The 236,249-nt window shown below is 44.8% G+C and overlaps 11 protein-coding genes across 21 annotated transcripts; 9 read left to right on the forward strand and 2 right to left on the reverse strand.

The window, feature by feature from the left end:
- Window positions 1–422: 422 nt before the first annotated feature.
- On the forward strand, window positions 423–12,325 carry ATP6V0C (ATPase H+ transporting V0 subunit c). The gene is made up of 3 exons (XM_065850561.2): window positions 423–781; window positions 10,071–10,254; window positions 11,487–12,325. Exons 1-3 carry the CDS (start codon window positions 706–708, stop codon window positions 11,689–11,691), a joined length of 465 nt encoding a protein of 154 aa, XP_065706633.1. The 5' UTR covers window positions 423–705; the 3' UTR covers window positions 11,692–12,325.
- Window positions 12,326–19,515: 7,190 nt separating this feature from the next.
- On the forward strand, window positions 19,516–27,355 carry AMDHD2 (amidohydrolase domain containing 2). Its single transcript, XM_065851017.2, has 11 exons — window positions 19,516–19,907; window positions 20,418–20,554; window positions 21,197–21,336; window positions 21,697–21,751; window positions 22,147–22,359; window positions 23,431–23,519; window positions 23,868–24,012; window positions 24,272–24,379; window positions 24,629–24,697; window positions 25,148–25,249; window positions 25,619–27,355. Exons 1-11 carry the CDS (start codon window positions 19,825–19,827, stop codon window positions 25,705–25,707), a joined length of 1,230 nt encoding a protein of 409 aa, XP_065707089.1. The 5' UTR covers window positions 19,516–19,824; the 3' UTR covers window positions 25,708–27,355.
- Window positions 27,356–28,373: 1,018 nt separating this feature from the next.
- Window positions 28,374–38,094, forward strand: C15H8orf33 (chromosome 15 C8orf33 homolog). Of its 3 annotated transcripts, none has more exons than XM_071814901.1 (7): window positions 28,374–28,677; window positions 29,517–29,605; window positions 31,441–31,578; window positions 31,905–32,467; window positions 33,922–34,012; window positions 34,128–34,274; window positions 34,389–38,094. In XM_071814901.1, exons 1-7 carry the CDS (start codon window positions 28,379–28,381, stop codon window positions 34,583–34,585), a joined length of 1,524 nt encoding a protein of 507 aa, XP_071671002.1. In that variant the 5' UTR covers window positions 28,374–28,378; the 3' UTR covers window positions 34,586–38,094. The 3 variants fall into 3 exon arrangements, with proteins under 3 accessions (XP_071671002.1, XP_071671004.1, XP_071671003.1); XM_071814903.1 differs by having other exon boundaries at window positions 33,925–34,012; XM_071814902.1 differs by having other exon boundaries at window positions 31,444–31,578.
- Window positions 38,095–62,001: 23,907 nt separating this feature from the next.
- Window positions 62,002–82,698, forward strand: LOC136108655 (uncharacterized). 2 transcript variants are annotated; one of them, XR_011741426.1, is made up of 15 exons: window positions 62,002–62,080; window positions 63,795–64,933; window positions 67,377–67,593; window positions 68,388–68,545; window positions 68,903–69,004; window positions 69,803–70,000; window positions 70,362–70,921; window positions 71,269–71,536; window positions 72,229–72,439; window positions 73,627–73,769; window positions 74,669–74,782; window positions 75,605–75,808; window positions 76,506–76,599; window positions 77,586–77,784; window positions 81,142–82,698. XR_011741426.1 is itself a non-coding variant. In XM_065850701.2 (14 exons), exons 2-14 carry the CDS (start codon window positions 64,069–64,071, stop codon window positions 77,647–77,649), a joined length of 3,198 nt encoding a protein of 1,065 aa, XP_065706773.2. In that variant the 5' UTR covers window positions 62,002–62,080; window positions 63,795–64,068; the 3' UTR covers window positions 77,650–77,797. The 2 variants fall into 2 exon arrangements, 1 of the variants encoding a protein (XP_065706773.2); XM_065850701.2 differs by lacking the exon at window positions 81,142–82,698 and having other exon boundaries at window positions 77,586–77,797.
- On the reverse strand, window positions 78,199–80,080 carry LOC136108656 (uncharacterized). Its single transcript, XM_065850702.2, has 3 exons — window positions 79,696–80,080; window positions 79,440–79,600; window positions 78,199–79,038 (listed from the first exon to the last, which is right to left on the reverse strand). The coding sequence occupies exons 1-3, from the start codon at window positions 80,078–80,080 to the stop codon at window positions 78,661–78,663; spliced, it is 924 nt and encodes a 307-aa protein (XP_065706774.2). The 3' UTR covers window positions 78,199–78,660.
- A 2,050-nt stretch (window positions 82,699–84,748) lies between the features above and the next one.
- RNPS1 (RNA binding protein with serine rich domain 1) lies at window positions 84,749–94,284 on the forward strand. Of its 2 annotated transcripts, XM_065850711.2 has the most exons (8): window positions 84,749–84,836; window positions 87,925–88,116; window positions 88,475–88,630; window positions 88,943–89,134; window positions 90,399–90,501; window positions 91,280–91,433; window positions 91,912–92,053; window positions 93,158–94,284. In XM_065850711.2, exons 2-8 carry the CDS (start codon window positions 88,046–88,048, stop codon window positions 93,261–93,263), a joined length of 924 nt encoding a protein of 307 aa, XP_065706783.1. In that variant the 5' UTR covers window positions 84,749–84,836; window positions 87,925–88,045; the 3' UTR covers window positions 93,264–94,284. The 2 variants fall into 2 exon arrangements, with proteins under 2 accessions (XP_065706783.1, XP_065706784.1); XM_065850712.2 differs by lacking the exon at window positions 87,925–88,116.
- Window positions 94,285–95,463: 1,179 nt separating this feature from the next.
- On the forward strand, window positions 95,464–113,984 carry TELO2 (telomere maintenance 2). Of its 2 annotated transcripts, none has more exons than XM_065850543.2 (20): window positions 95,464–95,771; window positions 96,214–96,491; window positions 97,413–97,481; window positions 98,100–98,247; window positions 98,624–98,726; window positions 99,499–99,567; window positions 100,546–100,687; window positions 101,956–102,092; window positions 102,864–102,952; window positions 103,978–104,088; window positions 104,654–104,739; window positions 105,024–105,115; window positions 105,822–105,938; window positions 106,109–106,180; window positions 106,724–106,894; window positions 107,600–107,691; window positions 108,517–108,616; window positions 109,014–109,078; window positions 109,686–109,801; window positions 112,889–113,984. In XM_065850543.2, exons 1-20 carry the CDS (start codon window positions 95,479–95,481, stop codon window positions 112,990–112,992), a joined length of 2,454 nt encoding a protein of 817 aa, XP_065706615.2. In that variant the 5' UTR covers window positions 95,464–95,478; the 3' UTR covers window positions 112,993–113,984. The 2 variants fall into 2 exon arrangements, with proteins under 2 accessions (XP_065706615.2, XP_065706616.2); XM_065850544.2 differs by having other exon boundaries at window positions 103,981–104,088.
- On the reverse strand, window positions 113,817–181,343 carry IFT140 (intraflagellar transport 140). 3 transcript variants are annotated; one of them, XM_071815082.1, is made up of 30 exons: window positions 181,323–181,343; window positions 176,007–176,182; window positions 174,487–174,708; window positions 173,770–173,891; window positions 172,903–173,045; window positions 171,226–171,401; window positions 170,430–170,521; window positions 169,245–169,351; window positions 168,310–168,458; window positions 166,800–167,003; window positions 166,348–166,420; window positions 165,170–165,261; window positions 164,236–164,363; window positions 162,481–162,598; window positions 161,910–162,037; window positions 159,235–159,382; window positions 157,628–157,759; window positions 155,664–155,860; window positions 122,458–122,635; window positions 119,694–119,884; window positions 118,538–118,633; window positions 118,173–118,305; window positions 117,940–118,083; window positions 117,446–117,574; window positions 117,046–117,228; window positions 116,141–116,347; window positions 115,747–115,959; window positions 115,498–115,664; window positions 115,018–115,159; window positions 113,817–114,287 (listed from the first exon to the last, which is right to left on the reverse strand). In XM_071815082.1, the coding sequence occupies exons 2-30, from the start codon at window positions 176,151–176,153 to the stop codon at window positions 114,084–114,086; spliced, it is 4,365 nt and encodes a 1,454-aa protein (XP_071671183.1). In that variant the 5' UTR covers window positions 176,154–176,182; window positions 181,323–181,343; the 3' UTR covers window positions 113,817–114,083. The 3 variants fall into 3 exon arrangements, with proteins under 3 accessions (XP_071671183.1, XP_065706613.2, XP_071671182.1); XM_065850541.2 differs by lacking the exon at window positions 181,323–181,343 and adding an exon at window positions 177,367–177,601; XM_071815081.1 differs by lacking the exon at window positions 181,323–181,343 and adding an exon at window positions 176,935–177,218.
- TMEM204 (transmembrane protein 204) lies at window positions 130,419–155,355 on the forward strand. The gene is made up of 3 exons (XM_065850993.2): window positions 130,419–131,520; window positions 143,536–143,691; window positions 153,212–155,355. Exons 1-3 carry the CDS (start codon window positions 131,241–131,243, stop codon window positions 153,454–153,456), a joined length of 681 nt encoding a protein of 226 aa, XP_065707065.1. The 5' UTR covers window positions 130,419–131,240; the 3' UTR covers window positions 153,457–155,355.
- A 1,177-nt stretch (window positions 181,344–182,520) lies between the features above and the next one.
- CRAMP1 (cramped chromatin regulator homolog 1) lies at window positions 182,521–222,747 on the forward strand. Of its 4 annotated transcripts, none has more exons than XM_065850532.2 (21): window positions 182,521–182,594; window positions 184,977–185,326; window positions 190,948–191,141; window positions 191,620–191,773; window positions 192,267–192,350; window positions 195,258–195,306; window positions 200,386–200,471; window positions 201,043–201,166; window positions 202,313–202,394; window positions 203,433–204,698; window positions 206,821–206,998; window positions 209,918–210,099; window positions 210,776–210,850; window positions 211,892–211,973; window positions 212,679–212,783; window positions 213,781–213,959; window positions 214,504–214,584; window positions 215,886–216,120; window positions 216,472–216,636; window positions 217,275–217,420; window positions 218,254–222,746. In XM_065850532.2, exons 2-21 carry the CDS (start codon window positions 184,978–184,980, stop codon window positions 218,416–218,418), a joined length of 3,981 nt encoding a protein of 1,326 aa, XP_065706604.2. In that variant the 5' UTR covers window positions 182,521–182,594; window position 184,977; the 3' UTR covers window positions 218,419–222,746. The 4 variants fall into 4 exon arrangements, with proteins under 4 accessions (XP_065706604.2, XP_065706603.2, XP_065706602.2 ...); XM_065850531.2 differs by lacking the exon at window positions 182,521–182,594 and adding an exon at window positions 184,380–184,501; XM_065850530.2 differs by lacking the exon at window positions 182,521–182,594 and adding an exon at window positions 184,465–184,548 and having other exon boundaries at window positions 190,951–191,141; window positions 218,254–222,747.
- An 862-nt stretch (window positions 222,748–223,609) lies between these two features.
- Window positions 223,610–234,404, forward strand: JPT2 (Jupiter microtubule associated homolog 2). Its single transcript, XM_065850391.2, has 5 exons — window positions 223,610–223,766; window positions 228,881–229,029; window positions 229,528–229,670; window positions 231,219–231,264; window positions 232,001–234,404. The coding sequence occupies exons 1-5, from the start codon at window positions 223,723–223,725 to the stop codon at window positions 232,183–232,185; spliced, it is 567 nt and encodes a 188-aa protein (XP_065706463.2). The 5' UTR covers window positions 223,610–223,722; the 3' UTR covers window positions 232,186–234,404.
- The last annotated feature ends 1,845 nt before the right edge of the window (window positions 234,405–236,249 follow it).

Genomic DNA, 236,249 nt, shown 5'->3' on the forward strand with positions numbered 1-236,249 from the left:
ATGGCACATGCCACCGGCGACTCCGCGCGGTGCACGGACCGCGGACCCATCCCGGTTCCTGCGCCCCCGGCCCGGGGAGGACCCGCCCACGCGTTGGCCCCGGACACGCCCCTTATGCTAATGAGAGCTGAATCACGCTCAGAGGGATGGAGCCGCCAGCCGGGACTGAACCAACCGCGCGGAGGGGAGAGGAGAGCGAGCGGAGAGAAGCAGAGCAGAGGGCCGACGTGGACAAGCATTCCACTCGGGACGTGGAGAGAAAAGCGGGCTCAGCTCGCCGTCGCGGACAATACCTGTCGTGGGAGCGGGGAATCGTGCGCGAGGGGACGGGGCGGAGGACAGGAGACCCCCAGTCGCGCGCGCGTGGTGCCGGCCGAAGGCGGAGCAGGCGGGGGCGGTGGGCGCGGATCACGTGACGGGCGCGTCGCCGCCATTTTGTCCTGCTGAGGCAGTATTTAGGGCGCAGCGCTCGGGCCGCCGCGCACTCCCGCCGGGACGGAGCTCCGCGCAGCCGCCGCTCCCCTCCCTCCCGCAACCGGCCTCCGCCCCGTATCCCTCCCCGCCTGCGCCCTCCTCGCCTCCGCCATTTTGTAGCCGAGCGCTGCCCGCGGAGGACCGGCGCCGCGGCGGAGCCTCCCGCCTCCCCCCCGCCCTTTCGCGCTCCCGCTCCCAGCGGCGCCTCGCCCCGGCTCGGCCCGCGCAGCCATGTCCTCCGACTCCAGCCCCGAGTACGCCTCCTTCTTCGCCGTGATGGGCGCCTCGGCTGCCATGGTCTTCAGCGGTAAGCACCCGCCTGGGGGGGCGGCGGGGCCTGGGGGTGCGGGGCACGGTCTGGTTCAGTGCCGGGGGACGGGGACAGCCTCGGCGGGGCGGGATCCCCGGTGGTGGGCCCGGTGCCCGGCTGGATGGGGCGTCCTCCTGGCCTGGCCGCTAGGGCGGCCCCCAGAATGGGCCCCCCCCTCCCCCAGTTCCATCCGGGCTACCGGCGGCGCGGCGGAGGGGGTCTGCGCGGGTGACGTCACCGCGGAGCGTGCCGGCGGAGCCCACACGCCACGTGACTGCGGCGGCGCTGCCGTCTCGCGGGGGGGACCGATCCCGGCCCGCCGCAGGGACCCCTTCCCGCTCCCGGGCTGACCTGCCGGTGCCGGCCGAGATTGTCAGCTAGAAACCCGGTGTCACCGGAGGCCCTGCTCCCGGCTCCGCAGACGTGCGTTGCGGGCGGCTCTGCTGCCGGGCTTCCCTGGGGCTCTGGCTGTTTCCGCGGTGGGTCTGCCCCGGTTTTCTGTAGGAGTCAGGCTCTGCGGGCCCTTTCGGGGCTTGGTGCAGCACTTGTCCTCCTGTACATAGGATAAAGCTGATTTTTAAAGCATTCATCGGGTGATGCAAGACCTATTTCTAATGGAATTGAAACGTAAATATGCAAACATTTTAGGACTGAGGTTGGCTCTTGAGATGTTAATGACATTAAAAGGGACTGATGGGCATCTGACATTGCCGTTAAAATGGGGGATGCATGAAATACGGAGAAGAGGAAGCTCCTGTCTCTGGCTATTCATCTGCAGCTTCAGCCTCTGAGGTTCAGTGCAGAGTAAACCGGGTCACTCTGCGGTATCGCCCCATAAATGCTGTTTTGCACTAGAAAGACCATCATATGATAACTTGTCTCTCTTGGAGCCTGAGGAAACCTTCTACAGAAAGCGATGACTGTTCCTGACTGAGCATTTAGTGTTACCTCATAGGTAACAGTGTGCAGACCTGCCGTACTGTTTGGGATATAACATGGGGAAGGCTTCTGCTATTTTTTTTTTCCAAATGCAAATGTTACAGTAACTAGAAATACAAGAACTAGGGATCAGTCTGCCTTTCTCTGCTGAAGGTATGACCAGTGTCTTCCACACATGTGAGCCTACTGACTTATATTCATCTGCCACCTACTTTGGCTTCAAGTTGAGAAATCCAAATATGAAATATTGAATTGACTGTAGCTTGAGTTACGTGTGGTTGTTCATGTGATTGGGGTCTCATTATGTTAAAGTAGCCTCTGAGACGTCAGCTAGGTCTGCAAGGCAAATTTGTGGAAGCTGGTCTTGATCAGTGTAGTAGATTAAATTATGTAAATAGCTCAGCAGACAGTGGATTAAAAGCAGTGAGAGGAAGGTGTCTAGCCATGCTGGTGTTGGCACCATGGATTGATTTCACACCAGCCATGTTCATGGCTTTAAACTTCGCAAAAAAAAAAAAAAAAAGGAAGCCTGAAGGGCTGTTTAGTTTTATTCAGTTTGTACCCGGTGGTGGGATGCAGGTGTTGTACTCACACTTGACAGGTAAGGATTTTCCGGAAAATGATATGACTGGGATGCTGTAGGAGCCAACCTTGGCACTACTGACCTACCTGCCTCTTGGCTAATGACAGTAATGGAGGAATAAACTAAGACCAAGTTACTTGTTAGAGAAAACAGTCATCAGATCACTGCTTTTTGTAAAATAGCAATGATTAAGATCCTCAATACTGAGTGTTCTTGCCAAGGAAGGAGTCACTGGATTCATCTTGCAAAATTGAATGTGGAAGCAAAAGAACATGTTTATATGGCCTTTTAGATGCTGGTTTGTGATATGCAAGCCTGCTTCAGTGTAAACATCAGTGAGGGATGTGAAACTGAGTTGGCATTTTAATAGCAATTCAAAGCGTTGCTTGGCATGGCTAAACTAGAAGTGAAGCCTTTCCTAGAAGCTGTGGATTTGTTAGCAGGTACTGTGGGATTGCAAATTAAAGGAGAAGGAAGGTTTGAGTTGGGTAATTTTAAGTGAGTGCTTAAGCTGTATAGATGAAGGTTTGGTAACTACCATGTTGTTACTGGTATGTGACTGATCCTTGTTGCAGATTCTATGTCAGGTAGTCCTAATACCAGAAGGTCTGAGCCATTAAGTTAGTCTCTTGCCAGGGCCTAAGTGCATCTGATGGGTTCAGTCATTGGCACAACAGGTTACAGATACTGCTGATGCAAGTTTATTTCTTAGTTGTTAACATTACTGAACCGCTTGCTTAGTGAAACAACTTGTATTTTTAAGACAATGTGGCAGAGTTGTCAATACAGGATAAACTAAAACTTGCAGTGTCATGTAGCTTTCCTAATAGGGATGTGACACTATAAGATGTTCCGATGTTAATTGAATGTGTTAAAAAAAATTACCCTGATTGAGAAGTAAGGAGCTAAGTCTGTCTGGATGAGCAGTGTAAAACTAAAATTGTCCTGGTCAGTGTTAATTAGTGCAGTGATCATGTCTGACTCATTCTGCATATAAGATCAGGTTCCTGTGGAGCTTGTAATTCTGGGACCTGTTTCTAGTAAACATGTTCAAGTTTTACACTGTCCAGGCTAGTTTGATGTGAAAACAAGCAACTTTATGCAGTACTGTTTGATGTTTGAACATTAACTGCTGATGGTAAATAGATAGCAGAACTTGTTCTGGTCAGCTAGAAAGACTGAAGCAGTCTGCTGTGACCTTGGCTATCTTTGAGCCTTCTTATTCATTTGCTGATTACAGTGTGTTCTGATAGCTGAAGTTCCTTTATTTCCTATGTGTAAAACACATGGCTGGCTCAGTGTCAGGTGCTATTGAGTGATCAAATTATTGCAGCTTTTCCATATGACTTTGTGCCAAAATGGAAAAGCATGGTACTGGGCAAAGCTGTCTAGTTCTGCACTTGGTGATGTTCAATGTAGAAAAGCAGGATTTTGCAGGTGCACCCCACTGTGGCCCCCATAATGTGGTGAGGAGTTTTACTTAGACCTGTGCTCTGAACAGGCTTTCAGTGCCTTCAATACTGCTTCACCATCAAGCATCTGGAAAATTGCTAGTAGCCAACAGTGTTAAGGTTAGTCTTGTGTCTTTGCATTGCTGCTGCAGAGCTAAGAAAATAGTACTTTTTATTTTAAACTAGGGCTGCAGATATTGTAGCAGTTGGTGAGCTATTAAGGGACCTCTATGGTGAAATTGCTGGCTCAAAACATCTAGCTTGATGCAGCTGACAGCCCTGCGCAGTCTGATTCTAGAAGGCATCATAGCTATAAACAACTTCCAGCCTTGAAGACAAATTCCACCTGTGGTTCCTGAAATGCCATCTCCTGAGGGGGGTGGGGAGGTGGTAGGGAAGAGACCTGCCTGCTGCTCAGAAAGGAGCTGTTTGCCTCATCCTAAGAGGAGCTTACAGCCTCCTTAGGTGTAGCTTGCAGGTAAAATGAAATGGCAGAACAGAATGCAGCTCATGGTGGTCTTCTGTTCCAAAGTGTTGGGCAGGAAAACTCAGTGAATTAGATTGTTCGAGCCACCAGACCATCTACAGTAGAGTCTAGCTTAAGCATTCATCCAATGGTAGGTAAATTAGTAGACTATTAAGACATAAGTGTTGTAACAGAAGTAAATCAGTCAGACAGTATTTTTGCAGCTCACTTAAACTAAGGGAAGACATCTCAACAAGGGCATCATATCTGCTCAGTAAATCCTAGTCTTAGGATCGTCTGAAAACCAGATCAAGCATCAGGATAAACCACTGACTCTACAAAACTTGACTCAAGCAGATGATGCTGCTGCTTATTCTGTGGCTTCCAGGTGTACATGATGGGGTCCTGTTTCACCCTGAAGTCACTGTAGACTACACAGTCTGCAGGTGCATCTGTGCTGATGGGAACATTTGGAGAAGCAGTGAACATGAATGTCACATGCTTCAGGACCTCTTATGTCAGCTTCCTTTTTCCCTTCCTAAAACTAACCTCTTCCATCTCTCCAGAGCCTGACTGATCTTAAGCAGTGGCTACAAGCTGACCAACTCTCCAGGTTTCTTGGGCTGTTGAGTGATGCTTGAAACAACGGTTTTACAGTGGTGCATGCTTCCACCTGCTCACTGTCCTCACTGAACAGTGAGACATGACTTGCTGAACTAGTTTCCCTCAGACTGTGAATGTTGCAAGCACGAGGCTTCGAGTCAGGCTGGTTTGGCCACAGGGGTGTCTGCTGGACGCAGTCAGATGACCTGGGATTTCCCACACTGCAGAATGGAGGCAGCTTGGCTGTGGTGCCTGCCAGCGAGTGGTGTGAGCTGCCTTTGGACCAACCAGATGAAAAGGGCTGCTGCTGAAGGATAAACAAACTAGTCTGCCAGTCAGTGCCTGGAGCACAGGGGTGAACCCAGTTTATGGAATGGATCATCTTTAAGGTTGCAGGGAAGCTTGTATGAGGATAAAGAAATAACAAGTGACTGGACTTTGCTGCTTGCAGAAGAACAAGCCTGTACTCTGTGGTGGTGTCAGCCTTACCATACTTAAAGCCCAAAATTGGCTTTGTGTGGTATGTCGGACAATCCAGATTACCGATTGCAGCAGCCCCAGCTGCTTGGACAGTTGACTGATAACCGCCTTTTTCTTTGGATTGCTGCTATTGCAGCAGCTTCTTGAGGAGCTGGTAGACTTTCAAGTTCTCAAATTTACTGAACAAAAGTAAATGGCCCGCTAACCTTGCAGATTGTTTTTAACAATGCTGTAAACTGACAGTGCTAGGCTTGTTTGAAATCCCTATACCCTCTTGTAACATTAGAGCAGAACATGAAGCATGTGGTCCCTAATCTTGTAACAGGTGACCTATAAAAGATTTTCAAATTCTACAACTTCCTGTAGGGCAGTGTATCTGTTTACTCCCCAGTTATCATGGGGAGACTAGCTATAGCCAGTCTTCTGTCAGGGTGATCTGAATTTGCATAGGGTCCAGATAGAGTTCCACTCATGTGGCTGGCTGTTTTGCAAAGATGCAACTGGGCAGAGCAACATGGTTTTTCCAAAGCACCCGTGGAGTATCCGTTACTGTAATCTGAGGTAGAGCTGTGTTTGTGCTAGGTGTGGTGGTGTGGGAGAGACCTTAGAATACAGGTGGGAAGAAGCCCATTTCTTTGAAAATGCCCGGGCTTCCGGCATCGTGAAGCAAGGACTGTACTTGACTTGGGTATCATCTCTAAATGTTGTCCAACCATTTAAGAACAACCTGCTCAAGGATAAACAGGCATTGAGATGAATTGATGCCTGCTATCTGGTTGAGAGGAAGCCTACCTACTGCAGAGGGCAGCCTATTTCATAATGGATTAATTATAAAAGGTTTCAGGTGTAAGTACTTATACTAAATGGTCTTGCTGTGGTAGCAACACATGATATCTTAGTTGAAAGTCTGACCTGTGTTACTAGCTCTCCTCTTCATAATGCAGGGAAATTTGGCCTGTTAGTACTCTGGAAACCTGCTTCTCTGTGGTGGGACACAGGAGGAGTCACTGACTCTGAATTGACCAAATGCTACTGGAACATGTATGGCTGGTCCTGAACCTCTCTGTTCTTGGGCTGAGCATATCTGCATGTATTGCAACTGCTGCAGCTGCATCTATGCAAAGAGTTTCCTGGCTTGAAGGCCTCTCATAATGTGGTCACTCTCCATATGTGTCTGTCTGCAGAGCTTTGCAGAACCAGTTCAAGGCTTTTGGTAATGGCCTCTTTCTATATTGAGTGTGTTGCATGAGGTGATTTACAGCTGACTTAGCTGCAAGATTAATGTTCTTGGTGCATGACCTTAGTGAGCACTGTAACTATAGCCACAAAAAGATTGATCCTAATACTTGGACTAGCACTTGATCTAAACTGCAGGCTGCTTGACTACTGATGGTGAGTATTAGAGGCAAAGCACTGCTGAAAGTCCTGGCAGTGGCAAGAGTACAACTGGTCTTCAGTCCATACTGAGGCTATTGCCTGTATGGCAAGTTGCTTTCTAGTTCATGTTTCATCTTGAAGCTGCACAGCTGTATCACCTCTGCTACTGCTTCTGACTGCTGGAAAGTAACAACTGTGGCAGGGTGCTGGGCAGCATATCCACAGCCACATGGGAGTGCATTTTGCCCCCAGGAGCAGTACTAAATCTACTCTGGCTTGTGAGTTCAAGGAGCTACTCTTCATAAGTATTTCAAATCAAATTAACCTTTAAAATGTGCTTGCTGGGAGTAAGTGGTATTGAGTGATGCACAAGGCAACTTCTCTGTATAACACCATTGAACTTATATGTGTCACAGTTCTGGTTATAGACCAGAATGGCTTTCTTCTGTGATAAAGCTGGGTAGGCCAAGTGCTGCTTCTCCAGCTGCCAGGTAAATATTCCAACAGCTCTGTGTGTCTTTTAAAGGCAGTGTTGCAGCTTAATTGGTCTGTATGTTGGAGTTAATGGAGCTGTCTCATCTGAAGTGAATACATGGAGTCTTGTTGTGGTACAACTCTTGGCCCATTTTCACTGTCTTCCACATAGATCTCTTCAAACCCCATTCACTGAGAAGATTTTAGAAAACCCATCTTTCCAATTCGTCAGGGATATTTAAATTGAGTGTATGAAGCGTGTGTACTTCAGATAATAACAGTTGCCAAGAAGTACAAGTAAAGATGTGCAGGAGGATTGACCTAAATGTCAACTGAATAGCTGTACCATCATATAGCTGTGTCATGGTGGGAAATGGATATCAACCATCTCTGCCACCTGGACTGTGATATTGGGCTGTTGTCAAAGGTGCAAGGAGAACTTGTCAGGCTAGTGAAGAGCAGTAAGACAAGCTGCCCTGGAAGATACTTGAGATGCAGCTGGAGGGGTCTCCAGTGTACATGTGTTGGTCAGGATGCTGGTAAAGGCTTCACGGGGAGTAGATGTGCAAAGTCTGCAGCTGTGAGTATGCACCAAAAAACCCTAATGTGAAAACTAGCTGCCACAGTGTACATGTAGACTTTATTTGTTAATGTCTCTAGACCAAGTTCAAGGCATTAGCTCTTGCCTGTTCCCTAGAATTGAGATTTAACAACTGGGAATTGACGAACTTGCTCTGATCTGTTCTGCCCCCTGCTTCCTCAACAGCTTAAGCAGACTGACTTTCTGTAAGTGTGATTACAAAATCAGCTTCTGTAATCCATTGCTGCATTAATTGCAACACCCTTAAAGGGCTTCAGATTTGGAGGAAGTAATGACTGATCTAATTTTAAATAGTGAACTTCCCTCATGAACCTTTGTGTTTCTGGAGGGGTTTATAAAAGATTCCAGATGAGAAGTGGTTTTAAATACCATAGCCAGTCTAGAAATCTAGATAGCCTGATCTTGATTCCACATACTTCTCGTCTTTAGACGATGTTTCACCCAACAGAAAAGGCTCCTAATTCAAGTTAGTGATTTCTTTCTAGACTTCCTAGACCCATAAATAGTACCATCACTGACGTTGCTAGCTAAGCCTGTGCACTAGTTTCCAGGCTCAGTGTACATTTGCAGGTAAAACCTGTGTTCTGCTCTTGCCTCAGGCTTCCTACTGAGGTGGATTGTAGTTCTGGATCGCACTGAATGGCCCTTTACATCTGGCTTGGTTACAGTCAAGGCTCAAGAGCTTTGCTAGTACAGAACAAGTTATGAGGCTTTCCCTTCAAGTTTTTGTTACTAAAACTGAACATTCTGACAGTGAGTTTTGGGTTAGTGTGGTGGTGCTACCTCTGTTAATCTGAAGTTTTAGTGCAAAGCCAGGATTACTGCTCAGTTCCTGTCTGCTCAAAGATTTGCTTTATGTAAATGCTGAGTGAGAAGCAGGGAAGTACCTACCTTGAACCCTATGAATACCTCCCAGCAGCTCTTTGGGGCAAGGTGCACCATCTCACACGGATGCTGGTGTTAGAGGCAGCTATGGATCTGTGGAACAAGCAGCTTTCTCTTGTAGAAACCTTAGTTTTTAAGTTGGTGAAGCCAACTCAAATGGTAGATCTCTGAACAGTACAAAGATTTGAAATCTCTACAGTTTTAATAGTCTGCAGGAGCCTTTTAGAGCAGGCAGGAGCATTTTCATGCAAAATAGGGCTGTTATGTTTGAATATCAGCCTGATAGTGTCTGAAAAGGAGATGACCTACCCCTCCACATACTTTGCCTTGCTCCTTCAAGGACTTAGTCCTGGGTGGCTGCTGACCTGTGTATCATGTCTGGGGTGATGGTGTGTGCAGCCCTAGAGTACTTCAGAGCAAGGCTGGAAAGGAAAGGGATTGTCTTAAGTACTTCAGAATCAAAGAATGAGGTATTCATGGAAGCTTTTGTGAGACTAATATGGAGTTTTCAAGGCAGAAGTTACTTTTTGGGGAAGTGCTTTGAGACTTTCTAGCAGTTCTCAGCTGGAAGTGATAAGCCCATGTTCTGCTTTGAAAACCAAGTGGTGTATTCCCATGCTGATCTCTGCATTCTCAAGTGTTTATATAGGTGATCAGCAGACCTTAAGGGTAAGATGGTTGTGGTCTTCAATAACCTGCAGACCATGTTCTCCTTTGTGGTTCCAGTGGTTGGATTAACAAATGTGAATCCTTCACAGGTGGGGCTAATGACACATGCAGAGTCTTTTTTTCCAAGGAATGAAGTGAGTTTGTTGGTATCTCAGTATGTGTCTGATGAAGCTGAAACGACACCTTTAACCCCAGGCAGATAAGTTTTGTGGAAGAAGAGGCCCCATGAAGGTGGCTTATTAAATATTGCATGAATCTGAGAACTCAGCCCAAGTGGCTCAAAGGTCAGTGGCTGTAAAGCCTGGCTTTTCAGCAGGATTATATGCTGCTGAGGTAGTCAGTGGTGCTTTGCTGTTTCCCATCTGCAGTTCAGCAGAGTAGAGCCTTGCAGTGTGGGCTCTGTGAGGGCACAAACTCTGAATTAATGAGTTCAAATTTGGACCTTGGGTTTTGGTTCCTGGAAGGGAATAAATGTATGCCGGGGAGTACACCCTGCCGTGAAGTTGTAGAGAGTGTATGCTGTTATCAGTAGTGTTTGAACAGCAGCTTTTTATTGATCTAGCTTTGGTCTAGGACTCAGGATAGGTTACTTCCTCATCCCTTAGAGGAATATTCCTGACTGACAAACCAAGTAGTCAAATGACTGTTAGTTTTGCACAATTCTTCCTTGTGCTGACTCAGCTATTCTAATCCTGCAGCCTAGTGAAGGAAATGGTATTTTGGGATGTGTCTAATGCTTTTTTTTTCCCCTCTTCCAGCCTTGGGAGCTGCATATGGAACAGCAAAGAGTGGCACAGGTATTGCGGCCATGTCCGTCATGAGGCCTGAGCTCATCATGAAGTCAATCATCCCTGTTGTCATGGCGGGTATTATAGCTATCTATGGCCTCGTAGTGGCAGTCCTCATTGCCAATGCCCTCTCAGATTCTATCACACTATTCAAGTAAGTTGCTGCATCTGTCAGATTTTCAAGTTTGTCCTGATGCTGTTTTGGTGCTGCTGAATGGGTGGATTTTTGCTCAAGAGCCCTGGAAGGGTTGTCAATGCTAAATCCTCCTAACCTGGATTTTAGAGTGTGGACTGGATTTCAGCTGATGCCTCAGTGGCAGTGCTGCCTGACTAGTTTGCTGTATCAGCCAACAGATCAGACATCCCACTGCTAGAGATAATGCAGTGGTTTATGGCTGGAAAGAAGCAGTGTTCAGGTGGTACTGGGACAGGAGGCTAAGCTGGTTTCCTGATGCCAAATTCTAGATCTGGAATACACAGATCTTTCCAAGACTGTCTTATCAGACTGTCTGAATAGTTCTGTTGCCTGGGAGATGCAAGTGAATAATTAATATTGCTTGCTGCTTTATGTGCTGGTAAATCAATCTTCAAGCTATACAGTCTGAAGCCAGCTATAGTCTGAAACTTAATCTACCTTTGGCTTTTGAGAACAGCTGGAACTGGCTTGATTGGGACCTCTCAGAATAAAACAATGCTTCTGAGGTCTAACAGAGTAGATATGTGTCACTGTACAAGCTGTAGCTGTTGAGCAGTATGGTTGGCCTAATAAGCCATGAGCTAAGAAGCAGCAGGTACAAATGTTCCTCTGCAGTTATCGGGGGGCAGATACTGGTAGGGACTGGTCCTCAGGTACCCCTGCCTGGAAGACCAGACCATTCCTGTCCAGCTCTTGCAGTACAAGAGACTTAGTAGTCATGTTGATGTGCTATGGCTGTATAACAAGGTTGCTGAAGGTGGGAGACAAACAGGCTGCACAGCATTGTGGGGCAGGCTTTACTGGAAGTGGTGGCCCACATGGCTGGAGTCAGATCAGCTCTAGCAGCATACTGGGCCTGCAGCTGACTGAAGTGGCTACTGAGAAGCTGGGTGGCCACATGAACTCACAGGCCTGATAGTTTGGCTCAGTGTATGAGCCCTACCTGGGTAGCAGCCAAAGATCTTTCATAGCTGCCCTTTTTTAAAAGTATCAGAGCTAGGCATCTCAGGAAGCATCTGCTTTGTGAGACATATGGCTGTGCTTGCTTAAACAGCATAGCAACTCTTTCTGCAGGAAGGGGGTTCCCTTTAAATGTTTAAACGTTTGAATTAACAAAAGGCTCGCCTGAAGTCAAAGGATTGGGTATCCTGTTGCTTGCCACTGAAACTGTTTTCCTCTCTGTCCTACAGGAGCTTTCTTCAGCTGGGTGCTGGCTTGAGCGTGGGCCTCAGTGGTCTGGCTGCTGGCTTTGCCATCGGCATTGTGGGCGATGCTGGTGTACGGGGAACAGCACAGCAGCCCAGGTTATTTGTGGGCATGATCCTGATTTTGATCTTCGCTGAAGTCTTGGGTCTTTATGGCCTCATTGTTGCCCTTATCCTCTCCACAAAGTAAACATTGCAGTATGATGTAAAGAGATGTAACAAATCCACGTTTAAAAAAAAAAGCTACAGAATGAAAATGGTCTCTCCAATGTGTACAGTTGTCCCAATTTGGTAGTTGATCTCTTGTAAATGCACAATGTATGTTAGTGACTTGTCTGTCCTGTGTGTACTTCAATATTAAATTGGATGGGCTGCTCCAAGCCTACTGCATGGCTTGGGGTGACCTGTGTGCAATTTTCCACCCATTGCTGTTAGTACTTTATGGATAAATATGAACTAGAAATGTAATTTTTTCTCTTCACTGGATGTTTATTTATAAAAGACTTGACATGTTCATACATCTATGGAGCAAGGATTTTCAATTTCCCATGCTATATATATTAATCTTATATATAGGTAGATTACACTGTGGGGTCAATTGTAAGTGCAGAGAATTCCTTGGATGTAACTTCGATTCTCAAGATTGCTGTAGTGTCCTGGTATTGGAGTATGAGAATTTTGTGTTTTATTACAGCAATTGTCCGAAACACTCCTGTGTTTCAGTAGTAACTGCGTATGCTCCGGCATCAGAGTCGTGCACCCAGTGTTGGGTTACAAACTTATACCATGTTTCCGAATAAAACTTCCTTACTACATTGCTGTAATGAGTACTCTGCCTCTGATTTCATGCTTCTGCTGCTCCTTTAGGAAGAAGAGGGGTTCCTTTAGGGGGGTGGCAGGTCTTGAAGTGATGTGAGCACCATGCAGAAGTGATGCTGTCATCGCTGTTAAACCATTCCCTCTTTGTCTTGGGCCAGCTTCTGCCCATCAGCAGGAACGCAAGGCTGTTACAGTGCTGTGCTCATCCTGGTGAAGCAGCACATCTTTGCTCTGGCATGCAGTGACACCATGTAACAGACTGTGCACTGTGGCCTCAGCAGGTGGGGTGTTGGTGCAGAGGTCCAAACGGCACAGGTTGCAGTGGGTGACAGGGAACAGGAGCTGCTGAAGGGCCTCCAGGCAGCTTGTCCTTGTGGTGGCTCTGCAGAGACTTGTGTTGGAAAGCTGCACTGGTAGCGGCAATCGTCTCTAAAACACCTGAACAATGGTCTCATCAACAAAATGGGTTTAAGAATTCGTATTTTTAACTTGTAAATTGGGGAGCATTTGGGCTGAGAAGATCTGTTTTGCAGCTGGTAAATGCTGTAGCAGCTTTCTTTTCTGAGGATTTGAGTGTTGCAAAGCAGCACTGGAGCTCATATGGGAAATGTGTTGGACCCTTGCAAATGCAAAGCTTGTTCCAAATTGCCTTTGGGAAGGACATCACCTTATTCTGAGTTGTGTAGTTTGGAGAACAGGTCAAGCTTTACTTTGTTCAAGTCAAAATGTTAATATTATACAGACATCTAGTACTAGTAGTGCCTTTGTGATTGAACTAAGATGAGGAATGTGGAGTGGTGTTACAACCTGGTCTGTCACCCTGGTTGGGAATGCAGATGTGTATATGTATTTCATGTATGTACCTGTGCAGCAAACAAGTCTGGTGGAAGTACCATGAATAGCTACGGCCAGAGCATGAGGAATTTGCTGTGGCTACGTTTGAAGCTTCTCACCTGGCAGGAGCACCCACCAGACCAGGCCTGGTGGTACCTCCTGTACCTGCTGGGTAGCTGTTCTCCAAGCTGGGGACCGTTTGGGAGCCTTTGGCTGTGGGCTAATCATTCTGCTAGTATGAGTTTTCAGACTTTTGTGAAGGTGTAGTTTTAACAATTGTTGGTCATCTATGATTATTACCAAATTGGTTTATTCTGTTTAGTGAAAAGCTGATCTGTCTGCATTGTCCAATAAGTTGTCAGCTGCTTGGCTTTGGGGTGGGCTCTGCTGCTGGTTTTGTGTTTCAGAAGGGCTTTTCTTCCTGGCGGTCTGAGCAGTGGTGGCTGTATAGAGGTGTAAGCTGACTTAAGGGAAATCTTGAATATCTCTTGAAGCATTGCTTGCGGTAAAGGAGAATTTTCTGAGCTGAAATGGGTTGATCATACTTTTCCTCAGCAAAAGTAGTAGATTCTAAACTTCTGAATGAGACTTTACCCAGGAGTCATAAATATTTATAGAAACTATAGCATAATTCTCTCAGCACTGATTGTAGTGAGTGCTTTTCCCAGTATTTTGTGTGGAGTCTGGCAGACCTTGCAGCTGGGAGGGGTGAACCGCAGATTCAGGCTGGCTGGAAAGCATGTCACATACATTTTGCAGTTCTGGTGAGTGCAATTGTATTTTTCCTGTGTAGCAGGACAGGAGAAGGTCCTGGCTGGAGCTGCAAATATGTTTAAGGTCTGGTTTTACCATCTTTAAAGGGAACTTGTTGTGAGCCTTGTTTTTTGCTGATTTGAAAGTATATGGGCAAATTGCATTTAAGAGAGCAACCAAATACTGATAGCAGCCCTCACCTCTAAGAGAAATAAACAATTCAAAGGTGCTGGTCAATAGGAACTCTAAGATCCTGTTGTACCTTCATGACACCTTGCAGAAGGCATTTTACTAGGCTCAGGGTGGTGATGAATGCTTATGTAACCATATGCAGGCAAAATCCTATCCATGGCATTTTCATTCGTGCGATGGAACATTAAGCCTTTCTCGTTAATATCTAAACCCATGCAAGTCAGGAGAACAGAGAGAAAACAAAAGCTGGGGTTAGCATGTATAGGTGGAGGATTGCACTGAGTACATGCAGGTATGCCAGGAGTAAAAATTATCAATCTGGACATGCTACCTTGACTAGGCATTTTCTGACAGTGATGCTCTAGATCCTCATTGATGACTCCTGGCTAAAAACTCGCATTTCAGATCCTTCACTGATGTTATTGCATCAGCAAATTTCTCAAGTGATTCCAGGTATTAAGAAAATACAGATCTTATGGTCCCTTCATTTACTGACAGCAGCTTGATCAGAGTGCAGTCCAGTCCCATCTGGCAGGGACTGACTTTGGTTTGAAGAGGGGAACAGGCAGCCTCAAAGCGTGAAATGACAGTCTCATAGAGTGCCTGATTAAAAGAGGTGGTGGCTGCTGGCACGTAAGTAGTCCTCTGTAATGTGGCAGATTGCCTGCCTGGGAGTGTGCGCTGCAGAGTGAGTCAGCTCTGCAGAGGGAAGGCAGCGCTGGCTCTGCAGCAGCAGCGCAGGGTAAATGCCCATCAGCAGTCGGTTCAGGCTGGGGACAGTTTAGGGGTTGCTGCTGCCAGATGCTGCCTGCGCAGGCCATGCCTCCATACAGCTTGCTGACCATTCTAGTTTTTAACTCTTTCACACTGGTTTTTCAAAGGCTGCAGATTTTTTATTTTAACTGCTTCAGTTGGAGAAGCATTTTTAAGTAGCAGGATTTTATCTGTGATTTCTCTTGTCTTTCCTTGGGAGACCTGGCTAACAGAGAAGTGTAGTAACCTGGAAAAGTAAATAAGCTTTAGGGAAATGAAAACCTCATTAAGAGAAACTGATCCCAGAAACTAAGCTGCTGTTTTCAGCTACAGGGTAACCACAGATCTAATGAAAGCAGCTCTCGGTAAACCTTGTTTCCTTCACAGTCTAACCATATTGATTTCACAGCTTTTTGCTGTTTCCATCCAGCCTTACTGTACAAACCATCACTGTTCTTCAGGTGATAATTATTTCTGTCTCTGACACACGAGACTTTCAACCTCTGCTCTTAGCTCATCTCTTTCTGCTCTACAAGTATTAACCACCTTTTTTCTTGATGTAATTAAACACCTGAGTACATCTTCCCAGTGCCAAACTTTGTTTCAAGAGATTGTGTCCTGAAAAGCTTCTCCATTTTTGTTCCTGTTACTCACTAATGAATGCTGTTCCTTTTCCCTGCAAGCCATGGTTCATTTACCTCCTGAGAGATTCACAGCCTTGCAACTCATATCCCTGTGTTTCTATTGCACTAGTTCCTGTATCATGGTGCTCAAGCACACAGAAAAACATCCTTCCCAACCTTACAGTGTGTGAGGCCCAAAGTTCTCCTGGGGCCAAACTGCAGGGTCCCAAGTGCCTCCCACAAGGTACCTGCAGACCATTGACAGCTCTCACCGACCTGTCCGAGTATGAGCTGGGTAGCAGGAGGGCAGGATGAAGTTCCTGGAGAATCAGTGGCTTGTGTTTGCCATCTTCTTGCTGAGGGGACGAGATGCATGCCCGACAGGGTCAATCCCAGGCTCTTCTGGATTTCCCAAGGGGATGCTGGTGGTTGTTTCAGTCCTGGACCCTTTTTTGGCACTTTGAACTGTCCTGTCCCTGCTGTTACATCTGTGCTCTCCTCCTTTGCTTTTTGGAGACAGTAAAGAGGTGACCTGAAGTGGCACAGAGTGATAACAACCACCTACACCTAATGGTTTTGCCTACCTAAGGTAAGCCGAGGACAAATCCTAGGAAATCACATCTATTCCCAAGAGTGGCAGTGTGTTCTCAGGTGTAAACAGCCCCCATGGCTCTTGTGTGCTTTAGGACAAGTTCTTAAACCTCTTTGTGAATGCATGTGAAAAATTAGAAGCCAAGGCTGTGTCTCCACAAGCACTTCATCTGGCAGCAGTGCAAACCCAAGCTCTCCCTCTGGGCACACAGACCTTCTTCCACATCTGTAGCACACTCTCCCCTCTTTCTTTGTGCTGGTACATCTTCTCACGCTGCCAGGCAGTGAATCTAATTTGGGAATTGAGCCAGGTTAAAAATAACTCAATGTGAAGAAAAAAAGTTTGCTAGAGAAAATGCAAGTCAAACTACAGCTTGTGATTCCCTCTGCCTGTTGCTGGGGCAGTAGAGAGAAAGAACATGCAATTATTAGAGAGAGAGAGTGTGCAATTATTGGTGATGCAAGACAAGGTTAATTTAGTACTGAAAAATAAAAGAACATCCTAAGGGATAAGACTTAAGCAGGACAGATGCATGACATAAAGTTCAGCTGGTGACGTACCTCCTGCATCAACAAGGCAAATTTCCCCACCTTTCATCTCAGCACAGGCTGTTCTGTTCTTCCCAGCAGCGCAGAGGAAGGTCTGGGCCATTTTCCAGCGTTCTTATTCAGTGGTTTGTCTTTGAGGCTTGCAGCCTAGAAAAATGTTGGATCTCTGTCACCAAAGGGTTGATGGAGCTGTGTCAGTGGGGCAGGATCTTTCGTAGTGGATGTTACTATCTGTAACCAGTATTTGCATTTACCCAGATGTCTCTTTCACTGCCAAGAGAAGTTACGGTCACCCATCTGTTTAACACGTATGTTCATGTGAGAGTGCACAGTTTTGGCCACAGGCAGTTTGAGTGCTGCATGTGCATTTTGACATCTGAGTTCAGTTTAACAGCTTGGAAGGGTACATCCTTCCTCGCAGAGCTGTTTGCTCAAATAAGCAGGCCTGAGATGTGCTTTTAGGATTCATTTTCTAATCTTCTGGTTTTGGAGTCTCCTCGACTTCACCTGTACTGAAGCCACAAATTGTTCCCGCCAATACACTGCTGGGTCCCCCAAATGTGGATCATTTCAGCCACCATGAGGAGAACCTGCCCAAAGCCATTCTTGGCCTCAAATTCCCAAAGCAGTGCTGCATGTAGTGTTCTGGCCTCAGCTAGCATCATTTCCAACTCTGTATTACAGGGGCCTTTACTGGCATCCTGCTGACAGTAAGAGGCAGCCTGTAGTGTGGACAAGCACTGGCATCACAGAATTATAAGTACAGCATAAAACCTCATTAAAATTCAATTCCTGGCCAGACGGGGATTTTACGTTCATGCACAATTACATTTCCCATTGCTTATCTTTCCTCGGTGTGATTCATCAGCGAAGCTCACATCAGCACCCTGCCTCGACGCAGTCCTTGATGAGACACTTGACTCTGCGATACCATGGGACTCCAAACAGGATGAACACGCAAGTGAGAGCGCTGGTGGAGGCTGCTGCAGCACCCAGTGGTCCCTGTGGAGCACAGGGGATGGAGGGGAAATGGAAGCTCCTGCCAGCAGATGTCTAGGAGTAAATGCTTAGACTGTTGGGGACGCTGGCTTAATTTTAACACCACATAGTACTTGCTTGTAATGTTTTGGAGATTGGACACTGTTTCCCTTCTGGCCACAGAGACTGTAGAATTAAGGGCTCTGGTGACACGGTCTGCTGGAGAGGAAAGGCAGGGGCCTGGCTGTGGAGCACAGAACAAGCTGTCTGTCTGCTGTCCCAGGCTGCTGCTGCCTTGTCAAATTACCATAAGAGCCTGTCTACAGCAATGCTGTCAGCTCAGAAAGTAACCTTTAACAGAAGTAATGACTTGCCTGCCCAGGTTGCTGTTAAGTCTTTTTCCCTGCAGCTGAGACTGGCGAAGGAACAGTGCGGGGGGGGCGGGTCAGAAACCTTACTGAGCCAATAAACAGTTCCAATTTAGTTTTATTGGTGTAATTATTATCGTCCCCACACAGATTTCCAAGCAGGTATGTGTGTTGCAACACTTGTCCACCAGCTCTCAGGGGCCAGGATCAGCTGGTCCTTTGTGACAGGTCCTGGCACACCTGGCTCTGCTTGGTGTTGTCGTTCAAGAGGTAAATAATCACAAGTCAGATGAAGCAAGGCCTGCAGAGTCACTGCCTGGCACAGTGGTTGTGCATGGTGGCCATTCAAGCCAAGGTTACTTATTCACCAACTGTCAACAGACTACAAGCCATTAGGAACTACTAATTCATCTCCTCTGACCTCTTAGGCCTTTCAACTTTGTCTGATAAAGAGTAATCCTTAGTGGGTAACATTTCTTCCACAAATACATTGACCCATCAGTGTGTGACACGGCTGCCCGGCGGGCAGTGACAGAGCCTGTGCAAAAGATGGATCATGGCCCACCAAGGGCTGCAGCATCCTTGGCTGAGAGGCGCCAGGTGCCAGTGAACTTGGAAGATAAAGGTGACTTGAGCTTGTTCTGGTCTGTCCTGGGGCTGGCTGACGGTGATGATGCTCTGGAGCACCTGCGCTGAGGAGCTCCAGTCTGGAGTCAGTGGGAAAAGATTCTTCCCCAAACATTTCTCAGCATAAGGTAAGAGGCAGCAGGAGGTGTGTGCAGACTGGCCAGAAAGTCTTGGGGAGATGTCTGTGACAAGCTGGCACTGCACGGTCAGCACAGCAGCTCCTCCTCGCCCCTCCACAGCTTCCCCGAGCTCTCTGGGCCTGGAGTTCCCGGGACAAGTTGGGTTCCCCTGGGACACACTCGCTTCCCATTGCTATTGGACATTTTCAAGAGCATTTTGTGAGGTCCACGTTACATGCCACGGCAAAACACCAGCACACGCTGTGGTCAGCCCCCTTAGGGGCTCCAACAGGAAACTGTTTGTTTCTATTAAATGCTTAGTGTAATTAAATGAGACCCTGAGGGGAAATCCCCTGAGACATTCCCTGCAAGGAGAGGGGCCAGGGTTGGGCTCGGCTCGGCACTGTGAGACCCCGGTGCCTACCGGGCAGGGGGGCAAGAGCAGCCACCTCTCTACAACATCACCCCACGGCCACCTCAGTTGCCGTGACAGTGACACTGCCAGGCCCAGTGGCCTGTGTGGGCCGGCAGGAGACCTCAGGGCCGAGGAAGGGAGCCCCTCCACCGCCCGTTCATCCTTCATCACCGGCTTCCAAAGCGAGGCCGTGGCGGCGGGGCCGGCCCGCTCCCCTCTGCCCGGGCCGCCGCCGCGGAACCGCCGACCTCCTCAAGATGGCGGCGCCCTACCCCTGATGGCGGCTCCTCGCCGGACGGTCACGTGGGGCGGGAAGGGAATCCCAGCGCGTCAGCTGAACGCGGTCACGTGACCGGGAAGCTGCGGGTGAGGCCGGCGCTCGGCCCGGTCCCGCCCCCGGGTGTCCCGGTCCCCGCGGAGCCGGGGGAGCTGCGCCGGGCCCGGCCCGCACCGGGGCCCGCGGCGGGGTCTGGCCGCACCGGCTCGCGGGGCCTTTTCCTCCCAGCGTCGGCCCACAGCCCCGGGGAGGGGCGGTGACCAACCCGCCGCCGGCCCCCGAGGCGGTGCTGCGGCCTCTCACCGGCTCCGGGTTCCCGCGCAGCCGCTCGCACCGGAGCCGTGGCCTCGCCCCGCCCCGCCACCCCCGGTCCCCGCTGCGAACCCCGCTCATCGGGGGATCCCGCCGGCTCCCGCCGCCCCGCGATGCCGTCCAACAAATCCGTCTCGGACGCGCCCATCGTCCAGTTCACCAACTGCCGCATCCTGAGGAGCCACCAGCTCCAGAGGTGAGGGCGCGGGCGCGGGGTGCTGGGCGGTGCCGGGGCTCACAGCTGGGCTGCAGGAACATGGGGCGCCCTGGGGGCTGTCCCCGGGACCCCCTGTGCATGAGCTGCCGGCTGCACTTGCTCCCACTGCCCCTCATCCCCCACTGCCTGATTTTGGAAGGAGACGAGGGGTGTTGTACAGCCCCTCTGCCCCTCCCTCCCCCGTATTTCGTTCTGCCTTCTCTGCCAGCCCCTGGACCCCTCGGCCATCACCACCACATTTGACCAGTAGCTCGCGAAAATCCCATTCCTATTGAGTTTTGTGCAGCCAGAGGCTGGGCAGAGCAGGGCTGCCAGCTGCCTGGCTGCTGGAAGAACAGTTCTGCCTTAGCAGACACTGGAGAGCCCATGAATGCTGGGAGGGTCTGCTCTGCCTGAGGCCACCCCTGCCACAGGGACCATGGGCAGCTGCTCCTGTGTGCTCCACCGCAGATGGCAGAGGAGTTAGGTGTGTGTCACTGTCCCCTTCAGGGAGGACCTGTGGGTGCGAGAGGGAAAGATCCTCAACCCGGAGAAACTCTTCTTTGATGAGAAGGGCTCTGCTGACATCCAGCTGGACTGCAAGGACAGCATCATCGCCCCGGGCTTCATCGATGTCCAGATCAATGGTACGCGGGGGTGGAGGGTCCCAGGTTTGTCCATCACTGATCTTCAAGCCCTGCCCATGAATAAGTGCTTTTCAGCTGCTCAAGGGAGATGTGAGTCACTGAACTAGCGATAAAGAACAATTTTGCCTGTTTTTTTCTGCTATCACATAATTGATCTCCATGGGGTGGATGGATTTCTCAACATCATTTTCATCAGCAGTCTTGTGCTGACAGGATGCCCGCCCTACCCTTTCCAGGATGTGGGGAGGACAGAGCAGGACTTGTCAAAGGAACAAACCTTACCTGCAGTAGCTCTTCCTGAGGGTCAAGAGAGGCGTGTTCTGCATTAGCTGATGCTGGAAGTTAGATCCCCTCTTCAGCGGGGAATCCTCAGATTTTGCCCTGCATCAAAATAAAAAGTTGCAAAATGCTGGGATGCTGTGGGCAAAAGCACTTGGGCAGGATGGCATTGGTTGGATTTGTACTCGCAGAGCCTTGTGAATGTAGGACAGGAGAAGTGCTGGTGCAGCTCTTTTCTTCTGGTCAGTGCTGTACAAATGGAGCGGCTCCTCCAGTCACACAAAATGTTTCCTCAGCATTTTCAGGTGGGTAAACATCCACTGGGGAGGCTGCAGCTTCATCTCTGTTTTGTTCATGGTGCAGGAGGCTTTGGGGTGGACTTCTCCCTGGCTACAGATGACTTCAAATCAGGGATTGACCTGGTCAGTCAGAAGATCCTCTCCCATGGAGTGACCTCGTTCTGTCCCACCCTGGTGACCTCTCCTCCATCTGTGTACCACCAGGTAAGTGACTTTCTCATGCTCTCATCCACAGGGTGATAAAGGGCTGAGGTTGGCACCAAGAGGTGAGAAGGCCAAGGCTGGGTCTGCGGAGATAACCGCTTGGGTGGAAAAGCTGTGGGCATGAGGACTCTATCCCTGGATTTCTTGCCCTTAACCTTTAGACCGCTGAGGCAGCGATGTCTCCAAGGCCAGCTTTGCACAACAGGGCTGGCAACTGGCTTTTTCTTTGCGAGCTGCGCTTGGCTGATGATCCCAAGTGGTCCAGCTACAAAGGTCTCACTGGACCCGAAGTTTGGGTTTGTTTTGTCAGGCTGGGGTGCTGTGTCTGGGGTGCCATGTCTGATAAACCCCTTTCTCTAGGTTCTCCCTCAGCTCAGTATAAGAAATGGTGGGGCCCATGGAGCAGGTATCCTGGGTAAGTGATTTTGTGCCTCGCTATCCTCTCTGGTGCAATTATCTTGTTAATTGTTAAGGAGAAAGATGCTACTGTAGGTACAGCAGAAATGGGGGCTGAAGCTCTCTCAGTGGGAGGGATGCACATGTGGGGATAGACCTGCTTTCTCCCTCAGCCTGTGCCTGACCTTCGCCATGGTCTCTGCCATTGTACACACACAGCTCCAGCCCTTTCAAGCCCCACAGGCCATTTCCCAGTGCTGCATCTTTTGCTGTGCTGAGCTCAGAGTTACCTGGGCCACGTCTTTTGCTGTGGGAGAATGGCATGAGCTTGACTGGAACAGGGTAGACACAGCAGATTTCTTGGTCCTTGGCATTGAGAAGAAGGCTCATGGCTTTGTGTTCCTGTTTGGGCAGGGGCCCATCTGGAAGGACCATTCATCAGCAAGGAGAAGAAAGGGGCGCACCCGGAGCACTGCCTCCGCACCTTCGAGGCAGGAGCCTTCCAGGACCTGCTGGCCACCTACGGGTCCCTGGACTGTGTCCGGATAGTCACCCTGGCCCCAGAGATGAAGAGGAGCAGCGAGGTGATCCAGGAGCTCACCCAGAGGGGCATCTGTGTCTCGCTCGGTAAGGGCTGGGGCAGGAGAGGCTCCGTCTCCCTGTGCCACACACACCAAGCAGCTGCTTTCTGGGGCTGTAGCATCAATAATGGTGTCTCGGCACGACTGGACGGGGTGGGACTTTCTTTTGCGTGGCATGCGTGGAAGTGACAGACCTGTCAAAAATGAGGACCTCACTTGATGCTGCGAACCTGTCTCTCTTTGTACGTTAAGGGCCAAACTTCATATGATTGAAAAGCCCTTGCAGTTTAACACAAGGTAACATTTGGTGCTGTAAATACCCAGGAAAGAATAGCAATCTGACTCAAATAAAGATGTAGTTGAGGGTTGACAACATGGAAGGGTTCAAACTCTGAAGTTCAACTGCTTTAGGCCTTGTTTGACAGGTTAAATAATTTTCCAAAGTTTACTGCTGAGTTTTGGTAATTCTATTTTTCAACCAGGACCGTTGTAGGAAATCTCTCCCTTCAATGTCTGGTAGGCCCCTGGCTTAAAATTGGCTGCATTTTTCTTGTCCTCTGTTTCACACAAAAAAGGGGGGGTTGGAGTTATTCAGGGTGAAATTAAACCTTACATGAGAAGGACATTCATACCACAGAGCATCTCTTATCTCACAGCTACATAAAGCAAAGAACTACAGACAGGCAAGGTTTGCCCACAGAGCATTAGAGCTGCTGCCTGTGTTGGGGAAAACAGAGTTTTCCTGCTGGGTGGTTTTATCCCCGTATTCTTTTTTTGCAAAGTTTCCACCATCTCTACTCCCTCAACAGCTCTCTGTAAAACCTTTACATATCTGAGGACAGGAGAAAGGCACGTCCTTGGACCTCTAGTCCAGCCTGAAGGCAGCTCTCTGTGACCAAGGCAGCATCTGTGATGTGAAAAGTGAACGTGTTCAGCCAAAACACCCACTGCCAGAGTCCCCCACAGTCATGGCCAGACACCTCTGTGCTGAGGCATCTCAGACCTCAGCCTGTGGTGGGGCATCAGAGCAGAGTCCTAGTGACAGAGCACCTGTACTCCTGTGGGGAAATAAACGGAGAGATGGGCAGAAAAGTCACGCGTTGGTCTTTGTTGCCAGGTCACTCGGTGGCTAACCTCGCCCAGGCGGAGGAGGCTGTGCAGCACGGCGCTACCTTCATCACTCACCTCTTCAATGCCATGTTGCCGGTGAGTAGCTGAGGACACTGGCCTTGCACGGATTTTGCTTTCGGCGCTGTCTCTCCTGCTCCCCACGGAGTCGTATTCTCCCTGGCTTGTTTCGTAGCAGGCCTTGCAGTGAGGTTTCAGCACCAAACTTCTGGCTTCATGTTTCTACTGTCTGATCTAAAATGGAGTCAAGGCTGTAGCAGACTCTAGAAAATGCAAGGAAATGCCCAGATTTGTCTGGTAAAGGACAGGCTGCCCAGCTGCCAGGCGCTGTTTGATAGAGACAGCAGCTGCGTCCCCTGAAAGGAAGGGTCTCAGCCCATGAGTCCTGATGACGCTCCACAGCTTGTCCTCTCTCCTCTTGGGCAGTTCCACCATCGTGACCCTGGGATCGTGGGGCTGCTGACAAGTGACAAGATTCCTGCTGGGCGGAGGGTCTTCTACGGCATGATCTCTGATGGCATCCACACCAACCCTGCCGCCCTGCGCATCGCGCACCGAGCCCACCCCAAAGGTGAGCCATGCTGGGCCCACGCGGTGTCACCAGCTGTCCTGAGCGCTGTGCCATCTCTACAAAACACTCGCGCAAGTGCTGTGGTGTTGCTGTCTGAAAGAGGTTACAGACATGTGTGCTGATCCACCAGCCCTCTTGCTTTGGTCCGATGTGGCCAGAGGCACCTTAGCCCCTCTCTGGGAGGGCCAGCACGGTGCAATGCTCAGAGCTGCAGCAAAATCAGATGCAAAACTTAACAGCCTCTTTTTTCTTCCCTCAGGCCTGGTGCTGGTGACAGATGCGATCGCTGGCATGGGGCTGGCACCAGGTCGGCACACGCTGGGTCAGCAGGTGGTGGAGATCGATGGGCTGAACACCTACATTGCAGGTAAGTGCCTCTCGCTAAAGAGCTGGGAACAGCGCTGCCACTTGACCCCATTCCTGGAAAGCTCAGCACACCTTGTAGTGCCTGTCAGTGTGAGGTAGCACTTGTGCAGCATTGGCTGCGGCCCTTCAACTCGCTCCTCATGCAGCCAAGGATTTCTGCTCCTTTGGTCTCGTTATGCTTTCCCACTACCCCAGTTCTCCTTGCTGTGAGTTGTGAGACCTGCTCAGTGCCACTCCGTTCCTCTCCCAGGCACAAAGACCCTGAGTGGCAGTGTGGCGACCATGGACACGTGCGTGCGACACTTCCAAGAAGCCACAGGTAAGTGAGCCTTGTCTGTAAGCTGTTGCTCCCTCCACTGACATGGGAAGAGGTCTCATTCTTGGCAGCTGTGTCCACTGTACCAGAGAACATTTCCTCTTAACTGAGACATGAAGAGAAGGGCTGGGATCAGCAGCACTGGCCACAGATGAGCACCTTTTTTGAGGGGAGGTTTCATTTTAATCCATAGCACTATTGCGAGGTAAACAATCCTGATCCTTTTTCACAAAGGTGAATGATTTTCCCCTCCCCATACCCTCGGTGTTCAGTTCTTACCTTCCCACTGTCACCCATGGTGATGTTTCACCTCCCCAGCTCCAGCCAGCTGTGGCAAGGCTGTTCCAGCTCGGGGCCCTGCCAGGCTGACAGTTACCTTAGCCAGGGGGTTTTGGGCTGCTCTGGCAACAGGGCTGTTTGCTGCCCTAATGTCTCTCCCCTTGTCTGTTCAAGGGTGCTCAGTGGAGACCGCGTTGGAAGCAGCGTCTCTGCATCCAGCACAGCTCCTCGGAATTGAACACAAAAAGGGGACACTAAATTACGACTCCGATGCAGGTACTGGTAAGGGGACAGTAGGTACTGGTATGGGGACAACAGTGTGAGGGCTGCCAAGTGCTGGAGCAAAGCAGGGACTGCTGAAAACTGATTTTCATCCCCTGCTTCATTGGGAGCTGCAGGGAGACTCGCTCTGCCTGGGATTTGCTCTGGGCTTTTGCTCCATTTTTTTTCCCTTGGATGCTGTTGGTGTTTCCTGAGCCCTTTGGAGAGACTCCTACATCTCAGGCACACATAACAGAGCCACACAGCAAGGACGGCACTGCGCTGCTGTCCTGCTGCCATGTCTGGGTGGGGGGAAGCTCTTTTCCTAACCAGCTTCAGCCACTCCATTTCTCTGACAGCTCCTTCCTCTCTTGTCTGATGCAGATTTCCTGATGCTGAATGATGACCTGTATGTACAAGCCACGTACATTGCGGGTGAGGAAGTCTGGAGACAGGATGCATTGGGCATGTGACGCTGGGCTGTCCTGGTGCCCTCTGAGGCTCCCTCGCACTGTGGTTAGCAGCCTTGGTTACCACCCCACTTCTCTCTTGTTTCTGTTTTTTTAAAATTCCTTCCTGAAACTCCCTTAAAGGAGCCTCATACCAAAGAGCTGCGTTTTCCAGCACAACCGCTGCTTCCAGTTACAGCCATGCCTGCAACAAATTTGTTGGTGCTCAGCTGGGGGAGTGGGGAAAGCAGGCAGTTCTGTGCTGGGGAGGACTGTCAGTCCCTGGAGTGACCCAAAGGACTGCACAGCTGTCCTGCGTGGAGTCCCCAAACAGAGGTGCTCCTGTCACAGTCTTACAGCAGTGTGAAGCTGTCCCAGCCTTCGCACTGTTTTACACAGCACACACTACCCTGTCCCATGCCGAGGCAGGCTCAAGCCATCGCCATTCCTCTGCCTGCTGTTTGCCTCGCTCCTGGGCAGCTGGGGCTGGTTAGACATCAGCTTCCACCAGCTCAGCTCGCAGCTCTTCACATTGAAAGGTTCCTGTTGTGTCAGCAGAACTTGAGGATCGCATTCTGATCCCCCGGCAATCCCTCTGTCGTGTGTCCTCCGGAGCAAGGCTGTCACAGCTCGCCGACTCGGTGCCATCGTGAGGCTGTGAATCCATGTGGGATGAATCCTCAGGGCAGAGATCAAACCCAGGAAAAACGAGGCATTGCTGGTCCTTTGTGCCTTTTCCCTGCATGGGCATTGAGTCCACAGCGCGTGGTTTCGGCTGGAGACGTAGACAGCATCCTGCTGCAGAAAGCAACATTCCCCTCAACCCTTTGTTGTGGCTGGATAGGTTCTGCAGGCTCCATTCCCAGCCTTTGCGTCGTGTGATGGGTCTGTGCATTCCTCAGGCCACAGATGGAAGCTTTTGCTTTAGGGGATGCATCCAGGCTGGTAGCAATGGGCTCACGAGCCCTTGGTCCAGCTCAGGGATTGAGGGAGAACTGCAGTGGGATTCTGGCCTCTCAAGACCGCTGCTGATAGCTCATTATTCCTGTGCTCATTATTATCTTCTCCAATACTTGACTGTGAGCTCTTTACCTGACACTTGGACACTTCTATGTGAAGACTGATGCTGATTTCAAACCTACCGCAGTCAGACAAGCCTTGTGACAGGTCACAGACAAACTCTGACAAGCCTCAAACTGATTAACTGGGTTTTTTTTGCAGTGAGGGGAGGGCTTAGACAAGGGCAAAGTCTTAGCAAGGGTGGAGGTTGTAAGGCGAGACAAAAGTCTGGTGAGGATTGGCAGAAGTGTGCCGATTTTTCCAGTACCTTTTTATAACATTTAATAGCAACATTTGGAAGTGCTTTCCTTGCACTTTAGAGCACTGCTGGAATAACTGGCAGCCTTGGAGAATTTCTAACATCAACTGCCGATGTCAGCAGAAACTATAACCTCCGGTATTTGAAGCACTTGAAAGAGACGTCAAATACTGCGCTGTGAAATGGGATGTGCTACGGCATTACAAATCTCAGCGGGGGCACTTTTGACTGCTGTTGAAAAAAATCCACAGGAAAAGATAAAAAACTGCATATGAAACAAGGTGTCTAACTTTTTTTATTTACAAAATTAAATCATCAAGACGAAATCTAAAATAGAAACAGAATTGGACAACACCTGTGTATGTGTGGTTTTTTTTCTGCTGAAGAGCCACAGTACCCTACCTGTGGTGCGGTGCAGTGTGTGCCGGGCTGGGACGGGATGGGAGCTGCCGCTGGGGAGCTTGGTGGGGACAAGGCTGGTGTGGGTGATCCCTGAGTGGCCCTGGGGTTCGGTCCCACGGACACGGCCACAGCCGGACAGCGTCTGGCAATGGAAATGTGGTCCAGCAGCTCCCAAGGGGCCTGGAACAGAGGGAGCCAAGTGTGTGGGGTCAGAGCAGCGCCCGGGGGGAGCTGGACACTCCCAGCATAAAAAAATAATGTCACTTTGTTGTGAGAATGGATTTTATCAGAAGAATCCACTTTCCTTCTATGAGGGGTGGCAGACGATGCAGACAAAGCAAAAGCAGTTGCAATCGTATTTCTTGACTTCAGAAAGGTTTTTTATGCTGTTGTTCATGACCTCCTTAGCAAATTAGAAAATATTATGTAGATGAGTCTGCAAGAGAACAGACACATTGGAAAAGCCATTTTCAAAGACAGAGGGCTACTGAAGGGCACAGTCAGTGCGAAAGCTTGTCTTGAACGGGTTCCGTGACTGATATTCGAGTGATATTGTGCAGCAAGATACTGCAGATTATCTCCTTGGGAAATCTTTCCTGGTAAGGATAAAGATACTAAACACCTCTCAAGACACTGGCAATCTCATTAACAGACCTTTTAAGTAACAAACTAGAAAATAAGTATGTTGAAAAAAAAAAACAAAACACACAAGTAAGAAGCTAAATATCACGATTTTAACCGGTTGTTCTGGTACTCAGAGACCTGGGCAAATACATCTCAGATCCTCTTAAAGGTTCGTTTATCTTAATGCTCTGACTCTAACCATGAGAAACAAGCTCGCCCGGCGTCGCAGGAAGGCTGAGCGTCCCGCACCGCCCGGCAAGCACTGCAGGGGAGCACGGTGCTGGGACTGATGGCCTCCACGGGCCTTCCCGCGGCCGCCGGGAGCAGAGCGGAGGGGCCGGGCGGTCTGTGATGAGCCGCTCGCCGCCGGCCGGCACCGGGGCCTCTCCCCGTCCCTCCCCGGTGGGTCCGTGCTGGGTGCCGGGGGGCAGCGGGCCCGGGCAGGCTCCGCTTTCCTGCAGGCGCGGCGGGCGGAACGCAGGCGCGGGGCTCGGGGCGCCGCCGGAGGGGCGGCGGGCGGACCGAGCGCGGCGGGCGGAAGCCTTAGAGCGGTGCACGGCGAACGGGCCCTTCCTGCTGTCATCCCCGGGCCTCGGCGGTTTCCTCACGCCCACGCCGCGTGGCGGCGGAGGCTGCTCGGCGTGCAGCGGGTAAGAGCTTTGCCCGGCCCTCGCCGCCTCTCGCTTCTGTCCCGGGGCGGCCTCTTCTCCCTCCACCGGCCCTTTGCCGCGGCACTTTCCTCCCGGCCCAGGCTCCTCTCCAGCCGCAGCTCTGCCCTCAGCTCCCGCGGGTTTTCGTTGAAGAGCTTCCCCAATTCCTGCTCACTGCCTTGTTCTGCTAAGGCATGGGTTTGTGTTTTGTTTGGGTTTTTTTTATTTCCTAAGGTGTTGTAGCGATTGTATTGTTCACAGGCAGACTTCCAAGCTTTGCTTTGCAACTGCTTAGCAGGAGGTGTGGGGGTAAAAATACATCAAAGGGAGTCTTAAGGACTTGCGTTTAGTATGAAGATAAATTTTTTGTGTATTGCCAGAGCGGTGCTGGAGAGAAATCTCTTGCTGTGGAGACGTGTTATGCCATAGAATAAGTTTCAGGAAAAATGAGAAATCTTCCACTTGGGGCCTTTAAAAATGGAGGAGGACAAAAAAGAAAGGAAGCAATCTGTGGGAAGTCTTGTTTCACCAGGAGTGTGTGGCGTGCTGCAAGTGAGAGTTTATTGTCTCTAGTTTTTGCAGTGAAAGGGGCTCATTTGGTGCCCTCCAAACAGGGAACACGGCAGGACCTGTGTCCCACCCTGTGCTGTGTTGATTTATGGTATAAATGCGCAACACACCTCAAATGTGAAACCAGAAAAGGGGTTTATAACCTGCTAGTCTCATCTCCCATGTAAGAGGGGTGGTGACTTCAGAAGACTCAGTTTTGGAATCAGTTTTGCAGGTGAGGCATTCGTGCTTCTTTGAAAGGTTGTTCCTTCCCTCATCCCCTGTCCAAGGCTCCCCAAGGCACGTTCCAAGAGGAGCTGGAGTCGTGCATTTCCCAGCTGGAGGCAAATCTTCACCTCAACCCAACCCCACGACAAAGGTACGTTGCCTCTTTCACAGTCTGCAGCCTTATTCCAGCCTCAGTTCTGATTTAGCAGACCTCGTTGTTTTTATTTTCTACCCTCTGTTTCCTATTCTTGTATTACATGACTTTTGTTCTAAATGCAAAACAACATAAAGAATTGATAAGAACAATCGCTCTGGAAGCAGCTTTATCTTTCATTCCTGTGATATTCATTCTCCCTGTTTTCTGTATTCTTTTACGTGTTCTCATTTTTCCCATCTAATGGCTTGTTGTTTGGTTCTGCTACAGCTCTGCTTTTGTTTTCTGGCCTTCAGGAAACACTGTGTCAGGGTGTCTGGGCCCTTAAATGCCAGTAGGTTTATTTTTGTGGAACTTGTTCCTCATTGTTCATGTTCCAAAGATAAATTACATGAAAGATAAAATCTCTAAAATGCTTTTCAGAAGATCAGTTTGATCTAGTCAGTCCAGCTTATAAATACATGAAGGCGTACATCCTGCTCCTACTGATGGCCGGTACTTAACATTTAGAAGAGGGTTGTGGCTACTCTTTGTAAGATGCCTAGATGAGTGTTTGCTGGTGCACCCAAGGATGTAGCAGGGATTAATACTTGTCCACACACTGTGCTTGAGCATCACACTGTTTTGTTGCACCTGTACCTTGTGCTTGGTATGTGGTATCCAGCAGCAGAAGGGAAAGGCTGCTCCTGGGGGGAGGCAGGAGCTGAGCACAGTGACAAGGCAAGCAGAGGCAGCAGCTTGGCCAGAAAAGGGCCTGTTTGCACAGAACCTGACGCAGGAGAGCGAAATGTTACTGCTGGTGGTAACCAGGCTCTGCCTGGAGTCCAGATCGCCAGAGAAGTCTGTGGTGATGAGGCAGATCCAAGCTCTAGCCGGGAGTTCAAGGTCTGGATCACTGAGGTACCTGCAGCAGTGCTGTGCGTGAGATCCTCAGCTTAAAATAACTCCCAAGCAAGGGAGATGAGCGGGCCTTGAATGCAGCCAGCTGAACTGCTTGAAGAAGGGGGAAATGTGTGCTCAGGACCCTGACACCCAGGTCCGAGGAAGATACATCTCATATTTTTCAGTGGCTACAAGCCCCACGGCAGCACTTCTGCCTCACACTTGTGTTAGTCTTTTCCCGGTGTGGGACTCTGTGTTGGATCTGCAAGACACAGCTCATTTGGAAAGTCACAGAGAGATGCACTGCAGCCAAGAGAGATGGGTCTGTGCCCATTCCAAGATACTAGTGTTGTACATCAAGCTTTTTTGTGCCTTGAAGTGTGTGAGGCAGACACGAGAAGGCTGTGCCAATCCAGAGTTCCCAAACTGAGGTCTTTGGGGATCGCTGTCACAGAAGAACAACTATGCTTTTTAGAGAATTTGCTCTGACACAAACGATTGGGATTATTGTTGTGGTCAGGTCAGTTTGTATCAGGGTCAAGCAAAGTCCTGGTTTTTAGGGTGTGCTCACTACTCAGATTTTTCCCAGTTCTCCAGAGAAAAAACACCAAGCTGAACTCTTGGATTTGTCAGTTGCTTTGGGGGAAGGGTTTTTAAGCCCTGTGTAGCTTCTGCGCCATCAGTAGTGAACTTACTGCAGTGTAGGATTTTTAATGTATATAATAAGCAGTTAAGGTGTATTTTTTTTTTTCTTTAATAATATTTCACAGTATTTCAACTTCTAGAAACACTTGGAGTTTCCTTTCAATCGAATGCCAGTCATGGATTAGTCAGAGGTGGTATGAACCCAGAACACATTCAGAGACTCAGTGATCAGCATACCGCGGTATGGTTTGGAAGGACCATCATAACCTGTGTTTTGTCTCTCTTGGTCTTTTTCTTGAGTGCAGCAGAGGAGACATGGCACATTATCAATGTCCTGCACTCCCATGAGATTCCTTTTACAAAGAAGCAACAAGTGATGAACCACGTGTTTGAGAATTATTGTCTCAAGATGGCCAATGATCAGAAGAGCACGGAGAAGGCAGGTGAGCTTGAGCTTTCCCTTCAGGAGACGGTGACATTTAGTTTTTTTCTGTAGACTTCTTATGTTGCAGCTTTTGATTGGATCACCTCTCTGCAGTGGTGCCTTACAGAAGGAGTTGCAGTAGCTTCCCTGTAGTAGGAAACTACCATATTGTTAAAAATGTTACCCTTTATGTTTTCTAGACATTACACCTGGTGATGCAGAAGTTCAGCGAAGCAAAGGGCAGGCTTCACAGGGGGTGGGATATGGGAAACAATCTGACCAACTTTCTGAGGCAAAACCAAAGTGGTTTGTCATCTGACAACAGCTTCCAATTTGCTTTTACAGTTTCTGAGGTGGACCCAGAAGCACCTGGCACACCTCAGGACGCAGTCTCTGGTGTTGCTGGTGCTGAGCAGACACAAACTGATTCAAGAGCCACTGAGCGGGAGAACTGTAATGGAGCCCTGAGTTTTGCTGCCTCTGGACAAGAACCCGACTTTGCCATCCGAGAAGCAGACTTTCCTCTGGCTCCATCAGTTCCAGCAAGCCAGCCTATAGAGCCTGCAGCAGATCACGAAGTGCTGCGTGACTCACTGCCCACAGAGTCAGCAGCTGTGCCGCAGATTTCAGCCTTGCAGAAAACTGAGGTGACTCAAACTGCAGGTAGCGCACCCAAAGAGAGTAGAAGCCATGTCAGGTTAAAGATCCCCCAACCAGAGACTGCTCCTGAAGATGAGACAGTAGCAGAGAAATCAACAGGAGGTGGAGCTGCCCAGAAGAAGAAAAAGAAGAAACAAAAACCGTCTGTCAGTAAAAAGATAGAGCAGACTGAGATCAGCAGGAAGGCAAAGGAAGAAGCTAATGGTTGTCAGAATAAAGATACTTCCCACCAGGATGAGATGTCACAGGTATTTAAATATTGATGGGATCCCATAACTTATAAACCCTTGAGCAAAAAAAAAACCTGTATCTCTTTGTGTACTTTAACAGTTAGTATGCTGGCTTGAGATGTAAGCTGAAAGACAAATATTGCTGCTGATTTCTTACAGCAACTGTTTTCTTTCTGTGCTAGACAGCTGAGGAATCTAACTAGCAGAAAGGATGTTAATGTTCCTTCATTGTCTGCTTCAGACTTGTGCTGAAACGTTTCATGTTTAGCTGGGTGCTACGTTTTCTTAAAAAATAAAAAATGCAGATAACTGTCTTTAGGCAGTGCCAAGCTGCCATCTGTGTCTGCTGAACTAGGCACTATGCCCCTGACTTGCATGTTATCTGGTAGGATGAGTTGCTCATGTAATGCAAACAGCAAAGCTGAGGTGTAGAGCAGCTGAGGCTGTGGCAGGGCGTGGTGCGCAGCTAAAGGTGCTTCCAAGATGGTTCCCACTGTGGGGCATGGCCCGGATAGTGACTGAAGTTGCAAGTTATGTGTAAACACACCATTAAGGCACACCCGGAGGTTTTCTAATGTTCTGCTAAGGTCCAGGTCTTCATTTTGTTTTTCTTGTCAGCATTTGTATAGTTACTATTAACAAACAATGCCAGCTGAGCAATACTAACATACAAAACTGCAAAAAACTTGCTTTCGTTAATATTCTACATGGAAGCGGTGCTGGGTGTTCGCCTGCCTCTTGACACATTCCATCCAAAGTGCTGCTTCACCAACAACTCAACCAATAAACACTGCTGCGTAACAGAAAGGTCAAAAGATTTGAAGGTGATGTAAAGTCCTTTCTGGTCCACGGGAAGGAGACTGGTGTAAGGAAACGAAGGTGACAGCATGAGAGCTTTTGTGTTTACATAACAGTTAAGAATTGCCTCAATGCCAGGGTGCAGCCCTGTTTCCCTCTCCCCTCCACTACTCAGTTAGCCAGCTGACTTTGCTCGATGGGACTTGGCTTCTTCCACCTTCATGGGCTTTAGCTCCCTTCACCTCATGCATTTCTGGCCGAGACGCAAAGACTCGGCTTCTGGTTTTGTCCGTTGTTTGCTTTTGCTTTGTGGCAGGTTTGGATATAGGGGGTTTTGTTGTTAATGATTATTTCTCCCATCAGTAAGTTGATTTGACAGCTTCTTTCAGAGAAAAGGCCCTGAACAGAGAACAGTATCATCTGAATGACAGCCAAGTGTCAAATCCATCAAATAGAGGCAGTGAGTTGCAACCAGACATTTGTCCAGTGCTTTAAGTTTATCTGATGGAAAGCACTATAAGGGAAAATGTGATGAATTCTATAAAGTGATCACCAGAACATGAAATTTGAAATAGCCCTGATTTTATGCAGATACCTTTTTTTCCTGTGTAGCAGCTGCTGCTCTAATTTTTGGATGACATTTGCTAATGCTCACTCTGCTCCATGTTGCATAGCAGTCAGATGACCAGCTGTGGAAAGAGGTGAACTGGTGTGTGGAACAGCTGGAACTTGGCCTGAAGACACAGAAACCCACTCCAAAGCAGGGTAAGCATTCAGGTACACGAGAGGTCTCCCCCGTGGGCAGGGTTGGCAGACGTGCAGGGGCAGAGCCAGTGGGAAGTCTTAAACTGTGTGCTGCTCCTCCCTTGCGCTGCTTCAGCCGAGGAGGCTCTCCGTGCGATCAAGACGCTGCGCAGTGACAAGGCTCCGCTGGTGAAGAAGCGTCAGCTCATGAGAACCATGTTTGGAGACTACAGGAAGAAGATGGAGGAGGATTGGTGCAAAGAGCTGAAGCTCATGGAAGCAGGTAGGAGCACTTTGAAAGGGCTTCGCTCCTCCTCTCTGTACTGCTTTGCAGAGTGGGACCTCGCTACATGAGATGACTAAACATCTGTTATTGCTCTTTTCTCTCCTCTTTAAGCTCTGAAATCTGCCACAATTGTGGAAGTGAAGAGAGACATCCGCAACAAGAACAGCCAGTTCATTAGGAAGTGCTCAGGAGCTTACAGGAAGAGCCAAGCTTCAGCAGAATCCCCTTCAGAGTCACCCAGGACACTTAATACAGGCCCATTCAAATTCTTAAATCACCAAGAAGAGTTTCGTTTTAATTTCTTCTAGGAAAGTCTTTCAGACTAGATCTGTTGCTAAAAACTGTGCTGAGTCTCCTATAAACTTAAGAACAGTGGAAAGGTGCTGTGCAGTGGAAAGTTTTACACAAGAATCTCTGTGTATTTCCCAAAGAAAGGATCCTCTTTCAAAGTGCCTTATCTAGAGGTTTGAAACAGATCTGCCTACTATACGTATGACCCCAAGACTCTGTCTGCATAGTACGACTCTGTAGAAAAGCACCTTTGCAAAAGATCACCACAGAATTTGGAAGGATCTGCTTTTCTTCCTGTAGAACTGACGTTAACCTAAGAATCTGTCTTTTATGCTGGGAGATTTTCACATTCTCCTATTGCTCTTAAATAGAGCAGACCTTTTATAGTCATGCATACAGAGGGAATGGTTTGTAATGGAGATCCAGCTTCTGTGAAGATCCAGCAGTGTAAATGTAATGAATAGCTGAAAGCTTGCACTTTGTGAAGAGTCTGCAGCTGCTGGTATCTGGAAAGCACTGGGCAGTGTCTGTTGTCATTCCCATCGAGAGAGTACGAGTTCAGGCTCGTGGAGGAAAATGAATGAGAATCATCCTTGCTCAATCATCGCTAATTGACAGGTATTAGACTTAAAAGAGAACTGCGAAGGCTGATTTAATCTAGCCCAGGGATGTAAGGACAGTTGTTTCCAGACAGAGGAAGATTTTTGTTCTGGCCAACTAGGAAGGATCCACAATCAGTTCTTTAAAAAAGGAATTTTTTGTTATAGGTAGTCTGGGTACAACCACCAGTGACTCAGACTATAAATCAGCTCTGTGCCAAACCTTGGGTGGCGTTGACATGAGCTGTGAGAGCCCAAAGACTCTCTCATTTGATTGTATTAAATTTTCACTTTCTGAAATGTGTCTCCAGTGTTAAATTTTCACTTTCTGAATGTGTCTCCAGTGTTTTGATACTGCATCAGCCATCTCCTGCGTTCATGCAGAAAATCTTCCCCACTCAGCCTAAAAAAGCTGCAGGAGCAGAAGTCCTTTAAAGGGAAACATGATGTCAGGTGTCCCTCGGGTGCAGTGCTTCCCTTCCTTTTTATAGTCCAGTCAGTCACCATGCATGAGGAATGAGAAATGGGAGTGTAGGCAGATTCCAGGGTGTACTGAGAGCAGCTGAGACATGGTAGAAAACATTTGCTGGGAAAGACTTCAAAAAACCTGATGCTGGCTACAAAAAAAATTGCTTTATTACTAAGCTCTGATGCATTGAGTTGCCTCTGTGAGGATATTTCTTTTGTTTTAAATATTTTAAAGAATGCCTGTCTAAGCATAAGAAGAAATTGAATGTGGGTAACATATCTGATGGGGAGAAATATGTGGAGAAGACTTTGGGACTTACGGAAATCAGTAGGTTAGCAGAATATTGTTTTACTTGCTAAGGGGCACTGCTGATATTTTCACTGTATGGAACAACACTGTACAGTATTTTTTGGATTTCCAGGGTTTTATATTAAACATACAAAAGCTGTGTCATTGCCAGACTTCTAGTGTTTTCATGCCATTTACTAAGATTCAAGAGCATCTTGTACATGACCTTGGAACTACAGCTGTTTGCCTTCCCCGCTGGTTATGCAGCGTATGTCTGGGACACAGTTGTTTTTCTCCTTGTCTTGTTTCAGGTACAGCTAGAATTGCTAGAAAGTTATAAAGTCCCATGCTGTGGAAGGCTGTAGGAGTTTTCTGGGAAGCATTCTTATATAATTGCCTTGTGCTTGTACTATTTGTTAGGCATTCACAATTAGAATAAAGATACCAGTGAGATGGATGGTGTGACTTGAGACGGTTTTTCTCCAAAGAGGGCAGAAAAAAGTGCATCCTGATACATGCGTGGCTCCTGCAGGTTTTCAGAGGTCTTTGTGTAATGCTGACTTGAAAAACCAACCCATGCTCCTTTTGCTGTGCTTCATTATTGAAGGACTGAGATGGCAAATGTTCATCAATATGGTACCTCCTAGCCCTGAGCGTTATGTTTGATCTGGGAACTGGAGTGCGAGACCAGAGTCAGTTGGGTCAGTTCCACGACTCGGCCGTGTGATCTTGGACAAGCCCTTTTGCCTTTCTGTGTCAGCTCTCTGTCTTCAAAGTCAAGGTGATGCCTCCTGCGTTTTTGATAAATGTGCCCCAGTTATTTCATTAATAATTGTGTCTTGAAGAGACAACTCTGTAGTATTTGGCTTCTGAAATTACAGCAGTCTCTACCTCACTCTTAAGCTTCCAATGTTTGAATAATCTCTGCTGTGATATTGTTTGCTTGAAAGGAGACAATGTTACTAGAAGTTATGAAATGCCATCACTGCTCCATCAATCTGTTCCCCTTTATAGTAGCCACACTGCAGTCTTAATGACTTTTTGGAAAAAAAAAAAAACCAAAATGTTTTCCCCTTGTAGCATTTCGTTCTTTAAGATTTCAATGCTCTTCATGGTTTCAGTGATGTCTCATTACAGCAGTGTCAGGCTTGGGTCAGGGCTTTGCCCTACTAGTTACTGTAATACGTGTGGCTGGAGGTGTGGTCCATGCCCTGAGGCATTAATGATGCCACAGCACTGAGGGAGAAAGGCAGTATTCTCATCTGCTTGGTGTTCTTTCTTCCAGTATTCTTGCATTAAGGAAACATAACTGAGATTTTGTAGAAAATTCAGCTTGGTTCAGACCTGCCTGTCTCTTCCTGCATCCTCAGCTCCGTGCTGTGTATTTGAGATCGGAACAGCAGGAGTGGCTGGATTTCCAGTACTGTCTCTCCTTGGTGACTGCCCACCTAGTGCAGCAGTGCCAGGCCCAGGCTGGTAGGCAGCAAACAAGACCTTCCACCATGGTTGTGGCCTCAGGAACCGGCTGAAGACCAGGCAAAAAGGGAGTGTGAAGTACAACAGTGCCTCTAGTGCAAAACTTGCTTAATAGCAAGGTCTTGAAAAAGTAAAAGCTGAGGATCAACTTCTGAAGTCAGTAACAGGGATGAAGGAACACTATAGCTTTTCTCAGACTGCTCACTGTAGCAAAGCAGAGGAAAGGTCTCACTTTCGGGAAAAAAGTGAAGAATTTTAGAGTTGTTTCTGTTGCAGGGTGAGCCCGAGAATGTTTCTCCACAGAGGCAGCAGAAATCTGGGTGTGATCTCTGCTGCTTTTAGGCTTGGCACCCTCATCTGTAAAAAGATCCCCCTAGCAAAGGTTAGGAAATGCAATCCTGTTCCAGACAGACCCTGCCTCCGGAGGGGGCCCTGTCCTGGTGGCTGCTTGTCCCTGCTCACATTTTAGTTGTTAACCTGGGTTCTTCCAATCCCTTCCCTTGGGCTTGGTCAGTGGAAATGTATTTATTGGTTCCTGGGCTGCCCATCTTCTGCTTCTCCAAGGGATCCCTGCAAAGTTCAGCTGAAATTATCTCCGGAGTCCCAGCAGCCACTTCTCCAAGGACTCCCTCTCCCAAGACCAGCAGAGACAGAAGGAAGCCAACAGACTGGTCCTACTGAATCTGAAACTCAGGTGACTAATCTTCCCATCTGCAACTTTAATTTTTTTAAGAGTGCTGAGGGTAGACTGCAGACTCAGCATCTAATGACCCCTAAAGGATAAATTATTGTATTATCTTCCTTTGGGGAGGAAAACCCCAATACTAACTTATTTTTCTTTGCATTAGAAAGAAGAAAAGCTCACGACTTCAAGCAAGACAACAATTCAAACACCGTAGCAGAAGGAAAGTTATTTGAAGAGTAATAAGCATTGAACCTGCAGTTTCTTAACAAAAAAAAAGGGAGGACAGATACTGCTATTTTAAGATCATATGGAGCTGTGACAGATGATCTTCTGTCTTTCTGCTGAAGTTATTTTACTCTAAGGACGAAGTTGTTTTATTTTCTTCACTTACATTTTTATTGCTGCTCACTGTTTGTGCTGCTTTGGCATTTAGGACTGCAGGAAGGTTTGTAATCCACACTACTTCAGAAAATTGAACTTTGACACCAGCTACCACAGCTCTCTGTTACTGGCAACAGTCCTTCCCGTGGATGCCAACAGCTGGGAAGTGCTGAGCACCTACTGTATTTGGCCCATCTGTCTCCTTCCCTTTGAGCACACTGACAGGCACCACCAGCTCCTTGGTATCCCACCACCAAGATGGAAGAAGTCTGGGTTGTGTATCTCTGCCTGATCTTGCTTATGGTGGTGCTTTTTCTAATGAAGCACAACCCGCATGTGGAAGAGGCCAAGAAGGAGAGGGAAACCAAAAGCCCCCCTCCATCCTCCTCCTTTTTCTCCAGTAGTGTTGGCAAACAACTGGAGCACACCCAGGAAGAGCTGGAGCACTATCTGGACAGGCTATCCCACGTCTTGTTTGACACAGAAACCAAGAAAAGGGAAGGCCACCATGATCAGAAGTCCCACCATCACCATCACAGAAGCGCTGACGTGTCTGAAACGAAGGAGCACTCAGGAAAGGAGGCAGCACGCACTCAGCGTCTGTCGAGCTACACGAGGGTTCAGGTATGAAGCTTATAAAGACTTCCAGACTCTGCCAGACTTAGAGCTCCTGGCTAAGATAGTGAGTCCTCTTAAAATGTGTAGTCCATGAACTTGGATGGGGAAGAGGTGGGGGGGATGTCTCACTATTCTGAAGTATTCTGTGTATTTCAATATTAAGCAGTCATTCAGAGACAGCTCTATGTGACCTGAGTTGTGTGTGTGTTACTTGTGTAAGATGTCAGTGTTAGCATTAGCATCTATGCATGTGTGTGTGTATCTATATGTAAGTTAATAGAAATGGGTATCATTTCTTCAAGAAATGATGTGTCTCCCACTTTTCCCACATACAGCAGCATTTTGCCAGTTTGCCCAGCTAAGGATCTGGCACCACAGGCACAGGAGCTCTGCGGGCACCTGTCTAGTGGTGAACACATGGTGTGGAGCCATGGGAAACACTTAGGGAATTTTTCTGCTGTGCACGATGATCATGCGTAGTATACTCTGTAAACATGAAAGTCACCATTGGCAACGTGCGAAATTCTCTTTGCCTTGGCTGAGGCCCTTTTTTAGGGGACGGAACAAGATGCATGCCTTTATATTTTTATCGTTATCCTCATTGCAATACATCAGGTTTTACCCTTGAGGTGACAGAGTTTCATGGCAGCTATGCGAGGCTGTGTTACTTTATGCTAGCAGCTGTTTGTATTCTTCATTCTTGAGACACATATCGTGCAGTGCCAATGCCCCGCTCTGTCACTGAGCACGTTCTAGGTCCAGGTGGGAGCTCCAGTACGAAGCCTTCACCTTAGAGGGGAGAGACAGACCTTGATGTCAATAATTGTGCCCTGACGAAGGATCAAGAGACAGGTTTAGTGATGAAGGCTCTGCTGTAAACAGCCTTTTCCGTGAGCCAGAGCTTTATAACTTCTTAAGTCTTCAGGAGCTGCCTGAGCTATCTGGGAGAATCAGTACAGCCAGTTGGAAGGAGAGGGGCAAATACAGAAAATGTGAGATTGTTGTGCAGAATATGTGGACAGAAACAGTAGTTCAAGGGGTTATTTACTCACTGGCATATCTCATTTACTGATGAAGGTGCTTTTTTATTAGATCTATTACAGATCAAAAAAAATAGCAACTTTTTTGCCTATGGAAATGTATCATGTCGCAAAATAACACTGGTAGCTTATTTTTCTACTATGGTTAATGATTACTATGTTTTCAGAATATACAAGGGGGAGAAAAGGTCCTGTGATCACTTTTCATACAGTTTAATATAATGCTAGTTAGCTTCAGTGAGCATTCACTTGCTTAGAAAAAGGGAGAACACTTTCTTGCGGATTTGGTGCAACAGATGATCATTTTTCTGGCAGTTGAAGGCTTTAATATAAGCTCCTTTGACATATGGAAGGAATAGTAATCATGCAGAAGCAAAGCAGCAGAAATAGTGTTTTGTTGTTCCTCGTTGGTGAGCAGTGAGAAAGAAGTCACCACCTAAAGAAACCTAAAAAAGGACTTGTCAGTAAGTTGTCCAACGACTGAAGTGAAATGGGAAACCTCAACTTTGCTTGTAATAACATTAGTGCCAAAACTGCTGGGGGGGGATGTTTATTGCTCAGGCAAAGGCTAAGCCTTGGGACAGTTTCAGGAACTGTTTGAGTGTGGTTACCTGGGTGCATGGCGTGACGGAGCTGCAATCAGCTCAGAACATGATTTAGGTGCCTTCTGCGAGCGTGAGAACATGTGGGTATGTACGAAGGCTTTTGCATCTCTCCTGGGTCAAGGAACAACGTTGACGCTTTTGTTAAGGGAGGGGGAAGTGTCCTCTTCATTCTGAGAATTTTGTCTCTCATTCAGAGTGAATGGAGTTGCTGGGAGGTACCAAGTTAGGATCTCTGAAAACTGAAATCCTCAGCATTGTGTGACAGATGTAGGATGGCTTGCAGCGAAAGCATCTTCATTAAGTGTGCCGGTTTTATTCACCAGCCACATGCAGGATCTCTGCTTGCTTTTCCTACCCAGTACTGAAGAAACCTGCAGCTCTGCTGGCACCACTGGGCAGAGAGGAGTGATCTGAAATCTGTTATGGATGGAGGAAGAGGAAACACCACCAAGCTGGAGCCCTGGACAGGGTCATTCAGGAGCAATATCTGTAGAAATTCAGAGTAATGTTACTACTGTTGGTAAGAGGCAATACTAGTTGCAGATTTCTTGGGGAGCATTGGACTTATTCAATAGGCTTTGGCCATAGCTGGGCCGCTATCAATGTAGGCACTTTCAATTACCCTGTTTTCCAGTGGAAGAAGCTGTTTTGTCTTGTACAAAGATGCTCAGAGGGAGCTATGGGAAAGTTTGTTATTCATTGCACTCATCGAGCCCTTGCCTAGTAGGGTAGAATCCATATTTTCTTATGAATTTCTATTTGTTGCTACACGTGAAATTATGAAATGATCTAAAAATCATTTCTTGATTTCCCCTCATTTCCCACTGACTCCCTGTTCTCATGGAAACTGAGCAGTCCACTCGCTACAGCCACAACAGGAGCAAATGAATGGATTCAGAGGTGCGGGAGGGTTAGACGGGTGAAGGCAGTAGGCGTGACAGCAGAAAGCAGATTATTTGGGAAAAATGTACTCAGAGGGTTTCCTGTTTCATTAAGCCTCATCAGAGCAGGGTTATTTTCAGGTTGTTTTCAGAAGCAACGAAAAATTAATGGTGGCAGATGGCAGAGAGGCGTGGGCCTCCCACACACTGGAAAAATAGATTGCCAGCCAGCCTGTGGTGCATACCATGGGTGGTAGAGCACGTGTGCCTGTTAGGACGAGGCAGAGTTTGAAAGTCTTTAACATAATCATGGATTTAGAAAACCCTCAGTGCCAGCTTTGAGCCACACCGTGGGGGAAAAGCTAGTGTGATGGCCCAGCTGCTGCTGGGTTGAGGGTTGTTTGGAGTGCATGCCCCATGGCAGCAAGAATTTGGGTTCAGAGGGAGTGTGTCAGAGACATCTGTCTGTCCTCAGTGGCTGTGTGAGATACCCATCAGGTAAATTCAAGGTAACTTGCCCAACTCTGACAGACCCGTATGAGCGTATCCTGTGTTTGACATGGGTCAGGAGGTTCAGCAAAACCAGTGCTTCTGCTGGAAGCACATCCCATAGCTGGTAATCTTCAGTGCTGCCCTTCACCTGGATACCTTTGAGTCGTACCCATGGAAATTCTTGTAATGACATGTCAGTGCTAACAGAACCGTGACTGACGTGGGCATGGCATGAATAGGCAGAGCTGCAAGGAAGAATAGTTATTATTCATGCACACAAGGCTGACTTCTGTGGTGTAGTACTGGGTCTCCCCGGTTCTCCCGATCTGGCAAGAGCAGCAGGCTTACTACAGTGCAAAATCCTTGAGGATGTGGGGTGATTTTAAATATGCTACAAGAGTCTGCTACTTCACCCCATCACAGGTCCTGAAAACTACGTAGATGGCTACCTGTAATATGATTAAATATCTTAGTGGATCTCATGCTGTGGTGATAGACTCCTACGTGGCATTACCTAAGGTAACACTGTCAGGGCGTGTTTCTGCAATCCTCTCCAGAGCTGCCATCATGCTGCTTCTTAGGTCTGTGTTGCAGCTGTCATTTTCCAGGCACAGAGGTTTGTAGGCAGAGAGGATATCTGTCATTACACCTGTGGAGCTTACGTGCCTAAAAGCTTCTCTGCTATTTTTTTTGATCCCCAGCTATATCAGTTGTTCTCAGAAAGATAATCTGTCTGCCACATTTGTGTTTCAGGGTGGATGAGGTTGGAAGGGAGGTCTGGATGTGGGCTCGTCCAGCCCCAAAGCACCACCAGCTACAGCAGATTGCTCAGGACCACATCCAGTCAGATTTTTAATGTCTCTATTTAGATACTTGGATGTCCTCTTACATGGTAAAATTTAAGAATTTGTGCAGGAAAAACAAAATGCTGTTTCTTTTGAGGTCTCTGCTTCTGTCAAAGTCCTCCATCCCTGTATTGCATCTGGGTATTTCTCAATCTCTTAACTCTCTAGCACACACCGTAACCCCAGAGAAGTCATTTAGGCAGATATTGGGATGTGTATCTCAAAACTGGTTTCACATTTGTGCTTCAGCCCTGATTTTTAATCAGGTATATTCCAAGCAGCACATGAAACATGCTGAACTTCTCTTTTACTGTGAGGAGGCAGTTCTGCTCTGTTTCTCCTTGCTGGTAAGGAAGCCTAGGACATTCCAGCAAGAGGAGCAGAGGTTCAATAGGTTTCAGGCCTATTGTCATTAACCAGCATTTATTTACAGGTACAGAATTCCTGTTCCTTGAATTGCTTTCCTTACCTCAGCAGCCGGTGACAGTTAAGTAACAGTTATATTTGTAGTCTGGCATATCCCAGCAGTTTGTAACGTGGGCCAGCACTCAGCTACGTAAATGTGTGTATGGATCCACCCTGTACATTAGGAGAGAAGGATAGACACAGACTGAAGAGGAGCAGGAGAAGAACAACATGCATTTAATCATTTGTGCTTTGATAGACAGCATGTAGGAGTTTTTTGTGGATTTGATAGAAGAATATTCAGAGAATAAGTGAGTCAGTATTGTCATCCTGTACACAGTCCCATTTTTAGGCTTGTTGAATTGATTTCCCATTTCAGTAATGGATCTAAGATTCAGGATAAAGGAGACAAAAGGAAGGGTATAAGGTGACAAATTAGCAGTAATATTAGAATGGCAAAGGATGGATATTTACAGTTCTCCATGGAACTTTGCTCTCAAAAGACTGTCCAGGCTCAGAGTTTTCAACAGCTTTACCCCTGGATTTTATTTCACGATATCATGCAAATAAATTTCAGCCTTTGGGTTATTCATAAGCTGACTGTATTGCATATGTTACACATTTGATATCACCATCGTGCTTTGCGATGAGGCATTTTTCATCATGTGGCACTTGCTCATAAAGCTGGGTGAGTCAAGATGAAGAAAAAAAAGAGGACATATCAGCTCAAGAAGATAGTTCATTCTTTGGGGAAAAGAGTAGAAAGAGTTCACATTCTTTTGGGGAAAACTAATGAACAAGAGTTCATTGGAAGAGTCTTGCCAGCTTCCAGTATTTCCTTTCCCAGCCGTTGGAATGAGGCAGTGTTGGTGAGAGAGGCACCACATCTGCAGTGGAGCTGATGCTGAGCTTTAGTCTGAAGTTTTGCCACCTGCTTACTGCAGCCATTGTCGCTGCAGCCGTTGTCACTACCTATTGACTCTCTCGTGGTTAGGAAGGTCATAGCTGAAGCATCTGTGCTCTATCTGCCATGTCAATTCGGGGGATCATTTCAGTGCTTCTGTCTTTGGTTGTTAAGCAGTACTTTGTTTGTAGTGGGCTCTACAAAGCTCCAGAAGGCACAGTCAAGATAAGCCATGGCAGCAGCAGCAGAAAATGACCGTAAACAAGCAAGCAACCTCTTAATATAACCAAAACCAGCATGGTTTCATCCTCGCAGCTCGCCGTGCCTGCCAGTTCTGCCACACTTGTTCTCGTATCAGCATATCGACTTGTCCTCCAAGCTCTGCTCTGCAGTGGCGGTGTCCCAGCCTTTGATAAATGGGAAACTGTTTTACTGAGAGGAATTTTTGATCACTATGTTCTCTGTACTCGGCTGAAAGTGTCACCAGATCTGGAGCTGTGTCCCTGCCAGTCTCCTAAGGTGAGCAGTAGTGACCTCAGGGATATTCTTACCATCTCACTGCAGACATTTGACTTAGGTGCCCAGGGAGAGAGGTGTGATTTGAAGCATTGATGGTAGGAACAAAAATAAAATGCCTAAAATAATCTAAATTAATGGTGTGATTAACCATACATTACCTCCCTCTGTGAGCTTGGCCCCAGCCTGCACCACTCTGATGAGCCATGAAATTGCCACTGAAAAAGAGAAGAGTTGAGAGTGCAGACTTGCAGCTCAGGGATGACAAAGTCTTCAGCAGTGTAATGCCTGCGAGTGCTTTTAAGAGGCTGAGCCTAAACCTTTAACTTGAGACGCGTATGGGAAGAGAATTCCTGTGCCCAAACTTAGGCACCTAAAAGTTAGATGTCTAAACCCTGAGCTAATTAACTGTGGCTCCATCTGCAGTCAGGAGAGAGGAACAGGCGTCCTCAGAGGCTGACTCATTTTGTGCATCACCATCTCCGTTTAGATGGATTGCCCAAGCTGAGCAATGAGTCCTGTCCCCCTTTATGGCCCAGCGTAGTGTGGTTCAGAGAGATCTGAGCTGCTGGTGGAAGCAGGTGGTGTGGCTCTGTTGGAATGGTGCTCTGCTCATGCTAGTTAGCTCAGCGTTTTCCTTAGCAATTATTTTAAATTGCTAGATTTTAGGTTGCTCAGCAATTTGCAGGTCACTGTTTTAGAATTTCTTTTGCTTATTTCCTAGGCTTCGCAGACTCTCATGAAAGGAGCAAAAATGCCCGATGTATCTGCCATAGTTGGTATGACCCACAGGCTGTACCAAAGGAGTAGGAGTCCTTCCATTAAGCTCAGGGTCTTGCATCTAATTTTCCAGTGGCCTCTGAGACATCTTTTTTTATCCAATGCAGTTGTTAGTAAACATGTGTTTTTATCTGTTTGGCACCTGCCAGAATCTTGGCACAAGCTGTGAGGTGAGCTGTTGCTGTCCCTGCCATGCCTCTTTCAGAGACACACAAAGGATTTTACTCTCTAATGCTGTTGATCTTTGTGTTTTTAAGCAAATACCAAATTCCGTTTGGTTTCAGAAAGCATGAATCTGAACTTCAACTGTGTCATGGGGGAAGCCAGACAAAGACAAAATGGTAAAGCCTGTAAATCCTGAAGGACAGAGAAGGTGAGGTGGGAATGACTGTGCACCAGCTCTCTTTCCCTGCAAAAATGGGGGTTAGCCAACAAAACTGCCAAGCATCAGATTTAAAGCAGAGCAACACTCACAGACCCCATAGTTTATCTGTGAATTTTTACCAAAGAATGACCTGGAAACAAAATGCATTAGTTGCTTTCCAAAGGTTTAAAAGCATTCATAGAAGCTGGGGCCATGACACTTTAGTCCCTGAATCCCTGAAACCAAAAGGAAAGTTAATTGTCCTGCATGTTCTGAGTTTAAAAAAAAGCATAAAACACACAGAAAAATTGTTACTTTTTGTGTATCACATCTAGGATTTGGACTGAAAAAGACTTTTTGGTGTCCCATTAGAAACTGGGGTAGTTGAAAAGTAGACTATTTGATAGGCTGAATGGAGGCAGGACGTGGCAGGTGTGCTCAATATTTAGCCTTTGGACTCCTGCCTGAAAGGGAAGAGTTTCCTGAGCCTTAGCTAACATATAAGGTAAACTCACAGATGAACCAAGAGAGCCACTTGTTTCATCTTGCCACTTCTGACAAACCAGGTTTCAAGATCTTCTGGCTACCAGAAGGCAATCCAACATGGTTGCTAGCTATCCAAACCTCAGCAATGAGCAATGATACCAGCATTTAGAGTGACATATTTCCCTCTGATCATGTATCTGCCTTCAGGTCTGACACAGCTGAAGGGCTTTGTGAAAAATGCTGGTGCATTACAGAGGGGCTCTGAAAGAGCAGCTGGGCCTACAGCAAGATGTGGACCCAAGCTGGGTTAGACCCTCTGAGGAACCATTATAAGCCTGAAGGTCATGTCCTAGACATGGTAATGACTCTTGTCCCAAGTTACAAGTGACAGGACGAGAGGAAACGCCCTCAAGTGCCAGCGGAAGCTGAGGTTGGATCTTGGGAACAATTTATTCCCTAAAGGGCTGCCAGGCATTGGAACAGGCTGCCCAGGGCAGTAGTGGAGTCACCATCCCTGGAGGGGTTGAACAGACACAGCGATCAGGTTCTTACGGACATGGTTTAATGCCAGAGTTAGGTCATGGTTGGACTCAATGGTCTTGAAGGGTCTCTACCAACTAAAATGATTTTGTGACTCTGTGACTTCCTTCTTCCAGTGGGCCAAAGACACTCTTTCTTGAGACTGATGGTATAGTAATAATATTTAATGTTTAGCTCTTTTTAGATTCCTGGTCTTTGAGTAGAAGGACAGTGTTATAGTCAGGGCTTAGCAGTTCTGGGTTCTGTTCCCCACTTCAGCTTGGGTAAGTCTTCATTTGAGTGGCCTTTACTTTGCAGAGCACTTGGGGGCAGCCCTGAGGATCAAAGAGAACAGTATATCCTCTTTTCAGACAAACGCTTGAAGGGTCATTTGGTCACGGGCAAGCATATGCACACAGGTTGCTCATGGGCTATCTACAAAGCGTATGACATGTTGGAGAGTGCATTGTGCTCCTGGGAGACACAACCTTAGCCTGCCTTCTGAAAACGAAGCAAATTTTCCCCTAGTAAGAAAGCCTGAAGGAAAGGGTAGTGTGAGGCTACAAGAGGAGAAAGAATAAAGGCCCATCTGTGCCTTTTAGCTCTTAAAAGATCAGATGATGAAGTTGAATGGCCAGGACTTAATGAAAGCTCATGTGCAGAGGCAAAGATGAGAGTTGCCGATTAATAAGCTGAAGTTGCTGAGGAAGTCTAAGGTGACTAGGACAGAAAGAAAATGGTACAAGTTCTTTCTAAGAAAATACAGAGTGTGCCATAGCACATCAAGTTGATAAAGGTGATGTAGACATCCAAGAGATGATACCTTGGCAGAGACATCAAGATAAAACTTCCATTTATAGGTAATAGGTGGAAATCAAAGTACACTCAGAACAGCTTAGAGGCAATTCAAGAGTAGAGAAGGTGATTGCTGGCACTGCAGCTTCCAGCAGGAACTAGGAGAAAATCATTGAAGGCAATGTGAGTATAGAGAGGGCTAGAGGACTGTGAGGAATAGAATTGGGTAGTAAACTGGAAAAGCAGATGAATGTGAAATGTGAGCAAGAGTGTGCCTGAGGAACAATGAAAGGGGAGGTATTTTGGGACAGCAAGCCAGGTAGGACCAGAGTCTTTAGACCAGACTTCATGGACTGGCAGACTATCAATACTTCCATCAAGGATGGAAAAGAGGAGTTGTAAGATGAATTTGAGGAGTCATGGGACAGCAGGCATGGAGGGAGGAGGTCAGGAGTAGCTGATTGAACTCCCACAGGCTGAACAAAGAGTTGAAGGCCATCTCTGTACAGGACAACTTGGACAGGGAGCTGTTAAATCCAGAGAACTTGCTGGCTGGAGAGAGTTGGGCAAGCCCAGAGTGGTGACAGGGGAACAGTGAGAAGTTCTAAGTCACTTTTGCTTTGCAGTTGGGTATGCTTGGCTGAGTTGACTGGTAGAAATTGAAGATGGATTAAGTTGATCTCTTGTACTAAGTCTGAGGAAGGATGGAGCAAAACGACCACTTGTGCTTGGCTGTGTCCAGGGGCAGTGGTGCAGCCAGGGGTGCCAGTTCCTGGTAGATGCCCTTTTGGATTTAGGAAGCGCAAGTTCATGGGAGCTCATGTAGCTATAGTGATATTACACCTAGTTTGTTATACCCTGCCGAGTGCAAGGGAAGTGTTAATCCTGCGTATACTTGCCTGGCAGCGGGTGCTGCTGTGGTTCTCCTGTAAATTGTTCACACCCGGGGGAACTGGCTGTGTTGAGTTCAACACCACCAGCGTGTCAGACCCTCTGTTCTGCTCCTCCTGGCTGCTCTGCTTCAACGTCTGCTCTCAAACAGCGGGCTTCCCTGCTGAATGGTGTTTCTGGAAAACCCACAGCTCTTGTTTGGAAAACCTGTCTGTTGTCTGAGACCTGTCTTTGTCTGACCGTCGCCCTTGCCTGCTGCTGCCTGCCCTCTCCAAATGACGTTCATGGGGCACACGGCCTCGAGCAGTGAGCCAGGGCTCCTGGACTCCTGCTCCCCAGGGCAGGTTGCTGCAGAATATGGCCTGGCTGACCTGGGCAGGGTTGAATTACAGTCAGGCCCCCACAGGAATGCAGGACTGTGCCAGTGTGACCTGTTCAGATATCCCAACCCAGAGCAGGAGCCCTTGGCAGTCTGTAAACCAGAGAGGTCAAGTTAATGTCACAGTGCACCTTTGCCAGAACGAAGACTTCTGAAAGTGTGGTCGCGGGAGCTAATTGGAGATATTTTTCTCATGTGTTCTGTATTTTTCCATTCCTTTGTTTGGTTGTTCCCTCTCAACCACTCAGTGCCAATCTGCTGGAAGAACATCAGGTTTTGGATGCTGGAAGGCAGTAGTGAAGCCCAGATGAGCCAGCCTTTCCATTGGGTGACTCAGGTGATCTCTTCAGGTTGTTTAAGGCCCTTGGATGGGTGACGAAGTTCAAAGACACCTCTGGAGGGCAGGCAGGACTCAGCAAAGAGCCCAGATTGCAGATCTGCAGTAAGTCCTGCCTTCAGGAGGGTCTGCACATTCAACAAGAGCTTTTTCAGCTCAGAGGTCAGGTCCTGTTCAGCTGCTCAGGCTTGCCACTCAAGTAAGAAACGTGAATCTTTGCACTGGCTCTTGTACAAGGAAACCTAGTAAAGCCACAGCTGTGCTTGGAGACAAAAGAAGGGGATTAACAAGAGCTCCTTTGAGCTCAGAGAGGTTCATTTCACAGGCGTACGAGGAGTTGACCCTGAAGGATTCCTGCTCGCAGAAAAGCCCTGTCTATGAGCTGACCCAAAATGCAAACCAGCTGTTAGCAGCATCAGCACCCAGGCAGCTGGACAGTATAATCCATAGGCTGGGAAAGCAGTCTAAATCAACCTTAACATTAACGACTAGTGTGAGAACTCAGAAGTCACTTGTGTCCCGGGTTTCTGGTTTGTAGCTCTGGTGTGCAGTTGTGCTGCAGGACACCACATGGCTGGTGCTAATTGCAGTCACTGAGAATGAGCAAAGCCACAGGAGCTGGCTGGTGCCAGCCAGCAGCCCTGCAAGCTGACTCCCACTGCTTGGATCTCTTGCTCCAACATAGCTCTACTCCTTAAGCCGTATTAATTTACAAGTTTACAGCACGAGCAGGGTGGGTACAGAAAATGCAAGACACGGTGAAAAGCCCAGAAGAAGCTTTGTGATTGATTAAAATATGATTTCTGCACTGCTTTCAGCTTCTTTCTATCCAAAGCATGAGACTTTCTGAGCTGGGTCCTGTGGAGAACAGGAGAAGGACAGCGGACAGGCCAAGCTGGTGAGAGAGGAGTCACAGTGAGAAGATACCGACAGCAGAGGGCACAAAAGATAACGGCAGCGATGTGTGCATGGGACCAACAGTGATCGCTTGCGCTTAAATCAAATCAGAGGTTTTTTTACTTTCTCATTATGACCATAAAAAAGGGGTTCTTTATTCTGATTTTTTAAAGCTGCTTCTTAATTTTTTTCTATTTTTTTTTTCTTAATATTTAAAATCAGATGCCACTTCATGGACTCTGGTGTGCTTTCCTTTGTTATCCCAAATAACAAAGCACCAAATACTCCAGCACCTGTTGGGTCAATGTAGTCAGTGTTTCCACTGATTAAACTCTGTGAACACCTAAGGAAATTCATAAAATCATTTCACCCCATTTCCTTTCCTAACTCATCTTTTTCTATATACACTATGATTGCTGAGTTGAATACATTAGAAAATGGCATCTGATGTTTTGAGGTATTTGCATTCATCATTCAGCTGGAATTAGGAAAGCCTCATCTGGCATTACAGGTCTGGGTGAGCAGAGTGAGTGCACCAGATCCGTTCTTTCGGTGCAGGAGGGTGAGATCCAGCTCCTGGAGACCCAAAGGTGTCTGTGGGCAGCTCTGATGGGGCACAGCAAGTGTTTAATGGGTCTGCAGTGCCAATGGCTGGGTGTCATTAGGGTTTAAACCTTTTGTGCACACAAATCTCTAATATTTGCTTACTCTAAAGTTATCACTAGTAATAACTTTAAGTATCTGTTTGCAGGTTTGGGGGCAGCTTCGGTGTCGTCGTTTCTCTGTGTGCATGTCAGTCATGTTAGCAGTGTTCTTCAGAAGGGTGAACAGTGGATGTTCTTGCCCTTTTTCCCAAACTGGAGCAAACAGTGCCGATTTGCAGTTAGCTGAATGTTGCTTTTTTAAGGAAAAATTTAAAAAGCCAGAGGAGAAGGACTCAGCCCTTGAGATGGTTGCACAGCAGCACAACTGCAGGACATGCCCTGGCTGGGATGGACAGCCCTGTGCTGGGTGGAGTGGCTGGAAGCAGCAGGTGCTGGTGTTGAGAGCAGGAGGGCAACAGTTCTGTCCCTGTGGTGCTCGTGGTGTTAATCACAGCGATGACCAGGAAAGCCCCAGCACTTCCTATTCCTCTCTCAGAGCAAAAGGGCGGGTCAAGGGGGCACCCACCTGAGGTTGTTATTCTTTTGTTTGTTTGTTTTGTTTTGTTTCTGAACAGGAGAAAACCACTCCTCCTGGAAGCACTGAGAATATTGTGGAAGAGATTGGTGAGTTGGGCCAAACTGTGAGATTATGGCTAGAGAAATCTCCTTCTCCTGTGCAGGCATTTGCTTTTGCAACTTTGACCAGGAGTGGCAGGGAAGACGCTCCTGGCTTTGCAATCTCATGCATGAATATCTGTACACCCAGCCAAATATCCAGGTTCCTTATTAGCTGGCACCCAGAGTCAGGCATTGGTTTCTTGAGAGTATATGGCCCAGAGACCGTTCTCCTGAACACTGTGGCTATGCCTACAGAGCCCTGAAAACAGAGTCGATAAGCAGAACACGACCCTACTGGCCCAGCAGATAATCCTGGGGCAGAGCAGCTCCGCGGATGCTCTGGAGGACACTCTCTGGCTGGACATGAGGTCTCATACAAAAGCAAAAGAGCGTGGTCCTCGCCCTGACCCACCAGCACCAGGGTCTCCTAAGGCAGCAGATGGGGGAGAGGGTCTGGGTACTCTGGGTCTTGCCTTCCCTTTCCCCATCAGTCTCCTCCAGGCAGCTCAATGGCACTTAATGCCTTGGAGACCCTGGCACAACCCTAAGCTCGTCCCTCTCAGCCTGTTTTGCAAATATGTCATTGACTCCAAAACCAGACTTTATATTCTCCCCTTACAAACTGACCTTTCCTTCGCAGGAAGCCCAGTGGTTGAGCCAGTGGACAGAGCTGGTCGAATAATTGAGGGTTTGCCAGGACAAGAGGGGGTTGTGCCCATCCCAGCCCTTCTGCAGTCAGTGGGTTTCAAAACTGTCCTCCAGAAAATGTTGCTGGCAATTTCTCTTGGTAGCAACTTTTGGAAACTTTTGATGGTTATTGCTTCTATCCACAATGATAACAAGCATTTTTAACTGAAAAAGAACTAATTAAATCCATGCTTTGTCTTACAAGAAATCTGTTGCCAAAATTTTGTTTGACCAGCTCTGCAGCCATTTAGTATTGTGTGTGTTGAAGGGAAGGAAACTCTCCTAGTTTTAGTTTCCTCTGTTTTATCACATGCAGGTAAAGCTGTTTCACCCGTTTCCTCATTCTTCAGTCCCTGCAGATTTATGTTTGGAAACCACAGCTTATTTATATACCTCCTTATTATGCTAAATGCACACACAGAGATTTAACATAATAAGTATGTATACCAGTTCACAATGGACCATGAGACACAAAAAGCGCAAGCTCAGAGTTTCAGCTGCACCAGCTGGCAAGAAAGACTAAACAGCAACAAACTGATGGTGATTTTCCAAGTGGGGGGTGATTTTTGGCTCGGCAGCTGGCTTTGTGCTCTTCTGAGCTGTCTGAACCTATGTGAGAAATGCAGCAGGGGCAGTGCTTCCTAGGAAAGCAGCACACATGGCTTCAGGTATTGAAAGAGGATGCACTGCCTTCGTATGGTGTAAGACTAGCCTTGTTGGCCAGTGTGGAGGAGAGGGAGGCCACAATGATGTCCATGAAGTAATCTGGGGACCATTGTTTCTGTGTGCACACAAGGGCTGTGTTTGTGCTGGAAGCCAGTGACTGCCTTGTACTGGTTGTGTGGGGCCAGGTACGACCCCCAGTTGAGAGGTCCCTCCTGAGTCTTGGGGAACACAGAAGCGATGGTCTCCTGGGCTGTGCAGCAGTTGTCATCTGTGCTCAGTGTGCTGGGTTTCCAAACATGCCACCCAAAAAGGGCACCAAATTAAAAAAAGTTTAATTTGGCTTGGGAGGTTAAAGGCATTTTCAACTGAGGAAAGAAAAGGGGCTGCAATGCAGGTTTTCTGAACCATTATAGCAGATCCAGTGCCCAGGAGTGCCATTCCTGACCTCCCATGGTGCTTGACCCCCACCGGCAGCTATTACCAGGCAGTCTCCTGCAGGGCTTGCTGACAAGTGCAAGGAGCTTATCAACAGAGGTCTATCTTTCTTTGTCCTGCTTCCAGAGCAAGCGGTTCAGGAGACGGTAGACACAGATCTGTCTGTAAGAAGAAGACAGCACCCGACCACTTCCAGGAGATACCGTGAGGGTTACCGGTAAAGACAGTTCTCCACGGACATCTTGTTTTGTCTGTAGTGCTCCTTGCCTCCTTCTTCCTTTCTTTTCTTGCTCTCCTGGACTCTGTTTCTGCTAAGCTCAGCCATGTCCTTACTGAGTTGGGGTGAGAGGACGACTGTTGGTTTTGGTGGCTCCCTGTCAGAGGTGTGTGGTGGCCCTGGGGCAGGAGCTGCCACAGGAGTATGCTGGGGATGAGTGAATTTATGAAGATGGGGAATGTGGAGGAGCACAGGATGGTTCTGAGATACTTTCCCCTGTTGAAGTGGGGCAGGAGTTCTGACCATGTGGGAGGAGAAGAGCTGAGAAAGAGGTAGCATAATTTTCTTCCCTGGCATAGGCCAGTGAAGAGGGTGTCTCATGAGTGGCCTGAATGGGCTGACACGTCAACAAAGGCCCTACTTGGTTTCCATCATTCACCTGCTGTGTGCGAATGTCTGGGGTATGGGACAGTACCTTTTCTTGGGAACCTCCATGGAAATGGAGAGGCCTTTCCTGGTGTGTTACCTCTGGGTGGCAGCTGAGCCCTTGATGGAGCCTGAGTCTGGCCACCAACCTGAAAGGCTGCAGTGGCTGGGCCAAGTAAGACCCTGGAAGCAACACTGCAGCTTGGTCTTGCGTTGTCTGAGCTGTCCTCTGTCACTGTGCAGGGACTATATACACCCTTGAGGCAAAGAAGGAGGGTTTTATTTCAGGTACTGAGCCCCTTCACTGCAGGCTAAGAGACCACAAAATGAGCCACGCTGAGGGACAGGGGCTGAACAGCCACGTCACAGCAGGCTCCGTACGTCTCCAACTTTACTACAACCTAAGTGACAGGAAAGGGAGAAATGGCACCTACGGAAACTCACTGTGGGCTCCTACCACCAGGCAGCTGGCTGTCCAGCACTGCGGGAGAAGAGCAAGGGGGTTATAGGGTTTGTGCAAAAAAAAGGAAATTAGAAAAAAATTAAAAAAAGCATTGCTTGTTTTCTGCATTGTTCAGCCATTGGAAACCACCTGCTTGGGATTTTATTTCTTTCTCATTTCAACAGTCAATGCTTACACAGAGTGGTCCTGTAATCCATGGCTTGTGGGAGCTTGGGTTTGCATTTTGTCGTAGTGTTCTTTGTCCAGCATAATGCAGACTGTATAGAGGAATGTATGTGCCTATATAGATGTGTCTGTATGTATTTGTCTAGAACATTCTCTGCCCATTTCCACCTTCTTCAGCACATGTTTAACATTTGTGCTAGTTTCATTAAATTAAGCATGGTTGAAGATAGTTTATGTATACACACTTATTGTTAGGTATCCCCTATATTTGTGATGCATTAGCTGTATGCAATATATTAGGTCATATAGAGCATATATTGTGTGTGTGGTATGTATATGTAATGACGTATTGTTTAACCTTGCTTTGGCTCTGCAAGGTAGGTCATGCCAAATGCTTTGTCACGGCAATTTAGAGCTGACCCAGGGTCCCTGAGCATCAGGTTATGTTGACAGCTGAAATAACCTTCCTCAGACATGCGAAGTATCTGCCAGTTTATAATTAGAGCCCTTTCCTCAGCAGCTGCACCAGTGCAGAGTCAGCTCAGAGGAAGATGGGGAGCAGGGAACTGGGATGTTCATGCCTCATAAGTGTGAGCGCCCTGGTTAGTTGTGTCAGCCACCGTCCACCATGGCAAGGTGGCTTGGTGGGACCTGCTTCCCCAGAGTGTTGCTGCTGGCAAAGCCAAGTCCTGGTCACAGGTCTGGGTCTCCACAGGGAGCAAGGGCCTGTCCTTCCACTCCGTGTGGTGATGCCCAGCCGATGTCCAGGACCAGGCAGATGTGCGGGCAGCTTCCCCTTTTTGCCTTGAGCGCATAGTGGAGAAGGGTAATAATTCAGAGGGTCCATCTCCCAGGAGCTGATGAGGAGGGAAGATGATGTCCTTGTCTGTCAGGTTTGCATGTAGCTGAAAGCAAAAACGTCTCATGCTTCCCAGCGTCAAGGATTACATGCATGTTTTGACCTTCTTTGAAGTTGATACAAAAATTCAAGCCTTCCCTGGACAAACAGTCTCAGCTTTTCATAGCTGGGATGCTCCTCAAGAGTGGGCTCCAGGCCCCTGCATGCTGGAAGGGCCTTTGACAACCTGATCTGCTGCGACTGCTGGTTTGCTCGTGTTTATCTGTCACAGCTCATTCTGGTGTAAAGTCCAGCTTGGGGCACTGAAGTCATCTGTACTTTGCACCAGTGCAATGAAGACGAGCATTTGGGCCAGAGCCATAAGTGTGCAAAGAGCTCTGCAATGGGGTTGTCCAAAAGCTGCTTTGCTCTCCCCAGTGACCTTGGTTTGAACTGCCATGTCCTCAGCCCACGAGCAGCATCAGCAGGTCCCACCTGCAAGCGCTGGGCTGAGGACTGCTGCTCTACCCTGGCGAAAGTGTCCATCCTGCCAAGGGTGACGCCAGTGTTTTGTTTCTCCTCTTGCTTCAAGATGTGGTTGTTGTCCCCACCACTGACTGCCTGCATGTTTTGGTTTTGTTCCTTTCTTGCAGGCCTGAAACATCTGTTCAGCCTGAGACCGATACTACCTAGAGCAGTAGCTGGTAAGTGCCCACATCATTTGCTACCCATTTTATATAGCTCCATTAGGCCAAAAGGGTTAGGTGGCCACAGCTTGTGACACCTGCCTGTGGGCAGTACATGCAGCTGTCCTGTCTATCCCCCATGTCCGTGGATCAAGAAACTGTAGAGCATGAGGGCTGGGCTGATGCCCTGAACCTCAGGTTGTGCTTTGTATGGCTTGTCCCTGCTTGGACGCTGCCAGAGAGGAGGGACATTGAACCCCTCTGCCTGCATTGCCCCACCACCACAGTGTTTCTGCCTCAGCCTTGTGTTTCTGTGGTTTCCCTGGGTATCAGTCTCCAGTTTGAGACTCTCTTGGTGGTGCCAAGACACAGTCTGGACTTGTGTAAGAAATGCAGAGCTGTTGCTGGTCTCAGGGCTTTCCAGAGCCATCTGAACCAGCAATTGAGAAATGGTCTTTGCCACGGTTATTGTCATCTGCCTTGAAGTGAAGCTGGCCCTGAGTACACGCTTGCCTTCCTACCAGGGCATGGCCCGTCAGTGCTCACTCCTGCTCCTCCTGCCAGAGTCTCTATCTACATCCCACTCCTGTGATGTTCAGCCAGGTCTCATTCCCTTTTCCTTTCTGTTCCCCAACAGCTCCAGCTTCCACGGCGTGTGGTGGCAGCTTGCAGAACTAGTGGCATTGCAGCCTTCCCAGAGGAGACCTGGAGTGAAGCAAGGGGTTTGGTGGGGTGGGGTGGGATCGGGACATCTTTAGGGGAATACCTGGGTGAGGGAAGAAGGAACACATGATGATGCAGCTCTGTTGCAGCTAAGGCAAAAAGGCAAAAAGCTTTCCCTGTGTTGAGGCCAGGTCAGGTACATTTGCTGTTTCTTGAGATTAAACATCCCATCTTGTTTGTACAGCTGCAGTCTTGATCTAACCAAACACTGGCTGGAGACAGGCTGCTCCACAGCAAGCCCTTCCTTGCTCCTCTCAGCAGCCGTAGCTTCCCATCCAGCTGGTGGCCCTGGTCAGCACCATGCGGCACTGAGAGAAAAGGCAATGCCTAAAAAGAGAAGGCAGCATCTCAAGAAACACCAAACAGTCTGGCCTGGCCAGCCTCTTTGAGCACATCAGCACAGTAGTTGCCTATCTCAGGCCACACAGAATCTAAAGCTACCCCATGACCTGAGGACAGCTGGCATGTAGAGCTGGTGACTGCCTGGTTTGAGCCTTCTGGCTAAGGGGAGATGGGGTTTGTACAAACATTGGTGGAACCAGGGGGCTGGATGTGCTTCCCACTGTCAGGGTCCAGCCCAAAGCTGTCACCTGCAGCTTCAACTCATGTCTGTGACCTGAGAGTGAAGCCAGAGAGTGCTGGGCCTGGGCACTGGCACACATCCTTCTTCAGAGCTTTTTTTCCCTGTCCAATGGCTTTTTGAAGCCTTTTCCCACATGGCAGTGCTTGGAAATCAGGGGAGTTGGATGTGACTGGTGACACCAGGGGGACAGTGGGCAGTGGCTCAGTGGGAGAGAAGAGCCAATACAGCTGGTAGAAATGCTTTCAGCTGCTGATCTATGCCATCTAACCTGCTAAACCCCATCCAGTGGCTTTTTCAGTCCCTTTTTTTGGCTGTCCCCAAGGCACTCCCACTTCTTCAGCCTGCATCTGCAGTATTGGATGTCCTCAGTTTTTTTGCCTGACAGAGGAGGGTTGGGAGGCTGGTACGGTGATGCTCTTCCAAGACAGACTTGGAGGCAGTAGACTCTGCTTTGACCCTTAGATCTCCTTGGCTTTTCTGGGCTGAGTTGCAAGTCCTGTGGGGAGTCTTACCCTTAGCAGAGGTGGGTGAGAGGTGAGAAACGCCCCCCACAGCTGGGCTGGGATGCTCTGCCAGTTAAATATACCTTCTGCTCCTAAAGGAGCATTTTGCAACTGCTCTACAACCACTGTCCTTTCACTGGGACACGTGGCAGTGAGACCCCATGGGAAGCACAGCACCAATGAATGTAGTCTGCCAAGAAATGGAAAACAAAACAACTCACAGCAGATCTCTCAATTCATTATGCTTATAGGCAGCAACTGGGGAAGGAAGAAAGTTGAAGTGGATAAGTAGTGAGGATTTCCTCAGGATTTCATCTAGAGCGGATGCAGGTGAGCAGCATAAAGATGCTGAAAATAACCTCCAGGCAGACAATAACCACTCACCCTCGAGAGGTGCCAGGACGGAAGCTCCTGTAGCAGGGATGGGGTCAGGAGGAAGGACAGGTGAGGGCCACACTCTCACCTGGGGCGGCAGGTCCCCTGGAGGGATGGCATCCCCCAGAACCAGGCTGATCAGCTTGGGAGCATCACCTGGGTCCCATGGGACAGGATCAGTCACACTTTTTTATTTGTTTTATTCTCTCATCCCAGCGCCAGTGGCTGTCAGAGTCACCCTGTGCTTGGTGCTGTCCTTCCAGGCAGGATGGCGGTGGTGTTCAAAGTCACCCACCAGCCCTTTGCAGAGGGAACAGGGACAGGGCAAGGCTGCAGCTCACCTCACTCTGCCCCTGCGGCCACCAGGCCCTAACACCTGATCCCGGGGTGGGGAGCATCTCCCAGCTGGGTGCTCACATCTTGCCCTCCTCCGTGGGTACCTCCCCCATCACCCAGCAGTAAATGCCTCGTGTCTTCAACCTGCAAGGGACAAGTTGGCAGCTCCAAAAGCGCTTTGATATAAGCAGCGAGGAAGTCTCCGGTTCGGGAGGGCAGCGTGTGTTAGACTTGCTTTGCCGCAGCAGCCTTAGAGGCAGCGCTCGCTAGTTCAGAGGTATCACTGCAATGTAGAGTAGCGATAAAAATTGAAAAGTCCTGTTACCTGCAGGGTGAGAGCTCAGAAATGTCTCTGTCATGATGGCAGAGCAGATGTTTGGGGAGTGCTGCTCCCTGTGCAGGCTTGGACCATGCTGGGTCCTTTGCCCGCACTGCTGGCGGACATCGGTGCCCACACAGACACGTGCTGGTGGTTGCTGCGGGTGCTGCCCAGCAGGCAGTGTGGCAGTGTGGGCTGAGGGGGTTGGTACAGCCCTGCTCTGCGAGGCTGAGCAATGCTCCTGGGATGCCAGGAGAGCTGCTGAGGCAGCAACAGGTGTGTGCGTCTGCATGTGCAGCGGAGTCAGCTTGTTCCTTGTACAAACCTTCCTGAACAAAACCAATAAACACTGAGCTCTCTATGCCTGCGTTAGTCAGTGAGCCAAGCCTCATTGTGCGTCTCTTCACCTCCCCGTGCCCTGTCCCTGCTCCATGTGCCCAGTGGCAGCTTGGCCATGGCTACCCAACTGGCAGGACAGGGCACCCACAGCCACAGCTGACCATCGGATGTGGTGGCCATGGCCATGGGCAGCCTCCCACACCCCTCGGTGCTGCAGTGCAGTGGTGAGCACCCACCGCTGGCACCCATCCTGTGCAGGCTTGTGGTGGTTGCTGTCACTGCAGCCACCGTCCTGGGTCGCGCTGGGTCTGACCACATCCCTGTCTTTGCCCCCATCCTGGCGATGCACACCCACACTGCCCAGTCCAGCCATGGGGTGGGGACGGAGAGGGGGACTGTGGTGAACCATGCTGGGCATGAACATGGCCGAATACACGCAGGCTTTGCTGGAGAGAACTGAAGCTGGTTCTGCCCAGGACCCAGCAGTGTGCCTCGGTGGCACCAGCAGGGGCTTCTGCTTGTCCCCCACTTGCTCAGGATCAGCCATCTCTGACCTCCACAGCTGCAAGTCCCACCCTGCGGTAAGACCCGTCTGCCCAGGTACAGGCTGGCCACACTCCAGCACCTGAACAAAGCGGCTTCCTTTGCTGAGGATGTATTTTTGACACAAGAAAAACGTGCCCTAGTACAGCATCTGAGCCTTACAGGATTTTCCTGCCTTTACTAGGCCTGACCGGCAGAGCTTGTTCAGAATACAGGCAGGAAATACACTCCAACAGCAAGGTACGTTTTCCTCACAAAGTGCTTAAAGGTTTTGCAGGGCTATATATGCTTGCCCTGCTGAGCTCTGCTTTGGCGAAGCCACGGCCCACTGTGCTTGCCATAGGTTGAAGAGGTGGCCTCATCCAGCCCACCCAGCAGACACAGATGCCCATGCAAGCGATAGGAGCTACAGCTTTTCTCCTGGTGCCTCCTGGTGCCTTGGCTCAGAGTTGCCTGGTGCTGCAGACCCACCTCCTGGGCAGGCTGGACACGAGGGGAATTTAGGGATCAGCCATATGCCTGAGCACAGTGGCTACAAACGGGATGTGAGAAGGAGGGACATCCCCAGTCCTGCCCTGTCACCCCTGCACTTCTCTGGGAGCCTGGTTCTTGGGGCAGTGGCTCTGCAGAGGCTCCCTGCATCTTGTCGCAAGATGTTTGGTCTTCTTTCCCCAAATTCCCCCTTGCTTTGCCTCCTCATAGGCTGGCAGGCTACAGTGCAGCTGGAGAAGGCACAGATGGGAAGAAGGAGGTTTTTGGGGGTCCAGGCTGTGCTCCCCACCAGAAGGATGGGAGCCTGGCAGAACAGAGCAGCAGTGGGTGAAGAAAGCACCAGGGCTGAGCACAGAGCAGAGATGGGAGGGCACAGGGAGCTGAGCGGTTCTGGCACCCACCACAGGGGTGACAGGGAGTCTCTCCAGTCCCATTGCACCATGCAGATCCCAGCAAGAGATGAGTCAGGTCCTGTTCCGGGTAAGGGTGTTTCCTCTCTCCAACAGTTCTCCACCTCCCTTTGTCATCCCAGAGCCTTGTGATTGCATAAATACAACCTCTCCAAAATACGACAGCTAAACTGAATAAACCCTGTCAGAAGGAATATTTGGTTTACTGCCCCATCGCTGAGCAGCCATGCAGAGTGCTCAGACCCAGCCATCTGCTCAGGGAGTTTGTTTTGTTCGAGTCCCAGGTGAGAACTGCCCCTGTGCTGTTCTGGAGATGCACACACTGCTGGAGTCTGCAGGAAAGTCCATACTGCCAAGCTCCTCCCTGCCTGGGGTGCAGATGCCCTTGCATGTGCAGCCTCTCATCCAGGAATAACTGCAGATATTGTGAAGATGATGGGGCTGCAGGGGTGCAGCACCTCAGCCCAGCTGGCAAGACCTGGGGCAAACGCAGCCCCTCTGGCAGAGCACCCCCACCTCGCACTGAAGCACTGGTTTCCAGCTACAAGAGAGAGGAAGACACCAGGCTGCTAAGTCATGAGCAGGAGCCCACATCTGGCCCAGCCACAGAAACAGCTGCTTCATCAAATGGGTGTTTGGCACTAAGTCCAGCTCAGAGCAGGATCTCCAGCACCTCCTCTCCCTGTGTCCAGCGGTAGGGGGCAGTAACTCCTGGCGGAGGGTGAGCAGGGTAAGGGGACTGGATAGCCCCATGAGCAGGTCCAGAGGAGCAGGACTCAAGAGCTGATAGGGAGGAAGTGGAAGGCCAGGCCTGCCTCCTCCCCATCACCAGGGAGTGCAGTCCCAGTGCAACCAGCCAGGTGTGCTGTGAGATGCACAGCAGTGCCTGCTTTTCACTTTGCATCTGCACAGGCAGGCATTGGATCCTGCACAGCTGAAACACAGCACAGCAGTTCATACAGGCTTCAGGGACCAGTCCTGTGAGAAAGCCCTGCTGCTGCCACTGTGGCAGGCTGGGCATGGCCACCATCCACCACCACACAGCCCTCCAGCTTCAACTGCTGAGGCTGGTGCAAGAAAAGGCACAATGTCCTCCAGCAAAGCTGTGCTGTTAGTCCTGGCTTGGCTGGATGGACACACAACGGGTAAACATCCATCCATCCATCCATCCATCCATCCATCCATCCATCCATCCATCCATCCATCCATCCCAGGTGAAGAGCTGGGAAGAGCCAGAGAAGAGTCTCTGGGGACACGAGGATGAGCGAACTGAATTTGCGGTTGGAGCTTTATGAATGGCTCCCCCAGCTCCTCCTCCTCCCCGTCCCGCCCCACCCTGCCCTCCCCGATGCGGCCCCAGCGGTGGCGGCGCGTCCGTGGCAGCGAGCGGCGGTGAGTGCGCGGGGCGGCGGGGCCGAGCGAGACCCCCGGAGCGGGCCCGCTCTGTGCGCTCCGCCCGGGGACCGCCCGGCCCGGCGCGGGGCTGCGGGGCGGGCGGGGCCGGGCAGATCCTGCTCCCAGCGGCCCGGGCTGAGCCACGAAGCTCCGCTCCGGCCGCTCCACGGAGCCCCGCCGGCAGCCGGGCCGCCTCCCCGGGCGGGACAGAGGCTCGTCCCCATCCCCGTCCCTTCTCACCCCTCTCCGGCCGGCGCTCCCGCTGCCGTCCGCACCTCGCAACAGGGCAGGGGGCTGACGGGAATCCCCCCTCGCTTCTAAATCTGTCCAGTTTGGGGCTGTGGGGGCGTATTTTTTCCTGCTGTTTTCTCCGGTTTTTGGTGGGTTTCCTTGTGTCCCGCGCAGGCCCCTGGACAGGAGCTCCCCCGTGTGTTCCTCCTCCTTTCTCCTGAAATGGGGGGCGACCGTGGAAATCGGGCACCTGCGAGGATGGGTTTAGGGAGAAGCTGGTACAGTTACTTTTTCTTTGGAGGCTGGGCAGCAGCAAGAGTTTGCCAGAGGAGGGATGTTGATAGTGATTTTGGGCTTGGTCTGTGCCTAAAAGGGAATGGAGACCTTTTTGATAGTGACCATCTAACAGAAGAGAGAGCAGCACCGGGCTTGTCTGTGTGGTGGAGACGTGAGGCACGTGTGTGCGTCTTCATCTTCTGTAGCCTGAAAGCAGGTGGGCTCGAGAACTGTCAGGCACAGTGGAACGTGTTTTGGAGCAGCATGGCTCAGGGTCACCTCTCCATTGGGGTCTGTTCTTTTGTGGAATTGCTGTCAGCTTCATGCTCTGGAGTTAATGCCGTTTCCTCCTGTTTGTGAGGAGACACCTGTGCACTGCAATTAGCTCAGGTGGCTGTGATAGTGAAGGTTGTGATGTTATGGCCCCACTGTCACTTCCCCTAGAAAATGGCAGGTATCCACCACACAGCAGTCACCTATTTGGGCTGCTGTCCTCATCAGCTGTGATTTTAAGCAGCTGGAGGGTTAGGTGTGTTCCTGATTGTCAGCCAGGTGTGGATGTGGCCAAACTCCAGTGTCAGTGCTGGTAAGCATTGCATGGGCTGGAAACCTCTGCATGTCTGATCTCAGCCGGCCAAAGACTGCAAGGAGGTCAAGTAAACTGAGCAGGTGATAGTACAGCTGTTTGTGGAAACATCTCTGGAAATGGGAAAACAAATCTCACTTCTTTTTCAAACATCAGTCCCACCCCACTGCTTATTCTGCAGAACTTGCTCCACATCTGTCAGAGCTGCAGCAGGGTCGGTTGGTGGTCAGTGGAGCTGCTCTGCAACGCATGCAACAACAATCCAGCCAAACCCATCTATCCTCTCCTTCTCCACTCTCACCTTGATGGAGAAGGTGGTTACTGTAATTGTTAGAGCCATTTTGTGTTAATTCCCCTAGAATAAATTGTACTCAGGGAAATAACTATTAATGCAGACATTGCACAACTTTCAGTGTTCATACACGTCTCAGGGTTTCAAACACTGAAACTGCTGGCTTTGTCCCATGGCAGTCGCTATTATCCATCTTGATAAACCCCTGAAGAAATACAGGGAGGGAAAACTATGGGGTTTTAAGGCTCTTAAATGTCACTGGTGTGTCTCTGTGTTTCCTAACAATCTTCTTTTCTCCCACTCCTCCCCTGCCCCAACTTTTAAAGGAGCTGAGCTGGAAAATCTCTTGTTCAAGTCACACCCTTTTCATTCTGATTTTTGTGGGATTGCTGCTTTGCTTTGCAAACCAGAACTCCCTGAAGAAGTGTGCCTGCCTCTGCCAGGGCCTCTGCCAGTGAGCACCCAGATCAGAGACTTCAGGTTTCTGTCCTGCAACAGCCAATTGCTGGCAGCTTCCTTCTGTGCTCTGTGTGTGGCTGTGCAAAGGACAGCCCCTCTCTCTCCTAGATTTGGACTGAGACAACAATACCAGCCTCCATCATGGGAGATGTCTGGCTGGTTGGATTGATGGTACTTGTATATGTCTGGTTTCCCAAGGCTGCTGCTCAGAATCTCATAAAAAACCCCAGGGACCAGAAAACAGAACATGCCCTCTTGATTAATGAAGTAAATGCTGACAGCCCAAGAGAGGACACTTCTGAGTTTGTGGAGCTCTATCACACCAGCGGTCAAACAGCCCGCTTGGATGGCTACTATCTGGTCTTCTATAATGGCAACGGAAACCAAGCCTACAAAGTTTTAAACCTTCAGGGCCAAGTTACTAACAGCCAAGGGTTCTTTCTTGTTGGCTCCTCTTCTGTGAGCCCTGCTATAGTTATCCCTAAGAACACTGTCCAGAATGGCCCTGATGCGATTGCTCTCTACTATGGAAAAGGGAACTACAAGGAAGGCATGAGTGTCACAAGTTACGGACTAGTAGATGCCTTGGTCCACAAGACTAAGAAGACGGACAGAGCAGATACGCTGGTCAGGGTACTGACCCCTGGCAGAGATGCTTTCCTGGAAGACTCCACCTTCAGGATCATGGATGAGTCAATAGAAAGGTGCCGTGGGGCAGATTCTCAGTGGATCTTCCAAGTGGCCATGCCCACCCCAGGTACAGACAACCACTGCATCCTAACTTCTCAGCTGAATGCGTCTGCTGTCCTGATCAGTGAGGTCTTTGCTGCCTCTTCTTCTGAAGAGTTCATAGAGCTTCAGGGTCCCCACTCCACCGAGCTGAGGGACATTGTTCTGGTGCTGATCGATGGTCAGACCAAAAGCATTTATTTCACCATGGACGTTTACGGCAAAACCTCACTGGATGGGCTACTTCTGATTGGTCCAGCACAAAGCAAAACCCCAGGTAAGGACTGCATTTTGATGATTCCCTGCGGGATTTTGATGACTAGCTGCGGGAGAGATCAGCCAAGTTTGAGGCTGGAGGATCCTGTTGTTTTATGCCATGGTTTGCTTGTATCTTTAGTTGTTGTGTGGTACAATACCTTATTCTCCAAAAGGATATTTTAGAATTGGAGACATTCAGAGAAGGTCATCTAGGATGGATAGTGCTCTAGAAATGCTTCCACAGGAGAAATAACTATGCCTAGAAATGGGAAAGCTTAGGAGGGCTCTGACAGAGGTTTCAGAAATGTGAGTAGCCTGAAGAAAGTGGACAAGGATCAATTTCTTACTCTTTCTCCTGGTACAAGAACTGAAGGGCATCAAAAGAGGGTAGATGGAGATGGGTTCAGGACAAACAAACGGAGGCAGTATGTCTCGCAGGGCTGGTAGACTTGCAGAGCTCCAGGTGAGGGACCTCATGGAAGTGAGAAGCCCACGTGTACCTTTGCTGCTCAGGAGGACATGGTTCTGCTCCCAGCCCTGTGGCCAGGCTGCTGGGGGACCCCAACAGCACCACATCTCCTTGACGTGTCTTTCTTTATGCATAAACTGGTGGTCATTCCCAGCAGATACAGACTCTTCTCGAAAAAGCACAAGGGCTTTTCTTCTATTGCACCATCTGCAGATGTAGGTCGTGTGCATCAGCTGTATGGAGCTGCAATATAAACTTCCTCCCAACATTTGAGATTTCTTCCAGGCCACCAGAGGAGGAAGAAATATCTTGTTATTTTGGCCACCTCTAAAGAAGATTTTGGCAGCTGGAGACACTAGCTCTGCAGATGTCTTGTGTAATTCACTGACTCATGATTTCTGAGTCAGGGAGTATATTCATCCCTTACAAAGCTGGTTCCCATAAAAACTGAAAAACTTTTACAACTAAAACTTCTCCTCTCCTCTCCTCTCCTCTCCTCTCCTCTCCTCTCCTCTCCTCTCCTCTCCTCTCCTCTCCTCTCCTCTCCTCTCCTCTCCTCTCCTCTCCTCTCCTCTCCTCTCCTCTCCTCTCCTCTCCTCTCCTCTCCTCTCCTCTCCTCTCCTCTCCTCTCCTCTCCTCTCCTCTCCTCTCCTCTCCTCTCCTCTCCTCTCCTCTCCTCTCCTCTCCTCAAGACAAGAAGGTGACTGGAGATATGCTTTGGTATTTTTTCCAATGATGCTTTGTCAGGATGTCTCAAACATACTGCATACACATTTTAGTGGAAAGTTTTCCCCAAAAAACACCCAATGACACTGTAATTGCCTTAAAAGGATACTGTCATAGTGACTCTGTGAGAAACTGACCACTTCATTTAACCTAACCACTTCAGATTTGGGACAGGAGCTCTTAAAATGGCCCTGACTGTTGGTCCTGTTTTTGTAAGGTTTGTCTGCCCTCATCATAAAAATGTCTTCCTTATTCTTCTAATCTAGATCTACCCTCTGTCAGTTTAAAAACATTACCCTTGTCATATCAGTACAGGCTCTAGTAAGAAGTGTCTCATCTTATAAGCACTATTTAAGTATTGAAAGGCCACAATAAGGTCTTCTGGAGTCTTCTCTCATCCAGGTTGAACAACCCCAACACTGTCAAGCATTTCTTCATGGGAGAGGTTCTGTCCCTTAGCATGCAGGTGCCCTGGTGGCACATCTCAAGGTGTAACCACTTCTTACCCTTCTGCCTCTCATGTGATTCCTCCTGTAGTGTTTGTTCCCTGGAGCCGTTTATGCAGGGACAAGATGTGTCAGCAGTCTGCTGGTTTTTAATAGCCTCAGCAGTTCCTACAGGGTGCTGGGAAAATAGCTTGGGAAGGGAACAGTAAATATGAGGAAGGAGATTGGGAAGCTCATGAAATTAGAAAGCTCCACCAAACCTCAACCTTAATTCTGTGTACTGCTATCTTGGGCCTTTGCTGAATATGTGTGTATGCGTAGAGTAAAAAAAAACATGGACTGTTGAATGCTGGAATAAAATGCAAATTCTTCAGTATTTTTGTGCACTATTGAAGCAACTGCTACATGAAAGGTTAGTGGATTTTGCAGATCTCTTTTAGAATTAAAAAATTATTTTACTGTAGTCAAAGTCACATCAGCAATTGCTTTCTAGTTCCCCTGCTTATGCATAACTCAGCTTGTCTGTTCACAGAACCAGAATAGGAGGATGAACTCTGTTCCCATTCCCTCCTCCAGCCTCCTTCGCGCTGTGGATCTGGCCACAAATGGAGAAATTCAAGCTGAGCAAGTGTGAGAAATGTTAGTGAGCAGAAAGATGGGGCAGCAGAAGCCAAATTTGTAATAGTCAGACAACCCCAGACACTTTCTGAGTTCCTGTGTCTTGCTGTCCAGGACCAAAGAGATGCTGGTTTCCTACATAGGGGGTATTGCTCATGTGTTGTTTACATGCCATCATTGTTCTTTTCCTTGCTGGTATGCAGTGGATCTGTCGTTCCCGGAGAACACCACCCGTCCTGTCCTCAGAGGTGGCCCCAATGCCATTGCCCTCTACAGAGGCAGCAGCAGCAGCCTGGTCCTGGGGAAGGTGCTGCCGGTGACCGGCCTGTTGGATGCTTTCGTGTACACAAGCAACGAGGAACCCAACGCTGAGCTGCTGGAGACCCTGACCCCAGGCAGACCTGCCTACAAGGAACAGCGGTGAGAGGCTTGGGCATGGCTGGGAGGAGGTTTGGCACCAGAGTCACCCTTGCCTGCTGTTCCAAACCCAAGTATGGAAGATGAGTGCCATCTCCAGACCAGGGTCAGCGGGGTTGGGATAGGGTATAGTTTACTCCCGTGACAGGGTCACCACTTACTCACAGCATATTCCTATTCCTTCCTTTGCTCGTCTTCCTCCCACTTATGAAATAAAACCTGCACTTGTCCCATAATGAGGTGATCTCCTTCTCTGAGGAGGTCTGAGCAGTTCTGCTCCATGCAGCTCCTCAGAGTGGGACTTCATAGAATCATAGAGCAGTTTGTGTTGGAAAGAACCTTGAAATGTCATCTAGTCAACACCCAGTCATGCTCATCACCTTTGAGTTGAGGGCTCTAGCTCAAGCATTTCTTCTTCAGGTCCTGCCCTTCCAGTTTCTCTAGCTGCACCCCACCATTCTTCCCAGTGGTCCCAGACTGAGCATGAGTTTGCCTGTAGTATCTGCCTGACTTTAGGTCAGTCAAAAAAGCAGCCAGTGCTAGAAGAAAAAGGGTCAGATGAAGCCTGTGCTCTTCTCTCTCAAGACTTAGTGAGCCCTTGGGTTTGTTTTTTTTTTTCCTGAAACAAGGAGGTACTGATGAGGATGGAATATCTCTCCAAACCTCATGAAGGGAGAAGACTATAAGCACTTGGTTTCACCCTCTGGTGCAGGCAAGTGTGACTGATGGGTGAAGAGGACTCAGGCCTTTGTCTGAAAGGTCATGTTTTCTTTCATTTGCATGTCTTTCTCTTGCAGGCACCAGCTGGGAAATATGTCCATGAGCCAGTGCAACTGCTGCTCTGTGACCCGGGACTCCTGGTCCTACATCCCCAGCAGGCCCACCCCTGGAAAGTTCAATGACTGCCCCAGCAAGCGCTTCAGCCAGACTCTCTCCTTCTGCCTTCATGTAGCAGGTGGGTGTTAGTTATTTCTGCTTCTGCAGGCAGGACCTCCGAAGGACAAGAGCAGGTGCACAAAGCCAGAGCTGTCCAGGGAGACCACCCAGAGTCATGCTGGGTTGTGTAAATATAACACCAAAGGAAACACAGCTAGGACATCTGATAATTTTCTGCAATATTTTTCTTCATGGCAACCCATGCCAAGCTGAGCTTCTCCACTTTTCATTCCCCCACTCATCTGTTCTGCGGGAAGTGAAGACCTTAGGCGCTCTGAATGATATGCAGGAGCTGAGCTGCACCCATCCCAGAATGAGCTGGATCCTGTGACCGAGGCTGCACTGCCTGGGCAACAGCTGGCTTTTTGTTTCCTAGATTGCCAGGACTGGCTCCTGAAGTCTGAAGAGATTTTGATGACTCTGGTCCAGGCCCTCGATGAATCGTGCAGCTGTGGGGTGTCTGCTGCCTACTTCAAAGGTGAGCTGGGCAGGAGCAGGGCAGTCCAGGGACCTCCAGTGATTAATGCCCATTTGCTTCTGATTTCCAGCCCTGTGTTCCCTGTTGTATCAAGTCCTCCTGGCTCGGATCCCAGCTGATTTGAACTTGGTGCTGATGACAGAAATGTTGAGTGTCAGGCAGAGCATGGTGCTGTTCTTCCATGTTCAGCAGAGTGCTCCCATCTGCAGCTCCACCAACACACATCAATGCTCCTCCGCAGACCACCAGCTATTTTGACCTTGAGCATTTGCAGTCAGACAGATGTGACAACAGGGTTGACCTCCCAACTAGGAATTCGATGCCTGCTTGGCGTTATGATCCATATGAACTAAGCCAAGTTTCAGCAGAAATGCAAGTGGCCTTACTGGTCTGTGTTGCTTTTCTGATGTCCCTGCTAGGTTAGTGTGTGAGTGTGATGAGCAGATGCAGACACCTGAAGAGAAGAGCCATGGTGTTGCAGCCTGCATTGTCAGCAGTGTGATGTTCAGCTTATGTTTAGACTTCCCCCAAAGAGACCGTTCTGTTCACTGTTGGGACTACAAGGCTTTGAAAGGGCGAGGACAGTATCTGGGTGTGCTATGTGACTTGGTCCCAGGATGTCCCTTGGCACAGGCAGAGCTCACAGCATTGTGCAGATGGCATGAGCTGCCCCGAGTCAGTCTGACCGGGAGGACAGCGATGGTGGAGATGCACTGGTGAGCTCTGTGTCTCTTCCAGGAGAAAGTGGGTCTTTGGCGGTGTGGGGAAACTGAGGCAGTTCTCTGCTCGCCTCTGCAGAGCCAAAGGCAGCCTGCCAGGACCTGGGGCTTGTGTTCACCACTCTGCTGACTGCTAAGTCAGAGGACCAGCTGAACAGCCTGCTGCTAGCCTTCAAGACCTTCCTAGAGACACCCAGAGTTTTGAGCTTTGACAGAAGAAACATCACAGCAGAAAGCTCCTGCTTCAAGGATATTAACGTGCCAGACTTGCCTCCAGGTACCAGTTGTAATTCTTGCAGGTTGGGGGATACAATGTTTGACAGTGGACACATAGGTTTAGCTCTCCTAGAGGAGGGAAGTGTTCCTTCATTTCTCCAGCTCTGGCAAAGGTCTCTTCCAATTCCACCACATCCATTTCCTAGAGCCCATATTGCTCATTGTCTGCAATAACAGCAAGCTCTGCTTTTACAGCTGGTGTTAGCCAGAGTATTACCCAGGCTCTTCTAAGGAGAACACACAAATGATAAAAATCCGAGCCAGCATCCTCAGTCCCTCACTCCAGCAAAATAGCGTACAACATGTAGTTTCCCTGGGGCTCTGTGCTTAGGCCTGTATTTGTGGCATTTTTGCTTTCCAAGGTGTCCCATCAGAGATACCCAAAGAGACTCAAGAAACTTCAGTGCAAGTGGCCCAGCTACTCATCAACGAGGTGAACCCAGACAACCCAGGGGGAAGAGAGGATACGGAATACATTGAACTCTTCTACACTGGACGGACACGGTTTGACCTCCAGGGATACTGGTTGGTCCTCTACAATGGTAAAAATAACCGGGCCTACCGGGTGTTGGACCTGTCAGGACACCACACAGATGAGCTGGGTTACTTCTTGGTGGGGAGCAGCGCCGTGAGCCCAGCACCCATGATCAGGCTGCCCCCAAACACCATCCAGAACGGGGCGGATGCTGTGGTTCTCTACTACAGCAACACCAACCGCTATGCGGTGAACATGGCTGTGACCACTGAGGGGCTGGTGGATGCTGTGGTATACACGTCTCGAAGGCTGGAGGAGGCAGAGCAGCTGGTCAAAATGCTGGTACCAGGGCAGAGCATCCTGTATGAAAACGATTCTCACAGCACTGAGGATGAGTCTCTGAGCCGCTGCCACAGCCTGACTGCGAAACTCCAGAGCAGTTTCCAGGTGGGTTGATGGCAGATGGCCTTTCTCCATCCACAGACACTAGAAGAGCAGATGTGCTTTCTCCATCCACTGTGCTCCTGACAGTAGGGAAAGAGAATTGTTCCAAGTCCCAAGAGTGGGAGTGAAGGCAGTGATGGGGATGTGTGGTGATGGGACCCCACAGTCAGGACAACCCTTGAAGAGATGGTGGGAGTGAGGAACAGCCGCTGGGAGTCAGAACCATGTCTTCTTCAGGCCTCACCAGGGTCCTGTGGGAGGCACGAACAAGAAGTTAATGCTGTGAGCAGCCATCACTCCACCTGAAGAAATGCAGCAGTGGTGGCAGCAGCTTTTATGTCTCCCTGCAGGTGGCCATGGTGACACCGCTGGGTGAGAACTTCTGCAGCAGCTCCTCAGCACGAGTCCCTCCTGCCATCCTCATCAGTGAGCTGTGCCTGGCTGGTGGCACTAACCCTGATCGCTTCGTTGAGCTGGAGGGGAAGCCTGGCACCAGCCTGGGAGGGCTCAGCCTAGTCTTCTTCTCAGGGAAGGAGGCCAAGGCACAGGCCAGCGTCCCACTGAGGGGCACCATCGGAGCCACGGGGCTGTTCGTGTTTGCGCTGGATGGAGGGCACGGTGAGGCAGGTGGCATGGACCTGGTGTGTGGTCTGTCTTCAAACAAATGGGCAGGTTGAGCAGCTTTGAGGAAAGGGATGGAGGAGGGTGCATGGCATGTGGAAAAACTCTTCCTTGCCTTTCCTGTCCATTATTCCTGTTTTTCTCTCTTTGTTCTACCTGGGCTGTTCCATCACACTCCAGCCAAGAAGGTGCTTAATCCCACTCCATGCCTCTGCTGAGCTCCCTGGGCAGAGCAGGGGGACAGGGAGGACTGTAAACTCCTCCTGCCAGTACCAAGACAAAGGGGCTTTCAGGAGAAACAAGGTCTACCAGGACAGTGGGGCCATTCAGTGATGCCATGCTCACTGGTGCTCACTGAGCCCTGCAGTGCTGCTGCCTCCTCCTGGTCCTGAGGTGGTGTTTCCTCGGCACAGTCATTTATCTAGATCTGGTTTTTGTTCATCTTAAATTCTGGCTGGTCTGTATGAAGAGGACTCTGCATCCCAGAGGAACCTTGATCTTTTTGGAAATCTCTGTTCACCGCAAGCAGTTGCTATTTTACAGCTTTACTTGGCCTCAGTTACCACCATTATTCTGTCTTCCATTTCTGTTCTTGGAGTTCTCCATGTTAACAGGTTGTCCTGTCAGGCTCAAGGCTCAGCTTAACACTATCTCGTTGTTCATCCCACTTATTCCGCTGGCATTTCCAGATGGCATAAACCTGACTTTCAAGGACATCTCTGCTGCTGTTGAAGGCTCCAGTGCTATTGCTGTGTACAGCACCAGCTTGATTCCTGGAGACACAAAGGCAACATCAGAGAACCTGGTGGATGCTTTGGTTTACACATGTGAGCCCAGCACAGCTGGAGGACACTTGGACTTCCTTGGACCATCTTATGCTGTGCCCTGCAAGGATGACAGGTGAGGTCGCTTCTCTGGGAAAATGTCTTTGGGTTCTCTGCACCCAGAGCCTCTACCTGGCATGTTGCTGAACTTGCTGCCTTGTCCTGCATCCTGCACGGCTGAATGCATTCACCAGCACTGTGATGAAAAACAGAAAGGTGGGTAGCACACTGCAAAGGAAAACATTTCCCCACCCTTGGTGTAGGGAATTGAACTTTGTTCCTCCAGTGCTCACTTAACCTACTTCCCTCAAGGGATGTGTATGGCATCACAAGAAGGAATGCAGCCGTTACAGATAGCAGCTGCATATGCTTCTTTGCCAAACTTTTTGTTTAAAAAAAACCAAAACAATAACAACAACAAAAATCCCTGTGAGCAGCAGAGCAAAATAAAACCCAACATCCCTTTCACTCCTAGATGGACTCAAAAACAAATAGGGCTGGGCCTTTCTCTTGGTGGGAACACTAGCGGACTTCCTAGTATCCACATGATCACCTCTTTTAATTCAATCTGTGCTCCTTAAGTCCTCTGCTCCGCTGTTCCGCCTGGTATGTGACAGGAGGTTCAGCGTTCATAGCCTCCCCTACAAGCACACATGCACAGCATGTAGCCCCACATCTGCAGTTTTCCTGGGATACTGAGAGCTCTGGCTTCTGTCTGGCTGAAACATTGTGCTGAAGCCTCACCGGGGTGGTTGTTCATAGTGCCAGGGCAGTGGTTTGTTGGGAGAGCTCACGTGAGTTGACTCCAGGCAGCCTCTGTCAGTCTAACCCTGAACAACCATGTCCAGAAAAGCTGGTTCCTGACACCATGACCAAGTTTCTTAGCCTTGGTGTGGGAAGGGAAGCAATAGGTTAGTGAAATGCATGGGCAGGTATTGTGTAGCTTGGAAAACTCTGTATCCTGGAGGACAAACTCTTAATTTTGGGAGGCTGGGTATAGTGAGGCAGCAATTTTACTCCTACAGAAGCCAGTCAGACCAAATAGGTTTGCTCTGGCCAAGCCCAGGTCCTCTCCAACTTGAGGTGTTGGCTGAATCCATCTCTGCGATGGCTCTTTTAAAGTTCATTTCAGTTCTAGCTCCAGCAAACTCTCCATCATCCCCAGCAACATAAGGAACTGGGGCCTGGGAGGGATTTGTGATTGGAGGAGGGAGGAAAGGTGTGTAACATGTTGGTGAGCTCTGACTCCTCTTCTGGGAACAGGCCCCTGTCCCTGAGCCGCTGTGCCAGTGGCAGTGCCAGCGCAGAGCTGCAGTTTGCCATCTCGGACCCTACCCCTGGTCTGCAGAACAGCTGTCCCCGGGACACCTTCGCGGTGGATCTCCACCTCTGCCTCCTGACACCCAGTGAGTAGATCTGGGTATCCCCACTGGGGTGGGGTGGGAGGGCTCAGCTCGGGGGGATGGGGGCTGACCCCAACTTCCCATGGGATGGGAGGGAGATGCTGACAGGGACCCTGCTGCCTCCCAGTTGTGAAAGGGGACGTGCTGGGGGAGAGCTGGTACAGACACCCACGTGTTGATGGGATGGTGGACACACTGCCAGCCCAAGGGCAGCCTCACTCACAGCTCCAGTGTGTGCTTGTATGAAGGTGGCCATGTACTTCATTTGAGATGTCTCTGCTCAGGCAGGGCCCAGCTCTGCTCGTAGGATTTCTTTCTGCAGCATTAATTTGCAGCAATGGCAGGAAGGCCCCCCAAGGTCTCTCGTGATGGTGGGGGCATGGTCAGGGAAGCTGCCAGCAAACCCTCCTGTCGGAGCCCATCCACAGGATGAAGCTGTGTGGCTCAGTCCTGACACCAGAACCAGCGAGCAGTACAGCGGGGTCTCCAGCCTCTGCAAAGGCCATGCTTGGATCAGCTTGGGGCAGTCAGGACCTCAGTAAAATGAAATGGAGGTTCCTCCTCCAACGTTCCGAGAGGTGCAGGCAGTGGACCTCTCCCTCCTCTCCCAGCATGGGAGACAACTCTGTACTGACTTGTGTGGTAGGACATACTGGGGCATGTCTCTTCCTCACTCCCCTGGGAGGCTGGTGAAGGAGTGAAGCTGGTGTGTGTGGTCATAGAAGGCCAGAAGTGAAGACTGACCCTGCAGGAGCAGGGCAGGGGAGAGTGGGATGCAGGCTCTGGAGGAGCTTTGCTCCTGAGCTCAGGTGTGAAGCCATGTGTTTTGAAAGGGGCACACAGCTGGGAGCTTAGTAACAGCCCTGAGCTGCACCAGAAAACCATGTCTCCTTTTCTCCTAGACTGTTCCATGTGGACCCAGCACCACAAGAGGATGCTGGAAAGCTTGGGAAGGGTCTTGGTGAGCTCCCTAGAGGAGAAGTGCTCCTGCGGCGTCTCTGAGCTCTACCTGCAAGGTTGGTGCCCCGCTCCACTCTCCTGGTTTGAGATGCCCTCCTCCCTCACCCATCCACAACTGCTCATCACCAGGATGGTCTCTTCTCAAGCCAAGCTTGCAGACTTACACTTGAATGAAGGGAACTGCAGGAGCAGTGATGGGTACCTGGGATTTCAGTGAGGAGAGCAGGAGAGAGCCTGACACAAGCTGCTTACTAGAGGAAGGGCAAGCTAGAGGGACCGTGAGGAATGGGAGTCTCTGATGCTGTGAGATGTCTGCCAGACAGGCTGAATATCCTAAACTCGCAAAGCAAAAAACCATTTGCGCTCTAGAGGACTCTGGTTCTCAACTCGATCAGACTCCTTCAGTGTCCTTTATTTATTCAAAGTACCAAAGAGTCACTTCTGGAAGTCTTAGGGGCCTACAGCTTTTGAGGGATGGGAATAAATGTTTCCTGGTTTTTGGCTAGTTTTGTAAGGAAATGAAAGCTTCACAGCCATGCTTTGTCTCCCTCACCTAAACACCTTTTTAGCCCTTTGAACTATTTCAGACAACTCTCACCAACAGGTAGAGATCATGAAGTTACAAAGTGTAGGACAAAGTATTCTGCTGGGTTGGGAGGACAACTCCAAGTCCTTTTTGTTACCAAAAGAAAGGCTGAGCACATGCTAACCTGTGATGCAGCACGGCAGTGTGATTTCAGAGAGGTGGGGAGAAGATGGTGAAGATTATGGGAGCAGGAGGCTGTTACTGGAGCAGGGCATGAAGTCATGGGAGCAAAGTGTTCCTGAATAGCCAGAGGGTTTCCAGCCACTCAAGACTGTCTCTTGTTTCTCTGCAGAGCTAAACCTGACGTGTGTGGGGTCACTGGTGAAGGTCTGGGGCCAGGTGTGGGCTCGGCAGCCAGAGCAGCAGCGGTCCATTGAGACCTGGTTCCAGGGCTTCCTGGCCAGCCCCCACCCTTTCTCCGTGGATGGGAGGGTGCTGAAAACCAGTCCTCAGTGTGTCACCCCAAAAAATGCACCGTCCGTGTTGCACAGTGGTGGTGAGTAGGAGGTGAAGCTAAGCACAGCGATCTGCTTCCAGCACAAGCGAATGGGGCTGGGGCCAGGGTCAGGCCACGTCTCCATGTGAGAGGGACAATGCAAGGCAAGCTACCAGGGATCTCTGGTGATGCTTCCCAAACACGGCTGCCTTCTAGAAACTGGTGGGTCAGTATGAGAGAAGTAATGACAGTCATTCCCTCCAGTGTGATGGGGCAGTCAGCCCTATCACACCAATACCACTGGAAGTTTGGGTGTCTACATCATCTGAGACGGAGCGCCACCAGGGAGCCCCTTGCTTTTGGAGCTGTTGGGCACACAGCCCAGAAGCCCAGTTGCTCAGAGCAGCAGCTGGCACCCAGGCGGAACCGGCCAGAGCTGGGATGGCGCGGGGGGGTGCAGCTGGGGGGGTGGAAGTGTGGCTTTCCAGATCGGGGGGCCAGGACAGCCCAATCTGTTGGTTCCCAGAGAAGCTGTGAGTGCCCCATCACTGGGAGTGTTCAAAGTCAGGTTGGGGTGGGCTTTGAGCAACCTGATCTAGTGAAGTATGTCCCTGCCCATGGCGGGGGGTTGGACTAGCTGATCTTTAAAGGTCCCTTCCAACCCATTCTGTGACTCTGATTCGGTGGCCTCCTGGTGGCACCCTGCGCTGGGGGAGGTCATGGCTACAATGTTCTGTTTTTACCCTTGCACCCTCAGCTTCCTTCCAGGGCTGGGAAATAGCCCTGTTTGTCGTGGGATCTCTCCTGCTCATCTCTCTGTTGGTCAGCCTGGCATTTTACTTCACCAAAAGGTGAGAAACCACCTTCCCATCTGCCTTGCATCTTTCACCCTCTCCTTCCCCAGTTATTCCTTTCTAATTGCTGTGCGGGGATGCCCTGTCCTTCACTTGGGTGAACACCTACATTGAGATGCTGCGTCTGAATGCTCCAATATGTTGCTCCTGATTTTTGCAGAAAACCCCCTTTGATGGGGCAGACTGCAGGTTCCGCAGGAGGTTAAGAGAACAACCAGTGAAACCACAGATAATGCCAGGCATGTCAATGGGCACAGTGTACAGGCCATCAGTCTTACAATGTGCTGTGGTGAGAGAGCAGAAATCTGAAGGCTCATGGCACACAAGGGGCACTGAGAGATGACGCTTTGGCCACAGGGAAGAGCTTTTCCTTAGAGCAGAGTGGAAGCAATGGACAGTTTAGGTTTAACTTTATGGGAAACAGCTTCCATGCTATAACCTGACATGACTTTAAATAATTACTTGACATTTCCTAACTTTACCACCAGGCAAACAGCAGCTTAACAGCCAGGCTATGTGTTTGTCTGAATTAAATACTACTGTGGATGGGTTATCTAAACAGCCCAGGGGATTTATTTCCATGATTTTTTGCTGATCTTCTTTCATCATTGCATAGGAGGCTGGTGTGCAAGTGTTAGAAATGAGGAAAGTTCTTAAAATATATTTGGGGAACAGAAAACTCAGTATGCTTTTTTTTTTTTTTAAAAAAAAGAGTTCAAAATATACCGGAAGTCAGGTTTAGGGAATATCTTTCAGAAACCAGCATGGTTTTCAGTTGGTGTACATGTGCCAGGTGATGGCAGGTGTTCTGCTCCAATTTTTCCCCAAAATGGTGACAGAGACCTTAGTAAACTCTGTGCCTGCTGAAGGCTGGTCATCCAGCCTCTTCACTTTAAGTGCAGAGATAAGGTGCAGATTAGCTGCCTTGTGCAAAAGAGCAAGGAGACTGGATCTTGCATTTTTCTTTGTCTGTTGCTTTTCAGACATCCCCGAAATTACACCAACATCGAAATGAATGACCGCGGGGAGATGGCAGCAGACTTCTAGTGCTCCCGGGCACCGCTGCAGCGACAGGGTCTGACAGCACTGGGGCCAGACACGTGCCTCTGGGGTTGGGGCAGACTGGTTGTCCAGCTGCCCTGTCTACTGGGGTTGCTGCAAGGACCTGCAAAATTCCCAGGGGTATATATACATATATATGTGTGTGTGTGTGTATGTACAGCTCTGTGTGTATACAAATACCTGAATTATTTTTACACTTCTGAATCATGACCTCAGACAAAAGGAGTTTAAAGAAACAGGCTGGGGATGACTTCTAGGCAAAGTTTGTGCTAAGTGTGGTGACCAGAAAGAAGGAAGCCTGCGTGACTGATGCAGGGGAATGACATACCATGTATCCTCTCAACATTCACTGCTGGGTGATGAACCAAGGCCGATGCCAGGCCTCCAGTAGCATCCTCATGTGCAGAGCGGTGGTCTCAGTTCATGGGTTTGAGCACCCTGTGCAGCTCCGCACATAGTGACAGCATCCAAGACAGATCCAGCCTGCTCCCTGGTGGGTGAGGGTTAGATAAAATGAAGAAAAAGACACCATGCTGTTTCTGAACCATAGTGTATATAGATTTTTACCGAACAAGGCTCTGCAGAGGGAGGGCACAGAGCATTTCTGTAACTGATCACCACAGCACTGACCCTTGTGAGAGGAAGCCTCGTGTTTTCTTTGAGACTCACCTCCCTGCTGTGTCTTTCTTAGTTACACCTTCTACTTGGAGGCAACCTGCCTGCACTGCTGAACTCTGGGCACCAGCCAGCTTCAGCGCCAGCCAGGATGGGCAGCACAACAGGAGTAAGGTCTCAGCTTTCCATTACCCTTTCTCTTATGCCAGGCAGCCCCTTTCAGTCAACAGGGCTGAAAACATGAGGCGCCAGTGACCTTCTCTGCTGGGTGCCCCACATAATCCTTAGGCAGCTGGCACAGCTGCTGCAAGTTGGTGGTTCTTGATGGCTTCATCCTGCCGTCAGCGCAGTGCTGCTAGATCACGCTGGCATTGTGTGAGGTCAGATGAGCTCCATCTTGAACTGGCTGAAGTTGGGCACAGTGGGAGAGGGCTCAACCATACCACTGAAGGGGACGCAGGGCTGGTTGGCTGGCACTGTTCCGTGGCTCACAGTGGAGCTGAGCTGCTGCAGCGTCATCAGCATCTCCTGCTGCAGCCGCTGCTGCTGCTCCTGCTGGCGCTCCAGGCAGCATTGCCTCTCCAGCACCGCATGCAGGGCCTGGCTCAGCTTCTGGATCTCCGTCTGTACAGCATCCAACTTTTCAGCAATGGCATGGGAACTGGCAGCAGGGGGAAGCACTGGTCCACCCCAAGCAAGGTTTTGATTTCCAGGAATCATGGGATTCAGCAGGGCGGTCTGAGTACTGGCATCTTTGACCTGGAGTAGTGGGAGGCAGGAGAGAAGCGAAGGTAAAACATTATCAGCTGCTCTTTTAATGGCGATTAGCAAGAGAAGGATTTCTTCTGCACTTAGCTATAAGGTAGGAGAGAAAGTCACCACCTTGTTGTGCACCTCTAGAACTCACTGCACCCCGGGGTGCACTTCATCCCCACCCAGCCCCTGTGCCGCTGTTCCGCAGGAGCTCCATGTTGCCCTGCATGCTGTCGGTACATGCTTAGCTGCCCGGTGGTGGGTGCTGCTGCAAGTCAGCCAGGCTGCCTGCGCTGGTCAGCCTGTGTTTGCTCTCTGCAGGGACAGAAATAGCGTATCCTGGGTTTTTCTTTCCACGCCTTCCGTTTCTGGGGGGTCTTGTACAACCATGCCACCTAGCACCCTACCTTTTCCTGCAGGAGGACAGCCCTGTCCACGATCTTCTTCTTCACCATCGGGGCTGGGTTCCCGGCGGGGGGTGTGACCAGCTGCCCTCGGATGGGCAGGGGTTGCAGGGGCGTGGCTGGGCCCCCCAAAGCCGAGGGTGTGCCTGTGAAGCCATCATTGCCTGCAAGGGACAGCGAGAGTAATGCCTCAAAAGGAGGTCCAGCACTGCTAGGGGGTGGCCATGGTGGTGACCCCCAAAGGGGAGCCAGCCCTTACCGTTCCTGGGGGGCAGTCCCACAGGCAGGGCCTCCCCAAGCTGCCCACCGTCCTTGCAGAGCGAGGTCACGCTAACAATCTGGATGCCCTCCTTGGTGTCTTGGCTGCCGGCCGGGTCCCCACTGGGCATTGCTGGGGGTTGGGCACATGGGGGCTCAGGTGGCTCAGCTTCACGCCCCCGCTGCAGGGGCCAGGGCTGGTCCCCATCCCAGCCAGCTGCCATAGACCCTGGCTCCACGCTATTCCTCTTGAGGAAAAGGTACACAGCTTGTGGCGTCACCCGGATATCGTCCAGCTCCAGCACCTTCTTGATCTTGCGGAAGCTCAGCCCAGCCCTGCGCAGCTCCACAATCCTCCTCTTGGCATGATCATCCAGCCGACCCATCGCTCCCGGCACCGTCTCGTGCTGACACCTACATGCCCGGAGTGCAGCCGCTCCCAGGCAGCACAGAGCCCCACAGCGGTGCTCAGGCTCTGCTAGTGCTCTGCTGCCAGGCTGCTGGAACCAGCCGTGGGGCCCCTCAGCACCATCCCACCTGCCAGCAGTGACCTGGTTCCCAGCCACAGAGGAGGAAGGAGGCAGCTCTTCCCACCAAAGCAACTCAGGACAGCCTGAAACCCGTCCCTTGCTCACACAGAGACCCCTCGGAACAGGGGATCCAGCCCAGTCCCTGGGTCTGCCGAGGGTGCAGAGGATGGTAAGGGGCTCGGCTCTGCCCAGTGTCCCAAACTGGACATGGATTCCTGCCTGCCAGCAGCACAGTGAGGAATCAGGAGCAGTCAGAATCCTGAGCAGAAGCTCAGTGTCCCAGGGAGCTCAGTGTGAGTCCCAGCAAGGCTGGCAGGTCCTTACCAGAGCCTCGTGTCTCCTTGATGGTCTGGAAGGTTATGTTGAGCAGAACCAGGGATGCCCATGTTGACAGCTACTGCATGGAAACTGTTGGTGCTACAGAACCTGCCGCTTGAGTCTGGAGATGATGCTGTCCCATACCTTTGGGAGAAGCAAAAGCAACCATTTGTATAGCAGTTTTAAAGAAGGTAAAACTACAAACATAATGCCTGTACCTCCTGTGCTTCCCTTTTCTCCCCATGCTCACAGCTTTGGCTGGTGCTGTCAGCTACGGGACAGTGGCTCAGGACGCGTTCACACTCACTGTGTACGCACAGGTGGGTGTAGCAGGGACTGCACTGCTGGTACGGTCCCTGCACGTGTTTGCTTTGGGTCGCACCCAAGAGAAAAGCAGCGTGGCGGGACCAGCCCCTTCCCTCGCTGCAGGCATCATGGTGGGGCCAGGTCAGGAGGGCCAGTGCTTGGAGCCGTGTGTATGTGCACACATATACCTATATGTGGATATACCTATATGTCTGTATACATACATATGCATGTGTGTACACAACTATGGTGGAGGTTTTTTTCCAACTTCTAATCAGCTTCCTTCGCTGCAGGTGTTTCTTGGATGTCCAGTGCTGCAACTGCTGCCTAAAGGACATACTTTTCAGTTTCACATCACCAAAATAAATAGCTTCCAATAATTCCCATGAGACAGCAAAACACTTTTTGGATTAGTAATGTATAATGGAAGCTATCTGAAGTGGTGGCTGCCAAGCAGATGTGATGTAGGAACCTTTTCCAAACCACGCTTCCTCAGGCACATGTGGATCTTAAAAGGAAAATAATTTGTTTTGTTGGCCAAGGAGGCATAGAGACTGTTGTACATCAGCCACAGAAAGCCACAGACAGAAACAGAGCCACTTAATTCGACACAGGAGTTGTGCCTCTCTGCATTTTACTTCTTCCACGGCAAAAGAGAGAGACATTAACTCAACAGATGTAGGTTGTACTTTGATCCAGATCTGTTTCCATCTAAAGGCCTCCCCACACCCTTCTACATGCATTAGGGACTTTGTAGATAAGAGCTGGGGGAGTGGATATAGGAAAACAGACATCCCCAGCTACAGACACTGCAATTGCAGAGCAAGAGGGGAAGGTCAGAAATACCCTGCTTTCTCCATGCCAAGGGGAGACGTTACAAGGAAACCATCACCTTGAGCTGCCTGTGGCTGCAGGTACGAGAGGACCAGGGCCCTGTGGCCAGTAGCACCTCAACAAGGTCCTCTTGCTCACCATTCTCTTTTCCTCCAGTTTCCAGCCCTCCTCCAATCCCCAGCGTGCCTTTGGGAAGCTGGAACAGCTGCAAGCAGCTGGGGATGGACACTGATCCATCCTCACTGGTTTTATTGCTTTCCCACAGCATTCTAAATAGCCACTACCAAAGCTGGCAAGACGAGTCCTTTTTCTTTCTGGCTCAGATGGGAAAAAAATACTAAAAACATCCTCCAGAAGCACAAGGAGGACAGTGCTGGTTTACACTCAATTCAGCTATGGAAAAGAGCTTCTTGCAGCCAAGAGAGCAAGAAGCATTTCAAGTAGAGTGAAGGCAATGATGCTGTGGAAGGGACTAATCTGCTGGGAGAACACCAAATTCCTTCTTGGCCTGCATGGAAATGTGCTTTGAACACAGCTGTGCTGGATGGGCAAAAGGAGCTGGTGTGGCAATGCTCCACTGGGTTTCTCTGTGTCCTGTTTCAGAGCCTGCCCAGCACAGCTTTGAGGTGACGTGGTTAGCTCTTAGCTCTTCACCTCGATAGCAGCTCCACTGCTGTACAAACAGGAAAGCCTTAGCCCCCTGGAGACAGGTAATCCGAAAGAACTGGCAATGTGGTTTAATGGTACTGCATTTGGAGGAAGATTAGCAATATGAGATGTCCTGTGCTGAAATGTTGCCAAAGCAGGAAGATCTGTGCCAGGGAAGAATGGCCATTTCTCCCAGGCTGCAATTTTACCCAGCATCACTGTTTTGCAGGATTTGTCAAGCCTCATGGCAGCAATAACATTATCTAACAACATGGACTGCTACCAGCCACCTGGACTGCTGTATCCCATGTTACAGAGCATCTTTCACATGCCTGAAGAGGAAACAAATAAATAGCTGCAAATTGTGATGTGATATTTGTTATTTATGGTGGAACCAGGACATTTGAGGAAGGCTAATAAGCAGGTATATTCCTACAGCTTTAGGGCATGCTCTGTGTCACAGGAAAACAGAGAAAAAGTGCATTGTGGCACTGTTTTTAGGTTAAGAGCCCTGAAATACAAATGTGTGCAATAAGCACGTTCTGGTGCAGACAGTCCTGAACTCTTGAGCTTGTCCATGGCTGCTGTGCACCTCAAGAATCAGCCTCAGACCTCAAGAGAGGGCAGGCCAGATGTTCAGAGACTGTTGCTGAAGACTTAATTAATCTCAAAATGTTTCAGCTAAACTGCTAAATTCACCTGCTTCTGCAGATTAGAGAGGAACCCCAACAATGTCCTTTTTCTGCTGTTCCAGTTCTACAGAGCTACTTGACAGTGCAGCCACTGGAAAACTCAGGTTAATCTCAGCTCCCTGTGGAGATAACCAGGGTTGTTACTACACATTAGGATGAAAAGTTTCCAAGATCTTAGAAGACAAATCTCCCATCCTGCAGTTGCTCTGAAGAAGCTACACAGCCCATGTTCTCTGAAGCCAGACACACGTCTAACCTCTCTCTAACACAGGAGGGGCAGGAATCAGAGGACAGAAAAACACAGAAGCAAGATCCAAAAGCAGCATTCATAGAGCTCTGTTCTTTCCTGTTCTGCTCATCTTTGGCGTGTTGGCTGGAGGAGCTCTGTGACTGCTGCCTTCAATCCACCACCCAGCAGTCTATCAGCACATGGGTGATGTCTAAAGAGGGTCTGCACCTCTGCTGTGAAATTGCTGGGCGGGTTTCTGAGTTCGAGAAGCAGCCAGAGGACTGCGTTTCAGATCAGGCACACCGCTCCCCACTCTGACACTGAATCTCAGCACAGCACCAGACCTCTGCATCCGCGCTTGAGCGTGTCCCTGGTCTGCATGCCGAGCAGCACCCACCAAGCGTGGGATGGCTGTGGGCCACAGGACCTCATCAACCCCCGCCTCCTGCCACCCCTCCCTGCCGCTCACACCCCCATCAAACTACCACTGCAAGAAGTTTCCTCCCCCATCACGCTCCCAGCACCCAAACCAGCTTAATGCAGAGAATCAAACAGGCAGAGCATCCACGTACAGGGACTAAAGACGACTGCCAGGATCCTCCTAGGCGACGGCACCAGCTTGCTCCATCCTCCAGTTGCCGTGGCCAGCCAAGGTCCCAGCACAGTCCAGCTTTGCAGCAACCAACTTTTTGGGAGGCTGCTGTTTGAAAAGCTCCTGCCCTCTTTGTTTGTTTGGGGCAGAGCCAGCAAAGGCTGCTGGGAAGGTGGCCCAGGAGGAGACTTATGTACTGGGAAGGAGGAGCCCTCCTCTTAACTCTTTCGGGGCAGCCTTGCTCCAGGATGGTGAGGAGCAGCATCACCTTCGCCATCTCAGAGTGCAGACCTGCTGTCCATCGCGTTCCAGACCACAGCTCAGTCGTGGCTGCTGGCCCCAGTGTCAGAGGAGGCAGCAGTGCTGTCCTTAGAGGTCCCACCCAGACCTGGAAGCACCAGCTCCCTGTGCAGGACTGCAGCGGTGACGGGGGCTGCCCAGCGCCAGGCTGAGCTGCTGGCACGGAGCAGAAGGTCATGGTGGTGCCATTTGCTCTGAATCTGAAGCAGACACGTGCTCTGACCTGTTCCCACCTCTGCTTGTGCCCTCAAATGACATGTGCAGAGTAGTACTACTGTTTCACAGTAGTAGTATTTTTCTGCTGGTTCAGCGAACTCACCTGATCACCCTCGGAGATAGGAGAGACATGAGAATAACGGTGTGCATGGCTTTGGGATCATTATAGCTTTGCTACAGCTGAGAGAGAAGAAACTTTTAATCACGGGAAGTCAAGAGTTGAAGCCCTAGCTGCTATTATTATTATTATTATTGTTATTATTATCAGTGTTATTACTACGTTAAGCCAGCCCAGCTGTCCCGCTCCCGCCCTGTCCCTTTAAACCCGCCCGGACACGCTTCCCCCTCTCCCCGCCCACTTCCCCTCCCTCGGCGTGTGACGCCATCAGTGCGCGCCGCGCTGCGCCCCTTCCCGCCCGCGCTGCGTAGATCGCGCGCGACGGGGCCGGAGCGGCGGCTGTGGCGGGCGCCGAGGATGTGAGTGGGGCCGGGGCGGGGGCTGCGGCCGCGGGGGATCGGCGTCCATCCGGCCCGGCCGCGGCGCGGAGCGGCCCCGCCGCCGCGCGGGGGTATCGAGGGGAGAGCGCCGGGGCTGCTGAGGAGGAGGAGATGGCGGGGCAAGGGTCAGGGATGGGGCCGCGGCGCTGCGGCCTACCGCGCCCGGGGGCGGGGAGGGAGGGAGGCCGGGCCGGGGAGGGGCCGGGCGGGGCCGGGCCGGGGCCTGGAGGGGAACCCTGGACCGAGGGTCTCGGCGCTTCCCGCGGACAGGGCGGCGGGAGGAGCGCTGTGCGGGCCCGGGGGCGGGCGGGCCGGCGGCGCCGGGCGTGGCAGAGGTGGCGCGGGCCCCGGGGTGAGGGCTCTGCTCTGATCCGACTCTGTGCTTGGTCTGTGCTTTTCTCTCTCTGTTCCTCAGCCCACGCCTTGGCTTCGCTGGTAGTATGGCAACACGTACGGTGCGCTCACCAGCGACAAGCTCTCGGTCCGCCCAGCGCCCTAACGTACCCCATGGCCTGCGAACCGGGATGCAGAGCTGCCCCCGCGCTCCTCTGGCCCTGTTCGCCGCACTTAGCTTGGGCGAGCGGCCGTAACTCTGCGAAGAACGGCAGAGCATTCAACCCTCTCCTCACACGAGGAAATGATTTTTGCAAAATGGGGATCTGAAGCGAACTGCCATTAAAGGACTTGCCTATAGTTGTGCAGGAAGTCTGAGGGAGAGCTGAGTTTGCTTCCTTTGATGCAGAATTGCAGCTCTCAAAGGGTGCAAATCAGCTGCTTAAAGCAGAGGCGTGTGTGTCTGTAAAATGAATGTTTGGGCTGTGTAGATTGCTCTTAGACTTTCTGGTTTGGGGTGGGTGCTGTGGAAAGATTGACTTGTTAGGGATTTAGAGTTTTCTTGATTGCAGGAAAGAAGCATATTGCTTAGAAATGCTTTGTTATACACCCTTGTGTGAAGACCGTAATTTTATTCTTTCCACATCTTCTGGGGAATGTCTGAATACATACAGTTGAAAGTGCCCACAGGCTGGGTCTCTAGGCTGAGGTTTCCAACCGAAGTAAGCTATGCAAGTGGCATTCTTGAGAAAGATACAGATATTTTAACGGAGAGAAAACAGTGGTTAGTTTGGAGGCTACTTAAATGCTGCTTGTGCCATTGTACGGAAACTTGGCGAATGCATGAATATCTTGTAGCCAACTGGTATAGTAAGTGCCTGTCCTGATGAGCGGTTCTGGAGTGGTACCTGTTAAACTGAAGTATGCCCTGCTACTCCAGCAGCAGGCTGCGTAACAATGAAGCATGTGCTGGTCTTCACCTGGACTCTGTCTGGTCCCGTCTTCCAGTGGGGTAAAACCAGAGCCAGCTATCAGATGATAGCAGACAGTTGTGCACGGCTGAGCTGATAGCATCATCACTGTGATAGTCCACAGATGCAGGATAAGTTGGTGTTTAGGAGGAAATAACACAAACCTGACTATGGTATATTTAGGAGAAGGAAGGTGGGAAAGGAAAATGTCTAGTTTTTTGGTCTTGTGAGTCCATAAGTAGTCCTGTTCTGCCAAACTAGTCAGTTGGTCTCATGCAGTGGCTTTCAAGTTTTGAACTGCAGCCCCCTCACAGTTGACACTAGAGGCGTGGAGCTGGGTAGAAATCCATACAGCTGAATGATATACACAGGTTTGCTTTTCTTAGTGACCTTGAAGCACTTATGGATCAGTCCACAGATTGCCTGCTTACCACCACTGGTGTTAGAGAAGACATTTTCTCTCCCAGCAGACCCTGCTAGTGTCACGTTTGTGTTATGGGTTTCCTGTTCTCCATGCAAAAAGCATGGGTGTTTCTTGGCTTCTGGGTCTGCAGAGAGCTGGGTTTGCAAATGTTCATTTGTGTTGCTTTTTGGAGTTGTTGTATTAGGGAAAACCGTGAAGCTGAAAATCAGGAATTTGAGTTCAGCTGTTCAGAAGTAATCTCTTCCCAAATGTAAATTTCATTTTGATTTAGTCAATAAAATAATTGCTTACCAGAATCTGACACCAGAAGCACAGAAGCAACAAGACTGTTGCTAGAGAGGTGGTTTTTTTTCTCATTAACTAATTTTGCCCTGTGATGAATGTGGAGATAGAGATGTTTCCAACATCATGCAGTACTGTGAATATTCAGTGCCACTTCACATAAGCTAGTGGTTCAGACATGCTTGTGCTCACTCCATTTCCTGAATGTTTCATTCATAGAGAGATGATAGGTGTTACAGCAAATCAAATCTGCCTCACTCTTGTAGTGATTATTGAAACACATGTTGGAAGCAGCTTTGTAATGTGGATGTTAATCCATGTGAAATAGTCAAAATGCAACATTGTGTTTAGACATTGCAGAATATGTGATGGATGCAGCCCTCTCATGGGCAACATCTGGAATTCAGCTAATGGCCAGTATTTCAGTGTTAAATTTATCTCCTTTTGAATCTAGAGTAAAGAGGGAACTAATTTGGGCTAGATGAGGTCAGAATCCAGTTTAGACTTTCTGCTAAGAAGTTGAAGTAGAATCTGCTGTTGCAGCAGTGCAGCAAACTGGGCCCTTTAATCTGGTCTTTTCAAGACGAACAGAGCTTTGGAAGCAGCTTGTTGAGGCTGAAAGCAACCATAATTCAGTGTGGGGTTTTGTTCTCAACAACCCTTTCTTCCTGACAAATAGATGTTCTGTGGCACAAATTGGAGAAAACCAGTGCTTGCTCCTCTGGAGACAAGGCTTGTCAGGAGGCATGAGCAGCACGGGCATCTTGCAGAGAAAATGGACGTCCTCTGTCTGCTTGAATAACTAAGATCTTTTGTACTTCTGTGGATGTCAAAATGATGCTTTAAACACGGACACAGACTTTTACATGAGGCACATAGTGCCAGTGCAGGCTGGCACCGAGGCTGGCTGTGTGCAGCCATCTAACAGTGTGTATGGCTGAATTTCTGTGTACAAGTCACTTGATGCCCAGTTTGCTGCCATTGTTGCAAAGCGGATTTGTTGTTCTATGCCTGTCTGTTAATTTCTTGTTTCTAAACCCTTTTATCTTGTCACTAGGCTGTTCTTTGGAGTTTATTGCACTCGATTAGGTATCGGTTCTGAGAATCGAGGAGTTAGAAGTGAGATTTGAGATAAGTGAGGCCCATTTGGTGCTGCTTTGGACGCCTCCGAAGGGAAAATGGAGTTATCAGGATTGAAAAAGAAGAGTTTGCTAGGACTCAAAGAAAATAATAAAAAATCCAACACTAGGTAATCATTCTGTCCGAATTTTTTAGGCTTAACAAACTGGGGGTATTACAGGGTAGTAGGGCTCTCCCAGTGAGGGTGAGGAATTGGAAATGTCCCTCTTTCTGTGTGAATTTCTCTATGTGAGAATTTATGTATGCTATAACTGTCTTCTTCAAAACTGCTCTGTAATGTAAAATACTTTCCTTTTCCTAAAAAGTCCAAACTTGCCTAGTGCTTTAACTCTGCAGTTATGGTGATCTTGAGTTACATTTGAATTTCCATGTTTTGTGTCGCTGTTCTGTTCTTTGTTGGGGTGTGGGTTTTCTGTTGTGTGTGTTTTTCTCTATTAAACAATGTCTCATGCAATTTGTTCTTGAAGGGCTCCCTCACCAACCAAGCGCAAGGATAGGTCCGAAGAGAAATCAAAGGACCGGTCCAAGGACAAAGCATCCACTAAGGAATCGGGTGAAAAGGATCGTGGTCGAGATAAGACACGCAAAAGACGCAGTGCTTCCAGTGGGAGCAGCAGTACCAGGTAGTTACTTTTACAGGTAGTAACAAACTACAGTGTTTACAGAAACCACCAGCTTGATTTCTGGTACATTTTGTTCCCCGTGCCATGGACTTGTGGAAAGCTTGCACTGTGTTAGTCACATTTAAGTTAGACAAAACTGCAAAGAGTTTATTTTTTTTAGGTGTGAATTTCCTTTGCCTGTCTAGTTAGATATGGATCACCAGTTTTCATTGTTCTAGCAGTTACTCTCTCTGGAATTATTCGAAGTTTTCAGTCATTCTTTTTCTGGGCACTCCACTCATTTTTATTCTGCCCCCCGCATCCTCCCGACAGGTCCCGTTCCAGCTCTACTTCCAGTTCAGGGTCCAGTTCCAGCACTGGTTCTAGCAGTGGCTCCAGCTCCTCTTCTGCCTCAAGCCGCTCTGGGAGCTCCAGCACCTCACGCAGTTCCAGTTCCAGCAGCTCCTCTGGATCTCCAAGTCCCTCTCGACGGAGACATGACAACAGGAGACGCTCCCGCTCCAAGTGAGTTTTGTTTGCCTTCTAGGAATTACCAGATGGCAACTTAATTTCTGTGTAAAATACAAGATCATGGTTGGAGTAGATTTTTTTTTCTGCGGACCATTTTCTTTTTCTGTAACTTAGAGATTTCAATTTTGTTAGAATGAGTGTGCTCCTTTTGCTTACAATCAAAACTGCCCTGTAAAAAGGGAGATTGAAAACCTAGTTTTAAAGAGTGTTTTTATTTACATACTGTATTTTGTAGAGTCAGTTTTAATATTTCCCCAATAGTATGGGCATATATGAGCACTAGATGAGAGTAGAGCTCTTTGGTTCCTGTAAATTACAGCCAAGACTAACAGAAAAAATCAGGGCTGAAAATGGTGTAAATGTATATTCTTATGTATTAAAAACAAAAAAACAAAACAAAACCCAAAACGGCATGCAGGGGGCAAAGAAAGCATTTTTCTGTAAAGGTAGGAATCAAACTATGTTGGTGTCCATCCAATTCTTCCTTTGGATAATTCCGTAGGTAAGGTGCTGAAGGCTGATAAAATCTACTGAAGTATTATAAACCAGTGTGTTGGGGTTTTTTAATATGTCCCTCAATTTATGGACAATAAGATTAAGAAGAAGCATAAATATCAATTTTCTGCATACTGAATTTTTTACAGATTAAAATTATATTCCACATTAAAAAAAAAAAAATAAAAACCAGAAAACAAACCAAAACACACAAAAACCCCTACAAATAAATTGTGATATGCAGCTACTTAATTTTTTTTTTTTTTTTTTAAACCATGATATTTCTGGACGTCTGTAGTGAACAGAAGATATAGAAATACGAATCATTGGATTTGTTAATTGGCCTGGTTATAGTATGCTTTGGTGTTTATGTCCTCATTTTACCACTTTAATTGTTGAGGCAATGAATATGTTTTAACAACTGGGAAATTCTTTAGCTGTGTCCAAGAACTTTATAGAAATGTTTGGTAAATTCTGTGTTTGTTACCCCAGTTGCAGTAACGTTGAACATTCACAGGAAAAGGCTCTCATTCCAGAAGGTTCTAAAGCAAAAGCAGACAAGGCAAATGCAAGTCCTGAGGTGTTTCTAAGTGGAACACTCCACCACCACCACACCAGCATGCCCTAACCTATAACTTCTTCAGAAAAAAAGATGTCCTTTCAAGAAAAATGTTACTCTTTCATCATGTGGTAATGACTGGCTTCTTGGTTTCGTCTTGTGTGCTCCCTGCAAACTGTAAACATTTTCTGTTGTCAAAATGAGGTCCAAGCCACCCAAGAGAGATGAAAAGGAGAGGAAGAGGCGGAGCCCGTCACCCAGACCTACAAAAGTGCATGTTGGAAGGCTCACTAGAAATGTGACCAAGGTAAGGGTGTGCTCCCCTGGAATATCAAGGTTGTGTATCTTGAGTGAGGACATGTTGGTGGCTCTTTTAAAGTTGTCAAAACTTGTGTTTTGCTAGAGTGCTGCCAAAGTATTACGGTTCAAAATTTGTGCTTTGTGTCCAAATTGATTAGTAAGGAAAATTTTGGTACAATTTTCGTGTCAAATACAGTGCAGGCTTTTGAGACTGTATAGTGCTTTAGAGGTCTTTCTGCTTTGTCATTATTCCAGACTCAGTGTCCCGCCTTACTAGGAAGAAAACTCTACAGGCTGGAACAATAGCTGAAATGACCTTAGAGGCATTAAGGATATCTGGAGGTTCTTGATAAAGGATCTGAAGAGAGCTGGACTGGCTTGAGTTATCTTTGCTAGACTGTAGTTTAAAGGTCTTCAGAGGTGAAAGGTTTAGGGTGCTGAAAAAAAGTTTTTAAAAAGATATTAACAGCTGTGCCTTAAGAGTTTTCAGCTGAGGGTATAAGGTCCCTTTTCAGCTCTCCAAGAGGATTTTCACACTAGTTGTGTTTTTGTAGCCATGCAGCAGTAATGCGGCTAGAACTGAAGGTTTGGAACAATCTGAGGAGGAACTGAATAGACAACAAAATAGTGGTAATCCTTTCCACATCTGGCCAAGGAAATATGTCTCTTCCTGATGGTGACATTGATTTAAAGCTGATCTAGTGCTGTGGATTTACTGCTCTGTGCCAGCCAGGCCTGGTCAGTAAGTGTGGTCCATGTCCTTAAGACTTACTCTTTCTCTGCAGGATCACATCATGGAAATTTTTTCCACTTACGGAAAGATTAAAATGATTGACATGCCAGTTGACAGGCTAAATCCACACCTCTCTAAAGGTTATGCTTATGTGGAGTTTGAGAACCCAGATGATGCTGAGAAAGCCCTGAAACACATGGATGGAGGTAGGTATCAAATGCTGCAAGGAGGCTGGGTGCTTTTAAAAATCTTTGCAGCAGATGAGTTTGATTTAAAAGTGAGTTAGAGGTGATGGGGAAGCCTTTAGGGAACTGATCAGCAATACTATCTGTTTTCAGCCAAACTGACTTTGGCTTTTGTGTGGTTCAGGTCCAAAACATCACAGAACTATTAAAAATCATGTGGTTTTTTCCAAAGCAAACAAATACACAATTCTTTAAGTTTCTGTGAAAATCTTTCCTGGTTAACATTGTAATTGCACTTTGATGGGATATTAAATTAAGAAGTCTTGTATGTATGTGGACCTTGTCAAAATAGCCCCTGGGCGGGTGGTGTAAATAGGACTGTAAGCTGCATCATGCTTCAGTTCATTGTGACAAAGCTATGAGTTGCAGTAACATGATGTGTAGATGTTAGTGTTTGAAAATACTTACTTACTTCCTGTTTCTGTGATATCCTAAAAAGGCCAGATTGATGGTCAGGAGATCACTGCTACAGCTGTGCTGGCACCACGACCTCGGCCACCTCCCAGACGCTTTAGCCCACCCAGGAGGATGCTACCGCCACCGCCGATGTGGCGCAGGTCACCCCCTCGTATGAGGAGAAGGTGAGAGCTGTGACAATTTGTATTTCCTTCTCAGTGTAATAGCATGTTATCACTGAAAGACTCAGCATAGGGACAGTTTATTCCGGTTGGACTTGACTCCTCCCTCCAAATGACAGTAACACCTTTTGGGCATCAGTTGAGCTTGGATTGTGCTTCTTAACTCCTTAGCACCAGGGTGACCGGCTCTGGTCTGCACCCTGGATGGCATCTGTGGGAAGTGCCAGTTGCTTTCCAGCCTGATCCCTGGAGTCCCTTCTGCATAAACGCTTCGAGGTGAAGTGGGAATGGACTTCTGGCTGGCAGAATGCTTTTGGCAGCCTGCTCCAGCCGCTTGCTTTTTTGAAGCCCTCGCACCTCCCTCCCTTACTTGTGTAAATGGGCACACGACCAAAAAACAGTCCTGTATCAGGTGAGCAGAGGTCACTGACCCCAAGATGTGACCTGACAGGCACATGCCCATTGTGTGACTTGGGGCTGCCTGAATGTGCTCAGATAATCTTTTGGAGTCTTCCTCATTATCTAGGTGGGGTCCTGTGTCTTGGAAATCTGCTTAGACTCTTGTCACTAGTAAAAGTGGCTCCTGTTTGAACCACTTGATTGCTGAACAGCGTATGAACTCCAGGTTTAAAAACGAGAACTGGTTAACGTGGCACAAGATCCACTGGCCGTTGGTCCTTCTTTAAACATGCCTTTCACTGAGGTCTGGCAAATGCTACATTTGGCAGTTCCCTCCCTGTTGTTTGTTTTCTTCCCTAGTCTAACTTTTGCTATGCTGTTCAGGCTCTGTTAATATTCTGTGCCTGGAACTTTGGTGTCATACTGGAGGCTGTACAGATTGATTGTAGTGCTGAAGAGCTTGAAGCTTAACAATTTCTTTAGTTAGACTTCCTCTAAGAAATGTCTCTGTGGTTTGAAAGGGTTTATATTGCTGTATTTCAGGAGTCAAAGCTGACCTTTCAGGTGAAGGAGGGTCTGATGTAGAATGAACTCAAGCTTGTTTTGCTTGAGGAAGAAGACAAGATTCTTGTCTGTTCTTGGGATATTAGTCATTCTTCCAACTTTCCGTTGCTCTTGTCTCCTGATGCAAGCTTTCTCCTCCGTCAGGTCTCGATCTCCGAGGCGCAGATCCCCTGTTCGCCGGCGGTCGAGATCCAGATCTCCTGGACGAAGGCGCCATCGCAGCCGCTCCAGCTCAAACTCCTCACGATAAAGCAAAAAGACTGGACAGCTTTTTATTTTTTAACTTAAATCCCATCAGACTAAATATTGTACCTTTTTTCATAATGGGTCTGGGTGAGGAGGAGTGAGAGAGAGAGAGAGAGAGAAAGAATCCTGGCAGTGAAGGCAACCTAAGAGGAGAGAGCAACAGTTCCTGGCCAGTAGATAGTCTTTGCTGTGGGGCTTCAAGTTTCCTGGCATTGAATTGAAAATATTTTAAAATGGCTTTGATTTTAGAGACTGCAAAAACATCTTTTCCAGTTAAATAGAAGGAAAGATGTTACAGTCTCTCTTTCTCCCGTTAGCAGGCTGCCGCTTGGTGATTTCTAAACGCTTAGCACGCTGTACAGATGAGCATGTAAATCGAACTATTTCAGAAACCCTGTATTGTAAGACAGGGAGACATTTAACTTGATCTTTAGGTGCCAGCACAGGATTTTTCAGAGCAGCTGAAGTCCAGATCTGCCCAAGACTTAAATACCGAGTTGTCGCTTTATTGCAGTTCCCAAACAGATAATCACTTTCTGCAGCGTAAGCTCATTCTGCAGGTTAAGCTCTTCTGTAATGCATATACCAGGCGATCACCACAGAAACAACATTCCAGCGCAGTGAATGTGATACTTTAGAAAAGAAGCTGGAAGTCTTAACAACTGGTTTGTAGCTGCCCCTGTAAATGATTTCACCTTTTCTTAATGGGTTTTGGTAAAAACTTCCTACACAACCTCCCAGTGAAACGCTGTAAGTGCTTCTGCTTTTGCAAATCTCAAATTAGCGACTGAGCATCAACCCCCTGGAAACTGCAAGGCAGAGAGGGAGACTCCAGACCGTGATGCTGGCTGGAGTAACTGGGGTTCACTTAGGGAAAGGCAAAGAATTTACCACCTGTTGTACAGTCAATACTATAAAGATTTTTTTGTTTTGTTTTGTATAACTTTGTAGCCTTTTGGGCCATGTTGTGTTTGTACTTGTGTAGGATGAGCGACTATTGAATAAAGCAGTAGGGTTGAGAATAACTGGCTGCCTCGCTCCCTTGCTCTGCGCAGAAGCAGTGAGGTGGCAGCTGCCTTTTCTGGGTGCTTTTACGATAAAACCAGCACTGCCCCATCCCGCGGTGGGGGCGGCAGAGCCAGAGCCACCACGGGACTCACCCTGTGTCACAGAATGCCATGTTAATACTGTTTTGATTTAGCAGCAATTTAGGATTTATTAAGGTAGGTCACAAGTTCCATGTATTACTTCTAATAACACTAAATCCTGGTTAGCAAAATGATTTAAAGCAATTCAGTGGATTTGTTGTGATTGTAACAGTGACTTAATTGCAGATTTGATGATGTCAAGGGTCACACTGTACTTGCAAAAGAGGGGTTAAATCACATATAGACACACATAGGTATATGATTAAAAACCTACATACAGATTTGTAAACACACAAATACTTGTGTGCATTACTTCATGAATATTTGAATAGATTTGCACACACTAACCTATAGCTTTGTGTGTATGTATGTACCTATGGCCAGAATTTCCCTCTCGAGTTAAATAAATTACTTGCCTTACTGCATTTGCATTTCTCAGGGCGCAATTTGTTGAGACTTGAGAAATCTGTCCTTACCCACAGTTATGCGATATCTGTTTGTTGCAAGATGCCTCTGAAGGATGTCCCAGCTCAGAGGAGATGCTGTGATCCAGGAGAGCTCAGGGGTCTCACTCTGGGATCGCTGCAGGGTCATGAGATCCTTGACTTCAGTCAGTACATTTCCACTCTGGCCATACTTAGGATGAAGTAATTTCAGGTGCACTTGTCTGTGCTCAGAACTCTTTAGATTGTGTAGTTTGTTCCATCCTGCTCTGGCAATGTTCCAGGTACCAAGGAGCAGTGGGTGCACCAGGCTGTCAGCCGTGACTGGTAGCTGCAAAGAGGATCTTTTTCCCACGTGGCAGGAGTGTTGGGAGCACGGAAGGAGTGCCCCAGTGCTTTATCTCACTGCACGTACATAATGGGAGTTGTTTCTGCCCGACACGACCCATTTTCCGGGTGCTCAAGTGGCCCCGGGGTGGTTTGTAACCCCCACATCCCGCTGAGGGCACCTGTCTCTTTAAGACTGGCGTGGGCGGTGCTTTTCTAGAACGTCACGCTTGTAGGCGCCGCTGATTGGCTGCCGTTGCGGGCGGGCGGAAGTGGGTCCGGCTCCGCTCCCCTCAGCGCCATGGCGGCGGCGGCGGCGGGGCTGGAGCCCGCCCTCCGGGAGGCCGTGGCGGCGCTGGAGCGGGGTGCGGCGGGGGCCGCGGCGGCGCTGAGCGCGCTGCGGACAGCTCTGGCGGCCGCAGGGGGCTCGGTCGCCCTCGGCGAGAGGGAACGAACGCTCTTCGGCGCCCTCCTGCGCAGCCTGGCCCGGGCGCCCCGCGCGGCGCGGCCCGAGGGCGAGTGGCAGCGCTGCTTCCTGGAGGGGCCACCCGGCCTCGGGCTCTGCGTGCTGCTGGAAGCCCTCGCGTCCCCGGGGTCAGTCCGGCCGGGCTCCGGGGCTGCTCCCCGGTGGGAGGAGGGCGGGGGCGGGTGTCACCCGGCGCGGCGGCCCGGAGAGCTGGCAGGGGCTCGTTCTCCTCAGAGCTCGTCTGGGAGCGCGGGGACGGGGGTGCCCCGTGGCTGTGCGGGTGGGTGGGATCACGGGGAGCCCCGCGCTGCCCCCGTGGTTCCGTAGCGCCGAGGGCCCCCAGAGAGGTCGCGAGTCTCTTCAGGTGCACCTGTTGAATATCCGCAACCTTTTGAGCTGAGGAAACTGTAGAGATACAAATAAATTAAAACTGCTTTGATTTTGGTTAAAATTCTATGTGATTGAGTAGCGGTGTTATAGCGATGAGAGCTCAACAGAAGCACAATAGCGTGCACATCTCTTATTACCAGTGAAAAGCGGCAGGGGCTTATTGCAGTTACTTTTTTCCAGTCCCAGCTTTCATCCGAGCGAGGCTGCCGAGGTGCTGGAGCAGTTCCTGCAGGAGGGGCGGCTCTCTGCTCTGATGTGGGATGTGTGTCAGCAGCAGGCACAGGCTGGCTCACCCGAGCTGCAGGAGGCCCTGCTCAATAAGGTCGTGTGTTTGCCTGATCATGTGAGCAACAAACTCCAGGGGAAAAACCCACCAGTGTTCTTCCCACAGAACTACTTTCCTCTCTTGGGTGGTGCGATCATCCAGGTGCTGCAGAAAATCTCTGATTCTCTAAGAGGTAAGATTTCAGGACTGTGCTATTGAGACGGCTCTTCTGAGGAAGCGTTTTGTCCACGCACCACCTTGGCTGGTGCTTAAAATACAGATTATGGGCATTGCAGAGCCTCACGTTCAGTCCTCATGCTGAAATTTGTTGTGTTTAAAAGCATAGGATACCAGGAATGAGAAAGATGCCTGAAGCATTTTAGTAGCATTGAGAAAAGGAGGCTGAGGGGAGACCTCACTCCCTACAACTACCTGAACGGAGGTTGTAATATGGAGGCTGTTGGTCTCTTCTCCCAAGTAACAAGTGATAGGACAAGAGGAAATGGCCTTGAGTTGCACTAGGGGAGGTTTAGATTGGATATTAGGAAAAAAATTCTTCATGGAAAGGGTTGCCAGGTACTGGAACAGGCTGCCCAGGGCCGTGGTGGAGTCACCATCCCTGGAGGGGTTTAAAAGGTGTTCAGACAAGGTTCTTATGGACATGGTTTAGTGCTAGAGTTAGGTTAGGTTATGGTTGGACTTGATCCTGATGGTGTCTTCCAACTGAAATGGTTCTATGATTTTGAAATCCCACTGGAAGCTGTTAAATAGCGTCTTCTGTTGGCAGAGCTGAATTGTGGTCACTTGGTCTGTGCTGAAGTAATTGTATGGAAGATTTAAATGGTACTGAATGCACCAGTGGCTTTATTACCATTGTATTAAAGTGGGACTGAGCTACTTCAGTCTCTTGACTCTCACTGTATATAAATAATGCTGGGTGCTGTTTTGTGCCTGAAGGCATGTGGTGGAGGGAGGAAGTGATGGTGCTGGAAGAGAAAAAGTTAATCTGTGTTTTCAGGCTTTGGTACTTGTGGAAGTGTATGCTGCTCCTTCTGAAGGCTGTTTGGAGGATGCTGGTGATGCTCTTGTTAAGCTTATGTCTGTTTTATCCCAGGTGGCTTGGATTGCTCAATCTCTTTTGTTTCTCATGTCCTGGGGAAGGTGTGTGTTCATGGGAGACAAAGTGAGTGTTTTACAATACCATTTTGGGGCCAGGGAAAGTTGGTTTTACTGTATTAGTATGGAAGGATGACTGTGATGATGATGATCAACAGAGGGAGTGGGAGACTGAGTTAATTCTTTGGGGGTTTTGTGAGCTGCTCGCTGCTGAGGCTACTCAACTATGTATCCAACAGATATTCATGCTTCTCTGTCACCTCATGTGAATGTGATCTGTTCTCTCAAAAACTGATGAGGTTATTAGCCTGCTCATCCTGCCATTTGAGGCATAGCTATTAAATATTCTTCTAGTACTTTTCATCCAGTGGCCTGAAAGTGCCTTGTAAATATCAGTATAAATCACTGCCCTTGCATGTGTGTCACCTTCAGTCTGGCTTCACTTAGAACCTCGAAGCCACTGAATTCGGAAGTAGTTACAGGGCTGGGGAAGGAGAGATTTTCTAGCTGTTTACTGTGATGAGAAATACTTGCAAGTTCCTTAGTTCTTGCCACAGGAACAATTAAGAACTGCAAGGTGTACATTGTATTTCTTCATCTTATAAGGATCTTGAAATTTGCAGGCTGACCTTGAGTACGATTGCACCAGTTCTGGTGTATTTACCTGTTTTCTCTTCAACTTCAGAAGAAATTCTGGGTGTTTTGGTACCCCGCCTAATGGATCTCACCAAGTCAGACTGTATCTGGCAAAGAATATGCTGGCGACTGGTTGAATGTGTGCCAGACCGCTGGATGGAAGCCGTGGTCCTTGGCTTTGTGCAGAGAACCCCCGGGTAAGAGCTCTGCTTTCCTCTCTGATCCAGAGGAAAGGCTGGAGGTTTTTCACAAATACTTGCGGAATTGGTTTCTGAAAGATGCTGATGTGTGCATAGGCAGTTGCTTACAGTGCCGTTTCCTGAGAGACTCTAGGGATCGAGTAGCTGGTTGTTTCCTCTCAGGCAGAACCTGCACCATTCCTTAGAGATCTGTGTTGTGGCATGCAGTGAAAAAAATGAAAACATTCTTTGCAATTACTGACTCATTCCTAAAGTTTAGAGTTGTTTCCGAGACTTTGTTACAAATACCTGCTCGCAGGATTTCCTATGATTAGTAGCAGCATGACAGTAATTTCACAGGTTCTAATATTTTGCTGTTGACCTGTCTTGCTAGGGCAGATGTCTTGTCTAGGTTGCTGGGGAACCTGGTTGTGAAAAACAAGAAAGCTCAGTTTGTGGTGACACAGAAGCTGCTGCTCTTGCAGTATTGCCACACGGTAAGGACTCTGCGTTGAATGGTGGTGTAGGAGCTCCTCTTTTCCAAGTGCCAGTGTGCTTTTTAGCTGAACTCCAGGTCTTTGCAAGATTTAACTCTGTATTCTGAAATCAGCCTTAAGTCTCTCCACACGTACCTGAGCTGTGCAGCTTTTCACTTACACCCCCTTAACTGAACGTGATGAACAGGGAGTGGTAAATTGTTGCTTTGAAATAATGGCATTCATGTGCTCTCTCGGGGTTGATGGCAATTAGCAGAATTACTGTACTCTTTTTTTCTGGGATCAAGTGATTATTTGCACAAAATTTCAGTGTTCTGGGGAGCTGGAGACATCTAGTTAATTTAGAATCTGAGAGAAGAGGCTGACGAAGCCATGACCCACCCTCAGGGTTAAGAATTAGATTGAAGAGATGAGACAAGGACTGGGGATTTTTTTTTTTCCCTGTGCACTTAAGTTTGTCACAAGGTGTTAGGAAGTGTTCTGTGGCTTGTGGTGGTCCTGTGAGGGATGTTCTCTTTGTGTTCCGTGTTTGCCTGAGACTGTGCTGATCTGGTTTTGATGATAAAAATACTGTACTGTATTCCTGTCCTGGTTTTCCATGTATTTCATCAGCAAATGCTTGTGTGTTTGGTTGGGTTTTTTAAAATTTGCTTAATTTTGTGTCTCTGAATGTTGTCAAAATAAAAAACTTATCATAGTAAAAATACCCTCTTGTCATTGGGTGACCACTTTGTGCGCAGTTTTAAAGCAGAACTCACGGTTTTCATTGCAGACTGCAGTACTGCAGAACCTCCTTGGCTACCTGGCCCTGGATGGCCTCCGGCGTCCCTTATTGATCAAGGTACAGTTAAATAACACTGTTGGTGACATACCTGATCAAAAAAATGCTACTCTGTGTGTGTGTGTGTGTGTCTGTGGGGTGCGCAGTTTTGGTACTTCTCTGGGACACTTTTGTTAAGGTTTCTGAGAGTGAGGGAAGCCCTAGCATATCACAGGTAAATGATGATATACAAATCAAAGACTTTGGTGCTGCTTGCATTAGTTTTTCATATTTGATTGCTAAATTGTCTTCCAAGTAGTAAAATTAATGAGGCTTAGATTCCAACAGATGTCCTGTGTCCTCCATCCCTCTCAGCTTCCTCTGTCGTCCCCTGTTTGTGTGGCTGGGCAGATGGCAGCAAGTGATGACGTTGGCTGAAAACTGTCTGTGTGCTAAGTGGTTGATGCTTTGGAATCTCTCTCATCTACCTTCTCCTCAGTGGGGATGCAGATATTTTCCTTGTGCAAGCCAGCAGTGTGATGGAACTTCGAGGGAATTTGTATATCTGGAAATATCTACTGCTTTGTCATGTTGTTGGGTTTGGTTGGTTGGTTGGTTGGTTTTGTGGAGTGGTTCTTTTGGTTTTGTTTGTTTGTGTTTTGTTTTTTTTGCACTGGTTACATGCTCTAAAATTGTCTGGAAGTATTGGCAGCTGTATACAATATGACCCCAAATCTATAAAACCATATAATAGCATATGGCTTTTTGACAATAATATGTATTGCTTTGTATATAATATTTATGAGAAATAAACATATTTATCACTTTTAAATAAAAAAAATATATTTAGCAGTATATTAAACAAAGGTGGTGTGGAGTTCTCAGCTGGTCAAACACAGTAGTTTTGGGCCCTGAAATACAAAGTTAGCTTCATTTGTAGGGAGAGTGCACTGGGAAGCATGGAGACCAAAGGGCCATCAGAGTATACAACATGCTGTATGAAAGTACATTTCAAAAAGAAAAGATCCATTTCAAACCAACTTGAGTTCTCTGATTCAGGTGCTGCAAGAACTGTTGGAGACCTGGGGCAGCAGCAGCGCTGTGAAACACTCTCCGCCGGAGCAGCAGCAGTATATTAGCAAGGCCATCCTCATCTGCCTCTCCCACCTGAAGGAGCCCGAAATCGAGAGCTGCAGACAAGGTGAGGTGGTGGGAGAAGTGGGAGATAAATCTGTTTAACAGGAGGTCATACTGTGAGTAGAAAAACATCTTGTTTTGATCTATGGACAAAATTTTTCCATCTCATCTTGGCAAACGGCGTAGCCTCCTGGGATCCTCTTTTTCTTTAGCACTGGTATGGTACAATTCCAAGTGCATAGCTTTAAATTATAAAATTGGAGAAGCATGTCTTTGAACTAAGGTTCTTACCTGAACAGTGGTTTGGGAGCCCTTAAGTTTTGTCACCAGAAAACCAGGATTGCTTCTGGGACTGGTTAGAGGAATGGTGTGATTTGCAATTTCTAGGCTCACAGTTGGAGCACGAATGAGGCTCCAGAGGGGTCAGGGGCAAGTACACCAAGGATAAACAGCTGTTTGGTTGGACTCTGACTATGCAATACGAGTTCCTCTGCGTCATTCTGCTCCCCTCAGTACTAGATGAGTAGGGATAGCGAGTTACTGGCAAGGACATCCTATTTTGCATTCATACAGTGGGGTCCTGGTCTAAAATTTCTCTTTCTGTTGCAATTAAAAATATATTCTCTCCAATGTCTAGAGTTACTCCTGTGTGTGTGTGGCTTTGAGGGGCAAGAAGGTTAACTGACAAGACCTGTCCATCAATTTCATTCTATTATAGAATTACTTGTTTAGGTGAATCAGTCACCTGTTATTTACTAACAGTACTGTAGTTTTATAATCTCTCTTTTATGTGACAGCCGTTGCCAAGATAAGCTTTTTTGAGCTGAAGGAGGTCAGTCTAACGCAGTAAACCTGCCTGGTGAAGCTGGCAGCCGTCATTCTCTGGGCTGAGAAATACCAGTGTTACCTGCCCCTTCCAGCTTGCCTGGGTGCTGAGGGAAATTTCTCCCTCCATGACTGTTTTCCTGGTCAGAATTTGTAGCTTTTTCAAAACATGACGTTTCACTTCAACTTGTTTTTAGAGCTCTTCAAAGCCACATAAGATTTACTTGACTTTACTTTTTTGTTTCTGTGAAAACTGAAATATTCCAAATTTAGAATATATTGTAATGTTTTGTTGGCTTAGTACTCCATGCAAAAGTGTGGTTTTGTTGGTTCTGAGGAGCAATACTACCACTGCAGAAAGAGGAGTCACAGTTGCATGAGCCCTTCCAGTTTTTATACCCATTATTGAGTGGTGAATGGCTAAAGATGCCCTCTCAGGGAACCAGCATAAAGATGGATATTTGTCTCTGTCATTATTTCATGCACTGATGGTTTGGTTTGTTTCAGAGCTTCTCACGAGCATGATGGAGGGTGTGAAATGCCACTTGGACAGCAGCCTGCCACAAATACGGCGTCTGGGAATGATCGTGGCAGAGAGCATTAGTTCAAAAATAAACACTGATGGGCCTGTCCTGAAGTTTCAGGTGAAGGTTATAATGAAATTTATGTCTAGTTTACAGGGCTTACAGGAAACAAAAGCTTTAAACCAGATGATCCAGGGCATTATAGCAAGTTCTAACACTTGTTGGGACATAAGGAGAGACAGCAATGCTTTCAGAGAGGACATCTGTTTATAAAAAAACAATTGTACAGAAATTAGCCAGCTGGCTGAGAGTGACCTTAAGTGTAACCTGCTGACAAAGTTGAGGGTAAACTGGTGATAATAAAGGACTACTAGAGGATTATCGTATTGCACAAAGGAATCAGAATCTGGCCCATGGAAGCTGAGATGGAATTTCTAACCTAAACCACTGTGAACATTCAGTCCCTGACATGGTGGGAAGAGCTGCTCTGAGTTAAAATTTTCCAGGCTGACATGAGGATTATGCTCTGCTGTTTCCAGTAAAGATTGTAAGAATTATATGATTAAATCACATTGATTCTTATAAACTGCATCATCCCTCATGTCACATTGCCATTTATTAGATGTTTTAAAGATGGTAAATAACATTCAGGCAAGGTTGGATCAGATGCTACTATTAAATATAGGGACAAAGATTACATATGGTGCAGGTCACTTTACAGCATTTACATTACTGCTGGCAACACAGCAATTGAAACACATGAATCATGGATTTGTGTGTGTTCATCTGCTCGTGATTCAGTCTCTTGCACACAGCAGAAGGGTCAGATGTTGAATGCTGGGCAGATTTGCTATCAAATAGAGTTGAGTAACTGTTATTCTGAATGTCTAGTACGAGGAAGATGATGAAGCAAGAGAACTGAAGTCCCTTCTGGTGCAGAGTCCACCATTCTGTGTTGTCCCCAGCCTTCCAGATGATGAGTAAGATATTGCTACTGTTCATCTCCATGCCATCTTTTTGCCCTTCTCTGTGCTTTTTTTGAGTTACACACTAGAACTGTATACAGTATTCAAGTGGTTTATATGTTCTTAAGCATTATAATGGACTTTACTCTTAAAATGCAGCGTAGTTATGTTAAATTCATAATTCAAATGGCAGTATGTATTAAATTGCTTGTTCGATAGGTGCACGTGGTAAAACCTTGCTCCCAGGGTCTTTTGTGACCCTGGATAGAATCAAACGGGCCTTTTCACATTGGGGAAATCTGGCATTTGGGCCATATACCCGCAGCCCATTAGTCCATGACAAAAATCCAGCACACTTGTCAGTCTAAAGGCTGGTTCTGTGGTGCTCTTGACTTCTGTAGCATCTGCTGAGGTTCTTTGAAGCACTTAATTTTATCAGCAGATGAAGGAAGCATTTAATATTATTAGCAAATGAAGCTGTCCAGCACTCCAGTGAAATACAGGTTTATTGCTCCCATTTTATGGGCACAGTCAGTATAGACAGCTGTTTGAGACAGCATTTGAGAAGCTGAGAGATGAAAGGACAATTCCAGCATCCACAGAAATAGGTAAAAGGGCACAAATAAATTATCTGTTATTGAATTCATCCCACTATTAATCATGAAAGATGTTTCTTCCCCATTTGTCTGGTTTTGTTCACATCTTCAAACATGGGACAGGCCAGTGTGGTCTAGTTATCACAGATGAGTCTTTACTCAGCAGTCCTAGGTGCAAGTTAGTGTGGGGAAACACAGCAAATTAGCCAGCTCAAGTTTTGTTACCCATTGCTTTTCTGTTAAGAGATTCTGCGTCTCTTCTGCCCTCGCCCCATTCTCTTCCCAGGACTTTGTCCTTGTGTAGGCCAAGCTTGGTGGGAAACTGCAGCAGAAATAATTACCTGCTGTTCTGCTTAGGCAGCAAGGGTTCATGGTCTGGGTAGTTTATTGCTAGTGGGTAAGGACCGTTGCTTTATTGGTTTTAATCCTTGTTGTTGCTCACAGCAGGAATGAGAAAGCAGGTGCTGCGCTGCCCTTGGTATTGGAAAGTGACAAGAAATCACATACAGCGGCCCCTGTAACACCAGACGAGGAATCGGATGCTGAGCTTGACAGGTATGAGGCAAGAAACTGGTAGGAAATGGAAAACAAATGGCAGGTTCTTAAGAGCAGATGTCAGGAGAAGGGAGCTACCGGTAGCTGCATTTCTTGGCAAATCTTGTGCTTTCTGACCTCATTCAGCTGAGTGGCACGCAGCAGAGTAGGACTTTGTGTAGGAAATTGCATGCAAGTACTTTAGTCAGTGATCTAATGAAAGCATTTACTCCATTTGACTTATCTAATTTTCTTTTACTTATGGATATACGTCCCCATTTTAACAGTGGACCTGTCTTGTTTTGTCACTTTACCAATATATAAAGAAATCCCAATAATCAGCTTCTGGTCTCTCGGTCACCTGGCTCCTGGTCACAAAACCGCTCTCGCACTGAGCTGCAGAGTAATTTGTAGCAGTTCCTCAGGAGCCCTTTCAGGCCAGGCTGCAACAGCACTTCTGGACAGTGCAAGGGTGAAGATGTTACAATAATCTATGTGCTGTTTTTTTCACTTTTGTGTGGATGGCTGGGGAGAGGAAGAACATCTGTACCGCACAGAGTAACTCCTGCCTTTATTTCTTGCACAGCGATGATGATCTCATCCCTTACGACATGTCAGAAGATAGAGAACTAAAGACTAAGGCTCCTGTGTATATCCGAGACTGTATTGAAGGTAGGAGATTTGAGGCTGAGTGTTTATATGTTTCTTACTGATTTTGGGTAGGCGATCTTGATGTAGGTTTATTTTTTTCAGAGCTAATTTAAAGAAGCTGTAGGATTTCAGTAATCTGACCTCAAGTGTTTCTGAGTAATTTCAGTTTAGTTCTTGATGCCAGTTGTGTGCTGGGTGATATCTGCCTATAACAGGACAAACTAGTGGCAGAAGAAAGTTGGGGGTGTATAACCAAGCACAACCATTTTGTGAACAGCTGTTGTTTGTCTTTTGATTGCATTCAGTCCTGACAGGATCTGAGGACATGGACAAATGGGAAGCTACAGTCAAGGCCCTTGAGAGCTTGGTTCGAAAGAATCCAGCAGCAACAAGAGAGGTGAAGTAGTGTGAGCTAAGTTACCAGTGGGCTGTAATACAGGATTGTGCCTTTGCCCTTGTGAGGAGACTAAACGTGCCACTGGAGCAGGAGGCCAGGCTAAGGGAAGGGAAATAGAAGGAAATAGTTGGTTTGGAGGTGGGGCTGCAGAGCACAAAGAAACAAAGAAGCAGGCAAAGGTGCTGGCAGCAGTATGGCATTTAGCATCTCCAGCACTGAAGATGAAATGCATTGCGAGTCAAGCTTGCCAGAAACACAAGGAAGTGCCGTGCTTTCTGCCAGGCAGAAATCAACAGTTGAAATGCAGTTTACAGAGCAACCACGAATTCCACAGACCAATTGCAGGGGTGTAGTCTGGTAAACAATGTGCAACCTGCTGCTGTTCATCAGACCTGTTACTGAGCTGGATGGGCTTTAGGGGTGGTACTGTGCCCCTTATTAGTTACAGGGACAATTCCTCCTATATCATGATGCCAAAGTGAGTGTGGACAGAGAAATCGGCACAGGGGGTTGTTCAGTGTTTTGAGAAGTCTGTCTTGATAGCATTTAGCTTAATGTGTTTTCTCTCCCTCCTAAGTAACAGACACGTTGCCTGTATTTCATACCCTCATTGTCTTTGCTTAAACATTAGAACAGTTGTGTAAATCCTGTGAGAAAGAAAACACCTGCGGGGATTTGATTCCTTTTTTTTCATTTTTTTGAGCAGGTTAGCGTGGAGCTGGCAAAAATACTATTGCATCTGGAGGAGAAGACCTGCATTGAAGGCTTTGTGGAGCTCCGTCAGAGAGCTCAAGTAGCTGTTTTAACAACAGATCCAATACCTGTGAGTTCTTCTTTCCCCTATTGGCACAATATGTCTCTTCTCTGCTCTTGGAGGCTTCTTGTTAACCTGACAGGAAGCAGAACTTCTCCTGGAATGGAGAGTTTTAGATTGATGGGAAGGCTGTTTCCAGCCTGGGTCTGTGTTCATTGCACATTGATTTTTCTGTACAGGTAGCAAAGTACTTGACCTCCCAGTTCTACTCTCTGAACTACAGTCTTCGGCAGCGCATGGACATTCTCGATGTAAGTGCTCTTCACTTCTCACTTTCCTTGTGTCTTTGTTGTACCGCTGCTGTTTCCCTGACATGTAACGGTGTTACCTTTTATTCCTCATAGGAGCAGGCAGAGGCATGGGAATGTCTTCTATTAGCATTTGTGCCTGGCATTCCCCTCTTGTTTGTAGCCCTGCTACACTCCAGTTATACAGCCATCCCTCCCTACAGACTGCAAAACTTACGAAGGACATTTGATTAGGAGAAGCCACTGTTCCCTAACATGTCATCAGTCTTATATCTCCACTTTCTGAAAGGCAGTGATCTGCCTCTGCCTCCTTCTACACCATTTCACTTACTGTGTCTGAAGAAGGAGCTGCTGTTCTGTCTCTGGGATAAGTGACCAGGTGCTTGGTCGGTACCTCAGAGCCAATTGGTTGTTGCTGTTCTTCATTCTGAACCTGTCGTGTGTTTCTGATTTGCTGTTCCTGTCAGTTTGGGTGCAGATAACTCTGTTGTTGTCTCCTAGTAGAGGGATTAGCCCTTTTTAACAGAACCTCCCTCTTTCATCTAGGTATTGGTTTTGGCAGCTCGAGAACTGTCCTATCCCAAATCCCATGAGAAGACCAAGCATTCTGGTGCCCAAAAACCTTGTATCCAGCTTCTTCCTGGAAGTGACAGCTCCAAGGACTGGAGGAGAATTGTTGATGAGAGGATCAAAAGCAAGACTCGGAGATTTGCTACGGTGAGGCTGGGGCAGAAACAAACTCATGTCAAATCCAGCAAAAACAGGGGTTGTCGTAGTTCTGTCCAGAAAGAGAAAAATACCCAATCCAAAGGAAAGATTGTGTAACTTAAAACATAAATTTATCTTCATATTTAGCTGAATCTTTGGTGCAGAGTGCCAACTCCCGTGTCCTCCGCTGGCAGGGAGTGGAAAATAAACCTAGATTTCCTTGCTTTGCATTGAGGGGTAGTTGTTGCTGTTCTGTGCTTGTTCTGAGCTTGTCTGGCCGCTGCAGGGAGCTGTTACTGCACCTCCGGATCCCAGAGCCTCCTCCATCCGACCAGCTGTCCCTGGACTGGACTGTCTCAGCCTCCCTGCTTTTCAGGGAGATGAACTGATGCCAGTTTCACAGTTCCCAGAACTCCCCTCTGGTTTGTCCTGGAGAACTCACTTTCCAAAACTCCTTTATCCCTTGCATGTTCTTGTTTCTTATATCTAACCCAGCAGCACTGAGCTATCTTGTGCTGAAATATTTAGATGTGTGAGAGGATCTGAAGTGAGAAGTGAGCCTTCCAGCCTGGAAACTAGTAGCCATAGGCATACAAGCAAGCAGTGGCTGACAGTGGGATTGGTGCAGGGCACCTGTGGTCTTGACAGTGTCCAGTGAAGTGCAAGATTCAGATGATGTGTCTTGTGTCTAGTCTTCATTTTTCTCTTGGACAGGGTCCGTCTCAAGGGGAGCTGGCTTCCAGCCCAAATCAGTTCAGTTCTGTTGCTGGGCACTTCTTTTTCCCGTTGATTCAGCACTTCGACAGGTGAGCGTGAGCCCCTCGGGGTGTGGGCATGGCAGCTGCCAGCGTGAACCTCTGCTTGTTCTGCTTGCCCCAGAGCAGCAGGCTGAAGCCCAGAGCTGTGTGGGAGTCTCGTGACACCACACTGCTGCCTGGCTCCTACATAAAGTGTAGACAAGAGGGATTTGTGGTCTCTGGACAACTCCTGTGAAGCATTTTTGGGCAGAAGTGTGTCAGACCATGCGGAAGTGGAGATACATTAAGAAGAATAACCTGTCATCAGGTGCGCAGGCAGATGATTTTGGCAGTACCAAACCAGTGGTCTTGGCTGACCCTCCACCTGGGGAGGTCCACAGAGAACCATAGAACTCAGAGTGCAGCCTTGAACTGAAATTAACTCTGTTAAGAAGTTAACCCTCTCTCAGGTTTGGGCCTGTCACCTGGACTGGTCCTTGTGGCCACGTTATGGGACACAGGACACAGTTTGTTGTCAATTAATTCTTTGCTTACCTAAGAGAGGCTGAGTAATTGATTCCATGAGAATCAAGATTGTTCTAATACTGGTTGTAATGGTTTGTTTCTAGTACGGCAGTGGTGCCATTGTTTGCAGGCACTTCTTTCTAGGGAAAGCCTGTTGGTAGAATAAGCGAGACCTGCTGTTAGAGTAGAGGATGTTAGTGGTCTGGGAGCAAACAGCCTGTGTTAAACTGGAAATAACCATATAATGATTGTTGCCATATGGATTCAGGCTTGTGGGGAACAGCTCGCCCTGCATAACCACACAACTGTTCCAAAGATGCGCTGATCAGCTTTCTCACTGCTACACAACTGTGTATCTTACACTTGCAGGCCTTTGACAACATTTGATCTCCTGGGGGAAGATCACTTTGTCCTTGGAAGACTGGTCCACACGTTAGCAGTCCTGATGTACCTGGCTGTCAACACTGTGGTAAGAAAGGCTGCGGGAGCTGATGGGAGCAGGAGACTTCCAGCCCGAGAGCTCCGAGGTGTTTTCTGCACCACCGCTGTGCTCTGGGGCCTGCTACACTTAGACTGGCAGCAAGTTTGAGTCACGTGTGCTAACGAGTTATGAAAAGGGCTGAGAAAAAATGGTCAGAAAGGAGACATGGGATTCAGACGCCCCTGCACAATCTTTTCCTGCTTCCTCCATTTCTGTGGGAGGCTGGGCACATCATTTCACTTTACTGCTTAAGTTTCATCATCTGCAAAATAAAGTTAATTGTAACCTTGATGTTCACAACAGTGTATCTGTCTCAAGGTCCAGTTCTGTAGGGTGGTGTGAATGTCGAGGTATTTAGTGTTTCTGTCATAATTCTGTTTTGCAGGCAGTTACTGCGATGGGAAAGGCACTGCTGGAGTTTGTTTGGGCTCTGCGTTTCCACACGGACTCGTGAGTTGTAGTTGTTTTTGGTTTTAAAGATCAGCTGTGAGCTCTGATTTGTCTGTGTCCAAGACTAGCGCCTGCCCAAGGATGTTAATGACTTTGTCCATTAACTCTATGCTCTCGTCCAGCCTCGTGTTCCTGTGACTGAGTATTGCGAGAATAGGTAACGAAGGCATTGCTTTAATGTCAAACCAACATAGGAGCTTGGCTAGTGTCTTCTAGTGTGGAGATACAGTCATTACCTAGAGAAACATGACAAATTTAGTCAACTATCCATGTGATAGTTTTATCTATACTTAGTCAGGGAGCTCAGAAAACTTTAGACTCAATTCCAGCATTCAACCCTGGAAAGAAATTAAGAGATGTAGCCAAAGTACTGTAAACATCCAATTTCTGTTTGGATCTCAGGCTTGTCCAGGACTCTGAATTGTGCTGGACTGCCTGCCCCACAGCACGGTAGGGGCTGTGTCTGTGAGCACCCTGCCAGCTGGTGCACCATTACTCTCCTAGTCACTGGGAATATGGCAAAAGCCATCACAATTACAGACATTTGAAGAAATCAAGATAGAGCATGAAGCTGCAGGCTCTACCCAGTTAATTCTTTCTCCAACAGGTATGTGCGCCAGGGTCTCTTGTCCTGTGTCTCCTCCCTGCTCCTCAGTGTCCCTGCACAGCACCTTCTGGAAGACATGACAGAAGAGCTTCTGGAGGCTCAGTCCTGGCTGGGAGGTAAGATATGGTGGTGCACACCAATGGTTTTCTGGTTAGGGGTGCAGTCTTTGTGCAGCTTCTCTTTAATTGTGATGATAACAGTAATGTCCTGGTGTTGTGCACCAGAGATTTGCATGCTAAACATATTTATTGCTTACTTGTAAGTTTTGGGCAAATACCAGAGCACACTGCTGTATAGATGTATTACTGAGGCAACTAAAGCATAAGCTGAGAGCCGCATATGGCATTTCCAAGTGTGACTGTCCTCACCTTACAAGCCAACCAAAATAAACCCCAAAATGTAGTGTGTCCCCAGTTTCTCTGTCTAAGCACCCAACCACATGAAGCTGCAGGAAGTTTTGTCAGATTGTGTATCTCATCTGGGCAGTGCCTTTGACTCGCAGCAGCAGCAAAATCTTGTATGGCCTGTTTACACCATGTGTGCAGAAGATGGGTTTCCTGAGTGCTAAAACTAGGAGGAAGACGAGCATGACCACATCTCCTAACTTCCTGCTGCTGGTGGACAGAGCAACTTATAAAGATGGCAAACACCTTCACATGGTGCACCCAACGCACCTTACATCAACACCAGCTGTTTGTGCACCAGTTGGTGCTCAGGTATCGCAGGGTGCTGGAAGCACCAGAGCAAATAATGCTGTGTGCTTGGTAGCTCTGAAGCCTCTTCCGTGTTCTGAGTGGACCCCATGCGATCCCCGGGTTGGTTCCTTCCCCGTTCTCACTCTTGGCGAGTTGGCTTCCCATGGGGAGCAGGCAGGAAGCACCAGTGACACAGCAGCCTCTGATCCTCGCAGGCTGTGGAGCTCTGTGCCCTTTAAAAGGAAGAGAGCTGCCTTGTGGGGCCAAAGCTTTACTTTTCCCATGACATGGTGTGCTCTGAGGAATCTGCTGGTCTCTGCAGTTAACACTGCTATTGCCAAGTAAAGCCTTTCCAGGAATGTTATAAATGTATTTTCAGCATGAGGGTCTGCGTAATCTGCTTTTAATCGGTTATTTTTGGAAGGAGGATGATGACAGAGCTAGTAGCATCTTTTAATGCCTGTAGGTAGTGTAATGGCCATCTCTTTACACGTAGTGGTTTTGCATGAAAAATGCATGGTAGAGCCTGGTGGCAATGAGAGCAGGATAAGATCCCGGTTGTGTGTGTAGTGCAGAAGGGGAAGTTATTCTAGAAGCCTGTCAGAAACCTTAAAGAGTACAAGTCAACTCCATATCTGGTCAGATGTCATTTAAGTGCAATTTAAAACTTGTGCATCCTTGTAGAGCTGCTTGCTGAAAGAACAACAGCTCCTTGTACTGTGCCTTTGCTGTTAGTTGTAAGATTGTTGGCGAAGCAGCTCTCACAGGGAGCACCAGGCTCCTCCCTGCTGCTCCAGCGGGTGAAGTCAGTCCCTACAGGCCAACTTTTGTGACTGAATTGTGGTTTTGAGCTAGTGGACTTGCTGTTGCTTTGTGACTCTTCTAGACAAGATTTGCAAGAGGTGTCATGCATTAGATCTGCTGCTGTAGCTGGGAAAAATGACAAGCTGTCCCACATGCACACTGCCTGCTACTGTGCCTGATGGCCAGAAGTTACCACTTCGGGTTTCAGCTTAAAGCATCTACATTTCTCTTGTGATGGTGAAAGCATGATGAGGAACAGTGGGCTAGAAAATGAAGTATTTAGTAGAAATCTACAGATCTGCTCCAGTCTGTTATTAAATCACAGCCCACACGGATTCCTGCAGTTCATCATGTGAATATGACTGACTGTTCCAGCCCTTCAGCCTTTGGGCTGTAACTAGAACTGTTCCCCATTAGAAAGTGTTTGCAGTGTGGTGTAGGAAACTACTTCAGTCACTGTCACAGTCCTGTCCACTTAGTGGATGCTTTGGGACATTTCAGCTGGATAGAGAAGCTGGATCCACCTTGTACTTGTCCATCATTGCCATTAATGCCGTGCTGGACCTACTATGGAGTAGTCCAGTCCTTCCCAGGGGAGCGAGGGAACACCTCAACATTTCTAGGAAACAGTTCCTTTGATTCCTCAGCAGCTGCCTTTGAGGGAATTCCCCACCCCTTGCAAGTGCGGCAGAGCTGTGTTGTAGGTAAGTTTGTTGCATGTGAGGACATGGGTGATGCTCTGGTGCCCTGTGTCTCCCTTTCAGTAGCAGGAGTTCAAGGTCCATGCTCATGGCACTTAGAAACGGCGCAGACATCAGTCTCTTACCTTTTGAGCTTGTACTGCTTTGTCTTGTAGCCTCCCCTTTTTGCTTTCTGTGGAAACACCACACTGAAGCTCTCCCTGGGGTTATAAATAGCCCCGCTCCATCGGAGTGAGTCATGTGTTTGGGCTGACAGCGCCGGGCTCGGAGCACACTGCTTGTGCGTACAGGATATCCTCACGCGGACCCGCTGCTCTTCCAGGCTCCCCTGCTCAGACATCCTGCGTGCATCCTGGTTTCTACTTTGCAGGCCCATTAAGGGCCCCTGAAATAACAGCTGCCAGAAGCAGCTTCATGCTCTCTGTTACATGCTGCATAAAGTGTGAAAGAACTACTAGTTTATTATAAGACCTCAGAATGGAGAATGTGGTGAAGCTTGGGGGTCTGCCTCTTTCTGTCCCCCATTTGAAGGGCAGTGTCACTGCAGACTCTGTTTAGATTACAGGAATTGGCTGAATGGAGACTTTGGGCTTTTGAGTAAGTGGATTTCTGATTGCAAACTGCATTCGTGCTAGTACATCAGCTGTAGAAAGGTGATGTATAGCTCAAGGGCACAAGTAAGAATTCTGGCACAGAGGTTATCCCACGGAATGCAAGGTCAGGGTTTGTGTTGTGTTTCAACCCAGCTATTTGTTTCTGCTGCAAGAATGAACTGAGCGTCACCACATGCGATAGTCAGGGCTCAGCTAAACTCATTCAGCTTGAGATGATCAAGTTTGCACGTCTTTGCCTTCTGGTCTAATGTAATTCCTGCAAGTGCAGATGTCCAGCCCAGGCTCAGCTGCACTTGCTGTTGCTTTTAGTGCCATTCTGTGATGGCCAGTGAAACAGCAGAGAAGTGTTTCTCCCATTTCCCAATTAACAGTGGCTGCTTCTTTTACAGATGTGGTGGAGAAAGATCCAGACGGGGACTGCAGGAGGCTGGCCCTGCAGAACTTGCTACTAATGGAGAACCTGAAAAAGAAACTCGAACCTGTCCCGTCCTAGCTGAAGGGTGACAGAAATGACCTTTACCTCACGCTCTTGCCAGCTGGATGTGTCGGCACCGCTGGGGCCTCCTCAGCGGTCACCTGGCTGGAGAAGAGGAAGCAGCGGGGAGGGCGCAGAGCTGTGAGCCAGCGAACCTGACTTGACATCTGGACTTTGTAGTGGTGGCCAATTGAGTGAGCTATGGCTATCCGGTACGGGGTGTACAGATGCAGGAAGGTAGGCGAGCGCTGCTGTCCTCCCCACACCTCCCCAGCCCCCACCCCCGGCTATTTATAACCTTGGCAGACTTGAGCGCTCTGCTAAAAATACAGGGAAGATCTCACAGCAGACTTCTTGTCAGAAAAACAGGAGGGCTGGAGAGGGCCACTTACCTCCCAGGGCTGCCTCTAGGACGTGCCCGTGTCAGCGTTTGGTGGAATAGTTCTTGGGCTGCTGTTGGAAAGGAGGGGCATGGGGTAGGGAATGACACCACTGATGAGATTTAAGAACAGAACAGCTACACTGACGTTCTGAAGATGTGACAAACCTCACTGAGCTAGAGCTGTGCTGCAGTCAGGAGGGGACGAAGCAGAAATACTTTTTGTACAATCTCAAAATCAGCCTTAAAATCTACCCCCCACTTCTTCCCTGAAAGCATACAATTTTAAAACTTCCTGTTCACCTCGTTTTGAAGCAGTTCACAAAATAGGAAAAAAAAATAAAATCACCCTAAGCAGAAACGCTGGTTGGTATGAAAGGTATGAGAGTGACTTCATAAATACACTGTTGTGAGGCAGGGTCAGACTTAAGGTGAGCAAAATCCCTGAAGTTACAATATGCAGTTCTTGTTGGGTGTTTTTCCCCCTCAAATTTATTAAAATACTAAAACCACCTTTATAACAGGATATACATGTGAATTTTTGTATGTAGTGTTTCACATAATACATTATCTTCAGTACTGTTGCTTGTAGTCAAGCAGAAAAAATAAATTTCTTGGTAATAACCAAAAAGCCTCATTGCAGCAGTGTGTTGATTGACCCCTAATGAGGACAGAATAGAATAAATGACCTTGTATTGAAGTCAGCTTTGTGTTTGGTGAGTGTAAGCTGTCAAAGGTCCTCCACTTCATCAGCCACTTCTTCTTGCACCTCCTTGTTCTCTGCACCGCTGTGGTGAATTTGCTCCGGAACCAGGGTTCGGCTGAGGGGAACGCCAGCTCCTCGGTGAACTGCCTCGATGGTCTGCTGCGGCACGTAGTAGCTCAGGTTTGCAGCTGGAATTCTTTTCTGCATCTCTTCCAGACACCGGTAAGCCTGAAGCACAGAGATTTCTGTTATGGGGAGTCACCAGCAAACCAGTGAAAAGCATCCGCTGTGCCTGACGGCTGAGGTCCCGCCAAGAGCCCCGTGCTGCAGGCTGCTAACGCTTGGCCAGGAGTTGCAGCCTTTGCTAATGTGATGACCTTTCATAGGGCCTTGTGTCAATTCTGCCTTTTTCAGTTTAAAAAGTAAGGGGGCTCCAAGGCTGGTTTTACATTCTGACAGCTGAAGCACTGTCAAACATGTTAAAAATAAGGTTAATCAGCAGAGCTGGAGAAACACACACTCTGCGTCCTTGTGTTTCATCATTGGCTCAGGTTACGGCTTAGTCCAGCCACTGGGGTGTGTGGCACTTCTGCTCTGCAGCTGTGATTCACCATTTCCTCAACTGCAACTTTACAATTTTCTTTTCTTCTTTGGCCAGGTGGCAAATGAAGTTCAGTGTAATTGCTGAGACGTGCACCCAGACTGACCCCTCTGTTCTCATCTGGTAACTGGGAATGTTTAAGAATCCACCACTATTTATGCTCCGTGTCCTGTGAACTTGCTTTTTCTCTTCAGTCTCACAAAATGAAAAATACATTAATATGTCTACCACACCCTGCTGAACAGTTCAGCTGTGTCTCTGCTGTAGAATCTCTTCCTATATAAGAGAACCACACTATACCAAGCTGCACTGGTGTATATCGAATACAGGCTCTGTAGACTGGAAGAATTAACTTACCGTATGGAATTCCTGCGTTTGTACATAATGTTCAATCAGAAATCCCCAGACATCGCCGTGACGGATGGCATTGTCAAGATCTTGTTCAGCGAGGAGCAGCTCGCACTGTCTGACCGCTTCTTTGGGATCTTCAGAGTAAACTCTGGTAAAAGAGCAAAAGGAAACTGTTGACAATCGGGAGGAGAGTGTTCAGCTTCTCATGTGAGGAACAGGGAAGGTATTTTTACTGTATTATGTTTCATAATTGCCTTTTGATAGAGCTACGGTTTCCTCAGTCAATACACTTGCTTATATTTCAGGGTACCTTTTTGATGTCAACAGCACTTTTAAAAATCTCATAATGGTTTCCCTGCTAGAAAAATGCAACAACAGCATTTAGAATTGAGTCTGCAAATTATTTATTAAACCGTACTAGTAAAACTTTGCTTCTTGTATAATATTTCTGTCATTAGTTTACATGCTCTGAATACTGCAGCTCACCTCCGAGCATGGATGAATCGCCTAATCAGGGTCATCTTGCTTTGCAAACGTGCCAGTTTGCTTTCCTGTTCCTGAGGGTTTCTAGGCTTTGCTTTGGAAAGGCACTTATACGCTTCTGCCAGTGCTCCCTGCGCTTTCTCATAGTTGTGATACTCATCAATTTCTACCTGCAAAAGAAGAAGGAAGATCAATGTCTTGCTCCAGAGCTGACAATCAGAAGCCTTCAAGCAGTCACAGAGGGGGATGTACCTGAGCACATGCGTCATAGAAACCCGCCAGCAGGTCCAGGGCTCTTCCTTTAGTATAGAAGCTTATGATGTTCTTCATAATCTCGGAGTCCTTACGCCAGTCCAGCGATTGTAGGTAGTTGGCTGCCATGATATAAATCTCTTTCTGTCTGGAAACTCCCGCAAAGAAGACAATTTTCTCGGTATCTCCAGATTTCAGCAGTGCCCTCATAGCCTGGCAGTGGAGAGGGGGACACGGGGGAAAAAGGAGGGGAAATATAATTGTGAATACAAAACTACAGTCTGTGCTAAGATGCCTGGGAAGCCTTGTGTGGATAGTCTACCGTACAAAGATTGTTCCAAGATTTACTTCTGAAAATACTCTTGTTTTAAGAAATCTTAGGATTCAGACTGACCTTTAACTTGTTTCCTGCTTGTGTGTATTTCTTGGTTGCCAGGTGGTAATTCCCTTGTCTCATGCAGCAGTCAGCGATTTGCTCCAGCAGCTCCCTCCGGGACTCCTCAGAGAGCTCCTTGGAGTCCTTGGCGACCGTCATCTTCTCAGCCATCTCCTCTGTGATGGTCAGGTTCTGCTTCAGGCAAAGCTGCAGAGCTTCATGGTACTAACGGAGAGAGAAAGCAGTGAGATGTTGCAAACACTACAGCGATACATCACATTGCTTGTGGTGTGACCTATAGAAATGGGCTATACGAAGGCACAAATGCTCCGAGCTGTGGATGCTCTGTCTAGAACATGGTGTAGTTCAGCATCCCAACACTGGCTCCTGTTCAAGTTCACACTGTCTCACTTTGTTTGCTAATAACACGTTCATTCTTCCATGGACACCACTATTTCTCCCATTTTCTCAAGAGGACGCTAGTGTGGCACCAAAGATTCATCCATTTAATCTCTTTGAACACAACATTCTCCGAGATATACAAGTCAGATTTATTAGGCATGGTTGATTATATTAAGGTTTTCAGCAAATACAAATAAAATAAATAAAGGCATTTGAAAGATTTTGTTAAATACTTTGCTACATCTCATATAGGAACAAATTATGAGTAGGACATACAATAGCTTTTAGCCCAGAAAAGGGCTACTGTACCCTTGCAAAACATGGAAGAAAGTAAGATATGGGAGCTCTGCGTTGGTACCCAGCTTTTGGGTAAGGCCAAGTTCCCAGCACAATAATGAGGGTGAGGCAGAGGTGGATAAAAGTTTCGGTGAGAGATGATGCCCCTTACTAAATTTGGGGTATGACAATATGGACAGCTCCCTCTGCCTGTGCCTGGAGGGACCAGAGAAGCCAGAATTTACCTTTTTAGCTGTTAGCAGCAACTCCATTGCCTTCTCATACTGAGAATGTTCAATAAAAAAATCCGAGCAGCGAGCTAGCAGAGCTGGGTCTGATTTCTCATCCAGGTCTTCAGCAATCAGCTGCAGGGCCCCAAACTGCTGAGTGGCAAAGGCTAGCTCCAGTGCTTTGGAGAAATGCCCTGCCTGCAAAATTAAGAATCAGTCTTTAAAGGCTAGAGTAAGCACTGCAGAATCAGTTTACAGAACAGCTCAGAGTGGATTAACAAAGTGGATTAACTACCATGAAGAAAACGATTAATAAACTGTACATATAGTAAAAGCTACAGTTGATTTAATGTTCCTCTGCTGTAGGAATCACTTCAGTTTAAAGTTTGGTATTTTTTACTAAAAAGACACTTACCTTGTGGTATAACATGACAGCTCTGTCCATCTGCTCTCCCTTTTCCTCGTAATAGCAGGCTGCCTCGATCATGTCTTCCGGAGAGCTCAGAAGAGCCAGGTTCATCAGCTGATCATCTAAATTGTTCTCCTATTCGAAAGCAAAGATTCGGCTCTCGGTATGTGGCAAACACATTTCATAGCTCTCTCTTCTTGCAAGCCTACAGCTTCATACAGTGTCACACAGTCACCCATCAACCCTCTTCTGTGTAAAAACCCACACCAACCCAAAGAACTCTGAGCTGCGACAACAATAATTTTTTTCAGGCAGTTTTCTGTTGAGATATACAAGAAAATACAACCAAGCCTTTATCAATGTATCTTTTATAGAGGATGTAGGCAGAAAGCAGGAGCATCTCCACAGTGGGCTGTATACGAGCAAGCAGTATCTCACAAGAAAGAATGGGCATGAACAACTTGTACAATTTTAGGATATAAATGTACCTCTTCACGTACCTTGCACAAGCGGATGGCATTGTTGAATGCCTGGGCCCTGGTGTAGAAATGTACGGCCTGCTTGATGTCATTCTGACTCTCATACTGGCGGGCCAGGTGATACGACGCTGCCCAATTCCCCGTTTCATTTGCTATTTCAGCCGCCTGGAAAGGAAATCATATATCTTTATGTTGTGCCCATACTCACCCCAGGAATGAGAACTCTGGAAGCAGATGGGATCAGGCTGCCTCACCTTCTGAATGTTGCCCTGAAAGCAGTGGACACGGACGAGGGAAAAATAATCCTGAGCAAGTGCATAGTACTTCAGTGCAGATTCCATGTCTGATTGGCTCTCCAGATACTGGGCCCACCATTTCCACAAGCTCCTAGAAAAGTAACAGCATTAATGGCAGTAACAAGAATTGACAGAGACTGCATTTTTCACTCCTGGAGGTCTTGAACTCAAGACTAGATATATTTTTTAGAATGCAGACAAGGCTTTGCCCCCAACTCAAGTGTAATGTTCAAAGATCTGCACTATAAGCAAGGTCAGCCTAGATATTTAATGCGTCAGTTCTTGAGCGAGGTGTAGGGAGAAGGAGCAAGCGTAGCACTGACTTGTCTTTCATCTTGTTGACGTAGTTCTCCAGGGCTTGTAAGTCCTCAGAGAGCATTCGGGGTACCTCGAACCTGTGCGTGTCAGACTTCTCATAGCTGTAGAGAACAATACATTAGATGTGAAATTACTACCCTCTTATTAGCTCATGTCCTGTGTAAAAATCCATTTAACGTTGTTTGACAGCTATAGACCGACAACACTGGTAACACTGCTTTGTTTGTATTATTAAGTTCACTGCAAGACCAGTTCAACTCTGTCAGCACCATCAAAAATAAGAAGTTCCCTGGTCCTGCAGGGCACCTGGAACGGGGGAAGCAATGTGATCACAGGACAGTAAATACTTTAAAAGTGCCAGTGATAGTCAAAGAAATGTCCCAGAAAGCTCCTCAAACATCAAGTACATCCCTGTGCAACTGGCTGGAAAGGTCACAAGAGCCCTGGGCTCCTCATCTTGCCCTGTCCTTCTGCTGTCCCCTGCACCCACAGCCTCCTTTACACTCCCAGGGGATCCCATGCTTTTCCACCTTCTACTGCTAGAGTCTCTCCTCACCTTTCTGCCCACCTTGATCACCCATTGGGTCTGTCTGATCACATCAGAGATCTACGTTGACTCAGAACAGACATGGCCTTATTATATTATTATATTGTTAGGCTTCAAATGCTAAAACTCATATAAAAACAACATTTCAAACAACAAACGCAACACATTAAAAATCACCTCCCCTACTGCTCTAGGGACTTATCAGTCACAGGAGCAGACCAGGCACCAGAAACACCCAAGTCAGACTAAATTCTGCCACCGCAGTTGTGTCTGGGACTCTGGGGAGAAGCAAACAAGTGGTTTTGTCACGGAAAAGGAAGGAAAAGAGGGCACTGGTCTTCAGAGACTAGTACAGGATTGGATATTAGTGGGATTCAACTATGGGCCCTGACAAGACACTTAACCTTTCTGGCGCTCAGCTTTATTAGCCTGGGAGGGTGCTGGGAAGTTTATTAGAACAATGTTTTCACTCCATGAGACAGAAAGCACCAGAAACAGGAAAAGACTTTAATTAATTATTAGCAGTCATCACCAGACATCCTCCTTAGCCTGCCTCCAGTCTCCACAGGAGAACACGGCTCCAAATCCCCTGGGGGCCCCGGGCTGGTTCTTACTGGGCGAGCGCAAGACTCTGCTCTCCGGTTGCCTCCAGGTGCTTCGCGTAGTTGTAGTATGTGGTGCGTAGGTGAACGCGATCGTGAGCCTCCGCTGTTTCGATGGCTTTCTGCCACTGGTTGGAGGCTTGATAGAACTTGTTCAGGAGGTCGTAGCGTTGGCAAGCCTTGTACAGCCGCTCCGCATCCTCCTGCAAGGAGAGCGCACAGAGACTCATTAGCTCCGAGCGGTGTTGCATCGGTGTCCTTCACAACAGACAGTGCACTTCTACGTAGTTTATTAGTGCAGGTCATTGTAATGCAATTAAAGCAACAATAATTCAGGCAGGGGGGTTAACCAACTAAATATACGTAGCCTGGAATAGCACATTACTGGGAAACAGGATGTTTATGTGAAAATAAGGAAAGCACTCAGATCCTGGCATTTACTGTACAGTATCAACTGGGGGGGTGACATGAGCAAGGCATCAACAATTAAACGTTGTCACCAGGAGCGTAAACCATTTCCGAAAGGGGAGATACGCTCATGTGGGGCTGCAGTTCACAGCCACGCGGGGGGGCGGCAAGAAGGCATCAGGTGCTGGGGACCCCCTGCGACCTCCGAGGAGCCATCAGAGGCAGCAACACCGTTTGTGGATAACTGAGATCCATCCCTGGGAAGAAATGCCATTAATTTAAGACAGAATTAGAACAGGAGGATTTAGTGGATGCTGACGCAAGGGCGAGCAAATTTGGAACTATTATTTTTACGCTTTGAGAGGTACTCCTGTGGAAGAAGCATTTTCCTGCTCCACCCAACTGCTGTCCAGCTGAATACTATATTTAGTAATTTGAGATTATCTGTCCAAGACAGAAAAATAGTTTCTGTCTCTTATTGTTTCAAATTCAAAGCAGCACAGAAAGTAGAGATGGAACATGCCTGCACTACGATTCTGTATGAGATGAAAAAAGCAACAGAACTGCATTCATTTTGCTACAGTTCCTCTCCACCTCTCCGAATAGATCTAAATGTCCAAAAGAAGGAGAATTGACACTTTTCAGCCTCACAGCTTTCTCTGCCAGGAAGCTTTTCCAAACATTTAGTTTGAATTTTCTTCTTCAATTCAGAATAGTTACTCTATCCCTCTAGCATTTATAGTCTTAAAATAGTTGTAGATTGCTAAACATCTTTTTAAGCCAAATTCTATTTATTCAGCTATCTTGAAGATTTCCTTGTCTGTGAAATCTTTCCAAGAGCTTAACAATTTGCTCTGATTTGCTCTGAACTTCTTCCAGTTCATCAACATTTGTTTTCTGGTAATGAGATACTTAAGGGTGGAAGTAAATGTTCCAGCTGTAGCTGCCACAAATACAGAGAGAGAAGTCACCAAATCAAAGCCCCGGGATTTGGCGTCTCCTCAAACGCAGCCCCAGACAGATTTTTGTTGTCATAGCCCCTTGCCATTTTTTATCTAATTCGTGGTTTCCTATGAACCGTGGGATATTTCATACATTCTCCTTTCCAAATGTTTCCCTCTTACAGATCATATGCCTGGATCTTTTATGCTTCCCAAGCTAAAAACCTCTGCTTTTCTTACAGATCACGGAATAAAGGCAAACCGAGTGGAATACACGCCCTTACCATTCACCTCATTCAACAGCCCTCCAGTCAGTTTTCAATCCCCATGATGATGTTGGTCTCAAACCCATTTCAGATCTCAGTTCAACTGGTAATCAATGTGAGTGGGTTCAGACCACAGTAAAGACACATGGGAAAGACACGGTTCATTTTGGTGTGTATTTGCTGCCAGGTTGGGCTCCAGATACAGATACAAGGGACAGTCGCACTGTGCACCAGACTACAGGGAGAACAGCCTGACTCTGTCTGCTGGCTGTGCGGGACCCACAGTTATTGCTTCAATAACGAGAGAAGCCAGGATGGAAATCTGGGTGACTGCAGAAGAGCAGGCACCTCTGGGACAGCACGAGCAGCAAATGTGACTCGCCAGAGCTCTCCAACCCGCAGGAAACACCAACTTTGCCTAAACTGCTCAAATGCTTTAAGCCAGCCCTTGCTCTCTGGCAGAACACAGCTTTAGCCTTTCACTCTACAAACAAACATGTCAAAAAAGAATGTGTGTTTCCCATATTGAACCTTAAAATATGTTTGTTGAAACATTTTAGCTAGAATACTTTAAAGTGCATTGATTTTTTTTTTAATCCAGTCAAACCTAGAACGATTAAGCTTGGAAGAATTATGCCCCAAGAAAACAGTTTTCCTGTTTAATGTTTCACACATAAACCATCCTTAAAAGACATTTCCTTCATTCAGCAGTTTCCTTCATTCAGTAATTTTTCATATGGGAGTAAAACTCCCATATAAATTCTGTACAGCAGTTAAGCAAACAGGCAGAATGTTTGCTGTACCCTCAAGGCAGCTGTGGCTCCTGGTACTCTCACTTCCAGGCATCACATTCTGCTCTTTGAGGAACACAGGGAGCTCAGGGAATTGCTGACCTCTGGAGTCAGGGAAAGCCCCGAGCAGCGTCAGGCAGGAATCGTGCAGCACGTGGTCATGCGATGCTGACGGAGATGCCTGTTTCCCTAGCACAAAAACTCAACTTCAAAATAAATAATCGTCAGAACTATTGTTCATCGCTCCTTGGAGACCTGACAATAGGTTTTGCTCCCCACCAAGCATTTTGCATTTCAGAATTTTAAAGAAATTATCAGTTTCTCATAGTTGTCCCTAGTGAAGCGGGGTGGATGCTCCCGGGGGGTTTACCAGCATGCCCAGCTGCACGGCCAGCATGGCCACCCTGGCCTCCTGCTCGGGCTCTTGCTCAGCCTCCCTCAATGCCTTGGCTCCTCTTGCATGACCCATGTTTCCAAGGCAAATTTTGGCAACATCGAGCCTCTGAGTCTTGACGCACATGCGAGCCATGTTCTCCCAGACAGCCTCACTGCGAGAAACGGGAAAGAAAAACAGAGTTGTTACGGTGTCACCTTTAAGGCTTGGAGACTTGAGCAGCTAAAATGCAAGGAAAGAGGAAAGTGCAAAAGGGAAAACCACTGGACATATGCTGGATGTAACAAAGAGACTCCAGTTACTCTGTGAAGATTGAAGAAGAACAGAAATAGGCCTCAGACACAAAGGCTAGTTCTGGAGCCGAACACCCACAGCCTTAAGGAAATATTGCAGGTTTTGTTTTACACCAGTGTCTAAACAAAAGCAGATATGTTTGTACATACATAAACATTTATCACGCACCCATCACTGTGGTTCTTGCTGCAGCTGCAACATATAGACATTCAATACCCCCATGTCAACGTTCAGAATTCAAAACAAAAGCTGTAAGAAAAGTCTTATATATATAAACCTCATACTGGAAACATCCTGCTACTGTCCTGCACAGTCCGAACATGCAGCAGCTATTAGGAGCCTCATGGCTGCACTCAACAACAGGGAACAATGTGTAGGAAACAAATTACCCAACGATCATATACTAATTTAAAACTCTCATAAAAAACAGCACAAAGAAAAGCTTTGCAATGCTCAGAATGAGAACTCCTCAGGGCAAAGAGCTTATACTTAACATTGCAAAATCTTCTGGCAAGGCAGAGGCAGAATGGTCAGGGCTCAGCACACAGCATCGCTCAACAGAAGGACCCTGACACCGCTGACCATTACATGAGGTGACAAGCAAAGATTTTCATAGACTCTATTTACATTTGAGGCTCTTCAGAATGAAATGCAATATATTTGACTAATAGAAACCCTAAGCATTACACAATATGGGGTTTTTTCAGTGTGTGAACCTCAGCGGAGGTATGGTCCATACAGTTCTCAGACATCATCACAGCACAAAATAAGTATCTAAATTATAAAAGCAGAAGGAAAAAAAAAAGAGAGAAAAAAAAAGAAGAGTTGAATGACACTTCAGGTCCTGCCTCTGCAAGCAAATCCCCTTCCCGTTTTCCTCTGATCAAAATGTTTGTCTCTTCCCAGTTGCTGTGGGAAGGCCCTGCACAAACAGGGGAAAGTGACTAACCGGGAAGCAGCGAAGCAGATGGGACAGACGTGCTGTCAAACACATACCACACGGGAGGGCAGACTAAAATGCTTTTCCTAATTTACTTTACAGTTACATCACATTTTATTTGCAACTACAACTGGTATAAAGTTTTCCGGTAGTAATCAACATAAATATATGAAATAAACTTCATTAAGGCCAAACTGTATAGAGAAAATAAAATAGAATCGGAAGTAATAAATCAGGGGCAAATTTGAGATAGTTCAGGAGTTTTGCTTGTTTAGAAAAGCAAAAATGCATGCCTGAATATTTTAGTGAATTTCTTACATCCACATGTCCATGCTGAATGTGGCCCAAACGCCTCCTCTCGTGCTCCGCTCCAAGTCTCCCAGACTGGGAAGCCAAAAGGAACGTGGACACAGGCAGTGATTTCTGAACTGGAAGGCCTTACAAAAACTTCAGCACTAGATCCTTCAGAGTGTAATTCTATGTATTCAATATAGAAATATTGACTTATATCAGCAAAAGATGCGACCATCCTAATTTTTGAAAAGTCGGAATTGGTTTCTCTTTTATTCCAGCCGCTGCCTGCATCTGGAACTGGAAAAAGCAGGAAAAACAACTTTAAGAACATTTAGGCCTTGGCATTGTCACCTGGCTTTGATCACCAAGGACAGCAAGTTCTGTCAATACTAAAAGCTGTGAAATCCTGTGTGCGTGGGCATGGCCACACTTCTCTGCACACAATGAAGAGAAAATACTTTCCAAAATCCATACAATGCCAGAAGAAGTTGCCAACAGCCATTTCACTCTGGGTGAAGGAACGCACGCCTGTGCTGTGCTCTGTCAAACCGACTAACAGCAAGTTTCTGAAAGGAAATAAAAATCTTTAATTTTCAGAGCTTTGACAGCTCATAATTCCCTCGGCACAAGAAGATGAGAGTTCCCTTGCAAAACATTCAGCTCTAGGCAGCACAGGCTTGCTGGCAGGAGTGGGCAGGCCTGCAGGCAACGGATGGGTTGAGAGAACAATCCTGGAAGCATCTGTGATGTGCTTCCATGTTTCTCCATGTCCCAGGAAGATAAGCCTTGGCCTTGGATGGCACAACCTCGCTGGCACCAGGGCAAGAGTCCTGCCCATCACTTTCGCTGCCCCTTGGGAATGTGGGCAAATTACTGCAGGTCTGGTTAAGGAACAAGAATCAGGAGGTGCAGAACAGGCTCGCTTAAACCCCAGGAAAAAGCAGTGTTTATCTCTCAAGAGTTGCTAGCGAAGCAAGAAAGACTAGTCTGTCCTTGCATCCCTAAAAGGCAGCAAGTCTTTCCAGGCCTGGCCCCACCGTTGCACACAAAACGCCAAGTAATGATTTACCCTGCCCCCAGCTCATGCTCTGAGAATTTCCTGTTCTTCTCCTCCTCCTCTCCCCCCTGGAAAGCCACTCGCATCTGTACTTCATCAGCCAGAGCCGGGAACGTAATGAAGACCAGACGCAGCAGCAGCGCGAGCAGAGCCAGGGGAATGTGCTCCCCGAGCATCCTGGGGATAAATGACCTGCTGCTGCACCCCAGACTCCCCGCTCCAGCCACATCTATAGGATTGGGAAAGCAAACTGGGACTCCTCTTCAGACTGGACACAAATTTACCATATATTTGATGAAAAAGCTTTTCTTCCATTATATCTGATGTTTTGCATCTGTTTTTCTATGAAACTATGTTTATAGCCTCTAACAGTCTGACTTTACAAACATTCTGTTCCTGTGTATTTTTCATCGCCCATTTTGCATGGAGGTTTAACGAAAAAATCCAGTAAATGGAGTATTATCGAGAAGTGCTGGAGATTTATACATCTGAAGCATCTTGTTACAAAATCTTTCTCCCTCTATTTACTGGGGTATATTTGGAAAATGAACATGTGTTCCGTCTCTTGCCTCTATATATCTTGATCAGGAGAAAAAAAGAGTCTCTCCTTCCAATTTGGGCCTCAATTCATTGAACTAGACCCTAGTCATTCTCCTTTAAGGACTACGGTACAATGCAAAGGGAAATACTAATATAAGCTATAATATCTATAATACCAGATATACTATCTATAACACTATGTTATGTATAATGTACAATAATACATTAACATGTCCCTATAACACTATATTATATATAATATTTCATACTATATCATTACATCCCTAATGCATACATCTACCTGGTGTGGGTGAGCGTCCCCTTGTGCCTCAGGCACAACCTCGGCTGTCAAAAACAGAAATAAATCCAGCAAGCGGGAAAGCTTCTGGTGACCCAACAGTGGGGACAGGGAAGCTTCACTTCCCTGTCACAGAACAAACTGCACAAGCCATTCAAAGCAGGTTCTCAGCAGCTCAGCCAGCGGGGGCCACAGAGGATGCACGGTCCTGGTGCAGAGAGTTCCCTACGAGACATACCCTGGTGTACAGGGGTCAGGGCTGGTTGGGACAGACACCGCGGGGCTGGGCACCTTCCCCAGTCTCCCCCCGCTGCCTACGTGCTGCCTGTGGGTGTTGTCTGTGCAAAGGAAAAGGATGGGACCAAGCAGGTGCTGCTTCCTAAGGAAAATTAACAGTACCTACTGCTGCTTTACAAATGCTAATCCCTTACCTGGATTTCAGTAACTTGAGGTTGCACCTTCCAACCCCTGAAAAAACATGTTGGAATCATGTCACCTAGCTTAAATGTACAACAGTGGGTGGTTCTGAGCAGATAATTCAATTAGAATCAACTTTACATACATGTGATTTGACAGACTGACCACAGGACACAAGCACCGCGGTGTGGGACGGAACAGATCCAGAGGGCCTGGACATGGTCAGATGAGACCAACTCCCTGACACCCAAGGTTAGAGAGATGAGGAGCTGATCATTTAGAAGTACTATGTAAAATTTTAAACACATCTATAAAAACGGACACCGATCTTACCATCAAACCACAGCAAAATAAAGAGTCATAATGTCACAATCGGTGGCTTAATGTCTGTTCTAACCTGGAAAATACCCAGGATTTGAAAAAATCCAGTTTTGTCTAATGTAGCTAAATCACATTAGATGCTCTTAAAATGCATTTATTGGATTCTGGTTATCCCCGTTCAGTGGGACTAAAAGATAACAAGGAACTAAATAATATATGAAAGTTGCAACAATTCAATTAGATAACATTAATCATATTAAATTATTGCTTCTCTGAGAAATATGTCACATATTTTTCATGTACGATCAAAACACAGAGAGCTGTCTAGATTATTCCTAAAAACTCTTCCTTGGCAGTAACAGACTATTTGATATATAAGCAAACGTTTTACAGAAGAGGATCTATAACATCCTATTAAATGCATAGCTTTATCTGTTCCAAACCTATCCTGATAAAATCAACACCAAGCTATTGTTCAGGGTGGATGGTAGCAAACGAAAATCTTGTGTCCTAAGGAATCCAGTAAGTACAGCAACTGAATATACTGCTGCACATTCATCAGAAGTGTTCTTCGAGGTGATAAAGGATCAGGAGGATTCCTGGACTGTTTTGTACTGGAAGCACAAGATCTCCCAGTGAAGACAGAGAATGTCACTGACTGTGAATGTGCCAGCAAGAACCACTTGATTAAAACTGTAACAAAAAATGAATAACTGAGCCACTTTGGTATGAGCAGGCTAGGAAAATTCACCAGATCTTTGCAAAAGTCGATTAATTTTGATATGGTGCAATCTACTCATTTGGGGAATTCCCCAATTTTACATCTTTAGATACTGTTATTAGTTTAATAAAATGATAAAAAGCCATTTGTCTATTAAAAAGAAAAGAAGAAAATATTGTGCCCTGAATAAACAACTGCATACAGGATTTATTAGGTAGTAAATGGATAAATTCAGTAGGTAAGCAACTAGTTATCTGATATAATCTAAATTACTGAGATTCTTAAAGTACACAACTGATTTCTCCTCCAGAAAGACCCAGAATGCTTTATAAGCTGTGATGCAAATTGCATGGAGTAATTTAACCTACCACTGAGCAGAACCACTCGCTAGCATGGAAGAATCAATTAGCAAACAGCTACTTCCAGACAAGAACTTCCACCAGAAATTTTGCCATGAGGGAAAAAAGTCATCATGCACTTGCTTAATTACTGCAGCCAACAGCAATTCCTGGTGCCTCGCATCGCTGCTCAGAGCCGCTCCCCAGCGGGGATCACCCGATGGGCTGGGGGCTGCTGCCCCTTCTGCTCCCCACGCCAGCATCGGGGTTCCCAGGACAATTTCCATCATCACAAAAACTACAAGTCCCAAATCACTTGTGCCGGGGCAGTGCCCAACAACAGAGAGACAACGTGGACTTCAAATTACACAGCCCCTTTGGAGACGAGCACCTCAGCACAGCCAGAGGGATGAAACATCTGATTTAAGGCAGCTCTGTCACCAGTCCCAGCGCCAGCCCCTGTTCATGGGGCAGGGAACGGAGTCACTTGACTCATCCGCATCTGTTCCCAGTTGCGATGCGCCACGTACCACCCACCCATCTGCAGCCACAAGAAGAGGCGATCTGGGAGAAAGAGATCTGTTTTCTTCCTCTGGGAAAGCTGCCAGAAATGTAAATTCATTGATCTGCATGTATAACATGAAGAATTTCTCAAGTATCATATATCTCAAACCACAAACTAGTGCCATGGCGTTTAGCTTACCTGGTCCCTTTGATGCTCAAAGACAAGTATGAGTGAGGACAAACAAGATTCATTTTCAGTGTCAATGGTATTCAAAAAAGAGGCTGCATATTCTCACACCAAATAACAGGTGTGGAAAGAAGAAGATATGTGACTTAGTTTTAAGTGATTAGACTGATTTGTTCAGTCTTTGTAAAACACGATTGTTATATCTTTTTTTACATATAACATGCAAACAAAGTTTGTGCCCTTCTGAAAATGCATGCTCAGACTTCAACAAGTCATGAAAATCAAAGATGGAGGAGGAGAGGCACAGAAGCAAGTGTACAATTGGGCAGAAGTGATTTTTCCCTAAAGGTAAATCTCTCCTGGCATTACCTGTATATGAACAACATCTGCCTTGTTGCTGAATCACAGGCTTAAAATCATCACAAATAACCCATGACTTAAAATATGAAAATATAGTCATTGTTCTTAGGAAATCCCTTTGAAGAACAGCAGACACTGGTGTGTTATTTATATCAAAACTTTGAAAAGCAAAGATGTATAGAAATGTGACCAATCACAGGAATAAAAGAAACCAAAGATGCTGTACTGCTGTCAGTGTGCAAAGATACTCAAAGTACCTGATGTTTAATCCATTTAAGGATTAAAAATGAACCAAGCACACAAAGGACAGGTAAATTCACAGCCAGATCTGTACATTCAATTCCAATCGCTGAAACCTAATTATAGGGACATACGAACTTCATTGAAACATCTGCCACTCCTCAGCAACAAGTTTTAGAAAATAAAATGTTGCCTTTTAAAAGATTTCCAACCAGTTTGTCTATGTGTACTGGATCTGTACAGATCTGTTGAGTAATGGCAAAGAAACTGAGCTGGTAAGACAGAACCGCTATAAAATTGAATCAGTTTCTAATCTAATTTCACTAATTACACCAATGTGAACCCTTGTGCCAACATCTCAGGTGGGGCCGGTGCAGTGCAGCTGTGTCTGCTCATGCAGGCGCTCACTTCTCACTACTCCCTCTCCAGGCTGTTGACAAGAATCTCACACCTTCATTTCACAAGACACTGTTTAATACTACACCTCGTACGGTATTTTTTCAGCTTAAAGAATTTTGACAGGCTCAGATGGAGGGAGGGCACAACTGCAGACAGTAATGCCCAGAGGGGCAGGAGAAGCCAGCAGCTGGGGACCGCTGTCCTTGTCCCTGGCCCCGCGGCAGGTCCTGCTGTGGCAGTGGATGAACCATCACACACCTGCGTGGAGAGCACATCTCTGCAAGACCCCTTGGGAAACATCCATGTTCATGGACAGTTTGAAATGTCCCAAGCAACCATTTTTAATCTGTTTATTAGAGCTGCTTTCCTTGCAGCTTTTGCAGTACCAGTGCCGCAGTCCTGGCTTGCTGTGTGCTGGTCAGTTCTGTATTGGATTGTGAACACAGACATCACATGAAGCAACTTTTGGCAGCGTTTCCACGCTCTGGGCGCTGCAGGGGGGCAGCCAGCCCTCCCAGAGGCACCGCAGAGGTTCACAGCAAACGGGGACGTGGGGCTCAGGGCTGTGCGAGCCCACACAGTCGCAATGGAGAGATTTTCAACTTCATTCACCTCACAACACTCGGAACTGCCTTTTCACACACCCCGAGATTAATTTGTCAAGCTGAGACTCTCGAGGTTTTATATTTTCTATTTATCTGCCATGTTCCCTCCTAGGGTTGCAGAGGGGAACAGGGACATTAGTGGAGCCCCCCCCACCCTGCCACTGCTTTTGTCATGTTGTTCAACAGCTAACCCCAATATCGTTTTGCTTTCAGTACAAAGCATTTCAAAAACCTTCTCCTCAACCCACTTCTGCAGAGCTGATGTTCCGAGGGCTGAGGCTGGGGATTTTTTTCCTTTCCAAGAGCACCTCTGATTTGCGATGTGCAGCCCCGTCCTCCCAGCCCCGCTTTGTGCTGCTGGGAGGGGAGGAGGAGTGAGAGGGGAGGGGGGCTCTCCGAGGGGAGGAGGTTCAACTTTAGAAGTCTCCATAGTCTTTTCCTTTCAGGAAACACATCCTGTTAATGTTTGACTGCCGTGGCAGTGGCTCTGTTTGTTGCAGTCGACTACGCCCTGAGGCTCACCAAAAACAGCCACAAAAACAGCCATTTCCTCTTCGTGGAGAGCTGGGGGGGCCTTTTCCTCACAGCAGTGGCTGTTCCCCGGCCCCTGCACTCGCAGCTTGGATCTTCGGAGAGGGACACAGCAGAGCAAACTCCTCGACACACTCCAAACTTGCAGAGCTCCTTTGGGATGACAGCATTCACCTCCAGCTCGGCTCGGCTTTGAGAGAATGATATTTGTCACAGTTTGCAGGATACTCTGAAGTTTGCACCCAAAAAGAAGGCTTTCGGAGCGGCGCTGGTTGACTCGGAGGAGCCGGCGCTTGGCGAGCATCCCCGTCTCTGCCCCGGCAGCAGCTCAGGCTCTCCTGCCTTGAGACTGGATTCTTTCTGGATTCGCCTCGCCTCACAAGGAATGGACCTCCCTGTCATCCAGTTCATCACAGGACTGGCGTTACTTATCAAAGTGCAAGAAGGTGGATAAGCCAAAGCTGGGAAGGACCTAAAAAAGCTTCTTCGTGTTCTTATTTTATGGAATTCTCCTACCTACCTCGCAAAATTCTTACTTCCTTGATCAGAAACACCTCTGGAGTTGACTTTGAGAATGAACGGTGATGTCCTCTAGCCATTCGTAACATCCTAGTGAAGCTGCCTCTGTATCAAGTCCAAGTCCAATGTGCTGCAGCTGACTGAGACCTTGTGTCTTCTGCAAATAGAGACTGGCAGCGAGCTGACAGTCAGATATGACTGTCCAGAAACTGGTAGCCACAGCTGTGTTGGTAGCTCTGGTCTCACTTATTCTTAACAACGCAGCTGCCTTTACTCCCAACTGGGTGTACCAGACGCTGGAGGACGGGCGTAAGCGCAGCGTGGGACTGTGGAAGATGTGCTGGCTGGCAGACAGGAGCAGAGGAGGTGCAAGCACGAGTGCCAGGCATGGGCAAGGGGAGGAGCGCGAGTGTGAAGCCCTGGGCTGGGGTTCAGAGTCAGCCGGGTTCCAGGAGTCACGTAGTACCGTCAAACGTAAGTTCAATCTCTTGTCTTCTCTGCCTGTGCTGGTTGTGATTGATACCGTGTATGTGGTCCCCAGGAGACATATAGCCTAGCAGAGCATCCTGAAATAATTTTTAACCACCTGATTCTAAACATCTCTTAACATTCATCTTAGAATAATTATGTCCACCAGTGATGAACTCTTCCTCCTCCCACCATAAAAGCTGCATTGCGCTGTCTGATTTATATGGCATGTGGAACAACATACTTGAAGAAATTATCTGTGCAGTGTACGCTTCAAGATCGGAGACGCGTGCTCACTCTTCCCTCTATAAGCATATCCACTCCTGCCCAATACATATTCCTGCTATAAGCATATCCCCTCCTGCTCAATACATTAAGCCCCAACCACAGTTGCTCTGAATACTGTAAAATTCAAAAAGAAACAAAGTATTCAGATGTCATGCTAAGTTATTTCTCCCTTTTATTTACTTTTGTTGGAAGTGCCAGAAGAAGACAGAAAAAAAAACCATGTAAAAACATGTAAAATTGAGACAGGCCTTAATGCATGCAACTATCCTTGGTGAAACAACCCACAGTTAGTATACTACTTGGGGAACATGAAAATCATGTGGTAAAATGCATGCAGCTTAAACTAAGCTACTTAAAATAATTGGATAAGATGAAACCTCTAAGCCAACGCTGAGAATCTTAAAGCTGACTAATGACAAAGTGCCCCCTAAATCATTCATAATGTGAACGGTGCGGCCCTGTCCTCATTGAGAAACCAGAGCAGGGCTGTGCTGGGAATACCTGCGGCCACCTGGGACACCAGGGCTGTGACCACAAACCCTGGTGACAGGTTTGCTGCCAGCCCCGGCTGCCAGGCTGGGGACAGCGGTGCCCCCGGGCTGACCTGGTTTGAAATATGGAGGAAGAGCAAAATGCTCTGCTCCTCCTCCAAGCCTCTTCTATCCCTCCGGAGACAAAACCAAAGAAATATGAGAGGAATTTCTTTTCAAATTTCCATACAACGTTTCCCAACAAAATTGTGCAGCAGCATTTTTTGCACATTTGCTAATATTAAACCTGCATAAAGCACAAACAGAAAAACTCTGAACAGTTATAAAGCCCTAAACCTTTCAACTCTTTTTTAATTGATATAACTTTTGTAATGATAAATAAATATAAAAATGATTAGACTGTTGAAAAACTTCCTTAATATGTATCTGCAACTTCATCACTGGAATCTCTACCCTGATTAATATTTATAAGTCATGTTCTAACTTCAAAAACACACACACCATTCATGAAATTTAAAAGTACATGTTCTATATTCAACAGCTAAAATGAGCTCCTGCACATTGAATTTAGCTCCCGCACCATTTTAAACACACATGCTTGTATTTCTTGCTGTGCACAGGTCAGGAGATGGGTGGTGCTATAGAAACTGGCACAGAGGTAGCTGTTCCACAGCACAATCGTATGGGCAGCAATTTCTTGCATCAAACAGAAGCAAAATGTGATAAAAATTTCAAAGTAATAATTATAGCATGATCAATTCCCCAGAAAAATTCTCTAACAGACACTCTTAAAAATTCTAATTTAAAGGAGGACATTGAAACCAAATTACTCAGGCTGTATAGGCATAAAGCATCCATTTGCTATTTAACCTGGGAGTAAATAGTAAGCAAAAGGCCAGTTCTGAATCTTTATGAAGCATTTAAAGGAAAATCTCACCTCTTCAGCTGTGCCATGACAAACTAAGGAGGAAACAAATTTGTTGCACATATTTTTAAGACAAATATGTTTCCATAGATTGTATTCATAGTCGATATGAGCCTGATTCTGCATTTGTTTTTGTTATTTTAAAGAATTTATCTAATATGAAAACACGTTATTTTAGTAATGTATATGTCAATACTCATCTGTCAGCTGTAGATAAATCACAAGTGTGTGTGCATATATACACATATGTATAAAAAATAACTTTCTGAACAAAGAAATTCCTTCCTCAATGATAACAGTTAACATGTAGTATTTTGGATGCCATTTCTAGAACAATAAATAGAAAATACGTTCTTCCAATAGCAATGCAAAAAAGGCCACAATCTCGATCATATAAAAAAATATCTGTATACACACACACACACATATTTGGGGACAAGTTGTTTATCTCAGAGTTCAACAGAAAAAGTGTGAAATCTTTGAGAATTTGCTTTTCCATATATTGATGAGTTCTGTACAAGCAGTATGTAGATAACAGCCAACTCCATGTACCACTCGTATTCCTAAAACCTATTTTTCACTGACTTTCACTGCCTGCTCTTTCTCCCATTGAAAACATCGGCCAAGCATCTTTTCAGGGGACACAATAAAGATCAGGTGTTTGTTTGTTTGTTTCCCCTCATCACGTACACAGATCACACAAAATGATTTGCAAGAAAAATTATGGAAGTCGCTCATTATATCAGGACTTGCATGTGCTTAAACTAAACTACAGCAAACTGAAACAAATAATGATTGATGTTTTGCATATTTGGGGTAAAAGTCGTAGTAAATGATCCTTCTAAAGAGCATGCAGAGAATGAACAGAAAAAGTCAGCGTGATGGAGCATGTCTGCCAAAAGCCTCTCTGGAAATACAAAATCAAATTCCATACCAAGTACCTCTCTGATCCAGTTCCCCAGTAACAGGACATCTGTGTGAATTATTTCACCATAACACAAACCACCGGAGCAAGAGGAAAACTAAGGCATTTTGCATTCAAATCCTATGATGCAAACACTGCATCAAGGATAGTAAAGTGCCAGTGAAGGATTGCTGGTATAAATACTGAGTGACATAAAAGACAAGGGGAGATCACAGATGCTGCAGCAACGGGATGCCATGAGAAAAAAAGATTAGGAATAGGGAAAAAAAATACAGGGACAAGAGTAAATCATATTAAAAAAACTATACAGAAATGAAGCATCTTCATGTGAACTAATTCAATAAGGCACAACACAAAAAATGTGGATGACTTTGGTCCCAGGGGAAAGCACCTCAATTCTGCTCTTCAAGCTCAAGCCTCACTGCTCCTGGAAGGGGGAGATCTCAGGCCCTCCTGTTTGTCTCTATCCATTTCTTGCTTTCCCTCCTTGCTGTGCAGTCCTGCACCCTTCTTTCAACCATCTGTGAGGCTAAAAGCTTCTGTGAGACACTTCAATTGATCAACCTCAAGAAAATAGCCAGATTTGGAGTGGAAGGTTGTGGGGAAGGGAAGAGATGGGGTGGGTTCTTGTGTGGTTATTTTTCTGTCAGATTAAGCGGTGGTATCAGGAGTCCAAGTCCTGCTTCTAGCACAGGCTGAGATGCAAGTCTGATGATGGGTGAGGCAGCTCCCTTTTAGTGGCAGCAAATTATCAGATCTGAAATCTTTGCTTATGTTGAGAATCAGAGCCAAGTTATGAGAACGCCAGTCAGAGTTTTTCCAACATGGACAAACCACTACACAAAACAAACGTAAAGGCTTAGCTGGGAACTCAGATGGCACTTCCCTTCTTCAAAAGACTTTAAGGCAACCTTGCCGGGTCGCCTGACTTTCCTGTCATCTGAGAGAGGCAAAGAAATTTGCCAAAGGTGACGGAGATGCAGTTTCAGAGCTGCTGCAACATTTTGGAAGATTATGCTCTTGTCTGCATCTCTTAACCCTTCAACAGACCACACGTAGTAGAAAGATACACTTAGTAAGATCTTGGGTAGGACAGCGTGTCTTGATTACTCAGTACTCAACTTTGTGCCCACTCAATGCACGAGCAGAGCAGCAGACTGAGCGATGCAGCATCACGCAGGGACTCACAAGGTACCTCCGGCAGCAAGAACACATCGCTATCCCACCAGTGATGCCCTCTCGGAACAAAACCAGACCTGCTCAAAGCCACCGTCACCCACACCTCGGCCCAGCACCAGGCCAGTAATACTGTGTTGCACTGTGTGAACACGCCAGATCACTTGGAATCAGCTTAGATATTTTTAACCATGCTGCACAGGACAAATATGCCCTTAAGCCCTATGGTGCTACAAGGCTATCTCTGGGTGGACAGATGGAGCTGATTTATTCATTAGCCGAGGTCACAGTCTGTCCCTTTTGTCTAAAGAACATTATGAACAATGTGGAAATGCAGGAATAGGGAGGGGTTTAAAAGATAGAAAAACCTTGCCGAGTTCTTCAGCGCTCCAGAAGACATAAGGAAAATCCCAACAGTGGGAAGCGTATGTCAAGTACAGATGCTCAGGGCGAGATAGCACTCATTAATTGCTGTTCTTACAAGGACATATAGGCAGTGCCAGGGGAGGCACAGTATCATGAGCAACTACGTGACTGCCACAAGGACCAAATATAAACACCTGTCCAGGCTAAATGTATGATTTATGCAAACACACGTACACTGAGCTACAGTGGTGAAGGCAGGAGGCTGCTCGGTGGGGAAGGAGGAGTTTGCAGGGGCAACAGTTGCCCTGAGTGCCCACGTCTGCTGTATCTACACAAATTTCTAATGTCCACAAATATCTCTGAAATGTGGCTGGCTGGAAGCCAGGCTGCGTCAAGTAGCTAAACACGTTATAGACACATCAGTTTTTCAATAGATACAGATCAAGAAAGGAGGCCCATGGCATTTGGGTGAGACAGGAGCTACCACCAAGTTACAAAAAGCCCCAAACCTTATTGTGTACCTGGCTGGTAAACAGCTCGGGCTGTTCCACGGAGGTGGAGGCAGCGCAGACAGATGGCAGCTCGGGCTTGTGATTCCCCCCTAACATCTGCAATATGATCAATATTTAAATAGGTAAAATTACTACTTTAATGATAGAGGCCAATATGCAGTCTCTCTGAAGGTGAATTGTAAGACGTCTGGTTCTTCAAATTAGAGTGAATGCTCATTTTTGTGTGGATTTTACTATTTTACTTATTTTGGAAAAGTTCAAGAATTTTAGGATTCAGGACAGGAAAATGAATGTAATACACATTTCAATAAAGCACCTTCACATGCGTTGCACAGAAATATTATCAGATAAATCAATGTTGGATTACTCTGACTATCAAGACTGAATTAAAGCATTAAGAGTGAAAATGGCTATGGAGCTTTTGAAAATTTTAGATTAAATGCCTTTATTACAGCCACAGATTACCCTACTGATATTTCTAAACAGGCAAACCATACCATGCAGACAACCAATATCTAAGACCTGCTAACAACATCCTCATATAGAAAGAGTACAAACTGACAAAGAAAAACTGGATTCAGATCTATTTCACTTTTTAAAAAGTAGCATATATTCAGACAGTCGAAATATATGTGTATCAAAGAGGCAGTACTTAATTAATTAAGTCTTCCCACAGCCCCACTTACATAGCCATGCAAAGGTTACTTAGATACTGCCAGCATTTGTTTAAGTTTGTTTCACAAATACCATTGAAGTGTTTCAATATATTTCCTAATTCATACTCCAAAAAAACAGCTCAAGAGGTTAACAACATAAATACCACAGATTTAAATCAACAGAAGAAATTAAATGCCCAAAGACTTTATAAATAGAGCACAAGTTTGGGAGGTGTAGCATGATGCCGACTGTCAATAAATAATCACACTGATTCTGTTTATTGTCCTTACTATCTCTTAACTATTTTAACAGTAAACGCTGAATTTCCTACATCTATGTTGTAAAATGAAGCATAGTTGTACTTTGCATTTCCATAGTGCTCCAAATACTCAAGGCAGAGCCGCAGCTGATTTCCATGCCAGCTGCAGAGGCTGTTCCTGCACATCAGATCTTTGCTGACAACACTGACAACCAAAACAAGAACACACACTTAGTTGTCAAAAGTTAGGCTAAAGTAGGCTTCTTTAGAATTATAAAGAAGGGTTTCTTCTAAAATTATTTATTAATACAGAATTCAGTTCTCCAGGTTGGAATTCAATGCCATTAACAGCAAGACTGTAAATAGCAGTTAGCAAGACAGAAGTCAAATAGAGAGCCAGTCTGAATGGCACCACTTCAGGTTTTTGCAAAGCACTGTATTTCATGTATTGAATAAATCAGAGCTACCATGAAAAACCAGTATAAGCCCATCTAGGTAGAAGTTTACTCTTCTGGCTTTTCCCTAAGTTTGGATGCTTGGCTTTGCATTTTGGAAGTCCCTATGATGTGGATTTTTAAAATCACTCCAAAAGGCTGAAAAAGTAGAGCTTTGCTATACAAGACCGTGTACTAAGCTCAACCTAGACCATGGGCAGGCTTCAATCTTGAGGTTAATGCACAGGCATAACTGTTCCTTCATTTCCAAGTGGCTTAATAACTGGGGCAGGAACGAGAAGTGGAGCTCAGCGGAGCGAGGGCTCGGAGCTCGGGCAGAACAAACTGTGCTCCCGAGCGGCTGGTACCGCGGTGGCTGACGAACACGTGCAAAGACTGTAGTGAGCGTTGTGGCATACCCACTGCTCGGCCACAGCAGAGCCACGATATGATGAACATGCCTGGCACTGCTGGGCTTTCGGAGGATTTAGTTGTTAGCTACGGTTCTGTTCAGCCAGGACACAGTACAATTTATCAGACTATTGACTGAAGCGAATATTAAAAGAACAGCAGGAGATACATCCCTTATCTCAAGGTAACACCTCAGCAAAATGTCAAGTTCCAGAGGAAAACCATGTGCTCAGTCAGAATCTCTTGATTACATTACAGAAAATCTAATTACTGACATAGTTAGATTAAATTTTGACAGCAGAATATGATCTCAGCCTGCAGACACCAGCCCAAAAGGATAAAGTCTAGCAAAGTTATAAGCCCAAAAACAGGTTCTTATAAAAATATGTGAAGCAACTTAAGCGTAAGCAGCATTAACAGCTCTATCCATATTTATTTAGAAATCTTTTTTTCAGAAACGCAACCATTTATCCTCTCTAGAATAAAGTCATGTATGAACATTAAGCATTTATGAAGACAATCAAGTACATCTCAGAATGTATACTCAATAATTCACTGAATAAGTAATTGATAAGTAAACCCAAGAACCATAAAATGAGCACTGATAGAATAGTTTTTAAACAAATTCCTTTTGCCACAATCATAGCAACCATTGACTTCCTCTTATAAAGTCCATCTTTTTATACTGACAGGAAAAAAAAGATTGAGTAATGTTTAAAAAGCAAGTAAATGATGAAAAGGTATTACACTCCGAACTCTCATTGGTTGGAATAATTTTTAAAATCGATCCCTAAAAGGGTAACAGTTGGTTCAAAGAACACTGAAATTAAACACAACTAAAGCAGCTGGTTAACACTAAACGAGGAAGGAAAATTCCTCAGGAAATTTAAAGTATGGATAAACTCATAGATGAAATCAACTTAGCAGCAGCCTAAGGGGGTACTATCCTTCAGCTAAGTATAATCAATCCCTACCAATCTAATTACAAAGTTTAAATGCCATTTTTTGGCTGTAGCACATTTGGTGTGGTAACCGCATGCTCACAGTCAGCTCCTGCAGCTCCGATGACAGGCAGGAAATTGTGCAGCAGGGTGACCTGTTCACAGCCACTTCTGCTCCTATAGAGTAACCGTGCGCTCACTACACTCTTCCCAGGGCTGGTAATGTTATAAATTACAGAAGCTGGATATAAGTTTCCACTAAAAGTTTTCTTCACCAAAAGCTGTATTTCTCAGGGGAAGTTTTAGACAAATATTAAAATACCTTGGGCTGTTTAGTGCCTTTCACACACACATTATGCTTTAATCAGTCAAAAGCTTGAATTCCCACCTATGATTGTTTTTTTCCCTGTATGCAGACAGAAAAGGGGAAGAAAACCTCATATTTTAAGCAATTAGCATAATCTGATTTTTCAGTGAGATCATTCTTCCTCATTATGCCAAAACACTGCAAATTACTCTCTGATATTACTAACCTTCTTCTGGCAAAGCACCAAGAGTCCAGGGGCTATCATGGAACATCACAAAATAAAACTGCTGCTTTTGAATAATAAAATCAAATCAACATTACTAATGCAGATGGGTACATCTGGTCTAGGAAGTGAGCAACACAACAAGGAATTTGAATTGGTCTCATCCCTGGAGTTTGGGTTTTGACCCTTGACTGATGACTGTTTTAAACAAAGCCAAATTCATTAGCCAGTACCCCCAGCTGTACAGGAGACCCAGCTGGATACCCTGTTGGTGAATTAACTACTACTCAGAGTAAATTAGGACCAAGATGGGCTTTCAGAAAGAAAATGTCAAGGAGACTTCTATTTGATCTTGCTGAACAATGGTCGCTTAGAGCAGTTTTGGAGCCATTCAGTTTCTGCCCCTTTCCGATACTTAACAGGCAGGTCAAGGAAGAGGGTGTATAAAGCTGTACTCTGTGTTGCCCTCTCTCTTTCACCCATGTCAGACACGCACAAAGGAATAAACACCTTCTGCGGTACCAGTTCTGTTCTGCTGGAAGCATCAACATCCACCTCTAGCTGCAGGAAACCCCTTTCAGTTAAACTTTAGGACTCTGGTGACATTACCAATAATGAGTTTGTAATGGACACAGAAAGTTACACTGGGATCATGGCTACTGTAAATGAAGCAGAAACATTTGAAATGGTTGACATATAATCCTAAATTCATACTAATTATAAAGTCTACAGAAAACATACCAGAATGGTCTGAAGCTGGCTACTGAGAAATTTCTGGTTTATGTATTATTTAAAATAGCAATAGGCAGAGTAAAAGAGCACAAAGGTAAACAATCAATTTCACAGCTCTTAGAAAAACAATATTGCAGCCAATTTTATTAGCTATGAGGAATATTTATTCCTGGATTGAGCAGTCATTCAAGCAGGAAAAGAGCTTTGTGGCCTGGCCTTCCTCAATGGGATTTACATCTTGAGCATCTTTGGGTATAGGCTCTGAACAAATGCTTTGAAATTGCACAATTCTCTGTCTCGATCAGAGTTGTCCACTGGTTGTCCTCAGTAACAGGAGGCCAGTGCTGCTGCCCACAACTACCACCTTCTGGGGAGGCAGGTTTTCTGCAGCAGAAGCTCAGCTTAGGGTTGTGTATGTACTAAATGGAATTACCATGTGCTGAGCTGACAACACGCAAGGCTACGATGGCTACGAGTAAGAAAACATCTGCAGAGTGGCACTTTTGGGCTGAATACAATTAACAAGCTCCACTGCAAGAAGAATAGAGTTGGTGAGAGTTACACATTATTAAGTCTGACTGCTTTCCCTCTGAGGAAGAGGAATCATCGGAATTCAAGAACAAAACCAAAAGATGACAGATCATACATTAAATCTCTCAGAATAAAACAGTATCTATTACAAAATACGGAAGGGTTGCTAATACTTTATTCCATAAAACTAACTGTCTTCACATTTAATGAAATCCTACCAGCTGCTTCCTCCCTATTCTACCTGTCATCCTGTTGCAGTTCCAGCCTGGACCACGTATGACCTTCTTTTTGGTTTAAAGAAGCAGCTACGCAAAATATCAGTTGCATTTCTACATCTCTCTGAACAACGTGGTGTATTAGGTGAATAAGCATCCTTAAGCCTGTAGTTCTTACAAACAACAGTAAAAATCATCAGTGTCACACATCGAATGCTACTGCACTCTCCAAGTGCAAGAGAGGACAGCGATCATAGAACCATTATTTAAAGACTAAATAATTTAAAATTATGTCAGAATTCAACTGAGTCACAGTCATAAACTTAACTATTTTTAGTATGCTAGATATAATATCATATATGGCAAAGCCAAAAGAATTTATAATACAGTTAAGTGTTTAAAAGAAGTAATGAATAACAGTAAAGGCAAAAAATTGGTGTTTGTTTCTATGTCAAGGGGTAGTGTGTATTTCTGGGATAAGCTTCAGGCATTTAGAGGGTATGTAATGACAGAGAATTTCTTTGTTTTGTTTTTAAAGTTCATGCATACTAGATACAGAGAAGGCAACAGAATTCAGTGTGGCTGTAAACCAACTCTTCACATAAGTCCATTCAAGTGGAAAAACAGAACACTACTCCAAATGCTCAAAGTTTTACTGATATTTCCACAGGTCAGACATCTGATTCTGTTATTAGCGAACATTCTTCATGACCTGTAATCATTCAAAAGAAAAACCAAAAATACATAGCATGTTATCTTCCTAACATTTTATTCAATGTGAAAAAGTGTAATGGACTATGGTTCTTAACTAACTCTTTCAGATATAATACTATATTTTATTAAATTTTAATTAAAGCATGAGTTGTTACTTAGAATACTGAAAGCTAAAATGACCTGCGAGGGGAAAATAAAGGGCAAACCCATTTTTATGACTCACAAAAGTGGACCAGACTCAATGATTATCATGATGAACTTAACTTTATTGTTTTCTGCATTTCCCAGCAGTCTCCTTGGAAGATCAGGAACCAAATTCTGGTTGTCAGTGCACTCACTAAACTTATAACCAGTTAAGTCATTTTTGAAAATCTGGGGAATATTCATGTCCAGACCCTTTCTAATATATGCCAACTTAAACACTGAGCTGCTTCTATTTCAGAGTAGTAATGACATATTAGCAAGAGATGTTGAACTGGCACAATAATATTTACAAATCCCACCTTTTGCTAGAGAGGAAGGAAAAAGATGAAAACAGGACATCCATCAGGTTAACAGGAAAAGTAGGAAAAAAGCCTGACTAAAACTACCCAACTTTGCAATGAATATATTCCATTCAGTAGCCAGCTGGAGACACATTTTAATCAGGTTTCTACCCAAGACTGTAGACATCTATGTCTGTAATAATTTCTGAATTTGTTCTTTATATTTAATATAGAATCATAGAATATCTCGAGTTAGAAGGGACCTACAGGGATCACTGAGTCCTGCTCCTCGCAGTCCTACCTAAAACTAAACAGTATGACTAACAGCATCCTTCAGACACCCCTTGGGCTCGACAGGCTTAGTGCCACAACGTGGTGAGCCTGGTCCACTGACCAGCCACCCTCTCAGTGACGAACCTCTTCCTAATGTCCAATCTGAACTTCCCCTGACGCAGCTTCAGTCCGTTTCCTCGTGTCCAGAAGGATGCTGTGAGAGATCGTATCAGAAGCTTTGCTAAAATCCAGACCTACCACATCTACTGTCTTGCTCTTGGTCAAGTAGATGGCTGACCTTGTCATAAAGGAAAATTAAGTTGGTTAACCCAGACTTTCCCCTCATTAACCCATGCTGGCTATGACCAATGACTGCTTTGTCTCTCGAGTGTTTTTCAGTAACTCCCAGAATCATTTTCTACATAATTTGACCAGGCTCTAGGGTGAGACTGCCAGGCCTGCGATTACCAGGGTCAATGTTGGGACAGCATTTGCCAGCTTCCAGTCAACTGGGACATCTCCAGACTCTCAACACTGTTGAAAAATAACGGAGAGAGGTCCCGTGATGACATCAGCCAGCTCTTTCAGTACCTTGGGATTAATCTCATCAGACCCCATTGATTTATGCACATCCACTGGAGCAGCAAGACTCAAATTTTCTCCCTGCAGTTGCAAACAGCATCCCTGTAGTCCTCCCATGTTGTCTGGCCTTGCTTCCAGTGTCTGTACACCTTCCTTTTCTGTCTAAGTTCTAGAAGATCCCTGCTCAGCCAAGCCAGCCTTCTGCCCCGCTTGCTCGACTCCCGACACTTTGGAATTGCCTGTCCCCACACTCTTAAGAGACAGCACTTAAAAACCAACCAGCATTCATGGACTCCTACAACTTCAAAAACAGATTCCCAGGAGACTTTACAAACCAGCGCCTGCAGCAGCCCCAGGTCTGCTCTCCCCATATCCAGGGTCAACGTTTTGCTGGCAGTTTTTCTCCTATCGCCAACGATTTGGAACTCAGAGCAAGGGACTGCTGGAACTAGGAATAGTGTTTGAGAATCATTTTCTGTGGACTGACACATTTCACATACCTGCTCAGCCAGGATTTTCTTTTTCCCAGTTTTATACCATTTTAACCTTTTGCTTGCTTCTTATGTTTCTCTAGTGCAGTTTGACATGATGCGTGCTTGTAACCTCATTGCCACCGTTGCTCTGACTGCTGGCCAGCTCATCTTCGTCCTGGGCCTGATGGAGCTGCCCATCATCTCTCAGGATACCCAGTGGTGGGAGGAAGCCATAGCTGCTGTGTTCCAGCTTGCCAGTAAGTTCACTTCTTTTTACTGATGGGAGAATACCTAGTCTCTATTTAAATCCAGGTGGAAAGTAGTTTCTTACTCTGTAAGTCTTTCAAGTGACAAAGAAGAGCAAAAAGGCCTAAATCTAAAAGTAAGCTCATTGTCTCTTAGAAACTCTCCCCATGAGATTCTACAGTACATGAATGGAAGCTTTTATCTTGGATGTATCAGAATGAGTCTTCTGCCAACCAAGAAAAACAAGCCTTTATTATTTCCTATGAAACCAGGAAGGCAAACATGAAAGAAATAAACTGGATGCAATGTAATCCCACAATTTTGCAGGAGAAAATATACCAAAGGAACTGTTTGAAAGCAGAATGGCCAAGAAAATTTTTGAAGTCTTACTGAAACATGACCATGAGTTGGATTTTGATAGACAGATACATCAGCAATCTAGCAAAGAAAGCTGAAGTCAATTCATAACATTGACTACTATAAATAAAATTCCTACAGTAATTCTCACGGACACAGACTGTGTACAGAAATGACTGAGGAAAGGAGGAAATGGTTTTATCGCAATTCCTTATTGACAGCAGTGGCAACAAACTGTAAACATTTTGAATAATACCTTTCTTTACTACATAAGTCGCTCAGTATTCATTACACCACGAGTCCAATCCTATAAAATATCCATGCATGAAACTGTCATTAATGGAGTGTAATATTCAGGCTGCTTACAAGATCAGATTAAAAATATATCACTATTATTAACGTAAACAACAGGATATAATAAAGTAAGATCATATTATTTTAAATTTTAATTTCAACTTTTAAAACTCAATATTTAGAACAGTATAAACCTGCTGAGACCTCAGGTTTACACTGCTGCAAGATCAGAATTTAGCTTAGGTCACTTAAATATAGTCATCACAGCAATAAACACCCACTAAGGATGATGAACCTGAAATGCAAACAAGAGGAGGAGACTGCAGAGGTTCTGTAACTCTCAAAGCATCTGATGCAGCTTCCAGGTGCAGTGAGACCCTCAAGCATCAGTCAGTGCTACCAAGAGATGGATACACATCCCTGCTATATCAAGACTTCCCTACAGCTTCTCATGTACACCGTCGTATTTATATCTCTGGATCATTCTCCCTGATCATCAGTGTGATGCCTGCTTTACTCTCACTCCCATCCTCCCCAAAATTCAGCATGTCTGTTTTTCCCAGAGCGGAAATGTATTCTGGCCCTGTTTGGATGTGTTTTTCATTGACAAACAGCGCAGTGGACGGCCGTGGGCCTTTTCTTCTATCAAGGCTGCTAATTTTAGAATGGGCTTCTTTTTTTTTTTTTTTTCCTGTGCTGAAGTCTGTTTTAAACACAGTCAGAGAGAGACTGAAGGGCGCCAGGATATCCCGGCACAGGAGAAGGAAATGCCTGCTATTACCTGTTATGCAAGCTGAACCTTGAAATCCCCAGTGCTGGGAGGGGAGAGGGGAGGAAAGCCAGAGTCAGAACGATTAACAAAACACTAATGAGAATGGCTGAAGAAGCTGTTAAATCAAGGAGTTCATCTGCTTGCCTGTGTTCAAAAGGCGTGAAGAGATGGGTCTGGCAGCTTGTGACAGTTACACAGACAAGACATTGCGCTACACAAACCAAAGATCTCCCATCTGCAGAAATAGTGCAATGGCTTTGGTGGCGATCCCTGCCCTCTGCAGTTCGGCCACACGCTCCTTCACCATCATCAGATGGTTTTCTGCCTTGCACTCAGTAACATGAAATTCATTTTACATCTTATCTTAATTAAATCTTTATGTTTAAACTAATTCCTTCCTGATATCCATAACAACCAGCTGAAGTCTTCTGGAATGTATGCTTTTGAAAACAGAGGAGTCATCATATTTGCCATTATCCCAATATAAAACAGACTTCTTGGAGACCTCCCTAGTTTTCCAGGACAGTGGTACGTCAGCTGCTGACAACCTGGGAAATCATGGGTCTGTGCTCACAGGCACTTCGGAGAACAGTTTGCACTGACAAGAGGCTGTTCCCTCTTCCACAGAACCCAACGTGTGCTCTGTAATCCTGAGCCACTCAGACTGGCCACAAAAATCAGCCCCATCCACCAAATTCCCTGGATTATGCCCAGGTGGCAGCATTTTATACATTATGGCTGAAACGTCTTTTATGTCAGCCAAAATATACGTGCAAACTGTGTGTAAGTTCAGCATTTCTGCTGCTCTGATGAAGGATTGCTGCTACATCTAGAGACCAAGATTTCTTTATTGCAGGGGAGGAAAACAGCTGCCCTGTACCCCGTAAGCCACAGGTAACGCTCAGCCTCTGAGCCTCCTCTCCAAGATGGCAACTTCTCATCTGTTTTCAAAGTAAAGTAGCAACATTAGGCAAAAAAATCAGAACAGCGGATAAAAGCTTGTATTTAAAAGCACTTTGTACATGCAAAACAGCCCATAAGAAATCACTGTGAAGCTCTCACCTACTTCATTTTAAGGGTTAAGCCAAGGTACTATAGGCCAGACAGATCACGTGCGTGAGAAGAACAAACAATATTTAAGAATGTACATGCTTAGATCTTATTAATTATTTAAGTACTAGCTGGGTAATTTATTTTTATTACACTTTCAAATATGTTACTGAAAACACAAGAACCCACCTCCTCATCTTTTCATTTTTAAAACCCAAATGATGTGGAGAATTTTCTGCAATTCCTCATCCTGTCAGTCACTTGAGAAAAAAAGTCTCTTGAACCATGTCCCCTCTAATTCCAGCTTCTGTTTGATCTCTAACTTTCATCCTGGAATATGCCAACAAGTGCTGAAGAGAACCACAATGGTCACCAGCAGAATGAAATCTAATATTATGGGGCAAGGTTTGAGTATATGGCTCAGAATCAACGTCAACCCACAATTTTCTTATTTTTAGTCAAGAGTTTACCCACTGCAATATTATGTGTGGGTTTCACTACAGTTTCCCGAAGTCTGAACAAAAGTCCTTTTTGTTTTAGAAAACTAAGTGTACTGAGTATTATCTTCCAAACCCCATCCCAAGTTCAAATCAACCATCTCTGATCCCACTAGAGCCTGCGCTGACTCCAGGCCCCGCTGCTCTTTCACTTCTGCCACCTGTGCAAGCATTTGACAGCCATTCAAAAAGGATGAACCTCTGACAGAAAATAAAGCCCCAGGAAGCAAAGAGGAAGGAAAGAAGAGAGGAAACAGCATCACTCCTGGGACAGCAGCGGGATTCACACAGCTCCAAAGCTCCGCAACCCCACACCTCCCAGTTAACAGGAAAGCGAGCTGTTTGCTTTGGAAAAGGCATGTGGTGAAAATGGAACCAGCGTTGTATGTGGAATTTTGTGTCAACGCTCAGAAATTTCCCTCTAGAGGGTTTTGGGGGTTCTGTTTTTTTCCAAGGAACTCTTACAAACCCAAGCGTGCTGAATATAGGATGAATAACAGAGCTGACAGAAGAGCAGTTGGAAAGGGAAACCCATACGGAGAGGACAAGGAATTAAGAGCACTCCTAACACTCTGTAATTAAACTACTACAAGCAGTAACCTGCCAGACAGGATCAGACCTTAAGGGACTCCAGCCAAGTCTCTGATCTCGTACAATGGTGATTATCATGGACTTCAGAGTGCAACGTTAGAAACATAACGAGGGAAATCCAGGATAGCATATCCCTTACATTAGATCTCATCCTAGTTTCTCAAAGTCCAAAACTGGAATAAACTTGAATCATAACAATTAATATTCTTGCCAATCCATTTTCAGCATTAAATAATTTTAATACAGAATATCCTGAAGATTAAAAAGCTTTGTGTTCCTACTGAGATTGTAATTTACAGCCAAATAAATTACAATCTCACCTCTCTCTCAAATTTCAAGCATTGCATTCCAGCTTTTCCTAGCATGTTTTTCTGCTGACGGTGTATTTCACTCTAGACCCCTAATGCATCACAGGAAATCTGAGTTCACACGTACTCTCATTTCTGTGCTGTTAAACCTAAATCAAAAAACTGTTAGACCATGTACCTTCTCTCTTCTGTCTGGGTACTACAACTTCACATTGGTTGATATCCAGAAAATCTTAATGCAGAACAGACTAGCAAAGCAGCCATTGGAAAATATAACTGAAGATATTAACGACAGCAATGTGATCCTGATTTCTGTATTACTTCCTTCCACCTTTTTCCTTCATGACACCCTCAAGACAGATCAGTTCTAAGATGAAATCTATGGAGTTGTAAACCTAATACTTCCTGAAAAGGAAGCAAATAAGTGAGACACTGTAAGTAACCTAAAAAGAATAACAAAAAGAGAGAACTTGACTGCTTGATTCGTGCTAAAAGTTTTCATTATTTCTCAATTCTATTTCACCTCAGTGTCACACTTGCACGTTCTATATGCGGACTGCAAACCTCAAAATAAAATGATCTTGTTTTCACAAGCTTGCAAAGTGAAACGCATTTGCAAAGATCTTAAAATATGGAAGCCTATCCCACTTACATTGACTGGAATGGTTCATGTGAGCAGCTGAACCAGCAAACTGGGAATGGCAGGAGCTCACAAGAAGCGTGTTGAACTCTTCAACCGGTAAAACTGCAGCAAGGGGAATATCTGCATATATTCTTCATGTCTACATACTGATGAGTAGCAGTGATTTGTTGTAGCATCTCAATGTCAAGGGCATGTATTCTGATCAGAAATACGGTAACAAATATATTGCCAGATAAATATCATTCAGATATGCAAGTATAAGAGACGTGTTTTATGACTGACATAGTGTTAGAAATAACACAGCGATTTGGAAAAGAAGTGTGTGAAAAGTTCTTCATCACATATTCACTTCATTGCTTATGAACATGGATATTATATATACATGGAGATGTCTCCTAAAAATATATGTTTCAAACTGACTTGCCTAGCTAGATCCACTGTTACACAAGCCTGACCCTTTGACGGAGAGAGACGGAGAGAGCACTTGGAAAAAGGAAGCAGGTGACCACTGCTGCTGCCAGGAGGGCCACTTGTCCGTGGCTGCTGCTCTCTGCACAAGGTGGTTTTGGTCAGGCTGACAAGAGTTCTTACCTGCGTCTGATATGAAGTTTACTGCAATAAAAAACAGAGCTTTCATGGACTTCAGCCACCTCTGAATCCGAGGTGCCAAGCAATGTTTGCAGCTGACTTTCAGCGTGAAAGTCTGCACATTTATCCTTATTTAAACAGCTGCCCAACAGGAATTATGTCTAATTCATAGGGAATGCTTTACAAGCTTCAGTTCAAGGACTGGCATCATTTCCAAGGAAACCTCCAAAAGGTAACCAAGAGAAGCAAGTTCACTGTCAGACCTAAACTTGTAAAACAGTGCTCTGTACCTCCCTTTGAAAGTTTCCAGCTAACATAAAGCAGAATTCACTGCCTTACACTGACTAAATCTCCCAACCTCATCAGGTTAAAGACAAAGAGGGACTGACAAAGAACACAACAAGTGGAAAGTCATTGTAATTCGGTGGTGAAAAGTGAAGGACAAGAGGGTCTCATTGCACTCAACCAGCTTTGCTACTCATAACTTGTTTAATTCTAAGAGATGCTACGTTCTACCAAAATACTTGAAAGGAAATTTTTATTGTACTCAACAACATAGAGCTGAAGACTCAAAGGCCACCAGGGTCTCGATGGCATTATAAACCACAGCAAGGACACTTCTCCAGCTTGCAGCCTGGTACAAGAACCCAGAGCCCACAACTATTGGAGAAGGTCCACATTTGCCTTGCACTGTAACAACCTTCTTGTGCCAAGCTAACACAGGAAAATGTGTTAATTGATTAATCATTTACACAAGTCCTATAGCCATCACACTTTGGGAAGCTATGTCACTTTGATACATACAGTTGAGCTCCTACAAGCAGCTTGTTCAGGCTTGTGGCTCATTGCAGCTGTATCATTCCCTGTAAATGTTTAAGGGGTCCGCAGAGAAGGGGGGTGAAAAATTCCGCCTCCCTGTTCGCAGTTTTGCTGCACAAGCGTGGGTTGTGAATTCTGAACAACCGTCTGGCTGCTGTATTTTCCTTCTCCCTCTTCCTGGCACAGCAAAAGTAATCCTATAGGACAAGCTGTGAAGAGGAGGATTATAACTCCCAATATAGACTTTCAGCTGACCCAGAAAAAACATAATGTAGGTTTCTTCAACTGTACTATCAATGTACTAACAGAAAGGAGGGATGTAAATTCAAGGGTGTCTGATAAAAACAAACCAAAGCCTATCACAGAAGTGAAAAAGTAACTATGAGAATTCTTTTAAAATGCTAAAAATCTGCAGTTGGCTTGCAGCCAGCTACAGGCAAACAGGAAATTCAGTATACAGATCTGAAATGTAAGTTCAAAAAGTAACATTCTCCCAACCCACCCCCACTCACACGGTCAATACTGTCCCAACCAAGAGTCTTCCTAGTGAATTCATTATCTGTTTCCTTCCCCAACGGAAAAGCCCCCCATCCAGGCTTGTTTTGCTACGGATGGGAAAGAACTAGAGATAAACAGCAGCTCTATGGGAAAATAAAGTACTTCAAGTAATCGCATCAGGATTTTTAGTAAAGATGCAGCCTCTGTGTAGACTTCAGACAAGACACAAAAAAATGTTCTGAAATTAAATGATGTACATAATGAAATTAATTCAGGGAAATTCAGCCAAGCACCTTAAAGTCTTGTCATCACTACAAAACAGAAATAAAACTAAACCAGATGAAAATGTTTAATATTTTCATAACTAAACTTAAATAAATATTTCCCATCTGCAGTCCTCCTTAAACTGTATTATAAATCAAGATAACAAGAAGGCTGATGGCAAGTACAGCAATTTTCTGGTTATTTTTAGAAGAGTTACCTATGGGAAATAGGCTGGGAAGCCAACTGTCTCCCTCCAGGTATTTTATTGGAATACTGAAACTAAATTCAGACATTGTTGCTCAATGTTACAAATATCTATCTAAAAAGTGAAAAGTCACCACAGTCAGTTTTAGTCATGGAGACAGAAGCTATTCTTAATATAAGGTACATTGGTACATTAACAACTGAGTTATACCCATATTACACAACCATCACTGGGGGTAGAATTCCATCACTAATTTTCCTACACTAAATTCTCACACTAATTGAAAATTCAACAATATTCAAAGGCGACAAATTAAAATGTTTGATTTCCTAATGCTAATAACTTTCACAGTATTCATTGGGAAGGCAGTAAGAAAAACAGGAGACACCACTATCATGGAAACACCCTGCTTTAGCTATGATAGTAAAAGAAAAAACCACATTAGTCAAACTTCAGTTTCATTCTCTTTCCTTACAGAATCTGAGTGGTATTGCATCAGTACATTAGGGTTTGCAACCAAATGGCACATAGATAATTATTGGCAAGGTTTTATTCAAACTAAGAAGACACCACTCCTCACATACATCCACGCAGCAGAGGAATTTAAATAAAAATCTACTTTCTCTATGCAAGAGGAATCACTGAAGGAGCAGGGCCAGGCTGGCACAAACAAGTGAACTGAATGTGTTTGTCTGGTCATTTGGAGAACGGACTTGCTGCTAAATGTTCCATCTCAGTTCTTGGCTGCTGTACAATGAGACCACTCTCAGGGCAAGGAAAACATAAGTGGCACATTGGAACACTTTGCTTCAAAAAGTCTAATTTTGATGAAGTTATTACAGACAAAATCTCTCCAAGCAAACTTCAGGGGTTTTCACACAACATCAACTTTACAAAAGCAGCGTTCATCAAAATTTAATTATCATCCGATGCAAACTCAGTCTTTTTGGATCAATACGATTTCTTCACCCTTTGCTCTTGATTTCCTACATTTATAAATCAAATACCAGGTCATGCTAATATGAAATAAGAATTCTCAAAAATAACGTTAACGGTGACGTTTTTATTCCGAAGCTTTCTTACACTGGCAGAACTATGGAACTAATTGTGGAAACTCTACAGTAACAACTTCCAACTCTCCCACTTCTGTCATGTTTTTCTCTCTTCTTAAATGTCAGTTCCTGTCTAGCCTGCAGCAAAGTATTCTAAACAGATGCTACATTTTGCACTCAAGAGCCCCAGTGACTCACTGCTGTGATCTGCCAAGTCGGGGAGTTCTCAAACCCATTATCTCCCAGTCCCCCCCTGCTCAGACACTGGCACAGACCCGCAAAAGGAGAGAAAGGCTCTTGAACAACCGGCTGCTCATCTGACCAGGGTTCAGGCAAAGGGCCTGCGAAGGGAAATGGTCTTGCTGGCATAAAGAGTTTTATTTTGGGATCTGTAAGGAAGCCTTAGTACTTTTTCCCAGTGGATAATTTCTCCATCAGATGGAAGGGAGCTCATAAAGGTGGCCAGTCTAGCATGGAGATGTGTAGCTATTTCAGACAGTAATTTGCCATAAGTGATACATAAGAAAGAAAAAGCTAAGTAATTTAAATAAAAGCCAGGTATTTTGAAAAAAAGTTTAAATATTGAAAATATTCCTACAGTGTTGATTTACTTCCACTGTGCCATGAAGGAATGCGCATAGACACTGCTGCTTGCCTTGGCTAAAAGAGCAAAGAACGGGGCAAAACTCATGCTCAGGGGAGTCCAGCTCTCACACACACCAAGAACCCTACAGGTTTTTCACAGCGGGTTTGCACAAGCAGACCTGACTTTCAGTAAGGAAACTAGAAGTGCTAATCATCCATTATTTCTCTAAGCTAGAGATAATGGTCAATACCTGTAAACCTGCAGTGGGAAAGCACCAGTCACAATTCAGTAACTGGAAATTAAGTTGCAAGATGAGACAGAGCATCATGGTTTCTCTGTGTACCTTGTGCTCAGGAACCCAGCTCCCTCTGTCAAGAAAGCCTCAAAGAAATAATACAAGATAGTGTAAAGTGGACTGTTGTTAATATCTATAACTTCCCGTTAGAAGCATCTGTAAGCAGTAAATGGTACAAACAGCTTAGGTTCACAGTTCTTCCTGCTTAAGGTTTTACGATTTGCAACTCAGTTAAGTCAATGCGCTCCATGTGGCCACATCTCTCCCAGATGAAATTTGTTTATTTACAACTAAGCTGAACGATTAAATAACTACAAGACTTGCTGACCAAAACAAAAAAAATCAATTAATTGTTGTCCTTACAAGTGACTCAACAGCCTAAAACCTATCCAGGGTATGTTAAGATTTTTTTCACAGCAAAGGCTACTGCAGAGTGGTGAAGGAGCAGAGAAGAGCTGCTCCTTCTGTAAGAACCTATTTCCTCCTCGTGTATCCTTAGGAAGAGTTGCCTCCCTTCAGCCCCTGCCCTGTTTCAGGCACACAGTCTTTGCATACATCATCATGCCCAAATACGCCTTCAAGAATATATAACCACATAGTAATAGGGATGGAAAGGCTTTACAGACTCAGGAATGCTGGCCTATGGCATCTTGCCACTACAGAAATTCAAGAGAGTAACACATTAAAAATAATTCTCACATTCTCCTTGCAGGTTTTGTTCTGGTTATCGGATTGGTGACTTTCTACCGCATCGGACCATACACCAACCTCTCTTGGTCTTGCTATCTGAACATTGGAGCCTGTCTTTTGGCCACACTGGCAGCTGCCATTCTCATATGGAACATCCTGCACAGGCGTGAGGACTGCATGGCACCCCGGGTCATCGTCATTAGCCGTACCCTGACCGCTCGATTTCGCCGTGGCCTGGAAAACGACTACGTTGAGTCACCATGCTGAAGGAGTGGACTTGAATGGGGAAAGACCTCCAAGGAGATTTGCCTTGGAGTTTTTTTCTATAAATATATGTTGTAATTTAAAACTAAGGGTTGAAAGACATCACAAAGCTCGCTCTAGTGGGCAGAGGCCCTCAATTATTATTTGGATGGGCTCCATCTATATACATATGTATAAAACACATAATTTTATATATATTATATTGCCCTCTCCCTTTGCTGTATAGCACAGAATGTTGGATTGTCAGAATCCTGACAGAGCATCAAAGCTGCATGTCAGCAGGGTCAGCTGTAGCAGACACAGTGTATGCAACGGGACTACAGAAAAGAGGCAACTAAATGTTTTCTCTGTTTGCATAGTGTTATCGTGCTCCCTAATAATAATAATAATAATAATATAAAAAGCTATAGGAGACCAGTGACAATAGCTTTGGAGTTAACAGGCAATTTGAGAAAGCAGAAAACTCACTATAGAATAAGTGATTATTTTAACAGCTGTTTAAATTTCATGAAGCTTTAGTCCTTCCATCCACCTCTCTTCAAGGAACTTCTCATTAGCTACAACACCTGCTCCCCAGCCCAGCCAATAAAAAACATCCTAATTGTAAAGTCAGGGAAAGCAGAAGAATTAAGTTGCGTTTTTGTATCCTGAGACAAAGGTTCAAGTTTATGCTATACATAAACAGACATGCCATTCAAAAAAGAAAAGGGTACGCAGCTAGAACAGGTCATACATGTTGCTGATAAATCTACTACAGTGTTAAATGAGGGCAAATATCTACAGAAGAAAGTTACCTGGACTTCCTAATAATCAGAGATAATATTAACTTACATTATTGGAAATTATTAAGAATAGATCTTTCAGCCCATATTAATTCATTTTCCTCCCAGCTTGCTTAACATTTGCTGTGACACTGGCAGGACACCCAGCACTGCCCAGCAATGCTCAGAGGCACGTAACAGTGAATATTGAAGAGCATAACTGCCACTCAACCACCCAAATTGGAGAATGAGATACATATATATACACAGGACTTAAGCATGAGATTTCAAAAAGACCTGCCAGGTAACGTAATATGGTAACGCAATGAAAATAATTTGTACCTTTGGAATTAGGCATGATGTTTATAAGCCTGACCCTGAGAAACATAGGGGCTCACAAAAATCATGTGCACGTAACTTTCAGGAAGAAAAACAACAGGTCAAAACTAAACCTGTTACGCGGAAATACTTAGGATACAGGAGCTAGAGGCAATGACAGACGTTTAAAAACTCTGAGGATGCTACTCTGAGCACAGTTACTGACAGGTTTGAAGGACCACGAGCTGTGAATGTTACAAATTCTTTAGGACAGTTGTGTTGCTCCCGGCTGAGTACACTGCTTTTCTTCATCATTATTCTCACCATCCTTTTCCACACTTTGTTAAAATGTGATCATCAAGCTGGCTCTTGAGTTCTGTTCTGCACTCAGTTCTGATGTAATAAGAAACTCAACCCCAACTGCTGCTCTGCACCATGTTCAACATGAGCAACACTCTGCAGAGACTGATGCTCTGGAACAACTCTATTGTTCCAGACGTTCAGGGTAGAATACCATAAAGCTGACACAGAGTTTCTTCTAGCAGTAGGTTTGTAAAAACCAACTAAGATTTGTATTCATTTGCCTGCATTACTTTCTAGAAAATCTTTTCTAGAAATACTATGCTATGATTAATTGCAGGGGTTTTAAAAAATAAAATATTGGAATATTTAAAAGACATTATATTATTTCTTCTAATATTGCAATATCCGTATTATAATAATGTACATTTAAATTTAAAAATCAGCTATGTGGTCGGTAAAATTGTAATACTCTGTATTACTGTGATAATTTTAGATGTATAAATAAAGTTGTGAATGTTCATTTTCTTCTAGTGATAATCTGAGATTTTTGCCATTGAGACACAGAATAAGGTTGCTTGTTATCAATAATTTTTTCCCGTTTAGTAAAAAAGAATCCACAGAGCTTGTAAAGTCTTGTAGGCAAAGAATAAGCAGAGAATACATTAAAATATCTATAAAATGAAGATATTTCATATTGTTAAAAATGAAAGTGAGAATGAAATCAGAGAGGAATAACACAACGAGAATTTAGAGGATCAAGACTTCATACCAAATTTTAATGAAAATAAACTGTACCCATAAAGAACTATACACAAATACTTACGATACCTTTTTATCAGCTTGATAGATTTGAATGCCTCATCCATGTCTCCCGCAGTGAGGTAGAAGCTGAAGTTCAGCATGGCGTCTCGGGTGGGCTTGTCGCAGTCTCCTAATCCAATGAAATCTCTCATGGGTTTTCTCGCAACCATCTGAGAGACCTTGATTGAGCCAGACTCTGCTTGTCCTTTCTCAGCTTCTCCCAGCTAAAATGAGAATGTTACCATTTAGGTATCAAGTAGGTTGAAACTTACGCCTATGTACATGTAATTAACTACATTATTTCCACTACAGTCCAATTTTCTATTTCTGCAGGACCATAATCAACAGTGACAACAGTTGCAATGTTTCAGAACTTCCTAGAAAATGCCCCAAAATATTTAATGGCATAGAAGAGATTAGCATATAATAGTGAACAATCACAGAATTACAGTAATAGTTTGGAATTGGTAAAATACCACAGGAAAGGCAGCCTCCTGTAGTAGTAGCATTACTCTTATTACCACAATAGCAACTATAACATCCGTATCTAGACAGAAATCAAAAATGCAAATGTGTTTGACTACAATTTGGGGAACTTCAGGAACCAGATAAGAAAAGACATAATGAATAAGGAGAAACCCTGGAATGAAACTTGGTCAAAACAGACTTGTTGCATCAACTGGACTTGCTATATTTAAAGCAGACTCTGTTCATATACTAAATCATGTTTCTAAAATGAATTATTATATAACAAGTAATGTAGTCACTAAGATGGAGTAACCTACTGAGGGAAGAAAATGGAAACAAGAGAGAAAAGCAGAGAATGAAGGAAGAGGAGCAAAATAATGCAGATACTTACAGGTCTATAGACACATCCCCTCCGAAAAAACAACTAATAGCAGCAATTATCCATACAGAGTTAAAACAGAAAAAAAGACACGTAATATCAAAGTAAAATAGGATGAGACACGATCGGGGGAAGGGATAAAGGAAAGATTAAAAAAATGCAGCAGATCACCTTTGACCTTTCAAATTAAGGGAAAAGGAAAAGTAAAATAGAGCGCAACTCTAAAAGCTGGATCTGCACAGGAAAAGTGACGACAGTCAGTTTTTTGGAAGGAGGTTAAATTGCAAAGGACTGCTCTGAATCTAAACATATTAAGTAGAAAAACATCTAGATTCTCCCTGTTTAACACAACCTCTAAATTACATGAAATCAGATTTATATAATCTCAGTCATCTGTTTTACTCAGAAGATGTAGAGAATTAGAAGCCTCATTAATATTCAGTTCTTACTGATTTTACAAAAATAAATGCCTTGGTAGAATAAACAGTCTGTTAAGCTTCCCCTACAAGAAGGGAGCAGCGCAAATCATCTTAACAGGCACTGAGACACTCGGGTCAGAGCTTAACCAGAAACCCAATCTGTAAGTAATAGCAAGTAAGATGCAAACAGTTTTCAATTTGTATTCAAGTTTAGGAAGATAAAGCATGCATACCTGGTATTTGTATTAATAGTACACAGGCATTTGGTGATAGTGCAAGATGAGCATTCTTGTTCTCTTGGCTATTCTGTGGGGGTTAAGATCCACTCCAACAAGGAGATGGGTTGCTTCTGCAGAAGCTAATAGGAAATGTCCCCTCTTATGGCCTACGCAAAGTTGACACACACACCCCCTCCCTTTACTTCCAACAGGCATGGTGACTACATGAAATAGAAAGTGAACTTTTCACCTCCTTTTTTTAGTTGCATTCACTGGTAATTATCTCCTAGGCTTGTACATGGCATGCAGTTTGCAATACCCATGAGAAACCAATTCAGTGCAGAATATCCACATTAGAATTATCTTTACATCATTTCTACATGTGATGCATCAACTGTTATTGGAGTTGCTCTAATTATCCCAGACTCAATTTGGTTAAATTTGATCCCCACACAGTGAAAACCTTGAAGTTATGAGAAGGGAAGGAATTGTGAGAGACTTCCTCACCTTTTTGGCAAAGTAATAATGTGGCACCTCTAAGCCTAGAAGCACCTGGAAGGATGGAGGCAATGGAAAACTGTCCTGAAGCAACAGGCTGTGCTCTTCAGTACTGAAGAATGATATAATCCAAGCATCTATCTGGAAAAGGAAACAAACCATTGTTTTGATTTTATGCTGCAATATCCTTCTTTCACTTTGTTTTTATTTTCCATATTCACTTGGCAGAACCTTCTCTCAAAAATAATACAACATACACATTCACAGGCACACACCTGCAGGGGAGGGCAGAGCCGCACGCTTCCTCCCCATAGTAAGAAGCCAACAGCCCATCCTACCTTACAAATGGTGTCCCTGCTGCAAAGGGACCTCCCAACTTCACCATCAGGAGGGAAATCCCCGGCTACAGACTGCTGCTCTACAACTCCCTCTGACAGATCGGACCCAGGTCACAGAAATACTCTCAACTGTTTCCAACAATTTCTTCTTTTTAAAATACTGTATTATTTCTATTATAATTTCAGCAGCTCACTGACTGCTTTGAGTTCCCAGGGAATATATCAGACATTTAAAAATAGTTTCTGTAAAAGCTTAAATATTGACCTGAGTCAAGTCAAAATGAAGCATGTGTTTCCAACTAAAGTTAATCATACTTCTCATTTCTTACAGGATAAGCATACAGTTAAAAGTTCTGTTGAATAAAGGCCAAAAAGTTGCACTTCTTTTATATATTTTTAATTTTTCAACTTTATGTAGAAGCCAAACATTTTTACTTGTTTATAATAGGAATATTAGGCTGAAGTGTTCTTCTCTTTGCAAGGCCTTTTGAGACATCCTTATTCCCTTCCACCTTTCTATATTGATCTTCCCATGATTTTTCTAAGGTCATTTCAACCAACAAAAGAAACAATGAGTTTTCTGTCTCTAATTGGAAGAGGTTTAACTAAAATCATGTGCAAATCAGAAAACTTTAAATCAACCTTGATGTTTCGAATTGATGGAATATTTATGAGGGACAGGCAGTTCTATACAGATAAAACGGTAAGGATCACTACAAGTACATTAGCAGGGGAAGCAGGGAAGAATTATTGGTCTGATGAAAGAAATCTTTGATTAGATCATTTCTGATCAATAACAATGAAATATTTTTTCTAATGTAAAAAAATTAATAAAAGATAATTTGGGAAGAGTATACTTCACTGTTATTCTGTCAAATTAATTCTTGATGATAAAAGTTGACTGAAGAAGTAAAATCTGCATCATTTTTTTAAATGAAAGTAAGTATCAAACCTCTAGATTATAAATTCACCTAATAATGTCACCTGAAAAACAGTCATCCAGATATAAGCTTGCATTATGATCGTCCTCAAAATTTTAGCACAAATAAATAAATCACCTATTTATATTCATCACTGTATGCAAGCCAGGACTAAACCAGAAAGCTAATGTAAAGTGGCTTCCTGAAGCCACAGACACCAAAAACATAGTTTCACTACTCATTTTTGTACAAGATAATGTATACTACCTACTCATACATCCTTAACGAAGGACTGATTTATTACTTGAAAAAGGAGAACTCCATGTAAAGCAAGGTAAAACCAACAAAAAGACCATACTGTGCTCTCTGGCTGGTTTTTCTTCTGGTCTGGCGATTGCAGGCCTGGTTCAGGAATTGCTTCACATACAAAGAGTCTTGGTTCACTCTGGTCCCAAAAATGGCAAGCAGGGATGTGACTGTGCAACTCTGGATACTGAACAACAGACCTACCAAAAGACAAGAAAAAAAAAAGTGTAGAAAGGAGACAAAATAATTCCAGACCATTCAGCCCATGAATGTAAATAAAGGACTAACCAAGGGATAATTTTCAGATGATGATCAGTTATCTATACCAGTAACTCTGCATTGTAACATTAATCACATACATCTTCCTACTTCCTAACACTTTATACATGTCAATGCCACTTTTAGTTTGTTCTGTATACATTAATCATGACTACAGGACAAAAAGCATTTCGGTAGGAAAAAAGATGGTACTGCCACAAATACCAATAGGCACCCAAAATCTGCTTCCACTGAGATTACATGTCCTACAGAAATACTTGAGCATCACCGCAATTATCTACCTTAGAGACTGCTACAGGTGTAGGTTCTGTCACATGGGGACTGCACCTCAGCTCTGGCTTCTTATAGGTTTCACAGCCTGCCCAAAAGTGCTTATTGCCAGCACTGCAAGTGCGCAGCCAGGTTCGAGACAGCTTGAGCACACCGATACCCATTTAGCTAAGGAGTAAAGAGAGAGTTTCCAGCACATACGCCTCACATTCAAACCCAGCTAAGCAACAGCGCTAAGAGATCACAACTAGACAAGTGTGCTTAAACTGATGGGGAAAAAAAGAAATAAATTAGTTTATATTCTCAGGCAACAGATCTCTCTCTACTGAGAGTTCAGCCAAGAAACCTGGGCATGCAGCGTGATCCATGCTTTGAACTGCTGAACTTCTCAGTGCTGAGGGAAACTCCAGCGCTGCAGCTGGGGACTTCGGTCTCCAGATACGTCACCGCTCAGTCCCTTTCCCCAGCGCTGTGCCTGAGCTGCAGACTGTGAAGCAGCACCTTAAGCACAAGGGCAACCCCTGCAGCTTTAGGAAAACCTCTCTCTGACAGCAGTTTAAACAAGAAACATCTCACTGCCTCCTTTGGGCATCTAAATCCTGCTGCAGTGTTTGCCATGTTACAGCTCTAGACATACCGGATCACACTATTCTAGCAATGGCTTAGGATTCTCATGAAAAAATACAGAATATAAATAGGTGTCAATTTTTTTTAAAAGAGAGAAACCGTAGACATTGTTAAAATATTTTTCTCATTTGCTGTCACCACTAAAGGGTGGACTTGTGGGGAGAACTGGTAGGGCTGGAAGGCAACTTAAGGGAGAGATTCAAAGTGAATCAGAAATACACAGAGTCCTATCCGTGCCACTGAATTAAAAATAAATTACTTGCAAACTTAAAAACAGTATTTATGTAAAAAAAAATTGGGAGTGTCTAAATTCTGCCTCAGGAAGAGGAAGAGAAGGAGAAGAAGTGTAGATTATTATTATTTTCTGGCGAGTTTACTTATTCTAATTTCAGGATACTCTAAAATGAAGCACAGATAAATGGATTATTCATGCTGACACCATTTAGTAGTTCAATAGCAGTGAAATAGTATTACTAGTTCGTGGTGGCCTCTGTTGGGCTACACAAGATACTACACTTGAAAACTTTCTCACTACACATTATTACACTGTTTGCATAACTGACCAAGACATAAGGTCCCAAATTTGCACTGTCCTTAGTTTTTTTTATGAGCTGGGTAGTTTCTTCTGTTTCTCAGTGATAAGGAGAGTAAATCCTTTGTTGCTTGTAATATCTCTACCGGACAGTTGCTAAAAAAGCAAATGCCTTCTATTCTAATGCTGTTGTTTCTCAAGAAAAACAGACAGAAGTGTTACTGTAAAACCAGATGGGAATTTGTACCCTATCGTTCCACTGTAGTTCCATAAGAATTCCTACTTCACTGCATTTTGCTGCCTTGCTGCTAGGATTTCTAATGCATTTGCCACAGAACAGTTTGCATGAAAACAAAGCTATCAGTTCTAAATAGACATTTCATGAGTTTTTAATCTATAAAAGAGACATTCTGTATTGAACTTCAAAATTAACCTATTCTCTAGGAGTGGCTTCAGAATGTCCTCTTTTCAGTGCAAGTCCTCTTCATGGAAAAGTAGATTTCCAAGATTTATTTTAAGATTTTATTTTAAGATCAGCATCTTGATTGTAGTCATATAATACCCCTACACATACCCCCCAAACACCCAATCATCCTCCTCTCACACACCTCTTGAGCCAGATATGGCTTCCACAGATCTAGTAACTCTCACTGCATTTCTCTTGTATGAATTTGTCCAATACCCCCATGGACCCTTCCTTCATCATCTATAACTTCCTTTGGCGATGGGTTCCTTAGCTCAGCTGCACGTTGTCTGAAGAACCACCTTCTCCTTCTTATTTTGAGCTTGCTTTCTGATACCTTGATTTGACACTCCCTAGTTCATGTACTGGAAGAGACAGGGATGCAGGCTGACATATAATGCACCAGTTTTAATTCTTTAGAAATAAAATAATGAAATTTGTACAAGCTCCTACACAAAGACAAAGGAATGCCAGTATCAAGGTGTTACTTGTCTTCACAGGACAGATTCCTATCTTAAATCCACAAGTTATACTTATCAAAATTAAAGCTTCTTACTTGTCAACGCCTTGTCCAGAAGAAAGCTTCTCTCTACCATTTTCCTGGTCGGCCTTGAAATCAAAGAGTGTAACTTTGTCCATTTCAACATCATAGAAACAGATCTTGGAATCAATGTTCCCATCCGCCTACAAGAAGGCAAACAAAAGTTGTTGAAGCATACAGTCAAAAAAAGAAAAAAGGTAAAGTGCAGATGGTACGTTTATTTAATCTGATTCACGCTGTTTTGTTTACTGGTAATCACAGAAGAACATTCTTTGGAAGAAGTATCAGAAAATTTCTTGCTGTTTTCCTATTCTAGCAAGTTAGCCTTTGATTTCTTTGAAATGTTATGAAGTAGCTTTTGTAACTGAAATATTGCTTCATTTTCTGGGTTGTTCTTCTCACCACATACCTTAATTTTAGTGTTTATTTACATGCTTGGACATGAGATTTCAAGACCAAACACAGTGCACAGAACATGCAGATTTATTTCTAGAGAAGCAAATCTTGTGTCTTCAGTTATCTTCTTTAACCTCACACTATTAACTGATGTCAGGTTCTAGAGTGCAAGCGAAGAGCATTGCCTCACCTTGCTAACGAGGATGCTGACTTTATTGCCATTAGCATTGCACTTGACAGAAGCAATGCCTCCAAGGCCAGGAAACAGCTCAGAGAAATTCTTGCTGTTGCAGTGCACTTTTGCCTCTCTGTGGAAAGGAATAAAATCAAATAATATAGCAGCAAGGAACTGGCAATACAAATCAGCCAAAACGTTTTTCAAATTATGGGTCAGACTTTTATAAACAAACTAATTCTACCTTATGACACCACTGCCCCAGACTCCAGCTTCCTCTCCAGAGAATTGCTGCAATCTGCCTTTCTTTCAGGAAGAAGTTAATGAAACACTCTTTCCTCAGTGAATCAGCAAGAATAAACTTCAATGCTCCTACCAGATTCCCAAAACAGAGCTATACAGCAAGAACACCCTACCAGAACTTTGAATTTAGAGGTCTGTTATTGCTACATAAATTGAACAGTACCACAAATGCTGAATATAGCCTGTCACACAGAAGTTCTGCGCATGGAAAACAGACTGTGGAACAGAAGTCATTTATTTGGAGGGATGGTATTTATATCATCTTGCTGGTGGCTTTCCCTCAGTACATAAGCTCCAAAAGACCATATAATTCACATCATTAACACCCACCCTCTCCACCCCCATGTTTTTTATTATTTTAAAAGAATCTTACTGCTGGTATAGAAAAAAACAACACAGTAATCATTCAGCAAAAAAGACGACATATCTCATGAATCAAAAGAAGTGACAGTAATTTAGACCCACAGTACAATCCCATGAAAAAAAAAAAATCTTTGATTCTGTAAAAATAACATTTTCAGGTTACATGTTTAGACTTCTCGTTTATTTTAAGCCAACTATGCTTGCTTTGAAATTATAGGGCACTACACCTCATTTGAGAGGGGACATTTTCAATACTAGCCACAACAATTTAACATAGCATGCAGGAGTTAAGCTACTTTTCTCTACTATCAATGATCATAAACCAATACTTTTGCTAGTTACAACCTGCCCAAATCCAGTAACCTTCAAATTGTGTCCGATGCAGAATTTGTGCCACCTCAACACAGGTAACAAGTTTCCAAGTGTGTAACTAAACTTCAGCATTCTCCAGGTGACAGTAAGGAAGAGCAAAATCCATTTCACTCTTGAGGCTTTTCAGATTGTCAAAATTACATTTGTCATTAGCAGATAAATTTCCAAACTGGAAGCCAAAGCAGGCATGTATCTTTTTCATGCCACAGCTATTTGTCAGCGTGAGAACACACAGTAAAGTTTGAATAAAGTCAAGTAAACTTCTCTCTCAACCTAAACAGGAGGAAGAACAGAATGTCCACAATGCTAGATTCACTTCCTCCAGGGATTCACTGAATTAAGTTTGTTGATTTATGAGGAGATACAAGACATAGAATTTTTTAATTTCAGCTCTTCTGAGATTAAGATCTTGTTCAAGTTATCAGCAGAAACATGTGACAACCTTGTCTTGATCTTCCATAAATTCTGTCCACTTTCAAACACACACAAATATTGTTCACAATATCCTCTCTTAAAATGTATTATTGTTACTCATGCCATGATTTATCTCATAATTCTGTGGCTCTTCCTTGCTTTAGGGATAGGCCATCAATTTACGTAGGCTGCATGTACTGTCTCAAGATTCAAAGTGGCCACCACTTTCCATCAGATCAAAACCAGGTAACGATTCCCCTGTTCCCACAAAATATATGTTCAGTTATAAACAGACATTTTTAAAAATCTTATTAATACCTGCGAGAGAGATCAAAGATTTTAAAGTGAGCCAAATCAGTTCCCACAGCCAGGAAATTTCCGCAGACATCCAAGAGGCACGGATTCCCCTCCGCTTCAGAGAACACTAGCAGCTGTTTAACTGTGCCCTGAGAAGAAACACGTAACATCAGGGTTCTGGGTTCAGAGTCTAACTAGAAAGGCTTTATTTTTTCACCCAGTAACTAATTGTTGAACTTCTGTGTTACACAAATCACTACCAGCAAAATTAGAGAAACTACACACATGTGCATGCAGTCTCTATAAATGCAATCTCTGTTTCAGGTTGAAAATTGGATGTGTGGCCTCCAAAAAAGTCAAAATTTAGAGGTATTCTTCTGCAATCATTTCCTCTTCAATAACACTACTTTTTCCAACTAAGAGAGATACAGAAGGTCCTTGAAGGTCCTTTAATATACAGCTGCAAAAATAAATAGTAATCAAATCAGTCCTTATGATAAATCCTACCCATTCTTAAATACAGTATTTATTTCTTTTAAAAAAATTATGTATCAGTTCTCACAGACTGGAAGAGGCTGCAAAGATTAAGCAAAAGATTTTGCACAACACACAGAATGTGCATGGTGTATTTTTCATTATAAGAATATCCAGTATGTTCATTTTCCTGTCAGTAATACACATACAGATATTCAACCTTCATGCAATTTTTATCCTCTTAAAGTGTGGCCCCCTACAGAATTCTGTTTTATTTTATAAATACTTCTCAGTATTAAAAGTGGCAGACTTCTTAACACAAAATGTCAAAGATCTTTCTGCTGAAATACTCAATATACCTTTTCCATGACAAAGGCAGAATTAAGAGATTTACAAACATCCACTTAACTTTTAAGCTGCAAAATGAGTCTTTGAAAACAGTAAGGCATACTCATCACTTCGTGGTTTCATGAACCCTTACCTGCCAAGTGCGGACCTGGACCCGATACGGCTCAACCGTGTACAAATTTTCTCCATGCATTGACAGAACTGGAGAGTCACAAAGAAAAGAGCCTGGAACAATTACAATAAAGCCATTATTATAAGAAACAGATTTTTTTTAAAGGAAAAAAAAAAGGAATTTTAACTTAAAGCATTCCATTTCCACTATGCTGCACTAACTCCGTTTTTCAATGTCAGCCTCTGTTGATTCCCAAATTCCTTGCAGTTGCTGTAGTAGCCTCTTCAACCTGAGATTCCTACTGAAAAGAGCTGTTTTGTGCACTCTGCCCATGAAAACAAGAAAGAGAGAAAGGGAAAAGACTTGATAAAAGGAGTGAAAGAAAAAGACTAGTGCAATGTAAGGTTCCATTAAGAGATTTAATTCCTTCCTTCATTAAATTACAATTGAAGAGTGACAAAGGAATCTGTCAGAAAGGAAGAGTGACTCAAATAATTTCATGAGTGTTATAGACTGTTGGGGCATCAGTGGTCATAATACATTGATTCAGCACAGGAAAGTTATAAAATTAATTAGTAAGTATAGACAAGATAAGCCACTTCTCAGGAAACACTTGATAGTTCTTTAAAGATAAAGCCAAACCCTCAAGATTTTGGATGGGATTGATGGAATTCTGCATAGCCTGTTTCTCAAGGGAGAATTAATCACAGAAACAACTGATTTACTTGACTTAGCTCTGTATACAGTAATTTATGGAACAGATTTTCCTGACAGCTGGGGTTCAAACCCAGTTTAGGTACTTCCAGGATTGGCTTGTAGCTGAAGAGAGGTTAAGAGGATATATATTTTCATTTTATGCCTACAGATGCACATCACCTTCGGTTTTACCTCTGTTGCTGCAATGCTGCTCACATACAGGAATACCAGCTACTGTGAGGTTAACCCACACTTTATATCCCAACATATTTAGTGAATGAAGTGCAGATGTAGAAGCTGGCATTTGAGTTCTGGTGTGGTTGATGATTTTCATACCCTAATCTTTCTATTCTGCAAAATGCAAACATGAAGTCTAATTAGCGTTAATAACGTTTTTCACTTTGCACTGCCAATTACAATCCATCAGGTATTATGAATAAAGAAAACATATAACTTTGGAGGAAGAGAACCATTGCAACTCTGACCAGTGTTCTAAGTCTTACCTGCACTTCTGAAGGTATCTCCTGAGCACTCAAAGACAATAACTTGCTTCCCATTCCAGAATACTATTGCATCCTAAACCAATAAAAAAAAGCAAAAGAATATATACATTCCGTTTCTTTTGGAATCATAACAGGAATTCATGCAATAACACAGTAAAACGTTCTACACAATAGCCACCATTCACTAGTTCCTCTGTATACTGAGTTGGAAGGCTTGTGATAACTCAAAAGTTCTCTAATCAGAACGCAGAGAATTACTGAGTCACTGTGCTGCCTGAAAACCAGCTGCATCACAGCATCCTTGCTACTGTCGTAACAATGCTTTCATTACACAATAAATTGAATAACAAAGCAGGGTTATATTAAAGACTTAGAAAGTTTGGTCTCAATACACCTAACGAGGCAAACGATCAAGCAAGCAAATGAAAAAGAAAAATCAAAAAACAATTAACCTTAGTAGCAAAGACTCCATTGACATTCATATCAACACGAAGACTCTGTGTGGCTCCTGTGCTGAAGAAGGTCACATTAAATAGGTTGGGAGACACCTGTACAACAGCCACTTGCTGGTGAAAATGAGTTGACATGGCCTGCTCACTGAGGATCACCACAGAGCTGACAGTGTTCACGGCCAACAGGTTTTTTCGGGACCCCCACTGCACGCAATAGGAAAAGTTAAAAAAGCACAACACATAATTTCATCTAAGATCTTGAACAGTCACAGTAATGTCCCAAGACAGATGGCAAGGGGTAGGACAGAATAAATGTTTTCATACATACACAAAGTCCTAGTATCTAAATACAACTGTAGTCAATGGCTAGGAATTATTACAGATTAAAACTACTATGCTTGTTACCCAGCTACTCAGACTCCCTTTGTTTAGGTAGAGGAGCTGGTTTTTAAATTAAAACCACTTTTATTTCCTAAGATATTATTGCACCACCTTACATTTACTACTGCAAGAGAGCATCACAGATTTAAAGGGCTTAATAATGCTGCAACCTCTAAAAGCTGGTTGCATACACAGTTTCTTTTTAATTACCATATTGTTTTCTGCAGTTTTGATAGCCCTGTCGGTCAATGTAGTTCAAATTCCCAACCCACAAGTTCTAAATCACATGCATAAATAAATGGGTCCAAAAGTAAACTTTGCCCCTCCTCCTGGAAGAAACCCCAGGTTTCAGCAAACACTATTTTTTTAATGGTTTTGTTTTGTTTGTTTGTTTTTTTATGGCGCTTAGTTACAATTAACTAGATGCTATGCTGCACAACAGATGAGCTGGAGCACATTTCCCAGCCACCTCTCTTCTGAAGCCACCACATCAGGATGAAAAAGGTGAGGTTGGAAAGGAGTAAAATGAACTTATTGCTACCCTTTGATGTCATTATGGTATATGGCTTTCTAGTCCGAGTTTTTCATGGTATAATAATATAGGAAAAGGCTTTTATAGGAATTACCAAAAGACTTCACATTTAACAATTTTTAAATTCTTTTAACAAAGTATTTTTTGGAATGCAGGATTTCCAATTAATAAAAAAAAAAAAATCTAGAGTTTCCACAACTAAAGACCGCTTTATAACATGAAATAAAAAAACAGTGATTGTTGACAATTGTTTGGCAATGCCTTTGTTTACGGTAACAAACAGTGGGAACAAGGTGCTATTTCTGGACAGCGCTCCATATCCTGTTATCTAGAAAACGCTCAAATGGTTGAGCTGACATAAGCACCCCTATCTCTTCCCTCAACTTATTAGCAGATGTATGAGATACTAATGGCACACAGTATTTCCTATATCCTGGACCTTTTGTTACGGAAGCATCTTAACAAAAGATTTGGGTTCTCAACTTTAATAGCACTTGTGTTTTCATTTTGTAAGTAGGACTCCTGTTTCACAAAGATGATCTCGTCATCTCATGTTTGTGATGTCCTACTAACATGCAATACTCTTTCCTGACTTACCTTTATCTGAGTGACATTTCCTTCAAGTTCTGTAGGTGCCTGGAGCTTCCACTTCTCCTTGCCCTCCGAAGCCCGTGTGCTCTGATCAGATCCTGCTGCTTTCCTCCACATAGCTACTCTCCCTTTATTAGTACCAGCTGCTAAGAGACCTGCCATTCACAAACCTTTTAGACATTTCGTATATTAAACCTCAGAAAACCAAATGCACAATACACAAAGCCTGTTTCTGGTTCTAAGGTACTAAGAAGCCTTCTTCTAGCAGCACCCATTTCTTTGTCTTCCTGCAAACCAGCATCCTAGTCCTGAACTGGGAAGAGTTTCTGGAGAAACAATGGGAGAAGTTTCACATGGCAAGGCCTGTTTGCTAAGCCATCAGATGAAGTTATCTTTTAAACGTATCAGACAGTGATCTGATTTTAACATTTTATTTTTGGATAGCTGGCTTTGTAGTCACCATGGGCAAGTCAGCATAGCAAACCATTCTAGCAGACACTAGCCATGCCTATGTTGGCAAGCAAGGAGATGCACAGGAGTAGCTCTGTCAAAAACATCAGTTTTAAGGACCCTACATCCATACTATACATGATTGGTGAGTTCTCCTTTGCATTAGCTCTAGTGTGGGCTTGTAGAATGATTGTCCATAACATGTTGGAGTGCATTAGATGTACTCCAGGAGCACAGGTCCATGTCGAAGGGAATCCAGCTTGCGTGTCAGAAGACAACTCCACACTGAGACAAAGTGTGGTGAGTATCAAATCATCTCATTGCACATTCAAAAGCACACTCCTGATCTGAACTAAAATGCTTTTACATCACATGCTGTTATGGAAACCCTCAGTAACAAGACAAATGTACTGAAATGACTACAAGGTACTGAAGACTGATGTTCGGCAAGGCTTAGGATCCAGAATCGCAGTTAATATGTTATTTCTCACCTTTAGCACTGCAGTAAGAAACACAGTTAATACATTCTCCTCCCTCGAAGCCAAATTGCACATCTGGGGAGAGCACATAGTTCTCATCTCGGTCCAAATCCCAGAACCTAAGGTACACAAAACAAGAGTGTTAACAATGCTTTTCCTTCCAGGTGTCTCGGTAAACATAGTCGATAGGATGCTGTACATGGCATTAATTTGCTATTTCCATAATGCCCAGATCATTCAATTTTTAAAATTAAATTGCCAGCAGCTGCCTCTGGAATGTGAATTTCTTAACAATCTCCTTCCTTTCCCTTTGGCTTTTTAATGTGCAGCATGTTTTGTGTTATTCTCCTATGAAGAAGTCAGAAGCAAACCCAGCTTTAAGAAAAAAAAAAAAAGAAAAGGAAAGAAGTGAGGCCTTGTTCCAGTTTTCCTCCTCCCCACTTTGCTTCCTCCTCTGTTTTAAGATTATTCCTTGGTTAACCAGTAGTCTCTTGGATTCCAGATGTATTTTCTAGAACTAAACATTGTCAAATATATTCCTTCTTGACACTTCATCTTTATCCCGTTCTTACAGAATTAACAGATGATTTTGTCTGACAGCAGCAGATAGAGGCACAAGGAAGTGAGCTACTGATGTTAATGGAACACCCCCACCCCTAGAAAGAAGTTAAGGGAAACAGCTAGAGCAAGCCATAGTAAAGACAGGAAAAAAACATTTAATACTTTTTTAAAAAAATTTGCAAAAAGATTAAAACTACAGAACACAGTAACATAGCAGCACAGCAAGGTAACACACTGGGTTTAAATAATTAGGATAGAAGTGACCGAAATACTTGTCTTGTATTAAAGTAGCACAGAAACATCCTGAAAAGCAAGCACTTTTTCCTGTTGCTGAGGAGATGACTATCCTAATATCTAGACAATAACAACGGAAAGAACAGCAAAGTTGCTTTTCCATTAAAAAAAGGGACGTATTTTCAGAAGAAATCAATAACAGCACTCAGAAAGGAACAGGTTTGGGCCATACTGTCTGACAAAGAAAATAACTCTGTTTGTTTGGGGAGTTTTTCATTATTGGTTAAAAACAAACAAACAAACCCAACAGTTCAGTAAAATATTCAGGTCCTTGCAGACTGTAAACCTTTTAGCTGGCACTTCTCACAGGCAGCCAGAACAGCTTTAAAACAGGATTCTTACCTGATGACCGTCTCGCCTAGTGCTGTAACAACAAGGCTATGGTCTATTAAAATGATGTCTCCAGAACGACCTGTCTTCCCACTCAACTTCACCTGTTAACCATAAGCAAATAAATGAATTTACAGAAGGCAGGAGGAACACACTGAAAGATAGTAAACATCTGAATTGCCTAGTTCGTCTAAAAAGTTAAAATATAAGAATAACTAGACCTGTCTGTCAGTTCAGACAGACCAATAGTTTCTTTCAGACAACAATTACTGCTAAATGCATCAAGTATATGATGTATAAATTTAATAAAAGAAAGCTTGTAGTGGGTTAATTAAGTAGGTAAGATCTGCTCTCAGAACTTGATAAAGATTGCTTTAAAATGTGAAATACCAAGTCTTACTTCTAGTCAAAAGTAAGTGTTGATTACTATAAAGTGGACACTCCCGTAATACATGAGTGCCAAGTCTCTTTTGATCTTAGATAAAAAGAAAAACAAAACATCTCAGGAAGGTGAAGGTTTGTGTTCCGTCCCCACAAGCACTGTTCTCCAACAGTACAGCATTTTGAGCCAAGGTGATTATAAGTCCTGGATGAAGTCAGTTTGGTTTTTAGCCCTATACAACTTTTTCAGAGTTCAGTAACACACCACTCTATTCCACTTTGAAATGAGCGTGTATTTGCTCATCAAGGTATTATCTGAGAAACAAAAATAAGATTCATTTGTAAGCAAAAAAGTGACAATCAAAAACCCTAACAAATACTTACAAAGATAAAACATTGCAACTTTATCTTGTAGTCTGACTCTTACCTTCATGAGCTCATCTGCCTCTCCCTCAAAACTAATTGCATACAAGGACAACTGCAGGTTCTCTGTTATTACAACTAAAACATCTCTTTTCTCCATGAACAGAAGCTTTTGGACCAGACTGTCTGTGGACAACACATGTCTTGTCTTTCCTTTCTCACTCACGTAATGCACAGAACCTGTAGTACACATAAACAAGGTATAGCTTTTAGTTAATGGTATTCAGTTACTGTCTTTAGTGTCTTTATGTCTCTTTTGACATATTGAAAATCATGCAATAAGAATGGGGGCTTAAAATTCATTTTTATTAAACAAGTTTGGGCTGAGAGTCCATAGCTTAGAGCAAATTTACAGGTCACGTTTAAAACCTACAAAAACATTCACATATTCTAAAGACAGATCACTAACTAGATTAAGAACTGGGTCCGAAATACATATGCCCAAATGAATCTAGACAATGAGACTGCTCCAAAGAAACAGTGGGAGTCATTTGACTGAAATTGTAAAAGCTTGAAAGGAGGCCCAAGGACCAAGACAAGAAACCCATCCGCAGGATACAGAGTCTGTCCCTAGATGGAGCTGTGTACCACCACAACAGTTGCTATGAAAATGAAGCTGTAACACGCACAGCTACTCAAACATTGTCTCCTTGTATGTTTAAGAGGTGCGCTGTACCACTTTTTCATTTGAATGGTTCATTCATTCAGGCTTGTAACTCAGAGATGAAATGAAGGCACGGCCCACTGTTCTGCAAAACAAACACAGCACTGGACGAGGCCACTCCTGCAAGTCATATGGAACCTATAGTGGTATAAACAATGAGTCCCATCCTGATTATCTATACATTGAATCCAACTGCAACTGAGATGCAGAACTAGCATAACTTAATAGTGGTCTTTTTGAGTATCGAGAGGATTACATACTCAAATCACCTACCAGAAACATACTCACTACAATACTTGTCACATACATTCTTGCCCCTGTTCAAAGAGTTAACAGGTTAGAGAGAGAGAGGGTATCATGAGAACAACTGGGCTAGGGAGAAAATGAGCTGGGAGCAAACTAGGATCCAGAACAGTAAAAGGGAGAGGAAAAGACAAATGGCAGGGAAGAAACAATATTAGGAAGAAAACTAACAAAACAGATATTCAGACTTTTTTGCTTCCTTATACTGAAGACTCATTTCAAAGCACAAGAGAAAAAGTAAATGAATAATTTATTTTAAAAGGTATATTCTAGCAGCATTTGCCTATTTATAGGAAAAAAACCAACCAAACAAACATTAAAAGACCAAACAACAAAAACACTCACACATGCATTATTTTGAAGCTTTGCACTAAAAGCTGACAACTTCTAATTTTATTTACACTTAGGTGTTAGAGAGATCACTTTCCTTACACTCACTTCTTCGGGAACCTGATCAATCCAAAACCTATTGTGTCCTTCTGGAGACAACTCACTCTGAAGATGCTACCATTTTAATAATTTTATTCATTTCTTCTTACCAAATATTCTTCAACTCCTATGAATACTCTATCCTGTTGGATATGTAAATATGATGGATATATGAATACACCCTAGATGTTGGATATATGAAAACAGGACTATTGTGTACTGTGCCATTTTGAAGCACTAAGGAGACAAATTTCCAGCAGACTGAAAAAGTGGTTTTGCTCTCACCATCTGTCAAAGTGATAAAGAAGGACAGTCCTTCCTGGAATCTTGTTTTAAGGGGTGATCCTGTTCCAGTTTTTCTCCAGTTAAACATGTCCAAGGCCTTCTCATCACCACTCACAGCTGCTTTTGCCAGTTGTACAAAGTCCCTGAAAACAGAGATACTTAATTTCCAATTCCTTACATAACAGAGTACTTTTCATCTCAAAGAATGGACAAGTAGTCAATACAGTATATTGTAAAGAAAGAATAGAGATGTTTCATACACTAACTGGAAAAAGGACAAACTCAACAAGATACAAAGTAAAATTTTAATACCAGTTTTCATTTGCGCTGTTTCACTTTTTTTTTTCCCATAAGCATTATTATTATTTTTTAGAGAGATGTGAAAGAGAAGTGGCCCAGACAAGGAGACAGAGATATATTTTTTTTTTTTTTTTTAAATTTTATTTTTTTTTTACTACAGCTGTTTCCCATTTCTTGCTTGGAGAGGAAAGAAATGATAATGTTTAAGACCTGAATTTTTTATTTAATTATTCTTATCAATAATTTCATGGATAATTCTGCTTTCGTTGTGCTTTCTGCTTTTCACAGTCAGCAACATTGCTAGTTAGAAGAACTACTGGAAGAAGAGGTCGCAACAGAGAGAAAGGTATGGACTAAAGGAAGATCTGTTGCTGCATATAGGACACAAACAATGAGCTACTGGAGAGGGAGAAGAACGTGGAAATAAAGGACAGACAGGAGAAGAACTTCATAGATGTGTGTGTATATATGTATTTTAGAAAAAGTTTATCTATGAGCAGGATTTTCTTTCTGTAGAACAAGAGAAAGAGCTGGTGTGCCCGTGGTCTGACAAGGCACAGTACTTACTCGCCAGGAGGGGGTGGTCTAAAGACACAGTGAGACAGACATTTTCCATATTCTTGTTTGAGCAGGGCAGGACCCTGCGCTCTGCCTCGCTGGTCTATTCTCCATAGAACCATGACACCATTCTAGAAAAAAAGACAATAGTTAATCCATTACACTTCACACACAGAGGAGAATTCAGACTCCAGCTACTCAGTGCACAGAAAAATAAACCTTTTATTGACAGAGCAACACCTTTCATTTAGTTGACACATACAATTACTCTCACTTAAAACTAAGTCACAAGGAATAAAAATTATCTTTAGCATTAAAATTAATTCAAATTGAGTTATCTAAAAAAGCTTGTTGGTCATATCCATTCTTAGTAAAATGACACTGCCAGAGCAATTAAATGAAACTGCCTTGGTTTTCCTCTGCAAGTAGCATATGCAAATATTTGTTCAGGTAACTCCTTATCCACTGTTTTCTTGCAAGTAGTCTGCTTGCTAAAAGAAAATATATTGAAATGAAGGATAGTAAAGCATTAGATAGGAGTCTCCTACTCCGGAGACATTCAAGACCCGCCTGGACACCTGCCTGTGTAGCCTCATCTAAGTGTTCCTGCTTCGGCAGGGGGATTGGACTGGATGATCTCTTGAGGTCCCTTCCAATCCCTGACATTCTGTGATCCCTGAGTAAGTGCATATAACAGTAATACATATGAGCATTTCAACTACTCACCCTGTCACCAGACACAAGGCAGGTACCATTCGTACTCCAGTTTAGGACTGTAATTTTGGAGTTGTGACTTGGTGGCACGGTGTGGTGCTCCTTGTCTGGTTTGTTAAGTACCACAACTTCTCCCGTCTCCCAGCCTGCTGCAAGAATCAGTCTGAAAGGGTGCCAGGAAAGCGATGTGACCTGAAAGCTCCTCTCAACACGTGCATCAGACACATGTTCTCCCTGCAAATAGAAACAAAGTGCAAGCTCAGTACAATGGAAACTCAGTACAAGAATACAGCTAAACCTTCAGATTCACTTCCCAATCAATAAGATATTTTTCTGTGATGAAGGATTGGCATGTAATAAAGCTTCCTGTAAGAGGTATGAAGTGGCTACACAAATTCTCTTTACAGCTATTTCCTGTGGATAAATACATGCTACAACACTTGAAAATTGCTAATGAAAACACAGTAGTGTTAAGTGACTGCCTCACTCTGCTTTTCCAGGCACAGTATTCATGAGCATCTCTCAATGAATATTAAGCTTTTACTCCTGTATAAAGATAAGGCTTCACATTTCAAGGTAAAAAAACAACAACAACAACAAAACCTTTTGAAAAAGTAGCACCTCGCTGAGGACACAGAATAAACTAATGCTTCAACAGCTCTTAACGGTAGCCATGTATCTGTGCATGGTTTGCAATCATACTTCAGGGCAAATTATTTAGCCTCTTTATGTATTTATTTTTCCATTTGTAAAATTTGGATGAAATTTTTCATAATGCACTTTGAAAGGTATACATTTTATAGGCTACTCATTTTAACAGACTTAAATGTTTCCTATATGTCTGCTCCAAGACAGCTTGTAGTACCATTTCCCTGAACAGCACACTTTTTTCCTGAAAATTATGCAAACCAAAGTCCTACACAAGCCTTTTGTGTAAACTTTAAAGTATGCAAAGCAAGTAACTGTCTACAGGCAGAAACCATACTAGGAAACAACCTACTCAAATGGAACAAGCTGAGTCTAGCAAATCAGCTCAGTCTCAAGGTGTAGGTATTAATTTTTTAATTTATGTTGCTTAGTATGTTTTATTCACTTCGAGTTAAAAAACCAACACACACACATACACACACACACACAAAAAAAAACCACAACAAAAGCAGCATGTATCCACTTTATTTTTAGCCTGAAATTCTCATACTATGAGAAGTAACAAGTGAATCAATAACCACCACAAACAAGACTGAAAGGCTGGAAAAAATAAATTTCAATTGAAAGATCAATTTAACTTATTAAGACCTTTTTATAAAACGCATTTAATCAGTAGCTGATGAATCTGACGTGCCCTAAAAAGCACAGGACATGGATAGGAATTAAAATATAGAGAGAGGGATCCAAGAAACATAAGTAAGGCTGCAAATATATATATATATATATATATATATATATATATATATATATATATATATATATATATAAAAATAAACAAGGTGACATTTCAAACCAGTCCAAAAGCAGAATTGCTGATTATTAACCTGTTCCAGGTAGATATCCACACAGCCCCCCGACGCTGTGCTGATGGAAGCAACTGCCAGGAGTGGATGGAGCGGGTGCCACGCTATATGGGAAGGGGAGGCAACCGAATCGGGAGCTTCTGTCCGGCGATCCACATACACAGCCATAATACCAACGGCCGTCACAGAGTGCAAACCTGTACAAGGAAAACAAACGTTTTCAACAAGTATGCTTAAGCATATAATACATATATACAATACATATACACTAGATGATATATATAACAAAAATAGGGAAAAAATAAAGCTACAGCAACATCTTGTTAATGCACACTACACGGACATGAAAATGGTCATAGTATTTTTTTTAAATACAGAGGAATACTGAGCCTTGTAGTCTGCAGATTGATAGTGTGTGTATGCTCGTACCAACCTCTCAGCAGTAGTTTATGTTGGCTTATTTCAGAGGATTCTGAAATAACTCAGCATTTACCAGAAAGCTACTTCCAGTACTTCATATCCAAATATGCCAATTAGTGTATAGACAGGGTGATTTTATGTTGCGAAGTCCCATTATCTGGGCTTCCAAAGTGAGTTTTAAACATTGTCACCACTTCAGAGCTTGTACTGCTGAAATTACACAAAATTAGTTCAACTTATCTATGTTATCTACATTCGAATGAAAATACTTGGTAAGTGCTGATGTACCAAGGAAAAGAACCAGAAAGCAATGCTCTTTTCAGAGTTGTGTGCCAGAAACTGAGGAAACCCCTAATAATCTTTAATATCTTATATACAGAGATGGTCCTTGGGATTTGTGTTATCTTATTGGCTGCGTTTCGAAAGAAATTGACTTACGTGAAAAAAAGATGGCTAACGACTTAATACTATTTCCCCTAACTAGCAGAACAGAAAAAGTAAATAGTAAAAATCTAATTCAGTCCTGAACCTGCACAGAGAGGGACGGGATGAGGAAACTGGAGGAATCCTGCCCGTGGAACGGCGCCTCGCGTGGGCCGAAACCCGCGTGGGTCCCCTCGGCCGAGCTGCGATCGTCAGTCCCAGCACAAACCACCACGGCGCTGCGCGACCCGCCACAGCCCAGCGACTGCTCCCGGCTCCCGCGCCATCAACACCCGAGTCCCGCCGCCACGTTCACGCTCCGTGGCCGCAGACCCGGCCGCTCCCGCCGCCCACCCGAGCTCGGGGAGCCCGCAGGCAGCGGCCCGGCCACCCCGGAGCCTCGGGCTGACGGCGACCGACCGCACTCCCGTAGACCGGGTTCGGAACGACTGCGAAGAAGCCGGTCAAGCTGCTGAGAGCTCCCGGCGCCTTCGCTCGGGCCGACCGCAGCCAGCCACCGCCCCCCGCTCGCTCTTACCCGCCGGCAACCCCGGAGCGCGGCCCCGGCGCTGAAGGCCGCACTCACTCCCAGATGCTTTGCGTTACCCCTGACAACCGGGAGAGCCCCAGCACGGAAACTCCCGACATGGAGCCGAAGAGTTACGGAAACACCCGAAGCGGCCCGCGGGCACACCGGAGAGAGACGGAAAGTGCCGACCGCGGCGGGAGCCGGGCGCGCTCGGCTGTGGTGCCCCGCGGTTCCCCGCCGGCGGGTCGGGGCGGGCACTGAGCGGCCCCTCCTCCCGAAACGAACAGGAACCGCGCCGGGATGCTTTTCCTTCGTCCCCAAACGGCGCCTGGGGGCGGTGGTCGGAGGGGCTGGGGGAGCGGCCGGGCACCAGCCCCCAGCGCGGCACCGAAGGAACGCGGCCCCTTCCCCGGGCTGCGTGGCGGTCCCACCGCGCTGCCTCCCGGCCGGGGAACCAGCGAACACCTCCGGGCATGGAACCACCTTTACACGTGGACACCCGCCCTCGGGGCTCCGGCCGGGGAGACCCCAGATCTCAACAGGCAGCAGTCACACACCAGCAGCTGCCCTCAGGACTTGGGCTGACCCATAAGGAGCTTGTTTCAGCACAGAGGATGGACTGTGCAGCTCCCCGGGTTCCTGGGAATCACCTCAATCACAAACTCTTCAGGTCCCTGAACACGTACATATTAAATGCCCACAGCAACAGAGCCTGATCCAACTGAAACTTAGTGAAGTATAAATGCCTACTGTAATCATATGCAATTACACAGGCCAGAGCTCATTAGCTCTTTCAGAGCTTTTGTGAGTAAAGTGATTTGGTAACTTTTTAAGATAGTGGCCAAGTTTTTCTGTTAACATCTAAATTAAGACAGCCCTACAAAGCATTCCTGCTACTGCCCTCACACAGCACCCCTGGCTCAGGTCAAGGGCAGCCCAGCTCCATCTCCAGCCCCCAGCAGCACTGGACCTTCACAGCCAGGTTTACCCAACACTTTCAAATGGAAGACCCAATCCTTATACCCTCATCATCTCCACAATCACTCGTCATTCCCCTAAGTCATGACACCTGCGTGCAGATGACAAGAGGCCACACCTCTAGCACAGCTGTGATCAACAGTTTCTGCATGCACTACTTGATGTTGACTCCGGCTATGTGTAACAGGCTGTGTAATTTATGTGGTGTTTCACACTGTCTCCCTTTTCCAAGTATACAGCAATTACTGGGATCCTGCTGACAAAAGGAAAGTCAGTTTTGTTAGCAAGTAGGAAAAAGTACAGGGTGGGTGGGGGCACACTGCACTAAAACTTGCAGTGTCTCTTCCGGAACTTAAAGACAGGCTTTGGGTAAGTAGGCAAAACACTGGCTTTAGACCTTCTTGCTACAAGCTCAGCAACCCCCTCTAGAACAAACTGTTTTCTAAGCAGCAAAACTTACAAAGTCCTGTTCGCTGTAGCTTTTTATCTTTTTACTTACAAGGCATCAGCTCTAACAAGGTCATTTATGGCATCTCTTCTTTGTACATTCTCAGACATGTAATAACACTTTAAGCTCACTCAGGTGCCACTCGTAAAGCAGAGTCAGTAATTCATTTCTTTGCTCTCCCCAGCTGACTATTTTCACTGTGTCCATAGTATTTTTGAGATCAGACTTGAAGTTCAGTATGCCAGCAGACCATGCATGCAAATACCTTGTTTTCTCCAACAACCAGGTTAATGAAGAAACTATTTCAACTACATAGTACAACCAAGTCAGAAATATATGGCCAGCAGGAGCCTCAAGCAATTGTCTAGTCTGTCATCCATTTCTGGGCTGGAATAAAAATAATCTGAAAAAAATCCATGGACTGTCTCTGCTCAAGTGACCATTATCACAGCTTTCATAATTGCCTGGTTCAATGTTATATACAATTTTGCCCAATAACTAAACTATATATCACTACTGGTGCAAGCTTAGCTGGAAATTAAAAGTTCCATATCCTCCAATATTCATCAGAGAAGCCCTACTACAAGGCATTTATATCCTAAATAGATAAATGAACAGGGCATCTGACGATCCCAAGATCTTCCTGCCTGAGTACTGTGTTCATAGAAGATGCTTAACAGCTCTGGGTCCCTAAAATTCCAGTCCAGACAAAGAAAAAGTTTCAGTAGTGTAGTCACACTGTGCATTTCATCCCTTCTGCTAAGGGCTTGACCTCAGATGCTGAGAAAAAAAAAAAAAAATTGCATGATTAGGTGCTTCCTATGTAGTAAACCATAAGAGATTAACAACAGAAGCCTGACCTTCAGTTTTAATCCTCTTACCTGAATGGGAAACAACTGCTTTAGTAACACAAAGATCATCCGTTAGCATTTGCCAGATTAAACAATTTAAGAGCCTTTTAAGAACAAATGAGTTATGAATGAAATGTAGTAGCTTCTAAGTAACCTGAAAGGAAAATACAGGACAACATCCACTGTATTGGTGGCTTTTACATCTAAGATCTCTGGAAAAGTATTTTCCTGTTATAATTAGTGCAATGATCATGCACATTAGATGCAATATTTAAAATACCTCAACATAAACCAGAAGTATTAACTTCGTCTTTCTGCTGGACAGTTCTGCATGGCTTGCTCTATTTCTCTTAAGCATACAATTTGTTATTCATAACTTAAAATACACAGGATGCGCAACAAATCCAAGTTAACATGCTTGCCTAAGCTAGAAAACCATGGCAACAAACACTGAAAGATTATTTGCATTTTGTATGTGTGCAGGGCTGCCAAAGCATGATGATGGACCCTCCCTACTATTAAAAAAGAACGAATGAAAGTTCAAATGTCTTTTGACATCTCAACCTACCCCCTGCCTGTCAGCTCTTGTCCAACTCCTTTTTATTCAGTCTTTCTTTAACAAACATTTACACACATGAGCAATTTCACACCTTAACAGTCCACTTGAGGCAATGGGGCTATTCAAGCATATGAAGTTATTTACATACAGAGAGAATGGAAACCTTCAACTCTGAGCTCCTAGGGGCACTGAACATACCTTCATGTCTCTTTCCAAAGCACCATGGAAATACATGGCACTGTAGATGCCAAATGCATCGTTTCCTGTCAGTATTGTTAAATTTGATTGTGGTCAAACCAAGGGGCAAAAATAAGCCATATAATCTTGTGCCACATTATAACAAAACCACAAAATACTCTCTCTATAAAAACAAAAACTAACTAAGATGTAGAGTTAAATGCAAAGCTTTACACTAGAGACAAGACCATTACGCAATTTGGCTCTTTTTTTGTTTACAAATTGCATTTATAGCAATACACTTGGTTACTCGCAGCTATGCTTTACAGCATATTTATAGATGACAACACAGAACCCAAGGCATGTTCAAGTTTAGTTCACCATCATAAGGTAGTGACTTGCAACACCCTCCATGGGAACCCAATCTTCCAGAATTCAGATGCCATCATTAAGTTTAAATCGTTAAGACATTAATTTCTAGGCTACAGCTTATGAAGATTTTCCTCAGAAGAGGACTAAGGCATCCTTTCCTGCTGTGATAAGAATGAAGTTTCTAAAGAGGATGAACTAATGTTCTTTCCACAAAGAACTTACTAAGGAAAAAAAAATCTCTTGCAGTACCAGTTATAAGATTTTTTGGAAGTAATTCTTCCTGGGAGTTAACAAAGTCACCTCGTGAAAGTGTCAGAAGACAGTTGCTGGAAAACAGGCCAAAACATTAGGCCAGCAAATGAAATTCAACTCACTTTATTTCCATACATCACTGAATAAAGCATCTCAATCCTGGAGAGAGTTTACTTTAAACAAAATTGTCTCACTTAAGGGTACCTATGCAAGTGCAAACTCTGCAAGAAGACTAGAAGTTGTGAAGACATTAAGCCTTCCCAGGAAGTTTCACATTTCTAGTTTTATGTACGTTCCTTGTAAACTTTATGAACAATAAAGAACTTACTAATATCCTTAATGAGCAGGAAGTGTGTTGCCAAGCGATCTGCCAGGTCAGCAAGTGCCTCAGGAGCACCTTGGGCTCGAGGGTTCTGCTCAGCCACAGCCACTCATTGTGTGATCACCACACCAGGCAGCCTGGCCTCCTACTGACTGCGGCTGGCAGATCCCTGGCACCCAGCTATGCTCCCCGAGATCACCCTTCTCCTTAAGAATTGCTAAGAACAATACAAAATTAGCACAAAGTGATTCTTTGGCATCAGCTAAAGAACCACCAAGATACCCCTGGTGGACATGCTATCAAGGTTCCTGCAGTCTAGGCCAGGAAAGCACAAGCAGCTACAGGAGAGAGCAGCCCCAGGACTCCCTTGATGCTCCAGTAGGCCATTTTAATGGAACGGGAACAGCGGGCACTACCACCGGCGGAGCAGAAAAGCGAATCAAGCACAGCTGCAGTATACTATCCCACCAAAACAAACCCCCTTAACTGCACCCGAGACGACCACCCCCTTTTTCCTCAGCAGGCAATAAATAGACCGCCGCATGCAAATGAGCAGCTTTCTGACCAATGGAATCCTGGGCCGTGTCCAAAGGCCCCGGCTATAGAGCCCTCCATTGGTTTTCTTTTAGCCAATCATCAGCCAGATCTCGGGTCGTCTCTCGTCCTCTGACGGGCGCCGGCTGCCGCCTCTTCCTCTGCGTTTCGCTTTCGTCACCGGCCCCGCGCCGCGCTTTGTTTGGCTTGGTTGGCGCCCGGGCCCCGCCTCCTGCCTCGCTCCCGCTTGTCGCCAGCCAATGGGGTCCCTCGTTTGCGGTCTCGGGGCGGGGAGTGCCGGCGAGCTCAGCTGGGCCCGCGCGCCGCGTCCTGCCCCGCCCCCTCGGCCCGGCGCAGGGTGACGAGGAAGCGGAACCGCGGCGGCCGGGAGCTGATCGGGGCCCGCTCTGCGGCCGGGGGCGACGGCGGAGCGCGGCCGAACCGGGGACGCCAGGGAGCCGCGGGTCCGGCTGCGGGCGCGGAGGCCCAACGGAAAGCCGGCGGTGCCGGCACCGTGGCCGCGGTTTCGGAGTAGCCTGGGGAAGAGAGGTCGCCTCCCCGGCCGGGAGTGGGGCTGCCGCCGCCAGCAAAGCTGGGAGGGCCGCTGGGCTGGGCCGCGGTTGGACGCGCCGGCCTCCCCCCCGCGAGCTGGCGGGTCTGGGGCGCAGCCGGACGGAAGACCCGGGGCTACCGCCGGCGGGAGAGCTGGAGCGCAGAGGCTGCGGGGCGGCATTGATGCGGCAGGTGAGCTCGGGGCTTGGGACGGAGCCTCCCGTGGGGCGGAGCGGGCTGCGGGGGGAAGAGAGAAACGGACCCTTGGCAGCCGCGGGGCGTGCGCGTCCCTGGGGACCCGGCACGGCCCGGCCCAGCTCGCCGGGCCGTCCATCTACCAGGTGCGGCGGCGCTGGGTCTGTGGGGAAAGCAGCTCCCCTGAGGGAGCCGGGCTGAGGTAGGAGGCAGAGTGAAGGGACGGCGACTAAATATGAAAGTCTAGAGGACCTAAGCAGTAAGGTTGAGAAGATTTTTGCTTTGGAAGAGAAAGGAAAAGCAGATGCAATGTGAAAGCCAAAGGAGAAAGCAGCTGAAATGGGTGAACCGAGTGCAGGGCACTGCCAGAGGGTTTGGGTAGGACACTGTGAGGAGCCAGGCGTTGGGAAGTGGGGCAGATATTTGCTACCCTACTCTTGTAAGCAGCTGTTCCCAAGAGGTGTTTCTTTGGTATCCCCGTACTAATTATTGGGTGATTCCAGTGGAGGCATCATTTAGTTTGCAGTAACAAAACTAAACTTGAGATCAAGGAAGTTTAAGCCTTACTTAGGTGAAGTTTTTGAGCACAGACTGTCAGAAGATTTCTGTCTTCAAAATAACTGAAAACACTACATTTTTTGTTGTGTGGAGAACAAATTTGTAATTAGGGACCTGTCAGGTGAAGAGTTAACCAAGTTTTACTATGAGCTTAGATCCACAGTTCAAGTGAGTTTATTGAGCGTTTGCAAAGATTGGGATGTTGCCCAACATAATTCTGAATTGGTAGATTCAGTGGTTTAGCTGAAAATCATTAGTGGGAAAAGTATCAGTTGAATAGTAGGAACACAATCCAAAAACTCTAATCACACAAATTTCTACGCCATATAATGCTGATACGTCATGTTTATCTTAAACCACATTATTCTGGTGTCAGCCTAATCCGTAGTAATTTCATTCTTTATTTGTGATGATCAGGATTTCTTTGTTTTGTTGGGTTTTATCTTTTCCCTTAATTAAAGTTGGACTGTGGCTCCTGCTCTGGTGATAAGGCAGCTGCATTGCAACTGCTGGTTTTTTTTTTCTGGTTTGCTGTAAGTGGTTTCTTTCTTGGAAGTTGACTTATTTTAGATGTAGTGTCAATGAGATTTTTACACTTTAAGAAAACAAACAGAACAGTTGTTGAGTTTTAGCAGATAATATGACTTAAAGCCTTAAGCTTGTGTGTGTGTATCTGGCATTTGTTCCATGTGCTAAGAAAAACTTCAGTATTGAGAAGATTTATGAAGTTAGGCACAGAGTGAGCGGCAGGTCCAGATGTCAGATTTGGCATTAAAGTTGTTGGGCGATGCCTCTCAGAAAGTCCACGAGTTGGTCCTCTAGCCACGATGCTTTAAAAGTTTCTTGGCCAAGAGGTCGCAGCATCACCATGAGCTGCACGGTCCCCATCCCAGTGAGGTGGTAAAAGCCACTTCAGATGCCTGCGGAGTTTGTTGCCCTTCAAAATTAAAAAAATAATAATAAACGGGGTCACGTTAATTGAAAACAGAAAAAAAAAGAAGGCTGGAAGCTGCTGACAGGGCCAGGCAGCAGCGGCCGGTCCAGGTTGCCAGGCCGGCTCCGGGCGCGGGTCGGTCCGCGGGGCCGGCGGTGACAGCGGCCGGGCCGCGGCGCGATGCTCCGGGCAGAGGAGGCGGCCGGGCGTGGGGCGGCCCGGCGGGGAGCGGCGGAGAGGTGCCGGGGCTTCGGCGGGGGTGGGGGCGGAGGGGGAGCTGGAAATCTCGGTAGCCTCGGCCAGTCCCAGCCCCAGAGACACACACACGCACAGAGAGAGGAGGAGAAGCCGCCGCCGCATCTGGGAACATGAATCCCCCCCCCGCGGCAGGTCGGATCGCCTCGGCTGCATGGTGAGGAGGAAGAGGAGCCCCCCTGGGCCCGAGGAGCCGCGGAAGGGGTAGGATGGGGGGCGAGCAGCCGGGCTGGCCCGGCCGCGCTGCCCCGCTCCGCGGGCTCGGCCGTTGCCTTTCCTCTCAGCTCTGCCGAGCGCTTCCACACGCCCGAGTTTGGCTGGGCGATTTCTCCGCCAAAGGCGCCCCGAAGCCCTTCGGGAGGGTGCCGGAGGGCTGCCGGGGGGTCCCGGCTGCCTTTTGGGCCGCTTTGGGGGGGGTTCCGGCGGGGCTTTCCCCCTCCCGCCCTCGGCACAGGTTGTTGGGTCGGGACAGCAAACGAAAGGGGATTTAGTAACAAACAACGGCGGCCATGTTGAGAGGAATTTCTGCAGCTAAACTTCTCCCCTCTCAGTCCAGGGATTTCTCTCCCTCTCTGGGGGGCTCCCTGGCCTGACTTTGTGCCCCCCTCTTTTCTCTCTCTTCTCCCCAACAGGATGACAGTGAAACTGGGAGAGAGCAGCGGGGAGGAAGGGGTGAAAAAGCTGGGCAAGAGAGCAGGAGGAGATGAGGAGTCCCTGGAAGAAGAAGGGGCAGGAGGAGGAGGAGAGGCAGCTCCAGGCAGCAGCAGCACAAAGAAAGAAGAGAAGATTATTAACAACAACACTAACAGCAGCCCCCCACCGAACCCCAGCTTATCACAGGCCCCGGCCTCCCTCCAGCCCTCCCACAGCCAGGACCAGCATCATTTTCTCAGGTCCAGTGTCAGACCTCAGAGCAAGAGGCTGAAGAAGGATTCCCAGGCATCCTCCTCGGTTGGCAGCAGCACTGCTGCAAAAGGCAAAGGTACCGTGTTTTGACACCTTTAAAACACACTGGGAAGAGGGGTGCTGGGGTGGGGGAGTCACCTGTGGGTTTGGGAGTTGTTGTTCTCCTGTAGATGCCATCTTTTGTTTGGTTTTGAGGAAGGTGTTTTGGGGCTTGTTTCTCACAGTAGCTGGAATCTTCTTTGTGTCCCAAAGCTCCAGCTTCTTTGCTGCCCACTATCCCCTGTGCACTTGCAGAACTGGGGGGCTTGGATGTGGAGGAAGAAAAATTCTCCATTATTGAAGCAAACCTTTAATTCCTGCATTTCATTTCTCCTGAGTTTTAGAAAATTCCTGTATTTTGGTTAGGAAATTAGACTCCAGCTCACTGTGTAATCAAATGGCTGCACTCTGAATTCTGTTCTTGGATAACAAAATATGCACTGGGTGCTAGTTAAAAAGGGAAAAAAACAACTCACAAGACAGTGGTGATTTCTCACAATTATTTATATGGCTGTTTTATCCAAAGAACCATGTTGGAAACAGCGATGAAACATACATATTGGCATATTTGTTTCTAAGGTTTTGTGGGCCCTGCATTATTGTTTCAGAACAGTTTGAGCATTTCCACCTGATTCGAGTTTTTATTGTTTTGTATACATCTGAATACCTTTATGTATGTACATACCTACAGAGGCTTTGTCACTTTGGCATTGTAGATAAGAATTAGATTCTTTTCAAAGCTGTTTCTTACTGTGTAGCTGGAAGACAGCAGGGATATCTGAATATTGTGGTGCTATTGTGTGTGCTCAGAAGGCACTGGATGACACCTGGTACTGTAGTGGAGCTGCACCTGAGACTCATTTTGGATACCTTGTGCAAAAGTACTCGAGGTTTTTTTTCTGTTTATTTTTGAGAAAAACAATATTCGGAGATTTCTACAACATTTGAAATAACAGAGTTTACTCTTGTATGCTAAAATAAAGTTAAACTCCATATTAGCAAAAATGTGTCTTAGAGATTACCTTACTCTTTGGTCTGTTGCAGTGGTATGCACATGCTGGACATTAGGTAAACATGATTAATTATGGTAGTTTTGTGTTCCGGTAATGAAACAGTGCGAATTGTGATATTTTAATTATTGCCATGTCATGAAAAAATTCTTGAACTTGATTGCTTGACAGTTAGTTTATATAATTTACGAAAGTATTTTTGAATACCTTAGTAAGTTATCTTTAATTAACTTTTTAAGTTAAAAACTCCGGTGTGTGATGCTGAAGGATGGAACAAAATGCCTATGTAATTTTTCTCCCAGTTGCATTAAACCGAATAAACAAACAGATGGAATACCCAGGAGTGTTTAGCTACAGATAATTATTTCAAGGGTTGTAAACAGTATTAAATGCAAGGAAGTGTTTCTTTGGCATACATATTGTCCATGATTGACAAGTTGAATATATGCATTTGAAATTACTCTGTTGCTTTGAAAGTGTATATGCGTGTGAACAAAATTCACGTATGTTTGTGCATGTGCATATTCCTGTTTGTATGTTTGTACACAGACATGCATTTCCAATTTTAGAGCAGCAGAACGATTTTTAACTGGGTTTATTGACACAGTTGAAAAATATACTTTATGTATTTTGCAATTTGAATTCCAAAATAACCCTAATAAAATTATATGCAAAATGGAAAATATTATTTCAGTAATCGGTCACAGATAGTGCTTGTAGTCGCTGCACCTGACTATGTTGTCGGGTTTGGGCAAACTTCTTAAATCATTGGGGATGACAGCAGTGGAATTATGGCTATGATTTCACTTTTTGAATTGTAAGACCAGCCACAGCTCTGCCTGGCTAGTTTTGATGTGAATGCATCAAAGTTGATTTCTCTGATACAGTTGAGATTATAACTGTCAGATCTTGGAGAATAGAGCCACGGCGTGAGATCCTTTCTAATTTGAGTTCTTTACATTCAGGGTTGTATACTGAGAGGTTTTCCAGACTTGTCTGAATTCTCCCTAGTGTTATGTCTTGTGATTAGAATTTATAGGGCTTTGCATTCCGAGTGAAGTGTCTCACAGAGTGAGCTGCTGATAGGGAACTCAGGGAAGAGTGAAGATTACTAATAAAGGTTGAACTTAAATCCTTTCACTCGCTGTCCCACCAACTTTCCTTTCCATATGTAAGTACAAACATGATCAAAAGCTCCAATGCATGTGTTTGAGCTCAGCTCTGAAAACTGGAAGCTTTTCCATTTTTCATGTCCCAATCAAGGTGGTAGCTGCAAAGGTAATTCTACCATTGGCCAGCAGGAGTGTATAGACCACACTTACACTTGATCCAGTGAAATCAGAAACTTGTTTTTATCATGGTCTTTCATAATGCTTTGGAACCCTTAAAGTTTATTAAAGTGGTCCCGCTTTTAGAATCTGTGTATTCTAAAGTGAAAACTCTTTCAAGGGCTATTACTAAGGAGTATAATCAATAAATTTTTTTTTTTTTTTCAAATTTCAGTTGCCTAGCAGGCATTGGCTTGTCCTGATCATGTCTTTTAAAAAGTTTTGAAAATACTATTTTCTGTCTGCTATGGATCACTTTTCACATTCAGCATTTGTGCTTTTAGGGTGCTGCTTTGTAGCAGACAAGTTATTGATAAAGTAAACTTAACTGTAAACTGTAGGAAGAGTTTACTCAGCAGCTGCTGACTTTTCAACTTTACCTTACTATGGTTCAGAGAAGGTTGTCAGTAATACTCAAATTCTGCTGTTTTTCACATTACCCTGACATAATCTTTATTTGCATCTTTGGATTCTGTTTCTTGTCTTTCGTGTGCTGAGTTGCATTTCTGAGTTTAGGGCAAAAATGATGTAGAAAGTAGCACAGTAAAATCAAGTTTGAAAACTGTGTTACCTCAAAAAGCCAATACGTTTTGAATTGCTGAAAATTTATAAAATTTTTTACACAAATAACTAAATCTAGGCTTTTTAAAAATAATAATATTAAGTATTATTTTCAAATGGTGGTCAACTTTTTATTGTATTTTCAAATTCATAGTCTATACCTCAGATTCTGCACACTTTTTGAAGTATTAATTCTTGGAAGTCTTAAAGTAACTTGCATGAAATCAGTGGAAGAACTTGAAGGAATAGTGACGTGGAGGCTGTTAATCATGAGAGTTCAAAAGCAGGTGGGTTTATTGAGGGAGAGAAAATAGACCAATATAGGGTTGCTGAAAAAGAGGGATTTCTGAGAATTAACGTCTCATTTACAAATACTTACATGGTTGCCGAGCACAGGTTTTAAGGTGTGTTTTGAGGCTTTCTTCCATGAAGCAAGAGTGGTGAGAATATGCATGTGGATGTTGTGACCACATCAGTAAAAGCATATGTGGAATATTTTGCCATCATGTGCTGTAGATTTAGTTTGAATTAGAGTGTTCCCTTTCCGTGTTTTTAGCCATTTTCTGAATGCAGAATAAAGTCAGGAGGAGATAGTAACAAAGTCTAATGGTAATGAACTGAAGCTTGAAGACGTCTTTCATGCTGTTGCTCTAGATTTATTCACAAAATGTGTAGAATGGCCCAAACCAGTGTTTGGATTTGTTTTGCAGTAATAAGCAGTTCTGTCTTGAAAAAAAGAATTATTAATCCAAAAGCATTAGTTGAATTAAAATGTTCCATCTTTTGACAGTGTATAAAACTTGCTAGAAAGCAGTCCAGTTTGTTTCAGCCCATCAAAGTTGCATGTCCCATAGCATGTCGATTAAATTAAATTAACTGCTGTCCTCTCCTGTGGGAGAGGATGTGTATACCAAGATACCCAATGTAGGTACTTACAATACGATAGTATCTTCTCAAATTTGTAGGCTGCAGAATCAATTGTGCCTTCGTTTGAAACATCATTCCTCCAGCATTATTTCTCTAGGACATGAATGACTGTTGAAAAACTACTGGCACAGTCCTCTGTTCTGGTATTCTCCTTAATCCTCTTCATGTTGTTTACACTTGCTACTCTCCTTCCATCTTACCTTGACCTGCTTTCATTCATTCTTTGCCCTCCCATTCACCCCAGTTCTCCCTCCCTCCCTTTAAAGTGGCTCAGGGTCAGAACCCCACAGGATCTCGTCCGACACTACTAAGGCAGAAAATGTAGTTGAGATGATGTTATGCCATTCGCAGATAAATGAATATCTAATAATGGGGCATGTAGATGGGTAGAGATCACTGGATAAAAGGAATTAATAATTTTCTCTGGAACACTGGTGTTTGGATCCATGATTTTGTTGGGAGTTGTAGTTCAAAGCCAACTACAGAAAACAGATGTCTTTGCAGACTGTGGGTTGAAAGCTGAGTGAAAATGCTGAGAACTTACACGTCCAAACTCGCTGCTTTGTACCTGGGGTGCAGGGGCTGGTGCTCCACTGTGGCCAGAGTGAAGGGAGGGAATTGTCGTGGCTGTTCTTGTGTGGGAGGCCGGTCCAGTGGTTGGGTGATGCAAGATAAGTGGACAGAGTGAGAATGACTATGTTGTCTTTGTCTTGTCTTCAGTGTCCTCCTTTTATCAATGATTTTACTTAGAACAAGCAGATTATTAGAACAAACCTCCTTGCTCATTCCAACAGCTCCGTGGCAGGAATGGTTTGGCAAGCCTTGATGGGCCTTACTGTTTTCGTGTGTTCCTTAAGTTGTAAGTAATCTGTTGTTGGGAATTAGTGATCATCATTATCATCGTCTGTCATTAGGAGGAGGATGAAAACTTGGTAGCTATTTTGTATGTTAGAAGAATCTCATACAGTAAGATTGAAAGACTGAATTTATGGGGTGTAATTTAATGGTGTATGACTGTTCTTTTGCCTTTTATCCTCAATTATTTTCTAATACCGTGTTTTAGAATATACTGCATTACATTGTCCACTCTAAGAGTGGATTGTGGTAACCCAGTGATAAATACTACTGTCCACAGTAGTAAGAAAGTTTTTGCAGATGAATGACATAGGAAACTCCTTTATTCCTAGCAGTAAGGCACCTCTGGAGAGGTGACAGGGTATTAGAGTTTTTAGATCTTCATGTACTTCATATACTCTAAGCAGTTGTCTGGCTAGTAATTTATTTGTGTTTAAAACAAGGATGTGATAAACTTCCCAGGACTACAGTTTCTCTTGTAGAATAGTAAATATATAGAAAGGAACAAAAGAGCAATTATGAGCTACTTATCCTTTGTAGAAGTTGAATCAGTGGACCACTAAGCATAGGAAATGTAAGTTACTGAGAATGGTTGCATTTCTATGAAAAAAATTGGGTGCACTTTTGGAAAGTCTCCCTGGTTTCTAGATTAACATTCTAATAATCTGTTACAGTCTCAAACCAAGCATGAGGTTCAGTTGATTTCTATTGTGAATAAAACAGAGATTTAAGATTAGTTTATAATGTTTTTACCAATTAAGATGTCTTTGAAAGACTAATCATTTTGGAGGCAACTTTGAGATTTTATGTCTTTTAAAAAAAAGTTATTTGGCTGTGTGTTTTGAGTGAATTATCTTGGAAAAAACCTGACGTAAATGGGAATGCTGAAGAAGGAGGAAATTCTGAGTTCCTCACTTATCTCTATCCATGAGTCCTGACATTAGTTTGATGTTCACTCTGGTCATGTTTTTTTGCAGCAGCAGATAATGGAGGGACCGCATCTGGTGGCGCATCAGGAATTCCTCCCAACAATCCTGCTGGGAATTCCAAGTCAGCAGCACGGAACCTTGGCTCCTCAGCCGGGGAGAAGGAGGAAGGAAAGAAGGTCAGACGGCAGTGGGAGTCATGGAGCACAGAGGACAAAAATACTTTCTTTGAGGGACTGTATGAGGTATGTGTAGAAGCAAATAACAAACTTAGATGACTTCATTTAGTATCTGGATATTGCTAAAGAAGGTTGAATCAGTTGAAATCTGCAGGAGCAAAATACGTATGTACACATGCGTTTATTAGTCTGTGCATATGTGTCTCTACAGTTGACTATAAACCAGCTGTCAATCAAAGCCACCATGCAAAAGTGTCAAGCTTTTGTTTTGTTGTTTTGAAACACACAGGAAATATTTGAGTTTTGTTAATGAATGTTTATAACAATTTAAATTATTTTTCAGTTATGGTTCTTTATACATAAAATTAAATTTTCCTGTTTTGAAATCCAAGGATTTTATAGGAATTGGCTAGTTTTAAAGGGACACAGTGACCATTGAAATTTAATTTCCCGCTAAGAACCCCAAGGTCCCTCATTTTGTTTGAGTTGTCTTAAGATGTAAGTTTGGTTTTGAGTGTTTGGATTTGTTTGATTTATTCTTCAGCATGGGAAGGACTTTGAAGCTATCCAGAACAACATTGCCCTGAAATACAAGAAGAAAGGCAAACCAGCAAGCATGGTGAAGAATAAGGAACAGGTTCGCCATTTCTACTACCGCACCTGGCACAAGATCTCAAAGTACATTGACTTTGATAATGGTTAGTATGGAATGGAATGAAATGGAATGAAATGGGCTTAGTGCAGAGCTCACAGTCTCGTGAGGGTTGGAGTTCTGCCTTTTAGTGCCACTCTGGAGGGCAGGAATTCTATATGCGTTTTCTTGGGAGCATCTATGTTTCCTTTAGAAATAGTAAACATTTAAGTGATTCTAGAGTTAACTTTATTATGAATTAGCTGTATTTTGCATATTGAATTGTTGCATATTTGTTTAAATGCTGTGGAAGCTGTTTTGTTTTTTCTCTAGTCTAAAAAAGGTTGCATTTCCCAGATATTTAACACACCGAAAGAAAATTGATGAACCCATCTTATTATAGTGTTTCTCATAACAGAACTTAGTGTTCTCTCCAGTGACGTGTTTGTCTCATGATTGAAAATACAAATAATCTCATTTTCAGTGTTGAAATGAGTATCAGCAGTGTTGCTGTGTGTGAGTATCTGCTGGCTGCATCTCACATCTTTTCTACTTTTCAGTGTTTTCTCAAGGGCTGAAAAAATCCTCCCTGGAGCTTTATGGCTTAATCTGCTATGGGGAACTGAGGAAGAAGATTGGGGGATGTGAGTATGAATGAATTAATATTATTTTTATATGGTAGAGTCACAGGTGTTTACCCTTGAAGTTGACAATGTCTAGTACAGTTTCACTTTGGAGTTATTTGGAATTTATGTTCAGTGTATTATATTGCAGTATTCTGTAGTATCATTTTTTTTCATTAGACATATTTTTATTTTTAAATACTTTCTTAGACATTAGTCCCTTTTTCTTTGACAGATTTCTTTAGCTTTTGATATCTATGGAATGCAGGGCATGTATTATAATACCCACAGATCGCAGGTAAATGTATACTCAGATTATCTGTCTTGTTTTATTATTCTTGAAAACTAAGCAATGAAATGTGTGAATGATATCATCTGCACCCACAATTATTTCTGCTTATGCAATCAAAATCTAGGATGGTGCATTTTTTAAGTCATTCTCTAAATCTTTGCTTATTGAACCCTGAAGATGAAAAAGCGTTACAAATCATCATCAGAAATGACAACTGTACTGGGCAGCCAAGATGTGTTCTGACCTTGTTGATCCCAGAGGTTGGTTTTGTCTGTAAGGATGAGCATAGACGGATGAGTATGTGCCATACCAATGTTCCCCCATTTTCTGGAAGTTGATTAGTTTTATTAGCAAGAGGTCTGAGCTTAGGCTTATTACCATGTTTGTAGAATCACAGAATAGTTTGGGTTGGAAAGGATCTTCAAAGCTCATCCAGTGCCACCCCTGCCATGAGCAGGGACATCTTCACCAGCTCAGGTTGCCCAGAGCCCTGTCCGGCCTGACCTGGAATGTCTCCAGGGATGGGGCATCCACCACCTCTCCGGCCAACCTGGGCCAGGCTCTCACCACCCTCATTGTAAAAGGTGTCTTCGTTATGTTTAGTCTGCGTTTTCCCTGTTGTAGTTTAAAACCATCACCCCTTGTCCTTCTCCAACAGTCCCTATTAAAAGGTCTATCCCCATCAGAAACCCTCTTTAAGGCTGCAATAAGGTCTCCCCAGGGCTTCTGTTCTCCAGCTGAACACCCCAACTCCCTCAGCCTGTCCTCCCAGAAGAGCTGTTCCAGCCTCAGATCATTTCTGTGGCTCCTCTGGCCCCTCTCCAGCAGCTCCATGTGTGTCCTGTGCTGAGGAACCAGAGCTGGACCAGGACTGCAGGGGCTCTCACCAGAGTGGAGCAGGGCAGGAATCACCTCCCTGACCTGTTGGCCACGCTGCTTTTTGTGCAGCCTGTGATCCAGTTTGGCCTTTATGGCTTCCAGATGAGGGAGAGCTCTGCTGTGGCTGACTTGGAGAACAGGCAGAGGAACATGGCTTTGTGCACTGGGCCACGTACACATACCTTCTTATCGGTGTGTTTTTTTTCATCTATTTTCAAGCTTTTTGTAGAGTTGGTGTTCTATCACAGTGTATATACTAAATGTTTTGTTTAAGTTGTAAGATGTGGGAAATCATCAAAATGCTTTCACTTCTTTGTCAAGTCGTACTAGTTGCAAAGTGAAAGACAAGAAAGCTTTAATGAGTGGACGTGTACAATTCCTAATAGAACCATGCTATTTTGGCAGATTTTTTTGTTGTTGTTATATTATTTCCTTACCTGTTATTTTTATTGTAATGTGTCATGAGCGACTGTTGTGATTGCTCATACTGACTTTATTCTGTTTATTCAAAGATCTCCAATATATTAATTCATCTTGGAGAAGCAATTATGAACTGTTTCATGACACAGAAGATGTAGAGGCAAGACAGGTTGCATTGTCAGTAGAAATCAGTGTTTCTTGCGTATATCCGTGTCTTGTCTTAAAAGCATCAACAGACCCTCCTTGCTATGGCTGGGAATAGGGTTTCACACAGTCACCATGGCAATGCACGCATACTCTGTGCCTGTCTTTTTATAACTTGGGTACTTGGTTACGTATTTTCCCCCACCGTCACTTGGAAAATTCTATTTTCCAAGACCAAATGGACTTAAGCTGCAGCCTCTACACTCAGTTTATGAGAGGTCTCCTCTGCAGCTGCTGAAAATAGTTTCTTTCACTTTTTTTTTCTTTCCCTCTTGTAGTATTCACTCCTGTCTTCTCAGAAATCAAGATGACTTTGTATTGAGATACAAAAACATGTCAGGAATACTTTCAGCATTTCCAGAGGGAGGTTAAATGTTCAGTAAATAAATGTGGACCTAACTGTTATGGGGAATATATTATAAATCAAGTTACCATGATGCCTATTTAAAAATGTGCTGTATAGAAGAGAAGTGTGGGTTATAAGTGCGTTTTATTATTTTTATTTACTTACTGCATTCAGCACTGTGAGGGCTCGATGGTCTTTCTCTGTGCTGTGCTGCCTTAGCAACAGAGATTGAGCAGGAAGATGAGGAAGCTTTTCTTTTTAATACTGCAGTGTCAGATTAATGCCCAGGAACCCAAGATGACTGAACCACCTAAACTAGGGTCATTTAATCCATGAGTAAAATATGATTTTCATGGCAAAGACCATGTAAAGCTTACACATTATGAAAACAGAAACTTTTAAGGACGGCTATGTTCTAGATCAGAATCATTTCAGTTGGAAAGGACCTTTAAGATCATTGAGTCCAACCATTAACCTAAACCATGTTCCTAAGCACCACATCTACACATCTTTTAAAGTTGTCCAGGGATGGCGACTCCACCACGTCGCTGGGCAGCCTGTTCAGTTCTTGACAACCCTTTCAATGAGTAAATGTTTCCTAATATCCAATCTAAATCGCCCCTGGTACAACTTGAGACTTTTTCCTCTTGTCCTATCACTTGTTATTTATGTACATTAATCCTGTGTGAGAATAAAATAGCTTTGAAAAGCAAATAGGGTGCCGAAAAAGGTCGTGACTATGTCACTTGAAATCGTGATTCACTGTGTTATCCTATTTCATCTAAAGGTATGGATGACAAGAACGCAGCTAAACTCAATGAGCTCATTCAAGCCGGGTAAGTAAGAACTGATTTCTGAAACTCTTAAAACTGGTTGTTCAGCACCCTGGTTGTTGAATTGGTCATCAAGTGTCTAGGGGGCATTTCTTATATTTTTAGAGCTGCAGTTTGACATTTTCCATCCTTAGTTTGTTTTATATGGCTTTTTTTCCCCTCCCGTTTTCCATGAAGCCATTAATTGTTAATAGTAAGAAATGATGGGTGAAATTTAAGAATATAATGACATGAGAATTTTTTACAGAAGTTACAGAATTGTAGCTATGTTGATTCACTATAGGGAATATAGAATCAGAACAGAATCATAGAATCGTTTAGGTTGGAAAAGACCTTTAAGATCACAGAGGCCAACCATTAACCTGGCACTGCCAAGTCCACCACTAAACCATGTCGCTGAGAGCCATGTCTAAACGCCTTTTAAACCCCTCCAGGGATGGTGACTCCACCACTTCCCTGGGCAACCTGTTCCAGTACCTGACAACCCTTTCCGTGAAGAAATTTCTCCTAATATCCAATCTAAACCTCCCCTGGTGCAACTCAAGGCCATTTCTTCTTATCACTCGTTACTTGGGAGAAGAGACCAACACCCTCCATGCTACAGCCTCTTTCAGGAAGTTGCAGACAGTGCTAAGGTCTCCCCTCAGCCCCCTTCTCTCCAGGTTCAACCCCTCAATTCCCTCAGACTTGTGCTCCAACCCCTTCACCAGCTCGGTTCCCTTCTCTGAACTCACTCCAGCACCTCAAGGTCTCCCTTGTCATGAGGGGCCCCAAACTGAACCCAGGATTCCAGATGCGGCCTCACCAGTGCCAAGTACAGGGGGACGGTTGCTGCCCTGGTCCTGCTGGCCACACTGCTCCTGATACAAGCCAGGATGCTCTTGACCTTCTTGGCCACCTGGGCATGCTGGTGGCTCATGTCGACCAACAACCCTTGGTCCTTTCCCTTGAAATTAGAAGAGAAATTGTGGATTGGCTTGGGTTTTGTGCAGTTAAAAAAAATATCTTAGCAGTGAATTTTTTCATATAACAAAATGATTCTTAAGGGAAATTATTTTTTTAAGTTGGAGTTATCAGTTAAAGTGGGCCTGGGATGAGTGCTTTTTCCCAAGTGTCCTGAGTATCTCTGGAGTTCACGATATACAATCAGTTTGGTCTCTGTGTTGTACTGGAAAGCCTTTCTGATAGTGTGTCATCCAAATAGACTAAACCATAATAAATAAGACTGACTTGGCAAGCTGTAGCATCAGTCTAGCGCTTTGCATGATTAAGACCTTAGTTCTTCTAATTAGCTGTTAATGAGGACTGATGACTTCTATGAAGTCTAGGTGTTCTGTTGTAGGCTGTCTCCTTTTTACTGTACTTTTATTTGAAATTAGTAGAACTATTCCAGCCTCCCAACCATGGATTTCAGTTAGGAAACTGCAGTCTCAGATATATCTAATTTTACATTAGTTTATAGAATAACTTACTATCAGACTCTCCCTAGACTGCTTGAAGCCCATCATACTTTATGAAAAAGGGAATTAGGGGAATTATTCCTGGCTTTCCATGTGGAACACCTGAATCTAGAGAGCTGGGATGCTACTTGTAAAATGTATCTTAGGGGACAGTGGAAATAAAAGTATCAGTTGCTGTAGTTGTGGAAGAGTGCTGTAGCACTAGGATGAAAACTTCTACATGAAGTTTTTAATGTTGTTTTGTCAAATTCATCTATGTTCTGTGTCCCTTCATTTACTGAGCAGTGTATTTTGCTTGCTGACTTCTGAACTGTGTCGTTCGCTCTCAGCAGTTGGGAAACACAGTCGTTCCTGCTCCTCTAAGTGCTATCAGCAGTTTTGCATTTGTTCTCTTTCCTCTAATATGATTTTCCTCATAGATTTTACTATTTATTTTAATATATCTTCTGTGACATGTTTTTCTCACTTTTTTCTGGCTTTTATCCTAGGTTTTGGTGGGTGGTTTTTTTCCTCTATCTGCCTTTAAAGCACAGATAGAAATGCAGCCGGGAGCTGATGATGCTGATCGGTTGTTCATTTGTGAGCTGCTCTGTGGTGGTAACAGACCCGAGGTGCAGCTGAGCAGGTGGTAGACAAATTGATCGGGAAAACCCACCAGGAAGCCTGACGCAATAACATGCTTTCTGACCAACTACTTAGGCTCTTTAAGAGAAATAGAAAATAGAAAAATGAACAGCGGCACTTTTCATTTTCCTTCTTTTTCTTGATCAAAGTAGCTCAGCTGTTCTAGGTGGATCAAATGGCCTTTTGAACATTTAGGCCCTTCTTTCAGTCACCTTCGAGTCATATGACAGAACAGTTTCCACAGAGCTTGTCTGGTTTAGGTAGTCATATCAGTTAAATTAAGAAAAAATGATGTTTCTCCCCACAAACCCCTTCTCACTTACACCCTTCCACTGTCAAAGCTACAATAATAATAATGCTATTTCTGACTAGCTAAAATCAAAATGCAGGAGGAGAGTCTGAGCTCGCACAAGTAGTCAAAGGAATTTGCTGTCCTGAAGTAGTGTAAATTTGCAGTTGGACAACCTGTTTCAAGGTGCATTCAATTATTGGATTTATTTTCACTGGCTTTAGTGGATTTTGACTGAGGCTGTTATGAAACGGTGTTTTCTGCTAGAACAGGAGGGAACATCTAGGCATATCCTTACTAAGCAAGGAGATCATTACAGCAGTTCTGATTGCTGTAATGCTGTAATTAACTCATTGCAGGAACAAGGAAGACAGTAATTTTGGCTCGTTCATGCAGCAGCTTTGTTTTCCCTACAACTGTTCTATCACATTCCCAGACTTTGTGTTTTCTAGCGGTTGGGTGCATTTGTGCGTCGTATCATCTCAACGGGAGCTTTATAAAATGACTTACTGTGATGAACAGCATTAGTGGTAATGGAGTAAATGCAGCTTTCATTGAATTCCTGTAGTTAAAAGCAGAAGGGTTTGTTGTGAATCATGAGAATGTTGTTACTTTAGCATAAAACGATCTAACAGAAGAGTGATTTCTGGGAGCTACAGTAAAAGTTGAAGAGGTTTAGTCCTCAGCTGTTTTTTCAGTTACTGTTCTTAGAGGAAATAATAAGAAACACTGGACAGAGAAATGTAGTATATATCTAGGTTTTTATTTAGTGCAAATAAGTTCTGTGACATCCTTCAGGTTTTGCACCAGGCGCTTTTATACGAGGCTGCAGCTCCTGCCTGCTGGCTGAGACCAGTGTTTGGGCTTGTGAAAAGAAGTGGAGATTCTCCACCTAAGGGTTCAGACCCAGGAGGGAAGTTGTCCAAACACGGACCAGCTGAGTTTGAGAGCAGCAGAATGTGTAGTCAAGTTTCCTGTGTGTACATGGCAGTACCCATTAACTTGACATAAGTGAGTTTGTGTTAATTCATGCTGATCTTGGCCTCACTTGTATTGAAACTTAGTTTATTTACACATTTAAAAAAAAAAAAAAAAAAAAAAACAAAAAAAAACCCAAAAAACAAACAAGGAGAGGAGGGTGCTAGCTGCATGTGATTAAGCTTATTTTCTGGAGATTTAGTTTCTAAAAAATGCTGATTTTTCTGATAAAATCATACTCGCACTTTAATGACAAGAGGATGTTTAATACAGTTCATGAAGGCTCAGGTGTCCATTGCCATGACCAGGAGGAAGTTTTACCTTTCATCGTTGCCTTATGTCTTTGACCAGATACCCACAAGTGTTCCTGTGTCTTCCTCCAGGAGTCTTTCCACTGGCAGAGATTGGCCATTGCACTTGATGGGACCCACTATCTTCAAACAGCTCAAGTTGGCGTTAGGTTGAAAGAGGAAAAGTAACAACAATGCTTCTGTTACAGCAGCTGTAGTGTTGTCTGCTGTTACAGATGTGGAAATAGGAAGCACTATTTAAAACCAGCCAAGTAGCTCTTGGGTCTTTTTTATTTTTTCTTAAGTAGCACTATTGCTAGTTTCTCCTCAGCAGCTGAGAGCCTTCTCTTCTCCTCATCGGTTGTGCCATCACTACTTCTGTGTCGGGGCTGGTTAGGAGGAGTGGGGGCTGACATGTTCCCTTGAGCTTCTGGCAGCTCAGTGCAAGTTGAGGAAATCTGCCCTTCCAGCCCTGGGATATTCTGAATCTGTAGAAGTTCACAGCTTAGGAAGTGAAATGTTTGAGCTGCTCTCCTCGTCAGCTCCATCTTCTCAGGTCTGGCTTCACTTCTGCTGCCCCTTTGAGAATTTCTCCCTGAGCAGTATAGACAAGTGCTCTTTCTACTTGATGTCTTCTTAGCAGCACAGGAAAAAATAAGATCCTGCTGTGGAAATATTCTTCATAATTTCATTTTACTTGCAAAGACTTGTGTTCAATGCTGCTTTTATGCTACCTGATCCTTATTGCTTGAACTATTAGGTAGCAAATACTGCCATCGGTGACTTTGGTCTGTGTTTGCCTTTTATGTCTCTAGAAACAAAACATTGGACTTTACCGAGTGAAGAACTCAGATAGTTCTACTGTGTGAAAACAAAAATGGTCTCTTGCTTTTAAGGATCTTTATAGTTGTTAATGTGGTATTAAAGCCAAAAGACAGTGAAACCGTACTGTAAAAGTTACTTCATTCAGATTCCCCTACAAGCTGTTAGAGCTCATTTCTGCAGCAGATGTGGTGTTGATATTCCAGAATGGAAGACTCTTCAAAAACTTGACTTTTTCTTCCCATAATTAAGAGCTAGGAGTATAAAGGGGAGGCTAAAGCAGAACTACTTGTCTTTTATGAAGAAACTATCTCTGAGGGTACTCTTCAACTGAAGTAACATAATTCCGATCCACTTTATAAAATAGCAATCCCTCCCTAAACAGACAGCCCAGTGTTGCATGAAAGTCTGGAAGAGAAGGGTCACAAGAGCAGCATTTCTATAATGAAAAGTAGGGTAATAGAAAAGATTGAAGGCTTTTGTGAATATGCACTGCAAGCCCTTTTATTTCTTGTTCATTCCTATAGCCATAACTGTGTTTGACTGTGTCCCTAATACATATGTATTCATGAACGTTTGTTAATGGTACCTGTACATACTTCTTTTTCAATGTATTCAGGGCTACGACTGTTCGTTACAAAGGCAGAAACCTTCGCATCAAAGCTCCAATGTGCAGGGCTTTGAAGAAACTCTGTGATCCGGATGGTAAGTGAGAGACACTGGAATGCGAAAAGGTTTTAAGAGATGGTCAGAAGAAGATGAGGGAGAGTAGGCCTGTTTTGATGTGCACATCACTGGAAGGGGGCTGTGTGCTATTTCACATTTTTGTTGATCACAGATATGTCTCTATTGTCTTACTTATCCTGTTTGCTTGTATAATTCCAATAACTCTGGGACCCACCCAGCTCTCTAAGTCTTGAAGTCACTAACTAAATTGAAAAGGAAATAGCTACACCAGCCAAGATAGCTCCTGCTTTACCAGTTGTGCTTTCACTGTATGTGAAGTTTAATCCCTTGTGCCAGTGAATAAGCAGTAGTATGTTGTTTAGCATTGAGCATTTTAGAGTTTTTTTTTTTAGCTTCTCTAGTTCAGCTATGTGTGATTTTATTATTTTTATTATTTTTTCTTCCTCTCTCTCCCCCCACACAATAAGTATAATCAGCGCAGTTTAAAGGTCTGAAATACTGTACTTGTTCAAAGTTTCCTGAGCAGATAGTGTTCTGACCGAGTTGTCCTTGCTTTGACCCATACCCTTTGTGCTTCATCTCCCTTCAGGTGTTAGTGATGAAGAGGACCAGAAACCAGTACGTCTTCCTCTCAAGGTCCCTGTGGAGTTGCAGCCACGAAATAATCATGCATGGGCTCGAGTACAGAGTCTTGCCCAGAACCCACGTCTTAGGTAATGAAGAACTGGTTGTGGTACTCAGAATAGAACAGGGAAATACCTGAGCAGCATTCTAGTATCTTCCTCTTTCTTCAGGGTTATCTTCGCCGACTTGGCAGTTCATCTTTGATAATGCAGTTTGCTTAAATGCACTTGTTCTGAAGGCTTTGTCCAGCCAGGGTACATGATTGTTGTAAACATGAGGTGTTAGCCTTGAAAATTGGATTGCTCTTGTTCTTTATGTCTTTTAGGTTGAGTAGTGATAGAAACTACTAGAGTTGGAGATAAATATGCTTTGTGCTACTTACACGCAGTTGTCAGAGCAGAGTGCACGTAAAATAGAGAGAGGCAGCACTAGTTCCACTAAAATTTGTGTTGAATGTACCATGAAACAGAGGCACAGGAGACAGAAGGAAAACAATGGTCAGAGGTGCCTGCACCAAGACTCTGAACGTGTCAACTGCAACACAGTGATACTGGCAGAAAGGAAAGTATTTGTAGCTTAATCTCCTCCCTGTGAAATGTAGTTGATGCTGTTGTTTCAGTGTCATCGATGGCTCCTCGTCCTGGTACTTCGATTCAGTCCAAGACTGAGGGCAGAAAACGCAAGGCCTCTGTGGTGTTGGTTGTTCTTTCAAACAGAGTACTTGGTTATAATGACCAGAGATCGTGCAGAGAGGAGAATGAAGGTTTTATCATTAGATTTATTTTGTAAAATGCTTTGAGAGCAAAAAGTAAATGTTTGGGATTTTTTTGGTGCCCCTTTTGGTCTTTGCTTCACCCACATGAGCGACCACCTCATGTGGTAGTTTTGTGCCTTGCCTGTACTTCTGTCATTTAGCTAAATTGTACCATCTTTTCCTGTCTTCTTCCATCTGGATAAACGAGTATCTTGAATCATGGCAATCAGATTTATATGATAGGCTCTTAGGTCTTTCTTATTTGTGAATTATCTGGATTTTAAAGTTGCAGGATAACACGTTTTTGTTTTCTTTTGTGTTTTTTCTTGTTTTTCTTAAAGCTTGGGGGTGGTAGGTGTGTTCTCTGTGTTACAGAATGCCATTTTTTTCCCCTTAATTCCCACTCCACCATCAAGGCTGTGATTTGAACTTGTGCTGACCTTTTTTCTTTGTTCCCTTGCTTTGTTTATCTTGCCTACAGGATGATTGTGGAGTTACATCGGAAGGTCTCCAGCCTCATTGAGTTCCTGAAGCAGAAGTGGGCTCTCCATGAAGTGCGTATTGTATCCTTTTTCTGCTTGAGTCTGTTCTGTATGCTGTGTCCCAGAAGAGCTCATTTTTGCGTCAGAAATGTGATTCTACCTCATAAATTTACCAGCCTGTGCTTAGGAAAGGTAGAGGTTAGTATCTCAGCATCACTAACAGAGCCTTTCTTGGGAAATCCCATAATATTCCACTTTTACCTCAACATTTCTCTACTATGTTTCCCTGAAAAGCTGGTTAGCAATAAATGAAGCTCCATGCCTTTATTTAGTTTCCTAAACAGTGACTTGCTCTGTTTTGTTATAGATGGGTGACATCCATGGAAACCTGGATAATAACTGATGATTTTGTTTCCAATTTCGGCAAAGAGATTAAGGCCAGATCTTTCCACTTGCTTCATGCACTTTCACCAAATGAAGGCTTAAGCTTCTTGTCTGGGTAGCTGCTACTACCTGTTGTGTATCTATGTGCTGTCTGAGCCATACAACCGTAGAGACATCCCTCTTGCTGAACTTTGATACCTGGGGTAGAAGGATTTGTGAGTTAACAGCAGTTCTGTTCTGCTGTTGACTGGTTTGCTATATCCTTAGTCCTCTAATTCAGGCTTTTCTGTTTAATTTGTGAGCCTGGAAGAAGTAGCAGCATAGCGCTTGAAACTTAGAAGGATGTCAAAACATAAAAGGCAGAGGTTACTGCACAGAACAGGGAGTCTGTTTTGCTATGCAGTGGGATTGGAGTATTTTGCTTGTTTTTGTTGAGGTTTGTCAGTTAGTTGGGTTTTTTTACAATTACAATGGTACGTGAAGCAGAGTTTTGAGTAGTTTTGTCTGAAACAGAGATTTAGTTTGTGCTTGTAGCAGGTCTTTGTGTAGACCTTATCACCACAAAAGGAGTTTATTTCTGATCATGGAGTCTTCATACCTGTGCTGAATAGAGAACATGGCCTTGATGGCCTTGATCAGCTCCTTTTTTTTTTTTTTAGACTTACAAAATAGGCTGCAAGGTGCTTGTTTGGAAGGGGCAGATGATTGTTGTATTCTTTGACACATCTTTTTTAGCGGAAAACACTAGAAGAACGGCAGCTTCAAGACTCCAGAGACTCAGAAACAAGAGGCAGCTTCTCAGAGGAGAAAGTGATGCTCCATCTCTTTCCAGGAGAGAACTGTACGCTCACTCCACTGCCTGGGGTAGCCAGAGTGGTCCACTCCAAGGCTTTCTGCACAGTGCATTGGCAGGAAACCGGCAAATGCAAACAGAACACGAAGGAGTCTCACTTACTACCCCCTGCACAGATCCTGGGCATACAGAGTGGCCAGGGGACAGCCAGGGGACAGCTGAAATACATACGGGGAACAGAAGGTAAAGGTCTTGGAAGGGCAGAGAGCACTACAGAGTCAAGCAGAACCTCTCAGCCCACAGCTGAAGTTTCTGCAAGCACTGAAGATGGTCCCCCAGAGCCCAACCTGTTGGAAGGAACAGCCTCGAATCTTGGAATCACTAATTCTCTCCAAAAACCGCCTTCTGGACTTCAAGATCCAGGAGGGAGCCATGAGAAGCTGAGCTCAGTGGCCTTCTGTGTGGAGGGCAGGGAGGCCCTGGGTGGTGACCAAGTAACTGTGCTACCATCGTGCAGCACCGCTTGTGCTTGCAGTAAGATCCCTGATGTGGAGGAACTGTCTCTGCTCGATCCATTCCCACGGTACATGAAGTCCTGTCAGGACCTGATTGTCCCAGAGAAATGTTCTTGCACAGACAAACTGCCTGGGAAAGACTCTACTCCAGCATCTGGTGATACTTCTCCTGTGGCTTTTCCAGGCGGGAGGAGCACAGAGACACCTGATTCCTGTTCACAGCTGCCGAGAGGTGGTGTGGCTTCACCCGGCAGTGGCCCATCCAGATATGAAACTCAGGCTAGCCACAGCCAGGGCCAGCAGCTTGATGCTTGTACCAAGGATATAACAGATGCAGTAACGGAGGATTCTCAAGAGAAGCTGGGCTCCTCATTTCCACCTCCACCTCAGGGACAATCTAGTACAAAGTCTCTCAAGGATGACCCAAGCCGACTCTCTCAACAGGTTAGAGAAGAAGGATGGAGTCTACGAACTTCTGAGAGCCTCACGCTGGCTGAAGTCTACCTCATGATGGGCAAACCGAACAAGTTGCAGCTGGAATATGACTGGTTGGCTGTCTTGGAGCCAGAAACCCAGGATGCAAGGGAGCAAACCTCTGAGTCAAGTGCTGTTCCTGCATGTACCACCCTTCACAAGCAGAGACTCCTAAACTGCCTTTTAAAACTCATCTCTACTGAAGTCAATCCCAAACCAGTAAGTAGCTCTTGTTCATGCTCCAGATGCTAAACTCTTATTTCATCTGGGGAAAAACTGCCCTGTCCTGTTTTCATAGTAAATCAATGACCAGCCTTGTCAAGATCTTGAAGATACCAGTCAGTGTTTTAGTTTCTTGTTGTTTGTTGTTTTGGTTTGGTTTTTGGTTGTGTGTGGTGTTTTGTTTTGTTTTTGTTTTTTTAAGGTTTTGTTTTGTTTTTTTAAAGGCAACAACACGACCCAACTCGTTACAGAGTGGACTTTCTTTTCCTCAGTATTCTGCATTTGCTTTTTATAGTACATTTTTGTTTCTGGTTTGCTGTGAGTCTCAGTTGTATTACAGTGAATACTTAATGTGAGTATGGGAAAGATTAGTTGTAAGGTTAGGTAGGGTGGATGCCTTCTATTCTCTCTCACATTCATAGAACAGCCCAGGTTGGAAGTGACCTTGGCAGATCATCTGGTCCAACCTTTTGTGGGAAGTGGAGCCTGGGTGACAAAAGGAGCCCAGATGGGATTAATATTCTACATGAAAACTGCAACCTTGAATAACATAAACACTGGAAATTAAAGTAACACTAAGTATCAGTGTGAAAAGGATTTATTTCTTTGCGATAGCATAGCAAATAGAACTGTGCTTGCCATAGTGGTTTTTGTAAAAGTTGCCAGGCTCTAGAATAGTTGTTTAACAGACCCAGAAAAAGATCTTCCTTAGGCAGACAACACGGAATGAACTTGCTTTCCTTCTCGTGCACCATAACCAACGTTTAAGATCTGCCCCTGTGATAACTGGGCAGCCCTTTCCACCTAGTGCAACCAGTTGAAGCTTAGTAAAACATCCTTTTAAAGACCAAAAAGACACTGAATCTGATTGATCTGACCAGATTCCTGTGATGGAGATAAGGTAAGTTAGATATCATTTGCATCATATTGTGGCATAAGATAAAAATATATCACTATTCCCAAACACACGTAGTTCTTTGATCTTTCTTTGCTGGTGCAGACTTAACCACCCCACCCCAGAAGCTCCTTTTGATCCCAATTTTACAGACACAGAATGTAGGATTTAAAAAATTTAAAACCATCTTTGCTTAGATACAGCTCCAGATATAGACTTTGTTTAAATTATAAAGGCTTTTGGTCTGACGTCTCACAGATATGTGACAGTGTCTCCTCTTTTAGCTTCTCCTTCTGGTGACACGTGGCAGCCAGGGGATGACATTATTAAACAATCACGAACTAGGAAAAAAACATCTCCTTAGGCTTTGATGGGGAGGGATAGAAGAGGGGAGGGGAAAACCAGCAGTTTCTATATGCAAGTGTTTTCCTGTCACTTTAGCATTCTTAGTGTCTTAATCAGAGTAACTTAGTGCTCCTGAAAAACAATGGAGCTCTTTCAAATTTTTACCGTATCATACATCCCAATAAAAAGAAGTAACATAGCCAGTCACTCACCAGTTTGAGTGGTAATTTTATGCCTGTGGTTGCACACAGTTTCCTTAAAATGGGAGCATTTTCTATAAAAGTGTTTAAACAACTTAAAGAAATAACTGAATAGGCATGGAAAATTAGTAAAGCACCTTACCATGTGCCTCTTGTTATTGCTGTATTACAGTATGAAATAGGAGAAGGGATGGAAAAAACACAAAACTATTGATCTCTACTTGATTAGAATTAAGAGCAAAATATTTTTGTCCAGGTGTACTTCCAACCAGAGGAATTAGAATTTGTGAAAATTGGTTTTGCACTGGATTAAAAACAAGACCTTTTCCATTTTTGTGACAAATCTGTGTCTTTACCTCCTTTTTGTTTTTTTTTCTTCTTTTTTTTTTTTTTCTTCTTTTAATGCTGGGGTGCTCCAGCGCACTGTGTGAAGCTTGAGTGTTAACCCAATCGTAACATGAATTAATGATCTTGAACTGATGACATTTAACACTGCTAAATGCACAGGAAGGGAATTTCTGCTGCCCACCACACACACACACAGAGGTATTGGTTCGATTACTTAAAGGTATTATACTATGTCAGGTTTGTCTTTTTTAAGCTTCCTAAGTAGTATGAGTTTAACAGTATATTTGTTGTAACCGTACCCAGTGCTCACCTAATGTTTCTGCATTTCTAGACGCCCGAGATGAGCTCTGTTGCCACGTCACCTATAAAGCCTGTGCAAGAGGAGCAGTCGCTGACTCCTCCGGGAAAGGTCATTGCCATCAGCACCAGGAGTCCAGGCTGTGCACGAAACCAATCTGCCCTTCGCAACAACAAGACTTTTTCTCCCGGTACTGCGTCCAGCTCCTCAGGTGAGTGTTCGTACAGATCCATTTCAAGAGGTCAGACCATGGGTACCTTGTACCATGAGGAGCACGTCCCAGTAATGCACCACCAGGAGAATGAGTGTTCTTACTCTTAGGAACTTAATATTGGTGTGTGATAATTTGCTGTAGAGATGTCCTAAATTTAATATTTCCTTGAATCCTGCAAAACAAGGCATGTCAGTAGTATAATTGACTCCCATGAGTCGCTCCTACAGAAGATGCTGGTGTAGGGGATCTCCAGGGAGCAGAGGCTTATGGAGCAGGAGAGTAAATATGTGGTGTAAAGTGTGTTGATAAAGTAAAAATTTTATTTGCCATTCTGCCATCATTATTATGAATTACCTTCTAATAGAAGGTACAGCTGCTGTAACTTGTGAGCTCTAGCCATACAGACCAAGAATTTCATTTCTGTTCTCCCGTCCAGTTGCATTCGCCAGCAAGTGTTTTATGACTTCAGAAAGTCTGTGAAGGTATCAGGGTTACTGGGAGCAATTGTGATTCTTACGCTGTCCTTTTCAAACCCATGCTGTAAGGAGCAATGGACCATGAGCAGTTTAACTGATGATGTAAAACATACTTGATGCTCTGTGTGGTTTTCATTTTAAAATGACATAGCAATTTAATCTTTGTCTAGAGCTTCACTGCTTCATTGCAGACAAGGACGTACGTACTTAAACATCTAGTAAAAATCCAGTAATTTAATAGATCAAACAGATAAATTGTTACGCTTCACTGAGATACAGAGGCTTGAAGGACAAATCTTTTTAAATCAGACTTGCAGGTAGAATCAAACTTCCTTAGTTTGCAACATTCATTTTTTATGAGATTGTACTTCATGCTTCCCTAATGCCTTGAAAATCCTTCCTGAAGCATTTTAAGGAAGAGTAGGGATCCTTCACAGGGGATCCCAGACAGAAACAGGAACAAGATAACAATACTTTGTATCTGATCCCCTGGAAACAGACACCTCTTCTGTTTACATAGAGCTTCATTGATTCAAAAACAAATACAATTGTCTATATTACTCTTTGATTCACATCCCCAAATTGCAAGTAGGGCTCTGCAGCACTAGGGTTTAACACATTATAATGAAGTGTATAGTCTTGAGAGCAATGTCAGGACTGAAAAATACAGACTCAGTATTCCTGCTTTTGTGCAGTGCTGAAGAGACTGAAGTTGACTTCAGCAGAGCTGTTTGGCTGGAGCAGAGGAGCAGTAAAAGCCTGTTTCAGTACAACTTTCTACCTAATTACTTAGTTTCGCTTCCAAGCATTCTGCCCGGTGTAATACACTGTGGTTGTGCCTCAGGTGGTGGCATTCCATGGGTCACACAGATACCTGAGCAAGTCCAATATCTTCACCCTGAGTTGTGTCGTTTTGGTAGACAGACTGAATGCCTTTTATCAGTCCTGATCAGGGTGTTCTGGATCTGAAACAGGATTACTTGTGGTCTGGATTGCAGCCTTTAGTATGCAATAATTATCAAGCTGCTTTGTATCCTCATACACAGTGCTATTAAATGACTGTGGTACTTTGACTGTCAGAAAGCAAACAGCTGGGTTACTTTTGGTGGTGAGAGTTCTAGGTGTGTTCCCTTATAGTCTTTGGTCTTGTCTGTCTAGGTGCTAGCTGCTTTTTAGTTTTCATCTTTTGTGTTTTTTAATTAAAGATAAATTGATTCGGCCTTCTCAGTAGAAAAGAAAGATTAGAAGATAGTGCGTATCCACTCCAGAAGAACTAAAAGGGTTGGGAAACAGACAGCTCCATAAAAACTACACAGCCAGCTGGAGAAACAAAAAAGAGGATAAAAAGAATCGTGCAGAGAGATTTAGAAAAAGTGAAGTGACAGCTGTGATGCAACATCACCTATAGTGCTTAAAATATCACTGTGTAATTATAGTTGCATCCCTGTATTGTTTTTTTTAAAGATAATACCGTGTGTATTATCTTCAACAATTCTCTCCAACTCCTGGTCAGGCAAGAGGCACAAATTTATATGTTGTTCTGCATTTAATTGGTCCGTTGGAAAAGTAGCAACATCTAGAGCAGCAGGGTGGAGGTGGCAATTTTATCTTTTAAACAGGAGGATAATAAAACCTACAGGTTTATTTATTAGGTAAATACAGTTTGATGTTCTCAAAACACTTCCTGACTACTGTTGTGTGTACCCGTCTCTGCATTGGGGTGGACCAGGCAGGTGGCTCCTGCCTCCCAGCCGAGATCTCCAGCAGATGCTGGGGTACTCGGACAAGCAAGAATGCAGTGAATGTGAAATCGCCGTCCTTGTCTGTTGTAAGGAAACTCGGTGTTACACATGCAGCGAGCACTTCTGGGGACTAACTTTTTATAAAGTTCTGTCTTCTGGAAGATAATTTGGTAAATGGATCCCTGCTCTTTCATTTCTCTGTCACCAGAATGACTTTGAGTTGCACTTTAAATTACCATGGGGGTTGGGGAAGAGTGTAAACAAAACATAAATATTGTGGAATGAATCTGTGTTTTTATTATCTTTCCCTACAAAAGAAATGGTGGATATACAACTCATTTTGTGGGAAGGGCTCTGAAGTATTTCTACGAGATAAACTTGTTAACACAATCTGTGTGGGGCTTAAAACTGGGTGTTTAAATTCTAATTTCCTTAGTAGCATAAGATTGCATTTAACCCCCTTCTTCCAGGGATTTCAAGGCGAGTGAATGTTTGCAGTGTCCTTGTGAAGTAGGTAAATACTGTTCATCTGCAGGTGGGAAAACTGAAGTATCAAGAGTTTCATGATTTGAGATCACAAACAGATGGTGGCAGAACCAGAATCCCGAAGCCCCAGCACTCTGTACTGTCCTTCAATTACTAAATAGTTACTTTCTTTTTGTTTTCACTTCATTTAAATTGTTGTTAAAATCTTCTAGGTTTGAGAAATCTCCCTAGACCTCTCTTGGTGGCTGGTCCTTCAAGTTCTGGAAGCACTGATGCGGACGGTGGACTCTTTGCCGTTCCTACAACTCTACCACCCAACAGCCGCCATGGGAAACTGTTCTTGCCCAGCAAAGAAGCAGAACTGACCTTCCGGCAGCACTTAGACACAATCAGTGTAAGTGAGATGACTGAAGGAAAAAAGCAGCATATTGTGCCCGAGCCAGTATCCAGTTGGTATTACCAGCTTTTTTTGGATCTTGAGAAAGCATGGGCTTCCCTGTGAAGCAGTGCTTGTAGTGATGTTCAGGCATAACCTTGTATTACCTGAGATTAGTCCAGTTTTAACTTTGTAACTATACTTGCAAGTGGCATGACGTCTTCAGATCTGAATCTGAATGCTGTTGCACAGCCTGATGAAACTGGTTCACTCTCTAATTAAGTTGCTTCAGCAAATGTATTTGCCAAGTTTAGCAAAACTGATATCCTTCTTATCGGGCAGCTAACGTTAATACAACCTCATTGCTCTATTTAATTCAAATAATTTATGTTATGTTATATATACAATCTCAGTAACAATTTCATAGCAAGCTGCAGTAGTTAGGTAGCAAAATGACTACTTTGACAAAAAGCTTTATCTCCATAAAACAGAAAGAAAAGAAAAAAAAACCAACACAAAACAACTCAAACATTCCTGGTGGTAAATCTTCCTGCTCTAGCAGAAAGACTATTCTACTGTCTGAAACAAATAATAAGTAGGTACAACTTTACCGAAAAACAGAGGTTGGGGGTATAATATATTCTGTGTTTGCATGCTTAAAATACTTTCTAATGTATTTCCTGTTCTTGTCCAGATGCAGTCGGACTTCTTCTTGCCAAAACCAAGGAAGTTACGGAACAGGCACTTGCGGAAGCCATTAGTAGTACAGGTCAGAACAACTAGCGAAGTGTGAAATGCCTGTTTTGCTTCCTGAATAGATACCAGTAAGGCTGTAATGATTTGCACCTAACTGAAACAAAAAACTGAACTGTCCTCACACATCTAGTGGAAAAGCGAAACTGAACATATGAAGGAATGAGCGTTTTAGTCTTTACTGTAACCAGGCATGTTATGTTCCCTGTATGAGGAATGTCAACAACAGTGGGAGTCCAGTGCGTGAGGTAGTTTAGAAATAATAAAAAAGGCCCTCACCTGAAAGCAGGTTCTGCTGTTTGGGGCAGCTGGAACTGACGCACAAGCGGCGTGTTCATGTGGTATCCTGACTGTCACTGTTAGAGCTGTGAGTGCTACTGCCGCAACAGCTCCCTGTAGATATTTTTTCCTGCGTCCTCCTCACTAATGGCTGTTAAACTGGGGGAGTCATAAACGTCTGTAGTGGTATAAAACATAACACTATGTGAAGAAACAATGACTTCTGGAAAAAAAAATGGGACTTGCAAGGAGATGTGTGGAAGAAGTAACCATGGAACTCTGGAGACCTAGAAATTACATATGTGCTGGGCTTTGATACTAAGATATTCTGGTCTATGCAATTCCACTGGTTTTAAGAGCTCCCGAATACGTACAGCTGCCTCGTTAATTCATACTTGTTTAATTGTAATGGAAGATGGGTTTGCATGCAGACTAGATCCCATCCTTAAGATCACTGCTGTAAATCCTGTGAGAGATTTGGAAATTACTGCAAGAATAACCAGAAAGGAATATAATTCTAAGTAGCATTTCTCAGTTAATTGTCCATGTGTAAATTTTCTCTTACAGTAGTTTACAGAGAAAACACACGATTCCTATCTATAGCTTCATTCTCAAGAATACATGGACCCTTATTGCTGTCTGTGGCACAACAGTCATGCCGTGTAAATACTCTGCTTATTCTGGAAGGCATCATGAACTTCTGTGCCTTAGAAGATGAGCTTTACCCTCTGTTCTGTGTTTAAATATGTTCTGGTTTATTGTTATTTCTCTCACATAGAGAACACTGCTCCCCAGGCCATCTGGAAACCCGTCCCAGCATGTCTGTTCGTTTTCTATCTTATCCAACTCATCCATTACAGGTGAGTCTGCATATCTTCTATCTCTTTTATGTTGCCATGAGATGGACTGGAAAGTGTCCCTTAAAACTGCATAAAAGAATAATTTCTAAAAAAAGAGGAAAATACCCTTTCAAAACCACAGAGTCATTTACCAGTTGCTTGAGTCACTTCCTACAGGATGATGGAATTGTTCTCCTGGATCATTGTTAAGCAAGTCACAATTGTTACATGAATTTTTTTCTTCCATTTCCCAGTATTGAAAGCAGGGAAGAGTAAAGAGTTCTCTGCAAGGACACAAAATTTTGGAATAAATTACTTAGATCTTAGGGTATATTCATTTGTCTAGAAGTTACAATGGGCTTTTCCTAGTACCTGAGATACTGTTGAGATTTCATACGGTCTAATCAACATACTGCCCATCGGTCCTTTTCTGCTGGTACACTCTTGAGTACAATGGTAGTACAGATGATCCCCCATCTTGGCTTAAATCTGAAAATCAACACGAGACCTTAAAGGTTATCTTCACTGAAAATCATGAAAGCACCTTCAACACCACAGCAGCACTTGCTGTTGTGGTTTGGTGACAAGGCACCAGTTAGTGCATCGCATGACTGTTTCCTTGTCTCCACTGCTTGCATTCCTTGTTCAGTTCCATTGAACTGTGTTGTGCTCAGCTTTAAAGATGTTGATTTCATTTGCTGAGAGGTGTTTAATCCTTCACCCTAGGGAGAGGTTCATTTCGGCCAATCCAGTCCTCACTGACTAAAGCTGCTGTTTCTCGGCCAATTGTGCCCAAAGTTCTTCCAGCACAAGCTACCAACCATCTGTCTAGTAAGTCATTTCTTAAACAGAATGAGAGTCATGGTCTGTTGTGATCTATGTGATGTTACACTGTTGGTTTCTGTTTCCTAGGTAAAATCAGTAGTGCCTTTGGAAGTTAAAGACAACAACTGTGTTATGGTATTGTGCTTTCTGAGGCTCTGTGTGACTGTAGAGAGGCAGGCCATGGTGGGACAGTCTGAACTAGGTTCCTTCGCTGTGTCTGACCTGCAGGCAAAGCAAGGGCTTAGAATTTGTTACCACAGTTGAGCACTTTTGCCATGTTTTGTTGTAAAACCACTTTGAAAAGGGCTTGTGACATATTTGAAATAAACTTGGTTATCTACTGAAGTGGGATTGTGAATTCTGCAAGAAAGAAAACATGCCAGTGTACCCCAAGCAGATACTGTCTTGCAACAAAAGGAGGAGTTCCATCATTAGAAGGATTAGTGATGTGAGAACAATGGCTGCCTCAGTTTTACTTTCAGGATTCTCTATAATCGGAAGACATTCAGATGTTTTAAGTGGATTTTAGAAGATGTGGGTGAAGTTTACCCTGCAACAAGCATTTTTTATATGGCGTCTAAATGGCTTATAGAAGCAAGATAGTAAAATGAAGCTGCATTGTTTTTGTAGCTCCTCTAGTAAACCATAGGAAATTTCTATAAATTACATAACCACATGCTTGACAATTTGCAGGACAAAAAAGAAGAAAAAAATAGAAGGGCAGGGGGGCAGAACTAGCGTGTTTCTTTACACCCTTTTGATATACCCGATAACATCTTGGAACAGAGCAGGAAAATGAAACATTTTAGCTAAAAGACATGTTATACTTTGTGAGAGGAACAACTGATGTAGCTGATGAGATAATTAACGTTTTTGCTTTTTTCACCTGTAAAGTTAGGACACTGGGCGGTTTTAAAAAGTAACATTTTAGATGAGTCACAACAAAGTAATTGCCTGAAGAAAAGGCTTGTAATGTGTTTTTTGCTTTCTTGTTTCACAAAAGGTGCTATTGACTTGGCAGCTAAAAGTGCTGGTATTATCCCTGGTAGCCCTATGCCGGTCATGGATGCAGACGGTTTGTCAGGTGTATCTCCATTGTCACCAGATGGAGTGACCACGGTGGTAACAGGGCAGGAGTCAACAGCAGCGCATCAGAACGGAGGCTCCATCGCTGCTGTAGAGGTCAGAGTCTCTTGAGTGTACTTTTAAAAGTAGTTAAGTGTCTTGCTCTTCCATGGTGTAAAAGAGCTCTATTATTAATGACTTTTTAATGAGCTTTCTCCTGGAGCTTGTGGTTTGACACTTTTATCATGGCAAACCCGGTCTGTGTTGTATAATGTGTCTTTGTCACATTGAACAGATTTTTATCTGATAAAATAGCTTTCAGCTATGAGATGAAGTTGGCCATTGGGAAATCTGGGCTTGAAAATAAAAAATAGTATTTCAATAAACAATAATTCAGGAGAGACTTTGGGGCAAAACATGAACTTTAAAGGCTGTATTTGGAATGGAAGCTGTGATTTCTCCTTGCTGTTTGTTTCATTGAGACTCAGATACATGTTAGTCCATGTCATTTTCTCAGGGAATTGATGGACGATGTTGAAAGCCTTGATAGTAGGAAGAGCATTCATAAATGACGATGTGCGCTTGTCTCTTACCTCCCCAGCTCTATTTGCAGCGTCTCTGTAAATGTTTGTCACTCACATGATTTCTGTTGTGGTTGTAGGGCTCAGGCCCCGGGTGTCGGGTGCCGTTCATCAGCCTGCCAACACGGCACGAGCAGGAGGCAGTTCCTGATGGTTTCCAGGTAGAGTATGTGTTGAAAGTCGAGTTGTATGAAATCAGTAATGTTCTGAAAACAACACTGGTAGGACTACTTGAAACCCCAGGTTCCCAGGTAGTTGTACACCATTGGTACTGTTTTATGGAAATCAAAATCTCTAGCGTCTGAAGAAATTTAAAGAAAGAAATTTAGGAAAGCTGCTTACATTTATATGGGTACTGTTCTCTAAAAAAGCAAAGCAAAGCTGACAGTCTGACCTCTGAAGGACAAACAAGTTTTACATATTTCTTGATCCAGTGTGGGAGTTTATAATTACTCTGCTGTATTGTACGTGTGTATTTTAGACATCACAAAGATGTCAGCAGTTGGCAATCCTGCTGCTTGTATGTTGCTGAAGGAAGAATGTTAAGACTAGAAATATGATTGTTATGCCAGCATCCTCTTCAGAGAATTAATTTTTCTTACACTGGATCCAATAAGACATAGGTGCTGCCACAGTTAGTTTTTAAATATCTAAGTTGTAAGAGTATTGTCATCCTATCCCCAAGTTCCTTCTCCAGGGAGATCCAGGACCTTGTGTTAGGCTTTCCTTCTGTCACTTTCCACCCTGCCTGTAACAGGTACATGTGAACAAGGTCAAATTAATTTGATTGGAGGGCATAAAGGAGAAGAATGCTTCTTGATAGCACAGATGTAAGGACATGAACCTACTGGGGCTTTATTTGTGGTAGTGGGGCCTTAGGTTCTGGTTCTTGCTCTCAGGGCGGCTTTGTATATACTACAGAAAAAAATCACAAACAGCTCTGTGATGAGGTACTAACAATGAGACTCCTTAAAAAAGATAAATTGAGTTTTGGGAGTCTGGCTGTCAAGAGGAGGGAGTTAGCAGTTCAGAATATTTATGTAACAGTTACAGGGTGTTTTGCCTATAAAAAGGCAAATTAATACTTAATTCATAAGAACTATATTGTAGATTCATCAAAATCACATTAATGTTGTTACGCTTGTTTCTGTTATGTAGGCTGTATTAAATACTCTTTAGAATGTTACAGACTGATATCTTTTTCAGCTGATCGGGCAGGATATGGGCTGAAGTGTATTTGTTTATGCTTACAGATATTTTAATGAAAATAATACAAATTTATTATATGAATAGTAATATATTTCTAAAATTTTTGGATTATCTGCTGGATTATTAGTCCTTCTTTAAAAAAAAGAAAAAATCTGATTTTAATCTGATGCTTAGGAGCTAAGCTGTTGCTTTTCAGAAAGATTTCCAAGTCCTTCATAAATTCATGAACAATTAACTCTGTTTCTTGTAACAGGGCACATCAGTCCTTTCTCTGTCAGAACTGTCCAAGACTCCTCTCCAAAATGGTCTTTCCACCCCTCCACTTCCCTCATCAGAGGCTTCCAGCACCCGGCTCTCTCCTCCAAATGTTTCTGCTCTCTTGGATATCTCTCTACCTGGACCGCCTGAAGATGTGCTTTCTCAAGGAGAACCTGCCACGCAAATCAGTGATTCTATCATTGAAATAGCCATCAGCTCTGGTCAATACAGTAAGTCCAGCCTTAGCTTAAGTCTTCCTGTTAATTAAAAAAGAAATGTCTCACATCTTACATATTAGCAGAAACTTTTCCAGGAAGCAGTTCTTAATTATTTTCTTTTTCAGTATTTCTTAGAAATAAAATTGTGCCTAGCCTTTATATTCTCGCACATACGGGCATGTGTGTGCTTGGGTTTCTGTTTGGTTTTGTTGTAGTTTTGTTCTGTTTTTTTTTTTTTTCATTGTTGTTATGTGGGTTGTGTGGTGGTGCTTGGTTTTTTTTTCTTTCTAAACATAAATCAGTGCAGTGTCCTGTAACTTTATTGTATTGTCTGAATCAGTGATTCCTGACATTGGCTTACAGGTGAAGGTGTTTCTCTCTCTCCTGCAAAGCTGAATGGCAGTGATAGTTCCAAAAGTCTTCCGTCCCCATCCAGTAGTCCTCAACAGAACTGGATTGCCTCTCCCAGCCATGATCCCCAGTGGTACCCCAATGACTCCACAGACTCGTCTCTCAGCAGCTTATTTTGTAAGTGTCGGTATGCAGAGAACTACAACAAAAAGGTCTTTCTTTTTTTTAAAAAAAAAAAAATTGTTTATTAGAAGTTAATCGTTTGGAAAACTGTAAATGCGTTAGGATGTTTGTAGAATTCTTCCCTTTTCATTTTCATTTCAGCAGTGTTGCCTTGAATACATTTTCTTTCTCTTTACAAGTCTGCTCCTGAAAATATCCTGTTGGTAGATTGGGGCCCATACCTTGGGGCAAATAATTCCTTGGCAGTTCTTTGTATTCTGTTTGGAGCCTGACTCATCAGTTAGGTTGAGACATTTTGGCTGTTCTGCCAAAATGAAAAGATGCCCTTGGCCCTGCTGTTGGAAAAATAGGCTTTGTTCTGTGCTTGGTGAGCATAATCTCAAAGACGTGAGATCACTCGATTTGTTTGGGGTTTGGTTGGAACTTTTTTTATTAATATTTAGTAAGACCAGTGTGTTGAGTCTCTGTACTCTTAGCAATATGCTGATGGTGTTCATGCTCATAACACATAACTTTTAAGAGTCAGGCGAAACAGATGTGTCCTCCATTTTCTGTTTCCTTATCTTGTCTTTTTATCCTCCCAGTTGCAAACATTCAGAGCAGTGACTTACTCATGTGCCTGTTCTTTATAGCAAGTTTCATCTCCCCTGAGAAGGGACGAAAAATGTTGCCAACTCCTGTTGGGACTGCCAGTGGCACCTCCTTACTGGGACCCAGCCTTCTGGATGGAAACTCACGGGATTCTTTTGTGTCACGATCTCTGGCGGATGTAGCAGAGGTATGTCATCGAACTACATTCAGCTGTCTGCTTCCTTTTTTAATGCACTGCTACTGTACGTTGTCCATCATACCTCTCAAGATACTTAAAGATGTTTTGACATCTGCACTTCAGCTTAACAAAGCTGGGGTACGGTCTTAACAGGAAGATGCCACCATTTTAGGCACAACAGAGCAACAGTGTGAGAGTCTTCAGAGGAAGCAAGTATCATTTAAAAATGGCTTTAATGATGAGAGAATTTTGAAAGGCCTTTTATTAAGTGTCCTGCAGAATCAAGTTTTGTGTACAAATGCAGTTATTGTGTTAGAGGCAATATCTATAGAGTTTTTCTACAGTGCATCTATTGGTGCACCTTAATGCTGAATTAAGGATAGGCAGGTAAGGCCCATTGAGACTACAGGTTTGTTTGGTTTGTTTTTTTTCTTGGAGGCTTCCATTTAGCCGTGGATAAGAGCTATTCTCTAACTCAGATAAAGTGAGATAAAACGTGTCTTTCATATGAGGAGAGGCTGGGAATGAAGATGAGGGAGCCAAGCTGTTCTTAGGACAAGAAGCAATGGGCACAAATTGAAACACATTAAATTCCACCTAAACCCAAGAAAACTTTTTTAATGTGAGGGTGGTCAAACACTGAAACAGGTTGTGGAATCTCCATTCACGGAGGTAATTCAACACCTGACCAGACAAGATGTAGGACAGTCTGTTCTAGCTGACCCTACTTGAGCAAGGTGGTTGGATGAAGTTATCTCAACGTGTCCCTTCCAACCTACACAATTCTGTGATTCTGTGAAATTTCCACTGACATGTAGCTCTTTCTTTCACGTCTCTTCTAGGTGGTGGATTCCCAGCTGGCTTGCATGATGAATGAGAACAGCATAGATTACATATCTCGTTTTAATGACCTTGCCCAGGAACTATCGATACCTGAGCCAACCCGCAGGGAAATTCTGTTTGATGGAGGAGGTGGTGGTCCCCCAATTGGGGATCTCTCACAGTGAGTGTCTGAGACCAGCAGGCTGGTGTAGACTGTTCAGCTAAAGTTGGAGCTTGCAGCGCTGGATCATGGCAAGGGCAGGTTGTAGTGAAGCAGCTGAGGCTCAGTTGTCCCTGTCCTGTGTGCTTCTTTCTAAAAGAGAAGCGTTGTCTTCGAAGCTCTGAAGAAGTACGTGCAGGTCCTGGAATGTGCAATATACTGGGAACAACAAAACATGGAATAGTATTACAGGAAATGGTGTGTCCCCTGCATCAGTGACATAAGATGGCAGGGTTATGGGACAGTCCTGGACTTGCACTTTGGAATGGCCTAAGCAAGAAGCTCAAGCGGGGAAGGGTATTGCCAACAGCTCCCCTACATGGATTATTTTTTGCATAGTGAAATGATGGTTTGAGATCCACATTGAAGTTGTGGAGGAGGAAGGGTGGGGGTGGGTATGGGAACCATTTTGCATCTTGACTTGTCCTAGTTGGCACTCTTTTTATGAATCAGTCAAACTGGAGTTTCTTGCACTCTCCTCCAAGGCGCTGCAGCTCTACGATGCTTCATTTTTGTAGACCATTCTGTTTCTTTGGCTATGTTTTGTTGTTTGAGCATTCCAGCAGGGGCACGAACCTGCTTCCTTGTTTTGTAGGGGAGCTCTGATTTCACCTTACTCCCAGACTGCATGGATCCTTGGGGAGTTTCCTCTATTTTTGAAGCCTGTCACATTCATCATTATCCTGACTGCACTCATATACTTCACCTTTGAGATTCTTCATCATGTTGCACAGTTCACCCCATGGGAGGGAGAGCACTTTCTTGCTTTCCCTGAAGAACGGTTGCTTTTTAAGTCAGGCAACACTGCAAAAGAGCTTATTGGAGTCACTATGAAAACTTTGTCATAATTAGTCTTGGCTTTGCTGGAAACCTGTATATATTGCCATCTTTCTCCACAAAAACTGAGCATTTACTTGGGAGAGGAAATAGGAAAGAATATCGTAATGTACAGAAACAAATAATACGTTAATGCTAGCGTTGAGATCTGGTTTGTGTCATGAAGAGGTGTGAAGTCTTAACTTAATCCCTCCTTACTTCCTCACTGTTCTGTGAATTCCAGGTGCTCTGTGGTACCTCAGCACCTTTTTTCATTATATTCACTCCCAGGCACTAGTGGATCTGGTACTCCCTCTACTAAATCCCTATGCATTTAATGTTAGCTTTTTAATATTTGAAAGACCCAGATCTTGATACCAGCAGGCTTGAAGGAATATAATTACTTTCTCTACAGCTGGTTGTCCAACGATTCTACCTTTATAACTCAGGAGACTTTTCCTATTTCCTTTCCTATTGGCCATGAGAGAGAATACCTTTATTGAGCCCCTTTTTTTAAGCACTTGTCTGCTTCTCCAGTAAGAGGATGTCCCTTGGCTATTTTAAGTAATTCTGAACTTATCCAAGGGGCTTGTCCTGTACAAACCTCAACTTTATATTATTATCAAATAAACAAAACTTCTGCATCTCTTAGGCTATTATCAGGGGTTCATTTTCCCAACTTGCACTATACTTGGTGGATGTAGTTCTACCTACCTTTAGCTATTTTTACAAGGTATTTGACTGGGAGTTTCTCCTTGTAACCTTGCTCACAATGCACTGATTGGATTTGCTGTTTTCCCAGTCACGTCACCCCACTTTATGTAGATTAATTTTTGTAACCGTTATATAGTTTGCCTTGTGCTCTCTGTCATTAAGAGAAAATGTAACGAGTTTTCTGATGCACGTTTTGTGTGGCCCAGAGCAGCCTTCCTGATTTTACTCAAAAAGTGGTGAGATTTGAATGACATTCCATGACCCCACATACCGGGTTGCTACATTCTCCTCTTTGACATAGGAACCATGCAGATGTGTAAAACCAGCATTACTACAATTGGATGTTCCCAACAGGGAGGCAAACCTGTATTACTAGGAAGAAAAGAATCATGACTACAAGAATGGAGAATTTCATAGCTGTGGGCTGACTGCTTGTCATGTGGGATGTCAGGTCCTGCCATTGTGATTTCTCTTTCATTGTTCTTATAGAGCCTCGTTTTAGAATTCTGATGCAAATATCAGGAAATCATGTAAACCCAGAATATAAAAAGTTGAAGGCTGTCAGGAAAATGAATGCTGAGGAGTGTATCGTTCTGAGCATTCACCCTTGGTATGGAGAGGATGCCCATTAATCTCAAGTCACTCCCTCTAAAACTTCTAGGTTTTACTTGGAGTTGAGCTGTATTTTGGTTTGGTCTTTCCCAGATTGTTTCCTTTTGGGTTTGGCTTCTTACATTAATAATGCTGATTATCTTATATGATGTACCTCCAAAAATCCTTCGGACTTGCAGGACAGAAGTAGAGGGTTCCTGCGGTGTCTTACAGGATATGCAGGAGATGTGATACACTCTAATCAAGTACTGTATAAAAAAAAAATATCTGAACTCTCATTCTTAGACTTCTAAATACTGAATGACCAGCGTGGTAGTCTCCAGTGTATTTAGGTAGCTTGGCAAACATTTCATCTTCTTTACCTGTGCATGTGACACTGGTTTTGACTCTTAGGTTGCCCAGAGCAAGTGCTGGTGTTGCTGCACGTACATGGCAGAGGACTTCGAGATCTGTGAAGACTTTCTGCCACCTGATACCAGGAGCTATCAGGCTGCCCTTTCCCAGCTCATTCAGTTGCCACAGGGGAATTATGGAATTACAGAATGAAGTCAGCATAGTGGCTATTTTTAATGATGCTATGAGATCAGAGAACTTTAATATCCTGAACCTTTGCAAGTAGACTTGGACCACCAAGTAATAACAAGGTGGAAGTGACAGAATTCAGTCCAGCAATCAGAATTTTGTGGTTAGAAATGTTTGGCCTCAGCCTCTTAAAAGTTGTCATTATGACACAGAATGTGATTTCAGAAATGTAATGCTTTGCAAACTGCGGTTTAATAATAAAGCCCTTTCAGGACAAGTAAGTCTCATCAGGGAAAAACTTGAAAAGAATGTAGATCATTGTGGTAATTTTGAATTGATGCAGAATTAATTATCCTTGTTATGTGAAAGATCATTTAAACACCACTCTGATTCCACCAGTTCTAGATTTTAGGTGTTGGGAATATGTGTGTGTATATATATATATATATACACACACACATAACCATACATGTATGTGTGTGTGTGTATATATATTTATTTTTTTGTAAAACACAGAATTTATTATTTCAGCTCCCCCAACAGAAGTAACAAAATCCATACATGTAAAATATCAGCCTATCCTAAGCAAATATTCAAGCACATTATAGTGAGATGCACACAGGACTGGTTTTGAGGTAGAGGTGACTTTGTTAGCTTAATAGCTCTTGGGGCACTGTGAGGTGGTTGGACAAATGGACACTAACAACATCCAGTTCTAATATAATTGCTCTGGGCTTTCCCTGGGTTGGTTTAATGATTATAGATAACAAGGAGGTTCTGAGTAGTTCAGCAAGGTGAATGACAGAAAATTCAGCATTTGTTGTTGTCACAGCCCAGGTGAAAAGCAAGTACCGCATCCTGAGACTTGGATCTCCCCTGTGGGCGCTAACTGGGTTTTCTGCTGTGTGTTGCATCCCGATTACCCACACAATTCATGTTAAACGTTACCACTAAATCTATTAAGCATAGGAATACTAATTGTTTTTAATATGACATTGTTAAGCCTTTTCATGACAACCCTCTTCATATTTCTAAATTGAATTAAATGGCTTGGATCAAACCTCATCCATAAGACATCTCATGTACTGACTTTGCAGATCCCAGAGTGAAAATTAAGTTGCATTTTGGTTTTTTTACACTCAGACTTCGGATGCATTTATAAGGAAAGTACTGCACTTTTTTTTAACCTTTTCAAATCTTTTAATCTGTTAATTTCACAGCAATTTGTAAATGTTAACTAAGTGAAACCTTGGCAAGCACTACGGCAATAAGTTATCATTAATTATTGAAACATGATAACTGCTTTAGAGCTTATGGTTCTGGCAGCAAAATTAAATGCTGTTTCTTTTAATAATAGTTAAGCCATATCATCTAAGGTTTCTGGCTTGTTTGAGATGTGAATTTGTTTTATAGATTATAAATATACCTATATAGTGTATGTATAAAGCAGAATGCCTGTCCTTACTGATTATTTTTTGTACCATATTGTAAATTATATTATTTATTCTCTACCAATTTTGGAAAAAGGTGTTTTGGTTATTTAATATAATATACAAAAGCTGTTAAACTTCCTCTGTTTAAATTTCCAATTCAACTTGTAAAGCTGTTTTTATTCTTGTGCATAAATACATACTAATACTTGGTCTAACTTAAGTCCAGTGTGTTACTTGCCATTCATGCCGTATCAGATCTTTCCATCTAACCTTTATTGACAGAATAACAGCCTGAGGGGTGCGGGGATGATACAAATTTGTCTGTAAGGCCAAGCCTTTAAAGGTGAAACTCTCATTTCTATTAAATCAGTGGCATAACTTCCATTGACATCTTCCATCCCAGAATTTTCATTATTTTCACTGTGACAAAAGAAGGGTTGGGGCAGTTGGGGTTTTTTTTGCTTTACGGCTTCCATTGCCAGTGGTGTACACTGATTGTGAGTGTCAGAAATGAGTCAAACCAGAGCACTGTCCTGGCTTTGCCCACATTCACCAGTAACAAGGTGAAGAAAGGAAAAAATAGACACCAAACAGACACACCAAAAAAAAAAAAAAAAAAAAAAAAAAAAAAAAAAAAAAAAACAACCCACACCAAACAAAAGGATACAATAAAAAGAAATTATTTATCTTGGGTTTTATTTTTTTCCTCTAGCATTTTTCCTTCACAAGCAGGATTGTAGATGGTAGAGGCTGTGTTCAGGGCATCATGTTTCGTTCAATCCAGAAAACCCTCAGCGAGCCGCCAAGACCCGCTGCGGGCACCGCGCCCCTCCTGCCCTACGTGGCCCTTTAAATACCCTCCCGCCCCTTGCCCTGCTGCTCCGCTCAGCCAATGGCTCCGCCGTTCCCTCTGACAGACGTTCGGCTTCACCAATGGAAGGTGGCCAGGATTAATGATGTCACGGGTCTTGTCAAGCCTCCCTCTGCGAGGCTCACGGGACAGGCGGGATGTGCAGAGGGCGGGCTGCATGCGATAGGCTGCTAGACGTGATAGGCAGGTGGGTCAACCAACGGTAGGGCAGGGCGGGCCGGCCGGCGCTACCTGCGGTCCAGGCAGCCGAGGAGGAGCCGTCGTGCGCGGGGCTGTGGAGCTCAGCCCATCGTCCGCCACCATGTTCCAGGGCCCCGAGGCCGACTCGGCCAAACCCAGCTCCAGGTGCTGCAGCGGGGTGGATTGGCGGTGCGGGGCGAAGAGGGAAGCGGGAAGAGCCGTGCGGCGGCGCGGGACCCGCTGCGGGGCTTTGTTCGCGGCTCGGGAGAGGCGCCGGCTGAGGCGCGGCGCTGAGGGCGGGGGGCGGGAAGCAGATAAGGGGCTCCGACTGAGGGGAACGGGCCGCTACTGAGGGGCTTTTTCGGCCGTGGTGGGCGGGAGTGCCGTTCCCCGTCCATCCGTGAGCCGCTGGGGCATGGGGGCAGCGCAGGGAGGCGGCGCTCGCTCCTGCCCCGTCACCTCGCCGCGCCTCCGTTTCCTTCTCCCGGGGTTGGGGGTGACGCCGCCGCGGGCGGGCGGGACGCAGCGTTGCGCTCCCGGCGGTACCTGCGGAGAGAGAAAGGGCAGGGCCGGTGCCTGCGGGGCCGCGTCGCTCGGCACTTGGCACCAGCCCGCCCGGAGGGGCCTGAGCTCCTGCCGGGGGTTGCAGAGCTGAAGAGGGGTCCGGATCCTGAGGAGATTCCTGTGCGGGAAGAAGGGCCTGGCGCTGGGGGGACCTCCTGCCCTCCAGTTTGTACCTTCACTAGGAGAGAGGAGGACCTGGTGACACCCTGTGAAGCTTTAAGAGGGTCCAGCACAAACGCCTGCATAAGCAGATGTTAGCTTGTTTTCGGCTTGTGGAGTTGAAATATACTGTTATAGTTGGATGAGCTCATATATCATAATAACCTGGAGCGATTAGTCCTCAAGGTAATCATGTGCTCAAAGGGGAAGAAGGGAAGTGTTTCAAAATTGTGGAAGGGTGCTTTAAGTTTGCCTTTTATTCCAGTCACTCTAAGCTATGACCTGGTTTTAAGATTTCTGAAGATCCTCTGCCCTTAGTGTAGTCTCTGAGAAGCTTCTGTTCTCACGGTGATTTTGAAACCATGTTTAACTCATAAACTGGGTTTCTGGACAGGGTCTGGAATGCAGGCCATCATAACTTTTTAGTTAACAGCAAGCAAAAGTGGTCTTGTTACAGCTTGTTCTCTGGCACTGTGGCAGAGTGTTTTCATCATACCTGAGAACAAACTATAGCAATACACAACTATACAAACAGAGCCAGCACGGCAAGCATACACACTGCAGCACTGCAATATGTTACTTTATTGGATTTTACAGAATGGTCTCCAAGATGGTGACAGCTGACACATGGCCTGTGCCCTCAAAAGCAAAAAGTATTTGGTTTAGAGACTCTTTTTTTTTTTTTTTTTTTTTCCTTTCCCCCCCCAGAGCTTATTCTATTCATTCCCTAAACAAAACCTTGTTTGATGATAATGCAAATCCTTTAGGGGTTCTTGATGTGTAGAAGTTTCTCTAATTAAAACCAAGTCTAATTCAAAATCCCTGCAACAACCACCACCATCTGTGGAAGTGGGAAAACAAAAACTCTTCCTAATTTGAAAATCTTTGCAAGAAAATTATAAACAAATGCTTTGTGTTTTGAGAACTTTGTAACACAGTATTACTGTTAGAAGTAAATGGTGCTGAAAGTATTTTAAATGGAAGCCTTCACTTAAATAGTTGTCCAGTGAGATGTATCTCTAGTGATCCTGTTAATGTTTATGCTGTGTAGTGAACAACTAGTTTGCTGAATCAAGTTAACTGCCTAGTTCTATTTTGTTAAACCTTAATAATGATGCTTTGTATTTTAAAGGAAGTTTTGCAAAATAAAACAAGGAATTGTGTGTCTTACGAGCTGCTGTTGCTCTGAAAGCTAAACAGAACAGAGTTCTACCATTCTACTATTTGTACACACAATAAAAACTAATTGTTTTTGTGTGTCCTCAATTCACCTGATACAGGAGCAGTTTCACAACTACTGTACGTATCTGAAAATTTAAACGTAGCCCTCTTGGAAATATACTACATGTGTTCCCCCCATCCGTGGTATTGTAGAATATTGCAGGGATTGCAGATCAAGAGCATAACTGACTTAATGAAGCTCGTTGTTTGTTTGTAAGATGAGTGAGCTGTTTAATGAGCCGTGAATTGGTATTGATCCAACAGCAGGAGCACCCCCAGTAAGGTTCTGGTCTTTGCTTTAGCACCTGATCTTTCAAATCTTAACACCTGCTTTCTGCTGGTTACCTTAGTGATGGTCTTTTACAGGTACTGCAACACTCCTGTTTTACCTGCTTTATTAGAACTTCCTGAAAGCTGGCAGGACTTCAGTGTTTCAACTTTCAGGCAGAATTAAAAAAAAAAAAAATTATATATCTAGTGTCTTGAAATAGTGGGTAAGTCTTTGCACCTCTTCCATAGGTTGGCTGAAAGGTTTAAGGAGGAGAGGGCATTTAAATTGAAGTTTGTTAGAATGTAGGAAAAAAAGACCACAAGAACTAATTAAAATTCCTCAAGCCTACCAGAAGAGAACAAAGCAATTAGTAGAGGCTTTTAAACTTATCGGGTAGTGTTCTTAATTTAGCTATTCTAGGGAACTGACTGACTTCTAGTCTACTGGAGAGGAGGGGGAGAAGAAAGAAGTATATTTAGATTGCATGGTAAACAAAGGAGGTTTTTTTCATTACTATTTGCAAGAAAAAAGCAACACCTTCCTTCACTCCCCTCCTCCCAGAGGAAGAAAGATGATGTAACTTATCTGGCCACAAGACACAAAAATATCTCTTTATGTGAGCTGGCATGATGCCAATATAAACTAAAATGACTATAAAGTATAAACTAAAATTACTATAAAGTATATGTTGAATTTGCTTTTACTCTGTTGAAGCAGCTCACACTGGTTTATCAAGTTTAGCATGCTCTTTTCCTTTGGTAGGATTCGCAGGCTAAATCTTATCTTCTCCTTTGGAGTGGGAGAGCAACACATCTCACTCCAATCTAGAGCAGAATGACTCAGGAGCGCAAGGAGGTCAGCAAATGCTCTAGGGGCTGTACAGCAAGAAAATAGCTCTGTGTTCTCCCCAGGTTTTGGCTGAAGCAAAGGAGTGCGAAACCCTGTCCTCTTTGCTATCATTAGCTGGAAGACCTTGTTGCTGTACTTCAATATTACTTTTGTAATTCCTGTGAATGACGTAGTTATCTGACTTTGCATTAATTAGAATGTTATGGACCTGGTGTTGCAGTTGCTTGTCAGCTTATGGAATGCTTGGAAGAGTCCTAGCAATTAGAAGTTTCTGAAATTGAGAGGGCAAATGCACTTTGTGTATGTAGAGTCAAGACATTCTTTTGGGTGGTGCTGGCACAAGAGGTCACCGTTATGCTGATTTCCAAGTGCCTGGTAAGCACCTCAAGTGATGCCTCTGCCTCATTCATTGCAACAGTAGGGTTTTCCTAGTGTGTCTACTGAGCTGAAAATTGGAAGACAATATAAGATAAATCAGTGTTGGATTTATTTTGATGTTTAATTAAGTTTAACTGAATAATCAAGACCTTTAACCTTAAAATGGACTTTCTCCAGAATTTTTTTCTGCAATGGATCTTAAATCCAGTTGCAGGAATCAGAAGTAATGTTATTCTTATGACTGGATGTTTTTCTTTAACCAAAAAAGTCTGACTGTTGTTATTCTGTTATTCTCTCCTACGCTTGTAGCCATGTGTTAAGAAAACAATATGGTAAGGGGAGTGAATCTCTAGTTTAAGAGATTCCATCTGTATTAACTATGTTTATTTTCCTTTTAATCTCTTTGATAGTACACTGAGAACTCAAGAAAGACTAAATGCATTTAATAAATAGCTGAAAAGAGTGGGTAAAGTCAGAAAATATTTAAAGTGTGAGGCATACAGTCTCTCACTGGCGCTGGTTTTAACTACATAAACTACTTCCAGACTAAAAGAGGCACTTTTTTCTCCTTCCTCCCAAAGAGAATAGAATGATTTCCTGAATGCTGAGATCTGAAGTGCTGACAAAGCTCATTTTTCTGACAGGGTAGTCAAATGTCTCTGGTTTTGTGAAATTAAGTGTTAGAGTTAAATCGGAGTAGATCTTGGCTCTAAGAGGAACCTCTTTTTATGCTTGGCAGATACCTAACCTGAAATAGCTTGCTTCTGTCACAGATCTATGGAGGGGATGTGCTCTATTAATTCACTGACCTTTGAATTCTGTTCAGGGAGAATAGGATAAAGATCTTGCAATCTATAACTGTTCTTTCTCTATAAAAGTTAAGGTTAGTTTAGGTCTCAGATCAAGTATTCAGATTAGAAGGGGTATAATTCAGCTACTACTTCTGCTCAGCTGCTAAGATTGTAGGTAACCACTCAAGTAGATGTAACTGTAAAGATTATTTTTGATACCTAGGTATTCATCACTTTTCCATGCTTCTACTGTTAATTTTCCGATTAGTTCCACCAATTCTACTCCCACATAGTGGTTTAGTTACTTTTCAGAACAGGACCTGAATTCAGTTGAACGAGGCATAGATACTAACTGTGGACTTATTATTCAAGGACAAGCATGACTTTTGGTAGGTTTTCAAGAAGTCCATCTGTTTCTGTTGTAACCTCCAGCCATTTGGTATACCACTGGTGCAGAGTTTTGGTCTTCATGGATTTGCATCTTGACCACTAAAAATTTGGCTTCTTGGCATTCCACCTCTCCGTTCTAAACTCTGCAGAAGCTGATATGATAACTGATAGTTGAAACTAGCTAATTTTTAGTACTTATGAAAAGTCTGCTTTTATTTAAAAGCTGATGAGTTTGCATTTTGTCACAGATGCAAAGTCAATATGTGCAGTTTAGCAGAAAGTCTGATTCTGTAGTGATTACTTTTAAAATATTAACCAGAGTCATATGTCTTAATCTCCTGTTACTTCTGTAACATCACAGTGTGGCCATTTGTTCTGGTGGAACTGTTATGAGCATTCCAAGTAATCGTAGACAACAAAATGATCAAGTTGACTGACCAGCAGGTTGGCAATATTTGTCCTGAACTTGAAAATATTTTATTAGAACAGCTCTTAAAAAGTGGATCCTTTATGGACATAGCAGAATTACCTGAAGTTCAAATTAGAATAGTTATTCATAACATACAAGGGAGAATGGGAAGGAGACTTCAAATACATTGAATACTGTAAATTTCAAACAAACTTTTGTCTCTTGCTTCTCTCATTCTGCAATATAGGGTATTGAAGCCCCCAGGAGGAGGTTCTAGTAATCTGTTTGGGAGTACAGAAGAAGTTTCTTCTTCAAGCAGGCCACACCGGATGGCATCCAATATCTTTGGAGCATCAGAAGAACCTCAAAACATTCCAAAAAGAACAAACCCTCCAGGTAAGCGCAGCCACCTCCTTCAGCACAACTGGGCTCCGAATTCACAGCAGTACAGAACTGCTTTCATATTCCTGAAGTGGAACTCTGTGAGCTGTCTGTGTTGTATTTTTACTAATTGGGTGGGCTTGAAAAATAAATTTATTCAGACTTCTGAACATATGAATATTTCAGTGATCTACACGTTCACATACTTTTTAGCACATCATCCAAGCCTAATTCTTTCCAAGATGAAGCCTAAGAAGTGATGAAAGGAAAATGTTTCTGTTCTAGAGCTGTGTCATTAGTTAGCTGCAGTGAGTACAGCTGTGAACCTGAGACCCTCTAGTGAATTCTTGTAACAAAGGATTTCAACTAGTAATTTCGGGCAAGCAAAAGTAAGTCTCTAGGCAGTAAAGTTCTAAAAGTCTTTGAATTATTTTTTAATGATTATTATTTTTTTAATACAGTGTGGTAAAACTAAGTCATCTAGAAAAAAAAAATCTAACAACTGCCTTGCAGGGGGAAAAGAAAGTGGTATTTTTGAGGATTCTAGTTCTGCTCAGCCTCGTCCACGCATGAATCCACCTGGTGGGAAGACAAGTGATATCTTTGGGTCTCCTGTACCTACCAGTGTTGTGCGAGCACATCCAAACAAGCCGAAGGTATTTGTACTTCTTTCGCTGTCAAACCAAGAAGCGAGCAGCTCAGTGAGTCGTCTCGCAGTCTTGTCGCAATGCAACGCCTCTATTCTTTTTAAGGTGACAGACCTGAATTATGCATAGAGTAACTTCAAATTAGACAGCTATTGCCAAAGTCTGGTTTTGATAGCTTGTTATCTTTGGTATATAAGATCTCAGCATTCTCTGTAGTTTGCAGTAAAACTACTTAATCAGACTGCAGATATGTGGTCAAAAAAAAAAAAAAAGGAAAAAATGCTTTCAAAGCCTGTGGTCTTCCTTGTAAGTGAGGTACAGCTGGAGTTCTTGGCACACAGCCGAGAGGCATTTAAGCTAGTGAGGCACAAGATATTTATCTTTGTTCTGCAGTTTGGCAGAGGTTATCTTGATACCAACTCTGGAAAGCCAGTGAACACAAATGAGCTACAGTCATAAATCTTCATGTGGCCTGGCTGTGCCGTTCACCTCTCTTAAGTATATGTATCTACATTCAACATGAAGGTACTTCAGCAGGAGATTAGGCTTAAGTTTTCTTGGAACCTTAGGAAGAAAGGATTACTCCAATTTAACTTTTTTTCTCCTTTCCCCCCTTGCTTAAAGTTGGAGGTTCTGGTAGTGTGCTTTTGCTGAACTTTTTATGCAGATTCCAGAGTATATTTTGGGGGGTTTGTGTTATAAGAAAGGAGGAGAGAAAAAAAAGACTGGGAGCGAGGTGTTGTCAGGAGTGCTATTGGTGTAGGAAAGGGCTTTGTTTTGTTCCTCTGTGCCCATTTATTGGGCTGGTCTCTGATTGGTTTTAGTTTCATTTTTAAAAATGTAACATATTAATTCCTGTGTATTCTTGACAAAACAGAGGGCAACACTTTGGAAATTCTTATGTCTTTAATTAGAGCACTGGAATTGTGGGAAATACTGGAATGAAAAGGAGATGGCATTTTTGAAAAAAATTACTGCAAGTTGAATTTCATGGGCGGTAAAAACATGCAAGCTTTTCTAAAGTATTGTTGTGTATTTCTGACAATCAATTGGGATTGTTGGGGAAATGATCTTTAAAAGTTTTGTTAATTACCTGACTGTTGGGGTCACTATGGGTATTCACTGAGGAGTGTCATTGCAGATTATGAATAGGCTGCTCAAGGGCTGCTTGTGTTCCAGTTATGAACACCAGCTCCTGGTAGTGGTAGTGGGTACTTGTCAAAAATGGTAATTCTACACCTTTGTAGTGAACTGTTTATCATAGACTATGTTTTAAACCTCTGGTGAACTAATGTAGTGTCTTCATCTGTGTTTCAGTGAATTGTCTGAGATGTGCACCTTGACATAACATAGGAGTTCCCTTCTAACACTGCTTTTGGGGTTATGGAGTGGTGGAGGGCATGAAGGGTTGCACGCAGTGTCTGCAACTGTTGGCTTTTACCATGATAAACATATACACTTAGATCAGAAACAAAGCAAAACTTTCTGAAAGATTTTGTGACAGAGTTACTGTTTGAGAACAGTAATATACTAAGATAGTTTTTGGTTTCTTTGCAGGATCACATTGTCTTGAAAGAAGATGAAACACCAAAGAAGCTAGAAGGTCAGCAAGAGAAATTCCTTCCTCTGTTCTCTTTGAGGAATAGATTCTTATACTCTAGAAAACATAAGACTAAGGCTGGTGCTTAGGATAATATAACTGAGAAGTTTTCCTTCTGTTAGTCAGAGATTTAATCACTTGTCTCAGGGAAATGGTTCTTTTCCTCTTACTGAGGAGAGCACCATGGGCATGAGTCTTGATACTATGCATGTGTGTATATACTTTGCTTGATGCCATATGTGTATAAATAGATCTATAAGGAATCTTTATATATAGAAATGCATCCTGTCAGATTGCTTCTTCCTCCCTTGCCATCTCCTTCAAGTGCGTAAACTTAGCTTTCTATAGTTGTAAATAACAAGTAGCTGATTGACAAAATATATTATTACTCAGCTAGTTATTGTTAAAAAATAATGGGAACACTGCATTCAAGCTCAGGATGAAGGGATTCCTTGGTATGTTGCATCTTGTGACTGCCTGAAACTGCCAAAATAATTCTGAAGGGGTATTGCTTAGCCTACATATCCTATAGAAATATTGCTGAAGGAAGAGGAGGATGGTTGCAAAGAGTGAAATTCTTCCTCAGCACCTCTTTCCTTCAGGAAAAATGGACAGATATAGGGAAATTTTAGTGTGCTATTGTTGGGAGACATGGGGAAATAATGCAGTCTACAGAAGATGAGGCACTTTGTGCACTACAGAATAGCAAGTTGATCTAATTCCTTTTGCTTTTATCCAGCTACAGAAAATATCAAACCACAGCTGGAAGATGGAGGCGAGAAAAAAGATCTGGGCAAAGAGGAGCGATGCAAGGAGCCAGAACCCAAGATAGACAATCATGAGCCCCGATTAGGGCCAAGGCCACGCTCACACAACAAAGTTCTCAATCCACCAGGGGGTAAATCCAGTATTGCATTCTATTAGGGTCATCTGTTCCCTTTCGCTAACGGAGTCTGCACAGAAACTCTTGGCTGTGGTTGCAAGGTCAGTTTATAGACTATTGTTCGTGAATAGATTCTTAGGCAGGTGGATGAGGGTTATGCTAAAGTGTGTAGGAAGGATAACCTGATGATTTGGGGAGGGAGGGCTGGGGAGGGAAAGGGTGCCCCTTGGGAGACAGAGTATTGGGCTGCCTGGGTGGGTGGCAGAGGGGGACATTGGTGTAACTTTGTGAGAGATCAGTGCTACTTTGTGGTGAGTTCGTCAGACTGTTAGGTTCTTGGCTAGCTAGTGGCTCAGGACGCTCTTGTGGAGGCAGGCTTATCCATACAGTCAACATGTAAAAACTCCAAGAGGGTATGGACCTAGAGGGCAGAGCTAAAGGATTTGGAAGCACAGCAGGTAGGCTGTGCTCTCCTCTAGGCAACAGGATGCAGCTTCACAGCGTGAGTTGACTTGCAGTCACTTGAATGTAAATACGTTCCACTGGAACAAGTAGTGCTGCCATGGTGCTGAGTGCATTCAGTCTTTGGTTCTCTTTTTCTCCTTGCTTGCTTTGAGCACATGACTGCTGATACAAGGACAAATCATGCTGAAAGTTTCTTTTATACTCATAAAGCATCACATGCTAATAGTATTGTGGTCTCCCCCTCCCCAGAGTATTCAGGCCTTTCTGATGTCTCCAGTAATATATAACAAGTAATAACATCAGTCCAACATCCTGTTTCATGTAGGTGCTTCTAGAAGACTTTCATTTAAAGTATCCTGGCTGAGTGCTTGCACACTTTCTGGTAAAGTTGTGGGTGCAAACAATAGCTTTATGGTACTCTTTGAAAAGAAGAAACTTGAAGTGTACAGTTACCATGGAGAATATACTAAGGTGCCCAACCCAACCTATACAGAAATGCCTTAGCTTCTGCACAGGTTTTCACTTTGTACCCTGTGGAAACCAGGACTGTTTGCTGTCTTCACCACAGTGCATTGTTTTGTTTGTCTGTGCTGACTCTGTTAGTGAATTCCTTTGGTTTTGGTCAGCCTTACATTTGCCTTTGATTGCGTCAAATTTTTGTTGATAAGGTTGGGAGAACTACGTGGATTCTTCCCAAACCACAGCTGTAGTTGTTTTGAGACACGCTGTAGACTATCCTAGTTGGAGGATCAAAGACTTCAGCAATACAAACCTTTTAGTTATGCTGGCTCTCTTAAATCATGTTTGGAAGATGTGCATGTTTTGCACAAACATTTGTTCTCTGAATGGATTTTCTGATCATATCCAGAGCTTTGATATATGAATGTGTTAACATGAGGTGCTTACAGTTCAATGTACTTAATAGTGACTTTTTAAATTTCACATATCAAAACAGGAGTTGTTCAGGTACACCAAAGAACAAGTGGCCTTATCTGTGTATATCCACTGCTGTTCTAGCCCAGGTTCCCTGGGAACTGCCACTGTTTGAAGGGGACTGTCTCTGGGCCAGGTGCTAAAACACTCTGTGACTGTAGTGCTTATGAGACTGCTTGGTTTGGTTGACCTCAGAAGTGGTGGATGACTGTATGAAAACTTAGTTGCCTTTTCACATAGTGAAATTTAAATATATGGGGCAGTACTAAGGGTAGAAATAGCCATGGAAAGTCGGGATTTCAATGCCTTGGTACCTTTCAGATACATTTGGAGCTCCCTTTTGTTTGCCCTCTTAGGAAAATATTCTGACTATAACCCTGTAATGGATTTATGTTACTTCCAAACATGGATTTCCTAGCAGCTGTTCTTGACTCTGTGCTGTTTAGCCTCTGGCTGAGTGTCAGACACATCTTTAAGTTTCAATTCCTTGTTTCAGACCTTGTCAGGGTTTTAAAGAGGCTGCCATGTGGAAAAGTCAACCAGAGGATGCTTTCTGCATTGAAGGGTCTTGTGTAAGCGTTCCTGTCTGTAATACTGAGCTTAGACTTGGCATCTTTTAGTACTTGATGTGCATTGGCTACAGTGCCTGTTTCTTAAAAAAAAAAAAAAAAAAAAGCAACTTCCAACTAGGCCTTAAATTAGTTAAACTATATTCATTTTCTTGCATTTCTTTCTTTGGAATCTGAACCGTCTTTTCAACTCATCAAGTAAGATTGACAAGAGCGTTTCTCTGGGACAGGGGATTGGAAATCAAATGATAAATCATGCAATTGTCAATAAACCTCTGTATTTTGTTACTTCATTGTGTGCTGTAAATGTCTGCTTTTATAAATTAGTTGCTAATCTAGCTCGATGTTTAATTTTGGTATCTGAAATTGGAAAAATTGCACAAGTCTCTGCCAGAGTGCTGAATAACCAGGAACTTAATGTTGTGCCAGTTTCTTCATAAAGGTGATGGCTTTTTTCCTTCACTGCCACCTCCCACAAACTCATGTAAATGTGTGCTCTACTGTGTAAAAGTGTTTAATGTTCTGGTTTCTGGGGGCATGCTCTGGAGTATGATGAGCAAAAAAACCCCAAAACACCTCCATGTGAACTGCCTGAACTAAGTCCACTTCCAAGTTTCACAGTTTATATTTTAAGAGTTGCAATCTACTGTGTCTTGGGCAAGGGGAAGGTTCTGCTGAAGAATATTGTTGAAAAGAGCATACGGCTTCCAGGGCTGCCCAAGACGAGGGAGAGGGGTGGGGGTTTTCAGTTACCTGTATACATGATCTGTGCAACACTACAGAAATTAAACAAAACCAGCTGATTGTTTCTTTCAATTTCTTGCAGCACCTTGACCTCACTGAATGCCACCCTTTCATTTTTCATAACAAGCTCAAACATGGTAGAGAACCATGCAATTACTCTCAGAAGTGAGCTCTGGCATCTCAACAGCAGGTGTCAAGCAAGAATCGGAAGGACAGGCAAAATGGAGGTGGCTTTCCTGTCATCAGTGGAGTAATTAATGAAAAAAGCAGTTAAACAGGAGTAACAGGAAGCTGTTGATGAACTCCAGTGGAGATGAGCAAGTACTGTTGCAGGAAGGCTCATTCTCTGCCTCCTCACTGTTGTTATATCAGCTTCAAGCTTTATTAATCTGAGCTGAAAGTCATGAGGAATATTTTAAGAACAACTCTTTGCCTCTAAGAGACTCTAACAGAGCCCTCCTGACCTAAAGATGGTCTTTGTTCAACAATCTCAAAGGTCATTAGGATGTCCCCACATCTTCAGCTTAACTGAAAGGGTTTTTAAAAGCATGTGCAGTGATCTTTGTACAATAGTATCTACAGCAACCTCTGTAGCCAACAGTTCTCCTGGGCAGTGAATGGAGGAAATAGGCAGGAAGGCTTTGCAGTGAAATGCAGAGTAGGCAGTGAGATTTCCAGGACTAAGTTGTCAGGAATTGTGTTAACCAGTGGCAAATTTTAAGAACAGTGTGTCACAACTCTTCTTCAAAACATAGGAGTAAAGTTTCTGGTAATTTGGTAGTATTAGATTATGGGATGGCAAACAGGAATTGCTGCCTTTTGAGCTTTTTCCATGAAGAACCAAGTACAGGACCTTCAGTGGGTATCCCAGCACTTGTTACAGGAACAACCCCATTGAGTTTGGCTGCAGCATTGTGTGGTATATAAACTAAGAAAGTTGATGACTTCCTGCCAGCCAGGCTGAAGTCAGTGCTTTTAAGCCAGGCATTGGTAGTATTGACACAAAAAGTTAGCTCTGAACACGTACTTTCTTCCAGACACGAGCCTCCAGCATCAGTATATAGAACTGCTGTGTGTGTTTTTTCATAATCACATTTGGAAATTCATCATGGGATTTTTTCACTATGAAAAAATGCAACTGTGGAATCTTGGCATTGAGGAGTGGTGCTCTGGCCGGAGGCTGAGGGGTGTATGTAAAGCCACAGTCTAGCAGGAGCCTGATGTACCAGCCAAGTGAGAACACTGGTGAGGCCTCACATGGAGTAGAGAGTCCAGTTTGGGACGCTCTAGTAGGAAAGAGATGCAGCTCAGGGAGGGAGTGCGGTGATGGTCAATGAGGGTGGTCACTGATGTGGAGCCTCTTTCATAGGAGGAGAAGCTGAGAGAGCTGGGGC

The sequence above is a fragment of the Patagioenas fasciata genome, chromosome 15 (genome assembly GCF_037038585.1).
Source record: "Patagioenas fasciata isolate bPatFas1 chromosome 15, bPatFas1.hap1, whole genome shotgun sequence".
In the NCBI taxonomy this organism is placed as follows: Eukaryota; Metazoa; Chordata; class Aves; order Columbiformes; family Columbidae; genus Patagioenas; species Patagioenas fasciata.

Excerpts from the sequence above, each read along its gene's own strand:
- TELO2 (XM_065850543.2), top strand. The coding sequence starts at position 95,479 with ATGGCGGCGGCGGCGGCGGGGCTGGAGCCCGCCCTCCGGGAGGCCGTG. Across the intron at positions 106,895-107,599 it reads AGACTCGGAGATTTGCTACG|GGTCCGTCTCAAGGGGAGCT; the intron begins GTGAGGCTGGGG and ends TCTCTTGGACAG. Across the intron at positions 109,079-109,685 it reads CTGCGTTTCCACACGGACTC|GTATGTGCGCCAGGGTCTCT; the intron begins GTGAGTTGTAGT and ends TTTCTCCAACAG.
- CRAMP1 (XM_065850529.2), top strand. The coding sequence starts at position 184,499 with ATGGTGAGGAGGAAGAGGAGCCCCCCTGGGCCCGAGGAGCCGCGGAAG. Across the intron at positions 201,167-202,312 it reads GCCCAGAACCCACGTCTTAG|GATGATTGTGGAGTTACATC; the intron begins GTAATGAAGAAC and ends TCTTGCCTACAG. Across the intron at positions 210,100-210,775 it reads AGCACTTAGACACAATCAGT|ATGCAGTCGGACTTCTTCTT; the intron begins GTAAGTGAGATG and ends GTTCTTGTCCAG.
- C15H8orf33 (XM_071814901.1), top strand. The coding sequence starts at position 28,379 with ATGAGCCGCTCGCCGCCGGCCGGCACCGGGGCCTCTCCCCGTCCCTCC. Across the intron at positions 28,678-29,516 it reads GGCTGCTCGGCGTGCAGCGG|GCTCCCCAAGGCACGTTCCA; the intron begins GTAAGAGCTTTG and ends CCCCTGTCCAAG. Across the intron at positions 29,606-31,440 it reads AACCCAACCCCACGACAAAG|CAGAGGAGACATGGCACATT; the intron begins GTACGTTGCCTC and ends TCTTGAGTGCAG.
- AMDHD2 (XM_065851017.2), top strand. The coding sequence starts at position 19,825 with ATGCCGTCCAACAAATCCGTCTCGGACGCGCCCATCGTCCAGTTCACC. Across the intron at positions 21,337-21,696 it reads CTCCATCTGTGTACCACCAG|GTTCTCCCTCAGCTCAGTAT; the intron begins GTAAGTGACTTT and ends CCCTTTCTCTAG. Across the intron at positions 21,752-22,146 it reads CCATGGAGCAGGTATCCTGG|GGGCCCATCTGGAAGGACCA; the intron begins GTAAGTGATTTT and ends CTGTTTGGGCAG.
- LOC136108655 (XM_065850701.2), top strand. The coding sequence starts at position 64,069 with ATGGGAGATGTCTGGCTGGTTGGATTGATGGTACTTGTATATGTCTGG. Across the intron at positions 64,934-67,376 it reads AGCACAAAGCAAAACCCCAG|TGGATCTGTCGTTCCCGGAG; the intron begins GTAAGGACTGCA and ends GCTGGTATGCAG. Across the intron at positions 69,005-69,802 it reads GTCTGCTGCCTACTTCAAAG|AGCCAAAGGCAGCCTGCCAG; the intron begins GTGAGCTGGGCA and ends TCGCCTCTGCAG.
- ATP6V0C (XM_065850561.2), top strand. The coding sequence starts at position 706 with ATGTCCTCCGACTCCAGCCCCGAGTACGCCTCCTTCTTCGCCGTGATG. Across the intron at positions 782-10,070 it reads GGCTGCCATGGTCTTCAGCG|CCTTGGGAGCTGCATATGGA; the intron begins GTAAGCACCCGC and ends CCCCTCTTCCAG. Across the intron at positions 10,255-11,486 it reads GATTCTATCACACTATTCAA|GAGCTTTCTTCAGCTGGGTG; the intron begins GTAAGTTGCTGC and ends TCTGTCCTACAG.
- RNPS1 (XM_065850711.2), top strand. The coding sequence starts at position 88,046 with ATGGAGTTATCAGGATTGAAAAAGAAGAGTTTGCTAGGACTCAAAGAA. Across the intron at positions 91,434-91,911 it reads CCTGAAACACATGGATGGAG|GCCAGATTGATGGTCAGGAG; the intron begins GTAGGTATCAAA and ends TATCCTAAAAAG. Across the intron at positions 92,054-93,157 it reads CCCCCTCGTATGAGGAGAAG|GTCTCGATCTCCGAGGCGCA; the intron begins GTGAGAGCTGTG and ends CTCCTCCGTCAG.
- TMEM204 (XM_065850993.2), top strand. The coding sequence starts at position 131,241 with ATGACTGTCCAGAAACTGGTAGCCACAGCTGTGTTGGTAGCTCTGGTC. Across the intron at positions 131,521-143,535 it reads GTCACGTAGTACCGTCAAAC|TGCAGTTTGACATGATGCGT; the intron begins GTAAGTTCAATC and ends ATGTTTCTCTAG. Across the intron at positions 143,692-153,211 it reads TGCTGTGTTCCAGCTTGCCA|GTTTTGTTCTGGTTATCGGA; the intron begins GTAAGTTCACTT and ends TTCTCCTTGCAG.
- JPT2 (XM_065850391.2), top strand. The coding sequence starts at position 223,723 with ATGTTCCAGGGCCCCGAGGCCGACTCGGCCAAACCCAGCTCCAG. Across the intron at positions 223,767-228,880 it reads TCGGCCAAACCCAGCTCCAG|GGTATTGAAGCCCCCAGGAG; the intron begins GTGCTGCAGCGG and ends TCTGCAATATAG. Across the intron at positions 231,265-232,000 it reads AACACCAAAGAAGCTAGAAG|CTACAGAAAATATCAAACCA; the intron begins GTCAGCAAGAGA and ends GCTTTTATCCAG.
- LOC136108656 (XM_065850702.2), bottom strand. The coding sequence starts at position 80,080 with ATGGGTCGGCTGGATGATCATGCCAAGAGGAGGATTGTGGAGCTGCGC. Across the intron at positions 79,601-79,695 it reads GGGACTGCCCCCCAGGAACG|GCAATGATGGCTTCACAGGC; the intron begins GTAAGGGCTGGC and ends TGTCCCTTGCAG. Across the intron at positions 79,039-79,439 it reads CTGTCCTCCTGCAGGAAAAG|GTCAAAGATGCCAGTACTCA; the intron begins GTAGGGTGCTAG and ends CCACTACTCCAG.
- IFT140 (XM_071815082.1), bottom strand. The coding sequence starts at position 176,153 with ATGGCTGTGTATGTGGATCGCCGGACAGAAGCTCCCGATTCGGTTGCC. Across the intron at positions 171,402-172,902 it reads CTTTATCACTTTGACAGATG|GTTCTGTGCATTACGTGAGT; the intron begins GTGAGAGCAAAA and ends TGTGTACTACAG. Across the intron at positions 159,383-161,909 it reads TCTGGACAAGGCGTTGACAA|GTCTGTTGTTCAGTATCCAG; the intron begins GTAAGAAGCTTT and ends GTCTTTTGGTAG.